The sequence below is a fragment of the Diadema antillarum genome, unplaced genomic scaffold, assembly GCF_040938485.1.
Source record: "Diadema antillarum isolate AM-2024a unplaced genomic scaffold, OU_Dant_1.0 seq00000183_RagTag, whole genome shotgun sequence".
Lineage (NCBI taxonomy): Eukaryota > Metazoa > Echinodermata > Echinoidea > Diadematoida > Diadematidae > Diadema > Diadema antillarum.
The window spans coordinates 710,562-985,060 of NW_027271250.1; the positions used below are offsets into that span (position 1 = coordinate 710,562).

Below are 274,499 nucleotides of genomic sequence, written 5' to 3' on the forward strand. Positions count from 1 at the left end.
TCACTCATTTGACTCATCTGCATCTGTGCATTTTTCGTATATTAAAGTGTAAAGTTAGCCAATGTTCGATTCAGACATTCATAAAACTGTTAGAGTGTGAACTTCTTGATCTTAACATTGTGATAAACATTTGTTGTATGTAGTAGTAATGTGAGGTCCTTTTCATTGAAATGTTATTAATCCTTGTGTAGAATGTGATGTCATTTTTGTTGATGGATTGCTAGATCAGTTTTGGTCTCAAAATTTTAGTGTAGTGAAGAGACTAAATTTATAGATATATGAAACTACTCATTTTTTTTTTCTTTTTGTTGTTTTTTAGTATTTGGAATCATGTATCATCTTTGTAAATTATCAATTCAAACATTTAGTTATAAAAAATCTTAAAAGGAGTGTGTAATTTCAAATAAAAGAGTGATGAAAGAGACAATATCACCATTTTTCATTGGTTGTGGCGTATTTTTCACTACGAATTTGTAAAATGCCAATGATTAAAAGACAAGTAGCAAAACAAAAATAAAAGTATACAAATATTCTGTAATACCTGGCAATATAATGCTTGTGTTCAAAGTTTAGTCTGTCACATAAATATTGAAGGAATTTGAGAGGGCAGCAAGACTGTACACATATACTGCTTGATGATCATTTCCATATTAATTATTTGCCACTCAATGCTCCTTTTTAAGTTGCTTTATTTCAGCCCCTCACAATTGAAAGCTTCAATGCCTTGATATTAACATTACAGTAGTTCTTAAGAATAATTGTGTGTATTGCATGAATTAAATGCAATTTTTGACTCATTTTTAGATCTCTAAGCATTTGCCTCTTTTCTGAATGCAATCTCACATGCTCATCCATTAACTCCACTCTTTTGGCTTTTCTCTTCACTTTTTTTCTTCCACAACCTATTCTGGGATTCTCTCATCTTTCAATCGACGTGGGGAAAAAAAATGCTCCTGTATAGGAGGAGGATGCAGACGCAGAGAGTGATGGGGAGGATTGATGTTGAGGTGGAGTCTGTCCTGCCGTCTCCAGAGTGGTCATCAAGATCCCTGAGTGCACCATCACTCCCACCGGTGTCACCGTCATCTTCTTTGTTGTCGTCATCACCACTTTCATCCCCTTCTGGCCAGTGGCATCACTTTCACTTTTCTCCCAGATAGTGGGCTGCCATGATGGGATTGCACCACTTGTGAGACCCAGACAACACTGGCGGCTTGAGATGCGAGAGTGACTATGTATTTTGTTGATTGATGTGGAATATGTTATTATGCACCGCATATCACTTTTTACAGTATTTACAACTCATTATGCAAATTATGTCATTGTATGAACATCAAAGGGCTGCTATTTATTGCATGCTTCGACACATGGTAGTATTTCTGACCTGCTGACCAGAACTGTGTAATAACAGAAACCACACTTCTTTTCTGTCCATTATTTGCTGTACGACCTTTGACTCAATTAGCAACCACAACTGTGTTGACTTGCTTGGCAAGATTTCATTAATGATATTCCTTTGCACATGCATAGATATGACATTTGTCAGTTGTGTATCTTCTCAAGTGCAAAAGTAATTGGGTGATCATACAAAACTGTGTAAGGGTCTTGTGCCAGATTTGCTGATTTCACAATTAAATCATGGAAAACTCTACAGGTATGTTCAAAAGATCTTTAGAATTAAATTTCTGTCTCAGTCTGTAGCAGAAGTTATTTATGGTATAAAATTGACTTCTCAAATGGCTGGCCACATTGATAGTGATCATCTCTTGCTCTAAACAGTGCCTCATAAGAAAAAAAAAAGTCATCTAAAATGAAAATGACCACAAGATATGTTTGAATTGTGTGAAAGTATTAACCATTTTCCTATACAAGCTATCATGATGTAATTGCCTTGTCTTTATAAGTCTGTAACAAAGTATCAGAAAGTGATACATGTATCATTATGCCTTTTACAGCTGAGGGGGTGATATCGCCATCTCCTTGTATGGTAGCTTTGGTTTTGTGTTGTTTTTCAGTTTGTGTTCACAGAGTTTAATAGTTTTTTGCCAGCCCTTCATGAAGTTTTGCAACCAGTGTAGTGATAGAGTATTTCAGGCAGTGCTTCAAAAGTTAGAACTTTGTAAGGCAATGGAATGGCATTTTCATGTTATAAATGAAAGCTTTCCAATTGGATGCATTTTTTTTTCTCCATAAATAAGTTTGCATGAACAGTAAACCTGGCATAAGGGAAAAAAGACAATCTGTTATGCCTAAAAAGTCCTGCCTCTGAAAATTCCTATATCCCTTTATATAGAGGGACTCAATGTGTCCTTTATTTACCAGTTGCTGCTGAATGCAAAAAGTGTTTTATTATAGTACCTGTCACTTCAAAATATATGCTGAGTATAGCATACTTGCCATATGTTAGAAAATATCCCTGATGATGCCATAGCAATTATATAATTAGCCCCTCTTTTCTAGAGTATCCCTTATATTTTTGTTGAAAGTTGTTTCTTCAGTTTAAGTTGTTTTAAATGGCATATGTCTATGACTTTGCCATTGAAGATACAATTAAGTAAGCTGTCATAACTTGCGTTGCAGAGAATGTTCCAGAAGAATGCTAATGATACTACCTGGACTACACCATCTCTGAGCTGGTTGCATCCTTCCTGGGTTTTGAGATAGCAATGAATCAGTGGCTGTGATAGAGGCTATTTACCGATCTAATCATACCAGTATCGATCAGCTAGTCTCTACTTCAGGCTTTAGCCATTTTGTATCCACCACAATTGCATAGCTTATCCTGTGATGAATATTTGTTTTTTAATATTATTATTTGCTTTAATTAAATTACATTTTAAGCATTCAACAGTTATACCATAATATTGGAGCTGCATGAGAGGTTTGTGATTACACCCTACATTTATGTCTGATTTAAGTTTATATTCTCTGCACACAAAAACACATGCAAAGTTACTTATTGATAGATGTGTGTCAAAAACATAGATAGATTTAATCACAAGCAGCAGGTCAATAGCGGTCTAGATGATTTCATGTATGAAACTATTTTTGTGATTGAAACCTGAAGAAAGGTATAATACCAGTAACTTTAAAATCACAACACTTTTTATCCAAGTGATGATTTAGATCCTGAAGAAAGGAAGCCGCACTATGTATTTTCTCAAGAAGGTAAATGAACATCATATTCATCATACTATACCTAGAGGACATTTATGTGTGTATCTGCATAAATTCTGTATGTTATGAGTTGCTGATCTGATGCCACTAAAAATGATCAGACAATTTATTGAAGCAGGCCCAAGAAGTCCTTTGACAGTTGTGATTTACGTCTCCCTGTGGACTGGTGGACACAGCAGTGTTTGATAGGTAGTGTCTGCAGCTTAGATACTACATTGGCAAAACACTTGGCATAGACAAATTGCATCAGCTTGTAGAAATCATGTTCTGGTATTATTTGAGTTTTAAAGAAAAATTTCGAGCAATGTGTCTTTTTATTCCTCACAGATGAAATTAAAACTGATGGTATTGACAAATATGTTTAGGGTTGTGGGTAATTTGATTAAATCTTCGGTGCTACTTTGAAAAAAAAACACTTTTTACTGGAAACTTATTTTGTAAAGTAAATGAAATAACAGTTCTTGCCAGTGTTTTAAGATATGCAAGTAACTCAGGTGTTCAGGGTTTTTGTGATGCTGCACTGCCCTCTCTTGGTGGCCATCATTTTTAGGATTCACTATGTGTACTTTCCGCACTTTTGATTCATTGTACACAGTAATAGTGTGCACATGCCTCATTTGTGCATTTTAATTTGGTTAGTTGTCTTGGTGTTTGTACTGGTCTTAATGTATTTCTCTTCAACATTGGAGTGTAGACAAGTGAATTTATTTTTTCCCGTTCTTTACACAGTACTCACATTCTTATATATCCTGTTTTATGACATACAGTGAAAACAAAAATTGAAAAGGTGTCCCTTTGTTGTAAAGAAGTACTGTAAATGTTGACACTCATATCTCCCTGTAGCATCTCTTTTATGTAGAAGTCAGAGGGTGGTCCTTGGCGAAGGATATAAAAAATACTTTATAGTACAACTGTATTTCCCATATGTATTGCATGTGATCTTTGTGGAGATAGAATACAGTGTACATATCAAGGTGAGGTGTCAAAAGTGATTAGAAGACTGAAAGTTGTATAGTCAAGTACTAACAAAATTATTTTCAGTCATCTGTCGATTTGTATAAACTCTAAAGAGCATGTGGTCCTGGTCCTGTTTTTTTTTCTCTCTCTTTCTCTTTTTTTTTTTTTTTTTTTTTTATTGTGTTTTCTCACGACTGGTAACAAGTCTCTTGCCATTGTACATATGTACAATATAATGGGAAATCATATACTCAAATGACTTTGAATGAAACCTTGTCTCTTGAAGTAGTTTGTCCTTTCCAAAATGTTTCTGGAGCCTCAATAGTGGCCTAGAAAGACTCCTCTTCAAAACACTTTCAAAAAAACTGTGTAACAGACCTTGTGTATACACAGTCTTGTGTTACCTCTTGTGTTAGGTATTAGTATTTGGTCTATTCTTGCAGTATTTGTCGGTTGAGAATGATAAGAGTGTTAAGTTGCCACTAAAGCCATAGTGTTCGAGGCACCTTCATGCCCTTATCATTCTCACCAGACAATATGTTCATGGTGGCTATTGTACAGAGATGTATAAGTGTATATTGACTTTAACATTGGGGAGAGGAATAAAGGTGTTATGTTAAGTCCATTTGATATATGGTACCAATAACTTCTATGCAAATATTCCTCTGCTCGCAGATTTATGTAAACATCTTGTTACAAAGATGAGTGAAATATAACCCAGTGGTGTAGAAATGTACCCATGATGGCAAGTTGATGCGAGTATCAGTTAAAGCAGAAATATATTATTGATATTACTTTGCTACTTTGGATTGCTTTTTGTTGTCATTACAATATACCCTTGGTATTGGATCACTGAGGATTTAAAATACAAGAAGAAAAAAAAGTCTGGTTGGATTTTGCATGTGAAGAGAATAGACCCAGTATAATCTTTGATGTATATAATTGGATCAAGCTGTGACTGAAAGGTCATGTCTGTGGAAGTTGAAAGCTAATCTTAATGAATTAGTAGATTGATATGACATAAAATGCACCATTGTCAATTATGATATTTATGAACTGTTGGTTTGACTGTATAAATCTTATCAAAATTAACTATTATGTTAAATGAAACACCTGTGTATCAGAGTGTTGTGCATCATGATTTCATGTGATTTTTGCCCAAGTACATGTACTGGTGTTGTGTGCGCATAAACTACAGTGCATGTGGCAAATGATCGTGCACATTTATATAACACAAGTAGCAGTAGGTATGCTGGCCATTGCAAAGCTGAAACATACATTTCAAAGCAAAGACAAGGACTGGAGCATAAAAACAAATTTATGCAACCTATGCAAGTTTTCAGTGATAATCAAAATGTATGAATCTTTTATTACTCAGTCTTATGTGATATTATGCACCTATTTGAAATAATGTAGTGCATATAGGCACGATGAATCCCATGTATTAATTTGATACATATCACAATACAAATGTGTAGAATTAAATGAATGTCAAACTTAACATCAAGACTATTTGGTAAAATCAATTAATGTGACCATGTTGTACCTTACTCCCTCCCAAACCTTCCTCCCTACTATTTTTGTTTCTACCAATCCTGTCTTTTAATCAATTGTATTTCTCTACCTATATGATATACAGTGTACTTTCCATGTCTTCTCTTCTTTTCCATATGTCCTACTATTGTGTGTAAACATGAGAATCAGTCTCTCTTTTCAGTGTTCTCTTATTTTCCTCTCTCTCTTCTGTCTCTTCATCTGTCTACGTCTATTTCTCTTTCTGTCCCTTTAAACTCTTCATGGGTATTCTCTTGCATGTTTCTGTGTTCATGTCTCTCTGCATGAATCTACACATTACTTTTATAGGTAGAGGTGGTTTTTCTCATTGGCTGATGACATTTGGAACAGCAGGATGGCAGAGGCCAACAGTGTGAATGCAAGGCTAGGCTTTTTATGAAATGCTTCAGAAGTTGTTTTATTGCCAACAGAGAGGATACATGCACTACAGTGTTAGATGGAGGATGAAGCGTGTTATTTTATCTCATTATATCTAAGTCATGAGTACAAGAGGATAGTCTGGACATTCAATATCCAGACTTTGCCAGTGGTGATACATGAATACAACTTGTCAGTATTAAGTAAATGATATGTCACATGAAAGACAAAAAGGGTGCACACATGGGATATAAATACAGTGGAAACTCGATATAACGAGATGGTCGGGACCGAGTCATTTTCCTCGTTATAGCCGATATCTCGTTATATCAGTAGGCATAAAAGAAGGCATAAAATAAAGACATTAATTTGCACATGTGGGACTACCCATCATATTTCAATCAATACTGATAACTTGATATTGTGTGTGAGGGAATTACTCACCTTAATGGGTAAGAAGATGTTTTTCGCCAAGGAAATCCAATATCAAGAATGTGTTTCTTATTTATTGTAGATGTTTGAATTTGTAAATTTATATAGCTTGCGATTGTATCAAGATCGTCTGTGGATTGGTATGTGGTTATCGTATGGGTGTGTGTTGTGTGGAAAGCTTGAATATGGTCTGCACAATGCTGTGTGTGTATGTGACACATTCTGTATGTACATTATGACTGCGTGTGTGTGTGAAGACGGGGAATTCCCTAAGTAGAAGGCCAATCGCAGCATCAGATTGCCTCACACCTGCTAAACGTCATGATGATGTCATGTATACATATGGCCGTCCCACCACATTTTCTGCATGTATCAGTGTGCGTGCACACACACACTTCACACGTACAACATGCAGTGCTAGCTGGAGTGCACTGAAGAAAATGATTATGTGTGTACAAGACAGTTTTTGGCGCATCAAGCTTTACAATCTCGGAAGATGATAGCACAGGCGAAGTAAAGCTTTACCGAAGGCATTTTGCTTTACCTCGCTATAGCAGGTTTGATTTACTATGTTTTTCTTTGTTTGGAAGTCACAAAATTTATCTCGTTATAGCAGTTATTTCGTTATAGCCGATCTCGCTATAAGAGTAGCATTTTACATAGACTTGTGTGGAAGGAAATTTGGGACCGAGAAAATTTCCTCGTTATAACCGATATCTCGTTATAGCAGTGTTCGTTATACCGAGTTTCCCCTGTAGTATTATTATGCCTCTGCCTGAAGGGTGCTGGAGGCATTATGTTTTCAGGTTGTCCGTACGTCCGTCTGCATTTGTTTACGTGATAACTTGAGTAATATTGAGTGGAATTTTACCAAACTTGGTCCAGGTGTAAAGTATGATGGGGCAATTACTTGATTAGATTTTGGGTAAAATCGGCTGAGGTCAAAGGTCAAGGTCATATCATGAAATTGTGTCCATTTACGCGATAACTCAAGATTGGATGAGGCAAATTTCACCAAACTTTGTCAAAGGATGACATATGATGGGGCAATTACTTGATTAGTTTTTTAGTTGAATTGGCCAGAGGTCAAAGGTCAAAAGTCAAGGTCAAATGCTCAACATTTCACTATTTTCCCCTTATCAATGCAATTCCTGAAGGTATTTTCTTGAAACTTAGTGTATACATGTACTACCAAATGAAGATTCTCCAGAGAGAGTTTCAGGTCATGAGGTCAAAAGTCAAACGGTCAGAGGTCAGGTGAAATCATTTAAGTTTCACTTTTTTCTTCATATCTTACAAATGGGTCAAGGTATCTTTATGGAACTTGGTACATATACATGTACTGACTGGCAGGGGTTATCGAGGGAATTTAGGGGTCAAAGGTCATGGTCAACTCCTCAAAATTTCACTATTTCCCAGGAGAACCATGCATTATGGCGGAGGCATACCAGTCGCCATAGCGACATAGTTACATTATTGTAACAGATAAAAAATGAGATGCAAGTCTGCTGTGTGTTGAATTATCACCATGCTGAGTAGTTGCTGGCAAAGCAGGACTGCTACAATGTCCAAGTATTTGCACAAAACTGCAGGTGTAAAGCTTCAATATTGCTACATTCATTTTGCATGGTGTTTGGTTTTTAGTTCTCTGTTGAGTGCGTCAGAGGCAGTGGCTCTCTTTGTACATGGTATTTTATTTCAAACACCCTGTCAGAGACTATCAGAGGGCATTGTGCAAGCTTCTCATTTATCGTTAAACACACCCTACGCTGTATATTTAAGTTGCCTGTATGTTTCATCATGTAATGTGCACATACTTTGGAATGTTTCTGTGAATGACTGAACAAACCTTTAAATTACATAATATTTAAATGTATTAAAACATTGTGAGGAAAAAAGAATATTAATAGTGTCTGTCCACTCTATGGTGTGTTCAGTTACTTTTAATTGGAGTGTGTGTGATTCAGCTTTCTGTGGCTCAAAGTTTGGTGATGTAGATTGCAAAAAATATGAAGTGTTGCTAATACAGTCAACCTTGCCGAAGTCGAATCTATTTGGACTGAATAAATAGTTTCGACTTAGAGAAAATTTGACTTATGAGGGATTAAAATCAATAGAATATAAAGACAAGAGGATTTCAGAAGACCCTTGACTTTTGACAAGGTGATTATTCGAATTATGCAAGGTCGACCTGAGCAAGGTTGAAGATACTAGTGAAAAGTACGATAACAGAGATGATGATGATGACTATGGTGACAACAGAGATTATGTGTAAAAATTGAGAGATTGCAGTTTTGTGTCTTATTATGAGCAGTGCAGTGCATGAGAAATAGCTGCCTCAGGCATATGTAAGACAAATGAAGTGTATTGCACAATACAGTACTGTAATCGTACCAATGGATCATCAATTGGACTGTAAGTGTGTTCTTTGATTTGGGGAATTTCAGCACCCTCACCCAACACTGTAAAACCACAAACATTCTCGGCATGAAACTTTCTAGAATCTGAGCCAGCCTTTTTTTTCGCAGCATGAAACTTTGGCAATTTGCCATTTGCATTAATTATTACTGTGTAGACAAAACTTTGGCTTGTTTAACTTTCGCGAATCTTGGTTCTTGCAAAATTCACAGAAGTTTCATGCAGGCACAAATTTCTGATTTCACAGTACTAACAATGTATAAACCTGTTCATGCACACACAATCCTACCTGTGGTCAGTACACTGTACATTGTATCAAGGAGGTTTAAGAGATGGAGTTCTAACTGGGTGTAATTATTCAAACAGTTGTCACTTTTCTATTGATGTACAAAAGAATTCCACAGGTGCATCTGTGCCTTTGATGACGGGGTTTGATGCCATCGTCTTGCTGAGCAATCTGAAGATTCATTTTGAACATTAACTTAATGTTGGCTATATTTTGCTGTTTATGTATTAAATGAAACGAAATCTCACTTAATGACAAAGCACATTAAACAAAGGTCAATCCCTTCTAGAAATATGTGCAAATTGTGTAAATCAGAGCTGTATCATGTGAAAGTGTTTAAAACTGTACACTCCGGGAAAGCCGGTTTTATTACTTTTCCACTTAATTCCCACAATAAAACTGATATGGAATAATCTTCATAATTAATAATATATATCAGATTATTGTCTAGGCATGGCCAGTCGAGTAATTTTCATTTCCATTTCATTATTTTTTTGCACAATTTCTATTCGCTCATCCCTGGGTCTTTACCATTTTATATCACCTATCTTTTATGAGTAGGGATGGTGAAAAGTAATTACCATCACAAAGACATATCTTCCTTAGAAAGTGGCTGATGATTATGCAATGAGACATGAGTCAATTGTCTTCCTATCTGCGAGGCAGATCCAGTTTGCCACATGCTTCAAATACTTTACATCCTTACATACCTTACATCAAACTTGACTTCAAAAGGAAATACGACAGTTGTGACTCCATTCTCGTGAACCTCCTTGATTGTATCTACACAAAGGCAGTAGTGAGGGGAGAATTATTAGTGTGAAAGAGAGAGAGAGAGAAGGGGGTAATTGAAAAGGGGTGTTTTGTAGTGTACAATGATCTGCAGACTATCAGGGCCCTGTTGCATAAAACATAAAATCAAACATAGGTCCAAGAATCAAACATAAGTTTGAACTAGAAATGTCAACTGGTATGCCTCCGCCATAATGCACGATTCTCCTAATAGGTCTAGATAGTACATGTGGACGATGTGTGATTACCGGTACATTTTCTCAAAATTGGCAAAACATTAAAATGACAAGTTTGTCACAAATGTGTTGAATGTTCACCTTCCTTGACCTAGGTTTAATTGGATAAATAGGAGAGCATGTATTTGGGATTTAAGGACTTTCATTTCACACATGCATGTTCACATGCATGTTTTTTTATTTTCATTTCCAATCAAACACAGGTAATACACTTTGACATGATTACATATATTGGAACATAATAATACATATTGGTTCTTAAAAGAACTTCATGGAAATGGAAATTGAGGGGCTGCTAAAAAGCGAACTTGTAGATTGCAGTCCCCTCACTTACGTTACATTACTACAATACATTAATTATATATGACTTTATAACACAATACAACGATACATGTACCGTACAAGCTAATCATTGAAAGTATACAGTTTTCATTCAATCAAATCGGATGGTTACATGAAGTACAGTGTATACGCTTTCACATGTATACACATACACATAGACATAGACATAGACATAGACATACACATACACATACACATACACACACACACACACATACACATACACACAAGCACACAGACGTACCCACATACACATATGCACACACACGCACGTACACACACATGTATGCATCCACATACATTGTGCACACACAGAAGAGAGTAGGGAAAGAGAGGGCGGGAGGGGGAGAGGGGGAGTAGAGAGAGCGAAGGGCAGGTCAACATTCTCGATACAGGGTGAAGAAAAAGAACAACAATTCCAAACAGTCAAACTAATCATGGGGTACATATGAGCTAATCAAATATTTCTTTAAATTACTAGAGAATGATTTCAAACTAATGGAATCTTTTATATTTTTCTCAAGGGAATTCCAAAATTTTGGGCCACTGTAGATAAACGTGGATTTTGTAAATAGAGTTCGGGTAAGGGGCAAATGATATTCATCTGTTTGACGAGTGGGGTATTTATGAATATTTTTATTCTTATTAAACATATTCTCAAAAACTGAAGGAAGTGACTTATTATACAAACTGTACAAACTTGACTTTGACCCATTCATACGTTTATGCATTGAGTACTTTTCAAGGTATGGAGAAAAAGTGCAATTTCTGTATTGAATAGTAAATTGTTACCATTTTCATCTGGCCTTTGACCCTAATATTCATAAGATAATCACTGTCAGGCAGAACATGCATAAATATGTAGTACATTTCAAGATACACACTGTAACCTGAGCCACTTCCGAGATATGGAGGAAAAACTTAGTTCAGCACTTTGACTTGATCTTTGACCTTTTGACCGTTGAGGCAAGAACAAAAGGAACAAAAAAATCTTTCCAGAGAATCTCTGTTGGGTTATACATGCATACACCAAGTGTAAAAAAAAATAATCCTGCTGGCATTGAATAAACAGAGGGAAATAGTAAATTTTGAAGTATTGCCCTTGACCTTTGACCACATGAACCCTAAATTCTCTAGATAATCACTGTCAGTCAGTACATGTATATATACTATGTTCCATGAAGATACCTTGAACAATTTCCAAGGTACAGAGAAAAAAGGTGATGTTTTGATATTTAACTTGACCTTTTGACCTTTGACCTCATATCCCAAACTTTCACCAGAGAATCTTAATTGGGTAATACACATGTATACACTAAGTTTCACGAAAATATCTTCAAGCATTGCATAGATATGATGGAAATAGTGAAATTTTATATATTTGACCTTTGACCTTGAGCATGTGCAACCAAATGTTGATAGGCACAACTTCACCTCATAATACACATACATGCCAAGTTTCATTAGGATACCTCAAAAGGATTTGATAGTTACCCTGTGACAAAGTCCACAACATTCATTACGGACGGACGGACAACCGAAAACATAATGCCTCCAGCACCACTTCGTGGCGGAGGCATAAAAATCAAACATATGTTTGAAACAGACTTATTTTTGATTTTGTCCAGAGTTTTATGCCACAGGGTCCAGATCTCTGAACATGTGCATCATAAGTAAATGATACGATAGGTATAATAGCTAAGAAGAGAATTTTGTGGGTTTTTTCCTCCTGAAACTCGAAAAGTGACACAAGGAAAAAGCCCACACCCTGCATTGAAAGATTCAGTGGAAAGTGAACAGCAAAATGAATCATGCAACAAACCTTTTTTACTTTGGTCCTATTGAATTACAGTACATGCAGTTCTTTATTTCATTTTCTTTAAAAGTGATACTTCAGTGAAAATGAGCTCAGTGTAACAAGGTTTCCCTGTATGATAACATTTTAATGTCAGTCTTCAATGCACAAAGAACAGTGAAGTGCATTTCACATCATGTTAAGTGGACTTAACAGAGCAAAATCATACAAACAGAGTGGTAGCGGTAACATAAAAATTGAATGTGAATGAACATGGAACTTTAAATTTGATTTGTTTTCACCAAACGGTGATAATCTATGATGTCATCATGTCTTGGCACTCCCATTTGTTTGCAAAAAAGAAAAAAAAAATCTGACAGGAATCCTGTTTTGTCACTAATTCAGTAGCTACAACCTACCTACCACCCCACCCCACCCCACCCAAAGCTGTTACTGCTAGAATATCATTACATATTTATCTTACACAAAGGATTAAAATTTTTCGTTTTTTTCAAAGAAGGAAATTTTGTGAAGATTTGTAAATGAGAAAAGTGGAAAATTTCGCAAATTTAACACTCAACTGAACTTAAGCACATGTTAATTTCTAATATTAGAGATATCAAATATGTGTATTCCACAAACATAAAATTATTGACCAGGGAAGTTCTGAAGATTTTCACTGAAAATGTCCCAGTGCAATAAACTTGATTGTGACAAAGTATCCTCTTTTCTGGTACACTTGTTACTGGTCGCTCTTCATGGCAAAAATCCCTTCTTCATGTTGGGATAATATATACACTCAGCAAAAAAAGAAAGTAAACACTTTTTCCGGTTAATATTTTTCATAGAAGATTTTGATAAAAATCAATGCGTCATATACCATATCAAAGATTATTTAATTGGCTATCAACCTGGTTGGTTTATAAAAAGGGAAATTTCACGCATGAGTGAATACGTTCGTTTTTGTCCTCCAAGGCAGAAAAGTAAAAATTGCAGAATTGGACATATTGAAATTCATTTGCAAATGCCCTCCAAGATGGCAATGATAACAAAAGACCAATTAAACGTAATGAGAGACATGAATGAAACAGCAGAAATATGTTTCCGTTCCCTTGTTTCCCTTTATATTCAAAACAAAAACATAGTGGGGAAAACGAAGGTGGAACATAAGCATTTTTCATCAATTCTAACTTTAAATGTCATAGGGAGTAAAGGTGATAAAATCGACTGAATTTCTTCATTTTACCTTTCAGTTAAGGAATTTAAGAATGCACGAGACAAATTCAAGATAATATTATTTCAAATTTTCTTAATATGGAATAACGTTTCAAATTTAACTTTCTTTGTTACCAAATTTTTCTCTTATGTCTTTTGACTGCGGATTTGACAGAAGATTCTTCATTTTCCTCCATTATTTTTTTGCCTTTCTTTATCTTTGGAGGGTTACAGAGACATTATTGAGATCATAGGTAGATTTTTGCAAGTTAATTTGCATTTCTATTGTGTTAAATTTGTCTTTTGTTCTCATTATCATATGGAAGAGCAAATACGCTTGAATAACAGCTTGTGCATTTTGCAATTTTTACTTTTGTGCCTTGGAAGAGAAAAACGAATGTGTTCACTCATGTGTAAGGTTAACATTTTCATTGACCTACTAGGTTGATGGCTAATTGAATTACCTTTAACATGGTATATACAACACCATCTTTAGCCAGATAGTCTATGAGAAAGATAAACTTGAAAAAGTGTTAACTTTCTTTTTTTGCTGAGTGTACATGTACTCTCAAACACTGCTGTACATGTAAAATTGTAATTGCAATTGCATAAAAATAATAAGAGTTGCTGCATTGAAGACAGGCGTACAAGAGGCAAGGAGTTTTACTGTTTATCAACAGATTGATCAAACGAAACCAGTTATATGTTTTCTGTGCCAAAGAACGCATGAGATAGTAATTGTAAGATGCAAACTGTATTTGTAAAAAAGGGAGAAAAAGAAATACATTGTTCCTTGTTAAATATACATGAGCATGTATGCAATCTGACAAAGATACATATTACAACAGCAGCTTTACAAATTTGTATTTACAGCTATATACAACCACTATACACTTGAATAACATTGATTATTAGCCATCATCAAATCACAAAATTTTCCTTTGAGACTTTGACGCTAAGAAGGAGAAAAAATATATATATATGTATACAGTATATAAATGTCCTGTCTCCATTTCATGTTGCCAATTTGAACTTCTTCCTGATTTCAACAACAAACTTCATCAGGTTGTTTGACTCGTTGAGGACATCAACCAGTGCTTGAAGATCTGTTATTTCTGGACAGCAGTCGGTGACTATGGAGGGAAAATGAAAACAGAAGCATTCCCTTACAACAACAAGCAAAGAAGATATAACACAAGGAAACACTGTGGGATTGGCCAGTGTACAATTCAACGTGAGAACAGTTGCATGTAACATCCAAATCTGTATATACATGCATCCCTATGTCAAAATTATGTTTGGAATTAAGGAAAGCTATTAATGATCACCCCATTCCAATTTTTTCTGGTCAAATTAAGGCTCACATCCTGACAGTTGCATAATGATTTTCATACATGATTTCACTACAGTGGAGCCCCATTACAGAGAAGCTGGGTACAACAAAACCCTGTTTATATTACAAAGTTATTTTTTTCCTGTTCCCAACTCTGTGTATTGTATATCTAGATATCTCTGCCAAGAAAACCTGTTGGTTTTGCCAGCAATTGATTTGTTTGTCTTTCTGTTGCAATATAACTCAAAAAGTTGTGAGAGGAAACTTACAGGAAAAGTTGATAATGACACAAGGAAATTGTACAATTTTTTTTGTTGTTGTTGTTAGGACTACCATTGGCAACCTTAGGGTTAATAAATGACAGAGTTCAAGTTGCATGTAAACTGTATTTGAGGTGAGCACACACTCGAGGCGGAGCATGCAGTAAAGATTTTAAGCGCACAAGGTAGACTCTGAGACACTAGCATATGGAAATACAGTGCACTCCCGTTACAACGAACACGGTTATAACGAAATTTCGTTATAACGAAGTAAAACTTCTGGTCCCAAAATTAACACCACTAAAGTCTATGGTGCAAAATTCGCTTATAACGAACACGGTTATAGCGAAATTTTCGTAATAACAAAGTCTTTTCCGAGCGCCACTGACAAAAAGAAACAAAAGAAATGTGCACGGTTATAACGAAATGCGAATTGCTTTCGAAACATAGCGGAACAAGCATTTTAGCGTCTCTGCATAGGCGAACGCTTCACATCACTGTGTATTCGCTCCTTGCGTCACGCACAGTTTCTGAGGGGAACTTGTGTGTTTTAATATTGTAATACAATAATCCCATCCCATTTCACATAGCTTTCCAGTGTATGATGAGTATTCAGCAAACAGAATATGATATATATGCGTGGTTTCCTTGTTTTCGTTACATATTGTATTTGTTCGGTTATAACGAAATTTCGTTATAACGAAAGAAAACTGCCAGTCCCGAGCATTTCGTTATAACGGGAGTGCACTGTACGGCAATTTTCAGCATGATTGTATGGGTGGAAATGAGCTGCTTGGGGGAGGTCTGTGCTCTCAGAGTGCTTTTCTTGTGTTTTTGTTATGATCTTAGCCTGACATAACAACGCTGGGGGGTGTTTCATCAATATAGTCAGCGCTGACTATTTCAGTAAAATCCTTGGTTTTGATTGGTTAAGACGCTCTTGTCACTGACTGTTACTATGGTAATTGTCAGCGCTGACAACTTTCGTGAAACGGTGCCCAGATATAACATGATAATTTTCATACTCCCACGGTACTTGCTATAGTGGGATTTTACACGTAATGGTTAAAGATCTGCAGTATGACATAAGTTTGAGAATTATGAGAAAGATTGCATTTCACAAAATGTTGATTTTTGTCTTCAATACATACACATGTATCTTAATTCAAATTCACAATAGGTTTTCAGCAACTTACCCTGGTATTTCTTGTTGTCAATTTTGATGGTGATGTAGAAGCTGCGATCATGGGCCTTGGAGTCAATGTTGGTGAACACAAACTGAAGCCTATCACCTTATAAAAAACATGACATATATGGAGTCCTTGTTATGTTGCTGAAAAATGCTGCTCCATAGAATGGCGTAAAGTGTGATGGCAGTCATCATTTCACTAGCATCATTAATACCAAGCAGAAGGTTTTCTGTTCCCAGAAATCATTTTCCTCACACAATAAAAATCACACTTCATCCAGTCATGAGAAGATAAAAGCTGTGGGAATGAAAATACACTGAAATAAAAATATCCTGAATTCTGTCATTCAAATAGATTTTACATGAAGATACAAGTACAATTAATTCAAGCTTTACAAGCAGTTTTGTTTCATGGACACGTTCATTGAAAATAATCTCAAGGCAGTGATGTGGCTCAGGTAGTAGTGCATCTGCCTCACAATCTAATGGCTCGGGTTCCATTCCCATTGAGTTTAGCTGAGCAATATTGTGTATAATCATGCTGTCCATTCATAGTAAGAGGCAAAAACACTCAGTCCGTCGGATAGGACATTAAATGGAGGTCCCGTGTGTGAAGGAGTCACGATTCACACATGTGAAAGATCCCCTTCATTCATTCATTCATTCATTCATTCATTCATTCATTCATTCATTCATTCATTCATTCATTCTTTCATTCATTCATTCACTCATTCATTCATTCATTCATTCATTCATTCATTCATCACAAAGAGCAGAATGCTAAGTCAATGATCACTTCAAGAAGTGGTTTGCCCTACAAACCCACTCTAGAAAACTGGCAAATGATGCCAACACGTCAAGGTACACCCCAGGTGACTAGCAATACTCAGCAAACTATACAGTATCAACCAGGCACATTGTTCCAAAGGAAGAAGATTGAAATCTTCCTTCCTATCCTGCCCCTCATAAAAAAAAGCTCCCTCCCACTCCCCACCCCTCCCCCCCCCCCAAAAAAAAAAAAGAAAGAAAAGAGGGCAGACCACCATTTTGTATAAAGTTTGTTTTTGATGGATGATCATTCCAGAAACAAAATACAGTGTATTTTCATCAGATGTAAATTTAGCCCAGTAGGTAATCATTAATATTTTCATTTAAAATGTGTGGTTGGCTTTTTTTAAAGAGAATTATGATTTTGCCAAACTTTGAGATTTGCAAACTTCGGTTCTTCTGCCGAGAATGAGTGCATATGCCTGATCACTTTTTTTTCGCATGATTACGTGGTGTCAAGTTTCAATCATTCTCTTCAATCTCACATTCTTACCATCAATCTTTCTGAACTCCAGCCCCATTCTGTCCTTAAAGAAATTCTCAGCCATGTTGAGGGATTGCAAGCGCTGTTTGGTCGCCTTTTCCTGGGCAGCCAGCACTATAGAGGGTGAGACAGTGAGGATTGTAACATTGTGAAGGGAATTGGAGAGAAAGTACAAGCACATACTGTAGGTGTCATCCTCCATACTGACATATACAGAATAGCAGTGACTGGTCAGCGTATTGAGTATTACTTTTATGTGCAACAATCAATTTGTCAACAAAAATATGTGAACATACATGACATACATGTACATACATACAAATACAATCCAAACATCTTCCCTGGATTCTAAACATTAAAGTAAATCAATCCAATTCCTCCATATTTGGCCTTGGTATGAGATATACATGTATTAAGGTGTATGCCTAGATCTGCTCGTACATTCTTGCTGCTCCTGGCACTGCCTAGTCTCCTCCTCCAGCTGTTTTTCCCATTGCTCCTTCTGGAAGAGAAGCTGCTCTGTCTTGGCCTGTGCTTCCTTGATGGATTGCTGGATTTCCCTGGCTTTGGATTGCTGGTTGGCCACGGCTGGAAGGGGCAAAATTTAGTAGAAACTATAAAACATTCACTTGATTTTAACATAATATAACTATTGCTGCTTCTTATGTTATGGCGAGGCAATGAGATTAGTTCTGCCATTGTTTGCTTTGCGACAACACATCTCATTTTTGCAACTGATTGACAAATTGCCCTACATCGACTTACATCTCAACGGAAGAATTTCATGAATTTGAACATCTCATTTTGGAGATCAGTGGCTAGTGTGCTGTAACCCACCCAATTATAATGTATAATTGATATTCTTGTTGAATACTTCAGGATAGTTACATAGTATATTACAACCATCTTGAGTCTGCTCAATGCGCCTTCCAAATACAGACAAAAATTTCAAGCAGATTGCCATCCCATGATAACGATCACATACATGACATGCACTAATTTTCTCCATTTACTATTGCAGCAATCATTTACCAAAAATTGAGTTGGACATTGGACCTCGACCCTACTTTGTTCAACATCCAAGCAACATAATCCATGAACACACAGGACTGACAGCCTGAAAACATGATGCTTATTGTACCCATTGGTTTGAAGTCACCTTTGGTTTGAGAAGGCATTATTGACACAATGTAAACCAATGAATATGATTTGCCAATTGTCTGTATGATATATTATGAATGAACATCTGCCTAAAAATTCAATCAGACTTTACACTTACCTAACTGATTATTTGATGCTTGCTCCTTAAGTTGACCAATTTCTTTTTGCGTTCTGTCAATTTCATCTGGAAGTAGGAGAGGGTCAAGTTAGTTTTTTCAAACAACATGAGAATGAGAAAGGAGAAACAAATTGGAGGCTTCAAGAATTAAAAAGCATGGGAGAGAAGAATGAGTAGACTACACTTTAAGGCATCTGAAATGTGCTTTTTTATTTGAAGGATTCCTTTTTTTTATGTGCAAAGAATAATTCATGTAAATGAGCAAACAAACAAGCATGCAAACACAGACACATACATACATGTACACACACAAGGAAAAACAAGTGTAAATTTACATAATTTGTTAACAACTTTAAATGTAGACCTGTGTATTGTACAGCTTCTGTACACCACAATCAACTATGATAAAGCTACACATTCTACAAAGGCCTATGACTTCAATGAACCTGTGTGTACATCAGACAGGTGCAATCAAACAGGGAGCTCCCATTACAACAAACACGGTTACAATTGAGTTTCATTACAATGACGTAAAAATTCAGGTCCCAAAATCATTATCATAACAGTCTATGGTGCAAAATTCCCTTCAGTAATAACAAAATTTCAATATGTTAAGAGAAAACTGCCGGTCCGGAAGACTTTGTTATTACAGGAGTTGTCTGTACACGTACTGTATACGCCATATATTTCGCGAGTCTACATTTTCGCGAATTGGGAATCCCCAACAATTTCGCGAATGGTTAAATTCGCAATCGTGGAGTCTGTACTGAACAGAGAAGTGTACACGCATACGTCACATTCACATCGGGATCAAAGTCAATATTTTCCCCGTGTTTTTAATTTCGCGAATAGCACCTGACTCGCAAAATTCACGAAAATAAAAACCTCACAAAATATTCAGCGTATACAGTATATCCAAACAGTTTTGTTGATCCATTTCAGGACATAGCAATATGGAGGAGATGGAGCAATGATAGGAAGGAAGTGATCTGAAGCAAAGGATCACCTATTTGGCAACTATATTGGTTTTAGTACTTTGCTGCGCATCAAAATTGTTGATATTGTATACCGAAGTATGTAGAAGACATACATGTGACGCAAAGAATAAACCAGAATCAACTTAAAATCAGGTAGATATACCCAAACATTAAATTAACAAAATTGTATTTCACTGCATGCACAGCTCAGCACAGCACAGCACAGCATAGCACAGCACTCACCTCAGCACAGTATTATGGTAAAGAATGCCTATTGATAACAAATAAAAGAAAACTATTTTGAATTCCCCCTTTACTTTTGATTTCATAAACTATTACAATCTTTTGGATTTGACTATTGATTCTATTTTGTGGACACGTCCGTTATACAGATATGTAAATCGATTTTAAGTCTCGAATTTTACCTCGAGGCCTCAATCAATGTCAAGCTGCTGCTTATGATCGCAGTCTCCTGCTTTTCTGTTATCATAATAACCAAGAATTTTTAATTTTAAAAATCAATTTATTCAAATCCCCCTCCGTTATATTCTTTTTTCTAAAATTCGTTTCACAAAACGACGTGATATACTCTGAATGAATAATCAATTAATACATTTGTATCTACATAATCTAACACAAGTGTTGATTTAACGATTCGCCTCTGAACATTTTTTTTTTTAATGATATGCTACACGTCTTATACATCAAATACTGTCATGTTCACAGTGTGTGTGTATATGTACTTTGAATTAATTTGCAAGACAGTATATGCTTGCTTATATATGTCGTGTAATGTTAATTTCTAAATATGTGTATTCTTATGTTATGTGTGATTTGGAAAAAGGCAGTTCTAAATCAAATCAAATCAAATCAAATCAAATCAAACCCATTTCATGCATAATAATGAGAAACAGTTTTGTTTCTACACATTATATTACTTACCCTTTTTGAAAAAATGTTGGAAGCAAAAGAAGAAGAAAGAGGAGGAGGAGGAGGAGGAGGGAACTATATATGTAATACCTCTTTGTAATGACCCAGAAGCAATGTCTGGAAGGAAACAAATTGGGACAAGAACCAAGAAGCCATGTTCACCTTGAGCCTGCTTGATGAAGTGCCTGTGCTGTGCCTCATGCTGCTTCAGGTATTGCTGCAAAGTGTCCCCTGTCCACTGGCTGATGAATTTGTTGCTGACTTGGGAGAGCTTGCTGGCCAGCTGGGTAATCTCCTGGTTTGCCTCTGGCATTATGGGATCGCAGGCTCCTGCCATGTCAAGTGACATCACTCACTCCTTGCTTCTTTAATGCTTGCTGACAGGAAACACATTGATAAATCAAGGAGAAAATGATACGACATCAGTATAGCATGGATAATGTAGTATGTTCTGCAACTAAACACATGAAATCATACACAGTAACATTCATTTATGCATGGAAGCATCACTGTGTAGTTTTCACATTTATACAATAGCTGCCTTTACATCGAAATCATAGTATTGTCCCATTTTCAGCAGCATAATCAAATCAATTTAAAAAGCACAGACCGTGTGAGGCTCACATAATACCATTATGTCAATATTACTGTGAGTACCTAAATTAGATCAGTAGTGGCAGTATGCTGCAGTATATGGAGCATGTCTATTAGGGTTTATGAACTAAAGCAGGCATGCTCACACAGATGAGTTATGAAGGTGCATAAACTAAAGAAAAAGGAAGTAAATAAAACAGCTGCCAAAACAAACAAACAAACAAAATCATACACAACTCTTTGAAGACAGACCTGTGCTCAAGCGCAATCACTGTGTTTCTCAGACATTGTGCACAGCAGTGTCAACGATTGCTGTTCCTTTCACATGTACTAGCACTGTTTGTAGTGCCAACTGCCAAGTGATTACACTCTTCTCTTTCCAACGCTGTAGGATTACACGCCAATGTGTGGTGGATTATAGAGATGAACAGGTAAATACAAGAAGAGAGATTGAGGTCCTTTGTCAATCAAGAGGTTACAGAGTTGGAGAAGACAGCATGATAAAACAAACTGAATTGGGAACATGTTGAATGTGATTAGTTTCTGCTCTTGATGCTTACTCTAGAAACAAAGTCTAAATTTGAAGAAAACAACATGTTCCAAGTTCACAGGGGGATGTTTAAAGATACTTTTTTTAAAGTAATTGTTTCTCTAGCTGTTTTCTTGGTGCTCCTTGATCTGTCAGCAGCTTTCGACACCATTGACAAGGATATTCTTATCACAAGGTTTCGTTCAATAGGTGTGAAAGGATCTGCCCTTGCATGGATATCTTCCTATTTGTGTAACCGTTCGCAGGCAGTCAGGATCAATGAGTGCATGTCATCCTTTGCTGAACTTCTGTATGGTGTCCCCCAAGGATCTGTTCTGGGCCCGTCATTCTTCAGCATTTATGCAAGTCCTCTCGCAGAGATCGCAAGGACCCATGGCATCCATATACATCTTTACGCTGATGACACCCAGCTGTACAGCTCATTCGATCCCTCTGATCCTTTAAGTGAGGCCTCTACCAGACATAGACTTGAAGCATGTATTGATGATATGAGGGCTTGGATGATATGGAACAAACTCAAACTGAATGATGACAAAAGTGAATTTATGATAATTGCATCAAAACATCTGGCAGCAAAGGTCCGTAGTCAGTCATTACGAATTGGATGTGTCAATGTACAATCTGTGTCAAATTGTAGGAATCTTGGAGTTTATTTTGACCCTGAAATGTCAATGGCGACACACATTACAAACACATGTTGATCTGTATATTTGCAACTACGCAATATTCACAGTATCAGAAAATCCTTATCAAACAAAGTTGCAGCCTCTGTTATTCATTGGTATGTTTTGTCTCGTATTGATTATGGAAATGCATTATTGTTCAAGGCTTCATCTTACCAACTGGCCAAACTACAGCGTGCTCAGAACTCTGCTGCTCGGGTCCTCAGTGGAACATCTCGCTTCTCCAGCATTACCCCAGTTCTAAAAAATCTTCACTGGCTACCAGTATCCAAGCGGATAGAGTTTAAAATTCTTATTCATACATGGAAAGCAGTAAATTCTTCAGCTCCAAAATATTTGCAAAACCTTGTTTCAGAATACGTCCCTGGCAGAAATCTCCGTTCATGTAATAGTAAACAATTAACAGTTAAAAGAACAATCTCGACTCTCGGAGAAAAAGCCTTTGTTTCTGCAGCCCCATCTCTCTGGAACGCTCTTCCACTGAGGATCCGATCAGCAGAGACCATTGAAACATTTAAAAAGCTTTTGAAATCACATATGTTCGCATCTTGTTTCGATTGAATTTTCAACGAATTGTTCATTGGTGTGTATATCTCTACTTATCTCTTTCTTCTTTTTCAACCTTCTTATGTACAATTATGACTATGATGTATGCTATTCTTTTCATAATTACGTCCCTCTTCGCCTCAGAATAGGATACTAGATCGAAGGCGCATTACAAATGCTGTACTTATTATTATTATTATTCTCTAGTAGATTAAACTGAATAAAGGAATATCAATGAGCACAGCAATTCTAGAGATGGAAATCAATTTTATATTTCATATTTCACTTTTAATCAGAGAGCAATATCAGCTCTAACTTTCTACAAACTAAGACAAATGGTGGTTGAGTCCCTGATTTGCATAAAGTTAGTCAGCTCATCAATCAGGAGGTATATCGAGTATTTTCTTCTTCCATCCTCATTTTGTATCTATATATTTTGTAGAAATGGCTACAGTTAAACTCCTACAAAACATCATTCTCTATCTAACGAAAAGAAAACTGTTGTTCATGAGCATAGCTCAAGAATACTCCCTAATATGCTGTCCAGCACCTTGCCAATAATTCTTAAGAACAAAGCCTGCACTGAAGACTAGTAAAGTCCTGCATCAATCCATCCTGTACAGGTCTTTGCATGGCAGCTCTAGGATGTGGAAGAGCACTTGTGACATACATTGTAAGCAGGGCTGCACACTAACCTATGTTTTTCTACTGGTCCAACCTGTCTTTTGGACCAGTAGGTACCTAGTTTCTTCATTTGTTTAATGGTCCATTCCTGAAAAAGTTACTGGACCGACAGTGATTTTCATTGGTCAGGGACCGTCGGACCAGTGCCAGTGTGCAGCCTTGTTTTAAGTTGTGACATGGTTCTGTGTTTGCACCAAAAATCTGCCTCTGATTTGACTATCGCTGAAGGAAAAAGCAGAAAACTTTGCCCACGGCATGGGTCACAATGAATTCATTACTTCAACCGGATGGTAAAACCGCTTTTAAAATGAGAAATGTAATAGTAGACATCAGCTTATGTTTGACAGTACACACAGTCCAACCTCTGCTCTGTCATCTGGCCATGTCAGTACTGGCCCATTCCGAATTCTTTTCTTTTTGTTCCTTTATCTTTCTTTTCTTCCTTCCTTTAATTCTTGGTTAAGACTTGTCCCTCCACACTAAATTTTATCACAGTCCATACAAGTTAACAACCATACAGACTAGACTAGCACTGGAGCAGCTGAGATGACAAGGGACGGTTTTAGTAGGTATGGTAGGGTCTATATCCAGATTCTATTTCTAGACTGGCCAGACCCACCCTAGCCGAGCCGAGCCTGGGCCTATTCAATTCAAACCTTCTTTCCCTCACTTGCTTACAGTGTACATACTGTCTGATGTCGTGATGACCGCGCTACAGGCTAAAGCCACTGGCACCTTAGAAATCTAATTAAGTTACTTAGTTAGATCTAGCGCTGCTGCGATGGGGCCAATTTCATGATTTTGTCTTATATATTAATGGTGGATGTATTCATGTAATTCTATAAACTGCATCTATTCTAACGTTAGATCCAGATCCCCCCTCAAGCCCGGCCCTGGCCCCTTGGCTTGCCTTGAGTTGGACTGGTCACGGAATAAGTTTATCTAGAAATCCGATTTGCGCTGCTGATTGATGGCCATGGCCTGGCCAGCAGTAGTTCGGGGCAATACTGTAAAACATGATATATTCGCGGCACGAAATTTTCGCGAATTGGAGCTGACGGCCTTTTTCGTGGCAAGAAATTTTCGTGAATTGCCTCTTGCGTTCAATGCATATAGTGTAGATAAGAGATTTCGCGTGCATTTTAATTTTGCGAATCTTGGCGCTCGCGAAATTCGCGAAATTAAAATGCACGCGAACATTTCTTGTTTTACAGTACACCAATACTACTTACTACTAATACTAGGTCTAGATTTCTAGTCTAGTAATATAGTAGACTTCTAATAGTATTGCCCCGAACTACTACTGGCCAGGCCATGGCCATCGATCAGCAGCGCAACAAACTACACTCACAGCCCTATGGCTGTACATAAGTCATGACAGGCTTCGCATGGCGTCTGGTCAGGCTACAGCGCAACGTGCAACAAGCTTGCAAGTGCCTGACGTCGACGAGGCCCTCCGAGGTTTGCCTACAAGTAGGGTTGGACCTACTAGTATGGTTGGGGCACCACCTATCGGCAGGGCACCTTCCCATCGGCACCCTGCGTATCATGGCTGTTTGCGTATAGAACGAAAAGGTATGCGCGGGATTAAGTGTCATTAGCTATAAAGACAATAAAAACGAAGAAACGAAAATCAAACTCAAACAAACCAAGCTAAAAATTACACATCCGCTCAGTAACGATGCATGGCTGTGAAATTCACATGTATTACCTATGGCCTGTGAAATTCACATGTATTATGCTGTGAAATGCACGTGTATTACCTATGGAGGGGAGGGGGTGCCGATCGCAAGGTACCCTTTTTAGCTGCGCAAAGAAAACGGAACGCACGCACTAAAATTGCGCTATTTAAAATGGAGATTCATAATCAACGAGACGGTCACGACATTCAAAACTGCAGTATTTATGGCATATTTGAGGTAAGAATTAGGCGGATTTGTGCTCAGTTCGGGAAACCCACTGACAAGGGGGGCCCCTCCTTATAAGTAACCCGTCCCCCTTATAAGTAACCCCGTCCCCCTTATAAGTAACCCCCGGGGAACCCCTTATAAGGAGTCTCCACGCTTTTTTGCAATGCAACGCGAAAATGAAAGGACTGCGGCAATTCGCTTGATTATGTCCATAAAGCTTCACAAGTTTCCTAGTTCCTCGAGTCGCCACGTCTGCACTCAAGCATTGCCGCGCCGCCGCGCCTGGCGACACTCACGCCAGTAATCGCTCGCATTCCAGCATTCGCATGGGTCGTTTGACATCGCATTTAAATCCATGATTTTAGATATGATGCCTCGAACCGATTTTGCTCAAATTTCGTGAGTAACTAGGCAACTTGTGAAGCTTTATGGACATAATCAAGCGAATTGCCGCAGTCCTTTCATTTTCGCGTTGCATTGCAAAAAAGCGTGGAGACTCCTTATAAGGGGTGCCCCGGGGGTTACTTATAAGGGGGACGGGGTTACTTATAAGGGGGACGGGTTACTTATAAGGAGGGGCCCCCCTTGTCAGTGGGTTTCCCGAACTGTGCTATATTTTTAGAATAAACAAGCTACAGCTCCTTAGGGTGATGATAGGTGGTACCCCCAACCCTACTACATAGACGGTTGTACTCATCGACCGCCTAATGTTTATTTGCTTGATAAGAATATTTAACACTGAAATTCACGTAAAAAACTTGACCTACGTGATTGAGAAAATCCAGCTCTATCAAATGCCATTGTTCCCTTTTCGATTCGAAGTTTCAGTGCAAAAATATCGCTGACGAACTTGCATGGCCTCGTTTCAGCTCCCCGCGGTAAAGCTCGTTATTAGGATCGACCGCTGTTTTTGCATTGACAATGCACACAAACCAAGTTGTATTGAACACCGTGTTGTAGAAAAACCTACGAAGCTTTTTAGAAACTTCTATAGACATTACATTGTGCTGTCATTACGATTCGGTGAAAACATTCATTCGAAATTTTGTCCTTCAGACTCCTTGATTAAAACCATTAATGAACATCGCGTTTTCCCACACCATCCTCATTAACATAACATTCAAAGCCAATCCATTTTTATGTGCTTTGCGCGCAGTGAAGTGCGTACTAAGCGTTACTGCGCCAATAAATACGCGGTCGGCTTAAAAGACGGTGGTCGATATGTAATAGGGCTACCATACAACCAACATATGGCCATGGGCGATGCCGATGGCATTACACAATTACGCACGTACGGGACTGTATTAATCAAACAGTGCTCAAATTGCTAGTTATCAAATTACACCGACTTTATACATCTTCATCATCCTCTTTCAAACAAACACTGTAAATTTACTTTATGACTGAACAATGTAACTGGCATTAGCTTATCCTCAAAATACTTGAAAGAACTCACCAGCTGACTATTTGTTCAGTCGGTTGGTTGACGACAATCAATCAAACTTTAGCGGGCATCGATGGTTCAAGAATTTGGATGCGACTTTGTTCAAAATATTTTTTAAGTATTTTGATTTAATCTTATTATTGATCAAAATATGAGCTAGCAAAATTGAAGTCTATTTACATGATTTAATTTCACATTATGATTATCTCATTTAATCTAATAACTTTTACAAGGCATGGATCTTTATAGAGTGTCAAATTGGCAGAGCGTTAATGTTTCTTTTTCCACTATACGTTAGAGGAGGTCGTTATTAGAGTGTGCTCTGTGCAGCAGCTACTGGTAGTTCAAAGAGATTTTTCTCCTCCCCACCAGTGACTGGGGAAAAGCTCTTTTATTTGAGCTAGTTTGAGCTATGAGAGGAGATCGAGAGGCAATACCTAGCTCAGAATCAATGATGATAGACTGTTAAACGATGGGCACAGCAGCGGAATCGATGGGGATAGCACACTGCATTCCACCACCCCCCCCCCCATTTGCAGGAAATACAAAAAAAAAAAAAAAGAATAAATGAAAAAAAAATGACTGTCTGAGGGTCCATAGCCCCAGGGTCCTTCATTCCCATTGATCACGTAGGGGGTGGAAATGGGGGAAGGGCGGAGGGAGGAGGAATGAGAGGGGAGCGCCTTGACCTTACCTTGAGCACGTCACAAACCATAATGCAATATTCTACAGGGGCAGCGAACGTTTTTCGGACGGGAGCCTCGGCCAGGAGTCTAGGTCATAACAGGGAGGTGCGGTGGAATAAATTCCACCTCCCTGGTCATAGCACCACCCCTTTTTTTTCTTTTTCTTCTTTTTTTTATGAGCCAAAAAAAGGGGAGGGGGCTGCTGCCCCCAGCCCCCCATGGGTCACATGGGTGGCCCCAGTTCTATGACTTCCTACCGAGTTTTGCATATTAATATAGACTTACCGGTATTTGAAATTTGATCTATAGACAAGGTTCTTCTTTTTTTTTTTTAAAGATTCTTCTTTTTTTTTTATTTGATTTATATACTTCACTTCCCAATTCTGTCACATAGACAAGATCCCTAAATCAGTGGCATCCATATGTCTGTGTCAGTTGGAAAGTAAATTATCTTTATTATTATTATTATTTTTATTTTTACTAATCATAGACAGCATTTATCAATTTAAAAAAAATAAATAAATAAAAATCTAAATGATCATAAAATAGTGTTCAGTAGGTGCCTATGTAGAAGGCTGTCTGGACATCCCCCTCTGATCCCTAAACCTTCTCCCTCCTCTATACATGTAGGACCTATGGTACTGCTTTTAGAATATCGTGAGCAGGGCTGCCAGCTCTCACTCATTTTGGTCCTTTCTCACTCTAAAACTTTATTTCATTTGCATACATTTCTATTGATCTCACTCATTTTGAGACTCCTAAATTATAGCATTGGCCTATGGGAGTCTCACTCTCAACTAGTTTCCAGTGTTGGCAGCCCTGATAAATTACTGTAAAACGAGGAATGTTTGCATGCATTTTAATTTCGCGAATTTCACGAGCGCCAAGATTCGCAAAATTAAAATGCACACTAACGTTCCTGTCTACACTGTGCATTGAATGCCAGTGGCAGTTCGCAAAAATTTCATGCTCCAATTCGCGAAAAATTCATGTCGCGAATATATCATGTTTTACAGTACTGCTTTTACTGTTTTTAGAATAAAGTAGGCCCTACTGTTTTTATAACCATGCAGGTTTAGACAGAAAAGATAACAGTATCAACCAACCAATGATGATGATAAGGTAATAACAATTGCAATAAGTGCATAGGGCCTATTTAATCGTCACCTTTATCATCATCATCATCATCATCATCACCTTCATCATCCTCATCCTCATCCTCATGATTCCCATCATCATCATCATCACCCCCACCACCACCTAACATCATAACCTCATCATCTAAAGCAGCTTCACACCATATGTGTGAACGTGTGTGCGTGTGCCCTGAGCTATGGCTCACAAGAGAATTTCCTCTGAAGTGTTTACGTTTATTCAGTCGCAATTTCGGAAACGTACATGTACGAACGCACAGTGCGGAGGTTGCTGGTGGGTGAAGTGACTCACAGCTCACAGATCCTAACGTACACTGTACCATGTAGGTATAATACGCTGTGCCCAGTTAGCTACGTGTATGCAGTGTGTCATAAACGTCCCTTCGGATCAAGTTTTACGACGGAGCTAGTCGGCCTCAGATCAGATTGCGTAATCATACGAGTATTTTAATCACTAATTTCGGCAACGGACGAGTGATTTTTTCCAGCCGGGAGCTAGCTACTGACGACCTTCCTCTCGAAATTCAGGATTGGAAAGAAACCATGGACGAAGACGATGTATTGACAACTCTAAAAATTCTCATCATTGGTGAAAGTGGAGTTGGGAAATCTAGGTGGGTAATTTAAATCCTAACGTTACTTAAATCTTTCAATAAACACGATAAACAATTAAAATATATTTTGAATTTCCGATCAGTACCATAATCTAACATTACCTCAGCTCATAATATAAATAGATATCGGTAAATAGTCCGACATTTATAGCATCTAGTCTAGTCTATAGTCAGCTAGTAGTGGGACGTAGAGTCATCATTCTGACATTCACAAATTAGCAAAGTTACAATATCTAGTACTGAATAGATTCTGATTCAATTGATTGAGGGACATGTGACTTCCGATTGATTAGGATAAAGTAGCCAGAGTAAAGCCCCCAGTTTTGATTTTTAGGCGGGCCTCCAGAATCCGGACACTTATTATCACTAGCTAATCACAAACCAGCACATTCTATTGTCAAAACACACGCATCGAGCATAATAACTAACGTGTGCGTTACACGCAGCCGCTGTCGCGACAGCGGCTGCACGTCTACCCTCAGAGTCTTTGTAGACGTTGTCATTTTCAGCGGTGGGTGTACGTTTCCTTCATGAATATCTTTATTAATTGTAGAAAACTAAAATGTAAGGAATCCCCATAGTCTATGAATGATATTCATTCAATAATCGGTGTGCGATTTTTTTTTTTAATTACGTCAAAAACCCACTGAAATCCCTGATTAAAATCAGGTCTGTAAGTAAGCATCTATTGCTTCACTCCTCATCTTCTGCGTGTTATTTGAATGGCAATCACTCGTATACTACAACGTAGCGAGTCGGAAAAGTTCATGACCTTGTTGGAGCGGAAGTGATGACCTTGTCGGAGCGGAAGTGACCCATGCAAAGGTCAAATCATGAGAGCAGCACGCGCGGAAATACATGTACGTAGTTGTAGCAGACGACAAGCTTTACGTAACACAAAAAATGCACAGGCGTACGTAAAATGCTACCACGGTACTTCCGGATGAGCGTTCGTGGTAGTTCGTTAATTTTGTGAATCATCGCACAATCTACTCCGAAAAATTCAACAATAATGTCAGGATACCAACAAAACACCAAATTCAACTCAACCATCAGCAAAATACGATGTAGGTGAGTGGTAAAAATCATCTATTGGTGAAATCAAACAAAATAAAATACATATTTTATGTGATTTTGCCGTCAAAAGCGACGGTCATATACAACGTAAAACACTAATAGATGTCAGACTGCTGTGCTTTGCACAGCGGTCTGGTCAGGCTAATCGAGCATATCACATCATTTCACATACTGTGTACTGGCACTGTTGTTCACAACAGGAAAGTGCCTTCAATTAGTCACCTCCAAAATTCCATCTAACGTCAGTTACCATTAAGTTGCCACTAGGCCCCTACCTAAAGCCACCAGACATTCACATCGCATGTAATGCGTGCCACGATAGGAGATCAGCTGGGGCGACGGATTTTCATCGCTCTCAGAAGACGTTACTATTTCACCTTTTTCCTCCATAAAAGCACAAATAATTGTAATCCAAATGTATTCTACCATATAACAGGTGACAAACCATTTTTAATGCGAGAATGTTTTTGATTTCAAATGGATTTCAGGTGGCAGATTAACAAAGTTTTTCTAACGCGATAGCCAATGATGCACAATGCATCCTACATTGAAGTGTGTGTATAACACATGCGCTAATAAATCGTGGCACACTATGGGTGGCGAACTAATTCAGTGCCTATCATTAGTTCGCCAACCTGGGAGTGCATAGGAAATACATAGACTATACGGTAACTGATGTTAAAATCCCAAATTTTGCTGTCGAAAACACAGAATCGGTGCAAATTTTCAAAAGCGTGTGACGTGCAAATTATTAAAGTCCCGTTTTAAGAATCAGGGTCGCCGAAAAAGCACAAAAAATCGAGAAATGTGCCATTCTATTGCAAGATTTTTTGCTTATTGCAAGCTCAAAGTGTGATGGTATCCTCAAAAACACACACACACACACACACAAAATCTCCGTACATGCCAATGCAGTGACTAAATGTACCGTAGGGGTTGAATGCAAGTGCCAACTCACCAGAATTCAGACACCAACGGGTGCCGTTGGTGCAACCTTGCGCCAACAAGGTACATGTATGGCATGACACATTTTTCAGTGACCTTACGCGCATTGACCCGTACAAATTCTGGAGAGGCCGGACGGATTCTGGGGGGATTATCAAGGTGGTAATATTTTGCGATTTTGTGAAATTTAATGATGTACATTGTATCTAACAATTTGTAATCAACATTGAGAAAAAGCAGTTTGATATTTAACATACATTGTTGTAGCTTTATAATTTTGTTTGTATTATTTGAGTTGAACAAATATTGCAGAAAAGCTCAATGTCCGAAAAGTGGTGGCTTTACTCTAGTAGTCTATGCTTGTTCTTACTAATGACATTAGGGCTGGGGGGTTGGGGGTGTCCCCCATACCTGATAAAGTAGTGATACGGTGCAAGGCTTGTGGTTAGCACATATTTGAGTTTGCAAATCATGCACTTGGACTTTTGATATGACCTAATATGATAATTTTGATGGCATAAACTGTAATTTCTCAGTTTTTGTACATTCTAATCTAGACAACTTCATTTTCCTAAAATGGGTTCCACCCCATTCTCATTGTCTTTCCTCCGTCTCCAGTCTTGCCACAAGCATTCCCCTTCACAGGAAGCGTTGGGGCCTCAAAGTGCGGCCATTCATACTTACAACTTACCTCTTTCTGTTTCTCATAACTGTAAATTCATGAAGGGGGCACAGTTGAACATTTGAACATGAATGGCCTCCAAGAAAACACTGTGTCAGCCTTGACTCTGGATACTTTTGTGTCAAGAGTAAATAGAAAGTTATCAACCAAACCATAGAGAAGAAAAAGAGTAAAACAGGAGAGAGAGAAGGGGCAAAAAATGTAACCAGCAAATAATTCAAAGTGAAGGAAACACAAATTTTACCTGAACGACAAATAGTGCACTGCAGATTTAGTAATCAGCATATGATTGCGGGCATCACCGGCAAGACAAGGGACAGAGATGAATTCTTCTGGCATTTAAATCCCCCCCCCCAAAAAAAAAAATACAAATAAGTAGATAAATACTGTATACGCCGAATATTTCGCGAGGTTTTTATTTCGTGTTTTTATATCGCGAGTCGGGTGCTATTCGCAAAATTAAAGACACGCGAAAATATTGATCCCGATGTGGATGTGACATACGCATGTACATTTTCCGTTCAGTACAGGACTCTACGATCACGATATTTAACCACTCGCGAAATCGTTGGGAATTCCCGATTCACAAAAATTTAGACTCGCGAAATATATGGTGTATACAGTAGATAATAGCAAAATAATTTTTTTCCCAGGCTCTATGTTGCTTTTGCAAAGATACATGCTGCATCAATCTCGAACAAAATTTTGACTGCAACACATTAACATACAGTGTAGGAGTCACCATTGTCCTCTGTTCTTGCACTGTTGCAACAGTGGATTAGCATATAAATGATTAAACTGTAAAATATGGAAAGGAAATAAACTACATGGAACTTCACATTTCTCTTGCACTCAAGACATACTGTAAAACAAAGAATGTTCGCGTGCATTTTAATTTCGTGAATTTCGCGAGTGCGAAGATTCGCGAAATTATAATGCACGCAAAAGTTCTTTTCCACACTATATGCATCAATTGAATGCCAGTGGCAGTTCGCGAAAATTTCATGCCGCAAAAAGGGCTGTCAGCTCCAATTCACGAAAAATTCATGCCGCGAGTATATCATGTTTTACAGATTTTTTTACTGGATGACTTGATCAACAAACTACAAAACCATGTGGATGTTCTGGGGTTGTTTTTATGCCTCCACCAACGAAGTGGCCGGAGGCATTATGTTTTCGGGTCGTACGTCCGTTCGTACGTCCGTCCGCATGTCCGTCCGTAAGTCCGTACGTCCGTACGTCCGTCCCGTTTTGTTTTTGTCGATATCTCAAGAACCGTGAGGTGGTTTTGCATCAAACTTGGTATGAGGGTATATCCTGGGGGGATAATACTTTGTTTGGATTTTAGGGTCACGGGGTCAAAGGTCAAAGGTCACAAGTTATTTTGTGAAAAAAAGGTTGAAATTTCATGTTTTTTCTCCATATCTCGCAAATGGTTCAAGGTATCTTAATGGAACTTAGTATATATGCATGTACCGATGGGCAGTGATTATCTAGGGAAGTTGGGGTCATGGGTCAAAGGTCAGGGGGTCGAAGGTCAAGGTCAACTCCTTAAAATATCACTACTTATATTTATGCAATGCCTGAAGGATATTTTTTTAACTTGATGTATGCATGTATTACCCAATATATATTCTGTGGGAAGTTTCTTGCCAAAAGGTCAAAGGTCAAAAGGCCAAAGGTCAAGTGAAAGTGCTAAATTGCACTTTTTCCTCCATATCTCAAAAGTAACTCAAGGTATTATCATGAAAATTACATATTTATGCATGTTCTACCTAACAGTGATTCTCTTTGGAACTGTGAGGTCAAAGGTCAAAGGCCAGGTTTAGATAATACTATTTTACCATTTGATACTGAAATTATACTTTTTCTCAATACCTTGAAAATTACTCAATGCATAAACTTATAAAAGGGTAAAAAGTCAAGTAAAAATCATCAGTTCCCCCAAATACCTGCACTCTGACGTTTTAATCATTCATCCAATTGAACCTACAGTGTAGTTCTAGGAAAGTGAACATTCAGCACATTTGTGGCAAACCTGTCATTTTAATATTTTGCCAGTTGTGTGAAACTGTCATCACACATTGTCAAGACATGGTACTATAGACCTATTAGGAGAACCATGCATTATGGCGGAGGCATACCAGTCACCGTAGCGACATTTCTAGTTTTCTATTGATTTCTAGGACTCTCCATGCTATTGAAAATGTTCACTATTGTCATGAACTGGTTTGTTTGTTTTGGTTGTTTTGCAGTTTGCTGCTTAGATTTACAGATGACACATTTGATCCAGAACAGGCAGCTACAATAGGTAAGATGACTAGGTACCTGTAGGGGACCTACAGTTGTAGCATACTTCTTATGTGGATTACAGAATGTATGCACTTCTGAGTTTAATTATTTTCTATATTTGTGTAGATGTACAGTACAAGTTTCTTGATGAGAGGAGAAAAATGGGTCACCATATGGTATGATGGCTCTCAGTAGCAATGTCCATAATTTTGCTGCATAAATTTTGGTTTTTGAATGAAACTGAAAAAGCAGACAAAATCTCCAAATATGTACTAGCATATATAGGATTCTAAATCATAACAACTTCAAATGCAGTATTCATAAATTGTCACAATGGCTAATCATTCAGTTTTTAATATGATTGAATGTAGGAATTAACATCTTGTGGTATGAAGTGCAGTAAAAAATTTGCCAGAACTCTGTGTGTGTGTGTGTGTGTGTGTGTGTGTGTGTGTTTTCTCTTTTGAGTATGAAATATATAAAAGGTTTGCACGTACATGTTGAGATGATAAGACTGTTAGTGGTTTGTGGTGCATTGTGCTGAGCAATTTTTTTTTTTTTTTTTTTGTTGGTCTCTACTGATGATGGACAGTCATCTTGTGTGAAACTTCAATTCTTGGAGCATTTTCTAAAATCAATACCAGAATTCCTTTCTGAGACTACCCCACTTAGTGTACCACATACAATATTACAATTAGATATTATTGTTTCACTGTATTTTTTTTTTTATTACATTGCTGCTTTGATTTTTGTGTTTGTGTGTCATGTGTATTCAAATGTTTCATTGTAATTACATTCTTATTGGAGATAAAGTATGTGAAACAAAACGAAGCATCTATAAGCTAAGAAAAAGACATAAATTGAAGCAGCATATATCATTATTTTTTTCACTACCAGACAGATAGCTCCTGGTCATCATTTTGCTAGTTTTTAATTTCAATGTCATATTGGTGATGAATGTATGTGCAGCTATAAATATACAGTAACTTTTGACACCAAATTAGAAAAAAAATTGTGTGTCTAGACATCTGAGAGAAGTGGACCACTTTAGTCCCTGAGGGGATGATGTAAAATCAGTGTCCACAAACTCCAACCCAAAACTCAATCACAAAATGTATCACCACCATCACCATTTAATAATTCCGTCTATCTACAACAACAGCAAAAAAAAAGAAAAAAAAATCTTTTCTGATTTGTACATAGGATCATAGGGAGTGCTGTGAGTGACATTTTTCGAATATTATTTTTCCCAACAGGTGTGGATTTCAAAGTCAAGACCCTTACTGTTGATGGAAATAAGGCAAAGCTTGCAATATGGGTAAGCAGACACATCATATGTATGATAATGCAATGTTTCCCTCTTTTTACTGAAGGGGGAGGGATGTTAGGGAGCACTTTACTAGAAAAAAAAATAGAATGTAATATCAAGCCACACTTGCCTTGTGTAGAATGCATTCTGATACTTTTATACATTCATCCTCAACTTCATTGGGAACCCACTAGTGCACAAACATTATTCAAATGTATACAGATACCTTTGCCAATTCTGATACTGATTTAACTTCAAGATTGAAAAAGCATGACATAATTTTTAAGTTTGAGTCATTATTTGCATAAAAATGTTAATGTCCTGCCATCACAAAATTTCAAGAAAAGATGTAAAATATCCCTTTTTTTATTATGCCTATGGTTGCTATTCATTGCCAAATGCTGTCATTGTATCTTGTGATCACATGGCATGCAATGTGTAATGGTCAAATGAAAGTACTATGCTTTCCTCTTTTCTTCCATCCAGGACACTGCGGGTCAAGAAAGGTTTAGAACTCTGACACCTAGCTACTACAGAGGAGCTCAAGGTGTGATATTGGGTGAGTGTCATTTTTGTGTGTGTGACTTCAGACCTTAAGACAGTCATAAGTGAAGGATTAGCATATGATTACACAGTGTTTCATGTAATAGGTGGAATCAACAAGAATAGACAAGTCAAAGTGAGTGAATTTAAGAGAGCAGTTGCAAGACGGGGCAAATTCATACAATGAAGGCAAGTTTTGTGTTGCTTGAAGGCAGGTTTGTCAAGTTTCTATTCTTACGGTTAACTACTGTATTCCATCTGTGGTGTTTAGATACCTAAGGTCTCTATTTACCATTCCTGTTTGTAGATGACATCCAGTCATGGCCTGTTGTCTCCTAACCGTGGCATGCTGGAATATCTGCAGAACTTTTAAATGTAGAGAGGCATAAGAGAAAAGGCCTGGTAAAACAAAATTTGCAGATGACATTCACATAAACATTGTGCATTTGATCATAAAGGGTGTGGAAAAAGCATTGAGATAAGGAGTCATAGGGTGCAATACGCAGGGGTTATTTCCATATCAGTGCAGTTTTTGCAAGCATTCTTACTGTATCTAACTCCCTGAGGGTCACCAGCACAAAGTGTCATGAACACCTTTCATACACGGGTTGGTAATCATGATGACAGATGTAAGGGGATGTATTGTTGTTGATATTAAAATTGTTTGTAGATTTTTCAAAGTTTAGATATACTTCAACTTGTAATATTTTGTTCTGAAAAGCATGGTAGTCATGATGACAGAGATAAGGGGTTGTGTTGTGGATTCCAGGGATAGATATAGGCCTACTTGAACTTGTGATATTTTGTTCTGAAAATCATAAATCTGTATTGTATGTTTCATTGTTTGTTTTCCTTATTAGTTTATGATGTCAGCAACCAGATGACCTTTGACCGGTTGGGGCAATGGCTGAATGAGCTTGACACATATTCCACCAAAGCTGACATCATCAAGATGCTTGTTGGCAACAAGATTGACATGGTAAGAGAAGAAATCCTGTCACTATTTGGCATCACCCTGACAAAGGGGAATGCATGGTGTTTCTATAAAGACACTAGGAAAAACCCAATACCTAAAGTGTGTGAGTTGAGGTCTTTAGTATAATGATTGCAACTGATGCTTGTTATGTCACAGATTGTGCTCATCTAGCATTGTATTCCAGATCAGTGATGCAACCAACTTTTATAGATCTCTTTAAAACATTGAAAGTAATGAGTAAAACATGTTTTTGGACTACTTTGCACAAATTTGGACAAATTTCTTTACCGGGTATTTTTGGACTGTTGTTACAATATTAACATGCTTTTTGCTAGCAGGCTGGTCTTAACTTTACCAAGGCCAAATTGTAATGGCTCTCCTTATTTGTGTTCAGTGGGGCCAGAATGAGACCAGAGTGAGAGATGTAATGGATCTATCTAAACCACACATTCATCACCATCGCTTAACCCGTTGAGGACGGACTGACTTTGCTACAACATGCATTTCCCATAGACACCTGTCCGAGTATACTCGGGGACTCGTCCTCAACGGGTTAATCTGTCTCTAGACATTTTTCTCTGACCACTCCCTCTCCTAACACCTTTAGGAGTCAGAAACAATCAGTTTGCTTCCATGGACATTACAAGAACAGTATTGTGGGAAATTACAGACATCAAGGCCCGAATTCACAAAGGTGGTTTAAATCTAGACCATGGTTTCTGCTAACTTCTTCTGCATAAATGCGTGTGGCAGAATGTGTATGCCAACAGATGTCCAACAACAATTGTGCGTTGATACACGCAAGTCAAAGCAATGCCTATTTCACGCCAATTTTAGTCCATGGACTAAATCTAAACCATAGTCTATATTTAGATCACCTTTGTGAGTTTAATGTGACTTGACGTGGCTGTTTTTTATAATTTTTTGTCATTAAAGCAGTACGTTTATCACGTGGGCATGCTTTTTGATACTTGCCATGTGAAGCCCACTGATGCTAAAGTTCTCAGTTAGATTGACTTGAAATATAAAATCCATCCCATGGGGCTGTGCTATTTTGATTTACCCACAATGCTTTGCCCTTTAGGAGAAGCGAGAGGTGTCGAGGGAGCAGGGACTGAAGTTTGCACGGAAACACTCCTGTCTGTTCATTGAGGCTAGCGCCAAGACAAGAGATGGGGTGCAGTGTGCTTTTGAAGAACTTGTGGAAAAGGTAAAATACATCACTCATACTACCCTGTAAAGGAAGGATTCATAACTTTAAAAAAGAGTGATTCTTTCCCTTTGGTTCAATCATTACTGTAATGATCATTGTACTTAAGGGGTAAAAATAACAATTGGGAAATGTGTTTACTTGATTGTATGTAATCACCCGTCATCACTCAAAAGGAATATAGTGTGTGTAGTTTGTACTACACTCACTACTGTATAGGATGTATGCGTATGTGGGCCATTAGTTGGTCATACTGCACTTATGTGTACAGCTAAAGCATCATTTACAGAAGGCCATCTGAGATTTTGATAACAGTCAATGAACACATGAGTCATACAGGTATCAGCAAGTTTCAGCCAAGTGCGGAAAGAAAAACAGAACATTGCATACTATGTCTTTTGATTATCTTCATTCCGTCAGGAGAATTGATAACATTGAGTGCAGTGTCATGAATGAAAGATAATAGTGTGCAAAACAATTGCCAAATATGGGAGATGGTAAGCTTAAATTAGGGAAATTTGTAGCTCTTTCAGAGCATGCTCACTCTCACTTTCTCTTTCTCTTTCTCTCCCTTTCTCCCTGTGCTCTCTCTCTCTCTCTCTTTCTCCCTCTCTTTCTCTTGTTTATTTCATGTCAGGAAGTTTCATAGGGCAGTATATCCTGAGAGGAAGCCAGATAATCTGGAGAGTTGTGCAATGAAACTTTTTTACATTGGTTCATGTGGCAAGATTTACAAAGCAGAGTGGAAAGCCATTTTTTTTTTCATGTTTCTATGTTGTAGAAAGAACAATTTCTGATTGTAGTCTCTTGAAATTCTGAATTGTTTTACGTATATGTGTATTTTTCCCAATGTATTGAAAAAGTTCCACAAAAACATTTGAAGATAAGAGCTTGTCATAAATCAAACAAAGTTTTTAGGTGGTGGCATAGAAGCTAAAAACCATGAGGCATGCAGAAGATTAGCCATTGCAACATAACAGATCAATTTAAAATACCATGGGACTTAATATAGTAGCTTTTCAAATCACACCCAAAGCATAAATTTTCCTGTGACATTCTTGACCTCTGAGGTTGAGATATCATCATTTATATGCAGTCTGAGGACAGCCACCAATTTTCTGATTGTCACAAGGTCAGTAATTAAGAAAATCAGATAGTCCAAAGGTATGTGACCCCCATCCCTAGTCTTGTTCCTACATGGATCCTCCTAGTTTACTGTGGTCCTCTTTTATTACAAACTGGGTGTCTTCCCCACATGGTCTGTGATTATTAATGTTTTGTATGTGAGTTTGGTAGATTTCTGTATTAGATTTGGCATGAGAACTGGTATTTCAACCACCATATCCTGGTGAAATTCTTCTGCAGCTATGATATCAAGTTTTGAATTTCAAAATATTGGAGTGAAGTGCATTTATGGATTTCAGTACAAAAGTGTGCTAATTGTCTTTTTACCATCTACTGATTGGAATTGAGCTACAAGTTTGCTATCACACCTCCTTGTTTAGAATACAGACCTTCAATTTTGAAAGGATTACAAAGTCATGGTGATTGGTTTAAAAGCAGGAAACAGTTATCAAATTATACTCCTCTGACATGTACCATGGATGATAACTGATCTTTTGTTTTGCTCTCACGACCAGATCATCCAGACTCCAGGACTGTGGGAGAATGACCACAGCAGGCAGGGGTTAAGGGTCAGAGAACAGGGTCAGATGCACCAGGGAGGATGCAGCAACTACTGCAGCCTAATATGAAGGGAAGGTTGCCGCATTCTACCAGAAAAATCCTTCAATAGACTGTAAAGACATGGCATGGACATTTGAAATGGAATACAATCATTCGTCTTCTTGATGAAAGAATTCTGCTCTCATGTCGTGATGGTGTCTGTCATCTCCATATGACAACATAGAGATTTGTATTATATTTTTCGTTTAATTTTATCCTAATCATTATCTTTTGCTAGTATACGCTCATTAAAACAGGTACCATAGCTCAACTGTCCGTATTGAAGCCACCGAGTACTGTGCAAGACAACCCCACTGAAACACTGGGTCTCTTGGGCAGGACAGAGTCACATGTCTTGCATGTAATGACTACATTGCAAGCAGACTTAAAAGAGTAATTGTTGAGTGCAAGAAAGCCTGAAACCTTCGATTCTAAGTAGATGCCAATCTGATAGGAAATGAGGATGATATATATCTACTTTGCCAGATGATCTCCCCTTCCAAGACCTGTGTGAGTACATTGATAGCTTTTTCAAGTTCTCTTTAACTTTGAGATACCAATTGCACTGTGAAAAGTAGAGAGTCAGTTGTGTAGTGCAGTATATGCCGCAAATGGCTTCATGATATTAAACCCATCTATATTGCACTTCCAAAGAGTAAGACCTGGGGCCAGTGGAGTGTGGCTGATGTCAACCTGGGGGGCATTTCATGAAGCATTTTGTCGGATATTTCGTCTGACAAACTCTTAAAAGCTACTGAAATCCTTGCATCTGATTGGCTGAGAGCAATTGTGCCGACAAAGTTGTCGGACGAAATGCTTCATGAAATGCCCCCCTGTACTGTCCTGGCTTTCATCCTGATTTTGTTATTGTTTTGCCAATCTTTGCATTGCGGGTGGGCATTATTGGGCATGCAATGTCATGTTTGCCCACATTGGCAGATAAACTGTTACAGCCATAACGTGCATGCCAAGCAATGAATGTATATGTATGTAATGGACATACTCCAATACTAATGAATTTGGTTTTAAAAGGGGAATATTTTATTTCATTGAATGAAATGTGTGCATGTGGGCTTGTATAAAAGGATTGAAATATTTTACATCACATGATTGTACTGCATATAGTCACCGTACTGAAATCACAGTTGTTGCTAGTACATGATCCCTAGGGTAGGATATGACTCATTTATGTATTTGTTGTATGATATATATGATGATATAATTGTAGGACCTAGTTTATAATATCATGCCATCGGGTAAGAATATTGGTTGTCTTAACATATTTGTTCTTCCATAAGAAACAATTTAAAGTCACTTCGAAAATTATTTAGGAAACACTCTAAAGTTTTCCCTTGGTCGTTTTGATATTAGCCCCATTTTTTTTAAATCATGCTTTAATGAACATGAATGACATGGTCAAGTCAATACTAGCTAGACAACTGAAAACGGCATTTTTAGCTCACCTGAGCCAAAGGCTCAAGTGAGCTATTGCGATCGCTCTTCATCCGGCGTCTGGCTGTGCGTAAACTTTTTACATTTTCATCTTCTTGAGAACCCCTTGACCGATTTTTGCCTAACTTGGCAGGTAGCATGCCTAGGGGGATAGGATCTCAATTTGTTCAAGTGGGCACCGTACCCCACCTGGGGAACCCCCAGAGGGGCCCAAATCCCCCTAAAATTAAGGAATCTTAAAAAATCTTCTCTAGAACCAGAAGTGATAGAGCTAAGTTAATACTATGAGTTAGTACATTGATGACTATATTTTCAAGTTTGTTCATTGCGGAATCAGGGATGCCCCCTTTGGGACCCAGGGCAGGGGGGTGGGGAGGGGTCCTAATGGGGCCCAAATTGTACATTTTCATCTTTTTCTTGAAAATACCATGATGAATTTTCACCAAACTTGGCAGGTAGCATCCCTAGGGGGATAGAATCTCATTCCCATCAAATGGGCACCATGCCCCACCTGGGGGGGCCCAGGTGGGCTAAATTGGGGCCTAAATTGTAAATTGTCATCTTTTTCTTGAAAACCCCATTATGAATTTTCACCAAACTTGGCAGGTAGCATCTCTAGGGGGATAGGATCTCAATTTGTTGAAGTGGGCACCTTATCTCACCTGGGGGTCCCCAGAGGGGCCAAAACCCCCCAAAATTAAGGAATCTTAAAAAATCTTCTTCTCTAGAACCAGAAGTGATAGAGCTAAGCTAATACTATGAGTTAGTATGTTAATGACCTATAGTTTCAAGTTTGTTCATGGCAGAATCAGGGCTGCCCCCCCCCCCCCCCTCCCTCTCGGGACCCAAGGGAGTGGGGGTAGGATGGGTCTAAATGGTGATGTAAATTGTACATGTTCATAATCATTGAAAACCCATTGATGAATATTCACCAAACTTGACAGGTATCATGCCAGGGGGTTAAGATCTCAATGTGTTCAACAGGGCACCATGCTCCCCTTGGGGGACCCGAGGGGGCCAAGTGAAGTGTTCAATGTATGTCTGTCATCTTGGGGATTTTTTTTTTCTGATAGTTACAGATATGTTAGCAAGATGATATCTACAATTTATAATGCCAAAGTGACATGTTTTGACCCATCAAGATGTTTCTAATCCCCAGCTTTTTATCCTACCAGTGTTGTTGTTGCCATGGCGATTATGATTTCTCATTACTGTCAGTATCATTATTACTGAGATTTACTTTAGATCAATTAAAGAAATTGTTTGTTTGTACCTATAGGATTCATTGTGATGGTACAAAGCTGAAATTTAGTACTAAACAAATCACAAAACAGTTCTCATTCCCTTGCTTACAAGAAATGTTGCAAGACAGAATTGTAAACACGAGAGACAAGATCACTCATGTTTGATCAACTTTGTAGAAATTAAGATATTTGCTTTGTGACATTTTTTGTTAAATTTTGCCAGAGATGCAGAGTAGGAACCTCATTGTAAAGTCAGTTATTTTCAGGGGGGGGGGGGTGTTCCTCTTTTCACATTTCTTTTGTACAGTTTGAGTTTGCTACAGTTACAATTTTCATAAACTGTTGTGTTCCATTTTGATGTACATCATCAAAACTTAAAGATGAGTGCAACTGAAGTGTATTACAATGATTTTGTAAGGATGCCACATTGAGACCCAAAGGATGCATGCAAACTTGTTGTGTGGTATTCCACCACTTCTGTTGTGGAACAAAGGACTGTATTAAATGAACAGAGTTGTAAGTTTGACCAATTATGAAGTGTCAAATGATACAATGTTATTTCCATTGACTGTGTTAAAATGAAGTCTTGTCTGTATAACCAAGACCAAACTGTAGCATGTGGGACTATGTTGAGTTAAGTGTACAATAAGTTGCAACATTGATCATTGTCTTTAAATAAAACATTTTGTAAGCCTTTCATGAAACTTGTGCTTTGAAGTGCAGTAACAACTACAGACCAGTTTCTGAATTTATCCCACTCATGTGATTCCTTGGCAAGCAGATGCTTGAAAAGAGTCAATAACCCTGTGTCTTGTGTTTATCTGTCATTATGCCACAGTGTGTTTCCCTGCCTGCAGGACACTACTCTAAAGTACAATTTTCACAAGCATGAATTTATTCATTTATACTCTGTAAAAGCTCTGGTTTTTGCGAGGATTTGATTTTTGCAAAGTTCACAAATCACTGTTGGGCTGTGAATTCAGCAACACGCTTAAGTATCGCCATTTGATCTTGATTGTGGCACAAAAACATCACAGTGCTCATTATGAGGTACAAATAGATTTGGCACCTTCAAAGTTTGGCGGAACCATGATCATGGCTGGCTGGGTATGCACATGCTAGTATGTCTAATATTACATGCATCCTTGGCCCGTAAAGGTCTGTTTACCTTTGGGATCAGTGATTTACAAAAATGTTCAAGATATCACTTTTGATACGTATGTGTAGGGTCAGTTATATCACAAAACATCCTACCTTATAAAATTTTTGCAATAAAGCCTTAAATATAAGAAGATATCACTATTTTTCTCAGAAAACCATAATTGTAGACGATATAGTCTGGAAACATTTTTATTATAACTATTATTCACATTTTGTATTTAACAATACTTAACATCGATTATAGTGGTTCAGATTTTTACATTGGTTGTTTCTATTCCTAACTCGCATTTTAGAACTATTTTGAAGCACTAATGCTTGGTTTTTTGTTTCATCTGCAAATGGTAAATTATGCCTTTAACATCTTGTCGACAAACTTCATGCGCCATTGTACAGTGATCTTGGTTGCTGGGTGTGAATGCTGGTGTATAAATGTGTGTTGTATCCTCTGTGTCAAATTGCAAAAATAACATCTCGCTAAAATGTCAGTGACCTCCTCATTTGCAAAAATATCTGTACACGAAAATAACAGCTTTTACAGTAACACAAATCTCACAAGTGGCTTGGCAAACATGGACCCATGCATGCTATGTGGATGTGAATCCAGTTAAGTGTGAAATATATTTATGTTCTCAATTGTAGAACAATTGATGCCTGTGGAAAATTAATTGCAAAAGTGACACCTCTTTGGGTAAAATAAATTTGAACATGTATGTGTAAATAAATACCATCAGAATTATCTCAAATTGTCGAACTCTTGTTGATTGAAGTTTAGCGTTCGTAAAAACAATGATTTCGAATCAGAAGTGTATGTGAAAGAGTTGTATACTACTAGTATTTTAATACATGTATGATATTCATATCCCCCTGTACATGTACTGTTTCTATTACGGATATATGGCACTATACAGATGCTGTGGATTAACATCATCATCATCATCATCAAATAACTGAATTTCTCTTCACTTTGAAAATGACAAATGTCACTGCTTTTTGATCACGAAGAATAAAACATCAAAAGTTGTTTGTTGTTATTACTCATAGCTATTTATTACTTGATATATGCATATTTGGAGCAATGGGAAATTCACACTGAAAAGCAGATGATAGATAAAATAAGGTATAAAGCTGAGAATAGTAGTACAGTTGTACATACATGGATGGTAGCACTTTATCACACACACACAGAGTAAAAATCAAGGCATTTTTCTTAGATAAGTAGTACATAGGCAGCAGATCAAGTGATGGCATGTTTCTCCTTCATTGAATCCCTCCATTATATCAAAAAGGTTTTTTTCCCCCTTTTAAAAAAAAAAAAAAAAAAAAAATCAGTGCTACATGGACTTGGTTCACTTTTGGTGCATTTAGTCAGTCTCTGATATTTCCAAAGTAACCACCAGGTATGTTGGAAACTCTAAAGTGAAACATACAGAATTGTAAAGTTCATGAATTTAACTTGAAACTGTCAAAAATTTTATCAAATGTCTTTATAAACTCTGTGGATTTGGCACCAAAACTGTTAAACATGCATAATAGCTGGTCACAGTCCACAGATGGCAGTCTTTTTACCCTGATCTCAATTGTATCAGGTTTTCATATGTTTTTGAAAGAGGAAAAGTTGATAAAAACAAAACATCCATGTCACTAAACACTTATGTGTGATAAATGTGAAATGAAATTTCCAGAAGTAGGAAAAATATCAAGGTGGTTGATAAACATGCATAAAACGAACATACGTGTACATTCCATCCATGAAGGCATAATCATATCAACAAGGACGGTTCACACTTTGAATGGTATGACTGTATACTGTACAATGTAGTAGCTTACCTGGTTGGGCAAAAACTTAGAATCAACCACCGTTTCATATCATGGGAGCAGCTGACAAGAACGACTCTAAAACATTTCATTCCAATACCAGTGACACATCGGTCCGACGCTGGTGTTTTGGCAAGTTTACTCTAAAGAACTAGTAATATTTAAGAAGAGCTGCAATTTGTACTTCAACGGTGATGTAAAAAAAAAGCTGCAAGGTTAGCATTTCAGATAAAGAGCAAGCGAGTAAGAACAGTATGCTGAACATATATAGATTTAATTGCTTGCACGACCATAAATTCACTAGTCTAACTTCAGGACTATTTTCTTCTTACAAGAATTTATATTTAGGCAGTAAATTGATCCTAACATAACCAGATGAGTGATGGTGCAATCTGAGAGTTTACCTGACAATGTTTTAGTCAGGGACAAACAATCACAATTTCTGAGTTAACATATCCCAATTTTTATGTTTGGCAGGAAAAAAACAATCTGTCATTGACAAGACAATTCAGAATATGGTTTGTTTGGATTTTTTTTCTCTCTCTCTCTCTCTCTTTGCAGTAAAGCATTCTTTGCAGGTGTCTGAGATGATGAGTTTGCACTCAGATTGCTATACTCCACAACTTTTCTTCATGTAGTCAGTTTGACATAAATATACATATCCACACTTTAACCCTTGACTAGCACACATCAACCTTAATTAGCACACATAATGTATGTCATACCTACATAAATTCTATATCAATATATAGGGAATGCATAGTTCACAAAAAAGAGATAAAATATTAGTGATAATTGAATATACATGTACTTATTTTCTCACTTAAAAGCGAGCACACAAAAACGGAGTAGGAATTACAATAACATTCACAGTATAGATCATTCAAATTAGTGATGGCAAGGATTCTTCACAATGCGTATTCTTATACAGTATATAACTTTGATATATGTTTATATTGCTGTGACTATTAATTGCCCATGCAGTACCATATAATAGATATGTGTACATTGACCACTTGGCAAGAGTATATACCAGTAAACAAGTTTTGAGTTGCAACACTATTGATTTGTCGTGGTTTCTGTGTGTGAACACAAGCTTCTGATTGTCTTGACTTGGCTATTCTGGCCAGGCTGACCTCTTTAAATCCTTTTGATTTTCTCCTGTATTTGGTCTCTGTGGCAAGATCAGCTATTAAGTCTGCCATTCATTTCATCTTGAAATGATATTGCATCACAATTATCATTCACCTTCTCCAATATACTAATATGCTGGAAATTTCCATACTACCTCGTGTCAAAGATGATTGTATCAGAACATCTGACTACTGTATATGCCATATATTCACCTCCGCCAAGGGAGGAGGTTATGTTTTCGTTACCGTTTGTTTGCTCAACCGTGTGCAAAATAACTCAAAAAGTTGAAAACGGATTTGGATGAAACTTGCGAGAAAGGTTGAGAATGACACAAGGAACAAATGATTAAATTTTGGCAGTAATCCGGAAACTTTTATGGATTTTATGAAGGATTTTTGCTATTTTGGCAGGTATGGTCAATGAACTTGACCCTACCTTGGGAGTTCAAGCTGCATATTTTTTTTAGGTTTTCATACGCACACTAAAGTGCGTGCTCTACTGCGAGGCGCGCCGCACAGCTGAGGGTTGATGACGTAACAAAAGCATTCAATATTTGGGAATTTGGATGATTTTTAACATGCAGTACGTAAGCCTACTTCTTCTACGTACTTCTATGGGTGGAAATCACTGATCTCTGGAAGAACAGGATTATTGGTGGAAATTAGCTGCTTGGTGGAGGTCTGCGTTCTCAGAGTGCTTTTCTAGTTTGGGGGGGTTTTCATTTTTTTTTAAATTCCCCAAATTTTGCGAGTGGGGTGCTAGTCACTAAGGTAGCAAGTATTCACTCTGATTCCAAAATAAATGCGACGTGCATACATTCATGTACTGGTACACAGTACATGAACAAGGCGCATGAAAATACAGTTTAGTACTGACGCGCATACTGCGTGAATTGATGTGGGAATTTAACCACTTGCAAAAATTGTCGGGAAGTCCCAATTCATACAAAATTAGAGTCACTAAATATATGGAGTATACAGTAATTGGTAGACAGTCCAATTGGGAATACAAGGGGGAAAAAAAGCGGATTAACATTTTCGCAAACACATAATATTCAGTTGCTCATTTTGATTGATTGCCATGAAATACAGAATCCCAGATAAAATGATGTATTTATCATCGAAATGATGCATAGAAATTGTATTTACTGAGCCATGTGACATAAACCACAGGTACCATACTCTCAAAGTTTTGGTTTAAATGAAGCACTCCACAGTTACAGGAGTACAGAGCATGATATCCATTAATGGATATATGCAGCCATACATGCAATGCATTTGATTAATCCTTCCCATATGAGATTCCAAAATCCAAGCAGACTTGATACAGGAGCCACTACGGCCTGGTAGACAGCAGGTTAATATCCACATATTGGAAGTGAATTTGGTTCACTTATCCTGAACTCTTTGTGTGCTATATTTGCATGTCCAGCTCAGTCTAGGGCTTGCCAACTTTGCGTATTTGACTAAAACACACAACCGTGCACAAATGGATTGATAAATCCTAATATGCCACAGTACATTGAAAGCGTCATCGCCATATAGCTTTGTCATGAAATCTACATCACAGCAGCGCTTGCAATTTTCTCTACAATTTTGCTGTACTGCATTTCTAGCTAAAACGCTTCTATAAATACATACATGGCTTTGAAAAACAGAATGTTTTCCAACAGTGCTCATTCATTGTGGTCTCAGAATAATGTGGCACACAGGGAGCTCACAATAAGGCACACATAGAGTTAATTGCATTCTATCATTAAACTTGGCTTATCATTTATACATGTGGAAATTTTGACATTATCTCTGTAAAGACAAACCATTTCACTGACAAAAATCTCAAATACATCCTCAAATCCACTAATTATAGTGCCAAGGAAGAAATGTTACATTACACACATGTAGTGAGTTGTTAACTGCCACTAAACAGCTGATTTGTCTGTACTTACTGCAATGACTGTTGAGCTCATTTCATTGACAATCAGGCATAATGCTTCTTTCCCTCTAAATTGCCCATTTAAACACAAATGGGTGATTTTGGAGCTGGAATTCCATGTGTCTCAAATGAGTATATTGATGAGTCCTATCATTCAATCAACCAATCAAGTCAGGAAGAACTCCTGAGACCCACGGATAAGCTCTTTCCAGCAGACTTTGTCTTTCATAATCTCAGCAATATCTTTCTTCTCCTGGAGATGCATGTCTATCACTGATTGGACAAAAAATGTTGCAGAGTATAGAGACATCTTATAATCACATCAATATTTTTTTTTAAATGTAAAATTGGATAGTTTGAGAGCATATTAGTTTTTAAAAAACTTCACTTTCCACCATTTCTCCTGTAGCCGGCTTAGATCAATGGAAGTCTAGAGAAATGGTTCAAAAAATGACCCATGAATTCATCCTGTCAACAGATGAGCTCTTAAAATGATGTTGATAAAGGCAACACAGTTATTTGCTGTTCTGTTCATACATCAAATCACAATGAACACAAAACATCCTTTCTGTGTTATAAAATACTTTCTGTTAGGAAACACTCACAGCATGGATCTCATGTCACACTTGTATACGACATCATGGCCAGAAGAAGTATCACTCGCTCTTCTAGCAGAGGAGCCAGATAAAACCACCTTTTGACAATTCAGTTTTTCAGCATTACTTTGGACATTAGCAGTATTCAATACATGTATACTGAATGTTGCTCAGCACAGGCAAAGTAAAATGCATTGGATATGTGAATTGTCAGTTAATGGGGATTTTGACCACTTTCTTTGAGCTCCTATCACTGACAGAGACACAATAGACAATAGGGACTTTTCAGTTGCGTCACTCGATGCAATCAATGCATTGGCCACGAGAGATGTGTTGACGTTCAGCTGACACACAATGCTGACCATACATGTAGCTCAAATTTAGCCTCTGACTTCACTCATGCATCCGCTGTGTCATCTGTGCTTCAAAACAACGCTTGGTGAGCTGAGAATGAGCATTATTTAGGTCACTGGTGAAAAGCCAGGTTAGCACGTTAAAAAATCTGATGCTCACTACTCCACACGTGCAGTCCTTGTACGAGACGGTCACTGCAGTCAGTGGCAAGGTAAATTCAGAAATTGAGAAGTCCCTATTGATATCAGATTAACAGATTTGCCTTAAAATACAGTACAGTCCCGCTATAACAAACAAAGTTATGACAAAATTTTGTTACAATATGGTAAAACTTCAGGCCCCCAAATCATTATCTACCTATTATTTTTGTATAATTTGTTTGTTGGCAATAATGAAAATTCCATATACAACAGAAAACTGCCAGTCCAAGCACTCTGTTATAATGGGAGTCACCTGTACAGATACAACCACTGTCATTGAAACCAACTTCAATCTGGGCAATCTGCTTATCAACAACAATAGTCATGTTCTTGTGATTCCTGTGTTCTAATGTCATGTGTCAAGGTGATTATTGTTGACCTTCAGCTACCTTGATGATATGCCCAAGACGGGCTCTACAGCCTCTTTAACCCATTCAACACAGAAAGAATGTATGCTTGTCATAAGCACATTAAGACAGAAAACTGTGCTTCTTAACCCAACCTGTATCAAAAATGAAATGGATCTGATGTGAGCCTATCAAATTCATATACTATCATGAAGTCTGGAAGCAATCGGGGTTGAAGATGTTATGTCCAGGATGCTCTCAAAGACACAAACAAGACGTGGTTGGGAAGTCATCATCAGTGATCCCCTCTCCAAAGACAGCCAGAAGCTGGTGATGTACTCTACAGGAAAGAGATACAAAGTTGAACAAAACAGATACCAGGTTAATGACAAATAAATGTCTGCTATACAACTTCTATTTGATGGATAGAAATGCTGTCGGTACAATTGTGACTTATCTCATTCCCTACATGACTGCTCATAGACTTTATATGGGACCAATATTCCCATAGGCTTTAGATTTATGAGGCTTTTTATTTGTTTGTTTTTTGAAATGAGGAAAACAGCACAACATAAAAAAATAACCCAAATGAAAAATTACATATAACTCAATTTCATGGAGTGACAGTTTGATTTGAAAAATAAAAGTTTCATCTTGGGGAAATTTAAGGACAACTAACTATCAATCACTCTTTCCATACCCGTTCACTGAGCCATAATGAAGTAAGCCACTTGTTTTTGTTGATTTTTATTCTCTTGATTTAAAGACAAACAAACAAACATACAAACTTGAGTCAGTTCAAACAAGCCACTAAAGTGCAACAAGGCCACAGTCTGGCTCAAAGGTCACTGTGATTTAGCAGGGATTAGGTGGATTTGAATAATCCCCATTCATGGACAGTTTGGCTTCCAATGTTCTCTGCCAAGGGGGGGGGGGGGGGGGGGGGGGGGGGGGAGGGCATATCAAGAGAACAGCATGCAGCCAGGGAAATTATGAAAAGAAGTTAATTCACTTGCCTTTTGATCTAATACAAAATATCACACTCTACAGAATATAATCATAATCAGATCTAACTCTTGTGCAAACTGGTAGTATTTGCAAAAATAAAAAAAGAGAGGGAGAGACAGAGAGAGGGCAAAAACATTTCCCAAATTTGGTCCTTTGCCAACCTCATCTCAATGGATCTGGCCTGGACCAGGTCCATGTCAATGTTCCAAGTCCAGAACTTGGCACCACTTTTGAGATCTCCCTGGTCTGGCACGGGACGAATCTTGATTGCCTTCACCTCGTGAGTCCACACAAAGGGGAAATCAAACTGCACAGGGTGGAGTGCAGTCAAGTGAGACACGCCCCACGCACGAGAAACACCAGCCAGGAAGAGACCAGAAATAAAAAGAAGAAGAGCACATCAGAGCAAATCATTGCATTCTACTGTGCACAACAAGTGATAATTGAACACTTAAACACACAGGTGTAGGTAGCTTCATGATCAATGCCACTGAATGTCCCAGTTGACTTTAACCCGTTGAGGACCAGTCCCAAGTATACTCGGGCAAGTGTCTATGGGAAATGTGTGTTGTAGCAAAATCAGCCCGTCCTCAATGGGTTTACACAAAGAGTGAAATCCAGCAAAGAGAAAGGTGGGAGTTTCATTTACAATACAACACAGAAGAAGAAAATTACAGGATTTTAAGTTGCCAATGTCTTCACAAAACAGCGATTACAATTAAAAGCATATATCATTGTTGGGGTGACATAACCTCGTATCTCAAAAATGCCAAATGTTCAGAAAAGCAAAAAAAAAAAACAACAACAACAACAACAAAACAAAAAACATGGCAGCCTAAGCACTATGATATATGGGATCACCTCCCATTTGACATGCCATATTGGCTTAATCTTAGGGGTAAGACAGCTAGGATTTGGACAGGACATCACTAAACTGATTATCTGACAATTAATCCCCCCTCCCCCCCCCCAAGTAATTTTCACCAAAATTTGAGATACAATGTTTTGTCACCCCAGCAATAATACTAGTATGCAAATTAGAAGAGCCAATGATGTCATCACCTCACAACTCTCCGATTGGTTTCTATTCTTTAAAAAAAAAAAGAATCTGATTGATATTCTAGTATCTTAACATCATCAGTGCTGGATGATTCAGGCTCTGCAACAATTTTATGTGAAGATACAACTACAAAGAAGAAATTCAGTAAAGTTTTGTGAAAAGGAATGTAAGAAAGCCTAAATGAAATGTTTGCCTGAAGTAAGCAAGTCATATATCACTCTTCCTGCTCTTTTGTTGTTGTTGGGGTTTTTTTCTCTCTCTTTATAAAGTTATCAAAGTGAAGCAATCAATAATTAGAAAGGCATGATTGTAGTTTGTATTAAAGTGACAACAAACATAAACAGCTCACATCACAGGGAAGGCAACTGCATTTTGAGATAAATTATGTACAATGTACATGATGGAGGTTTTTGAGTTTCATTTCTTAAATTCCATTCTTTCTTTCTTTCTTTTTTGCACAAAGGTAAATATTCATGTGATATAGTTTGGCTGTTACCATCAGAAATATCAGCACATGTGACACCCAGCTTCAGCACAACCAAACAAATTAGCCACTCATTCCACACGTAAAATTTTTGGCTCTGTTTTTCAACAATACAAATTTTTGTCAAACCTTGTACAAGATATGTGACCTGCGACAACGGTTTCAGGCAAAAGTCGCAAGAACAAATTTCTTCCTAGGCGGGGTACAAAGATCTTTACCATTATTTTTGTCGATTTGGGTTTTTTGCAGAAATCGAATCTTTGATATGTTTTCTACATCTACGCTAAATTTCATAGCATAAGACTACGTTTTTCCTATCGAAAATGGAATTTTAAGCACCCTATGTTGGATCGCACTCGTCAGTTTCGGGCTTCTTTCGAACGCCGCGCCAATATCCCCAGCGTTGCTATGGCGCAAGGTCTCGCATGCGATTGGCTGGTGCGTCGCATGCGATTGGCTGGTTCGTCCCACACATTTACATACAGTCAAACTCGGATACCTCAAATTCGTCGGGACTGAAGAAAATGGTTCGACGTACGCGAATTTCGAGGTACGCGTACGTCGAATTTTCTTCGACTTGTCCGATGTTTATCGATGTTCAACGTTTATCGATGTGCAACATGGTGTCTGTTATAGTGCCTAGTGATTGTTTGCATGCTTGTCAATTTGAATTGAATCAACTTTTATATGAATGAATTGAGTGAAAATAGGAAATGAAATCAAAATTTCAGAAATAAAGATTTTGGTGGCCCGATCGCGCCACCAAAAAAAAAAAAAGTCGGATGTTTGCCTTCACTTTTCAAAATGAACAGCGGTAACAATCGGTTACGTAAGATGCTAAAATAAATGTCAGAGTTTTGCGTTTAATTGTGGAAATGAATGACGGTAATATTCGACTCGGTATGATACTAAAATAAATGTCGGATGTTTGCTCATACTTTTGGAAATGAATAACGATAAGACTCAGCTCCGTATGGTGCTAGAACTAATGTTAGATATTTGATTTTGCGTTCGGAAATGAATAAGGATAACATTCGGCTCCGGAAGACGCTGAAATAAATGTCGAATTTTTGCTATGACGTTCGGAAATGAAAAACAATAACATTCAACTCCGTACGATGGTTAAATAAATGTCGGATGTTTCCTTATACTTTTGAAAGTAAATAGCAATAGCATTCGGCTCCGGAAGATGCTAAAATAGATGTCAGATGATCGTTTTTATGTTCGGAAGAAAATAGCAGTAATATTCTGCTCCATCATGTCCATATGATGCTAAAATAACTGTCTGATGTTTGCTTTTAAATTTCGAAATGAATAACAGTAACATTCAGCTGCGTTTAATGGTAAAGTCAATGTTTGATGTTTGCTTTGACGTTCGGAAAAGAGTAACAATAATATTCAACTCCTGACAATGATGAAATAAATGCTGGATGTTTGCTTCTATGTTCGAAAGTAAATTGCAATAACATTTAGCTCCGAAAGATGCTAAAATAAATGTCGAATGTTTGCTTTGATGTTCTGAAGTGAATAACAATAATATTCAACTCCGTACGCTGATAAAATAAATGCCGGATACGTCCGAAAGTAAATGTCAATAGCATTCAGCTCCGGAAGATGCTAAAATACATGTCGAATGATTGCTTTTACGTTTGGCATGTTTGGAAGTGAACAGCAGTAACATTCTGCCCCATACGATGATAAAAAAATATATATATATATTGGATATTTGCTACGGTACATTTCAAAATAAATATCAGTAACATTCAGCTATACGTTTCATAGTCCAAAATGTCTGATGTCTGCCTTTACGTTCAAAAATGAAAAACAGTAACATTCGGCTCCGTGCGATGATAAAATAATTGTCAGATGATTCATTTCACTTTCGGAAGTGGACAGCAGTAACATTCGGCTCCGTTCGATAATGAAATAAATGTCGGATGTTTGAAATGAATAACGGTAATATTCTGCTCCGTACGATGCAAAAATAAATAACAGATTGTTGCTTTAAATTTTGGAAATGATTAATGGTATTAATCCGCTCAGTTAGATGCTAAAACAAATAGCGGATGTTTGCTTTCACGTTTGGAAATGGATTACGATAGTATTCAGCTCCGTAAGATTCTAAAATGAATGTCGGTTGTTTGCTTTTACATTTAGAAATGAATAACGGTAACTTTCGGTTTTTTACAATGCTAAAACAAATGTCGGATCCTAACAAATGTCAGCAAATGCTCCCATTTTCTCATTTCAAACGTAAGTTTTGACCTCCTCAATATATTGGCATCAACTTTTATAATAATATCTACGCCTATTAACTTGTCAAATCTTTAAACACTAAGTAAGATGATTGAATTTTCTATTCATTTGTTTTAGACATGGACATCTGTATCACTTCAATAATGCTTAATATTAATTTGTCTATGTTTAGTAGGACCGATTTAGTTTTTCTAATGTTTTTCCTGATTTTTTTTTTGTCACCAGATTTTACTTTCGACCACCAGAAAATAAAAATCAATGATATTGGTGGCCCGATAAAACTTAGTGCGGAGCCCTGTGTATTCTATTCTTCATTGTGATCGGCCTATACTTCCAGATATTCATAATCGCATTGCTGGAAAAAAAAAGTTTCAGTGCTTGCGTTCTCGGGGAAGTAAACTTCGTGAAAGGCAAAAAAAAAATAGTTTAAAAAAGGCACTACGAGATAGATTGATGTTTTGACAGTGGAGCGTGATTAATGGCAAAGATATAACTGTCAACGTAAGCAGGTGCGCCCCGACGGTTGAGAAATCTACGCGCACGGTATGACTGTCTCGATCAAAAATCAAAACACAGTGGTTAAAGAAAAGCAAATGATGGGGCAGCGCGTAGTGCTCTATCGTAAAGCACTCCATTGGCACGGGTGCTATGTGCATACCATGTACGTGTGGTGTTGGGGATTTTCCTTGTCAGCTGTGTATCGGGTATTTCTTCTTGGGCGCGCGATTGTTCTGGTCTCAGAATATTTACAATCGAGTGTGAAAACATGTGACACGTCTTCGCTGTCCACGCGCGCTTAATCGGAGATGCTGAGTGATGTTTACAATTTCGATTCGAGCAACATGCTGGGAAAAACAATAAGTTAATTAAGATCGGGACATTAGATTTCCCTTCGAGGTAACCGAACTTCGAGTTATCTTTTTCGAGCTACGCGAATTTTAATACACGGAAACTCCATAGGAACAATCAGGACTTTCATTTTGCCCCCGAGGTAAGTGATATTCGGCTTATCCGATGTCGAGGTATCCGAGTTTGACTGTAATTCGGCTTTCGGAGACACCAGTTGCAGCGTTTGGGGAATGCTTTGTCCATGCATGCATGATTACATGCTCCATTGTTCTTGCTATAGTGGTTTATACGCTGTAGTGCGTGCTCTTCGTTTGGCTTTCTAACCAAACTATTCTACAGCAATGTTCGACAACGGAAGTGAAACAAATATCATTTAGCACGACATAATCGTGTGAAAAGAAAAAACAATAGTGTACTTGTACATGTAGTAAAAATTATGACAGCAGACTGACTCAAGGGAAGGTAGATGAGAGGAAAGGAGAGGTCACATGAAACCAGTTATATCCAAACACTACACATCAAGATCGTACAAAACTAACGAGTCGTGTTTGTTTGTTTGATTTGATATAATTAACACCACCGAACAAGGCAACATATGCACGGCTTGTAAAAGCAAAACAAACAGGAAGCGTGACCTTTGCCAGCACTGGCATTTTTCTGCCTACAAAAGGGTCGCCAATGATAAAGTCAAATCAACAACAATGAAAACGCGATTTGTAAATGTGTGGATTCGCCACCCGCTCCTGTTACATGCACATAGTCATGGCGTGTGGATGCCATTGCGTAATGCGTGCGCCCATACACATGTACACCATACGTGCAATTATCGTATCCGCCATCTTGAAAGACGTAATGGTAAAACAAACCCGAGCAAACCGCATTGTTTTTCGGCTCCATACGCTGAGCTCCTAGGAAGGGTGCCCGGGAAATTTGACTCTCTCAGTGAGCCAATCAGAAGGCGATGTGGTTGCTAGAGGCGGAGCTTAACATCGATTGGCACCATCGTACGGATGGGTGATTCTCACCTTGCATCGCCGCTCGGACATTGTCTTTGAGAAAGAGGTGAATCTTCAAAGCCCGTTTTCTCGCAATTTTGTCAGGCTAACAACTTAAAAAGTGCATTTTATTTCGCTTTCCATGCCCACTTATGGTGCCAAAGAATGCAACTGTTTTAAATCAATGCAAAGCTTAGGAAATGTGCAATGTGATTCAGTGAAAAAATGAATTTTCAAAATGCCCGACTTTTGCCTGAAACCGTTGTCGCCGGTCACATATGGCATCGTCTTCAGTCACTACAACAACAAAAAATCAAACAAACAAAAACACTCTACATCAGGGTACAATAATGCAACTGAGAGGTTAACTGTGATTGCACAATGCAGATATGGATCCACTTTTTATGAAACACGCACATCAACAAAATCACTGACTCTCCTCTTTTTGGCAGTATGTGACGTTCTTGTTCAAGGCCCTTTCTTTCTGTATATAATGGTGCATCATTATAGGAAACTGGTGTACTGGAGGTAGAAGGTGATCATACCTGGTTCTCATTACTCCCATGGTGCTGCAGGTGCCTCGCAAACTCCTTCCTGTTGACCTTGCGGACAAGTATCAAGTGGGCGGAGCCATCGGCCAGGTGGGAGAGTGGACACTGACCCTGGGGGACAAGGTGGCTGCGGTTGGGCAGTGTGACCACTCCCACATTGAGGAAGGAATCTTGGAATGTACGCCACTCTTCATCACTGTCACAGCTGGCTCTAGCTACAGCAACATTTAAAATGATAAGAAGAATGAGATTTGAAATTTAAACAAATAACTAAATTTCAAGTGAATTTCTAAGTAAATGTAGAATGTATTTATGCTCTAAGAATGACTTCACAGAAAACAGTCTCCTAACCTGTCAAGTCTGGTTCCTTAGACTTACAGTAGGACATGGTATCACCCAAATAGTCAGAGTGTTACTGTATGTTTGATTTCAGTACGGTACTCACTGTCTGAGGGTAATATACCAATCCCCCTCTGGGTTGTCCCGCTGCTGCCCTCAGCAGCATGTGTGATGTCCAACTTTGGCACTTCGATGTCAACTCCACCTCTTTTTCCTCCATCTCCTCCCCCAATGTAGAACGCTCTCTGTGGGTTGGTCTCCACACCCTTACCATGGTGAAGGGCGGGGTCAACAGGACCACTCAACCTAACACCAGTCTCCCTCCCATGGGTGCTTGTGTCACCCCATCCAGCGCTTCCTGGTCTAGAGTTGGGTGCAGAGGATGACGCTGCTGAAAAGCTTACTGGGACAGACAAAATACATAAACTCAAGCCATTGCATTATGGTGACAATGAGAAAGAGTAAGATTAAACAGTTGAGATAAATCAACAATGAGATAAAGAGGATATAGTATTGAAAGGGATGGAAAGAGAAGATCAAGAGATATGCTTAGAGGACTACAAGGGAGAGCAGTGGGCACTTGTGCTGGACAGACCATCAGAGGAGGGAGGAAGAGGTGAAGGAGTAAAGACCACGAGGAAAGGCAGACTTGAAACAAACAGATCATTTTGAAACCACTCAGAAATGAGAAGGAAACTAGATATTTTTTGCTGAAAAATCCTGAGATTCAAAGTAAGAATAATCTCCTTGCCAGCTGGTAAGGGATCTGACAGGATATCAGAGGAAACTATAGTGTAGGATTACTATACAAATGATGCACAGGATAGAGTGCGTTAGTGGAGGCGTACGGTGCACTCGAGGGTATTTACAATTGTGAAACATGCACGAGGCGAAGCCGAGTGCATGTTGCACTACATTGTAAATACCCGAGAGTGAGCTACGCCTCCACTAACGCCACGAAATAATCCTGTGCATCATTTGTTTTATAAAATGGGTCGAAAATTCGAAAACTAACAGCATTTTTCAGCGTTTTTCACGTACCTTTGTGGGTCAAGACGTCCGAAGATGTTCGTCCCAAACATTTACGCACGTCGCACTCGGAAATCCCTCACATACAGTATAAGTATGATGGGGGGTTGGGTTTCCGGACACTTAAGTTCCCGCATGAAAACTTACTTATTTCACATAGAATATGCACCCTTTACCTTAAAGACTTGATATAGACTCCTCATATAGGCCTACTAGACAACATACTCTGAAAACGGCGTGAGAATTAACCTGCCAAATCGTTGGATTTGCCCTTCAAAGTGACTCCATGTACGCGTCCGGTCCCACAACGCTTGGTCTACTGTACTGTACAAAGTGTACGTACATGTATATAAGAGTATACGTACGCAACACATGTTATGCACAAGAAGGGAAGAAAGGCCGGCCGGCCGGCAGCCCGAACTAGACGTTGTTTACAGGATTGACAGCGCGTACTGTATGTATGCATGCAATTCAAAGGAGCCGCCGCGCGCACAGACGATCGGCAATAAGATTTAACCACGGTGGATTTAACACGCAGTGCGATGGGACTAGAATAACCAAAGCACACGTGACTCATTTCAGCGCTTCCTATTGGCTACATTCTTGAACCCATTTTATAATGGACACTAAACAGTTATCCTAGAGTGCATTAACATAGAGAAAGAAGGCACTGAAGGTTTCTGAAGCAAGTGGTCCACTTTGGCAATGAGATGGAAGATTATATAAGGAGGAAGAAGGCATGGAAGCTGTATCACAAGAGTGAACTAACCAGCTTTGAAGAGAGATCTCTTCCTCTCTTTACCAGTCCTAGGTGTGACCAGACACTCTTCTGATGTGCTGTCAGCTTCATCCAGACCCCATGCTATCACCGGAAAGGACGGACTGCGGCGCTGGACAATGGGACTAGGCTGAGGACTGGCCCTAGGACTTGGCACTGGGGTGCCCCTGGGGCTGGAGTAGGGACTCGTGCCCTGGCCCATCATCATGGAGCCCTGGTCGATGGATGAAGGGCCACTGTGGTTGGTGTTGGGATTGTGACGACGCAACACCAATGGGCTGTCCTGTCGTCTCAGGGGGATCGGTGTGGAGTGAACGAGATTGGAAAGCTCCGGCATTTGTTGACATATCTTGCACCTTAGTATTTAAAAAGATGAACAGACGACATAATGGAAAAACAAAGCTGTTAGTCAAGTACAAAACACACCCAGAACAAGACATGATAGATATGCTGACAAACATATAAATGATTTGATTGAGTAATTTTGCATAATCTAGGCATCCTACTGAAGATGTCATCAATTCATATTTTTGATCAACATCATGTAGACCAAACTTAAAACAGAATTACAAACTCATGACCCTGACCTGTCAAATAATATCCTTACAACAAGATGTGTCAGTATCATGGCATCCCCACATACAAAACTTGAATAGTTGCCTAATCGAGGACAAGAGTATACAGCAAACATTATGCACGACTCTTCTTGGACACTACACAAAGGTCACAGAAGTGTGGGGTGGGAGTAGTGCTCATGGAAGGGTCAAGAGTCAATGCTCCCTTTTGTACATACCCTTTCAAGCACACAGGCCTCTCAACATCTAAACTCCCATCAGTGTGGCTAGGTAGGTAGCTGACCTCACACTCATAGGTTCTGAATGCAATGGCAATATGACATGAACATATGAAACCAGATAAGTGGTTTGTAAACATGCACATCATACTAGTCATACAACAGCAAATCTTTCACCAATGTACAAAACCCTGTAGAATGAATACAACTGGTTTGATATGAAATACAAAAATCAAAAAGAATAATCTGTAGCCTGTAAGAATTGAGTAGCTTCTTTCAACAATGTACAAAACCCTGTAGAATGAATACAACTGTTTTGATATGAAATACAAAACTCAAAAAGAATACTACATTTTTATCTGTAGCCTGTAAGAATTGAGTAGCTAGGATACATATTTGATTATTAAGCTATTTCTCTCTTCTTCTTTTTTAAACACCGTAATGATTGTTGAAAAAAAAACCACACACACAACTTAGGATATAAGGTGACAACAAAACAAGATATGACATATATATCAATATATCCATCTATATATCTTACTTTTGTACAACGTTAAGTACTTGGCAACCCCTATGAACCCCAAACATTTGTGGCCGGCGACAACGGTTTCAGGCAAAAGTTGGGGTGGGAGTAGATTATGAAAACACTAACTGACAGTACCTCCGTTTTCATTGAATCATATTGCCCATTTCCTAAGCTTTACATTGATGTAAAACACTTGTATTCTCCGGCAGCGTAAGTGGTCATATAAAGCTAAATATAATGCACTTTTTGATTTGTTAGCCTGACAAAATTGCGAGAAGATGGGCTTTGAAGCTACACCTCTTGTTTGAAGAAAATGCCGAGCGGCGATGCGAGTTGAGAGTCACCCATCTGTGCGATGGTGCCAATCGAGAATCGTCTGCCGTCTTTTGAGTAAAGCTGCTAGCTGTCATATTTACGACACGCACAATTGACAAGTGAGTATCCGATCGCATGTTGCACGATTTGTGTGGCGATTTGCAACTCTGCTACGTTCAAACCATGTTCCTCGATCTATTTTCACATTGGAAGTTAGTGCTGCCTAGTGTTGCTGTTCACTTTTTGTTTCACTTCCGTTGTCGAACATTGTGGTAGAAAAGCTCGGATAGAAAGCCAAACGAAGAGCGTACACTACAGAGCAAGCATACTGGTATCTATTGTAGCAAAAACAATGGAGCATACACGCGTGGACAAAACATTTCCGACACGCTGCGAAACGCACTAGCCAATCGCATGCGAGATGCCGCGCCGTAGCAACACTGGGCATATTGGCGCGGCGTTCGAAAGAAGATCGAAACTGACGAGTGCGATCCAACATAGGGGCCCGTATTCACGAAGGTGGTACAAATGAAACCATGGTTTAAACCATGGAGCACCAAGTGTCGCATGAAATATTTCGTTATGAATTCATTCATTTTATCGATGAAATTATTATTTTGTAACGAAATGACATTTTGTGACTAAATGATCATTTCGTCCACGACATGATAATTTCGTTAACGAAACGCCAATTTTGTAACGAAATAATCAATTTCGTAATGAAATATTCCGTGCGACACTTGGCGCTCCATGGTTTTTGTCCATGGTTTAAACCATGGTTTCATTTGTACCACCTTCGTTAATTCGGGCCAGGGTGTTTAAAATTCCATTTTCGATAGGAAAAACGTAGTCTTATGCTGTGAAATTTAGTTTAGATGGAGAAAACATATCAAAGATTCAATTTCTGCAAAAACCCCAAATCGACAAAAATAATGGTCAAAATCTTTGTACCCCGCCTAGGAGGGAATTTGCTCTTGCGACTTTTGCCTGAAATCGTTGTCGTGGGTCACATTTGTCTGCAACTCCCTATAATAGGTATAGTCTGTCTACAATTAATGTACAGTTCAATGCAGTTCAATATCCTGCATCAACAGGTTCCCACATAAATCCCTGAGTACTCTAACTGAGAGAGGCTGCTAAGGAGACAGCATAATTCAACACTGTGTAGGAAATTCTTTATCTCATTGTTCACTTAAAAATCTTGGAATATTGGGGGGACCACATTCATTATGCATTATCTCTGCAATATTTCAAATATCACAATGTCAGACCAGTCAACGGGAGTGACACCCACCTTAGTTTCAGCAGACTCTTTGCCATGGCAAACTCCACTGCCCTCGATTTCAGGACATTCTGAGATTTGTGCATGCGGCGCAAACAGTCACTGCCAAATCCATACATTGCTGAGAAACCAAAACAAAGGAACCCAGCCTCATTGTGCACAGAGCACACGTCAAGTGGTTGTATGTGACCTTAATTGAAGAGGAAATGGTATCATACATCATAAGTGGTAATGCAGATGTCACTGGCATTCCACTTAACGTCTGGCACTCATTGCATACCAACCTCACTAGTTCATTTAATTTGTGAATAAAAATTGCATTATGGTGTCAGCACATTGATTTTGATCTATATTATACAGCCTTGATGTAAGCAGTGGCGTATCTAGGGAAAACGGCGCCCGGGGCAAGCGCGAAAATTGCGCCCCTAATTTCTGAAAAAGTGTTCAACCCCAACCCGATCCCGGTAGGAACTTTAAAAAAAGGTCCGCATGATATGCTTTTTCAAGCACCTAAGAGGGGTCTTTTGCGGGTGATTTAAATGAAATAAATTTTGATAAATTTTGGCGAGCGAGCGCAGCGAACGAGCCAAAAACTTTTGTATTTCAGCTTACAAAACATGGAATTCATGTCATTTTTTCTTATTAAATCTTACAATTCTAATCTAGATATAGTGACGGCCTTATAGATAACGATTTATACCAACAAACTAAGGACTTGAAAAAATACTCTAAATTAGTATATATGCGCGAGCCAGCCGAAATTTGTATACTTCTGCGTCATCATTACGTTTTGTTCTTATATTCTTCTTTTTTTTGATAAATTTAGGCGAGCGAGCACAGCGAGCGAACCGAAAATTTTTGTATTTCAACTTACAAAACATGGAATTCATGTCATTTTCTCTTATTAAATCTTACAATTCTAATCTAGCTTATAGTGATGGCCTTATAGATAACGATTTATAACAACAAACTAAGGACTTGAAAAAATACTCTAAATTAGTATATATGCGCGAGTCAGCCGAAATTTGTATATTTCTGCGTCATCATTACGTTTTGTTCTTATCTTTTTTTTTGATAAATTTCGGCGAGCGAGCGCAGCGAGCGAGCCGAAAATTTTTGTATTTCAGCTTACAAAACATAGAATTCTTGTCTTTTTTGCTTATTAAATCTTACAATTCTAATCAAGATATAGTGACGGCCTTATAGATAACGATTCATACCAACAAACTGAGGACTTGAAAAATACTCTAAATTTGTATGCGCGAGTAATGAGTCGACATTTGTATATTTCTGTGTCATCATCACGTTTTGTTCTTTTTTTTTTGTTAATTTTTGGCGAGCGAGCCGAAAATTTTTGTATTTCAGCTTACAAAACATGGAATTTGGAATTCTTGTGTGAACACAATAACACAATAAACATTGTTATTTGTCCGCGTCATCATCATGTTTTGTTTTTATCTTGTTTGATTTGGTTTTCTGCCCCCTTCTCCCTCCCCCCCCCCCCCCCCCCCCTCCTCCCCCGTCCGGGCGAGTTTTGTTTTGTTTTTTCCCCTTCTTCTTCTTCTTCTTCTTCTTCTTCTTTTTTTTTTTTTTTCTTCTTCTTCTCCTTTTTTTTTCTTCGTTTGCGCCCCCAAGGAGTGGCGCCCAGGGCACGTGCCCCCCTTGCCCCCCCCTAGATACGCCACTGGATGTAAGGCTATGAAACTTCACATGTTTTTCCAGTTAAACACAATTTTGTAACTTTTATGATGTCACTTAATGCTCAGTTCAGTTTCACAATACTCTGGGACAATGTATTAATTGAATGTAAAATGATACTGTTTGGAAGACAATTCCATATAAACAAGTATGATTTTGAGACTGACATTGCTTAAAATCACATTCTCTAATACTTTGATTGACATACAGGAATTTTCTTTCCATTCAGCAGATTCTACCAAAAAGAAAAAAAAAAAACCTTACAGAAAAAAGAACCACAGAACTTCATATGAAGTAAAAGGTACTCACCTAATATGATGTGAAGCAATGATGTTATGGGATCACTGATGCCTTGTGATGAATGGGCGACCACATTGAATAAACCTTGATCGAATTCAAAAAAATCATGTGACTACTGGTCTTACAAACAAATTGCAATAATTCTACTCAAATGCTAAGTAAAGGATGGATGAGAAATGTACACTCTTCATGCACCAAGTTGTCATTTTATGCACAAAATGTTTAAAAGGTGGATCATACAGACCCCCAGTGGTTATCTCACAGCAATTATTAATAGTCCGCACATGGCATCAACTGGTTTGTTGTACAATGTGAGAAAAGATAGAGATCAATGATAGAATCACTGATGGTTCTTATACCTTTATGTTATGATGAGGTCAAAACCTCTCACAAAGCAACGTGGCGATGAGGATTCTTGAATATTGTATAATTTCTGTTGAGACATTTTGTCAAATGCAAACTATAGGTAGCTTAAAAAACAATTCTCTTTCATCTAATTCATGTGTTTCTATGTCATTTTTTAAATACATATCTACCCGGACTTACCTACAGGAATGATTCCCAGTGGAATCCTACACTTGGCAATAGGGGTGCTTTGAGACACCGTGACATTAGCATCCCTCTGTGCTCTGCATAGCAACCCATTGACTGCCTCATTGACAATGGCGTCCCCTCCTATGCAGACCACCCTGTGCAAAGAATGGGAAAATCAGTAATTCAATCTATATTTGAGCATTACCAGCTTCTACTATGAAAGGTCTATCAAAAAAGAAAGATATAGATATGGCAATAGAATATCTTGTTAATGTTTTTGAGATTTATGTCTGTTCCTCAAATGCCAACGTACTGCTGGCATCTTATTGCACCAGCTTTCACCAGTGCTTCTCTGCAGTTTGTGTGTTGCAAGACTGCTTTTGTTGGAGCTATTCATAGTCAGCCTAGGTTAAACATTGGCTAAATTTGGAGGTTACCTTGGTAACACACTGTGAAGCATTCTGCACAAGGTCTTGTTGAATCCATAAAGGTCTACTGCTGCCAGGCTAGAGCATGTCAACATTGAAGTCATAATGAATGTATTTCATCTTCCCTATGAGGCACATAAACGATACTTTATATTCCAGCTACCTCAGCAGACTGCAGGGATTCTTCTTCTTTTTCTTTTAAATGATGATACTGTAAAACATGATATATTCGTGGCATGAGTTTTTTGCAAATTGGAGCCAACGGCCTTTTTTGCGGCATGAAATTTTCGCGAACTGCCACTGGCAATCAATGCATATAGTGTAGAAAAGAACTTTCGCATGCATTTTAATTTCACGAATCTAGGCACTCGCGAAATTCACAAAATTAAAATGTACGCAAACATTCCTTGTTTTACAGTATACAACAATGATTCAAATGCTCACTAGATGAGTTTTGAACCAGAAATCTCAATATCATTGAATCCATGCTCTCTACATGTTACTAATTATCATGCACGATGTAAAAACATTGCAAATTTTCACAAATATAAATATCTATATAATCTGTATCAATCTGTCCTTACACATCAAATCTTCCCGCCGGAAGTAGCATTTTGTAGCAAAATGTGCAATATAGGTAAAAAATCAAGGTCAAAGGTCAAAGAAGTCAAAGGTCAAAATTCTGTGTAAAAGTTTTGAAGCCCTCACCTAGTGCCATCACATAAAGCAAACGGAATCGAAATCGGGTTAGAAATGGCGAAGGAGTAGCATTTTATAGCCAATGTACAATGCAGGTAAAAAATCAAGGTCAAAGGTCAAAGAAGGCAAAGGTCAAAATTCTGTGTAAAGTTTTGAAGCCCTCACCTAGTGCCATCACATAAAGCAAACGGAATCGAAATCGGGTTAGAAATGGCGAAGGAGTAGCATTTTGTAGCCAATGTACAATACAGGTCAAAAATCAAGGTCAAAGGTCAAAGAAGGCAAAGGTCAAAATTCTGTGTAGAAGTTTTGAAGCCCTCACCTAGTGCCATCACATAAAGCAAACGGAATCGAAATCGGGTTAGAAATGGCGAAGGAGTAGCATTTTGTAGCAAAATGTACAATATAGGTCAAAAATCAAGGTCAAAGGTCAAAGAAGGCAAAGGTCAAAATTCTGTGTAGAAGTTTTGAAGCCCTCACCTAGTGCCATCACATAAAGCAAACGGAATCGAAATTGGGTTAGAAATGGCGAAGGAGTAGCATTTTGTAGCAAAATGTACAATATAGGTCAAAAATCAAGGTCAAAGGTCAAAGAAGGCAAAGGTCAAAATTCTGTGTAGAAGTTTTGAAGCCCTCACCTAGTGCCATCACATAAAGCAAACGGAATCGAAATCGGGTTAGAAATGGCGAAGGAGTAGCATTTTGTAGCAAAATGTACAATATAGGTCAAAAATCAAGGTCAAAGGTCAAAGAAGTCAAAGGTCAAAATTCTGTGTAGAAGTTTTGAAGCCCTCACCTAGTGCCATCATATAAAGCAAACGGAATCGAAATCGGGTTAGAAATGGCGAAGGAGTAGCATTTTGTAGCAAAATGTACAATATAGGTCAAAGGTCAAGGTCAAAGGTCACGACTGAAATTCTGTGTAGAAATTTCAAAGCTCCCATGTAGTGCTATCATATAAAGCAAACAGAATCAAAATTGGCTCATAAATGACAGAGAAGTAGCAAATTGAAGATTTTGATCACACACGGACGCACACACGGACACACGGACACACGGACGGACGGACGGACACACGGACGGACGGACACACGGACACACACACGTACGGAGCCCGTTTCATAGTCCCCTGCTCGAACTCGTTCGGCGGGGACAAAAATATAATTAGTAGTTACGATATATCCACTGCTTTGCAGGTTATATCTAATCATGCTAAACCCAGAATATCTTGGCACGTTTATAATCAAATGCATTCACATTTGCAAGCACAGTTCACAGTTAGGACACAATCATAATTTCATTCATGACGCATACTACTGGTAATCAAACCTGATAATCATCTTGACAAGATGTTCTCATGCATAGAGGTACTATTCTGTCAAGTATTAAACAAGGGCAATAAAATGAAAGACCACAATTGTCCACTGATAAAGCTACTCTGGCAAAATGATAAGAAGTTATCATGACTATGTACATAGTGTCAGTATGATAAAAAGTAATGCTTATGAAGACTAAACGTGATGACGATAATACTAATGATGATATTGTGTTAATTATTGTTTGCGAAATTTCTTTTATCACTATAAACCAAGTGATGACGGATAAGACATTATATCTGTGAACCCCAATTTCACATGACGGACAGTCCATGTACTCTTGCTTTCAGTGAACAAAGTGATCAGATAGTCAAAATTACCTCTATATAGACTATCATTTCACACACTGTAACCGACCATAGCACTATGGAGATTGATAGCAACATTCAACACTCTCCTCTCTTACCCATCTACGTCATGGAAGTCCATCACTTCAAGGATGCCCTGGGCATGTTTGGCATGGGTGGTATCTGGGAGGTGACAGGCATAGTCAAGAGATATGCGTGATGAGACCTGAAATTCATCAGCCCATGATCCTGTAACCTTAGAACTAATGACAGCCAAGCACGAAACTGAGATGAGCTTCATGGCACGATCAAGTTTGTAATTTATGGCGCCTATATGATTGATTGCATTTTCCATTAATGTTCACCAACGCACTTGTTTTTCTTCACTGTATGATTTATAGGGCAATGTATGATTTAAAGTACTTCAATGTGTATAATTAATGGGGCCAGGCGTGTGCATTGCAAGTTCCTTCTGTATCCTCTCATCCCATCTTTCTATTATCATGCAGAGCTTGTTACAGTTACAGTTTTAGTTGTAGTTTGTTTTATACCATTCTTGTATATATTTTGTAGTACGGTTTATTATTATGTGATTTTGTTTTTGGAGGCCTATTTTAATACAACCTGTGCTTTTGATTTAGACTGCCCCACTTTGGTTCATATGAATACTATTTATCTATCATTTGTTGCAAATGCATAGTTATCAAAATATGTGTTCTTCTTCTTATTATTTTTTTTTTTACATCAAAAAGACAAATTGTTATTTAATATTCATTATAACTCAATTACGTTTGTTATTTGTTCTTGTAAACACCAAGTAAAAATAAATTAAAATCAAATCAAATAGAAGCTCTTCCATCGTTTTAGCAACATAAAACATCTCCAAGAGCAACTGGCATGATTCCTTCTAATGGTTTTGGGTGTGAAGGATTAGAACAATTCATGTTCATTATCGTAAAATATGTCAGCAACAAGATGGCCAAAGGATTTGGATATGTAAACATATTCTTATCTTTCTCTTACATGCACATACTATGTCCTGCTTTCTCTCATGTGATCAAGAAATAAGATACAACCTGAACAAACACAACATCTGTCCATGCATAGTGAACATGCTCTGATACAAAGTTCTTTTGAAAGACAGTGCTCATTACAGCTCAAAGCAATGCACTCATTCCACATACATGATGAGTCCATGGACAATTTGGATGTAACATGTACACAAGATTTACAGGTTTGAGATTACAGAAATGTCCATATAAGAATTGCAAATCTATACAAGGAAACCACAGGGACATTTTCTCCTAATTTTTTTTAAACTTTATGGCAGTTTGATTCAAAGTTGACTCTAAATACAATAGTGCCATTTGCAGACAAGATTTCCTTGAAAATGAGAGGACTACTATTGAAAGTAAGACACAAGATGGTGACAAACTTTCACAGGATATTATGCATCTCGAAAAAGGGACCAAAACTGTTGTTTTCCTGAATGCCATACCTCTCACATTGGTTTCAATCCTAGCAAAGTGCAGCAATCTCTTGATCTTTGCCTCATACACCTGCTTGGCCTTGTTGTTGGTCAGTGTATCGATGAGAATGGTCAGTCTCTTTGGTCTTTCAGTGAATTCTATATGATAAGGAAAAGAAGTGTAAGACTATTAAAAACAGCAAATTGTGAATACAGGATTACATTTATTCAATAGTTTTCTACTATACAGTGCGTATAAAAAAAAATGCAACAAGATTTAATTTCAAATTTGTGAAGATTGTTTTAACTTTACACCAAAGTGAGTAGCAACATCTTAAAGCCACATATTTCCTCTTTCCAATGATATCTTATTTATTCTTACACGGTCATGGATGGCTGAGTAATTATTCTTTTTGGACAATGGGTCAAATTGGACTTGGGACCAAGTTTCAGTTTCTGCAGTTAACTATGACGTCGATTTTCGTAGAGAAAAGCTGAATGTCTGGGCTGGACTTTGTGGAAACGGTTTGATCCTAGGGACCTTCTTCTTTGAAAACAACATGAACGGAAATGAATACTTACAAATTTTAAATGAACATGTGATTCCTGAATTAATGGAAAATTTTCCTGTGCAACAAAGGGGTGTGTTCAGACGCCTATGGTGAGCACAGGATGGCGCACCAGCCCACTGACTAGTTGGCTGAGGTATTTGGAAATCGGGTGATTGCCTTGTATCATGATGTGGAGTGGCCACCACGATCTCCGGATCTGACTTGTTGTGACTTTTTTCTTTGGGGTTATCTCAAGAGCAAAGTGTTACTACCCCTCCACCTGACATTGCAACTCTGAGACAAAGAATCACTGATGAGTTTGAAGCTCTACACCACCAAGCCCCAATGATTTGCAGGGCTGTGCGTGAGATGGAGAAAAGAGATAATCTCTGTGTGGAAAGGAATGGTGGCCATGTTGAGGGAAATGGAATGTAATGTTAAAAAGAGATATCCGAAAGAAGACAATGGTAAGTTGCAATTATTAATTTCATTATTCCATTTGTTAAGTTAATTTCTAATAGGGTGCATTGATTCTTGCAGTGTCTAAACTTGGTCCCAAGTCCAATTTGACCCATTGTCCAAAAGAAAAATGATTACTCAGCCATCCATGACCGTGTATGAATAAATAAGATATCATTGGAAAGAGGAGATATGTGGTTTTAAGATGTTGCTACTCACTTTGGTGTAAAGTTAACACAATCTTCACAAATTTGAAATCAAATCTTGTTGCGTTTTTTTTTTTTTTTTTTTTTTTTTTTTTTGATATGCACTGTATAAATACAAATATTACTTGCTGGTAAGATATGATGTGATCATTCTTTAGTCAACATCAGCTACAATTGTACATCTCCACATTAACACTAAAAGGAATCAAAGGGTTACTTTTTGCTGGATCTGTAAAGGACCACAGTTTTAAAGAGATTTCTTCTTACAAAAGCTTGACAATTTAAAGAGATTTGCTTTGTACTCCACAAGCCTGACCACTCTGTAACTACATTATGATCTTTTCTCATATTGGTAGCTACTAAAGTTGGAGAAGTTTATATCTTACACTTTGACACATCACTCTATCTCAAATCACAATGCACGAGTCAAAATTTTATGCTTGCGTCAACTGACATACCATCATTAGTTTTTTACCTATAGCAGTTATGAAGAGATGTTAATATTCCCACAATCTTTTGATCCTTAACACTGCCTTCTCCATTCTGCCATCATAATCTCAAATACCAGCATAAATCTGTCAGAGTACATGAATAAACAAATTTGCATTGCATTTTTAGAGCTATGAATTGTGTAAGCCATTCATAAATTTTTGTTTTATACCTCTGCATGACATTTGTAACAGCTGACCTCTGCTCTCAGCTTGCCTGTTTTAAATGAATTATGTTTCTATGATCACATATAAACACAAGAATGGTCATATGGCTATGCTTGGACATAAAGTACCACAGAAAAACAGTGGAGGAGCTCACCATTCAACAAACCAAGAATGGCTTGGAACCACTCCTGGCAGCAGTTTTCATTGGTTGAAGACAGAAGCACCTCCTCCCATGCCAGCCCATTAGCCACGCCCTTTTGTGGGTGAACCACAAAGATGGACACGCCCCTTGGATGACCTCCATCTTCCTGCCCAGCTCTCTGGATTCTCTGAATCTGAACAGCGAAGATGTCCCGCACTCTGACCTCCTTGGGGTATGTTTCACCTTTCACTATATCAACATTTATTTTAAGAAGAGACACAAATTAATATGTCTTGATCCTAGCACAACATGCAGAACACAAAATCATTTAACACACATACCATCATCAAAATAATTAGCTTTTGGCTGAAATATCATAGGGTTCTACTTTCCATTACCAGTTACAAGTCATATGTTTGGGGATATGAAAACAATATTGTTCTGATCTCATCATATAGGGGCATAGATTTATATCTTACACACTTCTTTAACCTGAAATTGTTATTGCTCATTACTACCATGGAGAAAAACATTCCAATGAATCTAAATGAAGCCTTTTTAATGTCATCTGGACAAATTTAACTAACATCATTTCCTACATCCCTTACCTTTTGAATGAGTTAAGTGTATGATGTGAATGAAATATGACACTCTAGTGTATGTGAATGAAAAAGACTTTATCCATTCAAAACATATTCTTGCAAAGAAATTTGATACAACATTCCTCCTAGCAATTAGAAAGTTTAAAGAATATATATATTTTTATATATTTATAATGATATGCTTTATGTAATGATATGCTTTGAGACATGTAATGATATGCTTTGAGAACTAGTGGCTCAGCCACATCAGGTCTTTACTCTGACACTGACCTTGATCTCTGACCTCACTGAGACCATTGCTCATTCTCCATGGTCACTCACCTTGACTGCTGCTGCCAAGTGGTGTCCAGCTGAGTTTTGTCTGCTCAAGGACAACATCAAAGTGACCTTTGCCAATGTCAAAGATTCCTCTTAGTGGGAGGGATGGAGAGAGGTTTAAGAGGTCACGGAGGTCAACCTTGGATCCCCTATGGAGCTGTGGTGAGCTTGCCGAACGCTGAGAGGGCCTGAGGCTATGGACATAGGGGACGGACAGCCTGTGAGTCGGGGCAGGCAAGGCCAGATGATCTGATGCCATGAAGCCTGTAAATGATAATAAAAGTAATATATGGCATCTATTACAACAGCTGTAAAATTTGGAGGTCCATTATTTACAAATGAACATATTTGATATGTTCATGACTTACAAAGTAGACCTACGAAGTCTCACACATTGAGCGTGAGACTCGAGCATCGGGGGTCTATCCAATGCTCATTGCGGCACACACATAACAAGCATTTTCTAAGTCCTCACAAAAAACATGGACTTTCCACCATCGATAAGTCCCATTTAGAACAATATTTTTTTATCAGAATAGCCAAAATAGTATACCGGTAATTATCTAGTATGCACCAGATTGCAGGAGTTACAGCTTTAAAATGCAAGAGCTGTGGGAGGGGGACATCCACCCTTCCCCAACTTGTCCGCTTTGCTTCCTTTGTGCAGCACTGAAGTTTCGTATGATCTTACACCTAGCTGCTCTCTCATCTTTGGCACAGTGTTTTGTTTTAAAGACAAACTGAAGTGAACTGGTGATCTGAAATGACCAAAAAAGTAATAATAACGATATAGTAAATAAATAAACAGTACTGTCCTGTTTCTAACATTGTGTCACAGAAAAATTGGAGGGGGGGGGAATCCCTTATTGGTATAACTAGGTTGCATGCTTCCCATAATCAATCTCATTACAAAAGCAAAGTCATCACACATTGATTCTAAATAGCCATTGGGTACAACTGTACGACTAGGGGACATTATGGCAGAATGGTTTGCACTGTAAAATCAGCAGATAGCACTACAAAACAGAGGATTTCTATAATAGAATATGATTGTTACTGTTGATTAACAGAAGCCAACCAATACTGAATTTGATAAACAAACACGATTGAGGGTGTAACTACACTGAACTCGAGAAGTATGGCACAGTTGAATACCATGGCTCAGTTTACGAATTTACTATGCATCCAGACATTACAAGGCAGAGTTTGAAAGAAAATTTGGCGATTTTAAACCCTGCATTTCAATTTCAAAGTGTATGTACTGCAATATTTGTGCATTATTATCAATCTCTCAAAATCGTATGAAATATTTTCTATCAGATAACAAATGAAAGTCATTCAGGTGAAGATCAAACACATTCATCACGTCCTGTCAAAGAGGTTGGTCAGGTTTGGGACTTGTTGGAAAGGATTTACTGATGATCTCCGACTGCGCATCATAAATTGTTACATTCAAATGTTCAATAGAAAATATGTAGTCACTACACTGGTCTGTATTCAGAGAAAAATTTTCCTGGTATCGCATCGCAATTTGCTATGCATTTTTACACCACAGCTACACAAACTAACTTTGGTGTAGCAGTTTTCTTACATAGAAATGTACAGGATATCATTGAAGATATTTTTCATCAGCTGTAATTGCTAATCAAATTTGAGTTTGAAAATTATTCCCAGGTATTGTAGACATTACTTATGCCCTACCGTGCTATTGAACTTTGAAGTATACCGAGTGGACGTTTAGTTAGATCTAACGTTAGTTGTAAACAGATTGTATACCGTTAAAGCGCCTTACAAAACAACAAGATGTTATGCAATGCAAGCAGGAATACACTTGTACTGGAACATTACACGCCTAACTGTTAGAGATTCTACTTGAATCTAGAATAGAGAACGTCTAGTCAAGCTTGAGTAGACCATCAGAAGTGTTTGCCTGCAACATTATTATAACATGCAACATCAGACATGCAGTGGTGCAGTGCTTTACAGGTCTAGACCTATAGTCTTTATATAAAAATAAAGGAAGCAGACTAGATAATCTACACACAAGAAGAAGAAGAAGATCGAGGAAAACGCACGGCAAATGTAATAATTAGAGCAAGCCAAATCAGTACTGATATTGAGACAAGCTAAAGCTAAACCCACTGGGCCCATATCATATAATGGGGGTCACTGGGTGGGTCGAGGGCCATCCGCCCACCCCAGCTAGCTGCAGAATTATTGATCAAACGCGCTCGGCTACTAGTATGTGACTACGCAATGTCGTTAGACAGATACTTGTAAACCCGTTAGACCTTGAGCTATCAAGAGATCGATGTGTTCAGGTTTCCCTACCATTAATGTCTGACACAGCCCTCTATGATGTCGAACCGTTCCCGCTTGAGTAATCCAAACATAAGTCTAAGATTCGTCAAATAAAACGTTGCTCATATCGCCATGAATCAGCCGGTTTCCATTCTTGTTGTCAACGACGCTCTCTCAAGTGAGTCCCGTTGTTGGCCGGGTACGCCGGGCAGGCCGGGTATACGCGTATTATGTACAGTGTACGTGCGTGCTCTCGGCGGATCTCCGAATATAAAATCCTCCTCCATCCATCCTCCGCTCCACACGTCTCTACACACACATATGGCAAAGTATGGATGTCTATACGGACGTGATACATACCCAAGATTCGCAGGAAATCCGGGTACAAGACAACCGTGTGGTCATTCTCTCTTCCACCCTCATACTCTACCCCATTAACGACAAAAGTATACACATCTGCATGATGTTGACTTCAATCTGCAGCCGTCTTAATATTGCGCAATCAAAATATTTCGGGGTAAACGAGCATCTTAAAGGGATGGTACAGTTTCGGTTGAGATGGGGCTTCAAGTTTCCAACTTTTTTTTTAAATGATAATTTGTTGAGATAATGAGAAACCTCTCTCATATACAAAATATGAAAGAGCACATAATTCAAAGAGGAATTCAAAGTTACAGTGAAAACTGGTGTTGAAATGGGTGAGATATCCAAAACAGAGCAATCCTGACAAAAGGTGAGACTCACCATTTATCAGGATCACTTTATTTTGCTTTGTTTTTGGATATCACAGCCATAACCGATTTTCATCAATAACTTTGAATTCCTCTTAGAATTGTATGTTTTTAACATTCAATGGTACGGTAGGTCTAAAGTGGTTATGTTGTAAAAAGCTAAAAACTGAATCCTCACCTCAAGCAATACTATCCATCCCTTTAGTCATACTGCAAAATACTTCTAGTTGAATGAAAAAAAGAAAAAAAACGATAACAAAACTAATAAGTATAAACTTGTCGTATATTGCAGGACTCAACGACATGGTATTAGCCTAAATTGTGACTTATACCCCTTTTCCACATAGGGAAGACCTCTGAAAGACCACTGAAAGACTGTAAAAATTAGCAGATACTTCACCAATAATCTTTCAGTGAACTTTGAATGATCTCCGAGGTCCTTTATAATTCCCTAGGAGATATCCTTAAGTGAACTTCATGGTCTCAAAAAAAAAAAATGAAATGGTTCAAAATAATAGTCCTTCATCAAAAAGTTGAGGACTTTCAGCAGTCTTTAAAACATCTCGATAGCAATGAAATCTGACTTCCTCTTGCAGTTATCTTTCGACAGTTCTCAAGAATTGCCACATTTCTTTTACTGGTCTTTCAGTGATCTCTTCATAGTCTTATCTGTCTGTAAGTGAACGTTCAGCACTGCACAGTCCTCATGGTTCCACCGTATTAGATCTCTGAGTGCATTAGCCTACATTTTGGTCTTTCAATGATCTTTAGTTTTGTGGGGGGGGGGGGTTGTCTTTTTTATAGCTTTTACAAAGAGATACTATCATTTATCTGGTCTTGGAGACTGCTGAGGGATCTTGTCGATTTTGGGTCTCTCAGCAGAGTGTCATAAGGTGGATAATCAATCAATCAATCAATCAATCAATCAATCAATCAATCAATCAATCAATCAATCAATCAATCAATTAATTAATCAATCAATCAATCCAAAAATCAAGCAAGCAAGCAATAGGCCCTAGATTGATCGATCGATCGATCAATCAATCAATCAATGCTTTACTCGTTCAGCCACCGAAAAGATTGTTCTATCATCTCCTTTTTACTGCCCTAAAATGTTTGATAGAACTAAACAAACACACGCACCGATCGTGTGCAGTCATTCATTTTCTCCCATTTTGTGGCTATTTTTTATTGTTAATCTATCACGTTCAAATTATGGTCTTCCACAGTGCCCGGGGTTCATCACCCCCTTATAGACACAAGACCGATCTTTATAAACAATATGATCTTCCTAGAAGTCTTCTGATCAAACGATATTAAAAAAATTTATATTCTTTTTTTAGCAAAACAATATTATTAGAAGTTCGTGGACATAACTAATCTTATTGAGGATTTAGTCGTTAAGGCACGCATACAGACTTACATATTCAGGACAGTATACGACAAATTGTGTAAACTAAAATGACAAGCAGGGTTATTGGTGTTGAAAGTTTTTTTTTTCGTTTTTTGTTTGTTTGTTTTTTTTTTTTGGAGGGGGGGGGGGGGGTCGTTAAAGCCCCACGTGCACAGAGCACAAAGTTGTGCTGTCAAGAAAGTCGCCGAATTAATAATGGTTAAGCGCCATCATGCGACCAATGTGACATAGAATGATCAAAACAAACGGGCCAGAAAAATCAGCAACAGGACAGGCCAATGACCAGACAGACAGACAGACAGATAGACAGAATGATAATCATATTGATGGACAGACAAGCAGTCAGAAAAAAGAAGCAGTAAACCGTATCAATGTGATGGAATTCGTTTTCAAGCAAAGAATGAACTTGTGTATAGAAGGTGATCAGAAGGCCTGTCAGCAGTTACAATAGCTTTGGAAGCATTTTATTTCATTTTTTTTTTTTCGTTGAACGCGATTAGTAATACTGGACTTTAATGAACACTTTATTGCTGTTAGGTGGATGTGCTACCAATTATTAAGCGCCATTTTTAACGATTACAATATGATATATATTGTAACAACATTTATGGTTTCTTTTTGCAAATGCTCTATTCGTTTAGCCACTGACTATCATTTCCCCCTTTTCATTAAAAAAAAAGAAAATGGGCAAAGCATACATCATGTATTATCGAAAACAAAAGAAAAGAAAAAAACAGTCATTCTGGCATCACATTGCAAGAAAAAAATTGTAATGACGCTTTATATGTACAGAGAATGTTTATTGAATAGTTTGATGCGCAAGAAGACTGGGGCGGGGGTATCAAAACATTAAGAATTAATCTATTTTGTTTTTGGTTACAATAGTCAAATATCAGCTAATCCCCATAATTTGATATAATGTGTTTTTTCAAGCTTGCTTTAAAAGGAAAGAAAAGTGACTTGCATTCTTTAATTTGTTCGGGCAGAGAATTCTATTTATCCGATCCGTGATGTCGAATATAGATTTATTATCTACTTGCTTATATTATCTATTGATAAGCAAGTAAATGTTGTTATTGAACAATTAGTTTTGAACAATGTTGGAGAACGACAGACAATAACAATGCTTACTGAATCGACTGAGAACTTTACAAGAGCAACTTTGTAATCAACTGCTGTCACTTAGAACTTCAAAGTTAATTATTGTCACCATACACTCGTGTGAAGACATTTTAAAATAACATGCGGGTTGAGTGCAGCTTGCCAATGGAAAGTTAAAAAATGCAAAACTAAGTGATGTTTCACTGGAATCTTGATACTGTCAAGGGCCCCATTTCATAAAAACTTGAGATGATAGCAACTCTTGCTGGAATGGCAACTGTCATGGTAACAACAAGAATCCAACTTCCTGACTGGCTGTTGCTGTTGGAAGTTTTCATTCCAGCAAGAGTTGCCATCCTAACATCTTTTATGAAATGGGGTCCAGATGTGAGATAGAGGAGACGAAACCAACTGAACACACAATGTACTTACACAGACAGACAGACAGGCAGACAAACAGACGCGCGCGCACACACACACACACACATACACAGTACACACACATACAGGAACATGACCTTTACTGCTTCCTCACACAGATTTACTGAAGCCACAAATTTATTTTCACAACGAATGAGGTCACAGTTCTACTCTATCGTTTCAGAAAGCAAAATATTAAGCGCAATTAGGCCTACATACTGATCCCATCGAGCCATTTCACTGCGTGTAAACTGTTCAAAATCCTGCTCATTAAGTTCACGCAGACCTACTACATGGTAGAGTGAATCCCTAGCTCCCCAGCCCCCCCCCCCCTCACAAACATAAACAAACAAACAAAACAAAAAGAGTTCGGGGTTAGTTATTACAGAAAGACTTTGCATAATTCATAGATCATTGGAACTCAATAGACCCAGACATCAAGGTCACGATTAGGAGAGAGACAGATAGATAGATCACTGGCTTTTCTCGACAAGTTCACTGTGTATCAATCAGATGATATCCATGTAGATATGAAGAACTACCGCAAACCAACTCACACTGACCAACACTGTACCTTGAAGGCCGTGTCACACCTTTCCGGGCAAGCCTTGCGTGCGACTTGCAAAGTACAATACTACCAGGAGGTCCCCGGAATGAGCCGCACATGACAGCACCTAGCACGTATCTCACCCGTAGTCACCCGGAGGTGTGCACGCAAATCTTTTTACCCGCAACCATGTTTAGGCCCTGTCACACCTTTCCGGGCAAGCTACGCAGGCTTGTTGCGTGTAGGGATTTTCCAGCATGACACCGGACAATTTCTGAAGGCGAACAAGGATTTGGGCGAGTCAGTGCATATGTCTTAAGGCCGTGTCACACCATTCCGGGCAAGCTACGCGGGCTTGTGGCGAGGAGGTAGTTTCCAGCACGTAGAAGATTTTCAGCGGGCGAACAAGAATGTTTGCAATTTCCATTCATGCCTTGTCATACCGTACGGGGGACCTTCTGCGGCTTGACTTGCGGGGAAACAAATTTACTCCCCGGAGCTCTCCGCAGTTGGTCCGCACCTGACAGTATCTAGCGCGTAGTTGCCCGGAGGTGCTCACGCAAGTCCGATTTAACCGCAGCCAAGTTTTGAGCATGACCAAAACTTTTTCCGGGTGAGTCGCGGGAATGCCCGTAGAGGTCCACGCAGAACGCCAGTAGGAGACCCTTAGCGGCAGTACTTCCCAGGCAATTCCCACGCAGGTATACTTCGCAGTCCCGTATGCAGCCAAGATAATGAAATTCTGTGAGATTTCAGCCATTCCATTAGAGGAATTCCTTCACTGAGTTGTCAGCCCCCACGCGACTGGTACAAAGGTCACACAGTATACTCGCAAGTATAACGCGTCCAGCAAGTAAGACACATGCGCTGACTCGCACAAATCCTTTTCCGCCCTCAGGAATGTCCGGTATGCTAGAAAATCCCTACACGTAACAAGCCCGAGTAGCTTGCCCGGAAAGGTGTGACAGGGACTAAACACGGTTGCGGGTAAAAAAATATGCGTGCGCACCTCCGGGCGACTACTTTTGAGATACATGCTAGGTACTGTCATGTGCGGATCATCAGATTCTACGGGGACCTCCGGGTAGTCAAAATTGTTCTTTGCAAGTCGCACGCAAGGCTGGTGTGACACGGCCTTTACTTGCTGGATGCGTTCTACTTTCTACTTGCGGGTATACTGTGTGACCTTTGTACCAGTCGCGCGGGAGCTGACAACTCAGTGAAGGAATTCCTCTGAAGGAATGGCAAAAGTCCCACGGAATGTCATTATATTATCTTGGCTGCATACGGGGACTGCGAAGTACCTGCGTGGGAGTTGCCTGCGAAGTGCTGCCGCTAAGGGCCTCCTACTGGCGTTCTGCGTGGACCTCTCCGGTCATCCCCGTGACTCACCCGGAAAAGTTTTGGTCATGCTCAAAACTTGGCTGCGCTTAAATCGGACTTGCGTGAGCACCTGGATCCGGGTAACTATATTTATACAGGCGAGATACGCGCTATAGGTACTGTCAGGTGCGGACCAACTACGAAGAGCTCCGGGTAGCAAATTTGTTTCCCCGCATGTCAAGCCGCAAAACTTCCCCCTGATACGGTATGACAAGGCCTTGAGTAGGCCTATGCTCAAAACTTGTTCCGAGTGAGTCGTGGGGGTTCGCTCGCAGAGGTACACGCAGAACACCAGTAGGAGACCCTTGCCGGCAGCACCTCGCAGGCAACTCCAACGCAGGTACTTCTCAGTATCCATAAGTCGCTCATAACAGAAAACGGATCGGTTTCAAAGCTCTCGCGCAGGTCACACGGAATACACGCAAGTAGAAGGTAAGAAGCACGCGTCTAGTAGGTAAGAAACAGGTGCGAAACTCGCAAACATTCTTGTCCGGCCGCGGAAAATTTTCCTGCGTGCGAAAAATCCCTCCTCGCAACAAGCCCGGTTTATAGCTTGCCCGGAAAGGTGTGACACTGCCTTTAGGACTGAAACTAATAACTGACCTTAGGGTAAGGTAGTAGACGAGGAAAAGCTTCCTACTTCTCTCGAACTGCGTCTTTCCTCATCAGAGGGCTTAAAAAAATCAGCTAGTCCATTTAAGGAGGAAAAGTCAAACGGCAACAAAGACAGTAGGCCTATACATACAATCACCATCAAAAGGACAGAATTGTCCCCTTATGTCAAAGAAGTTCCGATGCCCTGTGGAGGAATTGCGACAATTTTGACATAATGGTTGCTGGTCCTATTATAAGGATTCCTCGCCAATGAAAAAAGAATGAAAGGTAAACACCAGGAATACATCAGGAAAACAGGAAGATCCAAGGACAAGATTCCTTGAAATGACACCCCAGCTCCACCTCTTCTGAAGCTTCCCGACGTATACACATGGATCTCCATCAGGCTATCATATATGGACCTATCAATATTCAGGGAAAGGTTGAGGTAGCAATCATACGACTGGGGATACCAATATTTCACAAAAGTTGAAATAGGGGGGGGGGGACGGGAGGCGTTGCAAAGTTTCGAAAGTCTATGACCAGCTTATCAACAGTAGTGTGTTCAAGGTCGAGACGGGTCAGTCTATACTGATGAAAATTGTCAAATCGACACCTGAAAGGTCCAGTTTACCTTTGGGAGCAGTGATTTCAAAAATGTTCAAGATAGTTATTATCACATTTGATGCACATACGTTTAGGTCTGTTGTATCACAAAACATCCTACCATATAAAATTTTTGCAATAAACCCTAAAATCAAAGGAGATATCAGGGTTTTTCTCAATAAACCGTAACTGATGTAAACGGTTTAGTCTGGAAACATTTTTATTATAACTTTTGTTCACATTCTGTGTATTTAACAACACTTGACATCGTTTTACGGATTAATTTTTTTACAGTAGTTGTTTCTATCTTGAACTCACATTTTAGAACTATTCTAAAGCACTAATGCTGGGTTTTTGTTTCATCTGAAAATGGTAAATTATGCCTTTAAATTTCGCAGATTAATATTTCGTACTGAGATCAAACCTTTAACTTCAATTCATAATAATCATTCTTTATTGTAATTTCAGTATTCATGATACAATATATGGTCAATAGTATTATATAGAATTGAATTATGATATATTACCATACTGTCATAGTGAACATTTCTCTGAATTAAATTCTGTTGATTCCATGGAGATAAATAGACGATAGAACAACCATTGCCAGATAACACTGCATAACGACGAAGCTCATGGCCGCTGTCCAATTATGGTCATTACCACAATTACTCCTATTGCGTGTTGTGACGTTTGGCTCGCCCGGTTCCTGTCAGCCCACACAGCTGGTCAATGCGGATTAGATTGTGGGGTATAACTTTCAACCGAGAGCATTGTGTGCTATGAGAACCCAGCTGCTGCGCATTAAAAGAAACACACACACACACACACACACACACAAAGAAAAAAAAACGAATAAAAAACACACAGCTGTTGCAGCATGCAGCCAACAACGTTTCGATTGCTTAGTGTAAACTCATTCATATTTCAATTCAATGTTCCTAGTGTTCATTAAAGAACACTAGGACGGAAAACAGCAATATATGAACGTACAAACAATGAATTTATCTTTTTATTTGGAAACCTTTAGGTTTATTACCTGAACCCCATTGGTATTCACAGTTCGAATACAACAAGGTTGATTCTTGGACAATGAGCAAAAAAAAAAAAAAAAAAAAAAAATCGGGCGCGCACAATCTATCTCTGCTATCGCGGGCTATCGTGCCTTTGATGTAGCTGCAAGTATGAATACCACTGGGCCTAAACAACGAATGCAAGCTCTCTCATCGTAAGCATCATTTGCTATAGTATCATTACGAGTACATACAACAAACAAAACAAAACAAGAAACAAGAAACGAGCACACGCAGGAGAGCGAGGAAATGACGGAAACAGAATCCAAGTGGGTGGTGTCATAATAGAATTGCATTGTCTACCTCCTCGGTTTCACTGCATGGGCATTATTATCATATTTTCTAAAGGCGGTGTCACACCTGTCCGGGCAAGCTACGCGGGCTTGTGGCGAGGAGGTAGTTTAAAGCACGTAGAAGATTTTCCGCGGGCGGACAAGAATGTTTGCAATTTTCGCACTTGTTTCTTACTTACTAGACGCGTGCTACTTAGCTTCTACTTGCGTGCGTTCCGTGTGACTCGCGTGAGAGCTTTGAAACCGATCTATTTTCTGTTACGAGCGACTTACGGGGATTGCGAAGTACCTGCTTTGGAGTTGCCTGTGAGGTGCTACCGGTAAGGGTTTCCTACTTGTGTTCTGCGCGTACCTCTACGGGCAACTCCCGTGACTCTTCCGGAACAAGTTTTGAGCATGCTCAAGGCCTTGTCATACCGTATCTGGGGAAGTTTTGCGGCTTTACTTGCGGGGAAACAAATTTGCTACCCGGAGCTCTCCGCAGTTGGCCCGAACTTGACAGTACCTAGCACTTATCTCGTCCTTAGTTGCCCGAAGGTGCGCACGCTAGTCCAATTTTCCCGCAGCAAAGTTTTGAGCATGACCAAAACTATTTCCGGATGAGTCGCGAGGATTGCCCGAAGAGTTCCACGCAGAACACCCGTAGGAGGGCCGTAGCCGCCGCAATTCACAGGCATTTGACCCACTTGAAGTAGGTAAGTTGCCCGCTGATCTATGCCTATGTGAAGGGAGTGCGTGCCATTTGTGGGCTCATTCTCTTCTTTGTCCTCTGTCCTCTGTGGCGTCGAGGACTACCTGGTCCCTTTCGGACAGGACTTCATCCGCCGAATGGACTTCAGCAGCAATTTGATGCATTTGCTGTGAATCTTCCGGGCTTTGTGGCTGTCCATCCACTGGACGTTCTCTGCCCTTGTACACTCTCCGTCTACGGGGCATCTTCACTTCTTGAAAGCTAGTTGACAAATGATTGTTTGCCCATCCACTCGAACCAGCCTATTGTTCAGACTAGCACTCACCTCGCAGGCGACTAGTACGCAGATAACACGCAGTTGTGGCGCAGGTACTTCGCAGAGCCCGTATGTCGCCCGTAACTGACATAAAAGAAGCTATCACGAAGCTATCACGTGACACCCACGCGCCTAACATGCAGTTCAACGGAATACACGCAAGAAGGATTTAGGTATCACGCGTTTATCATGTAATACCCACGCCAAACTCGCCCTAAACCTTGTCCGGCCGCAGAAATTGTTCTGCGTGCTGAAAAATCCCCATACGCAATAAGCCCGCTTAGCTGGTGTGACAGGGCCTTTTTTGGCAGCGGGTAAATAGAGCCAGCGTGCGCACCTCCGGGTAACTACTTTTCAGATACATGCTAGGTACTGTCATGTGCGGGTCATCTGCGGGGACCTCCGGATAGCAAAAATGTTCTTCGGAAGTCGCACGCAAGGCTGGTGTGACACGGCCTTAAGCGGTATATCCTGTCGATATCCATAGCGCCAATTTCAATGGACCCGTTCGTCATAATAACGCATACAACGTGCAGATTTATGTGTGCGTCTGCAGGTATGGACTTCTGTTTGTGAATATGTGTAACATAATAAGTCTGTATATATATATATATATATATATATATATATATATATATATGTACTTGAAAGAAATTAGACAGTCTAATTTCTTTCAGTATTATGCTACCCACAATGCGGCACCGCGCACGTTTGGGAAGGGAACTATCTCTCGCACTATACATTGTATAATATATATATATATATATATATATATATATATATATATATATATATATAGAGAGAGAGAGAGAGAGAGAGAGAGAGAGAGAGAGAGAGAGTTCGAAATTCTTTTTATGTTGATAAACAATGCAACATGCAAACCCCATAAGTCATGTAAGTCAACTGAAATAAGCACATAATATGCACACGTAACATGATCTTTTAATTGGTTTGAACGAAACCTATATATTTCATGGCATTCTCTATTTATATTTATTTTGTTCTACGACCCATCTCTAAAGTTCTTGAACCCACAGTCAGGCACTTGGTATTCTGATATCGAATGCCATGTTAAGGTTGAAGCTTGTCAGATTTACAAGAGGAGGTTAATCTGGTGAGAGGAGTTGCTGCCTGCCACTACGCGAGGAAGGTGAGATGGGGCCAGACAAACAAGGCCTAAGGCGTGAGGTCATGGTGGCGAAGTTCGAACACGGGACTATACTAGTATTTAACGGAAGCGAATTACATGAAGCCTGAAACCAAAATCAACAAGAACATTGGAGCACGAAGCGACGTCTGACATCAGACTACGAGAGGCCTGTCAATATCCTGTAATATGCCAAGTTCATTCGCGGTCATTCAAGAAGGTAGTGTTTTCGCGCCGTGACCTGAGAAGTCGGACAGAGACTGAAACCATTCGACCTTCATCAGCCACTTATCGTGTAATATATAGTCAAAGTCATCAATTTCGATCTTAAAACTCTAAGAATGCTACGACAATTGTCGTCTGAACGTAACTGAATAGTTACGTTCAGACGACAAGGTGGCAAGCATTTCCAGCCATTTTTTTTTTTTCGGAGTCAAAAGGGGCCTGAGCTTTCAATCCTTAATAGCAGAATCTTCGTCAGAGGCAAAAGTGACAAGCAGGCAGGGAGCAATCACATAAGGACTAAACACAACAAGAACGGTCATGGGAGGGCTAGGGATACAGAATAAAGAAAACAAAAGGGAAGGGTTAGAAGTCATGGGCAAGGGGCCCAACGCGTAAAGGGAGAGGGATTAAAGCAGGAGGGTGGACAGAAAAAAAGGCAGAGGAGGGTCAGTGATGATCCTGAAGACTATGGGGCAACCTGTGAAGGATAAGGATGAATATGGATGCAACATCAAACAAGATGACGAACAACAGAGGGATAAAGAAAGGAAAGAGTGAAATAGCAACAACAATTAGAGTAAGGGGGGGGGGAAACAAGCAAGCCCTAACCTGGTGTACCAAGAAGAGCCCCCCCCAAAAAAAAAAACAAACAAACAAAAACAAAACAAAAACAAAAACAAAACACAAGAGTCAACCAACAAACGCAATAAGTTATCAAGCAAATCTAAGTGTATATAAAATATAATAATAACAATAAAGATATTGATTATAGTGAAGGTAAAGAAAATGGTAATAATTATCATGAAAAAAGAGGGAAAACACAAAAACCACATGCAGGGAGAGAGATATGCATACTAGTATACTGTATGTGGATATGTGCATGCCTGTATACATAATCTGCATATAGTATGCACATATAAACACAAGCAAATACAAGTGTGTGTATTATGTGTAGGTGGAAAAGGGCCGTATAAAAGAGACTCTGACAAGAGGAAGGGATCAATCGGGAATAAAAGACTAGTATAGGAAAACGCGTAAAGAATGGGAAAAATGTTAGTCATTTCCCTCCTCGATATTGAGGCCGTGGGGTTGGATTGTGTGAAATCGTTTCATCCAGAGCTTCTCTCTGCTGGTTCAGACTGTGTCTGGACGAGTGCCTAAATTTTTTTTTTTTTCGTTTAACACAATCTAGCTCAGGGCGGTATAGAAATCAAAGACATGGTTAAATTAAAAGAAAAAACAATTTTCGCAACTGATCGACAAGTTGTTCTTCATCGATGTAATGAATACCTATTACTCAGTGTTCAGTATAAGCCATGTTATTTGCATGATAAAGATCATGAGCATACACACTCGGGCTGGACTGGAACCAACGACATCCGAATTGCTATAGACAGGCGTCATTATCTACTATATACAGAAGCGGATCTAGAGGGGGGGGGGGGGGGTTGCAACCCCCCCCCCCCCCCCAAAAAAAAAAAAAAAAATCCGGGGACCATTTTTTTTTAAATCTTATCTTTTTTTTAATTTTCATGGGGGGGGGGGTAATTTGGCAATGACCACTATACCAAAAATAGTGGTGTTTTAGATGCAAGAAAACGCCATTTTCACACACAGATTTTCAAAAATTCTCCCTACTGTGGGAGGGGGGGGGGGGGCCACCCCCTCCCACACCCTCCCCTCCCCCCCCCCTTTATAAAAACCTAGATCCGCCCCTGATATAATATTATACAGAGTAATTGAGATTCCGCCTGACCTGCAACCAAGGCTAATCCGTGACGGTTACAGCAGCGGGTACTGCGTTATTCATGCTTTCTTCAAATTAATGAATTCTTGTGTCGAGCTGTTTTGTTTTTATTTTTGTTTTTGTTGTATTTGCATCTGATGGACAAATTGTCCTTAATCATCGATGTAAATAAACATCGATTAGTCAGTGGTTTAGAATAAGCCATGATAAAAAACAAACAAACAAACATTATTATAGGCAATTTATACTCGGGATGGACTCGAGCCAACGATCTCCTGATTACTATTATAGACAGGCGTCAATAATACCAAACTTTCACAAGGCGCCAGTGATGACTGTGATCATAGGTAATGACAGAAAACATTATTTATTGTCACTATTTAGGCCAACTACTTAAGTCTGTGTTATACCCAATATTGAATACGGACACAAAATCTGCGGTCTGGTGCCATATTCCACTAGGCCGAATGGAATATGGCACCACAAAGATATTCCCCATATTTCATAAGAATAAGCAGGGGTATAGCGATTTTATCGTTTGATGCGTATAGATCTAGGTTTAGATGCATTTTGCAGTGTAGTCTCATTGGTTAAGGCTTTGTAGAAACATTGCTTATTTCCCCCACCACTAGTTCCTTTGCTCATACACATATCACAGTTCTGTTTACGAACTGCCAGCCAAATCCTTTCAGCACTTTGCTCGTAGAATTTCACTGAAGGAAAACTTTCAAAATTGATGTGCAATATTGTATTCATAATCCTGACCTTTTTTCTTAAGTATGTCCTGAGGGCCCGAGCTGTCTTTGCATTGGCTATTTTCATGTTTTGCGAGCGTTGTGGGAACATTCTTCTCGTTAGTTCTTCGCGCGTGTGATGTTGAAATCGCTGTGAGCCATGTTGTTGTCTGCACAAGATCAATTAGCGTATGCGCACAAAATAATATGAACAACAATGCAAAATATGAAATACAACGTAAGGGCAATGACCTAAATTAAAAAGTGCGGGAAATATTGATGATTGGGGACCATGGATAGTTCAGAATTCATGGTCACTTAAAGGTTAGTTTATACACCACATCATTGTGGTATCATTTTCCGGTTTATTTAGTGGCTACTATCCATATCGGAGGACTATATTATCTGAGACAGACGCGGAAGTGATCGAGGACTGGTTTAACGACTTCCGCAAAGTGTACGAGTTTTCTTTAGGGGAGAAGCAGAAAGAAGTCAAACAACGGTAAAATGATTATTATATACGGTATACATAGTTCTTGTCAGGGACTCGATCACAGCGCAAGATTAAGAACTGAAGACGAATACACTCAGAATTCAATTAATCGGAGATGAGACAATGTTTGCAATGCCTTACAATAATAACAACAAACACGATAAGACATAGTATTACATAATATTATACGAACAACAAACTTGTCGTAAACGGCGAATGCAAGAGGATGATACAGGGAAACCGGGACACTGAATCTCCATGACACTTACGATCGGACCCATGATAACATTCACTTTCTTTTCAATATCACTCTCTTTTCAATATCATTATTGTTTCTTTTTTGACTTGTTTAAGGTATACTGTGGAGCAATGGCTCCACTTTGATGTATCGAAATAGTTATAACTATATCCACACAAAGTGAATAGAAAAATTAAGCAAACTGATTCAGAGTACGTGCATCGCTGTATCAAAGTTAGAAATTCTGAATAAGTATACATGTGCACACTAAACCTTTCACTTTGCCAGCTTTGTTCGGTTGATCGGGCGTAAGATGAATCGTGTTATTAGATTAAAACAGGAAAGAAACCAAGCACCTTCAATGCAGTTCTACTGTAAATAATGTGTTATGAGCAGTAACATCAGAGTTCACTGGAAGTTAATCTCGTTTGTTAACAATCCACCAGGCATTTGCATACAAATATAACAAAGAGAAACCTTCAGACAAAGAAAGAGACGCCGGTAAGGATATAAAGATGGATAGATAGATCAATGGATATATAGACAGATAGATAGAAAGATATATGGAAAATCAACAGACACATAAAAGCGAAGAGGTTAACAACATAGACGTTGAAGGGGGGGGGGTGGACACGAAGCAGAGCGAAAAAATATGGTGTTTGAAAATTACAAGGACGGTATATCACATGCAAGCACCATGACGGGCTTTGACCCGGAGATTAACAGTAGAATCGCAAAGCAACAAATAACTAGAACTAGATTACGAATGCTGCTAAATACGGCGTTTATTGTATAGCACTGTTATATGGTGTAATGATTCACTCGCAGTGTCACGCTCCACATAACCATAATGTCTGGTGGTTGAGAACAATCCACAAAGTGTAAATAAAATGCTATTATTCATTTTCTGAAGAGTTTTATTCACAACAATTTGTGGTACTGAAGGAGCAAATGACATGCCCATTATGAGTATATATAATAATAATAATAATAATAATAATAATAATAATAATAATAATAATAGTAATAATAATAATAATAATAATAAGGCCTTATTTACCCAGGGTAGCCTCTTCAGTGTTGCCACTGTTCTACCAGAGGGCCCTGCTATTATTATTACCCTAGCGTTGCCAGGTACCCATTTATACACCTGGGTCGAGAGGGACACAGTGGGTAAAACATCTTGTCCAAGGACGAAAGCACTGGGCGGGATTCGAACTCGGGTCCTCCGATCGGGAGTCGGGAGTCTTATCCACTATACCATCATCATTATATACTCTCAACGCACCCTTCATTCATTATTTTCCTGTGCAGTAAAGCAACAATATTTCGGCATTTGTGGTACTTTTCACTTTTTACATAATATTCAAAGTGGAACGGTATTTTAAGGGTGGTATATACGATATTTATATACCCTGTGGCCACAACGCTAATGATTTATGCATTTATTCACTTGAATATTTGTATACCAGGAACTCTCGTTCAAAAAAAGAAAAACGTCAAAGATATTCTAAAAGATGCCATTCAGTGTGATACAAGTGGACGACCAACACATATATAAACTACCAAAAAACTATATACTATACGTATAAACTTCTCGAAGAAGAGGAGGAAAGGAAGAACAAGTTAGATTGTAGAAACAATGTATGTAGTACATATACATGAAATCATATCTCCATCATAGCCTAGCCATGTTTTGAGACCTATTCATCGCGGATAATTTCTTCTGCTGCATATCAGAAGTGGAGCACTATATAGGGTTTCTTAATTGGCATTGTTTAATGCCTTTTTATCTGAGTGGGATTTGGAGGCAGTTTTTGTAACTTCGTCTTCTAATACCAGGTAAATATTCTCTTTAATTCTTAAGTGTTCACCAGTCCCTTTAATTGCAATATATTCATTAGTCAATACGCTGTCTATACGACCAAACAGGAGAAGGGGGGTGGGGGGGTGAAGCCGGATGTGGAAGTACCGTTCAGATCGGACATGCTGATGATTACTAAAAGTACGTGAAACGAGTATCAGAACATGCACGTTTACTACAATAGTATATTACACTGTAACGAGTAGAAGTTTTGCCTTGCTGTTCAAAAATAATAAATATAAGCCACTCAGAAACATAGACAAGGGGGATTTCAAGCATGCATTTTATTGAGTCTTTCAATGTGCGAGTCGAGGTGGTACCGTACACCTGTACCAGTAATTATCTTCTTAAATTCGATGAGATCATGTTTTTGGCCAATAATGTGCGCGCCACTGTATTATCAATATCAGGACGAGGAACTGACCACAACGTATCTGCATGTGTGAGAATTTCGTGAAGTACGACACATCCACCCCAAAAGAGAGATGACACAAATATCTTTTGTAGTTCCACATTTCTATATCTGCTTCACTATACTTGCTTTTTCCCTAGTGGGTTCCATCTGACAGACCCATATTTATTGCTGTCCTGTTGACTGAGTTATATACCTCAGTGCACACGCTATTGTAGTAGTGGGTACATCGTATTTGGTGGTTTCTTACGAATGTATTGCGTACACGCGGCGTCCGCTCCGTCTGTTCCGCTCCGCAGTCCACTGGGCCAGTCGCGTCGCCAGTCAAAAACCTTGTCTCGCTCTCAAGCTCAGTGGGGAGTTGTTGGAGTTTGGACCTATCGTGTTGACACACTATACTATCATTAGCTCATCAAGCGTTACAAACTCACTGCACTGAGTCGGGAAGTCAGCACGTAAGCAATACTCATCTGGACGTGAATCTGTTGTCGTGTATTGGATCCAGACTGAAGTCGTGTCCGTCGATCACGGGCGAACAGTCGTCATGTTAATCATACGGAATATGACGAACACTATGGCCAAACTTTCCGATGAAGAGTGTAGCAGGCGGAGGGTGTGCCTCAATGGCTCGTACCCCGGAACATCACGGGGATCGCTGCGGACTCCTTGCATGTCAGTGGTAGTGGTGGTTTTGGTGGCGTTACTTACTATGTACTCTGGCGAAACGTTTGGGTGCAATATCGATACTCGGGAGCCTTACGCTACTTTCAACTCTGATCAACATAATCAGCCTGGAAGTTACTTTGGATATTCAGTGCTCCAACATTACAACAATTTCGGCTGGTGGTAAGATGTATAAAGTGTTTATTTAATAACCTCCTGTAAAGGATGGTTTAACAGGTTTGGTTAAGATGGGACTTCAGATTTCCAACTTTTTGTGAGATGAGAAACCTCTTGTAAAACATAACATAAGAGGAGTTCGTAGTTTATTATTGATGAAAATTGGTTTTGAAATGGCAGAGATATCCAGAAAGAATAAGGTTCTAATAAATGGTGGGTCCCACCTTTTATTTATAGGATCACTTTATCTTACTGTGTTTTTGTTTTTATATCTCAGCCATTTCAAAACTGATTTTCATCAAATAAACTTTGAGTACCTCTTAGAATTGTATGCTCCCCTGATATTTCAAAAGTGGTTATCTCGCAAAAAGTTAAAATCTGAATCCCCCATCGTATGCTTGATGTCGAGAATTGTCATTTAGTGGTTAATAAAAAACACCAACAACATGTGGTTGCCTTGTAGTTCTGAGTGAGGTTGTTAATGTCCATGATCATTTAGCACACAGTATCTGAAGCGAAATCATTTTGTTGATTGTGGTTGCTAACATGGAGGGAGAAGTATCTACCTTCATTTCTCAATCACATTTAATGACTTCATTGCCATTCTCTCTATAAAAGTATGAAATGTTGCATGCAACACCAAATGCATTCAATTAACATACTGCTCGAAATCGTACTGTCCAGTGTCTTGCTAGAGTGCTATTAGATTAATATACCAGAAAGGCTCAATCAGTGTGTTGTCTTGAACTATCTAAACACTTACAAATTGCACGCAGTGTGGAGATACATGCAATCAAGGGAATCGTGGTTGCATTTACTCATATCTCGAAGTACTCGGTAGTCTTGCATGAAACGAACAAACTCTTCGCCATCGATTGTTTGCATGTGTTTTCAGCCAAACGAGTTTCATGTTGCTTTGTAATTTATGTAATGAACATTGGGGAGCTTACCAGCAATTGTATTCAGTCTATGGGGCTATGCCCAACCTGGTGATAGGCTTTGTCGTCTCTCTGCCCCCCCCCCCCCAAAAAAAAAAAAGAAAAAAAAAAGCTGGCACTCAGTTTTGAACGTACCATCAAACTTGAAAGATATTGTCTGAGCCATAACACTCAAGAGCACGAGAAGAGCTTACCACAAACACAAACAGGCAGGGTATTCAGTGCGAAATAGTGCGTACCAGTACATTATGCGGGGCCCCTCCCACTCCTTCGCCCGATTGAGGTTACCCACATTCATTCCACTTATCGACAAACATGTAAACCCCAGTGCTTGACTGTTTTTTTTTTTTTTTTTTTTTTTTTTTTTGCGCTCATCGGGTTTGAGAGAAACAATGGTGCATACAAGCTATCCATCGATTCACTGAGAAACTATGTAGATAGCCGAGGAGGTATTTTACGATGCCTCACAATTCACTTTGTGCTAAAACCTGCCATCGGCCAGAAATTCCGTACTGATATGGCGATATATTAGTCACTATGTTTTTGTCCGCTTTGTATGTGTTTCATTTTCGTCACAGAATGACTAGGTTGTTGCACATAACAAGACTACAAGTGTGTGAACCCCTGCTATTACAAATACCAGGGCAAGTCATCACCTTGCATTCCTCACACACTGCGATTGTGTACTCGAGACACCAAAGCAAACTGTCTGTCATGGTGTACAATATCATCGCACCAAGAGAGCCCGCCAAAATGCACCATGCAAACTAAACAACTTGATCTCATTAGAAGGATCGCAGAATGCATAATGAACATAGTCTTAAATTAGTGTAAACCCCGAATAAAGTGGCCCCACGCTTAAATAGCTTGGCATTATTACATTCACGTTGGATAGCTTTTGTTGAGGTGTCGAATGAACTAGGCTCTCCTATTCATGATTCATCTTTTCACGTTTCATCGTACAGTTAGAAATCGGTTATTCAAGTACATTTCCGTGTTACATTATTACTTGCTGGTGTCTGCTATGTATTGGCAACTATTACGTTCTGTTGATTGGATATAATTTCATGTGGGTGTGTGGATTGGATTTTTTTGTTAGTTTTTTTTTTCAGCGGAAAGTGAAATAATGATACAAATTTAGGCTTAGATATACGGTGAATGTCGATATTAAAATACCGAAAAAGTATACAGTGTAGGCCTATATGATATAAGAAGAAATTTTCTGACATGAATTTTTTAATCGAAAGAAAATGGAAAAAAGAAAAACTTAAACCCACCCCCCACACACACACACAAAAAGAAAACATACCACTCGCAAAAACAATAATTTTCTTTTTTTCTAATGTTTCCTGGTAGAAGTGATATTGTAATTTGATTCTCGATTAGTTTTTATTATATCTGTCTCGTTTATCTCGCATTGTCTCCGGAACCCATCTCCACTTTAATTAGGCCTATTGTCTGGACAAGCTACACCAATGACATGCGTGGAACATGAGAAAATACTGACTCGATACCCTTTTCTAAAGAGGTCTCAAAACAACACTGAACAATAATTTTGCTGTGTGTTTGTTTAGTTATACGATCCATCGTAACTGGAGTATGAAGAGCGATACGTGAAAATCATGTACATCGTGACATACTGGACGCACGATCAGTAGGCCTATACAGTATGTCCCAAAAAAAAAAATTACAACGGGGCCCTCAGCAGTGATATCTTTAAAAATAGTGAATCAATCTAAATACAAATTCAGGGTATGAAACTATAACTCCTTGCCCACATCTTACAGAAGACCCCATTCGATTTGCTTCAGTGGTCAAAGAGAAATACGGAATTTTGTAGAGGATGTCGGGAATCTCTTCTGTCCAAGTTCTGTCTATTGTTCACACACAAGATCATCGAAATGCTAAACTCGGAAGAATCTGATTCATGACATGCTTTACAACAATCCACATTTCTCTGTGACCGCTTAACCAAATCGAATGGGGATTTCTGCAAAATAGAGCTAAAATGTTATATTTCAAGACCCTGAAGTAGCATTTGAAAAATTTAATCATATTGGGCATTATCAATGCGAAAATCTTATTGTAATTTTTTGGGGGACATACTGTAGTAAGTCGCCCCAAAAATTACAATCAGATTTTCGAATTGATAACACCTATTATGATCAACCTGTGTACGTGCTACTTCAGAGTCTTAAGGTATAACATCTTAGCTCTATTTTGCAGAAACCCCCATTCAATTTGGTTAAGCGGTCACAGAGAAATGTGGATTGTTGTAAAGCATGTCATGAATCGGATTCTTCCGAGTTTAGCATTTCGATGATCTTGTGTGTGAACAATAGACAGAACTTGGACCGAAGAGATTCCCGACATCCTCTACAAAATTCCGTATTTCTCTTTGACCACTGAAGCAAATCGAATGGGGTTTTCTGTAAGATGTGGCCAATGAGTTATAGTCTCATACCCTGAATTTTTATTAAGATTCACTCACTATTTTTAAAGATATCATTGCGGAAGGCCGCGTTGTAATTTTTTTTGGACATACTGTACATGGGTATCAAGGAGAGTGCTACACGTTCGCATTCCCCGTTGCATAGCGTGCCATGCTTGAAGGAAATAAAACACGCCTTATAATTATCCAATCGATCATTGTGAGAAATCAACGAAGACGTGATACCTGCAGAATGTATTTTATCATGTTATCCCATTGTTAGTGTCATTCCTGTTATTATGCTCACTTTCCCGTCGTCTCTTTGTTTTTGTTTTTTTATTTTAATCATCTGTGCACCAGTGTCTCTTGTCATATCAAATGTCTCTTGATAAAGTCGTCCTTTTCCCGTTTACAGACGGGACTTTCAGTATTCATGAGAATAAATTCAAGTCATTGGTACAGCCTGGAAGAAACAGTGTGAAAAAGAACAAGTACAGTTCATCACTGCAGACCAGAGTTAATCTGTCCACTATGTACAGAATCGAATTAATGTATTCACATGGAGTTGACTGGAAGAATTTGCACTGGTAACTGGCTATAAAGTCTCCGATATTTCTAGTGATATTTAATGACAATAGTTCAATACGTGAGAACACGTGGCATGGTGACTATAAACTGGACTGTTGTGAATGAAACTTGATATTATGAAAGCAGCGATATTATGACAAATACCACCACAGGGAAACTCTGGCCGTTTGTATGTCTCACTTATTTCGTCCATATAGACATGTAAAACCAAGTCATTACCCAGGAGGTATGTTGACAAGTACTGTTGATAATAATAATAATAATAATAATAATAATAATAATAATAATAATAATGATAATAATGATAATTATGATTATTATCATTATTATGCTGTTAAAGAAGTGAAACGGAACAAACGATAGAATGGTATTTCTAACTGCGCATATCTTAAAAACTTTGGACCTTACCTAAAAAATGACGTGCCATATTGTACGCAGCCACCTGAGCAGTGACCACAGCTGATGTCGTATAGATTTATTGTTTTCTTTCAGAAAATTGAGATAACCTTTCCCTGAACTTCTCTAAGCACCAGTCAAGTAAGCCATTTCGATCGTAAGTAGGTAGTTCATGTGCACATCTCCCAAGATGGAGATAAACCTCAAATTACGCGTGGTTTGTGTGGATGCAGAAATATAGGTATATAGAACACATGGATGAAGTTTGAAGAAAATTGGACTATCCTTTCAAAAGTTCCGATTTTTCGGTGCCGCCATCACTGGATAAGAAGACTACATTACATATGTAAACAGTATGTAACGTCAGTTGAAACGGACATGATGGATATGAAGAAAATTTAAAGAGAACTGAACATATTTTCATTTTCCAGCATGGATGAAAGAGCAATGTGCATACCTCTTTCAGAAGGCAGAGGAATGATTACCTTCAACATAAACGAGTTGAAGGAATGTATAGTTTTCATTGAAAATTGTGACATCACGAATTGTTGTCTTCTTATCCAGCACTGTAGATTATGTATAGGTCTATACTCTATAGTGGGTCTGAAGCAGTACGCTATCACGTTAGTCCCACCTAAATACGCTAAAAATGAACAATGTTTTCGTTGACACTCGTAACCAAATGTTAGCAGTTCAAAGTCGACAGGTCAAAACGTGTCTCCCACCAGGGGGTATTATACGTGTCACATATACAAGCGTAAATTGATTGTATATCAAACAGGTGGTTGCATCGCTCCAGACAATTGGTTTTGTAGCTACCTCATTGTAAAGAACATAACCATAAGGCATTCGATCGATGATCATATTGATCATTTGCTCCACCATTGTATATTCTATTGTGAAAAAGAAAAAAAAATCATCACTTTCTAAGTTACTTTGCTATATAGTCCATGGGCCAAGAGCCGAAAAATGGGTTGTTGGTACCATCCGAGGTGGCAAAACCTTTTTGGTGTCATTTTGTTTGTCGGACATAGATATGCTTATCAAGCTATGATAGCATTTCCAAATGAGTAGCTTAGTCATAATAAATGAATTTTTAATCAATTTGGTCTCGTTTTTATATCCCTATACTTCTGAATCGAAACTAACCGCTATACAAATACGAGCACTGCCTTCTGCATGTCCACAGGTGTTCTGTTGTAAACGCGGTGCGCTTAGTCTTTATTCAAGGCAGCGAAGGGAATATCCAAAGGGTTATGATGTCCACAGCTGTCACGCGGTGCGCTTAGTCTTTATCTAGAACAATGTACCGTTAATCATATTTAAAGTTCCTAATAAAAGGGATTATCTATACTGTTTTTATACCACCCTCTCAACAAATACATCAGTTTTAAACAAAAATCACTCTGTTCATTTACAACATTATTAATTATAATGTATTGTAGTGTACCGGTACATTGTTTTTGCATAATCTTTCATTGTTGGATGGAAAAAAAACGACATTGGCGTGGTATTAGCGTTTTCACCGTAGCGTTTTCACCGGAAAATGATAAATAATTGAAAAATACGCTAGAATTCACTAGAAATTGCTTTGTTGTTGTTGTTGTTTTTAGATAAAGGGATATGCACTGTATTATAAGCTTTGGATATTCCCTTCGCAGTCTTGAATATTAGACTAAGCGCTGTGGACATCATAACCCTTGGATATTCCCTTTGTTGCCTTGAATAAAGAAAAGACTAAGCGCACCGCGTTTACAACAGAACACCTGTGAACATACAGAAGACAGTGCTCTTCTTTGTATAGCGGTTGGTCTCGATTCAGAAGTACAGGGATATAACAACGAGACGAAATTGGTTTAAAATTCATTTACTATGACTAAGCTACTCATTTGGAAATGCTATCATAGCTTGATAAGCATATCTATGCCCGACAAACAAAATGACACCAAAAAGGTATTGCCACCTCAGATGGTACCAATATCTGGCCTGGCCCATGGACTAATACGCGGAGCTGTATTCGAGCATCGCATGCATGTATACAGTAATTTGCACTGTGTAGCCTTCGCTTCTTACACTACTTTGCATGATTAATACACCCATTGCTCAGTCCGTCGTGCGCTGCTAATCAATAAGAATTGCTGTTTATTTGCAACGAGGGACGAACGCTATTTCCATGCATTGACTAATGTGATATACGTACTTGTAGTGAGAACACACAAATGAAAATTCAGGACAACGTTGATTGCAGCTCATGCGTACGTGTATATGCCCATGCATGATTATTTCCAGTTGAAGTCATCAATGCAATGAGTAAATACTGCTTTTAATTTCCGTGTCCTAAATAAGGCCTACATAATTATGTGGATTCAGTGAATGCGAAAACACCTAGTAGAACACGTGTGTGAAGTTTTAGGAAAATCACTCAATCCGTTCAAAAGTAAATCGCTTAATGATAATAAACTATTTACATTTGGTATGAGAATAATTACCGATTATAGACCAGCGAAATGAAGAAAATGTGATGATTTCGAGATTATTATTTCTGCAACAATTTTTTCCCGAGGACGTGATGGATCAAACAAACAGCGTAGTGAGAGTTTCATGAAAATCTGACCTAAATAATATAGTTATGACTTCTCAAAAATGAATTACACGTAGTTTCGTAAAAGTGTGATATATGGCGAGGATCACATAATGATATGCGCAGTTCATGTTTCGATTGTTCAGTCCCCGCAAGGAGGTATCACACAATACCCCCTTGGTCCTCACAAATTTGTCTTTAACCTATTTACAAATCTTCAGCTTATGTCTTGTTTCACAATTCATTTGGAGTGAAGAAATGTTAATGCCATTTGCAGATGATTCTACAGTTGTGAGGAATTAGCAACGATGATTTCAAAGGGGATTATAGTTACTTGATAGCTATATAGAATATTGACGAAAACTTGTTTTACATGTATCATATTATCCGTTGCAAAGAGCAGAGAGGTAGCCTTCCTAGAAAGAACAAACCCTTGTATAGGGTATTGTGAAGCTACGGTACGATCACCTCATATGATTTTGCCAATCTTGATAAGGACCAAGATCTTTTTTTTTTTTAAATACAATAAGTACATGTAAAAGAGAAACTTATTTAAATCACATGACGTATATAGTTTCGTTCGATCATAAAGAAACCTGCAATATCACTTTCTCGCACATTTCGTTTTATCAAGTGAAAGTTGAATTGAAATGAAAATGGAGTTTCTCTTCAGGGCTTTTGATTCGTTAATTCCTACAACCAAATCCTGAGCTAACACGTTACACATAATTGTAGTGAATAAATGAGGACTGCACAATGTTGTTATCTCACAGGTATTCCTTGTGACATTCTTTTTATTCAGTTCAGTTTAATTCAATTCAATTCGATTTTATTGTCCATTCTGGTAAATTTGTTTTGTTTGCATCCACAGTTAGAACCCATCGGAACATTATTATTTGTGCATACAGAAAAAAATGACATTTTGCAGAAAGGGCTATCCAGCCCATGATTGGTGAATAAATCGATACAAATACAAAAATGCATATCGGTATAATACAGAACGCAGGCATAACAGAAACATAGACACGATAGACGTACAAAAGATATCTAATAAATCACCGTCAGAGATACATGACATTTGGATACCACTTCAATAGAGATTCATCCTTGGGGGCAATTTTGACGATTTCGATGTTGCGTTCGACCTTTTGACAGCCAAGACGAGTAAATGCAGTTACTGCATTGATTCTGTCTGTTACATCGTGGATACGTGATGTTTTTTTTTGTACTTTTTTGTGTGGAGAAAACAAGAAAATAAACAGAACAAAACATGTCATAACAAATGGTTTTCTTTTCTTTTTTCGAAAAGGCGTTTAGAAGTACATTAGTGGCATTACTGCTCGTATCAAATGCCATTATCGTTCATTACTCCGTGTAACGAACGGTGTAAACAAGCTGCCTTCAGTCGGTGGAACGTGCCCAGCAGAGCAAGAAGTCTGACACCAAGTATTATTTACAATATTATCGTGCAGCATTTTTTCTCTCTCTCTTTATACACGCGACAAGAAGATCGGTCGACATGAAGTGAATTAACCTCGCGGTGCCTTTTGTGTTGGATTTTACCACAAAAGAGAAGACTTAATCTTGGCCCAAGGTTTTGGATTGAATGCGAAAAGCTAAATGTAGGTGAATATCATTCCCCTCACGTAGCTGTGTAATCCCCTGCGACGAAGGTCACCATTTTCACTTATTTTTGTCTGGAACATGTTCCAGGATACGCTGACCTTGATACTTACACCGCTCTCTGTTGCAACATTTTAAATTCTGTCATCGTAAAAGGGCGTTACATTCCGCCAAGCGTCAGAAGCTTTATATACCCCTTTAGACAGATACGGATAAAAATAGAGGAGAAAGTAAGAGAGAATCAGAGAGAATTGATAATGTATAGCGTGCATGATTGATTGTGTCATAGCTTTTAGGTGCCTACCAAATGAACTCGTGTGTTCACTTCACTGTTCATTAGAGCAGTACAGATTCCAGTGTACAGTATGACAGTATGAAAATCGTTCCTGCGTTGTAATGGCATTATCGGATACGGAAGAATGCTGTTGATCGATTTCCGTAATTTGCTCACAATACCAGCTCGTGTTTGTATGACGTGAAGGTTCGCGCTGGATCTGTTGACTCTCTCACTCTCTGTGATATATTTATATGATATTGTTTTTCTTTCCCTTGTGTGTGTGTGTGTGTGTGTGTGTGTGTAATAAGATATCGCCACAATTCGGCAGTTTGCCTACGAGTTGCTATGTTAGCTATTTAAAGCTGATGCAGTGGTCGTCGAGAGTGTTATGATGTGACCATTTATAGGCGTTGAAGCCAAAAACAACGACATATTGTTTGTCTTTGCAATCCACTTTCAGCATCCATGATAAACGAGCGTGACTTGACAAGAACGGAGCATGGGAATTATAGCAGTTTGTTATGAAAGACCAGTATTTCCTTTGAAACCTGAACAAGAAAAAGCTTAAATAAAGGATTTCTCTGTCTACTCGAAAGTTACTGTTGAACTGTTTCATTTCTATACGTAGTGATAATGGAAGGTTTCAGGAAATTAAGGTACCATCAATACTTCATGCACTTTCACACACTTACCTATGCCCTCCTTATTACAAAATGTTTCTCAGATTTTCATATTTGTTGACAAAACTCTGCTTTTATTTTCAATGCAGGGGAGTGTTCGTAGTAACTGTGTTCTGAAAAGGAAATCAAAAATCGACATGTCTTCGGGAATCTGAAGTGAATCCTGATAAACTTGGCTGTTATTATACCTCGATTGGCTAGACAGCACTCATATCAGTCTCTCGAAGAGAGAAAGAGAGAGAGAGAGAGAGAGAGAGAGAGGAGATGAGAGACTGAAAATATCCATGTTACTGAGTTTTACAATTGATATACGCGCAGCATCATTCAAACAGAAGAGCTAAAGTTTCATTGCGGCTAGATATAAGTGAAGAAAGTTGTACAATCTTCTGGTATCGTGCCTTGATGAAAATGTGATGTCAGTCGTAGTCGTGTTTGCAAATTAGACGCTCTACAATCACGTCATTGCTTTCAAACCTTCCATCAGTTTAAAAGAGTGAACATCTGATAGAATAATGAAGTTGCAACTCCTCCGACTCTAAACAGAGTCGTGAAATGTTGCATAATTTCAAGCCTAGAACAACCCGATGTGAAGGGTAAGCTTTCTTTCTACGGGTATTGTTTTCAGATATGCCATGTATAGTCCGACACATTTTTCTCGGTTTTTTCCTTCCGTTCTATAGTACAATGTACATTCGATGAACAGAATGTGTTTGCAAGACCAGAAAAGGCAGTACAATATGAATTTCTAAGGAAAGTTGCAGTTTTTACTGCTTGACCATGTACAAAGCTAAGTAGAGTTTTGCTGCTAATTAATTGGAAGAAATTTAAATATGAAAGTTTCGTCGCGGCATAACACTTCCAGCTTCAAACCTGTGGCATTTTCCCTCCGCTCCAAACCATATACCTGAAATACTGAAATACTGAAATATACCTGAAAGACGTAAAGGCGTTTAAGTTTTAACGCAGCTCCAAGTGATGCTCCTTGTCTAACAACATGATTTAAGTTTTGCTGTATGCCTAAGCAAATAAATGACATGTCTCTTACTATCTGTGGCATGTAATCATCAATACACTCCCTGGGGATAAATATATTTCCATGATTTAGATAAGGTATTCTGTGCTCCACATGTTTTCATTCAGAAAAAAAAAAAATCTATCCTGGATATCTGGTGTGATGTGCAAGTTTCAAACGCTGAAACGTCGTCAGCGTTCAGTTTCCATCCAGAACCTCACGATTCCGTTGTATTGGTAAAGATAATTCACAGAATATCATCCACGTAATATACCCCCATACCCCCAAGCTCTATATAGACATACTTCCCCATGTAGACCCTCTATTAGGTCTGTGGGAACTGTATATGTGTATACCAGCAAAACTTTCAATCCGGGATATCATGTGAAGGCTCTTGATGGTTGGGTGGAGGTCAGGTGTACGTATATTACGATGTTACGCACAGACGTGAAGCTCACACTGCTACTATTTTATCAGTCATGTACATGTATGTGGTTTCTTGTCGTTTTCTGAACCTTGCGTGACAGCCTCGTTCACATTAAAAATGAATGTCTCGCTGATTGGAGACTCACAGAAGGAAGTTTTTTACATAGGCCTGTCCTTCCATGAAGTATCCACTACAATCTCCATGGTCATCATTTAATATCATTAGTTACGGAACCGCTCCGTCTCACTCTCACCTTCTTCTTCGTAAGTGCCGTCGGCGACCATGGACCTCCATTCTGTTCTGTTCATGGCAGCCTTACTACATGCGGCCACACTCTTTCCTGTCCACTCCTTTATGTTGTTACATCACACACTGCGCTTGCGTCCTCTGAATCTCCTGCCTTCTGGAATCCCTTCCAGTACACTTTCAGCTAAAGATAATAATGATAATAATGATAAATGAATAGATAAATAAGTACAGCGTGAATACAGTGTCGAGTATAGTAAGTTTATGTTGATTTACCCGATTGTGTACTGAATAAGCGGATACGTTTGTTGTTTATGATTGAGGCCAGAGATATGTTCATGTGTATCATAATATCCAGTAGCCTTTTTATCAAGGCGCTGCCGGTTATTGAGATCATTAATGTAGATAAAATTCCTTACCTAAGCCTTGAAAAGCAATTTCACGCCAAGTTAGCGCAAATAAGGGCAGCAAGTTTAGGCAATTTAAAGAATGATATAAATGTAATCAGAAATTGAATAGAGAATCATTTAGTAAATTTAAAGTTTTGTATGCTTTCACCAAAAAGTGATTTAGTTGCAAACGGACAGAGGCGATGGTGTCATAAATCTCACTAATCTCCATGTGCTTTGTCCACGATGTAGAAACCATGTTTTTGATCAGTAATAATATATATCAAGTACAACTTTTTTCTCCCTGAGGCTATTTTTATTATCTTCGCTTAAGATTATTCCAGCAAGAAACTTTGATGTGAAAATGTATTTTCTTTACATATTTTAAGTAAAAAAGAGTTGAGATTTGAATGAATGGGATATTCATGAGGTCGTGACGTCACCACCTCATTACATGTAGGTTGCATTTGTGGTTGCTATTTGGTATCATAACACACCTCTTTTATAATTTTTTTTTGTATAAACATCACTTTCTGAACTTAACTATATTGTAGATCCGATTTTGATGATACCTGGATAATTTTACAGTAGTTGTCTGATTTTACTCATTTATTAAAACCAACTATGTATAGAGCATAGTCCTTACAGTGTAGAACTGCTAAATGTTGAATTAAAATTTGGAAACAGAATGGACTCATGATATAAATTATCGTGGTCAATTTGCAGATTACGATATAAATGTCGGAATTACCTCTTCAAAATATTGAAAATTTTCCTTCTAAGTCCCAAATGAAATGCGATTACATGCTATGAAATTATTGCATATTCCTATTATGTTACTCTAAAATTATCAATTTTTACAAAAACTTCGTAATTTTTACATATTTTTATATTGAATTTCATTATATTGAATTCATCGTGATAAGATGTCACACTGATTTTCATCAAAGGGTGGTGATGATAGGATTGTCAAAGACTAGTTTTTGACAATCAGAAGGCTTGCCTGAAGGCTACCCGACGTAACAAGTAATGCATAATAAGTGGATTCGAAATATCAATTTGTATTCATTTGGAACTGTAGGTTAACTATAACTCGTATCAAGGTTTTCAGGTGATTATGAATACATATAGTAAAACCGGCCTTTTGCATTTCGACTATGGGGGGGGGGGGGGGATTTCTGACATTATTCAGACGTGTATACACGTACTAGGTTAATAAACAGCATGAGGAACAAATATTCTTCAGTAAATTAGTATAAGAGCATGAAGTACTGAAGTAGCTCCATGGTAAGAGCATCAGTTTTCAAGTTATTTGATCTTTTCCCTCACAATTTTCCATCTCCCTGCTCTGACCTCATCTCATTTTGAAAGTGATCAACCCCTCCTCATTCTTAACCACTATTTGAGTGGAACGCGTAAACCTTTTTGTGGGGATGAAGCTCGACAAGCGTAATTGAAGATCAGAGAGTATTAGGGGAAAGTGGTGTGGTGAATTTCTGTTTCGTAATGCATAGAAAGAGAGATGAATAGGAAAGGGCATGACAGTCGAAAATGTCAGTCTCTTGTAACCCATGTCTTTATGATTAAAGGAATGGTATAGTGGGACCCACTTTTTTGTTATTAGGACCACTTTGTTTTACTTCGTTTTTGGATATCTCAGCCATTTCAAAACCAATTTTATAAATAAGTACCAAATACCAAATAATTTTTGATGTCCAATTTTAAGAGTTTCTGCCATTCTATTTCTTTGATTTACTCTGCCAAGCAAACTCAGTATAAACATGGAGTGGTATTTCGCTTTATGAGATCGCGAACCAAATAATCAGTACTTCACCTATATAATCTCTTCCTCCGCAGTGATATGCCCGTCCTTATAAGACTTGCGTCCATCTTAACACTTTCTATGAAAACAGACATCTCATGACATACTCCATTGCATCATATATAATATTAGGCAATACATACCAGCTTTGCATGCCTTGAAACCGTAGTTTGCGTATTTATTATGTTAGTTCGAGTTTACCAAGGAAGTGGGCCTCCCTGATTTTGCAAACAGGAAAATACGTATAGGATTACTATTTTGTGTCCGGAAGTCCCATGATATATAGAACAATGTTTTCATCTTCCTCATAAACGCATACACTTGGACCTGTGTCGTTCTTCCACTACACTTTGGGTTACCAAGATACATTCACAGAACACAATAATTATACTTCCTCAGTACTATGTACGGTTTTGGCATTTCACCGAGCTGGTTACAGTTATTATGACATTCTGCTATATTTTCCATGCATGATGTTGTAGTTGGTTGATACATCATCGTATTTAAAGTGACAATCGGTTGTGACATGGAGCAAGAAAATAGTGATTGTGTCATGAAACAAAATTTTAATGATTGTCATGATGATTGATGCAATTGACAGTACACGTACAAGGAAAACAGATTCGTTCTTCGATAATGTGGAAATTTATGTTAAACTCCAAGTTTCAAAGAAATTGGTAATGATTTTTACTGTCTTCTTTTCTTTAGATAAAGGAGGATGTTGAAACAATGGTATCAGGAGTTGTTTTCTCCCCAGCTTGGTACTCTGACCGTCGACTGTATAGATTGTCACCATGGAAACTATAACATTGTTTGTACGAACTGTGAGAAAGACACTCAAAATACTTTCACTCTACTTTCAACAGCGTCATTATCCAGCTTAGAAAGCTTTATGCCGGCTGGTGAAACCGATGAAAGCGATAGTGAAATTTTGCTGGTTTATGTTTTTCTTTCGTTGCTTTTTTTTTTCACCACAATACCCCATTTATTATACTCTTGCAACGTTTAATTCGGCTGTGATAGACCGCTCATATAATAGACTTGCTTTAGACTCTCTGAATTGTATCGTCACATTGAGAGAGTTTGTTACTTGAATATGTTTCAAATACTTTCCATGTTTCTGCTTTTATAAAACGAAAGTTCGAGCAGAGGATCACACACAACACTACGCTCTTGTCATCGGCACGAGAGAGGGGAAAATAGAATTAAGGGATACTGCGTGTGTTGTCCCATTTATTAAACAGATAGTACTTTGAAACCTTCAGATACAGAAAGGTTGATTATTTTTTGTTCCATTTCATTTGAAAATATAACAGTTAAAAAAATACATATCATATACATAACATTTGTCATAAATGTTCATGCATGTGCGAAACATATTCCATGAAAACAAAAATAATCATTCCATTCATTTTAAGGCAGAAATCAAGCAGAAAAAAATAGGATTAATTGTCCGGTCAATTTCTTTTTAACTCCAAAAAAAAAGTACATGTGTAATTATAGGCAAATTAGCCAAGTACTAAAAAAGAAAAACAGAAAATGGAATCTCTATCATATTAAAAGAACAGCAACAACAAACAAACTCTCTCATACTATACTCTCATATATTTCCAAGTTAACACACACACACACACCCACACACGCGCGCGCGCGCGCGCACCTGTGTGTGTGTGTGTGTGTGTGCATGTGTGTGCATGATTTTATTTTTCACGCTCATATCAAAGAATACGATTATGCTACAGAGTTCAAGGCAATTCAGGTTTGTTTTTATGCCTCCGCCACGAAGTGTCGCCGGAGGCATTATGTTTTCGGGTTGTCCGTCCGTCCGTCCGTAATCAATTTTGTGGACAGCGTATCTAAAAAATTGTTAGAGGTATCCTAATGAAAGTTATATGTATGAGTGGGCGAAGTTGTGCCTATCAACTATTGGGCGCACATGCTCAAGGTCAAAGGTCGAAAGATCAAGGTCAAAGGCTCAAAATTTTATTTCCCCTATATCTATGCAATGCCTGGAGCTATTTACTTGAAACTTGGTGTATACATGAACTACCAAATAAAGATTCCCTAGAGAGAGCTTTGAGTCATGAAGTCAAAGGTCAAGGGTCAAAGGTCAAGTGAAAATGTTAACATTCCACTTTTTTCTCCATATCTCACAAATATTTCAAGGTATCTTCATGGAACTTTGTATATATATGAATGTACTGACTGGTAGTGATAATGTAGGGAATTTAGGGGTCATGGGTCAAATGTCATGGGTCAAAGGTCAAGGTCAACTCATCAAAATGTCATTATTTCTCTTTTATCCATGCAATGCCTGCAGGATATTTTTCTTGAAACTTAGTGTATGCATGTATTATCCAATACAGATTCTCTTGGAAGTTTCTTGTCAAAAGGTCAAAGGTCAAGTGAAAGTGCTAAATTTCACTTCTTCTTTAAACTTATAAAAGGGTACAAAGTTAGGTACAAATCCTCAAATCCCCAAATGCCTGAACTCTTAGACAGTATATCCATTCATCCGAATAAACCTAGTTCAAGGAAAGTGAACACTCAATGCATTTGTGACAAACCTGTCATTTTAATATTTTGCCAGTCATGTGAAACTGTCATCACACATTGTCAAGACATTGTGCTATAGACCTATTTGGAGAACCATGCATGCATTATGGCGGAGGCATACCAGTCGCCATAGCGACATTTCTAGTTGCTTTTGTTTTTCTTTCCCGCTCAGGTTGATTTCAACTTGAATAAATTTCTGAAATACACGCGTGTTTATTTGTGCTTGTTGTAATGGTATGTGCATTTGCGTGTGTGGTTATACACAGAATTTCATTACTAAAATACGTAATGCGAAGTGAAAATCTTGAGCGAGGAGGACTTTGGTGCATGGAGTGCAAGACCAGACAAGATACTTGATGGAGATATTGTGTTGACACACACACACACACACACACACACACGTCTAAACCATATCCTTGTCATCCTATATTTCTCTTCCTCAAGATGTGTCGGTAATGTGTGAGTTGGGCGATGAAACCAATGGAAATAAACTCTTTTTTTTTTCAACGATCCAATGCTGATATGAATATCGCGCGTTACCAGACACGATCCTATCTACTTGCAATATAATGGTGCATAACTCTTGTGGCATCGCACTTATCTGTTCGCATGAGTACATCCTAACTGTGCTGTATATATTACGTTTGAAAATAAGAGTCAATTGAGAATTAGAGCCCACCTTGGAATCCGGTTCGTTGAAATCGATACCTCTTCCTGATTATCTGCTGTTTCAGCTGGACCCGAGTACTAGTATAGTAGGATAATCTGTGCAGGAAGTACTGGCTCTGTCATGACACAAAATTGATTATCCTTACTCTTTGTGTCTTATGTATAGTACCGCCATCAAAACTGTTCAGGAGAAAACAAAAGCAGGTTTCCACTTTACGTTGTTTCTTCATTTAATTATGTATCATATCCTAGTTTCATAGAGATGAACGGCAAGTTTGTTTTGATTTGAGAATACACAGAGACACCTATCCGTTAAAAGATCACCGAACAATTTCGTCAGTGTGCAATCGCGAGGACAAACTGGCCCAATCGATTGCCGTAATATTTCAGTATGTGAGTTTATAGAATGCGACTTTTTTTTTTACAGGTGAATGGGAGACTTTTGGGATATTGAAATCAGTTTAAACATAATTATTGATACTAGACTGTTCCGAAAAAAAAAGCGGAATCATTACCAGTTCTCTTACGGTATAGACCTGCGATATTGATAAAACCGCTACCAGCATTCTGTTCATCTATATCTTTTCTCTTTAAAGCCAACTTTAACGTTGTTTGGTATACGTGTATAATACTTCATGGTTATTGTAATGCAAGTTATTTCTTTGTAGACCCACGAAATTGCCACCCGCAAAAAAGAAAGAAAAGAAAAAGAAAATGGAATGCAGAAGTCAGTACTCAGTCATGTCAGTGATCATGAGAAGCAGATTTTCGGTTCCTAAAAGTTTTATACACTCAAGTTGTTACTACAGGGTAGAATGATTAAAGGCTGTGATGGCCATGCAGTGGAATGGTTTGACTGACTTTAGTAGATATTCTGAAGTTGAGAAAAGCCCTGAGATCCTGTTTTGACAACTGATATGAAGACTGACATGAAGGAGGGAAATAATTGCGTGACCTGTTATCGTGTTCTGTTATCTCATATCCTTTCACGTCGAAGTAGGCCTCTGTTTAGTGTTCAAAATTCATTATGTGTGTTGTAAAAGTTGTACCATACTTCCTGTTCTTGTTTTTTGTTAGTTATACGCAAGTTAGTTTTATCTGTTTTTCCTCATTCTCGGATTTTTTATCAAGACTTTTAAAAAGAGATTGTCATCCAATACTAATCTTCTGTACATTAGCCCGAAAAAGGAGAAATCACATCCAACGATTTGGTGGGCAGACAATGGAAGAAACCGCAAGTCTTTGTATTGAGCGGGAAGCGATTTTACACAGTGGATGTAAATTGAGAAATTGTGTAAAGTCCCGAGGGAACGGAACGCGTGAATAGCGTCAGAAAACGTCACATGTTATTTATTCGGATCATAAAGAGGTACCTTTCGTCCAGAAAATGAGGTTTCAGCCTTTCATTATGATTGCTCATGTTTTTTCCCCTTCCACTCTCCTTGGAAGTGATTTCAACCACCTTTCCTGAAATCCTATCAATACATCGCTTTATGGCCTGCACTTTCTTTCTCAAACTTGACTTTGTACATATTTGACCGGCGGGGAAGGAGGCTGCATTCTTTGGTCCAATGCCATTTTTCGTGTTTTTTCCCCGTTTCTTCAAGAGTAAAGTTTTTTTGCCCCATGAGTGGCCTCTGGTACAAATTAAAGCAACCTGTAATTTGTCATGTACTGTTCGTCACACAAGAGTTCGACAAACAAGGACGGCCTTCCGCAGTGATGTTATTGACAGGTCTTTGTACTTGTGAGTTATGTGTTGGTGTTTCACGCTTTGTTGGATATTTTCCGTAGGGAACCAGTGAAGGTTGCTTGAGTAAGAAAGATGGGTGCTTACATGTGGTTCATCTCCACTTAGAGGAGGTATTAGTATTTGGAAAATGCGTCATTTTCTTTTCTTTACACGTTTTCATTTGACAATATTGCATTTGGCAAACTTATATATTAAGCTAATAATTTCCGGACAAGAGGAATAACAGTGATGAGGTTGTTCACAGCAGTTGCTATGGTAACAACTGGTGCTTATACAATGCCGACGAAAGTGATTGCTACAGTTGTGTTAGATATTTCTATTCTTTTGCCTATATCGCAGGGGCGGATCCAGGAATTTCGTAATTGGGAGGCGCCTTTACAAAATTAAAGGAGGGGGGGGGGGACGCACGCCCCCTTCATTTTTCTCTTTATTTCCTTTGTTTTAAAAAAATTAAGGGGGGCGCCCGAGTGCACCCCCACCTGGATAAGCCACTGTATTGTGTCGTCAATATGTTGACAAGCTTTTTCAAAATCATTGGTGGTTAAGTTTGCGTTTGGCATTGCCAAATTTTACAAACAGTAACAAGAAAATGGTGACTAGTATTGTAAGGTTTGAGGGTTAATTATTCTTTATCTCATAATCTATTTGCACGATAATTCTTGAAATCAAGCGCTGCAGAAAATGTTCAGTGGTCAAGAGTTTACATCAAAGACTCTATCTGCACATGGAATTTGTGAAATCTGTCGGATAATGGTGGTTATTTCAGATACGAATAGATGTAATGTAGTTATGTCCACATTCTGACTAACACTGCTATAATTGGAAGGCTGTGAGTGTGCACGGCTGTGCTATCAAACCTAATGATTTGGGCGTGTGGAAACGTGGCTCTATCATGCGATTAGACGCCCATTACTCTTTTTTATGTTAATCGAGTTTCGGCTAGCCCCATGTTGTAATGGGAAAAGCATTTTTGCAGTTGACCTCGTCCATCGAGAGGTCATCACTGCGAATGGTTTGGCGATAGGCAGAAGAATAGCCTGCCTTGTGAATGGAGAGAGATGGGAGAGAGGGAGAGCTTGAGAGGATGGGAGGGGAGGGAATGGGTGATGAGGGTAGAAAGGCACCTGTAGAATAATGTACTTCAACTTGGCCTCCGCGGCCCTATCGAGTGAGTCAGACAGCCCCCTTGCCACTTTGAATTTGTCGTTATATAGTTTGGAAGAAAAGCAGAATAGTGGGAGAGATTATTAACTTACCGCGAATCTCATTCAACACATTCAACACGTTCGTCATTAACATTGTTACGTTGTGCAAAATGGCCCATTCTTTTGCTGACCATCCAGTTCAGATACTGACTTATAGTTCCGTTCAAAAGTTTCCAAGCTTTCAGGTCGAATGACTAAAAGTTTGCCTGTGAATGGTTCGCCTTCAGGTGATCTTGAGGGAACGAGTAATTACACAAAATGAATGGCAATTGAAGTTAATCATGCCGCATGTTGATCATCAATGGAAAATGAAAACGCAGTCGAGTTAAGTGTTCCGATGTATCTATAAGACAAAGAGAGATGAGCTGAAGCCTCAGAGTGGAGCAGTGTGAGACAATATTTGGAATGATGTGTCTCATTAGTTTGTACCGAATGACTGGTCAATAGATCTTTGAAGCTGCTTTAAAAAAGAAGAAGAAATAGATAACTATAGATAAATAGAAAGCTTACATACGCAACGGTTACAAAGATTGCTGTCGATTGAGGACTTTCCAAAATGTATTCAGACGCTGTTTGACTATACATACCTTGTTTTTTGTTTTTTTGTTTTCTTTCACTCATGTGGGAGGCATCTTATGGTGTCAAAGTACATGTATTTTGAATTCCATTTATATACGTTTACACTGTATTTTTGAAGTTTTGTTTGTTTTTATGCCTCCGCCAACGAAGTGGCCGGAGGCATTATGTTTTCGGGTCGTCCGTCCGTCCGTCCGTACGTCCGTACGTCCGTCCCGTTTTGTTTTTGTCGATATCTCAAGAACCGTGAGGTGGTTTTGCATCAAACTTGGTATGAGGGTATATCCTGGGGGGATAATACTTTGTTTGGATTTTAGGGTCACGGGGTCAAAGGTCAAAGGTCACAGGATATTTTGTGAAAAAAAGGTTGAAATTTCATGTTTTTCTCCATATCTCGCAAATGGTTCAAGGTATCTTCATGGAACTTAATATATATGCATGTACCGATGGGCAGTGATTATCTAGGGAAATTGGGGGTCATGGTTCAAAGGTCAGGGGTCAAAGGTCAAGGTCAACTCCTCAAAATATCACTGCTTTCCTTATATTTATGCAATGCCTGAAGGATTTTTTAACTTGATGTATGCATGTATAACCCAATATATATTCTGTGGGAAGTTTCTTGCCAAAAGGTCAAAGGTCAAAAGGTCAAGTGAAAGTGCTAAATTGCACTTCTTCCTCCATATCTCAAAAGTAACTCAAGGTATTATCATGAAACTTACATATTTATGCATGTTCTACCTAACAGTGATTCTCTTTGGAACTGTGAGGTCAAAGGTCAAAGGCTAGGTTTAGATAATACTATTTTACCATTTGATACTGAAATTATACTTTTTCTCAATACCTTGAAAATTACTCAATGTATAAACTTATAAACGGGTCAAAAGTCAAGTAAAAATCATCAGTTCCCCAAAAAACCTGCACTCTGACGTTTTAATCATTCATCCAATTGAACCTAGTTCTAGGAAAGTGAACATTCAGCACATTTGTGGCAAACCTGTCATTTTAATATTTTGCCAATTGTGTGAAACTTTCATCACACATTGTCAAGACATTGTACTATAGACCTATTAGGAGAACCATGCATTATGGCGGAGGCATACACCAGTCGCCGTAGCGACATTTCTAGTTTTGTACAGCTACATGAATTATTTTAGGCCGTGCTCTCCTCCACCCCCACCACACACGTTTGGTTTGTTTGTTAGTTTTCACTTTCCATCTGCACTAGTTGGTCTTCCATAGGGTCCAGTTGTATATGATATACATGTACAATGTATATACAGTCAGGGAGGTTGGAAATGGCTTTCGCTTTCTCTTCCCACCTCCTTGATACAATCAGTACTTTGGGCGGACCACTTTCACGGGGTTTTGCACCCTCTTCTTTGTGATGAATGAATGAAGCGGGATGTCTATACGTGCGATAATTGGGTTATGACTCTCTTTATAACATCAAAGTGCTTTTCCTCTACAGCTGTATAGAAGGAGGATGGTATGATAAGACACTACATTGACTCACAGATTCGAACCCGCGTCCGATCTCGAGCCCATCGATGGCAAGGAAGATACGCTGTAACGACTATGCCACTCGCCGTAATATAAGACTCTTACACCTCAGTTTGTTAGGGAATGAAAGTTATCTTTAAGTAGATGAGTTGTGATATAGACCAACGTGAAAAGAAATGGCTTCATGTCTGTGCATCACATGACGATTCGTGCAGAGAAAATATACCAACACCAAGGCATATACATTTCAGTCTAAATTGCTGTCGTCACTGCGAGGTGTCTATCCTCAATGTGCAGATGAAATGTTTGTTTTTTACGACATCACGATAGATGATTCAAATGATGGTTTTATAGAGACACGCGGGGTATTCTGTAGTTCAGGTCTATTAAAGTGACTCAATATGTTTTATGATGAACGATACCACGCCTACGTGTGAAAATATTTGGACTTTGTAGACGTGTGTGTGACAGAGGAAACCAATACTCAGCTTGACTTGCGACAATAAATCACATTCAGTTATATGAGCTTAAGGAATAACACCGCCTTTTTAAATCTTCATTGCAAATCGAATTGACTCTTATACATAGTGAGATCAATTTCATGATAACTCCCGTAGGATTGTCGTTCGAAAGACATTAATGACCACTTAAAACTTTTCAAAATTAGGAAACATGAGAATGTGAGGTATTCCTGCCATAAATCATGATTGTACTCTCATTAATTTTCTTTCCTGACAGAGATCTAAATGACTCTCGCAGCATATTCATGATGGGTTATTGCGCCATTCACACACATTCAGGGGAAAGTTTTGCTAATTGCTTTATAGGGTGGGAAACAAGATAGACTTTGTGAATGTGTACATTCCTTTTACGACACATAGTGACATTATAAAGCCAGGCTGACACTTGCACGATTCTGCGGCACGCATTGGCACGATTCGAATCGTGTCAGTGCGCAAACTAGTCGTAAACTGACGTGAAGTGTGCGTAGACCCGTCGTGACCTGCGTGCCATGTCGGGACGAGAATTTTGAAATGTTCAAAATTTTGGTCACGATTTGCCACGACAAAATCGTGGCCAAAAGTCGTGCAAGTGTCAGCCTGGCTTAACCCAACATTCGATTCTTTCTCTCTCTTTATCTCTCTCTCTCTCTCTCTCTCTTTATCTCTCTCTCTTTCTTTCAGTCGTATTACCTATACCCATTATCCTCCTATTAAAAAGCTCTATACTCTTATCTAAATAAATAAACATTTTGGATGTTGACAAGCATCAAAGAACATCGTTTCATCGTCCTGTTGTCGAATGTAGCCATACAGAAAGGAAGAGGAAGGAGTTGTGGTTGATTGAAATGAAGTGCAGTCGATACTCCTAAACATGCTCACCAGCAAGCTTGACAGGACGAGATAAATCCTTGTAAAGTTTCAGATCTCTCTTCTGTTGAGGAAATGGTGGTAATCCTCATTAAACTACGTGTATTCTTCTTGTGCAGGTCGTCTTTACGGGGAAAAAATGCCGAGGAAAGTTAGCGAAGAATATAGATCGGTCTAGTTTAAATAATTGTATTAAAATTCTACCTTTCTAGCATGAGTTCTTGTCAACTGAAAGATGCCAGACAAAGCAACAACTAATACATGCACACGTGCTCATTCCGAGTATGGAGCTGTTGTATGAGGAAATGTGTTAACACTTTCAAAGTATTAAAATTTCATACATGCCTTTGTAACAAAGCTGATGGCTAGTGATTGCTCGACGCTACAACAAGCCATGCGAGCAAACAGGAACAGTGGATTATAAAGGAATAGGTGAATTCATATAGCCATACATTGAACGCATTAATATATCCCCACCATGTGAAGAGATCTTTCTTAAGGGGAAAATTGAAGAAATATATAATGTTTTGATGAAAGCAGTAAGTGGAACGCAGTAAGTGGAAGTGATGTAATAAAATTGTGTGCACAGAGCCTGAGCGTGTCATGATTGTGAACGACCTGAAGATGTTCTACCTCATAACACTTCAATGATGCAATATTATAGTCCTCTTATATATGCAGTTTTGTTTTGTTTTGTTTGTTTGATTATTTGTTTATTTGTTTGTTTGTTTTTGCTTTAACTTACTAAGACCAATAGTTGTGGGAACCAATTGTAGTGCAGTAACCATTGCAAATTCATCTTGTCCATGTGGTCACAACAAGAGGTGATCGCCACTCTGCCCTCTTCATAGTGATTTATCCAGTTTCGTGAAAGAAAAACAGAACAAACCAAAACAAAAGCAAAATAAACAACACTCTGCATTTATGAACTATGTAGTCAAACCTTCAGTCTTAACCATTAGCCAAATAAAGTGAAAGTGATGGTACGCCTTAGTTTTGAAGATGTTAAATCTAAAGTGGTATCGATGACTGTTTAGAATCTGTGCAGTAGACAAAGAGAATGATAGTGAAAATAACGGAAGCAAATATCACATATCCATTGTCCTTGGACTAAACATGCACGCTCCTCCTCTTTTCACGAGGAGATAGGGCATGACATGAATGATAGCATCAGTTACAATATACTAGTTAATGGCCCGAATTCACGAAGGGTACAAATGAAACCATGGTTTAAACCATGGACAAAAACTATGGAGGGCCAAGTGTCGCACGGAATATTTCGTTACGAAATTGGTCATTTCGTCGACAATGACCGTTTCGTTAACGAAATTATCACTTCGTGGACGGAATGCTCATTTAGTTACAAAATGTTTTCAAAATGTTGTCATTTCGTTACAAAATAATCATTTCATCGACGAAAATATGACTGATTTTGTAACGAAATATTCCATGCGATACTTGGCGCGCCATTGTTTCATTTGTATCACCTTCGTGAATTCGGGCCAATGTGTTCAGATCTTATGAGTTCTCGTTTACAAAGGTTGTCCCACGTCAACCCCAAAAGTTCCCTGAAGTGTGCCAGAGGCTTGCCTGACCTAACAACGGTGACAACAATAACGCGGAACCAAGCCCACGTATTATAACACGGGCGTAAAATTGCATGTGGTGAATAAATAGCTCATGAAGAGACCAGATGTTATTTGATACCATACTGCGGACTGGATTTGAAGCTCGAAACATAATTATATGATGATTGTGCTTGGTATATTGGCAAATCTTGCTCGCTTCCTGTATCACAACTATCACAACAGCATTCTGTGTCCTGGCATTCTGCCTGCAACAGCCTATAATTGTCATTTTGTCAATTCAAGGGAGTGACTCGTTCCTTATCTCACTAAACTTTGCTGATACACTAATATGTTCAAGATTATGGATAGAACATTTCTCACTACAGCAAGTATAACAGAGTGGATAGGCTATTTACTGTTCCTGTCCCTATCTAATGTTTTCTCATCCTCGGATAAAGTTTTGGGTTGTCAGGAACAGTCTTTGTGATAGATATTTACTTACAATTTTTCATACAAATGGTCTTTTGTCGTCACATACGTCATAAATGCACAGCAAAGCAACACGCGCCTTCCATAATGTGTCATATCTGTTTTGCGTCTTTCACCTTTATAACCTATACCTCGTCAACACCTGCTCTCTCACCTCTAACGTGCTTGTTGTACATATGGTTTTCATTGGAGTAGAATGATTGCAGAAACAATAGTAACTAAAAGTGAAAGATTCAGCCAAATTTTTTATACCTCGTAGTACCAGGATCAATGTTTTGCCAGTGCCTTTCAATTTCTTAGTAGTCACTGCAGCAACGCATTCTGCATGCAGTTTGCGTATGAATAATATGTTGAACATTAGTTGTTTAATTTCTTGCCTCCGGGGTTTCACAAAAGATCAAGAATGTCCACGGTAGCTTGTTCTTCTTACATTTTATTTCGATGGGGGACAGGGATGTCATTTCATAGCTTCGTTTTTAAAAGTCCTTACATTTTCATGGCATCACTACGTGGGCAAGAGTTCGAGTAAACACAGTTTGGTCTTGCTTTCCACAGTTTTGTCGGCATTCGCTTTGCCCATCCAATAGTCCACTTCCGGCCATGAGACAAAACTCAGCTTCCGGGGGGATATCACGGCTGCAGAATACGATAAGTGGTGTTACTAATCACATCTTCAAACACATGGACACGAACAAACTATGACTACAGTTTGGACGTGGTATTTACAAAAGCAAAATATATGTATTCAACAAAAGAAGAATTGGAATCAGGACGAAATACAGTGTGGGGAATGACGTCGTAGTGTTTTCGCTCTCTTTATGTATTGTTATGAGAGGCAGGGTGCGTTCATTTTCCTCCCTTGGCTGAATTTCTCGAAAGATGTACTTTACAGTGGATCGTCAGTTCTTATGCCGGTGGATGAATCGGAAACTTTGCAACAATGAAGGCGATATACGATAACTTATATAACTACAATCACATCATTGCCACTTGAATACGAACAAATTATGGCTACGATTGGGACGTGGCATCAGCGCGGTTGAAGGAAAGCAAAATTATATAACACAAAAGAAACCTTGAAATCATGATGAAATGCAATGTGGCGAATTAATAACGTTCTCGCTCGTTTTACGAGAGGATGCGTTCGGTTATCTCCCTTGGCCCCAGCCCCTGGCTAAATTTCTCGGAAAATTTTACATCATGGCTCATCAATCGTTAGGCTGGTGTAGGTGACGCAGAGTATTGTTAACAAAGAAGTTATTGTCCCTCAAGCCTGAAAGCGTCATCATGATTTAGTTATTGATGAGCATTTTGCACAGCTTCATAATCAGTCTGAACTTGTGGAAGGAGTGCACGACATGCTGGTGACTTTGTAGTCAATGCAATATTAATTTGTGCTCGTGAAAGACGAGCCATATTAGCGATAGATGACGCTCATTAAAATATAAGACTATTAAGACTCAGCAGGAAGACAAAGTTCCACAAAGTTCCATTTTTCAAGAAGTGTTATTGGAAATACCCAGACACATTTAAGTACGATCAATAATTGTTTAATTCCACTAAGAAATAGACATTGTCGAATGTCTCGAGGTTTTGTTTAGAAATAATGTCCCTTTTTCATTAGTTAGTGTACACTATGATTTGATTAATTGTTAAGTATATCTTATATATCCTCTGCATCAGGCAGTGCCTGCATTATTCATAATAGCACGTTGTAAGATTATTCTTAATATACTTTGACGCAAATTGTAAGCTGATGTGTTGTTATGTTAAATTCTATTTCAAATTGTTCTACTTTTGTACATTATAATTTGCAATTGCAATTTGCGATTTAGTTATTGATGAGCATTTTGCACAGCTTCATAATCAGTCTGAACTTGTGGAAGGAGTGCACGACATGCTGGTGACTTTGTAGTCAATGCAATATTAATTTGTGCTCGTGAAAGACGAGCCATATTAGCGATAGATGACGCTCATTAAAAAATAAGACTATTAAGACTCAGCAGGAAGACAAAGTTCCACAAAGTTCCATTTTTCAAGAAGTGTTATTGGAAATACCCAGACACATTTAAGTACGATCAATAATTGTTTAATTCCACTAAGAAATAGACATTGTCGAATGTCTCGAGGTTTTGTTTAGAAATAATGTCCCTTTTTCATTAGTTAGTGTACACTATGATTTGATTAATTGTTAAGTATATCTTATATATCCTCTGCATCAGGCAGTGCCTGCATTATTCATAATAGCACGTTGTAAGATTATTCTTAATATACTTTGACGCAAATTGTAAGCTGATGTGTTGTTATGTTAAATTCTATATTTCAAATTGTTCTACTTTTGTACATTATAATTTGCAATTGGTATGCTTCCATACCCCATGAGGATTGTTGATTCAATTAACTTCACAACTTCACAACTTCACTTAATATTGATAAGCCGAAAGGGTAATATATTTCCCGCCGCACTCGCTATTGCCTGTTTTAGAGTGATTTAACGTGACATATAAATTTGTTTATATTGCTAACATAATGTTCTCTTCGTTCTGCAGATGAACAAGGCTCGAGATAATGAGCTCTGCGTGTGCAAGCAGTTGTTTATATGTGCATAGTGACTTTCATTAAGAAACTGCGTCAGAAACATTGCAAAATCGTTACGGAGAGTTAAAGAAATGCTTTAACATTAGAATAGCTTAAACTTAAAAACCGTGGCCCTTTGTTGACTAGCTATGTAATAATACAACGATGTTAAAATAGATCAACTATAAAATGCTGTAAGAATACCAAAGTTTGAATATTATGATGTCAATGTCAAGAGATCTCCGAACAAATTAGAATCACCATGCAGTGAATTATTTCCGAAATGATTTATTTTAAATTATTTAATATATGACTAGAGACACTGTAGCACGTATGGTAAGGACCATGGAGTTCATTATTTTTCAAACGATGGGAAGTCGTTAAGCAATGCCTCGGTGGATGTGTGTTGGGAATGAGATACGTAATTACGGGATCCCCATCCTTAATTTGTCGGTGTTGTGAGGAATATCAGGTTTCCCTTCAAGACATTCGGCACGTGACAGATTTTTGATGAGAACTGAAACTGATGAAGCGTTGCCCAAGGTAACTGACTGTACAGAAGACACAGCTTTAATTGAAGGTAATATTATTCTTCTGTCAAAATTTTGTCGCCTCGTTGCGTGCCTCATGACATTAGATGGGATTTGATCTGACGGGTAATATCCAATTTGATTGATTGTTTGTGTTTTGGCCCGACACCAAGTATGGAGCCACACGGTACATGTGAAAGAGGATTAAACCCAAGAATGGTTTCTATGGTTATGGTCAATGTTTTCTCCATTTTTTCTATTATATCCTACTGGCCTCAATTCTGTAAGTATGGAAAAAAAGCGACACAACGACTGCGTCTGTCCAAGCTAGATTATGATTCCCATTGTATGTTTAATCGGGAGCGCAGTGGCGGATCCAGAGGGGGGCGTAACCGGCGCACGCCCTCCCCCCTTTATTTTTCGTTAAAAACAAAAGAAAAAAAAATGAAATGAAACCCGGAAGTGGCACCAGAAATATTAGTTGCGCCCCCCCCCCTCCCTTTACAGAATTCCTTGATCCGCCCCTGGAGCGTAGTACAGTGATTATAGGGATCGGTAATTGCGAGTACTGAGAATTGAGGTTATTTTATTAAACAAAGGGAGAACTCGCCCGTGCGCGAACTACGAGTCACGTTTCATACAATGTGTGGAGACAGATGAGGTGGTCAGGGAAAGTTAGCTTACATGCTATGTCTGAATGTGAGATGAGTTCTGCTCAGTTCTTCTGCGGGTGAAAAGAAAACAAAGTAGCTGCCATCAAGTTGAAGTGTGACCAGCCGCACACATTAAAATACTGATTTATTTCTCTCCTACCTAACGCATCACATTTTATTTTCCAACTTGCTTATGCTATAGTTCTTCCTGTCGTGATGCAAATTGTTCACATATACAACTATGCATGTATTTCGTTATTCTATCTTTGACACCATGAAGTACAATAGTCAGTTCAATTTAGTTCAGTTCAATTTATTCGCCATTATTTCAGGAGTACAATAAAAAGACATACAAAAATACATAATCAACCATACAAAGTAAACTTAAAGCACTTAAGAAAGAAGAGTTGAACTTGATTTTGGGCAATACCACAGTAGAAGCAGTGCTTATAGATAAGGGCCCCGTGATGACTTACACGTAAAAGGGAGAGAGATATGGTAAATTCGTAAAAGAGGGACTCTCCACTGTATATTTTTTCTCTATAAGGAGCGTTGAGGACAGTGATTATTTTTTTTTTTTCATTTTTATTCAGGCAAGGTAAGAAGTAATCGGATGCCGTTTTATATTTTCGCCATGCAGTGCCATTGTACTTGATCTCCTGTGCAAAGCTATCGCCTCATAGTCTTGTCAATGTTTACAGACACAGAATTATATAATGCAGACCTCGCGTAAAACGACATCATGTAAGCTGACTTATTGAAAAGGCCGATTGTCTCTGTCACCACTTCCAATTCTTCACGTAAACGTCAACAAATACATCAATGTAACTTTCGGTCCTATCCGGGGAAATCCCGTATACTCGTGCACGATATTGTCTTCCGTAAGTCGACAGACAGTTTGTGTATGATTACAGACAAGCAAAGACGCGGACTCGATCGTCGATAAAGTGTGGTTCTACTCAAAGCCCTGTCTATGAATACACTACCATCATTATATGCATTCAATACCCAAATGTGATGGTAGTAACGTTGTCCAGTGCAATCACCAAATGTAAGTCGCGGTCCTATCGATTCGGAAACCACTGGAAACAGAATCAGACGATTTTTAGCCATTCATTCGTGTTTGAGAACCTTGGATCTCATCGCGTTTATTTGTGACATGATTCGTATGATCTATCCACGAAACTGATATTTATGTAGGCCTATTTATGAATGTCAATGCCAGACAATCAAGCAATGCTTGCTATGCGTATATATACAATCCTTATACATTTGCATTGCCCCGTATTCTCAATAGGCGTTTTCACATCAGCCCGATGTTTCGAAATAGCGCGCTATTTTCTGACGTGGAAAATTATCCCGATAGCGAAATAGCGCGCTATTTGATAATGTGAACACAAATTAGCGCGCTTATTGTATCGCTCTGATCGAGAAAATTTCTCGAGTCCAACTCGGGAAATTTCTGAAATAGCGGGATAGTAGCGCGCTATTTGATAATGTGAAAACGACTCGAGAAATTAGCGCGATGCATCCCATCACGCCTAGCGTGTGTGACCCGATCGATCGAGGCAAACTGCACACAAATCATGATGAATTTTTGAGAGGACACACACATTACATTTGCTGTTTGCACTTGTACTCAGCTGTCGAATTAGCTCGAAAAACAAAATCGGGCTAATTCTCTTCGGGCTGATGTGAATAAGAAATGAAATAGCGCGCTAATTCGCAATCGCGAAAAATATCTCGAGCTTGGATTTTTATCGGGCTGATGTGAAAACGCCTATGAGGCAATTACTAGGCCATAGAATGACCACCTTTTTTTTCCCGAACAAATAAGCCGGTATCAGGTTGCGTTAGTGCGATGCACTGATGTGTCGATGTTAAAATAACAATAATAAAGTTCATCACAAGATACAATTACCCAGGAAAAGACAAAAACAAAGCAAAACAATATATTACAACGTATTATAAGTGTTTTCATTGCGCAAACTCTGCATGTTTATATATATATATATATATATATATATATATATATATATATATACGTATATGTATATATATATATATATATATATATATATATATATATTACATAATAGATTATTTTTCGATGTTATATTTGACGCATACTACAACTATCTTCCTCACTGTGTGAATTTGACAAGACGAAGTACAATGTATCCCGCGCTGATCTTATAAACAAGTACTATATAATCATGTCACTCTTCGAGTATCAATGTGCATTCTGATTTGAGCCTACGGTGTACGATAGTGACGTATCATGATAGATTGCCATGATCTTGTCAAAAGGCCATAAAAGGACAATGAGGGAATGAAAACTGAGAGTGGGTCACGGAAATGGCGGTCTTTATTCATCTAGGTACTGAGTAGTCGTTGCCAAATTTAAGGCGTACCCCCCTTCATCACTTTGTTGTCTGTCTTTGTCAAAGTAATGACTCTTTGGATCGCCTGTTGTCATTGCCGTTTTTGTCGAGCCCACCGGAGGTGCGTGGAGACTAAGGGATCGCCTGCGGCGTCTGTCCGTCCGTCCGTCGTCCGTCCGTAACGCTACAAAAACTTGAATAACTCTCTACTGAGGCCTTTAATTTCAATCAAACTTGGAGAGAAGAGTGGTTATACAAAGTTACACATTCTACCAAACATGAAGGTCACCTTAAGATCAAAGGTCACAAATTTTTACGGCTTGTTTCGATTATGGCTCATAACTTTTGATGTATATGTCCGTTTGTTACCAAACTTGGATGGTAGATGTCCCTTGGGGAGTTGAAGGTCACCACAAGGTCAAAGTTCACAGACAGGGGTCAACGAACTTTTTGGGCCCAATGTTAAGTTTTATGGTGCGTTTTGATTATGGCTCATAACTTTCGATCCCTATGTCCATTTGTGACCAAACTTGGATGGTAGATGTCCCTTGGGAAGTTGAAGGTCATCACAAGGTCAAAGGTCACAGACAGGGGTCAATGAACTTTTAGGGCTCAATGTTAACTTTTTATGGCGCGTTTCAATTATGGCTCATAACTTTTGATCCATATGTCCGTTTGGTACCAAACTTGGCTGGTAAATGTCCCTTGGGGAGTTGAAGGTCACCACAAGGTCAAAGGTCATAGGCGGGGTCAATTAACTTCCGGGATTTAGAAAAACTTTAATTTCTTCTACCCGAATGGGCGAGACACATTTTGGCACGTGCTTACTATGTCATCAATGTTTCTCAGTGTTGCACTGCTATATTTAGTTACTTTTATCTGTATACATAACCCGTCTCTGCAGTTCTTAGTGCTGTTCTGCCGTTGCTGGCATGGTCGGCTGTATCACTGTTATCGTTGCCATACATATTCCTATTGACATTAATATGATTGTGATTGTCAATAATATTTCAACGATGATTCAGCTCTATTCCCATTTATATTCAGTAATTGTCACTTATATTTCTGCTATAATCATAGGCTGAGAATGATAATAATTACCATGTCGTTGAACATGAGCGAACAAGACAGTGACAACCATTGTGCGACAATATGGTCATATGAGTATACGGTAGTTTGGTTTTCTCATCATGTTCAAACCCGGAGGTTTTTTGTTTATTTGTTGTTTTTTTTTTCATTGCTCACGCTCCTCCCCGTTCTTTGTCTTGAAGTACAAATCTTAGTTCATTCAACTAATTGCCTATTTCCAGATTCGAGCAATCTTTTGGTTTCCGTCGTATAATATGTTTTGAAAAGTAGTAAATTCCAAATAATGTGAAGTCATTGATTAAAAGTGGGAGAAATATTTCAAAGGGGGGGGGGGGATACCAAAGACGCTCTCTTTACGTACAGTAGCTATTATTGGGATGGACGAAGCAATAAATAGGCCCTATTCGTGACTCCTTTTATCTCTGCCTGTGTGTGTTTCTTTAAACACACACACACGCGCGTGCACACATACATACACACACACACACACATACACACAATAAGATAAATATTGATTTGTGTTGTTCGTGCAGTATTTGCTTTTTCTCCCCCCCCCCCCTTTTTTTTTTCATGTCAACTACATATCCTGCCCGGCACGCTCATCCCTGGCGCTCATCACAAATCTTTTTCCGTGTAATAGGAACTTCAGCATATGGGTAGACGTTCAATTAAGTTTATATGGTGAAAGCGGGTGTCTTTTAATAAAGCATGATGTTCTCTTCTGCCCTGTACCATTTTGTATACGGACATGCAAAACATCCTGTTTGCCTAACGGGACCAGTCAAAAGGTAGATATCATTCTCCTGTCACCGATACATTTCATGGTTACAAATACCATGAACCGCGATAGTAGAGTTGCGTGCTGTTGAGTGTTGCCTGAATGCGTAAGATCTTTTCATTCATCGTCTGTTTGTCTCTATCTTGTCTGTGTTTTTTGAAGGGTTCTGATTGGAGCACCGCGTGGCACCTCGTCGGTCTACCAAAGCAGCGCGAAGAATGCGGGAGCCCTCTGGAGGTGCAGACAAACCTCCAGTAGCACCCGGTGCGAGGAGGTGGAAATTAATGAACCGAGGGGAACCAGTATGTAAAATAACATCGCGTCTTTTTTTTTTTCGGTGTAACCATTAAAATATGTTTATCTTTATCTTTCTGTCTATCTGTCTATCTGTCTATCTATCTATCTATTTGTCTGTCTGTCTATCTGTCTATCTATCTATCTGTCTATCTTTTTGTCTACCTATCTATCTATCTGTCTATCTGTCTATCTATCTATCTGTTTATCTATCTATCTATCTATCTATCTATCTGTCTATCTATAATGCCTATTTGTTATATTTGTATACATTCCATTGGAAATGCTGTACCATGATATTTATCCAAATGATTTACCACGATAGCAACTTCAAACTATATTATCAGTGAAATAAAAGCAAGGAAAAATTAAACCATATGATTGTGATGTCATAATGCCAATGATTCAAGGGGAAGGGCTTGCTTTATGTATTGTCCATGATTTAGTGCATCATAAAGATTTGTACATTTATATATCTTAGATTTCTTGCATCACTGCTTTTTTTATTGCATTCAAATTTTTGCCAATGTACCATCATGTAATTTTAGGCATGTCACAAGTTGACTTTAAAGAGAGTGAATCAAAGTAATGGAATACTAGAGGTTTCATCAGAATTGAAGATTAAATGAGGCTCAAGTTGGTGAAATGTCACATTATTGTATAATGTTTTCACCAATGATTTTAGTTGTCATAACCACATGTGCAAATTATGTGAGATTATGATGTTAGGAACTTACAGCTCTAACATTGGTTTATGGACAAAATGTGAATATCATGTTTCGCAAATTCTGAAATGTTTTGTAATTCTGTTTCTTGTCTTTTGTTTTTATGGAAAGGTGCTGCTACCTTGCTGAGTGAAGGTATCATAGAGAATGCAGATAATGCATGGATGGGAGTCACACTAACTCGGCAGTCCAACAAACCACTGGCAGATGTGACGGTAAAAACAAATACATTTTGAACTTCATCCTTCCACAGGCAAAAATTACCATTTCCCAACACAGATGCGGAAGAAAAATCCAAAGCATTATCTTTTGTGCCAGTTATGTGATTATTCGTGAATGGGAATTTATTCTTTGAGGTTAGTATAGATCACTGTCAAGACAATCTGTCAATCTGTCAAAGACTGTCAATGTAACGGTAAGAAATTCACTCCCTCTAAGAGAGGCTGTCTGCAGTCATTGCTGCCTTAAAAATCGGTGCATGATGGTCACTGTTTGTAGGAGCCATCTCCAGGTTGTACTGATAATTATGTTCCTGTCAATTCAGGTCTGTGGTCATCGATTTGGGAACGATTTTGCCCTTCAACAAGCTGTCGACTTCAACGATGTGCTGGTTGATCGGTACATCCAGGGACTGTGCTACACTCTTGACCCAGAGCTGGAAGAAACTCAAACTCGATTCAATCCATGTGCTGGAAGTAAGTTATAAAGTCAAACCTGCACCTCAGCAGCTCACCTGCATGAACACTTGCCGAAAGTGGTTGCAAAGTTTTAGTGAACATGGCTACATGGGTTTAGTTTGTATAGGCCTTATATATAATGCAATCTCTATAGTAAGTTTTTAGTGAAAACAGAGAGGTCTCATCTCCCTGGTTAAACATAAAACAATAAAGCAACACAAAGCAATGAGCAAACAAACTACTGTATATGCCAAATATTTGGGGATGTTTTTATTTTCGCAAATTTTGCGAGTCGGGTGCTATTCGAAAATTAAAGACATGCGAAAATATTGCTTCTGATCCCAATGTGAATGTTACGTACGCATGTACATTTCTCCATTCAGTACAGGACTCCATGACTGCGAATTTAACCGCTCATAGGGAATTCCCGATTTGTGAAAATTTAGACTCGTGAAATATGTGGCGTATACAGTAATTCACAGACAGTCAAAACAAAAAGTACAAATCCACTGAAGACTTGGAGAAAAGATGTTAGTTTGTGTTTACATGCTTTGATTAAAACATGAAACTGAAACCTGCATATGTGTAATCATGCAGTACATGTAGATGAAGTAATCTAAATTCGTTCACACAGAGACATCATGCTTTTAAACGTCTAGTGATAGATCAACAGGTCAGGAGATTAGGATTAGGATTGGGTTTGAGATTATGATCTTGATGAACTGTGTTGTGAGCTTGCAGGATAAGTATTCCGTTGCGTTAAACTGCCTGGTTTCAATCCTCTTTTTTCATTGTCCATTCCAGAGGATGTCTTTAAATCAGGTATCCGTGCCAACGAGACGAGATGGCAGGGGTGGTGTCAATTTGGAGCGAGTGCCACGTACACCATTGAGGAAGACGAGGACATCGATCAAACCCTTGTGGCTGGGGCAGTGGGGTCTTACGACTGGACTGGTGGGTTTTTACAGTTACCTTCCTCTCCTTACGTGATACTGTTGCCATTATTTCATATTTCTTTCACTCTGTTGCATTTGCATGTTGTAGGAAGGGTTAAATAACATAAAAGTAATTCTTGTAGTAGACCCAATACCTTCAAACAAGTTCACTTCCATCCCACACCAACCCACAAACTGATAAATGCTTTTTTGTATATCATTCATCATTTCAATTTGTTTTTCAATTCAAATGATTTCTATTACATATATGCAGTGTCCATGTGATGGATACTTAGAAGTTGAGAGGAAATCCACCCAAAGAATAAGTAAATTTCAAAGAGAGGGAGAGAAAAAAACAACAACTATTCCCTACAGAACGATACAAAAAATGACAAAATCGGATAAAAAATAAGGAAGTTTTGACACTTTGAAATTTAAAATTTTTTTGAAAACATTTCATGACCAGTCCTTATGAATGTTCAAATGAGCAAATCGACGATGCCATGCTCTCACAATTTCTTATTCATTTCACATACAAAAATGACAATCATCTCCTGTTTCAGCTGTATAGAAATAAAACTTGCCATAAAACCACCCAAAATAAAATTAAAAAACCAAATAACTCTGCTATATCTTGGTATGAGAACATGCTTTTACTTGTATTAGCTAAAAGTAACAATTTTTCCAAAGTTCATGGTACATATAACACACATTAAAAATTGTGAGGGTATGACATCATCTACTTGCAATTTTGAGTATTCATAAGGACTGGTCAAGAAATGTTTTCTGAAAAAATGTGAAATTTCAAAATGTCATATCTGTATTGTTCTGTAGAGAATATTTTTCTTTTTCTTTGGAGGTTTATTTATTTTGGGGTGGATTTCGTCTTCAATAGATCTCTTTCCAAATGAGAGTAGGCAAGTACCAATTCAGAGCATTTAACTGTAAAAATTTGCCTTAATTTTGAATGGCAGGAACTACGTTCGTACAGAACACTGCTCAATCACCTGACATGATTGTTGGCGATCTCAGTGCCTGGAACAGAGACTATGAGTATGAGGACTTCTACCAGTATGTAGGTATGACATCATAGAAGTACGAGGCAATGTTTATAACGTTACAAGGAAGCCACAAGATGCTGAACAATACATCACATTATGTCTCATATGCCCTAGGCATTCCTAGGAGCAAGAAGATAAAAAAATATAATCGATAATCAATGAAGAATATTAATGTTGATATTCAAAGGCTGCATTTTGTTACTGCCTTTTTCATGCTTCTCCAGCTTTTCAGATGAAGGAGCTTTATGGTTAAAATGGTAAAATTTGGCACTTAAAGACATGAACTGTAATATGTTACAAGAATAGGAAATGAATGTACATCATGTCATGACAGCCCAAACGAGACTGTGGACAGGCTTCCAGATAATGTTTGCCCTGCCAACATGAAAAGTGTTTTCTTCCAAATGAAGGTAATGTCATGAGAAGTATATGATTTTGATATGACTTGATAAAACTGCAGGTTAAGGTCAAATATATGTTTCTGTCAATTAAATGCTTTATATGAATAGTATCCATGCTAATGACTTTGTGGAGCTAGTTGAGATATTCACAGTTAGTGAAAGCTTGTTGTGCTTAAAGGGTGTGTACAGTTCTGGTCGAGGTGAGGATTTAGCTTTTAACGTTTTGCGACATATTCAGAAACCACTCTGAGATGTCAAAGAGCATGCAATTCTAAGGGGCATCAAAAGTTTATTTGATGAAAATCGGTTTTGAAATGGCTGAGATATCCAAAAACAGTATGAAACAGTGAAACAAAGAAATCCTAATAAAAGGTGTGGCCTGTCGCCTTTTATTTTTATCATTTTTTTAAATATCTCAGCCATTTGAAAACCAAATTAACATCAAATAAATGTTGAATCCTTCTTGAAATTACATGCTCTTTCCTACTTCATAAGAGACCTCTCATTATCTCACTTAGGAATGTTCAAAACATGAATCCCCACTTTAACTAGTAGGCCTACTGTACAGTCCCTTCAGATAATTAAATGATTATTTTTTTTTCTGAATCTGATCTGAATGCCTTTATTCGTGATTCTCCTGAATTTTCGATTTGCAAATTCCAACAAGATGCCTGCAATTCTTACGGGAGTGCTGTTGATAAGTTTAGAGGGAAAATTACAAGTATGGCCTAGTGGTTTAGAAATTGAAAACCAAGTATGTGGTGAATACCTGGTTGTCGTGCATATGCAGCCAACAGACAGACATTATTTACCAGTAAAACTACTGATATTTGATCAGTCCCGTATAGACTGCCTACATAATATATCCTTGTATACTCTTCTGATGTTACTTTTCATGCATAGTAGCTCGTCAAGCATTTATCATTGTATTTTCATTGAACGAAAGGCTATTCAACAACAGTAGGACATTTCAAGGCTCTAGATTCACAAGAAGGTGCTGCAGGGGCCCCGCGTGCTGGAGGCTTGGTGGGAAGAGTCTACATCTATGACCTCCAGGATTTCACAATCTATCAAGTACTCAATGGAGAAGAGGTAATAAGTGAAATGATTTTTTTTTTTTTTTTGGGGGGGGGGGGGGATGCATAAATCGTTGCACATCCTTCTTTTCTACATTTGGCCTGTGTAGTTCTGACCAATTCGGGTGATAGAACCAGTAATGATAGAGCTTTGTAGTTAGTGCTATATGAGTCTGATGGAGAGATTTATTGCAAAATGAGCTAAGGGACATTTTTAAATGTTTCAAAGTAAGCCCATTATCAGATAGGGCAAAATTAAACCTTTCCAATAATGCCTCACTAGTAACATATCAAGGAATAGTCTTGAAGTTATTTAAAAAAATCCTGTATTTTCTCATTATTTTCTTTGTTTTTGAGTAGCTGTAATCACAAATATATCAACTTGATAAGAATGGAGTTGGCTTGTTTTGTGATAAAACTCTTCGTATGTACATTGGTGACTGTAATTTCAAGTTTGTTTATAGTGGATCTAATAGGGTGCCCTTTCCCCCGCCTTGTCTGGTGAATGGCCAAATTTGGGCCCATTTTTCACACTTTTATCTTCCTTTTAAAAATGCAAGGTCAAATTGTTGCCAAACTAGGACGAATGGAGTATTATGTTTGTACAAATTGTTATTCCTCCAACTTCAGGGCCCACAGGAACCCAGGACAACCCCCCCCCCCCCCAACTGAGAGAATCTAGAAAAAAAAACTTCCATAAAACCAGAAATACTCTGAGCATGATAATATACATTTATGAGTGTGCTTTCCAGTTTGTTTATGGCAGAACCAGGACCAAATTGGAGGCCAGTTTTCTCTTTTTAGTATTTTTGAAAACACTTGGTTGAATTTTCTGCAAATTTGGCAAAATTAAATTATGCCAAAATTAAAATGCACACCAACCTTCCTCATTTCGTAGTATTGTTATGTACTCCATCAAGGGAAAGTAGCGAGAGAGTGATATTAATAATGGTTCAAAAGGTGTTGACATAGTGGTGTTTGTGAAAGCCGTATGTTTTATATTTGATATGATCAAGAACAGTTTTGTGTACTCGTGTATTTTTATATGCCTTTCAATGTGCGATACTTCCTCATTTTTGCCCTCCCTTGTATGTGCCTCTGTCTCACACAGATGAATACATATTTTGGTGGTGCAGTGGAAGCATTTGATGTAAATGGAGATGGTCTGTCCGATCTTCTAGTGGGTGCCCCACTGTATTCCATCAAGGGGGATGAAGGCAGAGTGTATGTTTATCTCAACAATGCAGGGGTACGTACGGTGGTTCGAAAGCACTCTTATTCCATGTGGAAATAGGCTTTAATTATGTTATTTATTTACATATAACTGCCAGTTGGTTATCTACTCATATATTATTGTTTGTACTTTTGTATTAGTTTCTATTTGATTTTAATTGAATTGTGATGATTTTGATACATTTCCGTCAGTGATATGATAATAATGTAGTTTATATAGTGGTGCTGTGAAATGTGAGATATGAATTCAATTCGACAATGGAGGGTTAGACCTATGTGTGGTGGATGGAAAGCATTTCTTCTTCCTTCCTTCCTTCTGTATACCTTGTGAAAGTTTAAGCCTAACACAATTTTGATACTATTTCTATGCTCTTTTCTTTCACAAAAGTTGTTGTCAGATATTCTGTTGCATGGAGATGACTTGAATGAATATTTGTTTTTGTCTTTTCTGTTTATGTGATACTTCCTTTACAAGGGGTTTAGTAAAAAGCCATAGCAACAACAGAGTTTTCATTTTAAAAAAATGCATTCCAGACCTAGTAACACCTGAAAGAAAGTTACTTTTGGTATAGTTGAAAGCCAGTGGGACTAGCTGAAATAAACAGCATCTTACTACTAACATAAAAGTGGCAGAAAAACAATTTTGATTCAACCTTACTCACTTTGTGTGGCATATTATAGTTAGAAAGCATATAGTATAGAACAGCTATTAACAACCTAGTTGACAAGTTTTGAAGTACTGTACCTTAACCTTGTTACTGTGTGATAGACCCTGGAGCTGCATCAGACACTACAAGGGGAGTCTTACCCGGGTGCAAGGTTCGGTCACGTCGTTACGAGTATTGGTGATCTCAACAAAGATGGTTTCACTGGTAAGATTGTTATTTAGGAAGAGAATAATCTTGCCTCTCCTGGCATCAGGATACTGCTTTAAAAGCTGTTCTTTTTTAGAGCTAATAATGGTATTTAACCCTAACCAGGCCGGGCTTTTTTGGGTGTTCTGTGGCCTGGGAGGGGTTGATTCAACCCCCCCCCGAGATCTCGGCCATCGATCACGCAATCGTCATGAAATTTGGCACGTGCATTGCCTGTGGCGTATTCTACCACGCTATACAAAAAGAAATGGAAATTTTAGTCACAATGATTAATTATGCTAATATATGCATAAAATCATACATTTTGCTCTAAATCAGAAATTAAAGCTCCTAGAATCCTAATTTTTGTTGAAAACATTCTTTGTAGCATTCCTAACAATGTACTTGAAAAAAAATTGTTATCGAAATCAATTTCTTATGTATTTTATTGTTTTATTAATTTCTTATGTATTTCTTTGTTTTTTTCGACCTTTTGTTTAGTAATTTTTTTCCACAAAATTTATGACAGAACCTATTTCAAGCATAATTATGCTAAAATCAATTAGTTTCAGCCTTTGAAAGTGAAAATAATCATATTTTTATGAATAAGAAGAGAAAACTCCATTTGCATAGACTTTATACACAAAATCACGTTTTTGAGCCATTTTTGGCCTGACAGGCATGTATAAAAAGTCATGCAGCGTCGTAACGATACGCGCAAATTTCGCAAAAATGGTGTCAAAAGATGCGCGAGACTTGAAAGTAAAAAGTCAGCGAACGGCGCGGTCAAAAAAAAAAATCTATTTGGTTATTTATTTGTCTGTTACATTATAATTTAATTATCCACATGCAAACTATAAACTCCCACGTATACTTGTCAGACTCTTATCATTGGTAATCAATGAGCATCAGGCAAGCAAGAGTCTTAGACACTTTTTATTACATCTTTTCCACTTTCAGGCCTGCAAATCTACTTCAGACTACAGCATATATGCAGTAGCTCCCAAAACACCATTTTGATGAGCTGTTTGTGAGGAGGGAGAGTAGTGTGTATAGCACTGGTATTGAAATAAGTTTTGTTCAGTCTTTAAGCAGAATAGGCCTACATTTGAAATCACAGTTCAGCTGCAGATTGAAAATATGTGTATAAGTGAACCCTTTCATGAATACTTGTTTTAACATGATCTATCAAAATTATACCAATCAGTTTATGAGCACTGAGGAGGATTTTGGAATGAGTTATCAATGGGTTAAAAAAGAATACATAAAATGTTAATCATCATGTTTGTCTTGCTACCTTATGGTTCAATAATTTTTCTGGCTAGCTCCTATAAACATGTTCCCATTTTCATCTTCCTGATTAGGTTTTTCATGCTTATTTCTTTTCATCTCTTTGGTTTTATGATCCAGTTTCCCTATCGTACTTCTTGTCTTTTGACTTGACTTTTGATTTATCCTTTGAAATTGTACATAAGTATACCTGTTAAGAGCTCACTCTCTGTCACATCTCAGATTGAGATTGATGTTGCTGTTAACGTGGAAATTTTCGCGATGTTGACTCTTTTGTGCATTTGAAGACTTTGTTCGCAAAAACCGATAAGTCCATTTTTGAAGATTTTGAAGTAAGGTCTCTGTCTTAAAGTACAAGATAATACCTTTTAAATGATATATTGGTCAGTACATATAAAGCAAAATTTTTGAAGTTATGGTCAAATCAAGAGAAAATGTTCTTATTATTCTCTTTATTTTTCTTAACCTTTAATCGCAAATATCTCTATTTGGCAAATATGGACTTATCGGTTTTTGCGAACAAACTCTTCATTTCTTTCAACCAGAAAGTACCGTGTAAATAAATGCAAGCGAATATTTTTGCTTGCCATATGTTTCTGTGCGTGTTGTATTGATTCCGCAGAATCATTAACACGCGAAGCCCTTCTTACCCGACCAAGTGTGAAACATTAGTCGCGCGAAAATATCCACTTTTATACAGTATTCCCTTTTTCATCCTAAATGATGGCTGATATCATTAGATCCTCTGTCAGTGTGGCTTCAGGAATTACCCACAAAGCCTAACTATTTCACATTAAAAATGTGTATTCTTCTCAAATCAATGGAATTTCAGATATAGCCATCGGTGCACCATATGAAGCTGGCGGTGCTGTGTACATCTACCAATCGAATGAACAAGGCATTGACGAGGCCTATTCACAGGTACTGGATTTCTCTCTATTTTGTAGTTACTTGTATTGATTAAACCCCCGCCAAACAAAGTTTGAAGAGGTGTAGAATTACTCATTGTGTGGTTGGTCAGTTGGTAGGTTGACCAGTGAGTACTGTAAACGTGGAAATTTTCGCGGTACATTAATTTTCGCGGATTTCGCGCTACGTTCGGCTAGCGCGAATTCAAAAACGCGCGAATATATCTTCACAATTTTCTATGCACATTTTGAACGGGATGAATTGTGTGCGCTTCATCGATGATACTGCTACGTAGTACAATGTACAGGCATGTTTACGCTACTAGTATTGTGCGAAGAGACGATAGATTGCTGTGTACTGTAGCATGCATGTGTGCACCGCACGCACCGATGCTACATTCCACCGTGACACCTACGGTACTACAGTCACAGCTGTACTACGTATTTGAGTGCTTGTACTCGCAGTCGAGCCGCTCGCTACGTCGCTTGTCGTACGCTGGCATAGCAAGCTATGTAGCAGAGGCTTTGGATGAAAGCAGTGAATGTGTACTACAGTAAAGTAACCTGCTGCGGAGCGCGAATTTAAGAACCCGCGAATACGTTTTCGAGCCGCTCAGCGCGAAAAATTAATCGCGCGAAAATATTGACGTTTACAGTAGTTCTGTTGCTAAAGCTCATTGAGCAAAACACTTTCAGATCGTAAGTAATGCAAGTGAAACTTTACGCCTTGATCAGCTTTGATGTGTGGTTGTGAGAAATATATATTTGCAGAGTGATCTTCCATGACAATGACTCTTGACAGTTTGTTTGTTGGTGCATGCTGCAGAAAATGGTGTTGCCATGGTAATGGTATAACATGGCAAATTAAAAATGAAATGGCCTTGTGATGGAGCAAGAAAAATAAAAACCTTTCCCCAGTCTTAACCTCAACTCGGCAGACATTCTGCACGATATGTTGCATCCCAAATAGTTATCACTGTGATGTTTCACGCCTGTTTCTTTCAAGCCTCCCACATCTTTTGACACAAAATTTGTGAAGTCCAGGCACATGGTTTTGAAGTTACACATGAATATGTACATGCATGTCAGACCAATAATTGCTCAAAAATGTTAATTCTTGTACAGGTCCATTGCAAATGTACAACTTCAATGCAAATTGTGCTTTCAGTCAAATTTCACAAATCATGATTTTTTTCTACTTTTCATAAAGCATGATTGAAATCAATTAATATCATATTTCATGCTTGGAACAATGTTGCCGATAGATTTCATGGAAAGCAAAAAAAAACCCCCAAAACTAAAAGTTGAAAAAAAAAAATACATAAGAAATTAAAAACAACAATAAAATACTTAATTTTTTTATGACACAAATTTTTTAACTTCCATTTATTTACTAAGAACACTAGAAAGAATATTTACACACACACTCAAAATGTGCCTGTTTAGACCTTTAATTAGTGATAAATAGCAAATTGTCTGATTTCACGCATACAATATGCATAATTAGTATGAAATAGTATAATGAAGGGTATTGCAGATTACGTCACAGGCAATGTGAATACTGATATTCATTGTGATAACGCTGTCAATGGCTGAGATGTGGGTCCCGTTTCCTAAAAGTTGATATGATAGCAATTGTCATGGTAATGACAAGAATGCAGCTTCCTGATTGGCTGTTGCTATGGGAAGTTGTCATTCCAGCAAGAGTTGACGTCCTAACATCTTTTATGGACGGTAGATGTTCCTTGGGGAGTGGATGATCACCACAAGGTCAATGGTCACAAGCAGGAGTCAACAAACTTTTAAAGCCCAATGTTAAGTTTTTATGGCACATTTCTATTATAGGTCATAACTTTTGATCCATAGGTCCCTTTGTGACCAAACTTGGATGGTATAAATTGGGCATGGGATGGTCACCACAAGGTCAAAGGTCACGGGCTGTTGTCAACAAGCTTTAAGTTCCCAATGTTAAGTTTTTATGGCACATTTCTTTTTTGCCATAATTTTTTACCCTTTTATATCTCTTTCTTTTCATCTGTTATATCCCATTCACGTACAATTTCTTGTATGCGAATGGGCAAGACACATTATGGCACTTGCCTTGTTATAATGTTGATTTGGTGTACTGGCATGCAAAACATTTTTTTTGTTTTGTTTTATTTCTTTTGCAAGTGGCGGAGAGTGCATTGCCATTGTACTAAATTAGTATTGCCATAATAAGAAATAGGGAAAACTTGATAAGCAAACATTTAAATGTGCAAGGGACTTTTTCAATCTTGTTCGGTTTTGAGAGAGAGAGAGTGAGAGTGGTGTTAAGTGTTTTTCTCAACTAATTTCATAAGTACTCTCACAAGATGATAACTGTCTTGTTGGGCTATTGTTATTAATAACCTTTTATGATATTTCACTAGTTTTTAATGGCACTTCGTAGCTAAGTTTTGATTAAAGATGATTTTTTTTTTCGGGACTGAATGTGAAATTTTAATCACAGACGAAGAGAAGAAGTATTCAGTACATATGCCTGCATGGGAGCCTTGCTTTGTAGGAATTTTCCTTATGCATTGTAATTTCAAAGAGTGGAAATATTTTCATCAATATCTTATTTATAAAGTTTTCATACTCATTAGCCAAGGTCAGACTGGCAAAAAAAAAATTGTAAAGTTTAAGATCTTGAGGTCTTTGTGATATTTTGTCATCCATTCAGATTGGCAGCCAAACTTCTTGATCTTTTGTTGGAGCAGTTTGGGTCATTGAGTTGATATCTTGTTGAGTTTACCATAGCTGTCAATTGGTTCAGCATGTTAGATTTTTCTTTTTTTTTGTGGGAAAGAGAGAGAGAGAGTGTGAAAGTTCAATGATGAATTCTAATCAACTCTTGCTTTTATTCAAATATAAAGTCATTGTGTTACTTTGATCATTATGTTTGCACTGTCATGTGATAGGACATTAAGACATCAATGTCAGACTGTCCATTTTTGCAATGTTTGCTTTTGCATCTTCGTAAAGAAAAACAGATGTGTACATTAATGTTTGAAATTAAGTTATGTTATCCCAAACAGGCTGCATTAAAAGAGTATGACATTTGTTTCAATTTGTTATTCTTTATTACGGTCATATATATGACTGTAATAAATATATCATATATCATATTTATTATGTACCAGTATCAATTATATAACTTTTTGTGCGGAGTGTATAGCTAGAGCAAGGAGGACAAATGTAATATAATCAGTTGACATAAACAGATGCTTCAATCTTTCCCGTTGTTGTAGCGAATCCTTGGATCGGATGTTGAGCTGACCGTGCAGTCCTTTGGTAGTTCCATCTCCGGTGGCTTTGACTTTGATGCCAATACCTACCCAGACATCAGCATTGGTGCTTATGCCAATGACTCCGTCTACCTGTACAAGTGAGTCTGGCTGCAGTCACCTGCTACCTGTATTCTAGTTTTGGTATTGTACAGCTGGCTCAGTCACATGACTTATTTTTTAACTATTTGTGTTGACCTGAGTACATTATTACTCTGGGGAGGAGGCTGAGAAGGGCAAAGTTGTAGAATTAATGAACTTTACACCTTGGCAGCTAAGTCTTATCACATTAACTTGTCCATACATTATGATGTCATGTGCATTGGTCGTAACTGTTAAATTTGATGATGATGATGATGATGATTGTCATTACTATTATAGAATGATAAATAGATAGATAGATAAATAGATAAATAAACAAATAAATAAGTAGACAAATAAATAGATACATAAACAAATACATGAATACATAAATGAATAGACAAATGAATGAATAGATACATAAACAAATATAAAATAACTGAATAAATAAATGTAAGGATTATAGTCATAATGATGATTAATTACGAACCGCATTCATTTTCATAAAAAGTAAAGTGTATAGCACCACAGATGTAGCATGTATGATGTATTATTCCAGAAGTGCTAGAGAAATAATGTAAACAGTGATAATACCAGTGGTATTGATAATTCAATGTCAATTTCTTTGTGTGCAGAGATAGCCAATATCAGTAACTTGCTGGGTGTAAGTGTTGCAGTGAGATATGTTCTTTATAGCATGCCATCTGGTATAATAAGATGGAGAGACTCATATCAGACACATCAAAACTGTTTGATCATTTCAGTGATTAATTCTGAAATTAATGAGCATGAACTAGCGCCCACAAGTGGAGACCATGGCCATCACGAAGAGAATTTTTTTTATTATTTATTTTTTTACTGAACAGTTTTTGTTTCGTTTATTCATTCCAATGGGGAAAAAAATGGTTACAAAACACACAAAAACAATAATCAATTGAAATTGAATAAATGACATAATGCAGACAAACAAAGTTAAAGTTCACATTTTTGCCAAATCAAACAGTTCATGGAAATGAAAAAGAGAACTAGAGAAAAGCCTTGAGGCCTTGTATGAAATAAGTTCTCTCAAGTGTGTATGAGTACTAGAATACGGAGGCACACTGAATGTTTTACAGTTTCGAGACAAGAACAGAACCAAAACAACAGAAACATATAGATGTAACAATCATATGAAAAAGTGCAGAAAAAAGATATGGTTCAGTATTTCAGAATTACAATTTTCAAAAATCGCCTTTGAGTGTCCTGGCATGATGATAATGCATCAGTCAGGTGCACTAGGGTGTTAGAAATGATTTTTAGCTCACCTGAGCCAAAGGTTCAAGTGAGCTATTGCGATCGTTCTTCGTCCGGCGTCCGTCGTGCGTTAACTTTTGACATTTTCATCTTCTTCTTGAAAACCTCAAGACCGATATTCACCAAACTTGGCAAGTAGCATCCCTAGGGGGTTAGGATCTCAATTTTAAAAATGGGCACCATACCCCACCCAGGGAGCCCCCAGGGGGGCCCAACCCCCCCCCCCCCCCCAATTAAGGATTCTTTAAAAATCTTATTCTCTAGAACTAGAAGTGATAGAGCTAAGTTAATACTATGAGTTAGTACAATTACATTGATGACTGTAGTTTAAAGTTTGTTCATGGCAGAATCAGGGGTCCCCCCTTGGGACCCAGGGGAGGGGGATGGGGAGAGGGGTCCTAATGGGGCCTTAATTGTATATTTTATTCTTCTTCTTCTTGAGAACCCCATGACCAATTTTTACCAAATATGGCAGGTAGCATCCCTCAGGATCTCAATTTGTTATAAAATGGGCACCATTCCCCACCAAGGGGGCCCCCATTGGGCCCAATCCACAACCCCCCCCCAAAAAAAATAAAGAATCTTTAAAAACTTGTTTTCTAGAACCAGAAGTGATAGAACTATTAAGTTAATACCATGAACTAGTTCATTGGTGACTATCGTTTCAAGTTTTTTTCATGGCGGAATCAGGGGTGCCCCCCCCCCCCCTTGGGACCCAGCGCAAGACCCCAGCGTCTCTTGTTGATCAATGATATCTGATGTTACAATGATGTCTGTATGTTTACCACATGAGATGTGCATATTCAACTAACTTGTAATAAGGGATTTGTTTCCTTCTAATCCCATTGACATGCTTCAAGTATTAGCTAAAAGCTTTGATGTGCATTTCTCGCTCCTTCCCCTCCTCCCCTCCAGGACTAGGCCTCTATTGGACCTCATGGTAGACGTGACTCTAAACCCAGAACTCATGGATCCAGACAACCCAAGCTGTGTGGATCCTGTGAAAGGCACCTGTGTAGAGATTGATGTGTGTTTCAACTACATCGGACCTAGTCCAGCTGCTCTGCCAGACTCAATTGGTAGGTTGGCAGAGATTTTGGGCATTAGAATAATCTCTATAATAGGTCTTTCACCAGGGAGACTACTCCTCACATCTTCTTTGCTAGATGGTTGGTGGTAGTGATACTTATGTAGTCTTTTTCAGTGGCAGATCCAGAGGATTTGCACCAGGCATGTGCCCCCCTTTTTTTGTTAAAACAGAAGAAATGAAAAGAAAAAATATGGGGGCAAGTGTGCCCTCCTTTTTGTCGAGCCCACCGGAGGTGTGGGGAGACTAAGGGATCGCCTGCGGCGTCCGTCCGTCCATCCGTCGTCTGTCCATAATGCTACAAAAACTTGAGTAACTCTCTTCTGAGGATTTCAATTTCAATCAAACTTGGAGGGAAGAGTGGTTATACAAAGTTACACATTTTACCAAACATGAAGGGCACCTCAAGATCAAAGGTCACAGGCAGAGGTCAATGAACTTTTGGGCCCAATGTTAAGTTTTTAGGGCGCGTTTCGTTCATGGCTCGTAACTTTTGATGTATCTGTCTGTTTGTGACCAAACTTAGATGGTAGATGTCCCTTGGGAAGTTGAAGGTTACCACAAGGTCAAAGGTCAGACAGGGGTCGACAAACTTTTAGGGCCCAATGTTAAGTTTTTCTGGCGCATTTTGATTATGGCTCATAACTTTTGATCCCTTTGTCTGTTTGTGACCAAACTTGGATGGGAGATGTCGCTTGGGGAGTTGAAGGTCATCATAAGGTCAAAGGTCACATACAGGGGTCAACAAACTTTGAGGGCCCAATGTTAAGTTTTTATGGCGCGTTTTGATTATGGCCCATAACTTTTGATCCCTTTGTCTGTTTGTGACCAAACTTAGATGGTAGATGTCCCTTGGGAAGTTGAAGGTTACCACAAGGTCAAAGGTCAGACAGGGGTCGACAAACTTTTAGGGCCCAATGTTAAGTTTTTCTGGCGCATTTTGATTATGGCTCATAACTTTTGATCCCTTTGTCTGTTTGTGACCAAACTTGGATGGGAGATGTCGCTTGGGGAGTTGAAGGTCATCATAAGGTCAAAGGTCACATACAGGGGTCAACAAACTTTGAGGGCCCAATGTTAAGTTTTTATGGCGCGTTTTGATTATGGCCCATAACTTTTGATCCCTTTGTCTGTTTGTGACCAAACTTAGATGGTAGATGTCCCTTGGGGAGGTAAAGGTCATCACAAGGTCAAAGGTCAAATACAGGGGTCAACGAACTTTTAGGGCCCGATGTTAAGTTTTTAGGGCGCGGTTTGATTATGGCTCATAACTTTTGATCCCTATGTCCGTTTGTGACCAAACTTGGACGGTAGATGTCCCTTCAGGAATAAAAGGTGATGACAAGGTCAAAGGTCACAGAAAGGGGTCAACAAATTTCTAGGGCCCATTGTTAAGCTTTTATGGTGCGCTTCGATTATGGCTCAGAACTTTTGATCTCTTTGTCCGTTTGTGACCAATCTTGGATCATGGTAAATGTCCCTTGGGGGGTTGAATGCCACCACAAGGTCATAGGTCATAGGCAGGTCAATGAACTTCTGGGAGTTAGAAAAATATTAATTTCTTATACACGAATGGGTGAGACACAATTTGGCACTTGCCTTGTATTTTGTTAATGCGCCTCTCCTTTACAGAATTCTTGGATCCGCCCCTGTTCTTTATCTAGGTTAGCCTCTTCTGTATTGCTGCTTCTCGTCCAGAGGGCCCTATACCATTATTATTTCCCTAGGGTTGCCAGGTACCCATTTCTACACCTGGGTTAAGAGGAACATCATGGGCAAAATATGTTGTCTGAGGATGATCACAGCGTGCAGTGTTTGAACCCTCTGTCTTACCCTCTCTATCGTACTGCTCTTATATTTCTCCTACTTGAATGACACTTTGACACACATCACACTGGCTTTAAATCAAGAGTGGAACATTTGACACATATGACAGTCATCTCCAAACTAAAGATCAACTGGATGTGATACATTAAAAAAGTGGGAGATCATTGAAATTGTCAAGGGAGACTGTTTAAACTTCTATAAACTATTAATATGTTTCTGTTTGAAATGGAGAATAAATGAATGAATAAAATGCAGCCTTATTCTTTTTTTTTTCTTTTTTTTTTGCTGGTTCGTCAGTTGCTTCAGCTTTCCCCGAGTTTGTCAGAAACAATGTCCCCATTCGGATGTAGTTCCCTTGTACTTGTTTTCAGGTGCTATATGCATGAATGTGACTTTCTTACCATTAGTCTGTAATATATGTGACAGTGCACCTCAAAACGAACATAAAGTCGCACATACTGATTTTGCGTGAGGACTTAAAATAAGTGAAATGGGTCAATCTAGCCGAACTTGACTTTTTCATATTTTCTGAAAGAGTGGGTCTTCTTTTACATTATGCTAAAATTTGGTATCATAAAAAGGGCAGGAAAGTGTGTTTTTTTAGCAGTTTATATCGAACATTTTTGGTAGAATAGTGTGATTAGGTGTGTCATTAGAATCCCCTTTTCATTTCTGAAAAACCTTGTCCACACTCTTCACTTTCAACTCTAATAACTTTTGAAAGGATGATGCTACTGCTTTGAAAGTTGGCATTAATTATGGACAGAGTGTGTTAATGAGGCATGCTTAATTTCAGTTTAATCTAATAATCTCTTCATTGTTGTTACTCTGGTGGTTTACTTCCTGTTTTTTGTCCCATTCATCGCACAGCCAGCACGGTTTGGTAAAGATGAGGCGCTTGAATAGACACTGTACTTCAGAGCCTCTTTTCTCAGTTCACACTTTTCCTGAGTTTGTGCTTTCTTTCCAATATTTAGATAGGTTAGGACAGTCCATTTGATTTGAGTTTACATCATTTTAAAGCTTAAAGTCTGCTTTTTCAGAATATGGTCTTAACTAAGAATTCATGTCTGGCGACTTTTTGTTTGTTTTGAGGTGCAGGGTCACATATGCACCTCCATAATATGACTATATCACACTCTTATTCATCAGAGGTGATCTATGATGTTGCAATTGACAAGATCAAGTTGGTTGAAGGTTTGAGGCCCCGTTTTCTGATTGAGCAAGGTGACGAGATGGTATCCACGGTCAATAAAACGAAAACAATCTTCAAAGACCAAGAAACCTGCTTCAACTACACAGCCTATTTGCAGGTGAGTACTGTGAAAAAGGATCGGTGTAATAAAGTCCTGTAAAGAGCAAATGAAATGTAATAAAATAAGCTGATGTTGTGATTTGTTGCAATCCATGGCTGTTTATGACACAAACCCAACAGCTCAAACTTGTACTGAAAATGAAATGTTCATTATCTCTCGTTTCCTTAAGTACTAATGTATGATAAGGAGAGATGAACAAAGTTGCATTTTTCCCAGTGGTTCTACGAAACTAAACAATTGCTGAAAATGATTAGATTTGAACCACTGTTGATGAGCCTTTTAAAAAAATTCATTGAGAAAAAAACTTGATCAGACAGAAACATCACCTCCCTGTTTAGCTTCATGCCATACAGCAACTTTGCTGAGCAACTTTGCTGAGAGGAAATGTCACCCTCCATGTCTTTCTCTATGTAAAGGACACAGCTACTGACTTCTTGACCGCCCTTCCAGTGGACGTCACCTACATTCTCATGGATTATGATGTGGAGCCACCGGCGCGTGGAGACGTTCCATACCGCTTCCCAGCCGGCCTGGCCCCTGTAATGAAGAGTTACCAGTGTGGACGTGAGACAGAAGAAAGACAGGTGAGGAGTAGGGGTTACAGATTTGGAAGGAAAGGTGGAGTTTTAGTGCCCACCACCCTCCTGAGTTGGGGGGATGGGTCACCACACATCAGATTTTTTATTTTTTTTTTTGCTCTGCCATTTATTAAATGTCTTCAATCCCGAAGTTTCAAGATTGTGGAATGATTCATATATATATATATATATATATATATATATATATATATATATATATATATATATATATATGTATATATATATATATATATATATATATATATATATATATATATGTATATATATATATATATATGTATATATATATATATATATATATATATATATATATATATGTATGTATATCGACCAAATATTCTTAAACCCTCTTTCTTCTTGCTAGAATACATTCTACTTCTTGTTTTGGCCTGTTCCATTATTTCTGTCACCTTTCTGAATGATCAAATCTTCATAAAAGAGACCAGACATTGCATTGCACACATATGTTTTTGTCATGATAGAGAAATCCCAAAATATATAGATACAGTCTGCTGAAATCCTTAGTTATATAAGTGATATTTCCTTCATACCAAGATTACTGAACCTTCCTCAGACACATTATTGATTTATCTGTTTCTTTTGTTTCTTTTCAAATTCAGGTTATGTTTGTCAGTGATTGTGGCAGTGATGCCGTGTGTGAAACAGACATCCGCCTCACAGGGAATGTAGAAACTGAAGGGTGAGAAAGCCTCAGGAATCTCTTCATTTTAACTTGTTCAGGATGAGCTGATTTTACTTCAACAAGCATTTGCCAGACACCTGCCGGAGTATACTCAAAACTAATTTTCAATGGGTTAATTTACTGGTATGCATCTGTCAAGATTCAAAGACCTATTTGGACATTGGCACACCAAATTAACTGTTTTCAGCTATAGTGAAATATAGAAAAAATAGTAAAAAAAGAAGGTTGTGAGCAGGGCCGATGCTGCATTTTTAAAAGTGGGGAGGGGCCCAGTTTATATTTCTGGTGTCACTCCCAGGTTAGACTCTATGTATTCCTGTGCATCATACAAGAAAGTATGTGGTCTTTTAATGATGTGGTCATTATTTTCTTATAAAGTTGTCAATCAGAAATAATCAGAAATGCCATAAATCTTGTGACTTGTGAATGATTGCAGTTATTAGTATCATAACCATTATTGCCAATGTTTGATATGATTTAACATGAAAGAATTTAAATGAACTTCAGTTAGCCTGACTTACATGATCATCAATTAAGTATCTGCTGTGCATTAGGTTGTGTGAGGGAGATCTTTTTTGACTCCCAAGCACAGAAAAATATGTTGTAAGATTCACCCCTGCAAAGATTACAATTAGAGTGATATTTATACAAGCAGGTTAATTGTCATCACTTTTTGGTTGACCTATAAACCCATCACAGGGGTACAGCAAACCAAATAGTTGTTGGTGGTCCAGGCAAGCTCTACGTCAATGCACGCATCGCTAACGTTGGCGAAGAAGCCCATCAAGCTCTCTTCACTGTGGATCATGTGACCGACATGCGATATGAGGGACTTGAAGTCAAGGAGGTAGATCATGCTTGAGTCATATGATTTTCATAGATAATGGAGCGCTAAGATAAGCTTGTAGTTCCAGCTGATATTGGATATTTCTGAAGTGAATATTGGATCATGTATCACGGATCACTTTATATTCCTAACCATGGCTGTCCATGCCATTTTCTATGGATTCAAACAGGGCTCGACATTCACTTTTGTGTTTAGTGGCCTGTTTGAGCCACTGAAATCTTTAAAGTTGAATTGTTGGTGGTCTGAAATAAGAGCAAAAGTAATTATCCATTTTCAATCAATCTTAGCTGCTTGATTGGACCACTGAAAGATAAATTTAGTGGCCCAACAGCAATTCTTAGTTGCCCCTGGCCACCGCTGATGTCAAGCCGTGATTGAAACCAAACTTGATACATGGTTGACTTTGTAGAATTCTGTGTGTGTGGAGTGTTGTTTTTTTTTTCAAATTCTAAGCAGAAGACAGGTACAGGTATTCATGTTCATCATATGATGTTATATTTTGAGTCAGGAATAATTCAGAACATGCAAGAACATTTCATACAGAAATAGAGGCCTCTCCAATGACCAATCATCACTTTGGTCTTTTTTTTTCATCTGACTGAACTACTGTATGCTATCATGATGTTTATCTTCAGGTGTCCTGCATTGATGACAGTGGTGAAGACGTCACAACAGGATGTAATGCAGGTCAAGAGTTAGTGACCTGTCAACCTACTCAGATCGACCTAGGATCCTCAAAAGTCACCTGTAACCTTGGTAACCCTATGAAGGCATATACAGCAGTAAGTAGAGTTTCTTTTTTTTTTTGTGCAAGTGCGTGTGGAGACAGTTGCATGGAAGGGAGCTCATGCTGCTCAGTCGATAGTGCGTAAACTAGTTTTCGCAATTATACTCCTGTGAAAGTGTCACTTTTGACCAAAATGTCTGCAGTTATGGGAAATCAAACAACGAAATATATTTCATGAGAATAGACAAAAACACATGTATCTGTATAAACCGATAAAGCTGTTCACAAGGATAATGATAATAGTAACATCCAATGGTAACAGTAATGATATCTAACATTTTATTACTGATAATGACAAAAGTGACAAAGATGGTGATGATGTTATCAGTTAAGATGACAGTGATAATGATAATTAGATAGATTGAATGGTGGTAGTAATGGTGGTGATATCTCTTCCTACTTGATATATAAAGTTTTCTACATCAGAAATTGTTTCTCAGAATATTGAACACTAATCCGGTTACAACAGATTTCTCCTCTTCATAGCAGTATGAACAAACACTCAAATACCAACAAACATACACTTCTACAAACACACACACAAATACCCACAAACATCCACTTCTACAAACACACATAAAAATACACCGTCCTATAAACATAAAGTCACACAAGCACCCTCAAACACTGACAAACATTCATTCGCACTACACATACGGGCCATTCTCCCAAAAAGTGTGCAAAACTGTGATTTTCGTGTCACCAGCATGTTCATACAGTTTGAATTGATATTTTGTTCCTCAGAAATCAATTTTTTTAGTTAAATTTATCCGAGAGGTTAGACCTGTAAAATACATATCAATAAAGCTATTGAGACATCCGGGATAATATTAGAAATATGATCCGAAGTTTGATGTAACCCTAAATACCCCATGTCGCCAGACAAGGCAGTGCCAGCGCTGTGGCATAGTGGATAAGACTCCCGACTCCCGATCGGAGGACCCGAGTTCGAATCCCACCCAGTGCTTACGTCCTTGGACAAGATGCTTTTACCCACCATGTCCCTCTCGACCCAGGTGTATAAATGGGTACCTGGCACCGCTAGGGTAATAATAATGGCAGGGCCCTCTGGTAGAGCAGTGGTAACACTGAAGAGGCTACCCTGGGTAAATAAGACCTTATTATTATTATTATTATGCTCATATAACAAGTTGTTACTCGTTAACATATCATTCAAATCAAATCTTTTGTACCTCATTCCATTGACCTTCGAGTGCCTGAATGCAAAATAATATTACATAATAATGTGATGTTTTTATATTTCTCTAAGAGATCATTTCTATCATTCCGCCAAATCGCGGTCAGATACATTACCCTTTTTCAGACTCTTGAGAGAAGATCAAAGAAATGCTGCATGGCAATGTAATTTCGTTTGTCAAACAAAGTCAACCTAACGCATACATGGAACCATGCTTTATTCATTGAATCTCTTGTTACAAAAAAATATACTGATCCAAAGCCGCAAATGCCTTATGTTATGATGAGCTGATATCAGATACGTTACCTAAACTTTGCTTCATTTAGAAAAAAAGTATGCTGTAAATAAAAACAAAGCTCAGATACTCTTGAATAATTAAGGTAATGATTAATCACACAACAGAAATTGTTGGAGAAAATGAATAATTTTGTAGATAATAGTGTGAGAACGGTAATGGCACATCAGTTACGTTGCCATCAAACATGTCAGATACATTACCAATAAAATGTATTGTGCAGCAAGGCTAACCGCGACGCGCTTTTGTGCGCGGATTTAACCGGTTGGCAATGTGTTCTATATAACTTGCTAAGAGGACATATAGCTTTAAGATGAATTAAAAGTTGATTTGGTGAAAATCGGTTTTGAAATGGCCGATATATCAAAAATAAAGTAAAAGAAAGAGGTCCTAACAAAATGTGATAGCTCATCTACTTTTATTTGGACTTCTTTCGTGTACTTTATTTTGGACATCTCAGTCATTTCACAACCGATTTCATGAAATGAATACTTAATTCTTCTTAGAGTTGTATGTTCTAGTATTTCGTATAAGTGGATTTCGATTATCTTGCAAAAAGTTAAAACCTAAATACTCATCTAAACCAGAACTGTACTATCCCTTAAAATTGTGGCATTTACAAAAAGGGATGTCAAACATACGTTACAAATTCATTTTATTTCTGCTTTGTTGTGTGTGTGTGTGTGTGTGTGTGTGTGTGTTTTGTTTCGTTTCACAATAGAAGGACTTTATGGGCTGAAGTGTGGTACCCACCTTTTTTTTTTCAACTTCACAGCAAATGCAACAACATGAACGGTCTACCTTCGTTCATTATAATTTTACATCTTATCTACATAAAATGGGCTTAGTATTATGTTTAAAGTCAAGAGCACTTCCTTCTTTGCAGGTTTATGTTCTAAAAATGACAATAGGATTTGATGTCTAACATTTTGCATCAGGTTTTTGAATCACATGTTTGAGTGATCGGGGTTTCATGTAAATCGGTAGTTAATTGTGTCAATTTAATCTTGCAAATACTTTGTCAGATACGTTACCATCGTTTATTGGTTCTTGAGACCTAATTTATTGAAGAGAGGAAGAAAGGAAAATTGAATTCATGTGTATCATTTGCATAAATCTTTTCCAATTTCATTCTTACCGTCTTCCATGTATCATAATAACAAAATTTCGGAACTATATCAGAAAAGTAGTATTGTGGATTTGTGCTTGCTTTTCTTTCGTATTTCACATACATCTCATAGTTTTATTGAAGAGTTATCTAATCTTCTATCTATGACAAGAACATTCTTTATGTTTAGAAGTGTGGTGTTTTAATGAAAATAATCATATTGTGATGTTCCTACAAGTTAAAATGAATGTAATGGCATGATTGGTGTTGGGTTTAAAATTGTATACTAACGGAATGTCTGATGCGTCAGATACGTTACCACACACCATTCTTCTTTCGATCCGAAATGTATTTAATCTTGCAGAGATGTTACCTGGCATTCGCTATTTATGAGAAGTATAATACTTGTTCATAATGTTTCATACATAATCAATGAGATTATTGATATAATTCAAATGCTGGTAAAAATGTTAGATTAGGGTAACATATTTGAGGCAGAAATACTATATTATTTGTAACGTACGATCATTTTTATTACAGATTAGATCAAGGCTGACTCCAAAATGTTTTCATGATGTTTGTAGATGTTTAAGCTTGTAGTTTTACATTATCATTGCCATTTTAAAGCAAGAAATAAGCAGACAATCAACAGTTTTTTAAGATGCTACCTCTGGTAACGTATCTGATATTTGGCTTTAACATGCAAAAAAGGACTCTACGTTTAGAAATGTTTCTAGAAAAAATATGGGCTCTCAAAAATCACCCATTGATTTTTGTCGAGCCCACTGGAGGTGGGGGGAGACTAAGGGATCACCTGCGGCGTCTGTCCGTCCTTGGGGAGTGGATGGTCACCACAAGGTCAAAGGTCACAAGCATGGGTCAATGAACTTTTAGAGCCCAATGTTAAGTTTTTATGGCACGTTTCTATTATGGGTCATAACTTATGATCCATCGGTCCATTTGTGACTAAACTTGAATGGTAGATGTCCCTTGGGGAGTGAATGATCACCACAAGGTCAAAGGTCGCAAGCAGGGGTCAACAAACTTTAAGAGCCCAATGTTAAGTTTTTATGGTTATGGGTCATAACTTTTGATCAAACATGGGTCAACGAACTTTTAGAGCCCAATGTTAAGTTTTAATGGCGCGTTTCTATCATGGGTCATAACTTTTGATCCATGTCCGTTTGTGACCAAACTTGGATGGTAGATGTCCCTTGGGGAGTGGATGGTCACCCCAAGGTCAAAGGTCACAGGCAGGGGTCAACAAACTTTAAGGGCCCAATTTTAAGTTTTTATGGCACATTTCTTTTTTGCCATAAATTTTTACCCTTTTATATCTCTTTTTATCTGTTATATCTCTTTTTTTATATGTTATAATAATGTTATGATTTCTTGTACGCGAATGGGCGAGACACATGGCACTTGCCTTGTTTTGTATTTCTAAGGGATTGAAGTTTTTTAATTGATAAGAAATGAATGAAATCTCTGATGTTGAATTTTTGTCATTTGTACAATGGTAATTGCACACTTTTTCGGAGATGGCCCATACAAACATATGAATACAAGATACAATGGTGTATATGCATATATATGAAACAAGTCTGTGTAAAGAAGCAGTATATGTGTTAACATTGAATATGTGACAGGATAATGTTTACATAAAACTCAAACTCCCCCTTACACTCTTTTCAGGTGTTTATAATTTTTTTCTACTTCTACCTGTTTCCCTTTTTTTTCTTACACTTTTGTTAGTTTAATCTTAACCCGTTGAGGACGAGTCCCGAGTATACTTGGGCAAGTGTCTATGGGAAATGCATATTATAGCAAAATAAGTTCATTCTCAATGGGTTAAGAGTCTGTCTTAACCTGTTGAGGATGGACTGATTTTCCTATAACATTTCCCATTCACCCCAGCCCAAGAGTACTCGGAACAAGTCTTCTTCTTGTGTTGCGACATATAACCTTGTCACTCTCTTACTGATTATTTGTTCGTGTTCAGAATACACTGCGTCTTCGTTTTGACATTGGCGGTCTCATCTGGCTGAGCGGTCGGACGATCTCCATTCAGATGACTGCCAGCACCAGCAGTAAACAAACAGATGAAATGATGTGGGACAACAGTATCAGTTTTGCATACAGCCTTGTGATAGAAGCCGACATTGGACTCTATGGGTAAGTCAAAGACAGGCAGTGAGTTGAGCAAAGGATTCCTTACATGCAAAAAAGAAATTATGTTGCATGAATATCATACATTTTTACATTGTTTTTTTTTGTGTAACTTAGTAACTTGAAACAGTCCCTTCCTTTATGCATGATGATTACAAGATGAGATTAGAGATGATTTGATAACAAAGCTCTAATTCAACTTTCATCTTGATGAATCAAGGTCGTAATTATAATTATTGTGAATAACCTCCAAAAATGGTAGCCCATGAGGAAGGGAAAGATTAATTCCTGACAGTTTAATGTGGAGTAAGTCATAACATATAACTTGTAAATAACTTAATTTAAGATCTTCTGTTCCCTATACCTCTCCCCCCCCCTCTCTCTCTCTCTCTCTCTCTCTCTCTCTCCCTCTCTCTGTCTGCCTGTCTTTCTTTCTTTCTTTCATTCTCTCTCCAACACTTCTTGATCTCTGTCTCTTTTGTGTGACACTTCACCAACTCTCAGTATGACTACACCGGAGAGTGTGTTTTACAGTAGCAACAGCTCCCGATATGCCGATACGGACTCAGCAGCAACAGCTCTGACGGAGGCACTGAGCATGGCTCTACTGCCTGACCCCACTGCACGGGAATTCAACGACACATATATAGGGGCTCCATTCACAATTTCATACACAGTAAGTTCTTGGGTGTACCTAAAATAGATATATGTAGGAGTTCCTTCATCTTTGCTACCATGCTGTGCATGTATTGGCCAAGGTCTCTCGCTCCACATAAACTGTAATGCAAAGGTTTGTGTTGCCCGAGAGTCAGAATGCAGGGGAGTAATACATATTAGAATAATGCATGCGATTTTTTTTTTCATAGTAAGATGCATGCTTATTTGGCACTCGGTCATAAAAACACAAATCCCTGTTTTGAGACACCATGTTATCACATGTCACATGACCTGGAAGCACCATGTCTGACCTTTCTAAATCTTGATACTAGAAGCTGTTCAAGACTATGAATATGAGGCAGTTTGGAATAATGAAAAAAAACAAACTGTTGATATCTCAGTTTGGGTTTTGTTTTAAGCTGCCATTTTTTTTACAGTAGGTATAGAAAAAAAAAAAACTTTCCCAGGTAAAGACAAACTTATAAAATTTGAGTTGGTCAACCCAATTGACATACCTTGGTACAGTATAGAGAATCCTAATCTGCATCTTTTTATGGATTTTTAGCTGGGGGGTCAATTATGAATGATATAGTGTAGGCCTACGCATAACACAGCAGTGATAACAATCAATGATTGATATATGGTGGTATGTGTGTCCCTATAGTTGTCCAATGAAGGGCCTGGAATCCTCCCACATAGTTCGTTGCTGACCATCAACATTCCATGGCGGATGGTGGATGGTGGCTGGCTGATTTACATCAAGAGCATCTCTGTGACAGAGGTCAGTGACCTTCATCTGTCAATATAACACCCATCAGTAGTTTGAATGTTTGTATTTCAGGAATGTAATTATGCTGTTTGTAGGCCTACATGCTTGCATCCTATTTCATCCAATCAACAAAGCAGTGGGGCTCCATGAAGATCTGTTTTATGCATTGTGTATCATGCAATAATGATTCATGCAATAGGCTTATTATATTATGTCTGAATACCCAAATTCCTTTAAATGCAGAAACTACAAAGATATCTTCTGAAAGGCCCCATGATTTACTTGATCTTACAAGCTATTATTTATTTTACCTCTTTAATGTGTTTATTTTTCTGTGTGATATATGATTGTGAATGCATGTAAAACTTGATACCTTGTGAAATGAAGTTAACAAGCTGAAATTTGAAATATAGGCCTTTGCAAATATTATTTTTCTCTCGTATCTGTATTGTAATGTGATGTTATGGAAATCATTGCTAATCATAATCAAATTGTTCATATCATATGTGCATAGAAAGTTGGATAACCTATAACTGAAAACCTGAAATCATATCTTTATGGAGCAGAGGATGGGGTCTGGTTCATGCAACACCGATGATATCCTTCGACTGCAGAGCAACATGCTCTTGGAAGTCTTGCAGGGCTCAAACTCCTTTCCTTATGCCCCTGAAGAAGATGTCACCCCGCTGTTTGAAGAGCAGCTTTCAGAACAATCAATGGTGAGCATGGAAGAAAACAGCAACAAAAAAAACCACTCAACAACAAACAGAACAAAAGAAAATAAAACATTGTGCCAATATATTTCACAGAACCAATTCTTAAGTCTCCCCATACCAAAATAAAGTTATTGTTTTTTACCTCACTGGGATATTTGTTATTCAACATCAAACATATATACATCTGAATACATTATAATACATCGTGATATTTCAAATAAATGCTTTGAAAAACAAACAATGAAATACAATGTATCGTGACTTAGACCATCACATAAAACATATCAAGAGAAAAGGTGTCTGAACAGACATCATTTGTTTGCTTGTTTGTTTGTTTGTTTGTTTGTTTGTTTGTTTTTTCATCACTTTCCAGAATATGTCATTTGGCATCACTATCAAGACATTGCATAAACATGCTTCACATTTTATGCTAACCAGAACTCCATGTCTCCATTTGACAAGGTACTTGCAAGAGTTCTGTTGGAGAAGATGGGTGGATTATAGCAGTATATTGCAATATATGAAGCTATGAAGTCCCATTGAATCGAAGGCAACATTGTGTGGATGTACAGAGCTGCTTAAGCACACCCTCAAGTTTCAATGACATAATACTTACACCCTTTCACAAGTTACATGAAGCCATATGGTTAGAGCTTATGCCAAAACTGATATTTTTTGGCGACATTTGGTGCAATTTCTGCCATGATAATTTCAATGTTTACATGTTGCTATGTAAATCTCTTCTAATAAGTTGACCTCAAACTGAAGCTGTTCCTTAAATGGGATGGTCTACTCACATGTCACCTGTTAGCATTGAAATGTTACACTCACACTAGCAGTTGGCTTGTGAAGAACTTTTTATGCAAACTTGTGCCTGACATCGTGGGAGAGAAAGATGTTTGTGATATTAAAGGTTGCACATTACATCTTTTTGAATTGTATATGGACATTTGCTTTTATATGCACAGATACTTCTCAGATTGCTTCAGTGTCAATGTATGTATGCTAGTTTTGACCCTGATACTGAAAGATTTATGACAAATGTCTTGAAATTATAGCAATGTTTGTAGAGATCCCCTGTGACATGCAAATAACCCAACTCGATATCCTAACATGACATGTGAATAATTTTGATGTCCATAGCACACCAGTCAAAATATGGGAAGCAGCATATATTACACACTCTGCTGACAAACTGAATGTCTACATTGTACTTCGTGTGTCTATCGTGTCATATGTGTTTGTTTTTTTTTTTTTCTCCAGGATTGCCGTAGAGCCAAATGTGTGGCACTAACCTGCCATATTGACCCTCTACAGATCGGCTACAGCTTGGAAATTCACATCAATGCACTTCAATGGGAGCACACATTCATCACGGTAAGTGTGGAAATTTGCAGTCAATTAATTGTTTCAATTACTTACTTCTGACTTTATTTTGAAATTATTTTGAAATGACTTTTATTAGAAGCAATTTTTATTCTGAATACCATCATTAATTTTGTCATTTGCAATTTTTATTTTTCAACTGATTTTGATGTTGATTTTGAGTTTCATGTTGATATTGATTTAATATGATTTTGATTTTGAGTTTAATTTTATGTGTTATTTTTAATGTAAACCTAACTTTGATTTAATATGATTTTGATTTTTTAGTTTGATTGTATACCTATATGATTCCAGTTATTCTATGTGATATTGATAATAGCTGCATCATAACCTGACAAGTTTGCATTGAAGACAGGCTGATTTCCAACAGCACTCATTTCCCATAGACACTTGTCCGAGTATACTCGGGACTTATCCTCAATGGACTGATATATTTCAGCACATGTATATGTAATGAAATGCCAACTCATGGGGGGGGGGGGGTGGAGTGGGGGTTGTACAGAATTCCACCTGGTAATATGCCACAATGTATGAGTATTTACCATGCAGCACTTTAAAGTACAAATAGATTGACATACATTTTCTGTTCTTGAAGCCCTCATTTACCAGATTTATCACAGTACCGGTATGAACTTTGCCATGTACTCTTCTAATGTCATGAATGAACTTCAATTGAGGTATTGTAGAGATTTAGGTCTGTGATACCAGGCACTAAGTACCTAGCTACCTGTAATCCTCACACCCCAACAGAGAAAGCTTGGCTATGTGGAGCTCTTGACAGAAGCACAGGTGGTATCACTTGGAAATGAACATGGGCAGGGAGAGAATGAGAATCCAGATCGCGTACAAGTAAGTCACGTAAAACAGAGATATACACAAATTATTATATACAGTATATTTTTGCGTGGTTTTTGTTTTTGCAAATTTTATGAGTCGCGTGCCATTTGCGAAATTAGCAACACACGAAAATATTAACTCTGATCATGACTTGAATGCACACATATTGTACATACATTGAATTCTGTTCATCACTGTCCATCCCAATCGCGAATCTAGCCACTCTTGAAATCATTGAGAAATTCTGATTCACAAAAGTTTAGGCTTGCTAAATATATGACACATCAACACAATGAAATTATAAGAGTCACAGACATTTACAGAAAAAAAATGGCAAGGTAGAAAATGTATGGTGTTGCTCTATGAATAAGAAGTGTGATTCATTTTCAAAAAGCAACAGTTTGATATCATAACTACCAAATGTACAAAATCTATGAATGTTTCATATTACATGACTTTTTGTTTTTCATGAAGCATATATGATGGTATTGTTTAAATTGATCTATTCAGTCAAAAGTCATAATTTCCTGCACACAATAATGGCATGTAAACCTTGGACAGCTTTTCTCAAAACCATGAAGGCAAGTTTCCCCTGTCAGTGGCCATTATGAGTATTATAAAATGATGGAGGACAAACTGTACATTACTCATCAAAAAGCTTTATAGTGTCTTAAAATAAGAAAATATTGATGTTTCATGAGTTAATTGGGTTTTGTGGCAATATATTCTATTACAAAATACTGTATCATGAATATGTTGCATTTGATGTCATCTCATTACTAGTGGCAAATGTTACCACCTGTAAATTACAAAACCTATTAATGAGTTATATCCTGTAGCTATATCTAATAATGATCTGTACTTTTTTCTGAGATGATTATTGTATTATGCTTTAGATGACAATAATGTAGTAAACATCATTCCACACAGTCTCATACTCAGTAATGATAATCACAATACATTACATACATCAATTTGACACATAAAATCAGAAGGTGCTGGAAATATATTGTATAATTGGACATAACAAAATAGTGGTATGCAGCTGCATGTGCTACTGAAGGTGTGTTTTAAAAGTTGTCCACTTAACTGCACTGGAATCAGAGTTCCTGACTTCATTCAAAGTTCTAACTGCAGTAGTTCATAAGTTGTTGTTTTTTTTAAATTTGTTTGTTTTGTTTTGTTTTGGGTTGTTGTTTTTTTTTTTGTGGTGAGGGCTCCAGCTCCATTGGTTTCTGTTGCACAGTGTAATTTCTTTCTTTGTTGGGTGTGGCCTTGGAAAGGATGTACTGCAATCAACATTTTGACCAGGGTATACTGGTCTTTGCTGCTTAGTACCGGTACCAAACTTCATTGTCCTTTTGAGTTTCTATTGAGTACAAGTAGTTCCTCAACTGATTTTCTTATCACATTTTCATTGCTCCTTCCCATCCTTACAATTGACTGTGCTTCTGTTCTTGGACAGGTTCCTGTAACTATATTCACAGATGTTGCAGGGAAGGGGACAGTTCCTATTTGGGTCATCATCATCAGCATCATTGGAGGAATTCTCCTCCTCATCTTAATCATCTTGATGCTCTGGAAGGTCAGTGATAACTACCACTATAGTTCGTATTTCTGCCTCAATCTCTAAGAACCAGGAGACTAAATGATAAAACTTTCATTCCTACATATAACACAACAACATATATACCATGTAAGATTTTGTAAGATTTTATTGACTCTATCGACCCCCTCTTGGGGTATGAGAGTACAAACATATTTACAATATATGAATACAAAAATATAAGTGATAATGTACATGTACATGTGAAAATAACAGATATGAATAAATATGTTTACAAAACAAGGCGTAAAGGACGTTTAACTACTCTACCACTACGTGTACAAACATTCACATCTACTTTACTTTCTACAAAAATACTGTCTTTCTTCTTTGGTATTGAAGAGAACTGAAACATAATAATTCTGACAAATTTGGCTAGTTTTTTCAAATGGCAAGCATTAGTTGAATTGAATAATCTGGCCATATGTAATGCACTTGGTCTACTGGCCATCAAGCTACTTGGTAAATACAATAATCTCTCTTTGTTGAAAGAGGGACAAACAAAAATATAATGAAATTCATCACCTATATCGTCGGATGAACAGATAGTACAATGCAATTTATCTGTCAAGCTTGCATCAAACCTGCCCTTATTAACGGGTAATCCATTAGATCTACATCTGAATTTACTTAACCATGTGCTGTAGGACATTTTAATCAGAAGCTGCAGCCTAAGCTGTCTTTAGTATTGCAAGAAATTTTCATGATTAGATCATGATTTTTTTCCCTGTAAATCTATACATATCATAACTACTTAGTTATGACATGAGAAGCCCGAGGCAGTATAATGTCAGTTTGGTGATCTACAAATACTGTATCACCATCATTATCAACTGTTATGGCCACCACCTAATACCACTTCCAATTTTCATGTTCTGGTTGTTAATTAATAGAGTTAATTAGGCGTACATGAGGATTATAATCTTATAATTGTTTGGTGTATATGGTGGTTAGGAAGGTGATTTTCTCATGGTATAGCATCATTGTTAAAGTGGAACTTTCCTGTGGTCATTGCATTTCAGTGCGGCTTCTTCAAGAGAAAGAATCGCGAGGACTGGGAGAAGGAGGCCGAGCAGGGTGCAACGCAAGCCGGACCCATGCCAATCAAGCCCTCCGCCATGCCCTCAGACAACCTGGACGGTACCGACCTCCCCATGATGAAGGGACTGGCAGCATCACCATAGCAACACTCGTCGATATCCTCCGCTTCCATCTCTTCCTGCGCTCCTCTCTGCAAGACACTTTCACTCCATCTTAGTCGATGAATCAACTCATCTTCACATAATACATTAAGTCTCGTCTCTGTCTGACGGAGATCAAAGAGACTGTACATGTTTTTCTCTTCACTCTACCCACACACCCTATGTAGCCGAACCAAGGGACTCACAGCACCTTGCAGGTCAAAGGTCAGCAGAGTTCTTTGATGACATTCTGTACTCCACAAGTGAAACTCTGTTGTTTCTTGAACAATCTGTTGGACTTGAACGAGTCACATCCTGAGTCTCTCTCGATTTGAATAGGTGAATACCGTGCTGTGTGGTGTCCCTTGGGGATCTAGTGTCTTTGCACCTATCTGGTGGCTGTTTTGCTTCGCAAGAAATGCAACATCACTGTGCTGAAAATGCAAGCAAGTACTTGCTACATGAGTTTATGTTGAGGATATGAAATGTAAGACTTTTGATGTAAGATTGTCAAATGAGTTGCATGTCACAGCTAGAAATATCACCATTCCAATCATTTACTATCTATGTGATGGTAAGGCTTATGCAATTAGAGTAGTAAGAGATACCTGTTATCGTGATTCATGGTAAACTATGTCTTTAATGAATATGACATCCTCGGAATCATGTAGAGCCTTGGTGTCACTTGTCCTGTTAATTTGAAGGAAGTTTGAAATGACAATATTCCACAATTACAAGATTACAGCTGTAGATAGAGTATGTACAGGACTCTCTGATGTCAATGATGATTTTGCTCTTAAGAGTTGAATTGAGATGTCAAAGAGAAATTTCTCTGTGACATGTGATACTGTCTAATGAGAAGCAGAAAGGCTCTAGTGTCATAGCCAGGTGTCAAAGACTTGCTAGTTTGCTGCTGGATATGACAGTGTGCATTATTTGTGCATAATTAATACTATGCATACTAATATATATGCTACAATACACTGATATAATGTATAACATTCTAATTAGGGACCTTAGGTGGTTAATAGACTCATAAGGAATTTTAAGAGTCTATTGATACTTGCTGTATTAAATTGTAGCTGTTTTTAAATCAAATCACCTGCACTTTGGCCACATTGACATAAAACATGTACAATCACAGTGATAACAAGGGCCTATATTTCGGAGTTGATTAAAAAAAAAAACACCAAACGCTGATATGATATCTCATTATTGCCTGTATAGGTAGAGAAGTGTTCTGACATCTGTTTTAGAACCACATTTAAAGTGATGGGTTCTCCAGAAATCAAGCTGTATGAGATCTTGTGTAGGTGGGAGAAGGTGGGTCTCGTGTGATGAGAAACAAAACATTCGTCTGGAGTGGCCTGCAGAGTCTTCTTCGTGATGACCAACTGACAATGCAACAGGCGTGAATAGGATCTACCTAGGGTGGTGAGGGAATGTTTATCGTACTGAAGGACCAAAGATTCCAGATTCCACGGCTGTAAATACCATGATAGATGTTTTTCCAGCACTGAGAAATATGACGACACTGTGTTTTGCTCATGTCTGGCATTCCAAGTTAGTGCTTATAAGCAAAAGAAAAAAAATGTCTGCAAAAGAGAAGCTACTACCAAATGCATAGTATCTGTAAAGTGCTTCAGTTCAACTTGTTTTTTATTACATCTGATTTATGTTGTAAGTCTCAGTGCCTTTGACCAAAAACAAAGTTTAAATATTTTGGGAGATCAGTGATAGATATAGCTATTAATTGGATGCTTACTTTTGATTGGTTGACACATATGCTTCTGGTTGAGTTGCGTACTTCCCATCTTTTACACCACCTGCAGTGTATATCTATGCACAATTACCAATATTTTACAGCTAAATGAAGAATTCATCAAGTTTTCCCAGTTTTCTTTTTCTTATAATGATCGAATGCAGATGTAAACTTAGATTCAATGCCACAAGTCTTGTCTAGATGGCCAAGTACCTTCTCTAACAACTGATAACTTCAACAGAGAAACTGCACAATGTAGCAATGGCTTGTAGCAGGAGCCCCTGAACATCTGTGTTCCTTCAGCCAGTCACTCCCATGAATTTACAGATTTCCGTATGGCAGAAGGATCTAGCTCCTTGTGTACTGCAGTCATTGAAATAATAATAATGATAATAATAATAATAATAATAATAATAATAATAATAATAATAATAATAATAATAATAATAATAATAATAATGTGGTAGGAAAGAGGCATGTGATATCCATCAGAGCAAGTTTGTTCATTGTCAAAATGTCTTGAACAAAGCCTGGAATGTTCTGTCAGTTCAAACATGTCTTTATAACATAGCAGTTTATTCCATGCCACTGCTCAGGAAGGATGTGTCAGATTTCACCCTCATAACACCACACATCTGTGGATACTCTGTTAGATTTCTCCTCTTTGATATTTCCCTGCGACAAGAAAATCACTGCTTCGCAGCAGACCCCATGAAGAAAATCACAACACTTTTGCATAAACCGTGATTTAAATCATTTTTTAATCATTTACGGTACTGTTTTAGATCCATTCTGAATAGGACACATGATTCCAGCTGATGCGAACAGGAAAGCTTTTAACACGCCTGTACTGATACAACCGAGGTATGCCAAAGTGACATAGTAACACCATCGGCAAATTTATGACAGCTACAATTTTTGTATTTTCGATCCCTCTGAATGGATGTATGCACGCAGTATCAGTGAGGTTGATAGATCAGCTCCTGAGTTTGTGATTGCTGTTGTTGTTTAGGGAGAAATTATAGGCTGTCCTGGATGACTTAATGTCTAAAATTCAATGTTTAACCTCTTTTTTTAACTTGTATCATACCTGGCACGACTTTATATTTGTTTGCCTTTTAGCTTTCCATCTAGTGCATTTTTTTTTTTTACATTGTTGTGTGTATTACTGTTTTGAAATATGGAACGTGCTATCAAATGGTAGTGAGCAAGCATTTCTTCCATTCCTGGAAAAGATATAAAGAGTTTAAAAAAAAAAAAAGAAAGTGGGAAATTAAAAAAATGCTATTGAGAATATGAATTATGTGTGCCTGTGTGCATTTTGTGTCCCAATGTGATTGATCATTGCTTTTTACATGCATATCATTGGGGACTTTTCTGTGTATTTTTCCTATGGTAGTGTGCATAGATGGTGTCCTTAAACCCCTACTAACTCTGAAAATGAAATGCTATCGGCTGAGGTGAAAGAAACTAGTGAAAAAAAATTGAACCAAACTAGAAATAGGCCATTACGTATGTGAAAAGATGCTAGACATTGCTTTAGGAGGGTTGTATAATATTTCAAACTTATAATATTTCAAATTGAACCAAACTAAAAATAGGCCATTACGTATGTGAAAAGTTGTGACAAATGCTTACGGATGAGAAATGTAATTGCGTGGAAGATATTTATACAGTGTAGATGTGAAACACATCATTGTGTGTTTGTACGAGTTGTTTACTACATTCATGATGTTTTTCAAAACAATGTGTACATCTGGAGTTTTCATAAATAATCTACATAGAAAAATAGACATAAAAAAGCTTTACAATCTTTTACAAAGACATTGTTGTTTTATTCCTGCTAGACATTGCTTTAGGAGGGTTGTATAATATTTCAAACTTATAATATTTCAAATTGAACCAAACTAAAAATAGGCCATTACGTATGTGAAAAGTTGTGACAAATGCTTACGGATGAGAAATGTAATTGCGTGGAAGATATTTATACAGTGTAGATGTGAAACACATCATTGTGTGTTTGTACGAGTTGTTTACTACATTCATGATGTTTTTCAAAACAATGTGTACATCTGGAGTTTTCATAAATAATCTACATAGAAAAATAGACATAAAAAAGCTTTACAATCTTTTACAAAGACATTGTTGTTTTATTCCTGCTAGACATTGCTTTAGGAGGGTTGTATAATATTTCAAACTTAACCTTGCCGGTAGAAGACAGCTGTATTTTGTAGGGGTTTTGCTGTCAATACCTTTGATATTTTGGTGAGAAAAGGCAACAACCTAGCTTTGTCATGATGTATGTATGTATGTATGTATGTATGTATGTATGTATGTATGTATTAGACATTATTCACTTGTTTGTGAGCACTTTCTCCCATGTTCTGTACATCATTGGAAATGTAAGTTATTTGTGCTTGCCAGTTGTAGTCTGGATTTAATTTGGCAAGTATACACTGTGTATGCAAAGGAATCGTAATGAGGTTTAAGATGTGATGGACAAGTTCAGCGGTGATAGAAAGGGGTCTTGCCTTGCGAAAAGGAAAGCTTCCCGTTGACTAACATTTAGTGAACATGTTCTGTAGCACCAAAAGATTTAAACAAGAGGATTTTTTTTTGGAAAAATCAATGTTTGAAGCAACATCTTGAAGACAAGAAGAGAGATGGTATTAACCAAGCATTGGGAGAAAAAAATTGTAGTGATTAGATAAAAGACATTGTGACATTGCAAGATTATATTTGGACTCAGAAATCTATTTAAAGATGTGACAAATGGGAAAGAGGTATAACATATTTTAGCTTTTTTTATGTCATTATTTCTTTGTCTTGACTTGGTTGATTCTAATCTTACTTGTATCTTGCTTCCATTTAACTTGGACTTATGGGGAAATTCTTCTTACTACATATATATATACGGTGCAAATGGATTCGGTGTCTGGATGATCAAAGTTTGATTTGTGCAATTATTATAGATACTGTTATCATAGTGATCTTGAAAGTTAGAAAACTGCTGGTGGATGATTTTGATGTCATGAACATGACAGACAAACAGAGGACGTCTTCCTGTGTGTGTCTTCACCCGCTGTGACCTCACTGAGGGCTGACTTTACAAATTATCTTTTGACAAGTTTTTCTTAGGTTATAGTTGTTAATATCTTTCTTCAATTCTGATTTTTTAGTGGGAAGGTGTAGCACAAAACTGCACAGGGAATTGGTTATACCTTTTATAGTGTAAAAGTTTGAACATGATATTGCAATGTGGTAGTATAGTATGATATGAATAAAACTATGAAAATGGTGCCAAAATCTTATCTGTTAGTTGACTTTTGTGGTCCATGTATTGAAAATTGTATGGGCCCTGTTGCAATGACTGTACTATAGCTGATGTGGTGAATATTTGACAGGTGGAAAGCTTTGTATACTTTGCAGTGGCTCTGATAGCTGCAAATGTATCAGGTTTCTATTGTAGCTTGTCGTGTTTGGCTGTAGAGTCATATTCTGCTTCACAAATATGTGTACATGTCTTCAAGTGTTAACATCTAACACATATGCAGCTTTGGAAATTGATATGTATGTATACACGTGGTGACATGGCTCATGTACCAAGATCGATGAATTATACCTATGCTACCAAATTTACCTATGTATATACACTGTATAATCATGATTAATGTCCATGTAGAGTAACAATGCTTGTTGTGAAATTTTACTACAGTATATAGAGTACTTTGTGCTGTAGAACAGCAGGTTTGACCATGGAATGAAAGTCTACACTGAATATTTGTCATTACTGTACTCCACAATCACAAATTTGACCACTCACAAAATTTTGGGGAAGCCCAAGCTGATTCTTAAAAAATTAAGACTCGCTAAATATATGGTATATACAGTATCAAATCCGCAATGTTCCGTCTTAATACAAATGAGAAAGGACATTTCCTGAATATGACATAGTATTCCCCATGTTAGATTTGAAATTCATGAGGTAATGTTTATTGCAGACTGAGCATGCACTCGCTAATTCTCCACAAACAATGAGGATTTGGATGTGCAAAGGCCTCTGTATGCCAGAAATGCTCATTGTAAAGGTTTTGCTAGCTTTATGCCAGACCAATCTGACTCATCCAATCTGACTTGCCCAACTGACACTAATTCTCCTTTCTCATTTCAGTGGAAATGGGCAAGAGAATGTTGGGTAAGATGGTATCACAAATTGCCTATTGGCCTCAGTAATTCTAACATCTAGCAGTTTGCTGTGACAAAAGAACCAATGACTGGAAGTGAAAATATCTATTTTGTATGTTCATTTCTTATCCTGACTCAATTTTTGCAAATTGTACAAATATTATACAAGTTGATTGTCAGTACAGGGATATTCCATGGAGCTACATAGCTTCATGGATATACCAAGATATGTATATTATGTTTAATCATGTTATCAATTTTGGCCATTTGAGTGTACTATGGTTGGCAATTACATGTATATGTAAATACAGGTGAGCTAGTCGTGATTTTCAGTCTATATTAATCATAAGGTATTTTGACAGACAAATTTGAATGCTTATTTATTCTGCAAGGTATTTGTGGACATTACCTATATGGTACATTTAATGGATCATCCTGTACTCCAGGGCCCTGTTTCATAAAAAAGTTGATATGATAGCAACTCTTGCTGGAATGGCGATTGACATGACAACATAAGAGTCCAGCTTTCTGATTGGCTGTTACTATGGGAAGTTGCCATTCCAACAAGAGTTGCTATCCTAACATCTTTTATGAAATGGGGCCCAGATGTATTACCATAAGACAGTGCTTGATGGTTGACAAAAGGTCTATGCACATTCTATCATTCCACAGTTTAGAAAAGACTTAACAATCGATAAGATGTAAGCACAAGTTTGCAAAGATTAGATTAGAATAGACTGCTAGGCAACATGTGTCTTGATGGAAATTATTTTTCAACAATTTTCAGTCTGGTGCTAGATTTTGTTACCATATTTTATTTGTAAATTTCAGAGATAATGTTTATAATCATGATGATGAGATGACTAATGAATTTCTTTCTAGTTTTAAAAAACAAAACAAAACAAACTATAATGAAAAAACTTGTCCCTATATCTGTACTGCTTAAAGTGAAACCACACATCTGGAATGATATGAATAGTAATCTACCTTTAAGATAGATCCAATATTGAAATCATCTGTAGACTAGTTTGGTATCATTGAAGAAACAAATCAGTGATCAACATACTTCAGCAAGTGAAAGAGGTTCTTCAGTTGTCTCCAAAAATTATTCCAATCATTTTGTATTAGGTAACATATCTCCCATCACTTTAATAATGTAAGACATTGTACATGCCAAGAGTCAGGAGAGTGCTGTGCCCACATGGCTTGTCAAGTATAATGCTCCTTCTCACATACCTTATTAACTAATAGTTTAAACTTGATATTAACAAAGCTACAGTGAACCAATGTCTATCCAGTGATGACTAAACTTTAACATTTGTATCTTCTGAATGGATTGTCCAATTTTTCTCATTTTAACTGATGAAATCCTCTAGTATGTCTGAATTAACAACAGAATTCTCATAATATGTCTTTGGGACAAATTGCCCTTTAATTAGACTTTATTTGGTGGTGGGTCACATCTAACTTTTTGTTTTTCTGGTTCAGTTTCTTTTTTTTTTGTTAAAATGACACTTGTTAGCTTTTGTTCATGTCTTCCATCTGCAGTGGCGGATCCAGAGGGGGGCGCAACCGGCGCACGCCCCCCCTTTAATTTTCGTAAAAAACAAAAGAAATAAAAAGAAAAACAATGAAATGAAACCCGGAAGTGGCACAAGAAATATTAGTCACGCCCCCCCTTTACAGAATTCCTGGATCCGCCCCTGATCTGTAGTTAAAAAGCTGTTTAGAAATGAGTTTTTGCATTACATTATATCAACATCACCAAGGTTCTCAAAAATAGAATAACTTGCACAGGCTTATTACAAAGGCAAAATATATTAAGACTGAGATAGTACAAAGGTTGCAGACATAGAAAGAATGACAAATAAGAAAAGAAAGAGATGTAAAAAAAAATTACCGTATCACATGCTAGTTTTTGGATTTGAAAATTTGCTCAGTTCGGGCTCATGGTATGGCTAAGTAAGCAAATGGTTACGAAAGACAGTATGTGGTAATGTTGGTAATATTTGAAACTTTTGAAATGTTCACCCATACTTTGCTCTCATTCTCACAGGCTAACTTCCATTCTGAATGATAAATTCAGGGGAAAAACAAAACAAAACTGTGTCCACAAAACAGTGGGTGCTGTTGGTGATCAAAACAAGATCTTTTGATTGATGGTATACAACGTACTGGTATACTCCATGAACTACAAGCAGAGTGTAAGGTATTGGTTACTTCTCAATCTGTCTGCTTTTATAATTCATACACGGAGCTCTAAGCTTTTGCATGTGTGTTTGTGTGTGTTGTGTGCTGTTTGCGTTTGTTTACAAATACAATTTTTTTGTTATATTGTATACAAGGCTTGACATTAACTTTCTTTTTTGGTGGCCCGAAAAATTAGGAAAAATCCATAAATCATATCTTAAAACATCAAAAATATGAAAATTTATTTTGCCAAAATTTTCTGAAAAGTAGACTTGAGTTTAGACGCAAGGACTAGTGGCAATCACGGCAGCTTCCTGAAATGCATGTAGTTATCAAGCACTGAGCTTAAGGCTTTTTTCTTTTTTTTCTTCAATTTTTTTATGTGAAGTGCATATAAAAACAATAAACACACTCACAAATGCTTGTTGGCCAATTGGGCCACGAAAACATTATTTCTTAAAAAGTGATGGCCATACATCTATTTCTGATGACCCTGGGGCACCAGGCCTCTGCTAATGTCAAGCCATGTTATACAGCTCTATTTTAGAGAGCAACGGAAAAAATGAAATGAACTTTTGCAGGTACTGTAGTTCCTAGGTTTATATTTGATTTTACTTAATTTTTACATCATTGACAAGGAAGAATTGCAGGATGAAAATCATTATCACATGTTGACTTTCAAGGGAAAAAAAAAGGTGCATTTATGCCTAAATCATATGATTTGACAGCAAAACTAGAATTCTGTGTTGAAGTATTTCATTTGTCTCCTTACTCTTTGAATAATTTTTGATACATGTATATGTTTTTACACACGAAATTTAGAAAGATTATTATATCAGTAATAAATGACTTACAAGTCAAGTCCTAGAAGAGCACTGTCGTTTATTGTATTTCTTTTTCTTGTACATTGACATCATTATTACAAATCTGGCAACCTTGAGTGAGAGTTTAGAGTCAGAAAAAGCGAGGGAGTGAAGAGATGGGGGGGGGGGGGTGTCCCACTTTGGACAATTGGGAGCTCTTGACAATTTTGTGCTTGAAACAATGCAATCTGGTGCATAATTTCAACACTTTCTATTTTGGGGTTCAGTGTGAGAATTTTTTAATCAGAGTGAGACAGCTCATTTTGGGTGAACTGCACAAGTCTCCCACTACCAGCATGAGAGTTGACAGCCCTGCAACTGCGAAAGAGATGAGCATTGAAACCTAGGAGTCACTGGTACATCTACACCATCCCATGCCCCCCCCCCCCCTTCACCCTATGACATCACAAACAAGAAGAAGTCAAAAGGTTCTCTGGGATTCTGCCTGTCTGTCCATCAGTCATTGCTGCTTACAAACAAGAGAAAAGAGTTATTTTCTTTGAATTATATAAAATACTGGAGGTTCTTAGTATGTGATCTGTGGATCAGTAGTACTGATAATGATGGTGATAACTATTGTAATTATTTCTATTTTCATCATCATCCTAACTTTCAGTATCAGAATATTCCTTACTGCAACAACTGCTATTAATACTATTCTTATCAACATCCTGGCAAATTACACCAAGCACAAACAACAAACACTGGGGCACTCGGATTTCACAACAGTTTTTCCTTTTAATATTTACCAACAAGTACAGTACTATATATTGCAAAGTACAAATTATGATTACATGTACATTCACACATAAAAATTAAAGCAGAAAGAGGAACAAGCTCTTGAGGCAGGAGATAAGATTGTAATGTCCCCTCAAACCTGTGTTACTGGTATACCTATGTAACACATACCATGAAACATTTACAATTCAAAAGTGATTAAGCATGCATTGAGAAAAGTTACATCATGTACATAATTTTGGAAGATCACAATTATTTCTTCTTCTTTTTTCTCTCTTCTGAAAGGACATCTGAAGAACACCTTGTTTAAGCCAAGCACACTTGAACATTGTAAAAAATACTTGTAGCCATGAAATACATGGCTTGCTACCAAAACATTAAGCATTCATTTGGTTTTAGTACACTGTATAATGCAGAGAGATAAATGAAATGGATGTACTTTGTGTCTATTGGCCGAAGACGTCTACATATAGCAATACATAGAGAGTGCAACATATTCCATACCAGTATTATGAGTATAATCCAACTGGAAGAAAATATGCACAGATACTTGTAGAAAGGTGAAATATTACCTGTTGTTCGCTGTTTTCACACAATTCATCCTAAAAACACCAACAAGGAAATAACAACTATGAAGACTAAGTATGTCTCATCAAATCTTTGGGAAAGCTTATTGTAGTTACTTTAATTTTTGACCATCACTGGAGGAAGCACATCTGATCTACCAGGACTTCCCTATAAAAGCAAACAAATAAATGTTGGCACTATCCTGCTTGTACAAAGATCTGCGTTTGAGGGGGTTGTCCATCTTCGGACTGCTGTATTGTCTCTGGCGATGTGGAAGCATGCACTCAGCTATCATGTATCGACACGGATGTTTGCCTATCCTTTCCATCACTGCTAGAGAGCTCAAAGTAAAATCTGTAACACCCAACTGCCTCAAGAAGAGTTCTGATATCTTTACACAGGCCTGCACACATTTTGTGTACGCATGCTTGAAATAGAGTTGAGGGAATGCGATAAAGTTTATACACAAATAGCCCTTTCATCTGACTAATAGAAAATTTTCCGGCTGATGTGAGCAGTCTTTTGGGAGAGATGCATAGCAGATTCATATCTAATACTCTTGGATATGAAATTACTACATATGGACGTAAAGTGGGTAGGACGCACTCCCTACAACTCTGGAGTAAAGTGAAGCTTGCATACTTGAGGCCACCATACTTTGATAGCACCAATGCCTGTCTGTCACATTCCAGCCTTCCTCCATTTAAAAAAAAAAAAAAAAACCAAAAACACTTTACTTGAATGTTGAATGTTGCATACTGCATCTACTTCTGTAGACGGACAAATTTGTTTGAGCAAGATGTCTTTACAGTGTATGATGGCTTCATCTAAAATGCTCTGGATCTACCATGTTCAAAGGTGTGTGTTGATTTAAACATGAAACTGTACTAAAAATTGCTACGGTCCTTCTTCATCAAAAGTACTTGTGTATGCATGGACACCAAATGAACACAAACTATGCATAGAAAGGATTCAACTGAATTTTTAAATTCAAAAGCAAATGCATCATTAGTTGCAGTCAATAGAATTTGATATCAAGTACATATCTTAAGTACTGTTTTACTCATTACCATACAAAACAACTCCCACAGATTAAAGTCGTTGGGACTACACAGTCAGAAATGGACATTCAGCAAACTATACATACATAGCGATAAATACTACCTCAACAGAGGGAGAAGTTCCTCCTTTTTTTATCTAAATAGGTACAAATTACAAATAAATAGGCTCACAGTACTTGATTTATAAAAAGACACAAATCTATTCATTACGGCTCGTAGTACTTTGTACATGCAAACAATCTTTGGATTTATTTGAGTACGACATCATTAACAGCAAAGGTTTTTCACTCAAAGCAAACCACACGATATGACTAGTATCATGTCACTACAGGACAGAAAATATCATTTTATGCTAAATTCTTAAGAAAATAGAAACTCATAAAGCCCCTGGATATTAAATTTTGGTACTATGCAATTTGAAAATCATCTAAAAGGGAGTCGGTCATCAGATATAATGGTTCTTCCATTGAATTGACCTTCATTTGCTTCCCACTGTAGTGCACTCGACAACCACAACTAGCGCAGACCAGTTAGAATAGAATTTGCTCAGCGAAATATGTGCAACAAAGCGGTCAACTCAAGTCTGGCTAGAGTCTTCATCTGCACACACAACTGATTACAGGGATTATGAGCCACACGCAATTATACATGATCGAGATTGTACATACAATGCTCGGGATCCAGCCGGGCAAACTTTGCACCAGATTTCGGGTAGTCAGAAAACTGACAGTAAATCATTTGTTGCTCCCCCGCAATTTTGCAGATTATCATGAACTCTCGTGTCCTACTAAGTGCAGACAAGCAAACAAACAGCACATGTACACTGTACACAACAGTGGCAGCTGTCATCCTCCCGTTCTGAATGACAGATCATACATATCGTCGTTGGGGTGACAAGACCTTGTATCTGCAATTTTGGTGAAAATGACTTTTTTTGGATTAATGGTCAAATAATTGGGTAAGTGATGTCCTGTCCAAATCCCAACTGTCTTACTTCAAAAATGAAGCCACCACAGCATGTCAAAGGAAAGGTTATCCCATTCGGGTATAGTGCTTTAGCCGCCATGTTTTTTGGGCTCTCCTGAACATTTGAAATTTTTGTAGATACAAAGTCTTGTCGCCCCCATCGATGATATATATCCCTGCGTCCATTTTTGATGGATCAGCTGGGAAGTATGCAAAACAAAATCTACTTACTATGTAACCTGCAAAGGACAACCATAATTAAGGGACAGCATAACATTCGTCTCACTGATCATTCTTTTGTGTGTTGACCACCAAAACATTGGAAAAAGCCCCCAAAACTATTTCAGTCTTTCCATTGCAAAAAAATGCTAATTCCCAGCTGTTAAAAAATGGGGGGGGGGGGGGGGGAATTGTACACATGTACATGTAACATAATGCCTTCCTCTGGCAATTACAAAATATGAGACTCTCCACAATCGAAGTTTCCCAAAATCAATACACAGGGCTTTCATCTCTACTTTCTGTAGACACTACCCTAATCAAATGCAATGCTTGAAAACTGTAAAAGAGTATCCAAAGTGCACAGTACACAAGTCAATGACATAAACTCTTATACATGGGTCCTCTATATCTAAACAACAAAAATTGCCATTTGTCAAATTACCAGTTATAGGAAAAAACAAAAATCATTTGGGTGAAACTAATGTCTCCCAAGTAGACAGCAATGATGAAAAAGAAAGATTTGGATGAAAGATATCAAATAAACAATCCAGTTCAAAATATTGGGACAATTTCCTGTCAATATTTATAAGATAAAGGGGAAGAGGAATATCAAAACATGCAATGAGTACAAAATACGTTAAAGCCAGTACAGTAATATTTGATGATAAAAAAAAACAAAATTGAACCTTCCTGATATGCAAGGCAAGCCAGATATTCTATCTTGTATTGATATTGCAAGGTATAGTTTCCAATGTTTCAGAATTTGAGAATACATTGTATTTCACAATTTAAAATAAAAACAATTCTCAAATCCTAAGCATAGAATGAGCATATTGTTCCTTCATAATTACATTTTTTTTTTTTCAAAAGGCAGGTTACAGAATATGGAAAGATTAAAAAAATGTAATGAATGAGATGACAACCACAGAAAGGAAAAAAAAATATATAGCACCAACGCAACCAAATGCCTCTGCCACAATGAAACTTTGATACCATACACCACAAACGGGTGCACACAACACAAGCAGGTGAAATTTCTTAGCAATACATACAAATAAACAGACTCACAGAGTTGCTATATAGCTGGCTCAAGTAACATTTTTTTTTTTTCTGAAAAATAATCTCTACAGCTACATTTACATCTCAATGACCAATGTGCATCAATAGTCCCCACCTGTAATTTTATCGCGTCTACTATTTACAGTTTGCAATCTACATCGAGAATACCAAGTTTACTTTTTATCCCCATTCATGCCTTCTCTTTCTAGTGGAGCACTTTCAGGGAAACTACCACAAATTTTCTAGAAGCATCTCTGGGTGGGATTATGAGGTAATGCCTGCGGAAAAGGAATTAATGGGATGGAGAAATATTTGTGTACATGTTTCAGCAGACATTGCAGAAGTCAAAATTGTAATTTTCTCCTGAGAAGCTCCATGAAAAATGAGGCAAAATGTCTAATGTTGTAATGTGCAGTGTGAACATGTGTTGGGGACCAAACTCCTTCCCCTTCCCCCCCCCCCCCCCCCACAAAAACAAACAAACAAACAAACTACTACTGAAGTGATCAATACCTCAGCTTACACTTCTGTACTGTTGTCATGGCAACACACTTTCTGCTACTCTTGAAAAATATGTCTTGTACAACTTTACATCACAATCACCACATTACCAAATTTTATTGAATTGCTTACAAACTGGAGAAAAATTTTCACTATTCAAGGCTTTTTTCCTGATTTGGGGGACCATGATGTGCTGTTACCATGAAATCTTACTTTCCAGTTCTCTTGAAAATGTCTCTTGCACAACTTTCATCAAGTTTTTCATGTGTGCCAATTTTCTTGTAAATTGCTGAAAAACTAGAGAAGTATTGGCAATTTGATCTGCAAAGACTACTACAAGATTTTGGAATTATAATGTGCTGTTAGCATATGGCAAACGCACTTTTTCACTACTGATGAAAAATATGTCTTGTACAAATTTTACACAATTTACACTTCGCAAAACATGTGTGCCAACTTTTTTTTTTGAAGCGCTTGAAAAAACTGGAGAAGTAGTTTGATCCTCAACATTTGCAACAGACCAACCCCCGACCACACCCCCACCCCCACCCCCACATTTGTGCTTTTTCAGCCCATATTTTGTCTTGACTGTACCACAGACAGTACTACAAGGGAGCAGGAATATCACTGAAGTCCCAGATTCCTGGGATAGGCATATTGCTGTGGCTACAGCCAATTCACCTTGGGAATAGAGAGATGGGAATTTCAAAATGTGACAAATTGCAAAATATGAGCTTTATGCCTGTCTACCCAAGAAAAAAAAACAAGACTTGACTTCTCGATTCCCAATGAAAATACCTTGACATACTGTGCACCTCACAATCCTTCATTCTAGTTTGGCTGCATTCTGTGCACTGCCCTGCCTTATGCATGGTATTAGTGGACAAGTCTGCACACTAGTGCTTTCATATTAGTTGACCAGCTTCACCCTCATACTGTGGTCAAAAGTTTCCCACTGCATTCCTCATCCATTCATTCCTTTTTTTTTAAAAATAGGCCAAAATTCCATCTTTTGTTTTTTAAAAAATACAAGGTGAAATATCGAGATGAAATTCAGTTTATACCTCAATTAGATAGTATGCCACATTTAAAATCATATTAGAAACATAATACATAACAGTGACTTCTTAACACACACAAGTTGTTTTTTCTTTTTGACACAAGCAAAATTTTTTTTTTCATTCATCATTTGCAGCTTTCTCTGTGTGTAGCACCTGTGTCAATCCTGTGTCATGATACACAATAGTACTCAAAGAATAATATCAGTACTTCATCTACTATTCCCACTGAAAATAACAATCAAATTCACAGTGTTCAGTCTGTTGATGAAACATAACTGTAAGTCAGAATCCAGTGCTCTGTGATTTGATTTCTGGCATCAATTAAAAAAAAAAAAAAAGAACTACAACTCAATTTCCCATCTCAGAAGTAAATGTTGTGATAAAATCCTGCCATTTACAGGTCAAATTTCAGTCTCGCCGTAGGCTGCATTCTCTATGGTCCCACACTCCTCCCACATCAGTGGAGGTGTGCCGTGAGATTGCAACAATAAATTAATTTTGCATATCATGCCCGAGCAGGCACGTCACCCAAGAACCACAAACCTATCAGTAGTACGAGTCGTCATAGTAACCGGCTTTGTCCTTCTTTGCCTTGACAGTTGTCTGCTGCTGAGTGACCGTAGCATACTTGTAGCCTGTCTTCCGCTTGAAGAAGCCACACTACAAGAACAAGAAGCAGAATAAAACACATGAGGACTTTTTGATACAGCTGGTCACATGATTATAAAGACAAGCAAGAACACTGAGAATCTGGTATGCATGCAGGTTTACTGACCAAACAAAAAGCACATGTCATGAAATACGGTCAGACACATTCTTCAACCGTTAAGTCTGGTCACTACTGTAACACACCTAAAGAAGAAAATTGATCAGTTTATACTCAAAGTTAACAAGGCAACACACAATAAACTCTGCATTTGATCAAACATCAGCCTTCAAAGCTTGTATTTTCAACATACATACATTCAGGTGAAATGCAGCACTGGCTGACTTATTACAGTTCGTGACACAGAATTGTATCCATCTACGTTACGTCAAAATTTGCAGAAATGCTATGACAACAGTCATTAGTCCAAAGTGTGACCAAAACCTGAAGGCTTAAGACACTACAAAAATGTTGATTCCTGCCTTTTACTACTGTAGAAAGATCACATAGTCACCACTATTGGTTTTGCTATTATCACTAATTGAAGGTAATACACAAGCATTGAAAAAAACACTCTGTTACGTAAGATTTCTCTGTGGCAGCTATAGTAATTTTGACGCATCAGTGAGAAAGCTTAATGAGGTGTTGCTCACATGTAACAGGAAATACATACTCTGCTATAATAAGTCAGTGTGTTGCCAGACTCTGGCTAAGTATACCACACTCTGCACGTGTACTTGAGAGGGATCTAGAGAAATTTCTCCACGCATTCTTTTAAATGTGGCTGTAATTGCTCTTTTCTGTTTTGAAAAAAACTGTGTTCCCCTCACCACACTTTGCTCCTCAGGTCAATATATTAAAAATAATAACAACAAACAAACAATTCCATGATTAGGGTGAAGAGATATCAGCCTGCATCACTAAGATAACAATTTTTTGATCATACAAATCATGCCAATTTGTTTTTTCCTTTTATTCAAAGTGACAAAGTCTTTCCAACGTATATCCCATCTGTTGGAAGCCCTCCTCAATACTTAAAAGTTCTTTGCTTTGATATATTCTGCATCAATAATCAGAGGTCAAAACTGTGTACTATAGCGCTCCTTTGCGAGAGAGAAATTCTGAACTAGCAACCTTGCGCAGATGACATCGACCTTCACAAGGAGACTTCACTGTTATATTACTCAAGAGAGATATTCAAAATCACAACACTCCAAGCTGCAGTAGTGTATTATATTAAGTAGGGTGAGACTACTCGACATTAAACATGATATTACATGTACAGCAAGTCTTCATGCAACATCGTCTGTACAGGACTAGATTCGATGATATTTCACTGAAGAAATAAAGAAATAAAACAAATTACTGTATAAGCTGTTATTTTTTGTGTACAGATGTTTGCATGCACAGATATTTTCGTGAATGAGGAGATCATAGACATTTCTGCGAGATATTGTTTTTTGCAAATTGACATGAAGCTGTCGTAAGGGCACTATTACACCAACACATGGGCGACATTTTCGCGTGTTGTTAAATTTGCGGTCCAACAGTGATTTGCGAAATTCCCGAAAATTAAACCCTCGTGAAAATAACAGCTTATACAGTAATGAAGACTACAGTCAACAACAGTGAGACAACCAAATCACAAAGTCCATCGTATCTGACATGACTGAGCTGGCAAACTTCTGTCAGAGACAAGACAAAGGGGTTCACAGAGAGGTTCCATCATGGATATCAAGACCAAACCCTTATGATGATTCACTCACCAAATAAAGACATTTAGTACAAAAAATTCACACAAATGATTCTTCAGACCTTGGTCACAATCCTTAGATTGATGATACAAAACTTAAAGTATTTACTGCTTCAAACAGGTGGTGTTTTGTGTAAAAATACAACATTTTTCAGCTTATAAAAGACTCCAGAAGACCTACATCATTTGAATGAATACCTGGTACAGAGAAAATGAATGACCTTACTATACCTTGAGTCAAACAAAACAAACAAAAGCACAAAGTAACCAATAAACAGCAGCTGCAGCATGCACAAGAATAACCAAATATATGTAAAGATGTATGTAAACAAGAGATATACATAACAACATACTAAAAAAAAAGAAGAAAAAAAAACCTAACCCAAAACAAAAGGAAAAATTTAGCTATCCAAAGGGATGTCTGCAGTAAATTATTAATGACCAAACAGTTAGCCTGTTCACAGTCTAAAAAGATATGTAAAGACAACATTGCAAGAAATGTTGTGCTTGTCTTTAGTATTATATACCAAGGCTTGCAAGGCACAAAAAAAAAGGGTGTGGTATCATCAGTCAAGTGGCTGTTCCACAATATTGAAGTCTGAATCTTAAGTTGAGATGTATCTGTTAGACACTTGTGATGCAATCAAAACGTCCCCTCATTGTGAGCTTGCAATAAGCTCCCCCTACACTGTTAAAACTGTAAAGAAATAATACCAAAGAATGCAAAATAATGTCAGAAAAAAAGAGAAACACAAAGGCCTGCTTATATAACATACATAAAATAACAAAACAAGCATGCAAATAAATACTTGACTTACACGGTGTTCGCAAACACTGTTACTTTATACACCTTGTACCTGCTCCTTACACTTTGTTACTACATTCATATACAGTCAACCTTGCTTAAGTTGACCTCGCATAAGTCGAATAATCGCTTAAGTCGAAGGTCTTTTTATGTCCTCTTCTCTGTATATTCTTTGAGTTTAATCCCTCATAAATCAAATTTTCTCTAAGTCAAAGCTATTTTTTCAGTCCAAATAGATTTGACTAAGGCAAGGTTGACTGTGTATCAAAACCACTTTCTCCTCACAAAGTAGCACCGGTAATTCACTTAAAGAACACAGAATATACCAGTTATGTACCACATGATTTCCAAGATCAAACATCACCACTACTCACAGGAAAGTGAAGCTCAAATACACTCCAATGAGTGTCCGTTTTAAAATGAAAAGGCCAGCTACATCTTCCTATCATTTAAGATTTCATTCAATCAATTGCTAGGAAAAAACTGACACATGTTGCCATGCAATGCTTTGTGCATTGAGCAGCCTACAGGTTGCAAGGTCATGCATAGCACATCACCAAGTTTGAAGATCAAAGTCGAAAGCTGCAGTACAATCAATTAATCATATTTGGAAGTTAGAGCTCTTTCTGATTCAGCAAAGAAGAGTAAAAGTTTGCAGCAGGCAAAGTTCAGCACTGTAGTGGCACACACTACATATGCACTTCAACCTATAGCAGTTGAACCAATTGGCTGAGAAGGAGGCTCAGAGATCACATAGAGAGATGAAGATACTCAGTACGAGAAAGTGACATCTACAAGATCAGAGCACAATGTATTAATGCCAGAGAGAATGCCAGTTTATGCAAGAGAGACAGGAAACCACCCCAGGATACAGAGAAAGTCCTCCATACACACAAGACGTACAGAACATTCTGACGGAATGACACATCCCGTCCAGAACACACATTAACACATACAGTATAGACTCTGGAGAATCGAATCAATGACAGGGACCCCAGAACAACAGGAGCACGAACATGAAAAACAGAAAGCAACGCACATCTCCACTAAGCAGTGTCAAAGATCAAAAGTCCACGAAACCAGTCACACACTGACACGACACATCCACCAAACAGCACTCAGCATTGAGCGTTTGTGGTTAATAGCATAGCGAGTGGCGGTTACTGAGGTTAAAGGTTAATGGTTACGCACTGGTCCACCTCCACTGGTTCCGGGCCGATAGAAAAAGCCAACCTGGATGAGGATGATGCCAGAGTGCATACATGCCAGAATAGATGATGACAAGAGGTGTTACCATGGTGATAGATGAAAGATAGTGATACACAATCAATGATAACTCCAAAGGTGAGTGACCAATGGTAGGAAAACATCCCGATGTGCAGTGACATAGAGGATTTAACTTGGAGACAGGAAAGGAAAAAATAAAGGATTTGACATATAATGAAGGCAAAAGCATCAAGAATGAATAATTCTTTGTCCAGATTTTATGATACAGGAGAACACTTTTCCAAGGATGTTTGTTTTATCTGAATCAACTTCCTAAAATTTCTTTGATGCCACTGACATACAATTCTGGTAATCATTTTCAATATCTGCAAATCTTTTATTGATATTCCATAGTTATTACCATTAGCCACTGTTTGATACCTGGCATCAAAAAGTAGTTACATCACGTTTATTACCATTCTCCAAATTGTGATCAATCTATTTTCTTATTTCCCTAGAATCTTTGATGACTTGCTCTCATAAGCAGCACAAGAATGATTCAGACTGCAAGTATGAAATCTATTTCAATATCTGTAAAGCTACTGTATACGCTATAATTTTCGCGTACATACATTTTCGCGAATTGCCGCTGTCACACATTTTCGCGAGTGGTTAAATTCGCGATTGGGGGACCAGAGAAAATATGAAGTGGCAAAGAAAGTGTGAATTTTCAACTTACTAGCAAATAAGAATGATACTAGTTATACACTGCATGAAAAAGACTTGCCAAACTCTGCGAACTAGTAACTTAGAATTCAACATTTCTGAAGTGGTTATTAAGTCCATCGCGCTAGATTTCTGACGAGTGGTCCCCTTGCGATAATGGATTGGCTCTCTACAGTATTCATAAGTAGACGTGGACGTGCGTAAACAAGCTTAGCCAGTATGGTCTGTTCGATAAGCTGTGACATGGTATACTAGTACTGAAATGTTCGTATCATCAAGGCGAGGGATTCATTTTGGAAGGTAATATTTTCGTGTGTTGTTGATTTCGCGAATAGCTCCCGACTCGCGAAATTCGCGAAAATACAACTCCCGCGAAATATACAGCGTATACAGTATTTGGAGCCATGTGTCATTCATGTTTATTCCAAATGAGGTCATCAACACCCTTTAAAGGTACAGGCAATAAAGTTGGTGCAAAGAGAGGTATACATAGCTCACAGATCTACCTGTTCTTATCTTTTAAAGATCCAACAGCAACCTGTCACTGACACAAAATGTTCTGTGTTGACTCGAAATATCAAAGTCTACAAGTCATACAGTGAAAGGACACGTTAATTTCTTTTGATGTGGCACAAAATAACTGTCTGGCAGGTAGAATGAAATATGAGATAACCAGCAAGTCAGAAAGACTGGAATCTATTTCGGAATTTGCATGAGTCGTCTCATAGTAAGAAAACAAACAAACAAAACAGAAAAAAAAAAATAGTTAGGTCTACTGCTGGTGTTTGAACTATTGAACTTTTGTGCATGTCACCATACCTTTCAGAGGCAAATCTGACATTGTGCAAATAACATATGAAATACAAACTATGCAGTATCAGAGCACTTGGTGTTAACGAAATGATGCAAGAGGCTACATTGCATTGCAATATGTGTGAGTGAAATATTGATGTGAGCTGACATAGATGCAGGGGAAAATGAGGCTTGTTTTCATGAGTAATATTACAAAGACTTTGTGCATGGTGTAACATGCTATGTGCTTCCCGATCTCATGGGTAAGATGATGACATTGAATGGTGCTGAAACTTGATTTATCAGTGTGTCTTGAGATAATGAAATTCAAAATGCATGCACATCATACACACAGTCACATATTCTCTCACTGACATAAAATTGGTACAATCAAGTGTGTGGTATACAGCATTCCTCCTAGTAATAGATTCAAAATTCAGTACTATGCTTGCAGAGAGCTGCACCAGGTGATTTTGAACAGCTTTGAGAAACTGAAATGTTACATTTCAAATTTCCTTCTCCTCAAAACACTATGGTCTCACCAACTTTTTTAAAAATGCAAATTTCTATGAAATAAACACAAGTAACCAAGATATGAATAAGAGAGATTTCTTTGAGAATGAGCACACTTCTGTCATATACTATTGTGTGCAAAACTGCCTTGTTCTTAAACGTAAATATGTGGCACATCCTTCTGGGAAACTGCATCTGACAATGCTGTCTCAAAAAAAAAAAAAAATTATATCTCATGCAGGGACATTTGGTAACAGAGAATGCCACTGACAGAATATGTCCTTACTGACAAGGCAGTATGCTGATCACACTACACAAATAGGGTAGAAAAAATTTCCATCCACACTTCTGGCATTTACACACAGGTTTGTGAATCCAACGGACTTTCCTTTGCCACTTGTACAAAACCTCTACAAATCATAACAGAGATACTCCAAGCCATACATTCATGACAGGCTCATAAATCAAGAGCCACGTTTTCATACCCCGCCACATCATGCTTTCAGGGGAGGGGAGTAATGGAGAAGATACACATACCAGTACCTTCAGAGCCTGACAAAGCACCAATTTCTGTATATAAAACTGGCTCTAGCTACTTGAAATTACCACTACCAGCAAACCAGACTTTCTGGTGTTATATATATATATATTTTTGTTCTGTCTTTTTTTTTTGGGGGGGGGGGGGGGCTCAGGGGTCATGAGATCTTGGGTATGGTGATTCACTGAATATTTACATCAAGATGACCAACTGTCACAAAAGATACTATGTTGTACATAGTTCTCTAAGCAATAATGTGCTGGGATGAATTAGAGGGTCCTGATAGAATTGCAAGAGGCTTTTTATCTACAGAGAACTGTAAAGGATTTTAGCACTGATAGTTCTCAGGGGACCAAAAGTGGCATGGAATGCTGAAAAATGAAAAAATATAAAGACATAAATCTCACAAAATCAAAAAGAATGATGCTAAATACATATCACGAGCATAGTTACCTTGAAAAATCCACTCTCACAGCAACTTCAAGTTACCTAGTTTATCGTGTCCTCCTACTTTTCAAGTCAGCCAGTGACATCAGAACTTATGTAATTTGCATGTGTGGATATGACTATAACAAACACTTCTATTTCGTATAGTGTATTGCAGATGCCATACTCTTAAGCCCCAGTTTTTCCTATCTTATCTAAATGAAATTTCTACACTATTCTGTTTAACTTTGTTACTTGTTAAATAAAGTATTACAGGAAAACAGAGTGGAATTGCCTTTTCATATTCATCTGATTTTACAATAATCTTATAAGTTTACTGATTGGTTGCCTTTGTCACTTTGTAGTATTCATGTAAAATTAATAACTCTTCGCAGCACACAGTCCTAAAGAGGTCATGAAAGACGGTCTCATGGCATGTGTAATGCTCCATTTACACCATGTTCCCAGCAGCCACGGAAGTCCCGTTTCAGGACTCCTTGGACAAAACGGATGGATGTGAGAGAACGTGTTGGGATGACACAGACAGACACGACAGGCCACAATTGCCTTGGATGCACTGTCAGATTTCTAAACTGTCAAAAAAGTTTCAACAGCATTCCTGGTGCTAATGAGAGACCTTGTATGCCATAATAAAACACTGGGTGAATAAAACAGGTAACAAGACTGCATATAACAGGCCGCAACAAAACTTGGGGGCGGTCCGGAGAGGGGCGCAGTGGAAAATATTGTGTAATCTAACCTGACCAGACGCCGAGAGAACGGCATCTGATAGCTACATGTTCACCGGAGCGAGGACTGGAATGAACAAGACTAGAATATGGAGGGGAAAAACAAGAGAATGTCACATCTACCAACGGCACACTACATTTTAGGCAAACGGGGCTGCCGTGGCTGCTGAGAACATGGTGTAAATGTAGCATTAGAATGCTACATTGGAGGCCTCGAGGAAGGAGTGAGACCAGTATGAGATGTAGCTGAGTAGGGGGATGCGGACGTCTTACCTTCCACAGCAGGAGGATGAGGAGGATGAGGAGGAGAAGACCACCGATGACCGCCAGAGCGATGACCCACCAGGACAGTGGCTGGGATGGAGGGATGGTCTTGATGTCTGGTATGACCGTGGTTACTTGCTGGTAAGGAGTAGAGAGCAAAGAATGCAGGAAGATGAGCGAGAGAAGATTGACAAATGAAGATAACTAGATGTCTACTGCAATTCAAGCAAGAAAAATTGACAGTGGACAGTTGATTGCACTGTCCACTTTGTGTGGAAATGTGTTTTCCACCTGCATTGTACCAGCATATCTGAGTCATATGAGTGCCAGGGAAATATTACACTGTAGCGTTCATACAATTCTTCACTTAGACTTTTAGATCTTTGGTTTCTAGGTACATGGCACATGATTACAATATGAAAATCATGACTACACCAATAAGGGGTGTTGTGTAATGCTAAGTAGTAGACATGAACGTAACATTCCAGTTTTTACTTAGATACCTGGTATATGAATTTGGCAAGTATTACTTTGAGCTGCAGCTGCTGAAATTGTATTTAAAACTACAATTAATAATAGTACATTTGTCCTCTAATCTTAATATATATTGACATACTGTACATCTATCATGAAATGAGCTTTATCATTGCTGGTAGAAAAATCTACTCAACACATGTACCTACAGAAGTATTTTCTCTATATGCCCCTATCATTTTCTACTAAACACTGAGGCCCAAATTCAAGAAGGTGGTACAATCTTTGTCCATGGTTTAAACCATGGACAAAGACCATAGTTTTGTATGGGGCGCCAAGTGTCCCATGGTCTATTTCGTTATGAAATCAGTAATTTCGTCAGACGAAATGACTAATTTCATAACGAAATAGGCCATGCGACACTTGGCGTTCTATACAAAACTATGGTCTTTGTCCATGGTTTAAACCATGGACAAAGATTGTACCACTTTGTGAATTCGGGCCTGACAGTCTTGAAGTGTCCTATAATACACTCACTCATCTAATGTTACTACTGTTAGTGTTACTACGATGATGTAGGCCTAACTGATAGGCATTAGTTCCAGGTATCTACCTCTTTACAGGTAGATTGTGTTTTCATACACAAATAGTTAACCATGAATCTACAATTTCACAGCAGAAGTGGGCTTTAGTCCCACATATTTATTCTTATGCTGGTAGATGGCATTTTTATACACAGATATCTCACCTTGGCTTTATCATTGTCTGTGTTTGTCTGTGTAATGTATGGTGCACTCTCAATCACTACAGATCCATTCGTGACTACCCTCACACTTCTTGCACTGATGTAGTCCTACAGAGTAAAGTCAAAGCAGATGTTAAAACATATCTACAAACCATCTCACATGATAATCACAGAAAAAAAGGAATCACTTTAATAACTGTCCAATCGTAGGTACACAACATAATGAGATAATTGGTAGGAACTCAGAATGATGATTTAGCAAAAATTATTTACTTTCAAACTCTACCATGTACCCTTTACATAATTTGAAATGTTTTCACACATGAGAAACAACACTAGTTTAGAAATGGTCAAAAAATAAACAATCATGCGTGAACTGGCAAACAGATCTGCAAGTCTAGCATAATCTCATCTCTGTTGTAAATCACATGCACAGGCTTTAATCTTTGAATCTGTGGTCCTGTCTGAATTCTTGCTCATTCTCAGGCCTGATTCTTTATGAATGTCATGGCAAAATAATTTTGTGAACATACACTGTCATGGTGAGTCCACTACAGCATATTTTCACATTTTCTCATCCCCTTTAAATATTCAACATGCATACACTGCTTTAACTGTCATCTACAGGAATGAACAAGATGTGGTAAATTGTTTTGCACCTAACGAGAGGCTAACACTGCTATGGTCCCAAGTATGATGCAGACAGAACTAAATAACTATGAGACTATAATTGAGACTAAATATTTGGTCATACGACAAAATGAAGACGTCATCTCAAATTACAAACAATTAGAAATACAGTCACTAACATCCATCGGCCTACACACAGCAAGAAAAGCAAAGGATACAACTTGTGACATACAAAAGTAACTATCATCACACTGCATAGCCCACAAGTCAAAATGGCTGTAATCTCTGGGTAAGTCAAACACGACAATTTGTAATCTGTCTGTATGGACTTTGGTGTCTCTGGCATTTAGAGATAGAGTGGTTTAGAAGGTTATCCATTTTTTTTTTTAAATCTGTCCTAGTGAAAACTGCCTACTCTTTTTTTTTTTTTTTCGTGATATGGATGAAACTCACAAAAGTAAATCCCTTAGTGCCTAAGACTGACCACAAGCATTACCAACTGCTTCCGAGTAATAAGACAATTACCTCAAGGAAGGTGGCATTCCAGAGTCGTGCCCTGATAATTATTCTGGCCTCTCCCTGTTCCTTGGTCAGGGGTTTCAGGTCACACGTGATGGGAATACATTTTGCTGTCCCCGACGCACAGTCCTGGACAATGATCAATGAAGTTTGGAAAGAGTTTAAACCTCTTTGCATTGTTAATGGTAAGACAGGAATACATACAACTCATTTAAAAAACAAAACAAAACAAAAACTCCCCTAATACTAGTATCATTAGCATCATGATCCCCACAATATCCTTCAGTGCTTTCTCGATTGAATGTGGACACATTCTTAACAACAACAACAACAACACAACTTTTCCATTAACCTACATTTCTTTTATGGGAAACACCTTTTAACTGGGTGATTGTATGTTTACTATCTAAATCATATGCAAATTTACACTAAAATATTTTTGCTTACTCTTTTATCATTTACAGAAAAAAAAAACCTGAATATGTTAGAGAAGATCAGCCTGAATGAATAGATGTTGATCATTGTATGCTAGAAGAAAAACAAACAATGCAGGGAAAACAAGAAGGGTGAAGAAGAGAAGTGATGAGAGAGAGAGAGAGAGAGAGAGAGAGAGAGAGAGAGGGAAGGCTAATACCAATGTGATGTCTTTGCCACTGGTCAGCTCCTGGGTAGACTTGGCTGCCTCTGGGGCTACCTCTCTTCGTTTCCTGGACAATGCTGACTGAGTCCCAGGCACTGGACTGTATGCCACTCCACTGTCTTTGGACTGCACATGGCAATAAATGAGGAAGGGGAAGTCAGTGTTGAATTAAATCTGCATTCTGTTTAATAAAACCATGATGGTAAAGATAATTAATCAGATAATTGAATAAACTGGGTGCAGAGTGGTCCACAACTTGAAATTTGAGCATGTTGCAAGCTCAGAATCTATTAAAGAATATTGCAGAAATTGTATGTGTGCGGAGTGCACATCATGAGCACGTAGTATGCAAGATTTTGCAGCTTATCTCTCTTTTTGCTGCTTACATTCAATGTTCTCTCTCATGCTTTGCACACAAATATCTCAGTACCAGGTAGTTTAATGTTTCTTATGTTTTGCACATGTTTTTCATATGTGTGAATATATTTCATTTTGAGCTTGTTGCAAATTCTTGAGGATGTTGCACAATATATTGCTGGTTTTTGAGGATGTTGCACAAGAATTTGAGCATGTTGCAGCGACATGCTGAAACCCCTCATGGACCACCCTGCCTGATGAATGAGTATGTGTATGATAAATAACACAAATGGGATGGACACATTTACACTTGGTAAATGAAGATTACAACAGAAGAATAAAACGTTTTACGTGTACCAGGCATACATGTCAAAATCATAAAAGAGGGAAGATGAGCGTGCAAGTTTATGTTAATTCCTGTCAAGAATTACTCACATTGCACTGTCAAACATATGCATATACAGTGGGGAATCTCTCACAATCTTTCATCACTGGAATTACTAAAATGTACATTTTCTCTGCTAGGAATTTATGACCAGAAGACATCTCTTTTTCAATTTGATAAAAAACTTATCATTAAATGGAGAAGTTGATTCTATCAAAGCAAACCCATTTCTCCATAGAGGAGGTACACCTGGAGGTATTCTGAATCTATTTTACTGTCACTATCATTTAGTAAAACTTAACATGCTTTAAATCTGGCTAGTAGGGCTTAGGTCTCAGCAAACATATGCAGTGCAACCTCAACTTGGGGTGTTTTCATGAAGACACTGATTTAAGCAACCGTACGGCCATATAAGAGTTGAGAAACAGCCAAGTTCAGTGTGGGGTGAGTACTGTATGGCAAGAAATGTTTGCAGCATGAAATTTTTGCAAACTGGAGCCAATGTCCCTCTTTGCGGCATAAAATTTTCGCAAATTGCCACTGGCATTCAATGTGTATAGTGTAGACAAGAACTTCCAAAATTTGGCTCTCACAAAATTCACAAAATTGAAATGTATGCAAACATTTTCATTTTTACAGTATCTGAACGGCCATAAACTAGTAAACAGATTCACATTTGTAGCTGGGTATGTTTGTGCAAAGAGGGCAAAATGGTGGCAGTGGCTCAACAAGCCTTCTTAGTCTCACCTTCAGACCCAGTTCGTTGACATAGTAAGCTGGGGTCACATTACACACTCCTCTGTCGTTTTCCACATACGGCATCTCAGTGAGATAGAGCAGCCATTTGCCATTCTCCACTTCCACAGGATAGTGGATGGTGACCAGAGCTGTGTTGACTGCTCCGGGTCCCTTGTTGAATATCTGGTTACCATTGAAAGTAAGCGAACACCAAGCATTAACATTCAGAGAGCATTTTCAATTTCTCAGCAGTACCCAGTATACTGTAATACATGAAATGTAAGATTGTCCACACATTTGATGCTAGACTGACAAACTTTTACTAATGTCAGAATGCTGCAATTTGCTCATATGAAAGAACACTTTCACAGCCAGCAAATATCACAGACATATATCTCTCTATTTATCTTTCCATCTATCTATTTATCTACCTATCCATCCATCCATCTATACATCTATCTATCCATCTGTATTTTCTTAGTATCAGTCCATTTGTGCATTTTTATAGCTACTCTTTTACCCAGCTATGCAATATTGGCTTGATGGCAAGTACACATCCCATCCCCTAAACAGAGAAAAGAAATAAAAGGGGTATAATAAAGAGGAAGAATACTTGGGAGGGGAGGAGAAATGGAGGTCTCAGTATTCATTTCAATATAATAATAATAACAATAACAATAATAATAATAATAATAATAATAATAACAATACTAATAATAATAATAATAATAATAATAATAATAATAATAACAATAATGATAATGATGATAACAATAATAATAATAATAACAATAATGATGATGATGATGATAATAATAATAACAATAATAACAATAATGATGATGATGATGATGATATGATAATAATAATAATAATAATAATAATAATAATAATAATAATAATAATAATGATAATAATAATAACAACAACAACAATAATAGAACTAATGATAATAAATGATGATGATGATGATAATCATAATAATAATGAAAATGATAATAATAGTGGCTACTTTCATAGCACACAGGTCCACCTTTCGGTGCTCATGGGGCTTCAAAAATGGAAAAGATAGACATATGACTACTCACAGTCCACTCCTGGTTGACCGGTAAACCCAATGTCTCCGAAGTAGACCATGGCGCTCTCACCCTTGACCTTACCACTGAAATACATCTGCTCGGGGACCATCCCTGAGTAAAGAGCAATGAACACAGAAGAAAATCACATGTACATGTATAGACAGTGACTCTAGACTCTCCATACCAAGAGAAAGAGAGACAGACACACACAAAGAAATAATATGTACATCAGATCCTTATTCACTCAAGTATACATACTTACAGTGTAACTATTCTAACCCAGGATACATAGTGTCATTTCAGTAGTAAATGCAAAAGCCAAACAACAACAACAAAACAATTTTGAGCATCTCACTCAGTATTATGGGACTACCACATCTGTTTTTAATGAACCCAAATCTTGCTGTCCATAAATGAGATGTCAGGGTATCAAAATAAACAGAACAATTTATATCTCTGTGCCTCATGGAGAGTAACCTATAACATGGTTTGGTAGTACCAAAGTAAAAGTGCAAAGGGTAGTGTTCTGAAGCATGTTCAGTAGTATGTGATATATCACAGGCTATCTCAAAATGAAGAGTCTTAAAATGGCAGGTTAATTTTCAGTTCCCACCAAACTATGATTGTCCTAAAATATCATTCTTCTTGGACAAATAAAACAAAGCAAAACCAAATGAACAGAACATTACAAATTTCATCAAACTTGGATGAGGTAAAAAACAAACAAAACATGATGTATGACAAGCAATAACAACCCTTTCCTTCTTAAAATCAATGAATGCTTATTTGTCAATTGTGCAACTGTATGCAACTTTAATGGAAAGAATGCAAGTTTACCTTTCAGCTTTTCATGTCAAACATGGAAATTTAACCTATTCTTCAGACTGACCATGTCACAAAAAGAAAGAAAAAGGAGATGACCTTTGACCTACCCACTGATAATAATATCTGTGATACTCTCTACTTCAATCTTTATCACTTGGACATTGTCAGCTGGGTTCTCTTCCATGTCAGTAGTCCTGAAAAACAAACAAACAAACAAACAAACAGAGTGACAGGTTGAAGATGACACAAACAGGAGGAAAATGATAACTTTGACATCTGGTCTTTAGCAATACTATTGGTAGACATAGTCCTCATCTTCATTGTCATTATCATCATTACCATCACCACCACTAACACCACCACCACTATCATCATCATCATCATCATCGTCATCATACTGACAATCAGAAGGAGAACAATAGTAATTAGGATAAAAAATTATGAATAAGATGTGTATACCTTTTGAAAAGTTGTAATATTGGGACAAAACTGCTAAACATGGCACACACTTGGATTCTGGCCACAGAACTAAAAGTAAAACTTTCTACACTTTGTTACACTTTGGCGAGTATTCTCACTCACTAAGTACCCTCCCATATACTCTCATCCATGTAGGAAAATTTGTAATATTACTGCCGGTCACCAGTATCCACCAAGTTTGAAATCCAATTCACTCTGGAAGAGGTTGTTCATCCTGGGTGAGGTGATTCAAGAAGGTGAAATGTGTTTGGTGGATGCTATGTTGAAGTTGTTTATCATGCAATCACCCAGAAAAATAAATTCAGAGTTTATCTAAAAACACAGGTTCTCAATTGGAATTATGTCAGGAATCTACCAAATGTCAACAAAACGAAGTTTTACAGTGTACTCACGAGGAAACGATCAGTGTGATATTGAATTCCTCCGCATCTGCAGGAACGCTCTCGGCGTCAAATATGATCGCAAATGCATCCTGTCACAAAGCGAATGATGTTGACACACAACATGTCCAATATCAGGTAGAAAATCGCAGTGTGTGGATATTTCCACAAACACAAACATACAGATTAAAGAGAATACAGTGTACTATGTTTCTGGTAATTACATTACATATCTACATTTCCTGTTCAAGAAACCCATTTGAAGATAATGAGGATGTTCTACTTCAAAGGCACTATTATGAACACTTGCATTACATGACTTCACAATTCAGACTGATTTATGATTGAGACTATTACAATATCTATGAGCCCTAAAACACATAGAACATACCACAATGTGTAAAGCATGGGCAAGGTAACCTACATTTCCTCAATATGAAATACCCCTCGACTGTGTGGGAGTAAATGGAATACCACATAATATGTGCTTATAAGCTTTCACAAAGCTGTACTCAGGAGGTATGTGATCCTTGGATGTAATTAAGTGGCATGCCTCAAACTAGATATATCGCTACGGCTACTGATATGCCTCCGCCATAATGCATGGTTCTCCTAATAGGTCTATAGTACAATGTCTTGACAATGTGTGATGACAGTTTCACACAATTGGCAAAATATTAAAATGACAGGTTTGACACAAATGTGCTGAATGTTCACTTTCCTAGAACTAGATTCAATTGGATGAATGATTAAAATGTCAGAGTGCAGGTATTTGGGGAACTGATGATTTTTACTTGACTTTTGACCCTTTTATAAGTTTATGCATTGAGTAATTTTCAAGGTATTGAGAAAAAGTATAATTTCAGTATCAAACGGGAAAATAGCATTATCTAAACCTGGCCTTTGACCTTTGACCTCACAGTTCCAAAGAGAATCACTGTTAGGTTGAACATGCATAAATATGTAAGTTTCATGATGATACCTTGAGTTACTTTCGAGATATGGAGGAAAAAGTGCAATTTAGCACTTTCACTTGACTTTTTACCTTTTGACCTTTGACCTTTTGGCAAGAAACTTCCCCAAAAATATATATTGGGTAATACATGCCATACATCAAGTTTAAAAAAAACAACCTTCAGGCATATTGCATTTTAAGGAAAGTAGTGATATTTTGAGGAGTTGACCTTGACCTTTGACCCATGACCTTTGACCCATGACCTTTGACCCATGACCCCCAACTTCCCTAGATAATCACTGCCCATCGGTACAAGCATGAATACTAAGTTCCATGAAGATACCTTGAACCATTTGCGAGATATGGAGAAAAACATGAAATTTCAAAAAAAAAATTCACAATATAACCTGTGACCTTTGACCTTTGACCCTGTGACCCTAAAATCCACACAAAGTATTATCCCCCAAGGATATACCCTCATACCAAGTTTGATGTAAAACCACCACACGGTTCTTGAGATATCGACAAAAACAAAACGGGACGGACGGACGTACGGACGTACGGACGTACGGACGGACGGACGGACGGACGGACGGACGGACGGACGACCCGAAAACATAATGCCTCCGGCCACTTTGTTGCGGAGGCATAAAAATGAGATATATGAACACTCCCTGAACCCTGCCAGACCATGCCAACATGATGTGGTGTGAATTGCTCTAGTTTGCTCCTGCATGGTATGCTTTAAAGCCAAAACAAACTTCTGGTACGCCTGCAAAAATTGTCAAATTTCGCTCCCAAATGTACATGTACACCTAAGAAATGTGTGGAATAATGCTGTAATAACAAGATATTGATTGGGTAACAACGAAAATGAGAAATATAAACCAAAAAGGTTCGCCGGAGTTGCAATCTCAGAAATTCCGCAATTGGGATCAGGCTAACTTGGGACTTGGGGACAACTCAGTCTCGCTTTGACGGCGGGCTGAGTTGTCCCTCTGGATTGTACAGTGTTATACTATAGGAGCACTTTGCGATCTGGCTAGTCACAGTTATGGGCTGAGTTGATACAACACGCGCAGCAAAGAACCTCTTTGGCGCACATACAAAATTAATGTCCGCCTATCAAGCGCCTATGTATAGAATATGGCGATCATGAACTGCGTGTAAATTGTCTGATATAGGGCCGAGTTTTCCCTGAGACCAATTATTCTGGATCCTTCTGGATAAACAGTCGGTATACGGACCACGCTTTTGATCTCAAAAAACTCCAAAACAACTCATCATCCCAGCAAATCGCGTCAGCCAGGTAAGTCTCTTGGTAGACTCTTTCGATATATTGTAAGCAAATAAGAAATAGTGCGAGACGGGTTCTCAAACCCTTACCAGAACTATGCTTTCACTTTAATTGGGACTGGATGCCACCTAAGACTCACCAGAGAACCTGAGCCATACGGGTTGCCCAGAGAACAGATCATGTTTGTCACATTGGCTCCCTCTTCATATTCTTCTGCCTGACATCGGGATGTAAACTGTTCCAAAAATGAGGGGTGAAGAAAAGGAAAAAAAAATCATTGAAAAGTCTCTTAAAAACTATCATGGTGACCATGTCAGGAAATATACATAAGCCTGTAGTATATGGGATTGTTATGTCAGTTGAACCAACATCAATACCTAAAAGAAAAATGCAGCCATCACTGAAGTAGTGTCTTGGTTCATAGTTTGAGTGGTCACTCCTAAATCTTTATCATTACATCAATTTAAATGAAAAGGGGGGGGGGGGGTAACAGTGTGTTAAAAGTGTGTTAGTTTAACAAGGCCACACATCCCTTCTGAAAATGCTACAAAATGTTGCATGCATGTAATCTATTGGTAATACAACTCAGAGGTTTTTTTTAAAGAAATGATAAACCAACACCATGTCACTTGAGAATATACTCCCTTTCTGTACCAAAAATAATGGCTGGATTTTGGTTTTCTTTTTTTTCAGGGGGGAGGAGTATCTTTTTTCTTTTCTTTTTTTTTTTTTTTTTTTGGGGGGGGGGGGGGGGGGGGGGGGAGAGTACACTTGTATTTTTCTTTTTTAAGGGGTAGTATTGTTTACCCCTCCACCATGAAAGAAGTTACCAGTTCTATTATTTAGAGGAAAGGTATAAATTACCCTACCTCTACAATATTCCAGCTTGTGAAATGAATCTAATTTTCAGGATTGCAAAAGGGACACATGAACTTAAAAGGGAACATTCCAGTTACATTTTAGTTAACCCTTTCTGCCACCCTTGAATTATTAGGCAAATCTAGCACAAGATTGCTGCCTCTTACTTTGCCTCTTTGTGCAAAGCCACCACCCCCCCCCCCCAAAAAAAAAAAATGGACTAGAAGCAAGCTGTATCATCATAGGCACATGCAAAGCCTACAGCACCTTCTGGGCACTAGCGCAGAAATGATTTCTGATTGCTTCATTGGTTAATTTTATTTGGTTGTAGGGAACTCAATGGTGGAAAAGAACAGGAGACAGGCAATGCAGGGGCTTTACCACAGATTGTTGCACAAAGTCAGAAAACCGTAGGAAGACAGGGTAGGTGATGATGAGCTGAGCATCGTAGGCATCCTCATTGCGGTTCTCCACAGAGACGTCAAGAGTGAACACTGTCACTTTGCCAACCTTCAGGGTTGGTGGGTCGCTGTGAGGTCAAACATTCAGATAGAAATATGAAGGTAACATGGTAACATCGTGAGAGTACAAGGAGCTGAACTTTGGTCCCTCTGCCTCTCTCAACGTCTTTGCATTTTTTTCCCATAAGCACAAACACTGGGTGCGTTTGAGCACTCTACAGTGAACCAAAGCGAACTGAACGAAAGCATACCGTACTGTACTGTGCTAGATTTGGAGCGCTCAAGCGCTCTGTGAAGAAAACGTACCTCATGAGTTATTTTTAGAAGAGTTCATTAGAAGAGTTTAGAAGAAGCATTTTGTAACAAGAGGATCATTCACCTGGCCTGCTTGAGCTATTGACAGATGTTCCAAACAAAGAGAATAATGCATTATGATGAATGCGTAGGATACGTGCATGCTATACATGGAACTTTTGGTACGCTTGTGGTACCCTATTTGGGCACATCTAAAAGTGGTCCACTATTGGCTCAGTAGGTATGGTACGTACAATTTGGGAGCATACGAGCACTCCTCTGGTGTGGGTATGGTACGGTGCAGTTCACTTTACGAATACAGTTGTTAACCATGATTCTACAATCTCTATTAGCAAATCGAGGTTGGGAGGTGTGTTCAAATCTTGATTTGCTCAATTCAACTCAATACTTCCCCCCTTGACCCCCTAGAACATGAATAAGGAGGTGAAGTTAAACCTGTTGAGGGTGGGCTGGTTTTTGGTACAACACACATTTCCCATAGACATTTTTTATTGTTTTTCTGCTGATCTAATCTCAAATATCTCACTTATTTGTTAGTTTGATAAAAATGGATGTATTGGTTGTTGCATCAAAACTTTTCATTCAGTTAAAGGTAACATGACAAGATACCTTCAGGTACTATACGATTAGCAACAACAATAACAAAAATAGCAATTCAAGACACCTCTAGGTACTAGAGGATAAGTAACAACAACACAACAGCAAAACCAACACATTTGCTCCTCACTTACCCCTGGAGGCTAACTGAAGCCTTGACTACCAGGTCTGTGATGCACACACCATCATCTTGAGCACACTCCTTTGTGAAGACAACCTACAAAATACGATGGTTAAATGAATTGGCTTTCAAGCTTGGAGAAATAGCACTACTTTCTTCAGACACAAAAACACATATCTCCTACTTTCCTATTACCCCCTCCACCCCCAAAAATACATATAAAACACATACACACACACACAAAAGAATGTGGCAAATACAATGTGGCCTCTCATTACTTTTTCTTCAAACAAACAATCTAACATGGTTGAGCTCTAGAAATGTTAACAATTAAGTTGTTTCTCGTATTGTGCTCTTCCAATAGAACCATATCCTGTTTTGTGATTTATGCTTTCTTTTCTTGACCTGTGACCATCAATAAATGGACCAAAAATCTCATTACATATTATTGTCACAGCCTTACATACATATATATCTAGCACTGCAAAGATATTACAAGCCTATCCCAAGTTTCAAAGATTCAAGAAAACAAATGCATGTGTAAGGACAGACATATCAACAACAACAACAACAAAAAACAACACACACACACACACACACACACACACAAACTAAGACTTCCTCTTGTACTATGAGCCAGATAAAATACTGTAAAACAAGGAATCTTTGCTTGAATTCTAACTTCGTAAATTTTGGGAGAGTCAAGATTCGCGAAAATAAATGCATGTGAAAGTTCCTTTCTACACTACATATGCATTGAATATCAGAGACATTTCCCGAAAATTCGTGAAAATTTCATGACGCGAAAATATATTGCTTTACAGTATTATGATAGTTCACAAACATACAGGTAGCAGTGAACTCACCTCAAAGTTGAACTCCGGGGTAACACTGACATCAAGCATGGCGAAGGGAGACATGGAGGGGAGAGGGTCTCCAGGTTCTGGCAAGACTGGGCTCGTTTCTTGGATGCGGTATGTAACTTTAATTGGGATGGGCCGGAAGATGTCTTGGAAGCCATTCTGTGAATAAGTTAGTTTTTTTTTTTTTTTTTTTTGGGGGGGGGGGGATGAGAAGCACAGACTTTTGACAAGAAATCTTCTCTCAAGAAAACAAGGATTTCTCTTGGGTTGACACAGTGTATAAACCACTCTCTGATTCCATCACTTTTTGAAGATGTTGTACAATAAAATTAGCTGCAACTATTTCTTTCTTGTTTTGAGATACCATTGCGATAAGAAAAATGAAAATAAAAAAATGAAATTGAAGAATCCTGTCATGGATCATAGATCAAACATTGTACCTTTCATAATCAGTGGTGGGCATCATTCTGCCTATACTTTAAATCACAACTGTTTATTCTCCATCAATTCAACAGACACATTCATTTGTTTATTTATTCATTCATTCATTCATTCATTCATTCATTTATTTGTTTATTTATTCATTTATTCATTTTTTTTTTTTAGCTGAAGTATGCTGTTCCCATCTCTGTTATTTACATCCATATGAATTGATATGATCTCATGGCATAGTTCTGATAATGTTACCTTGACGATTATACTGATCTCTGGAGAACACTCGACATCTTCGGTAAGCTGTGGTGGAAGGACAAGGATTTGATCCATGAGTCTGGCTGAGCTGCTCTCCTCAAACACCACGCGAGAGTTTAGTCCTATATCACGCCGAGCCAGCTCAGCTTCAACATCGTACTCCACAGCTAGATGATAACAAACAAATACATACAGTGTAGATGAATTACTGTGGATAACCTTCACAGTATATTTCTGCAGTACAGAAAGATTGCATGATCTAGCTGAGCTGGTAATATCACATGAGGAAATTCTATTCTTTTCATTTACAATTTTTTTCAATTTTATAGGACACTAGAACATTAGAAAAAAATCATTTAAAATCACGACAGGACATTCTAGCAGTTTGTTACAAGATGGTATATAGCCATTAGCCTGGGGCAAGTAAACTATCTATTGGGTAAGTAAATTGAATGGGTATTGCCTGTTTATGGTGTTAGACACATGTCTGAATTGCCTATTGGGATATGAGGGAGAAATAGAAAGATTAAATGAGAACTTACCTGTTTGAAATTTGATCTTTATTTTACGAGGGAGTTGTAGGAAGAGAATACATTGAGAGACCCGCTTTGCGCACGCGCAGTCATTTTTCGAAGCATCAAATGTGGCTGCTGGATATCTGAAAGATTATGGAGAACTTAGCTTCAAGTTTGAAACCTTTGGGAGGGAGAGGAGGGAATGTATTCTCTTCCTACAACTCCCTCGTAAAATAAAGATCAAATTTCAAACAGGTAAGTTCTCATTTAATCTTTCTATTTTACTTCTGGAGTCTCCGAAAGAGACTACATTGAGATTTTGAAGCCCAGCAGCCATATTTGTAAGAAAGATAACAGAAATGACTATGAATTGTCATTTACCAAAAAGGGTAAATTGTTTACCTTGTCTGGTCATTTCTTTAGTAGAGCAGTTGTGAGACACTTGCTCCCATCATCGAGCAAGGGTTTGCTGTAGAACTTTCTGAAAGTCTTTTCATTCGTCCAGCCTGCCTTCTCAAGGATAAACGAAACTGGCAAGTCTGCTCTGTGTGCAGCTGACGTCGCAGCTGCTCTTGTTGAGTGAGCCTTATATTTTGAAGTGTCGATTCCTGCCGCTGTCATAACATCTTTGATCCACCTGGAGATGGTTTGTGACGTAACTTTCGCATGGGGTCTGCGAAAACTAATAAAGAGCCGACGCTCTTGACCTCGAATTTCCTCAGTCCTCCGTATGTAGGCTTTGATGTAGTTGACAACGCACAATCGACGATCTGGAGGGTAGGCTCTCATGCTCAGTGTGTAGCCAGCGTTTCCCGGCCTATTTTGTTTCAGTAACTCGCTGAAATGAAATGTAACTGATGATCCCTTGAGTATCATGTTGTTCAAATTCAGGAGCTGCAACGACTGTGCTCGCTGTGTTGAGATGAGAGCCATGAGCATGCATAGCTTTTTGGTGAGATCTCGTAGGCTCAGTGCATTTGCCGGTGACAGCTTTCTGAGGTAACAAAACACAATATTTACATCCCAAGTATCTACATAGCGAGGTCTTGGGGTTCGGAGATGGAAAACTCCCTTCATAAATCTTGATATCAAAATGTTGTTCCCAACTGTAGAGGCACCATCCTCAAGAACTAGGAATGATGCGAGCGCACTTCTTGCTGTGTTGAGTGCATTGTATCCAAGACCTCCTACATGAAAAAGCTCACTAAGAAATTCTAAAACAAACTGAACACTAGAGTGAAGATGGCTTTTCTTCTTACTCTTGCAAAAGTCTTTCCACTTCTTTATGTACACACAATATTGCTTCTGGGTAGAGGCTCTCCAAGAAGCGGCCAAAATGTCCACAATTTCCTTCTTTAGTCCTGTCCTTTCGAAGGGCTGCCGCATAACCTGCAACAGAGAAGATCAATTCGATCATACAAGGGATGTGGTTCATGCGTTACAGGTTGCGTTAATAGGTTCCTACTCCGTGTAATTAGCACTGCTTCACCCTTTAACATCCTTTTCAGCTTAGGAAACCATGCCTGTGTGGGCCAATTTGGCACTACCATTATGCCTTCAGCTCTATCTGTCCTAATTTTTTGAAGACATCTTGGGATGAGACAGAATGGGGGAAAGGCATAGAATTTGAATTCTCCCCAATCCAACGTAAATGCATCTACGGCTTCTGCATTTGGATCTGGCAACCAAGTGACATATCTCTCAAGTTGGTTGTTTAGTCTGGACGCAAAGAGATCAATGTCTGGAAGCCCAAAAACTGAAACTAGTTTGTTAAAGGCTTGCTTGTTAAGCATCCATTCATTTCGGTCACTGAACTTTCTAGACCTGCTGTCTGCCTCAGTGTTCTCACTCCCTGGAAGGTGTGCTGCAGTAACCCAAATATTACGTTCCATGCACCACCTCCAGATGTCTCTAGCTGCACTGTCACAGTCCTTGGACTTAATACCCCCCATGTTATTCAAATAAGCAACTGCTGTTGTGTTGTCTGACCTAAGGAGGACATGAACATCATGTAAAGAAGAGCAAAAGGACTTCAGTCCAAACCCGGCTGCCAATGTTTCCAGGTAATTGATATCATTCTTTCTAGCTCTTTCCATTTCAAGATCGTTCCATCTGCCTCCTGTTTCAATGGACAGATTTGTGGCTCCCCAACCAAGCCCACTAGCGTCTGTACGCAGCTCAAGTGTAGGTCTGTTACGCTTAATTGGTGCACACTCCTCAAAGACATGATTAATCCACCATTTGAGCTCTTCTTTCCCTTCTAATGACAGCTTCATAGGTCTGTCAAAATGGCCTTTGTTAGCTTTAAGGGCGGCAATTTTGTCACGTTCTAGGCATCTGTAGAAAAGAGGGCCATGTTGGACTCCAGGGAAAGTAGCTATTATCTTCCCGATAACATGTGACACCTGCCTGATTGTGGGTCTAGTATTGTCAAGCAAGTCTGAACAGACTGTGATAATGTCCTGCATTTTCTCTTCTGGCAGGGAGATAGTCATATCACCAGTGTGCAGCTTAAACCCTAGGAAAGTGAGCTCTTGTTGGGGTTCTAGCATAGATTTCTCCTCGTGGACTACGAAACCTAGTTCAGACAGGAGATTTGTGGTTGCACGTACAGCCTCCTTTGCTTGTTCTACTGACTCTCCAATAATGAGAGTATCATCAAGGTAGCCTAGTACTATGTGCCCCATTTCTCTCAGTGTAGCGAAAACAGGTTTCATGAGCTTGGTGAAAAGTCTGGGCGCTGTGCTGAGCCCATTTGGTAGGACTTTGAACCTGTAAAATTTCCCTTGCCATGGAAATTTCAAGAATTTTCTGTGTTCAGTGTCAATTGGGATGGAGTAGTAAGCATCTCGGAGGTCGACTGAGGCTAGGAAATCTCCTGGGGAGATTAAAAGGGCAGCTGTATGAATGTTATCCATTTTGAAGTGTTGTACGCTCACACACTTGTTCAAATCTGTCAAATCAAGTATTAGTCGAACACCCCCATTTTTCTTGGGTCGTGTGAAAATGTTTGAGAGAAATTCTCCTTCTTCATAACCACATTCTTCGATAACATTCTTAGTCAGTAAGCTTGCGATCTCTCTGTCAATACAAGCTGAATTGTGCTGGTTTGGTTTGTATTGAATGAAGGGCTTATCCCTCCTAGGGGGCATACATGCTTCTTCAAATTCAATTTTGTAACCCCTGATTGCTGCCAAAATAAATGGATCAGCTGTGATTTGGCACCATCGCCTGTAAAAAAGCCTCACTCGACCTCCGACTGCCACTGGAGCTTTCTTTGGAATACATTGCACACACGTACAAATACATTGGGGAATGCAGGTATGATCATGATGTGAATCGAAACTACCTACAAAAAGTGTACCTCTTTGGGTATGCTGGTAGTTATTTCTTGCGCTGCATTGGAGGCCTGTGCTGTGGAGCCTGTTGTGGGGGGCGGCTCGCTGTGCGGGGTGGTGGCTGCTTGCTGTGACCCCACTGTGGGCGCTGACCTAAAAAAGGCCTGCTACTACCGCCGGCTGTTGGTCTGTGTGTTGAGGCAGCTGAACTTGCAGTCCAGCCAGCACTTCTGTATTGTCGCTTGGAGAAAGCTGCTCCCCTGTACGGGTGGTACGTGCTAGACTGTGGCCGCGAAATTGGGTTTCTCATCACCCCTGATGCAGCTTTCTGCTCCTCTTTGAGATCTTTCATTCTCTTTCCCAATTCATCTCCGAATAGGAATTTAGTGACGGGAGTGGAAGGTTTGCAAAGATGAGAGTAAGTGGCTGCCATGTCCGGCTTGATAAGCTCTTTCCTCAACGAATTGAGTTCAAAATTGGCATTGCACAGCAACGCCAATGCGTCCTGCTGTGTGTCAGTCAGCCGAGGTGATGGGAAGGACTGTATTAGCGCGCTCAGGCCCTTCGTCAGCGACTTCTGCACACGCTGTAACTTGGCATCTCTACTGCGTGTGTGTTGCGGTAGGTTATCCCAGATCGGGCCGTTCACCTTCGGTGTAGCGAGGTAAACACAGTTGCTCGGGGCTGGATACTTAGATGCCGTCTCTTCCAACACTTTTTCTTCTAGCGGGTGGCTTATGAGGTAAGTAGTAGAGCTGGCTAAGTCCTCGTCTACCGGTAGTCCTGTATCACCCGGCTTGGCAAATTTTGCTGCGAGAACGGGAATTTCTTGCACGTCTGCCGCGTCTGACGCAAAATCGCCTTCTTCTCTGTTGGCTTCGCCCGTGTCACGCACGTGCGGCTCCCCGCACTGTTGAAAATCAGTTTCCATAGGAATTTCACACTGTCCGGCGCTGTGCGCCTCATCGTACGCCACAAAATGGCGCGATGCCGGTTTCGGCGGCGTGGAGTTTACACTGGGCAGCGCGTCGACCACTTTACTCAGAAGACTTTCCAGTCTCGATAGTCTGTCCTCGACATCCGAGGATTTTTCGGCCGTCTTTGGGCCCTGCTTCGCTTGCGGCACTTTACCCGCCATGTTAGTACCGGAAACCGTGTCCGACTTAACTAGTTTCTTTTTCGGCTTGACTTTTTTGTCTGTCGGAGGGGAACGTTCTTCGCAAACAACGTTGATGCTTCCCACTGCGCCGGGCTTAGCCGGATGATGCAGCTGTTCTTTGAGCTGTTGTGCCTCCATCACCGTAGCCACCGCGTGACTTTCGTGGAATGAGGCCGCTAGAAAAGGCTGTGCTTGCCGCCTTGCTAAGCACCGAATATTCGTTGTACGATATAGGAAGATTGCGGAATCTAATTCCACTAACTGCTGGTTTCTAGAACCGTTTGTAACGCGAAAATGCGATAAAAGATCAGAATTTTCGACTGCGATAAGGGAACTACGTTCGAATACTCGTGCGTAGAAAAGCGATATGACTGCGCGTGCGCAAAGCGGGTCTCTCAATGTAGTCTCTTTCGGAGACTCCAGAAGTAAAATACTGTATTTTTTAATGCCTCGTCAATTCTGGAGACAAGAGATGTGTTTAAAAGAACATTTTCATCATAACTATGGGAGCAAAGCTTTCCTGCAAAACGACAGAAAGAGGGTGAAGTTCTTTCAATATCTTCATTATTCTAATTTTTCATTAAAGTGATTGGGATTCTAAAACCACAACACAAATATATAAATATACAAAACAATGTATAATTATTTTGGTTCAAATACAACTCACATGTGTGAAATCTCTAAGGCTGAAAAAGATAATTCCAAGTGTTTGTCATCATGGATATCCAGTGCAGTCCAATGAAGTGAAATCTTCAGTCAGTATGCTGGTTTGATGCCAAGTATGTCATGTTACACATTTTGGTTATCCAAAGACCACTTGGGAGAGTCATTTCTTATTTTTCTTCCTTCTTCTTCTTTACCAGATTTAGGACACTGCAATTAATTTTTGTCCTTCAGAGTGTATGTCGCTGTGTTGGTTCATCCGTTCATTCGTTTGGCTACTGACAACATTTTCGGGGGCTTTTACCATGTTACCTTCAGAACAAGTACATATACCTACTAGACCATACACTACTACACAGAGGGATATACATAAGAGTTGTGTAATTCCTGGCAACAAATGCATTCTTTGTTTGTTTGTTTGTTTTTGTTCTTGTTTTTTAAATTGAGTAGATCTAATACTCACTGATTTCATCATTCAAGGCCTCTGAACTGCTGTAATACCTCATGCAGATTTCCAGGGTGAAGCTGCAAGTTTAATGGAAACAAAAGTTAATGTGATCATTGTAACCTGTTATATAAGTACAATATAAAATACTGCTTTACACAATTTCATATACCTTAAGAACAGTCACATATTTTGATAATGATACTTGCCACATAGTTCCAAATACGATATGGGATTAATTTTTGCCAAGACTTTTCTACCGCCACACACCATCATCATCCCTTTCATCAACACCACAATAATCTTCAGGAAGTTATGTTTGTGAAAGTACAGGTTTACTTTCCACACTCTACATTTAACAACAAATACAGTCCAACCTCTCCTATCTGGACACGATGGGACTGACGCTCATCTGGATAAGGGATTTGGCTGGATGTGGGAGACTCAATGTTAAATACATGCAGCTGCCTACACAGCTCTTATAATGGCTTATCACTCCTTGGTTTTGTTGCATATAAAGATGCAATCAAACATACATGTACATCAGAAAATCAATGAAAGCTACATTTTGAATATTGGCTGCTTTAAAGTTGCCCTCAAGACTTATTTGTTTATAACTGCTTTCCAGCAGATTTTTTTTTTGTGTGTGTACATTATGTTTTTTTTTTTTCGTTATCACTGTTCCACTTACATTCATGTATTTGAGTGTGAAATGATTTTTGTATTTTAGAATTCATTTTTTGTAACTGCACCTTGAGCGCATTAGTCATGTGGAAGTGATGCATTATTAATTATATAATATTGGATGGCCTTGAGATTAATACAAGGAAATATTGGACGAGCTATGCACAAGTATTGGACGAGTCGAAGACGAGTCCAATATTTTGCTTAGCGAGTCCAATATTTCCTTGTATTAACCGAAAATAGGACATTCAATATTATCAATATTATCCTACAGAGGATTTTAGCAAAGAATGTTTTTACTTAGGCCTACCCTTTCTGTCTCCGAGTGCTGTATGGTCTCCTACTGTACTTGATCCTGACATACATGGTAAATGTACACTCTTCAGTGCAAGTTAATCCACTTCAGTCTCTGATAAAACAGTGATCTATGTATCCAAGGTAGCCGTCATGTTACTGTTAGACCGAGATCTAGCTAATTTAGACCAGAATTAGATGTATTTGTATCCGAGATCTGAAAAACAATTCACGTCACATCTACCGTAGATCGTGAAAGATCGAATTAGGCTAATACCACAACCGACTGTTAGTACTGTAGTCCTACTGTACTTACATAACGTACATATACTTGAACGTACAGTACATGTACAGTAACTAATCGCATATCGCGCATGGAAATGCAAGCGGAGGCCCGGCTACATGTATTTGTATATCGCGCGCGGGCAATCTAGCAGTAGCGCTGAGCAGAGCTGATCAATCTGCATGCTCAAAAAAAAAAAATGCAACTTGTTTTCATCAAACCTAAATTTAATTTCCTGTTATGAAAGTGATATTTTGAAAAATTGTATGAAAAACAATTTCAACTAATTGATATATGAAATTTGTTTGTATAAACACAGAATTTTAGAAGAAACGATATTCTAGTTAATTCGTGATTGACCAATCACAGACGTTTTTACTTCATATTTCAGGTCATCTCGTATATATCTCAACCAATCATGGTGCAGTTTATAAAAACTTTGGGGAATCCCCCTCTTGCCGTCCAATGTTTTAAATATTGGTCGCCTCGGCAAAAAATATTGGTCGAGTTCAACAAACTTTTTAAGTGGGTTGGAGGTTATGAGGTGCGTCGACAAAATAATACTTGTATTTGGGCTCTAAAAATCCTCTGTATGGATAACAGTACCCCATATTATTATTATGTTTTAATATTATCTGCCAATCAGTGTTGAGTATTCTGAGACATATGTTTGATTTTCTGATTCTTGTTTGATTTCAAACTCAATGCAAAACAGCCCTTGACTTTCATAGGAATATCACCGTCACATCATTCATCATCACTGCCTCAACTTGTTTCATCACTTTTAAAGGGGAAGGCTAGTAACTGATCAGTGGGAATCAGTGGAAATGCTGGGAGATAATTGTTCCAATCCTTATGGGATTCATTCAAGAGTTCATTGTATATCTATTGTTGTGTGAAAATGATTTGCTTCAGAACGGTCTCATATTCAAGTAATGTGCAGTTTAATGCTTCCAGGTTAGCGTCCCTGGTCAGTGACGGGGCATTAATCTGCACATTACTTGAATATGAGACCGTTCTGAAGCAAATCATTTTCACACAACAATAGATATACAATGAACTCTTGAATGAATCCCATAAGGATTGGAACAATCATCTCCCAGCATTTCCACTGATTCCCACTGATCAGTTACTAGCCTTCCCCTTTAACCCGTTGAGGACGAGTCCCAAGTATACTTGGGCAAGTGTCTATAGGAAATGCATGTTGTAGCAAAATCAGTCCGTCCTCAACGAGTTAACAGCCACAGTAAACATGACAACCGCATCTTCATTACAAGAACAGTCATCATCATCATCATCTGTGACTGTTGACAACTGCTTTCCATTTTATGCATATTTCCATAATTTGACTAAGAGTATTTTCCCTGAACACTATTAGGGTTGCTGCTGTCACTATTTTCAGTATCATCACAGTTTTCACAATATTAATCTCAATTACCATTCCACACTTGATTTCCTGTCTTAGCATATGAGATTATATGCAGAGACTCCAACTCTCCCGCTTTCGACGGGAGATCTCCCGCCGAAAGCCCATTTTTGCAAAATTTCCTATTCTCCCGCTTGAAATGGTTTCTAACCTAGTGTCATCGTATATTGAAAAATAAGCTTTAGATAGCACGAGATGACATCTAGAACCCTAGAGCTGGACCCCGGCCACAAGGAACTTCACGCTTCGCGCACATCAAGTTGAGGTCTCCCGTTTGCTAGGGGTTTCAAGCGGGAGAATCTCCAGATCAGAAGGTGCTTGAGGTTGGAGTCTCTGTATATGTACATCACCATCATTACCTCCGCTAAGGAAGGAGGTCATGTTTTCATTGGCACTGGTTTGTTTGTTTGCACAATAACTCAAAATGTTGTGAATGGATTCGACTGAAACTAGCAGGAAAGGTTGACAATGACACTAAGAAAAGACGAATTAATTTTGGTAATAACAGGAAATTTTACAGATTTTTGAAGGATTTTCAAAATCTTTTAGCAAATAGGGTCAATGAACTTGGGAGTTCAAGCTGCGCATATCTGAGGTCTGCTCACTCGCTCTACAGCACATGCTCTGCTTGGGCGCGGCGATGCGCAGCATGCAGGAAGTTGTGTGACGTAAACAAAAGGTTTCGATATTGGGAAATTTAGCAATTTTCAGCAATGCATACATGTATGGGTGGAAATGAGCTGCTTGGCGGTGGTCTCTGCTCTCTGAATACTTTTCTAGTTTTCTTTGAATCTATCCCATACTCAATGTGCAGAAATAAATTATTTGCTTCCACTGTCATCATCACTAACATCTTCACTGTGGTCGTTATTGTAATCATCATCATCATCATCATCATCATCATCATCATCAATATCTTCAAGTTTAAAGGGGCATTTCGGATGATTTTCATAATTTCACATCATGCAGTACATAAATCGACATCTCCATGTACAAATTTGTGGATTTTATTGTGGTCTTTGAGCAGAGAAACCAATACTCTGAAAAATCTTAAACAAATTACACAGAACAGTGATGATGACACTGGAGCCTCACATATTTCAGAAATGTAACAGTGTAATTCCATTACAAAGTTGCTTGATTGACAAGTTCACCTGTGTAGAATGTACATGCATACCTTCTTCTTTTGTTTTGTTTCCCTGACTCCCAACTCATGCATTCTTATGGTGAGGCTGACATTCTTATCCCTCATCCCAATCACTATAAATTCTGAAAACCCGTACTCAGTTTAGGTAATCTATCATTGTTCAAATGTAAACATCTGAAAATCATCCGGAGGTCTCTTTTAAGGGACAAGTCCACCTTCATGTACATGTGAATTGAGTGAATGCAACAATATTAGTGGAACATATCAGCGAAAGTTTGGGGAAAATCTGACAATCCATTAAATAGTTGAGAATTTTTTAAGTATCTGTGCAATCACTGCTGGATGAAAAGACTACTACAGTGTATGATACCATGCGTATAACGATATTAGGAAAATAAAAAGAAAATTTCACAAAATTTTACTTTTTTAATAAAGTGCACATTTTTTCGACTTGTTACTGATGTATAGCTGGGGAAATATTATTCCCCCCATGCCTTCTGAAAGAGAGAAGTTGAGTGTTCTTTTGTTATGCGAGAAAAGTGAAAATATGTTGAATTTTCTTCATGCTTTCCTTATCTCGTTGTACACATGTGACATCACAAGTTACAGTAGTCTTCTCATCCAGCTGTGACTGAGCAGAAACTTTAAAAATTCATAACTTTTGAAGGGGTTGTTTGATTTTCCTCAAACTCTCACTAATGTGTTCTACTAATATTGCTGCATTCACTCAATCCACATATTTATATGAAGGTGGACTTGTCCTTTAAGAACAACAGGATTGTTTGCCTTGAAACCATGGGTATTCTTACCAGTGAGCTGGCTTGCCGCTGTATTCACAGTTGGTGGTGTGTGGATCTAGCTCATTGTGAGAGATATAATTCTCATCCTCAATGAGAATCACCGGCTTTGCCCTGAACACAAAGCAAAAAATAAAAAAGATTAAAAATAATGTCATGCCATCATCAAAATCTGGAGATGTCCTGGCCTTGTGGTAGAGTGACCGCCTCCTAAGCAGAAAGCCAGAGGTTCAAGTCCCATCTGATGCAGCTCATAGATTCCTAAGTCTAAATGTGACTGTCATCCTACGAGTAACTGTCAGCCAGGACCATTGTTTGAATGTAAATTTGCCCAGGCGTATGTTAATTCAATAGCAAACTTCACGAAATAAAATGTATGTGGTACACATTCAGCATGTAAACATAATAACACATCAAGTTGTGACAAGAGTCCTGTATTGGAAGGAGCTGGGACTAATAAATTGGGTTGTTTTTCTTGTGTGGGACAAAATTACAGTACTACCCAATGTAACCCATTATACCTGACACTGATTACTAAAATCATATAAAATATATATATTATATAAAGATATTCTTGTTAGATAGGATACAGGTATGTAAACATAGAATACAGTGTACATGCACAGTGTATCATGTAAAATCTTGCCTGTAGTAAAATGTCTAGACTTGAAGTCCATAAGCAAGATGAGGAAACGGTCATGTTGGAATGTCTTCAGGACAACACATTGTCAAGTAATCACAAAGGTGGTCTAAATTCAGTCCACAGTTGATGCAAATTTCTTCTGCGTAAATGCTTGTGAAGAGCATACACCAACATATATCATATAATAACTGCACATGAATACTTGTTTATTGTGCTTGTTTCACAATATATTTTTAGTCCAAAAACTAAATTTAGCCAATGATTTGGATTTGAACCACCCTCCTAAATATGGACCTATTATATGCTTTCATTTGCAATAACCCCTTTTAACCCTCCTCAGAGTACAAGTGCAGTACCTATCTACATCTACTAATCTTAACATTAATATAATATAGATATAGATACAATGAGAGAGACTGAGATAGAGAAATAAAAGGAGTAAGAGTTGTACCTGAGGATGACAATCTGTTCTACATCATAGGCACCAACAGTGAGCTCTGGGAAGCCATTGCCATCTAGATCCACACCTCCAGAGATGGAGTATCCAAAGGTGGCATTGGGGAAGGGGTAGCCATTAAGGCCCATTGGAAGGTCAGAGGGTGTGATCTTCTGAGCCTCTGGCTGCAGGATGACTGTATCGGCATTACCAAGATAGATGTAAACAGCTCCTTCTCCATCATTCTCGTATGGTGCACCGATGGCAATGTCTGGAAGAACATACATATATAATTGTTACAGATGGATGCACTCCATTCCTTTTTTTTATGAGTGGTTGCAAATTTTCATGTGAGGCACAAAGAAAGAGGAAATTTGTGAAGGATGTAAGAGTAGAATTAATTGTCTTGTGGGAAGAGAGATGACTGTAAACACTATTACATTGTACAACCATGAATATGAGGCACATCCTAACTTTTGACCTGAAAAAAAAACCCCATTTGCCAGCTGCAAAAGCAAGAACTTGTTCAAGTTATGCATAAATTTACCCTGTTCTCCCTAAATTTACTTCTTACTCTCTTGACTCCCTCACTGTTCATCATTCATCATAATCACATGCATCATACTTTGCATGACTGTTACTATCCCCACATGTTATGGACAAAGACCGTAGTTTTGTATGGGGCGCTAAGTGTCGCATAGCCTATTTCGTTACAAAATCAGTCATTTCGTCAACAAAATGGTCATTTCGACGAAATGACTGATTTTGTAACGAAATAGGCTATGCGACACTTGGCGCCCCATACAAAACTATGGTCTTTGTCCATGGTTTAAACCATGGACAAAGATTGTACCACCTTCTTGAATTCGGGCCAATGACTTCTTGCAGAACAATTAATGGTTCACAATACACTTTACTGTGTCAAAAGTCAGCTGAGGGCTGATGTTCTAAGCATTCTTAATCGCATGCACTCAAGACATTACTGTATAATTTGGCAGCTTGTAAGTTTCACACTTGTGACTGAGACTAGGCCACTTCACATCCTGCTTATTCAAAGATATATGGTGACCATACATAAAGGATGCATCCCTTGATAACTGATATGCCTCCGCCATAATGCATGGTTCTCCTAATAAGTCTATACTACAATGTCTTGACAATGTGTGATGAGTTTTACATAATTGGCAAGACATTAAAATGACAGGTTTGTCATAAATGTGTTGAATGTTCACTTTCCTTGAATTAGGTTTAATTGGATGGATGGCTATACTGCCTAAGAGCACAGGTATTTGGGGATTTGAGGATTTTTATTTCACATTTGACTCTTTTTTTTTATAAGCCTATGCATCGTTAACTTTCAAGGTATAGAGAAAAAGTGTAATTTTACCATCAAAAAGTAAAATTTTTGCATTCTAACTTGGCCTTTGACCCTGGACCTTTGACCCTATGAACCTAAAATTCCCAAGAGAATCACTGTCAGGAAGAACATGCATCTGTGTAGATACATTGTACGTACAAAGTTTCATGATGATACCGTGAGTCACTTTCGAGATATGGACGAAGAAATGATATTTAAGACTTTCACTTGACCTCTGACCTTTGGGCAAGAAACTTCTTGAGAATCTCTATTGGGTTATACATGTATATCAAGTTTCAAGAAAAATTTGGTAAGTATTGCATTTAAATATGAGGGAAAAAGTGAAATTACGAGGAGTTGACCTTGACCTTTGACCCATGACCACCCACATTCCCTAGATAATCACTGCTAGTCACTTCATGCATATGTACTAAGTAAAGTTCCATGAAGACAGCTTGAACCATTTCCAAGATATGGAGAAAAAAGTGAAATTTTAACATTTTCACTTGACCTCTGACCTTTGACCTCATGACTCCAAATTCTCTCTGGAGAATCTTTATTTGGAATTACATGTACACACCCAGTTTCAAGAAAAAACCTCGTGGCATTGCATAGATATGGGGGAAATAGTGAAATTTTGAGCATTTGACCTTGACCTTTTGACCTTTGACCTCAAGCATGTGTGCCCAAAAGTTGATAGGCACAACTTTGTCCACTCATGCATATACACACCACGTCTCATTAGGATACCTTAAACGTGTTTTTTTTTTTAGTTACGCTGTCCACAAAATTCATTACGGACAGATGGAAGGACAGACAGATGGAAGGACGGACGGAAGGACGGACAACCTGAAAACATAATGCCTCCGGCAACACTTAGTGTTGTAGGCATAAAAAAAAAAAGAGTACACCTCATGCATTAAGAAAAAAAAAGTATTGGCTGATAAATCAGACTTATTGTGACATGAAACTGGTGTAAAAGAGTGTGTAACATGCCATCTTCCTACCCTGCATGCCATCCAGGTTGATATCCCCGATGTTTGCAACAGCTTGACCAAACAAGGAGTCCCTCTTTCCTGTCAGTTTGATTGGTTCCACATCAAATGTACCCTGCAGCAACATAAGATAGGGATAGAGATTTGGCAAAATTGGACCAGTATTAAATTTGTGTGTCATTGCCTTTACCTGATCCATTCCTAGACTATCCTGATAGAGTTCCACTAGATAAAGCTGTGAAAATAGCTTGATTAGTAAGTCATTTGGCTGAAGGATGAGAAATTCAATATTGATTCAAATATCAACAAGTTTGCTTTCTTCATATAAGCTCCAGCCGAAATTTCAGAGCCAAACAAGGATTTAGAATTACAGTGTACAGTGTTTTAGTTTGAATGAAACTTGTAATTTACTTTGGAGTTTAGCATCAAACTATTGTGTTAAATTGCCTCATCTCCAGTTCTCGTATGTCCATCGGCCATGAAACTTCAAAATTAATGATCTCTAACTTTACTTATCTGATGGCTAGCTTTCTGACTATTTCTGTGGAAACAAATTGGGACAAATGACAGATCATCAGAAAGCTGACTCTGAAACAGGTAATATCAAAATCAGAAAATAGCCAGAAAACACTCTGCGTCTCTAGGTGACTGGTAAAATGTCCCACACATGTATTTATGTATTTTGCTATTCATTCCATACCAAATACCAACATAAAATACCAAAACTACCTTTTATTCAATAAGGGGCACATTGGAAAAGCAGCATCTGTGTATTCTTGTCTTTATAAAACCTGAGATGAGTACATGAATAAATTCAAAACTTAGCATCAAGACATAAATGAGAAACCGAGTGAGAGATGAGGTCTGTAGATAGATAGATGAAAATGTGCAAATAGACAATGAATATGTAGACAGAGAGAGGGGGAATGTGTGTACATAGGATATACAGATGCAGAGCCAAAGAGTATGCATACAAAGACAGCATCCAATCCATATTGATGATCTATCCTAAGGGTGTCATTCTCACTTATGAGACAAGCTCGTACATACCCTAAACGCTATATGAATTTGTACATCTACAGAAATATATTTCTGTATAAAAAGACTGTTTAATAGGGGTAGACTTAGTCAAGCCTCCATCAAATATAACAACTCTCTTTGTATCTCTTCATATATTCACAAGGGCCAATGGTTACACATTCTATAATTTATACTTCACAAGAAAGAGTCACTTGTTTCGAGGCATCAAACTATTGTCACACATTGCTTTCAGAGAAGGCATGCAGCACTGAAAGAGCAAGTACAAAATTGTAGAATAAGAGTAGGTGACCAGGTATGAAATACTGAGAGAAGCTGACCCCACAATTCATCCTCATATTAGAGCTACAATCAGTTGATTATTTGCTGCTCTTGAAGCCCTATTGTATGTTTGGTAAATAAGGCCTACTACTACCACATCAAAAGCATACTTCAGTCTTTCTCTCTCTCTCTCTAAAAGGAAAAGAAAACAGGATGAAAAGTGTCCTTACGTCATGAGCAATGTTCTCGTATATGTAGACCCTTCCACCGACTCCCGTAGGCTGGGGCTGACGATCAAAGTACTGGGGGGCTCCAACAATCAGGTCATCGAAGCTACATGGGCATGAGCAAACAAATAAGAAAGGCTGGCTCTCCAGATATTTCATCAACTTTGTCTATCTATGTCTATTAAGGCATAAAAGTCTACATACAAACAGAGGTACAGAAAATTTTCTTAAAAATTTAAGACAAAGTGCCGGAGTACAAACTGAATTGTTCTAGCTTGAGATATCAGTAAGGAGCCAGGAAAATAAACTTATCCAACTGAAAATACAGCCAATGACATAAAAATACAGTGTAAGGATGAGTTACTTTTCACCAAGTGAGTATGTAGATACAAAGGTGTTGGACCATAATTACTTTTTATACTTTATTTGTAATTCCTAAATGCTCTATAATGAAAGTGATTCAGGAACAAAGACAGATGATACCATCATATATCGAGGTTACATTCTAAATAATCACCTGCTAAGTACAAAATCTCAGAAGGTTTATAGCTCTTAACATAGATATTTTTTGAGCTACAACATCATAGAAAGTCCTGTAAACAATTGAAGAAGAGTCTTCATTAAAGTATTTCCACGGAAGCATATCTGACACATCACACATCACATTTGACACAAGTAACTTTCATCAGTAAAAGCAGAAGTACATGCAAGAAAGTATGACCATTCTACATTAGTCTCCTACCCCATACCATTTGCAAATGTAATCTTTGTAAATCTAATTTCAGAAACTCCAATGCAATGCAAGTGTGCCTTTTTTTTAATACTTCATCTGATCTTCTCTCTCAATTGCCTTCTAAACATGGCAGAAGAGATGGAAGTCCTCAGGCTAGCACAAGAATAAGCAAGGTATTTTGAGAAAAGAAATAGACTGACCCGTCTCCGTTGAGGTCGGCAACAGCCACATCATAGCCAAAGGATGACGACGGCTTCTCTGCATTGATGCGGTAGAAGAAGCTTGGCCGCAGTAGTGACTCGTCCTTCTTAAGGACAAGGACAGCGCCCATAGCATCTGCCCTTGGGGCCCCTGCTATGTAGTACTGGACATCAGACTCGCCAGTCAGCTGTGCTGATGCCACAGAAAAGCCTGCCACGAAAAAAGAGAAAGGAGCGGACTCCAATAAATCATGAGTCCATAAACTTCAAAGCTAGCATGCTGCACTTGATGACAGAATTAAGTAATAAATGAATCCAGAATCTGTAGCCCCATGTACTGATATATTTCTCGAATCTACGAGTTGTAGACCTCACTGGGACAAAATAGACATAAACCCTGTCCTCATTGAGGTCTCATTTCAACTGGGTGTATCAAGTCATTATCAGTGGAAAATTCCAACAGCAAAAGGGGAAAGTTTGCTATGTGTCAACCAAGAGTAATAATAAAATTGGGGACAAAGGGTTCAAGTCATGAAAAAAAAGTAATGATGACCCAAAGATCAGCAGATCACCTGATGAGTCATGTGATTAACAGCAGGCATCTTGTATAGGTGGCTGCAACATTACAGAAGTCATACTCTCCATGTACTGTATTTGGACAGATAAATGCAAAACCTTGCTTCCTACCCATTCTAATGAATTTACTTTACCTTAAAGATGAGTAAGAACCACAACATCTTTATAAGCATTCTTGAGTCACTGACAAAATGTGTCTTTACAAAACCATTTCAGACTACATTTCAAACTAGAGCTTATGAGTTTTTCACCAGTGTGACTCCAGTCTTTACGACCATCATACCAATCTTATGATACCCGCAGGGTCACATGTCAAAATGACTTATCAATGTTCCACTGTTTTTCATAAAATGTAACATACACCATCCATTTTCCTTTTCTCAGTCATATCAGAAGTCAGGGGGTGGGACTCATACACCAGCGCACAATGTAAATTAGATATTTGTATTATATCTTGGGCCTTCAATGCTATCGGATCTCACTCAAAGTTTCATAGATCTGTTGCTTTCATTTTGATATTTGTCATGGGTAGACTCTACTTCACATTTCACACACATAAAACAATATATGTTCTTTTAAGAAAAAAAGAACTTGAATGCTTGACTAAAATAATCACAGCTCAAAACTACTTGTCACTTTTAGGGCAAAAGTTACCTTGAGCCATCCACGCTGCCAAATGCTCCCATAAGACAATGGGACTACCCCCCCCCCCCCCCCCCCCAAGACAAAAATGCAAACTCTCAAGCTAGAACTTACCAAGGTAGCTATTGAAGCTGACACCACTGTTCAGGTAGTCGAGAGGACTGACCAAATTTCGTAGAGCCTGTCCAGGACTGATCACCATCAAGAGAATACAAGAAAACAATTAAATATCATCACTCTAAACTCATTCAAAAACTTGGGGAAATTAACAATATATTACAAAATTACACAGAAAAATGACTCAAAATTACACATAATATTAGATAATTTTCAAAATATCTGCCCTGTATTATAAACTAGAATGTCACTTCCACCAACTATGGATATTTTTGTGTTATGCCATCTACACTCTAAGTTAGAAAGGGGCAAGAAATAAAGCAAGACAAAACACAATCAAGATCTTTCAGAGTCAGACACAGTACAAATTCAGTGATTTGATTTTAACTACGCAAATTGTAAAATCTGCAGAAATATTTTCACAATTTTCTCTGCACATTTAAAACGGGTTGACAATCGTGCAGTGCAAATTCAAGAACCCAGGAATATGTTTTTGAGCCACTCAGTGCAAAAAAAATTATTATGCGAAATTATGGATGTTTACAGTTTATACATTTCATCCATGTTATTTACAGTCTTGCCAATGACATGGGGTACAATATGCATCAAGATTAGAATAGAATTCAGAAAAAAAAAAGTACTGAATATTCTGTAAATCACTGTGACACAAATCGCCAAATGGCAATAATGAACGTTCTAAATGGACATTTCATTTCCTGTCAATATCTGGTTTTACATTTTGGAATTAAATTTAAAGAGCCAACACATGTAAAAACTGAGGGGAAGGAAATGTTTGTGATTACAGAGTCACACATTTCACTTTCATTTTTAACATGTCTTCTTTTGTTCACTCATATATGCATATGCCAAGATTTATTTAAATACTTCAAATGGTTCTGAAGTTATGTTGTCCACAAAATGCTTTATGGATGGATCAGGATGGACAATCTGAAAACATACCACCTCTGGGGACACTTCATGGCGGAGGCATTAAAATGATTCCAATATGTATTTGCATTGAGTCTTTGGCTCAATTGATCTAATACAATATGAATAATACAGCATTTCATTTACAGTTAGTCATGTGAACTTGGTCTCAGTGCCACACATTCTGCTACTTCAAAGGGGTAAACAAGAATGAAGCGGAAAATTAGACTATACTCACACATTGGCAGTGGCAATACCACCCAGCCAGTTATCTGTTCCTGGGATACCCATGATGTACTCCTGAATAGTAATGTCTGGTGACATCTGTTAAGATACGCAGAGTGAATACATCAAGTCACATAATATGTTTGGTGAGGAAAATTATGGCATGAGTGACGGTTAACATTTCTGCTTTTGTGATATACAAAGGTTTGAGTAATATTAACTTCTTCATTCAAATTAATAAATTCTTGCATCACATTGTGCCTAGTGCAATTGGTTGACAAATTGCCATACATTATCATCTTGGATGTAAAGCACATTGAGAGCTCTGTCAGAGCTGATATGCAGTATATAATAATGTATTATTATTATTATTATTATTATTATCATTATTATTATCATTACTGCTACTATTATTATTACTACTACTATTATTCATATTATTACTACTACTACTATCATTGTTATTACTACTACTACTACTACTGCTACTACTACTACTACTACTACTACTTCTACTACTACTACTACTACTACTACTAATTCTACTACTACTACTACTACTATTACATTGACATAAATAAGCATTGACTAGTCAGTGTGTAGTAGCCATGACAACAACAAAAAATAAAGGGCACACACTTTTTATCATGGTTACTACTAAAACACTGAATAATCGGTGCTTATCTTTGTCGATGAAGGGTCATTTCTCAACCAGTTGCATAACTTCTTTGTTCTCTTCTTTTGTTTTCTACAAATTGACATCCTTTTAAAATTTACCCCTACAGATGTCTTCTTCAGTTGTCCTAAATTCTGAGGTTTTTTGTTATGTCAAGATTATGCAGTTACCAGGTTTCACAGGCTGTTGTCATACTGGTTACCTTGGTAACGGCAACATCCGTCCCTGCTTGGCAGTACTTGTAGAGGTTGCCATCATAGTTTTCGGGCTTGGTTTGTCCAGCACAGGGCACATACCCGTTCATGGTAAAAAGGTCCTTTTCTAATTCATTGTCGAGGAAGTAGCACTTTCCCAAACCCTGGACCTCATCCACAGTGGCTGGCTGAACTTTATACCTGTGTGCACACGCCTGTGTTGACCAAACACAACAGATGAAAAACATGTCAATTCTACTTGCAAATTAAATAAATATCTGAAATCTTATGACCCTGCTTAAGTCAAATCTGACTGAAAAACGTCAAATAAGAACTTTAAGATTTATCATATTCAAACAAGGAAGCTCTTCAGACTGGACAAACTGACAGATGGGTGTATGGATGGACAGATAGAGGGATGGACTGATGGATGAATGAAGTGTAAATATACCAGTAAATATGATGCTTCTACAGAGACTCCAACATCAAGCACCTTCTGATCTGGAGATTCTCCTGCCTGAAACCCCAAGCAAGAGGGAGACTCCAACTTGATGTGCGCTTCGCGCATATCATGCGGCCGGGGTCCAGGGCCCGCTTAAAAGGGCCCTGGAAGCTATACGGTATGCTCTCTCATGCTATCTAAGGCTTATTTTTTAACATACGATGACAATAAGTAAGAAATCATTTCAAGCGGGAGACACAGAGTAGGGAGGGAGAAATTAAATCTCAAGCGGGAGAAAGGGAGATTTTGCAAAAATGGGCTTTCAGCGGGAGATCTCCATCGAAAGCGGGAGAGTTGGAGTCTCTGCTTCTAGTACTCTTGGTGTGGGGGTGTTGCAAAAAAAAAAAAGAACTGGAAGGAGAGTCAGAGCCTGTTGCTTTTATTATCAAAGGTAGTGAGGCTAAAATTTTTCTCATTATCATGAAGGGCACATTAAACAATAAAAATGTTATTCAAATTTATGAAGTTCTTCCGTCGAGATGTTTTCATTGCAACTGATTGACAAATTGCCCTACGTCGATGTAGGGCAATTTGTCAATCAGTTGCAATAAAAATGTTGAAGAAAATTATTCTTATGAACTTTTTTTTTTGGGACAAGGGAAGGCACTGCATAGTGAATTCAACTTACTACTACTGCACCCCCAGGTCCCTGGCTGGCTACAGACACCCCTAGCCACTGGTTGCTCTTCATTGGTGTGCCATCACCATCTACAGAGGTGGAAGAATCAAAGGAATCATTGTATAAAGACAAAATACAATGCATGATGCAACAAACTTGTTTACTCATAATTTCATATGACTGATATTTTAGACCTATAGACCACTATTTACTAATGCTACTGTTTTTGCTTTACCGCCATGAAGTTTGGGGCCAGTGAGTGGGTGTGACTACATTGTACATCTTACATTACCCATTCAAAGTATACTCACCTGGAAATTGACAAGTATCCTACATTCAGACAATTTAGTAGTGTGTGTCTGCTTTAATACAGGGAAAACATGTATCAGGTATAAACACTGCATTGTTGGAAAAATCTATTGATCCATCATAACTTGATAACTACTCAAACTCACCAAACTACATCAAACAAAACACTCCAACTGCCTTTCGTTATTTCTAAGTTATCCATTTAATGATGTTTGACAATTGAATTACATTCACTTCCTCAATTTCGAGTGATGGACATCCTACAATTGTTACTTACTTGTGATTTCGTCATTTTTATCCAGAGGGAGAAGCGTGCAATCTGAAAAGTTTGATGAAAAAGGACAGCGAAAGACACCGCCTGGTTTTGTAGCATTAATGTCTGTCTGATGAATTGGAGCTCCGACTATAATTCTGCAAGAGGACATAAAATGACACAGACAGGAAAATTGTAAATGAAACATTCAAAGGAGATTCCACATGTCCTGTATTTGGCTCACACCAATTCTTCAAATGTTAATCCTATCTCTATTCAAAATGATTACACATTCTCAAAAAGATACTTTATGATCCAGATAGTTATTTAGATCACTACCAAAAACTACTCTCTTGGCCCACATCTGGCCTTCCCTGAATATCCCTTAAAAGGAATTATGAAAAAAAAAAAACCATACAGGCCTTATGTAACGTTTGGAATGAAACTAAGCAATTGCTTAGTTTCATTCTAAACCAACTTACATGTCCTTGCATGAGGGCTTTTCCACTCAAAATCCACTCACAAGTCCTCAAAAGAACACTACAGTTTCACTGAATCTAAAGTACTCTGAGAAACATAGTCCCTATGAATCATGAACAATTTAGTCTAGCCTCCGAATAAGGTGCAATTCACAAATGAATGTCCCCTCACCAACCACAGCCAATGAGCTTTGATCAAGCTGATATTGCTGATTTTTCATAAATTTTCCACCAACTGATTTCATTACCTTTGGTATATCATGTATATCAAAGTGATTGGGGCTGGAACTGTCTATTCCATTTATGGGTGTGAGACCCGACAGTGTTTCTAGGCTGCAGGAGATATCTGATCTCATGGATAAAAGCATGTGCCCATTGCTCTTTGCACATTCCCTTTATCTCCATCCTACCCCACCCCACCCCATAATCCATGATAGTAATGAACAAGTGTTCATGATATACTGCACTCTTCATATATTTTTCAGTTTGACAGCCACATCCAACAGACAAGGGAAGGCAATACAGTTTCAGGGCTATCTCTCCATGAAATTGGACCGATTTCCACCGAGACAGCTAGCAAGGAAATAAAACCTTCACCCATACAGCAGGGCAGGCACAAAATGGATAGTAGTAGATTCAATGACTAGTGATGTGCTTCTAACACTGTGCTGGTGAAATAATGAGTAGCTTGACCTTTGTTCCATTCAGTTGCCCCACATCTATTGTAGTTCAAACAAGAACTCTGCATATCATATGTAACTTAATTTGACTTGGAAAGTTAAAACTCTGAAAGACATATCTGCAAAAACAGCATGAACTCTACTACAAATTGTTGTTTGTTTGCTTGTTTGTTTGTTTTTACTAACTGTGACCTGTTATATTCGTGAAAGAGATACTACGTGGACAACAAAGTGATAAGACTGGTACTGATGGGGAAGTTACTGGTGCTTAATATTACATATTGAGAGAAACACCATCAATATACAGGTACCTGCCTATACTGTATGAATTAAAATAGATATTTTTACTGACATATTACACTTAAGTTTATAAATTACGCTACATGCATATCATCTTTAGAAGCAGCTATTTGCTTTTATTTGCAGTAGGCTAATATACTAATACTGGGGCAATTTGCATTTGATCCGTATAATGTACAATGTTGTCATGAATGTTCTCAGCTGTGAAGTCATGAATCAAATAAAAAGTATTGTCTCATGCTATATATGGTTTGTCTGTACACCGACACTCTGTAAACCATACACAATACTGAAAAATACAGGAGAAATATGTTTTATATGCAGTCGTACACACAATAAAAAGGAATTTAACACATTCATTGTATGCTTCCTTTACTTTATATGTCATGATTAATTGACAATCTTCACAAGTGACATAAACCATCATGTGTTCCCAGGCTGAGAGGAGAAACAGAAGGAACAGGAAAAGGATCTGGTTTACTTGTTGATCTCGCTAGAAAGAAGGATGGGCAGATAAACCAATGCAAATTCCATGAAAATCAACAGAGAAGAAGAAGAAAAAAAAAAAAAACAAACAGAAAATAAAGTCCTCTCCAATTCAACTTCACCTTGGCTACTGCTGTCAGAGGGAGAAAAATGTCATTTCAAGTCAAACTAGCAATCTGAACATAAAAGCTTTTATCTCCGTCACATACAGCCTTAATCATATCTCAGTCATAAAAACAACAATCATTTACACAGCTGGAAAGACATTTAATGTCGCATCATCTACTCTATATTCCTATTTTGTACATCACATTCATAATTTCGGGGGGGGGGGGGGGGAATCAAACTCCAATACATCTATACTTGGTCACTTTTCCTCCTTACAACTGCACTACTGTATTAAACCAAATCTGGTAACTTTTAGGTGGGAAGGGATTGTACAAGTATCACTTTCTAGTTGCTACATTATCAACCTAAACATGAATTTTATGACACGATTGTGTAAGAACCAATGGGGGAGTGGTGAAGTGATGGCATCCTTGCTTTATTTAATTTATGAATATGATTATGACCTGGTAAGACAAAGCGATGGAGTTCAGGGAACTCCATTTTACCGTTTGTACATAGTGTGCTTTGTCCAGCAGTGTGCTCTAAACTCAAGGGACGTTAAGGTTGTGTTTGAGCACTCAAAGTGAACTGAACTATACCGTTTTGTAACTGTGCTGTGCTAGACTATTTTTCAAGTCATGTTCCGAATTTGATTCAAATGGGTCACATGTTGCATGGGAGCAAGTCACTCAGTTTGAACACTTACGCTATAAACCAGTGTCACTATTAGAATTAAATAATCTCGAGTCAACTTCCAGTACAGTATGCTTTTAGACCAGTTTGCAATCAAGTACTCTCTGGCGCACTACGGGTATGGTATGGTATGCTTTTGGACTACATCAGGAGGAAGTCCACTTTTAGACTGCTACAGTACAGTTCACTGCGCTTCAGAAGCATTTATAAGCGCTCCTCTGGCACAGGTACAGTACACCGCGGAACACTTAGAAAGAGAGCTTGAACACACCCCTTAAACAGTTTGGGGTTTCATCTTCCCTTATTTCACACCAGTAATATTTCAGAAAACTTGTCTCTTTAAAGAAATTATCAAAATCACAGTATTAAGACCCTTTTCCTTCCATGGTCACACTGGTGCCTTTGAGATACCAACATCCTGACCAGGAAATACCATGCCATGTTCTTGTAACTTGACCTCTACTGCAGTAAACAAACATGATTTAACCTTTTTTTTTTCCCCTTTTTTTTTTTTGCAGCTGTCAAACTCTGTTCATAAAGGATGCAGGATATACTTCAAACTCTTATATAGGAGATTAAATTACCAGGTACAGTGATACAAGCATGATATGAGGAAACACATTTTCCCACACCCATATAACTGCATCTCACACATTCACACACATTGAAATGGACCTCTTGTCTAAGGAAGATTTTTCGTTCTGTCATCTGCTTTTGCTTTGAAAACCCATGCCAATGAAATATCTAGCATGGGCATGATTTCTGTGAAAAGAAAACCAAGCTATACTTGTTGCCATTTATGGAATTATACATATATACTATAAACTTATTTACATTTCATGCACAACCTACGGATGTGTGCGTTCTCTGTATGATTGAGAATTTACAAGTTGATCTGTTTGTTTCACTGACTATTAAGAAATCATAGATACAATAGTGTTCCTGTGTTCAGTGTACATATTCATCTCATAGCAGCAAAGACTTCCATCTTTTGCTATTGTTGATTATGTGTATCAAAGTGTATCAATGTGACAGAGGCACTGGTTGTAACTTGTTAGACGGATTAAGTCAATGTTTTATGAAAGGTAAATTCTTAGAAGAAATCTACTTTAAAAGGATGGTATAGTTTTGGTTGAGATTGGGCTTCAGGTTTCCAACTTTTTTTCGTGTGTGTGAGATAATGAGAAACCTCTTAATGAAATATCACACAGCATACGACTCTAAGAGGAATTCAAAGTTTATTTGATAAAAATTGGTTTTGAAATGGTCGATGTATCCAAAACCAGAGTTTCTACTAAAAAGTGGGACCCATCTTTCATCAGGACCACTTTGATTTGCTTTGTTTTTGGATATATCTCAGTCATTTCATCCAACTGATTTTCATGAAATGAACTTTGAATCCCTCTTAGAATTGTGTCTTCTTTAATATTTCATACAAGTGGTTTCTAATTATGTCATAAAAAGTTAAAACCTCAATCCAAGTCTCAACCAAAACGTTACCAACCCTGTCTACCATCCCTCTGATTGTAAGGAAGAATCCTTATTTGCTTTTCTTAGGGAAATCACATCGCCACACAGAATTTGCTATACAACTCAAAAAGAAAGCGAGTCACTATTAAAAGCCCATTAATGAAAAATATAAATGAATTTGCAAAATTATTTCCTCAAATCTTGATTCCCATTCCACCACATGTTAAAAATAGGTCGGGATAGCACCAGAGAGCATCTAGATACAGTTATATACCAGACCCCATCTACAAGGGTTGTACACTTGTGATGTGTGCTGAAAAGCACATTTCTTTCTTTTCATCAGTACAATTTTACATGTTTATTAAATTGAAGAAAACTTTTTTTTCTAGAATGTCAATGGCCCGACTGTGACACAATATTTTGGGGGTGGCTTTGCATCTTGCTGCCTGCTTGTTATATAAAAACTACATTTTGTAGGTTTTTGTTATTCAGCATCTGAGGACTATACTAAGAGTGACAAATGATACAATCAAGCTTGCCCTCCAAGACACAGTATGATAAGCTGTGTGACAAACTGTGTCCAAGGTACATGTGACTCAGTTCAGAATAAAGTGACCAGTACATCTCAAATGCTTCATTTCTATGGCAGATGTCATAAATGCTTTCCTCCAACATCATCTCTACAGAAATGACATGTAGTCTGCCAGAGTCAGACCTTCATGTCCTACCATGGACAAGGTTTAAAAATCATCAACCATTAATTTAGGATAACATGTTTTTAAGTAGTCTGAATCCAAGTATCCAGTGGAATAACAATATCCATGAGGTCATACATCATATGACGATTAATAATTTCTTTTCAAGTTCATACGAAGATGCATTTCTTTCTTTTGTCTGTAGGAATGGATCAAACTAGTTCTGCATTGTAGACTAGCTCAACACCACGCAAGCACCAGTGCATCCTCCGTTCCCTGGGTGAGAGTGATATTAGAGTCTTCCATTTTGTTTGATGAGTGAGTCATGGGGCTATCATGCACAGGGGGAGAGCAGGGGGAGTGGAATGACATTCACAACACAAGGAAAAATATTCTCACAGTGTCACATCACTTAGCCGGCATTCCCTGCCCCTTCCTCATTCCATCTCACTGACTGGAGGTTCACACTTCACAGCATGAGGATGCAATACAAGTCAGCATTCACCCGGATGAACAGTATACATGTACTGGGTATAACATTTTATCTCCCAGTATACAGGTAGACATTACATATAACAGCAGGATGTGAAAAACAAGTAAACTCCACTTTACAAAACAGTGAATTGTAATATAGCAACCATGCACACTTGTAAACAAAAATAATACCGGTACTGGTCTTACCTATAGGTCTACATGCAAGATTTGTAACATAATTTTTGCTACCAGTGCCATTCTTATTGGGGCCCTGCAATGACCAATATTATAGCACTGAGAAGCACTCATTTTTATAATGAGGTCAAGTGGGACATGGTGGGGAGGGTATGTATGCACTGGTCAGAAATTAAATCTTTCATGTGTGTTTATGGAGTCCACAGCATTTTCTACAATACCAAAAGGGTTCTTGCCACTTTTTCTGTACATGCATGCATGCATTGCATTTGCGTATGCTTCACCTCTCAAGTACAGTTTGTATGAAATATTGGCTATGATGCAAATATCCAAATGCCATCTTTTCATACACACAGCCCACACAAATTTGTAATTGATCAAACTTGAATGTGTGCTCTCTGCTTGGTGTAATTCACTGCCTTGACCAATGCCATAATGAAATACTTTGGTAAATGTTTTACAAAAAATAGCATAAAGAAAACAGGAATTTCTCATGTTTCTGGTAAACAAATCCTTACACATAACTTCAGTGAATCAACATTCAAAAGCAACATTGAGTACACACAAACAATAGACTGGACCTACAACATGTACAGTGTACTAGAATATACAGTGTACGTATGTGCAACTTGACTGAAATATGAAACAGACTAGATGCAAAAATTGGAAGAGTGGGCATTCCAAATGCAGACTGCAGCACATGGTACTCTACACTGAAATATCAAAATTTCATAAAATGGAGTGATGCCCCTTTAAAGCACTCTTGCAGTCTATTAACCTGAAATGGGTTTGATAGATGAGTCATGTAGTACAAATTATTAAAAAAAAAAATGTCTTGGGGAGCAAAGAGTTCATGGTCATAAAATCACGTTTATATCATAATTATTGTCATATTCCTAAGGCTGACAAAATGACTGACATATATAGCAATAACTCACAAAAGTGATTTTCATCTGGATTACATGCTTCTCAGATTCCAATTGCTAGCAAAATATGAAACTTAAAGAAGGAATGCTTGCAGGAGACAATTTCTTAAATGAACAATAATCATAGGTGATTCAAAGAAGTTGTGAATACACTACTCTGAATGAAGTGGTTCACCGTTTGAAAAGAAAATACTACTTTCTGTAAAACTTAATCTGGTACATAACTTCACTATTTCTATATCAATTGCTGAAAATTGACAGCTACAATGTAATAGTACTTCCTTTCACAAAAGTTGGAATTTTTGTGACAGAACAGATTAAGTCTTGTCTAGAAATCAGCAACAATTGTTCATGTAAACATTGCAAGGCAATGATTGTAATGACTCACTAGCTGTATCAACAGCCATTGTGAATGCCATGGGCATGTAGTTTTCAGACAATTTACCATGTAATCCACACAGACAACCCTGCATTCAACTGAAAGACATTTCTCAAAATATAGACCTCTCTCCCAGATTTAATCTATCTATTCCTTCACTTCTTGTTATGACGACGTTGCAAATGAGTTAAGATTCTGGATACTACTTACACTGTATAGTAGAAATACAGCAATGTGTACGTTCACTTTAAAAAGCTCCAGTTTTCCTTGGTAATAACAATGGCATTTTGAAATAAACTGGTACTTCTTGTAACATTCATGGGTATGCACCATACATATAATACAAACTTTTAACAGGACAGGATTCAGTGAACCAGCTATTGGTAAATGAAACAATTACACTGTGCATACAACAACGTGGTTCTCAGACCTTGTGTTCTATACGGGACTGCAGAGGAAACATTCCTCATTTCATGTTTGGCCAATGTTAACATTCTAATATCTGATGCTTATGACAGGTACTTATATCTATCTTCTCTGGTCCAAAACTTTAACTTTACGCATATCTAGATCTTTAGTCACATTACTGCCAAGCAAAAGCTGTGGAAGAAATTCCTGGCTTACAGATCCCTCCAAAATACACACAGGGAATGAGTGGTACAATAAAATCTAGGTATACCATTTATTGTGCATAGTTGAAAGCCTCTGTTTCTTTGTCGTGTCTAAACAAGTGCCTTCCCTATGCCATGGGCTGCTCTAGAGATCACATTGTGGACATGCAGTAATGCATGAGGAGAGCATTATGTAGTGTATTAAACAAAGGAATACACATACCAACACTCACATGCACTCATATACATTTGTACATGTACAAATACACACACACGCATCACCGACAAAAAAAAAAATCTCAAGACAAAACAAAAATCACATGACATTGATGATTCACATAGAAATGTGAATGTCTGTTTTTTCTTTCTTGACAGAGAGAGAGAGAGAGACACACACACAGAGATAAAGACAGAGATTGAGAAAAAAAAAAACCCAAAGGACCTTTTTTTTTTCTATCACAGTGATACTGCATCAATGCATGCAATGATGCATACACTTCTAGCAGCCTACAGGAGCTCCACATGAGTACAAAATTACTACCTCGTACTTTTAAAAAGATTATGCTTTGGGGAAATTTGCCTGGTGCCCATGGTGCTCTAGAGCGGAAAACTGATTTTAACACCCTTGCCTTTATCATCAGTGACCAGTATGTTGGCATACATGTAGCTGCACATCTAACTGCAGTTGTCAGTACACTACTCTTTCTTCATTGTATCAAAAATATGCTCTAACATAATGTAGACATTCCTAGTCAACACATCGTGCTTAGAGATGCACTGTACATACATAAATGGATAAATCAGTCAACAATTACCATAGCAGTACCTATCAAACATAGATGAGGATATCATTGCAAATCAAGGCATTCATATTACCACTTTCAGATACATCCTTAGTATCATCAAAGGAATGCATGAAACATATGCAATCATTATTACACTTCTAAAAGCAATACTATGCAGCAGATGTGCACTTGTGATTGCTATCATAACATAATCTCTCTCATCATATCATCTCTCTCTCTTTTATCTTGTCAAGATATGTTTAAATTTTATTGTAACAAGTATATATCTAATATCTCATGGAGAATTACAATGGGTTTGTTTCTTTGTGGTTGCTTTCCTTCCAGAAATCACATCTTTTGTGCACATTCTGTTGCATACTCTGGTTTTAAAAAAAAAATGTAACTGGACAGTAGATCTACATTATTATAGTACAAGTACCAGGTACGTGTGTACAGGGTAACACTGTTCTGTGCTTGATAGTCAGGATACACTGTATGTGTTGGGATTGCTGTTATGACCCACAACAGGACACTTTAGCAAGGCTGAACTGAAAATAGCCACCAAGTGGGAACACTGCACTATTCTCATGAATCAATCAAGCAATCGAAAGGTTTAGTCAGTAACAATTCAGCCAGATTGGCACAGTTTCTCTCCCCCACTCTAAAGGTAACTTGTCCCCATTGCATTATATTTCGAACATTTTAGTACAGCATAGGAGCACAGTCAGCTTATAATTTGTTACAGTGAAAATCTGAGCAATTTTTCTTGTGATATGAAATTCAATTTCAATTTGTCCACAGGCTCCTTTGACAGGTTAACTACATGAAATGGAATATGTGGGATTGGACAGAGTGAAAATATTAAAATCTGTTATCCTCAACCTAAACATAATTTCAGGCAAGGAAATGAAAATTGTCAGACTGTGTTTGCATTGTTACAATGCAAATTCCAGACATTCACACCCAAATTTGTCTTGCATACATATACACATGTATGTACTGTATGTTTACAATTGGTATAAAAAACTTCCTGACAGTGACACTGGTTTTTGACAAAATTGCTACTTAGGCATGGTATTGTTTCCACTGAGAGACTTCTATACACACACTTTGCAATTTCCCTCTTTCAATGTAAGAATGATGTCAACATTGGTATAGTCACACTAAGCACAAACACTAGCAGCTATTAACAAACAAAAATCACTTTTGGTTATCATTATTTTTTTTTACAGACGTTTTATATGAAACTTTGATTTGTTTTTATTTGTTTTCCTTTTTGTAAAGATGGGAAGAGGATGACAGGTATAGACTTATTGACATACAATTTGTAAGAATAGCTGAACACTGAGTTGATGCAGAGGCTGATATAAAAGTTGTCCACTATACACTCAGGTGTCTGTGACAAAGAGTGAACAGAAGAAACATCTGGCTCACAGCCTACCATGGGAGAAAGTGAAACAAGGCTGCTTTCAATAAGACATTATTAGATTCTCTGCTCTGCCAGAAGAGTAATGTGTTGGAGAAATGGGCAGTGGTACCCATCACAGCAACAACCAGAAATAGATGACATGTGTCACTCGATATATACCCTCAGAGCCCACGTAGGGGAGAGAATCTGAAACTCCTACTGCCAATGTGGCAATTGCCCCAGCCTACCCCAGGTAGGGCACAGCTTAGCGTAGGTATTTCAGACTCAATTCAATTTCAACAGAGGATAAAATCAGCACAATAAGTAGCGTGTATGTATATGGAATTTCAGGCATGTCACCACTCACACAGCAAAATCAGGGTAGTTTCAGAAAGCGTATCAGGGAGATACCTGTGTGGTATATCATATGCATCTATGATCTGTATACCATGAAGGTTTAATACTCTTTGGTCAAGACAAGACAAGTAATGTACATGTAGAAAGAGTCACTTTTCAGGGAGCATCCTGCAAAATAAGGGACACTTTGCACATACTTATGGTATTCAATGTGTCTCATTTCCATGTAGAACTGATAATTGCTTCAGTGTGCCTCTTTCTTTATTTCCATGAAACCAGTGACGCTTCCCCTGATCAGTCAATGTGCTCAATCCACTATCAACTTGCACGCTGCTGTTCATATTTACATTTCTGAGAACTCCATGTATGTCTGATAAGAGCTAAACCCACCGGGTTGACATAATTTTCATTATCTTTACTGCAACATCAAATTATTGTATAAAGCAGGGAGATTCAGAGGACCGGTATTCATGTCATAGGGTGTGTTTATCTACAAATTTTCTGAGGCAGAATCATGATCCTAAAGGCATTTGAGGCATTTTTGGGCAATAGAAAAAAAATGCAACTGTGTTTTCAAACGCATTAAGGAACACCTACATTGTATTTGAAACGCCATTCAAACGGCAATTTAAAACGTATTTGAGACCACGATCACCTTTCTGCGAGTAGATAAATGCAATACTGATTTACATAGCATTCATATCTCCCAGCTGCCAGGGACAACTTCCAGAATATATGCCATCGGTTACAAAAACGTGTAAGCCTCAGCTACAGTTGACCTGTACTCTCTGGGTTAAATAGCGCAAAGCAGCTCTGCAGTGATAACACTTGAATCGTGATTATAAGAATGATGTTTGAATATAAAAACACGGCACCTCGAGAATCATGTTTCAAACTGCGTTTGTAAATGCCATTTGAAATGCTTTTTAAAACATGAATCTCTCTCGAAGACAGATAAATGCAGATAAATGTGACACCCCATCAAGAATCGCGTTTCAAACCATGTTCAAACGCCATTCAAAATGTGTTTTGAAAATGATTCTCTCTCTCTCTCTCTCTCTCTCTCTCTCTCTCTCTCTCTCTCTCTTGAGTTAGATCAATGGAGCCTTAAATAAACAAACTGCATTCTAGTTAGTAGGATAGCTGAGATGATGGGTAACACTTTTAAACACATCCATGTGGAGATTGAAATTCGAACTACATTTGTACTTTCAATTGTGTGATTATTAACTTAAAATTCATGGTTTACATCCAAGGATGTAGGCCTATAGTTGTAATAAGACAGTGTCATGTTTTTCCTTCCTTTCTCTGACTTTTTAAGAATTGAGTTGTACTTTTGATGGTGTTATCCATGCCACTCCAGGAAAAACATGATTGACAGATCCCATACAGGATGTGTAATCATAACACTAGTGCTGGTGGCAGCATGAGAATTTTGACCTTGACAGGGATTTCTCATATGACAGATTGCTATTTGTGTTCTTTGACAATCAGATGGTAAAGTGTGAAACGTATACATGCTGTCAAGTCAAGCTAGGTATGCACTATCTTCCCTCACAGAACCACCATCTCAATATACCATGGACAGGATGTGTGTATAGGCTGAATACCAGTGGTAATGACACAGTTAAAAGTGTATCACTCACTTTTCACTCCAGGCTCCTGAAGAGCACACATGGGTACTGTCTGTGGTTTCTGTGTAAACGAACATCACACCACAGACCTTTTACACAAACAATTTACACTTTCCCACACCCATGCATGTTGGCTAGCCCATTTTGGAAGGAAACGCTTCCTGTTATGCAAAACAAGACTGTCTTCCTAACATATAACATAAAAGCTGTTACTTTTGTGAAAAGAAATGTCCATGTATGAGGTCACTGACATTTTCCCCGATTTAAAGCTGAGGCCATCGTAAGTGCATTAATTCCCTACAGCATGTGGCATTATTTTCTTGTGTTGTTGAATTTGTGACCAATAATGATTTTGCAAAATTCACGAAAATTACACCAAAGTTGCAAAAACAATAGGCTTTCCAGTATCAACCTAAATGATGATAATGATGGTTATCTACCTTTGTATAGCACATTATCCACCACTGATTGACAAAGTGCCCTACATCGACATAAATCAGCACTGAATTCTTCAGTGTTTTCAATAGTAGTAGCCACGGAGCCTAAAACCTTTCAAAGAAATGAAAATGGACAATACAAATAGGGAATGATATGCATAAAAACAAACAATATAAAACTACAGTGTAAACAAACCACTTGTATGCATAATTGAAAAGATGTGATTTTCGTTTAACTCTGTATATACATCAATATTGGGAGACTCCTACAGTGTATAATGGTAATTTATTCAAAAGTATTGGACCTGAATCAATACATGATCAATTTCCCTCACCATCTTACATTATCTAAGTAATTCTTCCATGTCTGATTTTACTGGAACAAATATGCTGCTGTATCAAGGAAATATCAAGTGAACTGATATGATTTATCATGAAGAATGTCATTTGATGACATATTCATAGAGTGAATATCATTTTTTTTAATATTATGCAAGAGTGTACACATTCTGGTGTAATCATGTAGAAACCAATGTCATAACAGTTTGGAATGTTTATGTACTCTGCCAATAAGTGAGAATATTTTAGACCTGTACACTGGCATCTCATAATACCATCTCCCATGCACACATGCACACACACACACACACACACACATATTGGTAACAAAAGGCTGAAATGACTTCCTATAGTCCTTCACTGGACATTTCCTCAAGTTAATTCAAATTGAAAAGAAACAGGTCACTGCATCTTGCAGGACAGTGCACTATCTGACAGAAATGACCTCTCTACAGCTCCATATCTCATCTGAATGGCCCGGCATTATATATCTACTTCCAGACAATTTCACTCCCCACTTTATTGCACTGCAAATTGTGCTGGCATATAATTCATCATAATGCAAAAATATTACATGTACGTATCTTCCAAGAAGTGTAGAAGCCACACTCTACTCTTTTTGCATGGTCAATCAAGTTTTCAGGTGACATTTTCTTCCATCAATGGCAGGAAATAGTGCATAGAAGGAAGAGTCAACCAAGGAGGCAGTGGAATCAACACTATAAGAAGCACTTCATGGGTAGGGGTGTTATTGTCAAATACTGACAACACTGAGTGAAATGACATCATACATTCACTGAAACATATATCATCAATTTTACACTGTAAGGTGTAGGCTATATCTTGTACATTTAATACTTTGACAGGTTTGTAGTTTGTGCAGCCAATGTCCTTTTGCTTTTTGACTGACAATGCTCTACAATACATTTTTAAAAATATTAATTAAAAGAGAACAATTTTTCTCCCCTACTAAACACAGCAAATCTCTATATTGATCATCATAAATCTGTTCATTGAAGGTATCAGATGGGGTGGGGGGAGGGGGGACTAGGAGGGGCTGGTAAATCAACACTTCTAGATTGACATTCTGCAGTGTACTGTATGGACATCATTCATCACATTGCCTGAAAAAGCTTGACAGTCTACCACTACCAGCAGAAAAGCACATATAGTTTGCACACAAGTACCTGCATACACACACACACACACACACACACACACACACACACACAACACATGTTCATCACTGCAATCCAAGACATCTATAAATAAAACACGATTATGTTTAATAGCCATATCAATATGACAACTATATGACACTTTCAATCAGTGCACAATAATGTTTAATAGCCATGACTGACAAATGAAACATTATCATCTGTTGCAAATGATAAATGATTTCATTTCATGTTATAAAGGACAGTCAATAATTTTTACACCAAAAAGCAATTATTTTTCGCGGTAGTTCTGATTTTTTAGAATGTACTCAATTTAGGGAAAATTCTGACCATTTGAGAGTGCACTTCATAAAGTTTCTCATAGGATGTTTTCATATAGGCCTAGTGTATATACAATGTATATTCCAAACATCTTTATCAGTTCTATTTCAGCACCAACATTTTACAGATTAAAACAACATAACTACTGTCTACTTTCACACTAACAGTTTTGGCTATTAGACTTTAATAGTGCGCATGGATTCAACTGTTTCTCTTGAGAACTCCACTTCATCACAGCAAATGTTGAGTTGAATTTTCCTATCCAGATGAAATGGCCATCATCACTTAAAAACTACCCTCCAATGTGGTTGATAAATGAGGTTAAGTACAGTGGACACTCCAGGAGAAGTAATGAAAGACAGGAAACAACACTCAACACCCATTCCTTTTTAGCATACATGTAATAATCTGTGCACAATCATCTATTAACCCACTGAGGACAGGCTGATTTTGCTACAACATGCATTTTCCATAGACACCTGCCTGAGTATACTCAGGACTCGTCCTCAATGGCCCGAATTCACGAAGGTGGTACATATGAAACCATGGAGCGCCAAGTGTTGCAAGGAATATTTCGTTACAAAATTGGTCATTTCGTTGACAAAATGACCGTTTCATTAACAAAATCATCATTTCATGGACAAAATGTTCATTTAGTTACAAAATGTTGTCATTTCGTTACAAAATAATAATTTCATCGACGAAATGACTGATTTCGTAAAGACATACTCCATGCGACACTTGGCGCTCCATGGTTTTTGTCCATGGTTTAAACCATGGTTTAATTTGTACCACCTTCGTGAATTCCGGCCAATGGGTTAAGAGGTGTCTAGTGAATGTGAACCCATTACAGCAACATTCACCTGACCCATTACCTACAATGTATTTAAAAACACATACCTACATTTGTACTTCTCATTTGATCTATGGTGAATACTGACTTGTTGCAAGGTAGGATTAGATTTATTAAAGAGAGACCTGGAAATTGCTTTTAGGGTTGCCATAGACAACTTATTAATAAAAGTCATCAATTATTCATAGCGGTAACGGAGAACAATATAAAATCATCCAGCGTACTGATGAGTTGCAGCTAATGAAGTCAAACCAAGGAAATCTGGGGTCTGCATGCACCTAGACTATGGGCAGTTGATGAGAGGTCGACCGAGGTCACCTAATATGGTCAATGGCATGTCATTGACAGTGCCTGCTGCTCCCTAAGCAGTGCACCATGCAGTGACATCAGATACAGCCTGGGATGCAGGGATGGGCAGGTGATGTACATGTTTATCCCCTTCGTCAATAACATTAAAGCCAAGGCTCAGTTTGGAGGGACAATAAAATAGATTTTAAAAGAAATAAAATTGCCAAATTTCCTTTCTGCTAGAAAATCATATGGATTACTAAATACGAATTACAGTAATGAAATAATAGACTGTGCCTCTGAATAATAAAAAAAAATTATCCTGTATATCTTTGCCCATCATACTCATATGTATGGTTCATGTAGAGGCCTTGAGTAGTCACAGTGTGTATGAGATGAATAAGTTGTGCTGTCATCAGCCCCATATTAAAAAAAAAAAAATCCTGATATCTATATGATTTATGTCATCAGCCCCAGCTTGCTACCTTTGTAATACTAAATGCCAACATTGCTATCAAGAAAATCCCATGTTGCCTTTGCCTCTAGCTTTATAATGCTTGTTTGAAAAAGATGCTGAATAGTCCCCTTATCCTTATCATACTATAAACTTCATTCCCATCAAAATACATAATTGTTCACAGTGAACTACATATTATGTAGTACATCAACTATCTGTAGGTCTTGTACAATGTAATTCCATTCACCACCACCAATTATCTCATATCCCACCTTAAAGTAAAAGTTGAACAATGAAATGCTGACATAAAACTGCTCATTGAAGGATATTCATATGGGTCTAGCCCACATGCAGATATACGTTGTACTATTCATTCATTAGATTTGTCAATGCTCACTGATGTATCTTACAGCACACAGAATAATAGAGTACAAATGTCAAAGTTCATCTGAGTACGCCTGTATGTTCACAAACAAACCACTGCGACCACAACTATGGGATATGACTGGGTTTCACTTTGTATACCCAGTACGTGTTGATTAAAAAAAAAATAAAAAAAAAAAATCTTACATCAGAATTACATATGTATGATGTAGTCTATGAAAGATTTCACACCTATGAAGAACTTGCTTGTAAATGAATGCAATTTTATCTGAAATTGCAAGTCCTAAATGACATTCCTCAAGTCATGTTTGGCCCACTATGGCCAAAAGGTGTTTTCAAATTGAGTGTTGCTTGATTCTGGTTGCAGAAAAAGGGTTTAAAAAAAAGAAGAAAAACAACAATTCATATCTCCTAGAAGAGTAATTGATGCATTTTGATTTGAAGCTACTGCTGTAGTAAAACTCTTTATATTAACTTCACTAAATCAATGCCACTCATTTTACAGTACATGCAACAGCAGCATACATGTAGTTTCATAATCTTTATAGGGAGTCCTGCAAAGACCATGTACAATGTACAAGTACTCCAAAAGGTGGTATGATTTTAGCAGAATCTGAAGCACTGGATTTGGCTCAAAATATATAGATATCTTGCATTACTGAACAAAGAAGAAGGAACATGATGACAGAAAACAGGGAAATGATATGCGACATGTATAGGTCATTTGCAAGGTGTCAAATCAGCTCAACATTGGGTAACCATGACCATACATATCCCCCCCCATAAAAAAGAAATAAAATAAGATAAAATAATCCGCATATTTCACATACACTGAAATGATACAGCCAAAGACTGATTCATTATCACGAAGAGCAGGAAACTAGCATCTCGGGGTATCCTTTCCAAGAAGAGATTGCGAAACTGAGTGAGACATGGTTCTTTCACTTTTAAGACATGCCAGCATCGCAGAAAGAGTTGGTGAATATAGATACTAGTAGGAGATTGAGAGAACGGCCAGTGATGTGGGGAAAAGATTTACACACTCAGGGGAGGTATACACGGAATGAGATGCTGTCATTTGGCCAACATTCCTCTCATCTGGTCTCATCGTTATCTCTGGTAATCTGCCTCTCACTATTACTGTGCAGTTGCCCAAGCTCGAGACAGCCAAGTGTCATGCTTGCCTTGACTCCAGACAGTTAATCAGAGAGAAATTTTTGACATTTAAATCATCATCTCAAGAGAATGATGCTTGGCAGATAAGGTACTGCAGTAGTACTCGTTCTCCCTCTTCCCATGGAAGGAAGGGGGGGGGGGGGGATGAGAGGGAGAGAAAGAAAAGAAAGAAGCTATTTACATTGTGGTGTCCAATACCCTTCTGATGTGCAGAATATTTGCTTGATCTTGACTCAGAAAAAAGTAAACAGCCAAATCTTTTGACAAACTAAAGTCATCTTGATGCATACCAGAAAATTCAATGGAATCAAGGCTAACCCTACACCTTCCTCACTCAGGTACATTTTAATCTATCCCCCCCCCCCCACAAACACACATACACAGCATATGTACACTGCACATACACACACACACACACACACACACACACACACGAATCTACCATCTACAAATGAAATTTACAAAGTGTTACTGCAACTTAACATAAAATGCAACCACAACAAGCAGATGAAGTACTGTTTTTGGTCAAATCAGAAACAACATTTACCAATACTCCAGAAGTCTGTTTCATGAAGGCTTACATATAAAGTCATCATTCACATACAGTACTGTATATGCCGAATATTTCGCGAGGTTTTTATTTTCACGAATTTCGCAAGTCAGGTGCTATTCACGAAATTAAAGACATGCGAAAATATTGACTCCTATCCCGATGTGAATGTGACATATGCGTGTGCACTTCTCCATTCAGTACAAGGCTCCATGGCTGCGAATTTAACCACTCGCGAAATCGTCGGGGATTCCTGATTCGCGAAAATTTAGACTCGTGAAATATATGGCATATTAATACAGTAGTTAAAGTCTTTACATAAATCTCAGAATGGCCAAAGTCGCTTGTACATATGTAGCTCGTTTCATATCGTATCCATTTCATAAAGTCTCTCATACGTGTCATATTAGCAAAAAGTCTCTCATAAGAGTTTCATGAAATGGACCCCAGGCTTCTGTGGCAATGTTATGCCGACACTGATCCTAAAAATTTTCTCACACTTTTTACAAGGCATTACTGAATTTGAAGAAAAACGTCAATCTGATGGGTGCACTGACATTGCCACATGAGAGTATATTGAATTTCCAGTATTCTCCACATTGAAAGAGAGAAAAAATGTAATCCCTTGATAAACTTCAGCAGGCTTTGAACTTGAGTAAAGTCAGCTGTGTTGTAATTGTGAAGGAGTATACATTGGAGCCTTTGGCCACACATTTAGAACAGATGTAGAGAGGAATACTTGTACTTGATGTACATCATTGTATGTACTGAAGAAGTATATCTTTTTGAATGATTATCGTAAATCTTTGCACATACAACGTAGTCTAACAGAAATAAATGCATCTTTCTGGTTTTGCTGTCAACAATTTGCCTGCGATGATCAGTGAACGTTATCTTGGTGTAATCTATTCATGCTGGTATCACAGAGCAGATAGCTATGTTATCACACCCCAAAATATTCCATGAAGTATAGATTTGCTCTTCATGGAAATGCACATCTTCCTCCCAGAATGAACTGCACACAATCAGTGTATTTTTTTCTGACAAACTTAATCCTCCCCTTGAAGAGATGGGGGAAAAATTCAAAGTTTAATGATCTTATGTTTATCATAAAATGAAAATTACATAAAGTGCTAAAGAAGACCAGTGACAAACATGATCACTCTTGACATAATAATCTGATGGACCTACAGGTAGAAAGACACCTTGTCCTGTCTCCTTTGTAAACAGATGTTTCCAATATTTTTGACAGGACTGACAGGTGCCACATCAATAAGGACACTGTAAGCTCATGTCCAATATTTGGATGACTTTAAATGTCCTTGTAGTTTACTTCTAAGACAAACTAAGACAGATGTGAATGTGTGCCTGTGTGTGTGTGTGTTTGTTTGTACCTGTGTGTGACCCCCTTTAGCAAGAATCCCATCAAAACAGTACATTTTATCAGGCTCCCATGGCATGAGGATACCAAGCAATCTGTCAAACACAATGCCAGAGTATTAGTATGTACTGGTGAAAGTAAAACTGTAGACTTTTAAAAATAACATCCATGGTAGAGACATTGGGGTGCAGTGGGTTCTCTTTGACAAATTTTCTTGTGGTTTCACCTGTAAAAATGAAGTGCTTCAGTTACTGTAAAACGAGGAATTTTCGCATGCATTTTAATTTCGCCAATTTCGCGAGCGCCAAAATTCGCGAAATTAAAATGCACGCGAAAGTTTTTGTCTACATCCACACTACATGCATTGAATGCCAGTGGCAATTTGCGAAAATTTCATGCCACGAAAAAGGCTGTCGGCTCCAATTCGCGAAAATTTCATGCCGCGAATATATCATGTTTTACAGTAAGTTTTTCCTGGTCTTGCGACAGAAAATAAAAGTAATTGTTAACTATTTGAAGATTTGGATACCTCGAATTAGCAGGCCTTCTGTAAGGGGTCACTACATTACATATTCTAAATTAACCTACAAAATATTTACAGACATACATCTGTATCTTGGGACAAAGTTGTGTATATGATGCATGACTTTAGTAACAATCTCACTCCTTATTTTAAAGAAGTTCCTTTTGGGCCACAATGCTCTCAAACCATACATGTATGTTGTCTTCAGACACACACATCCTGCATGTTGCAGAATTTTAATAGTGCTTGCATTTCATCAGAGAAACTGTTTGAAGAGAAAGACTGGAAGTGAATATGGAATCTGGAACAAAGGCTTCAAACAGATTCTCTCATACTGACAAACGCCACGCACTGTAAGAGGTATTCCTTGGGTCACAGCTCTGCTGGATACGACTGGTGACATTAGAATAGTTCCTAGATGAGGCAGTTGGTTAGTCACAGGACTCAGGCATACAGAACTAGAGCAAGGGCCTACGCAGCAACATCTTGTCGTTGTTTAATTCCTTACATTCATCAATTACAGAGCTGATCCTGAATAGAATTATGGATGATTGTGCAACAGAGCTAACCCATGGGTAAAAGACATTTCCTCAACGAATTATTTACTTCTCAGAAAACCTGCATGCAAAGCCACATAATCATGGGATGTACAATACAATGTATGTAGTATTACAGGGAGTTTATCATGATACATGCACATATACATGTATGTAGCACATAGTGTACAGTAAAAAAAAAAAAAGTATCATACAAACAATTACAGCTTGACTATGTTAATTTGTCCAAAGACAGAGCTTTGTCACTTTTTTTTCTCACTTTTATCAAAAAAGACCAAACAAACAAACAAACAATGCAGTTCTGGTACTGCTTGTGAATCAGTTGACAAAACTATTTGTACAAGATTAAAGTCAAGGCAATTGGACATTGATCAACATTCTATTTTATAATTCATTCTTCCTCATCAGATAAATTTTGCTTGGCTTTGTTTTGTGCATATCTGTCCATTTTCATTTACAGAATGCATCCTTTATGTTGCTATTGTACAAAACCTTTTACCTACAAAATGTGTAGCAAATATATACAATGCATTATTAGCAAAACTCACTATTTTGGCAGATGGACAAATGGAACATCACACACTGGAACTACAACTAGATCAACACCATCTTATGATACAATGTACTTGTAATAGGCTAGCATGGGGGAAAGGTGATGCATCCCACAATATTACATGTGTACACATACCGTACAGCATAAGGTACATGTTACATGATTGCACCTCCTTCAAAAGGCTAGACTTTCCACAGTAAAGGTTATTTTCAGCCAATTGGCATGATGGCAGCCTTTTAGCGTGTAGTGAAGTAAATGTGTGCATGTACTGGACTATGTAGTTCTTGAGGTTCTAGGAAGGATGGTGAGTGCAGAGCATGAAGGAAGCTGTACATGTATATCTATGCACAGTGTAATGCACCATTTAACCATCGTAGCACACTACACTGTAGCTCCGATTGTATGGCTTTGTACAACTTTCTTTTTCACACCTGATTTAGCAGGTGTGTTAGAAATATTTTGCTTTTCAGACCCACAGACTGTGCAGATGTACAAACCTTGAGCTTGCTGTCTCGACACCCACGCGTCATCAATCAGAGTAAACATTGCTGATCAGTTAAATACTTGTAAACAAGGCTCTAATGGTCATTTCTTTCCAGGATGTGATGCTTACATACGTTGCTATCAATCTGCCTCTCATGCTGTTAAGCATGAGATACATATACACAACTTTATGCCCAGCCTCCTGCACTAAATAATATCAAAGATTAAAGAGAACTACCCAGCACATTGAAACTATGATGTTCTACATTGTAAGTCATGTCCACTAATGACAGTAAGGTTGGCAAGTAAAGACATGTGATATCACTTGTTACTTGTTTGGTTCAAACTATCTTTTTCTGTCACTCTATCTCTGAAATTGTTGATATCTCAACTTCCATGTTTCTGTGGGTATTAATTGAAACATTCATGATAAATACAAATTATTACTGTCCATAAGCTAAAACAATTAGGCACGAATTTTGCCCCCAAAGCAACACTACAATGTAAGTGACAAGCACTGGCTCATAAATTTCTCAGTACGGTACTGCACAGGAACTCACTTTGTTATCCATACAGTTTGTAAATGTTCAGTTCCTGGACATGTGCTTTAACATGATACTCAATCTTGCACATAAGAAATTCACAGACTGTGTGGCAGCTGAGTCATAATCATTCATGTAAATCCCTCAATGACAATACAAAGAATGCACACTGACAAATCGCGAGAGGTACTGCTTCTATATGCAAGGTATGTTATATTACCATATACAAAAGTACTGACAGTGTTGTAAAGTGCAATATTATGTTGATGCGTATACTGTACACGTAAGTTGAAACAATAATCCAATGCTGTACGTATCTGTCGTTATGTTTTTAATGAGATGTAGAGGTATACTGTCTATTGATTTTGAACAGAGTGTACAAGACTAGAGGTTTGAATATCCTAACACATTACTACAACTACTGCCCTCAGACGATACAAATCGGTGTACTTCTGTGGCATGTGTTATTTGGTTGTTTTAGAAAAAAACATTAACAGGGAGCTGCAAAACTCATCCCCCCCCCCCCCCAACTAAAACTTTGCTGATGGGCAAACAAACAATGAATGAGAACCTGCAAGGATAATGCGCTATTTGGGCCCTCACCCAAATGCCCATGATGTGGATTAGTGGGAAAAATCTTTGGTATAAATGCCTTGCTGACAGGATGTGGTTTCAGGTGAAGCAGAAGGAAATTGCTCTTTTCTCCAGTAAATCAACTCAATGAAATGCAGTTTAGTGTAAGTTCCACATATATGCAGATCTCCCTGACACTTGCTAGTGGAATAAATCTTGTCTACTGCATATGAGCTTGTGACAACAACAGCTAGGAAAACAATAACTGTGGTCTCCAAAAGACAAAGCACTTACTCAACTATAGAAGGAAAGAAGTGGTGATAAGCCACCTTACCTGTGTTAGGAAACCTCACAAAATTGGAAATGGATCAGTGGTTCATACGCAACATTGCCTTCCAATGCATGGCTTCAGTGTTACATTCTACGCATGTTGAGGAGGGTATGATGGTTGTTGTAACTACATGTATGATTTTATTACAAAATCTAAATCATCACTCCTATTGACAGCTACAACTGTATGCTTGAATTCTAAACCATGCTGTCTCCTTGCAGATCAGTTAGGACCAGTAAAACTAAATACCATACTGGATATGTATGGCACTACAAGTAAATGATCAATGTAGTAAGCTTGAAGTTCAGTACAGGAGGTTCCCATGGATAACCCTTGTAGAAAAAGTAAAATGAGAATCATTGCACGAGTGAGAGTCCTCGCTCAGAGCTGGAAAAACTGTTTTACTGTAAGTCAAATGAAATTCAATTTTTACTGTCTCTTCTTGACAATATTTGATAGACTTATTCAGCCTGTATTAACATGTTTGCATCAAAAGTTGTTTAGGCATGTTCCTGTTGTATAATTGCTATTAACTCATCATGCATTTTGTCCATGAATTGTACACTGTGTTCCCCTGAGTCAACATATTGATTGGGAATTTAAGGAAAGGACAATGTAGGCCTACATTAATGATATAAGTGCACTTAATACTAATTTAAATATTGTTTTGTGAGATCAATGATGGTATTTTCAATGTCATTGAAGCCAGCATGATGCCCTTGTAAAAAGCTTCAAAACTCATTCATTTTACATTCCAAACACGTGCTTAACTTACTGTCATAATAAAAATACATGTACATGTAGGAATAAATTAGATGATGCTTTTTATATACTTGTCAACTGTACCGATATGGGCAGTATAATACCACATTTTAGAGAATTAAACTGGCTACTGATTTTTTTACTTTCTTGCAGGGCAATATATTGTAATATGTACTGATAAAATCTTTGATTTCTTTATGGTGATTACTACAAAATAGTTGATAAAATACAAAATGTTAGAAGTACACACTCAGGGTGGTCCATGAGGGGTTTTAGCATGTCGCTGCTACATGCTAAAATTCTTGTGCAACATCCTAAAAAGCCAGCAACATGCTATGCAACATCCTCAAGAATTTGCAACAAGCTCAAAGTAAAAGTATTCAAAAATGTGCAAAACATGTGCATAACATAAGAAACATCAAACTACCAGGTACTTTAGATATTTGTGTGCAAAACATGAGAGAGAACATTGAATGTAAGCAGCACAAAGAGAGATAAGTAGCAAAATATTGCGTACTATCGTGTGCGCTCCGCGCATATTCAATTTCTGCAATATTCTCAGATTCTGAGCTTGCAACATGCTAAAATTTCAAGTTGTGGACCACCCTGCACACTTTTTGCAGACCTTGCTTGGTTGGTGTTCACATCACTGACTCAACACTTGAGCAACAATAGATTTTACAGCATTTGACCGAGGAGATGGTAAAGTGGTTTAGAAACAAGAAAGATTATACATGACATCTCAAGTAATCCCAAAGTAAAGCAAAGGCCAAAAAAAAGAGTTCATAATGATCGACTTCTAACGTCGATTACCATTAAGTCGCCACCACCTAAAGTCGCCAGACATTCACATGGCATGTACACTGTAACGCGCGCCGCGATCAAAGATCAGCCGGGGCGACGGATTTTCATTGCCCTCAAAAGACATTCCTAATTAACCTTTTTCCTCCATAAAATCAGAATTGTAATCCAAATGTATGTAAACAGGTGACAAAACCATTTTTAATGCAAGAATGTTTCGAATGGATTTTAGGTGGCAGATTAACAAAGTTTTTCAAACGCGATGATGCACAATTCCATCCTACATTGAAGTGTGTGTATATAAACACACGCGCTATTAAATAATACGTGGCGCGCTATGGGCGGCGAACTAATTCAGTGCCTATCATTAGTTCGCCAACCCGGGAGTGCATAGGAAATACACGCAAGTGGCGACTACTAGATATGGTAATTGACGTTAATTATCCAATTCATGTAATGATATAACTGAGGAATGTATGTGGCCGGGGTTACCATGATGAGATAGATGAAACAAATCAATAAAATGAATCATGCAGACCATGATGACCATTGACTTTTGAATTGATCAATATCACTCCAGATTTAATAGACTGCATGTTTACTAACGGCAATAGGATCCAGGCCTACTGGCTTCAGAAATTATAGACAATTCTTTCTAGAATATATGAATTAATCTGTTGAATCTGTGTCAAAATTGTTCACTGGATACATGTTGCTGACTATCATCGTTATGCCATGGTTCCAGGAGCCGCCAGATAGCAACACTGCCAAGGCCAATGCAACATCAACAGCCACATGTGAGCCAGGTCTTTGGAACAATTTGACTGATGACGACAAGTTGACTGAACGTAAAGATCAGTCTGTATCTTGATCTTGTCAGGGACATTATGATATTATATTTTCCGCGGAGGCTACTTCTGGCTGCACGGAATCCCCTCCTATGAAAAGTCCACAAAATTATATAAAACTCCTCCAGACGGTTTTTTTTTTTCTTTTTCTTTTTTTCTTTTTTTTGTCTAGCCGAAGGTGCCATGATAATACTTACACACTCTCGTCATAAGGTGCGACTGGTTCGGCATCTGTAATTCTATGTTCGGCCACAGAAAATCCGAAATAACTGTCCCGCGGCCCTTCTTTGATGACAGGCAATTGTGGTTCATAGTTAAAAGAAAATGTCCTTTCTACAACTGCTTGGAATATGCACAGGAACGTTGCGAAGACGACCAAAACCCTCGCCATTTTTTCATCTATCTGTCAGCACCGCTACGCACAACAGATGCAGACTAGACCGCTCACTAAACCGGGTGGTGACGGGCTGAATACTGAGTAGATGTTGTGGGATGAGCTACTGGCATGCAGATCACAAGTACACTGTAAGAACTGAACGGGTACAGTTCGGTCGGCGATATTCGATGCGAGATCCGATGCGATACGGAGCTGTGATTTCGTCCCAGTCTCGCTGTTGTTTTGCGGTAGTATCACACACCCATACGTACCTATGCAAAGCAGGAAGGCGCAGGCTCGAGAGGGCGCTGGTACTGTTTGCGAGGCGAGGGACTTGAAAAGAATACTGTACCCACAGAACTCCGTGAGTTCTGTACCTCGATTGATGCGATCAGCGCTAGCCAAAGAGATTACAGTATTATGACTCATGAGTGAGGAGAAAAATCTCTTTGGCACAAGCGAGACCGACACTGGATAGCTTTCACATTACTCATTTCCTCATGGCCGGCGCCACGTTTTCAAAAGTAGGGGGAAGGGGGTCACTTCAGACTTCTGGTACCACTTCCGGGTTTCATCAGCTAACGAGCAAAAAAGAAAAAAAAAGTCTTCAGGCAACTTCTGTAGTTCTGTAGGGTGCCATTTCCGGGTTTCTTCAACTGACAAGCAAGAAACAACGCAAAACAAAACAAAACACAAACCAACAAACAAAAAACAAAACAAAACAAAACAAAAAACAGCGCAAGTTCTGTAGGGTGCCACTCCGGGGGGGGGGGGGGGGGGGGGAGGGGGGGAAGGGGGGGCATTTCATGAAGCATTTTGTCCAACAAAGTTGTCGGACAAAATTTGCTCTCAGCCAATCAGATGCAAGGATTTCAGTAGCTTGTAACAGTTTGTCAGAAAAATATCCGACCAAATTGTTCCATGATATGCCCCCGGGTTTCTTCAGTTGATAAGCAAAAAAAAAACCAAAACAAAACAAAACAAAACAAACTAGAAAAGCACTCTGAGAGCGCAGACCTCCGCCAAGCAGCTACACTTCCACCGATGATCTTGCTCTTCAGTAGAGATCAGTGATTTCCACCCATACGTGTGCATGCTGAGAAATTGCCGGATTTCCAAATGTTATTGGGAAATCGGGCGATTCTGAGGGTTTATGACGTAACAAAAGCTTCTATATAGAAGCTTTTGTTACGTCATAAACCCTCAGCTGCGCGGCGACTAGAGTACGCACTTTAGTGCGCGTATGAAAATCTCAAAAATGCGCAGCTTGAACTCCCAAGTTCATTGACCCTACCTGTCAAAATATCGAAAATCCTTCATAAAATCCATAAAAATTTCCGGATGACTACCAAATTTTAATCATCTATTTCTTGTGTCATTCTTAACCTTTCCTGCAAAGTTTCATCAAAATCTGTGCACAACTTTCTGAGTTATTTTTCACACGGACAAACACTGTCAATAAAGCCAATAACGTGCTTGCATTTCTAAAACGCAATCTTCGCATAAAATCTTCTGATGTTAAAGCCACAGCTTACAAAACGTTGGTTCGACCAATTGTTGAGTATGCTTCCACAGTTTGGGACCCATCTACCAAGAACCTAATCCACCAAGTGGAAATGGTCCAGAGAAGAGCTGCGCGATTCAGTTTAAATCGCTACCATAACATCTCGAGTGTCACCAAAATGCTACAAGAACTTAATTGGACCACTCTGGAACAGCGCAGAGAAAATGACAGGCTAATTATGATGTACAAAATACACAATAATCTCACTCCTCTTTCAGCACAGGACTATATCACCAAACAGGCTACTCAGTTAACGAGAGCCTCGCAACCACACTCCTATCAGGTACCATATTCGAGAACTGAATCGCATCGCCATTCGTTCTTCCCAAGAACTGTAAGGAACTGGAATTTCCTGTCGTCAGAAATTGTTTCAGCGCCATCTGTGGGATCATTTCGAAACCGTCTAACGGTTGATCACAGTGGCTAGTATTTTCGTCAAATTTTCTATGTGCTTGTAAATATCTGTAAATAAATTGTATTATAATGTAAATAGCACCAGTCTGCAAGAATCTTCAGTCTATTGAAGGAGGCAGACTTAATCAGAAGAAGAAGAAGAACAAACAAACAAATGGTAATGAAAACATAACCTCCTCCCTTGGGGAAGGTAAAAATGATCTCCAGAGCAAAAACAAAGGCCTTACCACGCTGACTTCAAGGTTTCTATCTATTTCTTCCTAGTGCCACTTACGCACTCAGGTAAAAAAAAAAAAAAAAAAAAAAAAAAAAAGGTGGGGGGGGGGGGGGGGCCAAAGTGGTTACACCTTATGTATTCCTTTGTATGATGCTTAAAAAGTTTGAGGGGGGGGGGGGTTCCGCCGGCCCTGTTCCTAGCATACAAATTTACTTTGCCTTGAGAGTTTCTTGTTGAACTAAAACTATAAAAGCACTTTGAGAGCGCAGACCTCCGCCAAGTAGAGCGCTGCTTTTCGAAGGCTACGTTCATCATCAGATACATTGTTACTCCAAACTCCAAGAGTAAAACATGGATGGGGTGATCGTGCTTTCTCCGTTATGGGACCAAAATTGTGGAATCAGTTACCTATTCAGTTAAGGGAACTGTCATCTACAGAGTCATTCAAATCCAAACTTAAAACTTATCTGTTCCTCTCACACTGAGGACTGTAATTGCTGTATGTCATTAACAATATTGTATTTTTAATTGGTATATGTTGTATTCTTTATTTGGTTTCTATATTTGTTTTTTTTTTTTTTGCATTTTCTTCTTTGTTGACATGTTTGAACATGTATATATGCATGTATATATATCTTTTCATTTTTGAAGCGCCATGAGCACTTGAAAGTGGACCTGTGCGCTATGACAAATCGCCACTACATGTATTATTATTATTATTATTATTATTATTGCTCTTTCACAGAGATCAGTGATTTTCACCCATACGTATGCATGTTGAAAAAAATCGCCCGATTTCCCAGTATAGGAGCCTTTGTTACGTCACAAACCCTCAGCTGCGTGGCGCGCCTCGCCTTGATAAAGTACATAGCAGAAACTAGAGCACGCACTTTAGTGCGCGTATGAAAACCTAAATAATGCGCAGCTTGAACTTTCAAATTCATTGATCCTACCTGCCGAAACATCGAAAATCCTTCATAAAGTCCATAAAAATTTCCGGATCACTACCAAAATTTAACCATTTGTTCCTTGTGTCATTTCAATCTTTCCTGCAAGATCCAAATCCGTGCACAACTTTTTGAGTTATTTTGCACACGGACAAAAAAAAACAAACAAACCAACGCTAAAGAAAACATAAAACCTCCTCCGTTGGCGGAGGTAACTATGGGCAGCGGTGACTCCAAAAGAACTATTCCCTGAGTGAATAGTTCTTTTGGAAGCACCGAGGCCTATAGTTTGAACAAGAAACTCAAAATTAGGAAATGTATTTTTGTTTCATATCTTGTATCAACAATTTAAACAAAAGAAGTGGAAATGGGGGAAATGGAAAGCAAGAAGTCGTATGGTGGATGCGATGTTGTGAAGGGATCCTACATTGACCATAAGAAGCATGTATTGGGTAGCAGCGCACGATGTCAGAACTGCGTTGTGGATAACTTGTGATGTTTTGTTTTAGAAATGTTACTACAGTGTACTAGCTAGTACATGTACATTTGACAAGCGCGACGCACAGTACTGTACGTGCAAAGCAGTGCGCAATAGAATTGTTTCATGACGTCACAATTGTTTTGTTAGAAATTGATACATTTCACAGAGTGACGGTATGAGCAGTGCGCAATGTCAAAATTGCTTTGTGGCGTCACAATTATTTTTTAAGAAATTGTTATACAAATGATGCACAGGATAGAGTGAGCTACGCCTACACTAACGTCACGAAATAATCCTGTGCATCATTTGTTTTATAAAATGGGTCGAAAATTCGAAAACTAACATCATTTTTCAGCGTTTTTCACTTACCTTTGTGGGTCAAGACGTCCGAAGATGTTCGTCCCAAACTTTTACGCACGTCGCACTCGCGGAAGTCCCGCACATACAGTATAAGTATAGTCAGGTATCCTATTACCGAACGGTATCCTATTACCGAACGCGTACTTTGTCAATGGAGCGCGTACAACAACTCGAATACGCATTCATTGCACTACGCGCTGTTATCTCACAGGGGAAGCCAGTGCCGAAAATTGCTAAACTGCATCAAAAAACAAAACAAAACGCAATTTACATCAAATTTACGTAATAATTGCTAAGATTTCGATATTCGTTGTCCTGCGTTAATAAACATTGACCGAAAATACAATGTACAATTTTCCCCATACAGAGGGCGCACGTTCGGTAATACAATACGATTTGCGTCGGTAAAAAGAGACAACTTTTGTGGAAGGGTTATTTGAAATACGGATTTTTTCTAGAAGTTGGCTTATTTTTCAAGTATTTTCGTTACAGCTAAAGTCATCAGCATTTCAATTATCTATAAGGATATTTTTGGCTGAATTATTGCATAATGTTGCCCGTTTGGAGCAATAAAACAAAAATCGTTCGGTAATAGGATACACCTCCATATAATGGGGGGTTGGGTTTCCGGACACCAGCATGAAAACTTACTTATTTTACATAGAATATGCACCCTTTACCTTAAAGACTTGATATAGACTCCTCATATAGGCCTACTAGACAACATACTCTGAAAACGGCGTGAGAATTAACCTGCTAAATCGTTGGATTTGCTCTTCAAAGTGACTCCATGTACGCGTCCGGTCCCATAACGCTTGGTCTACTGTACTGTACAAAGTGTACGTATAGTACGGTACAGTATACGTACGTACGCCACATAATTATGTTATGCACAAGGGAAGACAGGCCGGCCGGCCGGCAGCCCGAACTAGAAGTTGTTTACAGGATTGACAGCGCGTACGCGTATGCATGCAATTCATCAAAGGAGCCGCCGCGCGCACAGACGATCGGCAATCTACCATAGGATTACAGGCAGTGCAATTGTACTGAAGTAAAGGAAGGAGGTGTGTCTCATTTCAGCGCTTCCTATTGGCTACATTCTTGAACCCATTTTATAATACATTTTACAGAGTGACAGTACGGCGCAATGCACGATGTCAGAACTACTTTGTGATGTCACAATTGTTTGTTAAAAAATGTTACATTACACAGAGCGACAGGTACAAAGCTGCGCACAATTTCAGAATTGCTTTGTGACGTCATTTTGCAAATAGTATTAGCTGAAAATACCTATAATCACGTGAAGCTTTTTCAACCAATCACTATATAGTATACAAATATACTTGGCCTTGAGAGTTTCTTGTTAAAACTATGCGCCCCTCAGTGAATAGTACTAGTTTGGAGTCACCTCTGCGCCCCTCAGTGAATAGTACTAGTTTGGAGTCACCTCTGCCCATAGTTTTAACAAGAAACTCGAAACTAGGCAAAGTATATTTGTTTTATATTTTGGATCAAAAATTTGAATAAAAAGTGAAAATCATTATAGGCTTAGCCTAACCCCGGGACGCTCCGTGTACACAGTTACACTGCAACACTGCGTGTTGGGGCTGGTCGCAGTTAGGCTTAGCCGCACTGCGGCGGCAGCGCAGCGCCTGCAATACGCAACAGTGCGAGAAACCGGAAATTGAAAAACGTATCAGCCGTGGCACCGCCAGAGTTGCCCGTCGCATGTATCCAAGCGCTCGTATGGCCGCTGCAAATCTGAACACTAGAATTCGGGACCGGACGTGGACGGACCACGTACACTTGATTGTAAAGAAGGGTGATTGTGACATCATTTTGCAAATAGTATATACTATTTGCAAAATGTCGTCACCAAAAGTGACGTCATTTTGCAAATAGTACTTCATGGAGTGTCAAACACACCAACACTCTAAAATAGTTCAAAATACCTATAATCACATGAAGCTCTTTTAACCAATCAATGGAAGACAAATTTTTGATCCAAAATATAAAGAGGATTAATTTTGGATCCAAAATATAATAGCCATTGTATCTTATCAAATTATATAGGGCCTACAAATGTCAAACTCACCACAAAATCTATTGGCTTTAATTTGTGCCTGGAAATGTTGATTAAAGTTAAATTTAGAATCAACCACCACTCCGAAGTCCATACATAAGTCTACATGTGAAATGTTACATACAACATTTCCAATTTTAATAGTATAGTCATATAGATTGTCTTGATTATTGTAAGGACACAGCACTTTTCCGGATGGAACCTGAGAAGCCACTTATCTGGCCAGGAAATGAGCAAGATCTTTCTGTAAAGACGCAACATATCTGTTGGAAGTAACATGCTTGTATTTTAACTTATATCTGAATACACAGGCCCAGTCAGCTTGGACATGAAACTTGTTCTCCCAATATAAAGAACATATATCAGTTAACAAATTTTTGGAAGGAATCAAATTATACAATGCCTTGCTGCTTTTTTTTTGGAACACGTGAATTTGGAATACACAATACATTTTCTTTTGATTATGATTATCTAATATTTCCTTATTTATCATGTTGATCCACACTAATGGTATTTTTTTTCTTCTAAAATTGCATAATAAAAAATTGCCGTACATTTTCTTCTCTTGAAATTAATTTCTGACATAATGTATTCCAAAGACCGGAAACCATTTATTGTTTCTAAATCTCCAAAGTAGAGTATGCCATTTTCATACCAATCTTTATAAAACAGCGAATGCTTATCAAACAATATGAGTTTGATATGCCAAACAATCTGGTTTAAAAACATCAGTTGACCCACTGTTTCCAGTGTTGATATCTTTCACTGTGGTACAATATCGTATTTGTTCTCATGCCTGTAAAATGTCTTATAAAACTTATGAAACGTTTTTATCAATATCATTAGTAATACTCATGTTATGCAGTAGTTACAATTCAGCAGCAAAATAATACCCCCAGTAAATCAAAGCAATAAGAACACATTATTTTCCGTATATCTCCAGAGTCATTGAGAAAAAGACCCAGCCATTTCAACCGAAAACTTAACATTTGTTTTTGTATATCCATCATTTTTATTCCACCTTTACCGAAATCCTCTATAATAATGCTTCGCTTTATTTTTTTTTCTTTCCAAATGAACTTGAACATCATATTTTCCAATATCTTCAAAAATTCAAGCGGTATTGAATACATGAAATAAAACAAATTACGAGAATTTATTTGAAATTGTTGTATGATTTATTGCCAATAAGAAGCAATCTATTCAAATGGGGTTTAACATATATTATGATGATTTGTGCCCGAATTGCAACGTAAGAGAGGACATCATTCATGCCTTCATTGTATGCAAAGTGAACGGATTTTTTTTTTAATAAGTAAAGAGTTTGTTACAAGATGTATACCATGCACCAGTAACAAATATTAACGTTTCACATTTGTTGAACATATAAAAGTGCAGGAGTCAGTATAGTTTGTTTTTGACAATAGCATTTTGGAGTATTCATAAGCTTATTTTGAAACGGAATGAAACCAGTAATGATAAAAGAAGCTGTTCTTTAAAACATGTGTTTGTGAGATAAATTAGAATGAGAATAGAAATACAATGTTGTATGAAACATAGAGGAACACTAGGGGAAAATGAACAATTACTACCAAACGAAATGTTGAACCTCTAATTGTGTTTGTATCGCTTTCATGTGACATCGTTATCATTATGTTGATTGTGTACTTTGAATGGAATCCTGAATAAATCCTCGGACGAGGCAAAAGAAAAAAAAATGCTTGTATTTTGTGTCATTTTGATTTTTTTTTCTTATTGTTTAGTATCATTTGTTTATCATATCATCAATCTGCAAACTAAAAATGTTAACATTATAGAAGTATGAAATGTGATAACTGCTATACCTCTCCCACACAATGCATCATAGGCCACATATTTCTTCACTATTATACTGTAATGAATAGCACCCCCATTCGGGGCCCATGAGAATTTTAACCATGACAAACAATGAAGTTTGACTTGCTTTAGGTTTGTGGCAAATATTATGAAAATGATTGGTCCAACATAAAGACATATGGACTCGGGATATAAAAAAAAATCATAAAGAAAAACCATGTTTTCAGCATAATTATTTCATATGTATTTCTTAATATTTTGGTAAACAGCGCCCTCAATGGGGGTTCTTGAAAAAGTTCAAATGTAGGGTCATGTAGAATTTGAGTTGCTCTACGCATGTGCCAAATATGGTGATTCATCGAATAATAAAGAAGTTATTTAGAGACACAATATGCCCCCCTTGTGCTTGGGAAGGATCAAAATAGCTTGCGTTTTATAGGGTTACATAAACAACAACGATGACGACGGGAATAGGATTGTGTGTTGACTTGTTTGCATTTGAACTTGTTTCATTTTAATCCCTGATTGTGATTTTTTTGATATACAAATGTATATAACTTTTTAGAGATTTTAGGTAATTTCTTTGGTTTATGCGTATACATGCTATTAGACAACACACTACCGGTCGTACACTACCTGACTACACACACACACACACACACACGATTTATAAGAGTGCGCGCTGTGTCCGTGAAACCTTGGTGTACAGATCGTGAAACCTTGGTCGACAGATCTTAAATTGAGAGAAGAAATTAATTATAAAGAGATACTTAGTAAAATAAAAAGATTATTAAGTTATTTGGAAACAAAGAGATTTATCTTTGATGGGTAAGATTCATTTACTTAAAACATACGCATTATCTAGATTGAATTATATATCATCGTCAATTGTTGTTCCTTCGTATAACCAGGTATATTTTGCAGCTCTGGTTAAAAAGATCTGTTTTGGATTTTTATGAAAAGGAAAAGACCGCATTAAAAGGGTTATTTTGTATCAAGATTATGGAGAAGAGGGACTTAAAATGATTATTTTGAGTTGTTTGTTAAAGCTCAAAGAGTATAAACTATGTGGGTGAAAAGACTTTTTGTGGACAAAAGAATATGAGCTGGAAAAAGTATTTTCAATATGCTTTTAGGTCAGTTGGTGGCATTTTAATTTTTCAGTGTAATTCTGAAACAAATAAACTTTCTTTGAAGTTCCGAAATTTTACAAAGAGATTTTACAAGCGTGGCAAGATTTGGGAAGTTTGAGAAATTTAGAAGAGGGGCATATGAATCAAATACTAGTAGTACTTGATTATATATATATATATAATTATATATATATATATATTTTTTTTTTAAAGGTAAAATGATATATAATGAAAATCTTTTTAGGAAAAATGTTTACAGATTATGTCATTATTTTGATGGAAAAGGTATACGGCCAAACATTTATTTTCAAAAAGCAGGGTTATTTAGTGAGGAAATTGAATATGTTTGGAGGATTTGTGATGCAATTTTGAAAAGTGGACGGTTTGTAGTTTATCGTTAGTACAAACCTTTTCAAGTGTATGTTTTTTAGAATTTATACATGGAAAAGAAATTAGGATTGGTGACATACCTTCGAGAAAGATTTACACGCATCTTTTAAACTGATTTATACAGCAGTTATATACATTTGTACGAGATCAACAGAGTAATTTTGTCTTCTCCCCAGAAGTAACCTAAGATATTTTTCTCCGACCCAGAGTTACAACTCTTATCCCAAAGCTTATATAGGAATTTCAGTTTAAACTTCATGGTGCACTTTATACAAAAGTTAATCTGTTGAGATTTTGGTTTGTTTCGGATGATCTCTGTTCTTTATGCAAAAAGAGCACTGAGACATATTCACATTTATTTTGGGAGTGTACTAAAAGTGCAGGATTGTGGCAAATTATTATTCAGAAATTTAATTTAGAAGAACTAGGAAATATGAATTGGGAAGTTGTTTATAGAGGTATATCCGGAAACTCGTTAAAAGTCAAAGGATGGCATACAATTATATTGATGATTAAATATATTTTATATTTAGCGAAATCAGAAGGGGATGTATCAAAGTTTTAATGATGTTATGAAGTATTTTAAGATGTGTAAAGAAGAAGAAAATAAGATAGCGATTAAAAGAGGAACAGTTGGAATGCATTTGTTAAAGTGGGAATATGCATAACGAGGGTGATATGTGATTTTCTTTTTCTGTCTTGATTTTGCCGTATCTGCGAGTTAATGTCACATCGTTGTCGCTTTTTTTCCCTCTCTATTGCTTCTACCATTTCCACATTTCCACAATATGATTGGAAGTATTTTATTGTATGAGAAACAAAATGGCAATTTTGTACACGGCATGACATTCAAATGTGAATAAAACCTGAAACCTGAGGGCTGAAGGCACGGGGTGATGGGTGGGGGGGGGGGGGGGGGTGCATGTTGGCGTTTTGTGGGTATGTGTGTTTGCATGTGTGTATATGTTTTCTCGCAATTGCCCTCGTGTTTTTTTTCTCTCTCTCTCTCTTTTTTTTCTTTCGAAAAGCAGTGAAATATGCCCCGTTTTGTGTTTTAAGCAATTTATCTATTATGTTCCCGTTTTGCGGGCTTTTTGCGAGAATATGTGTTTTAAAAAAAAAGCGGATTTTGTTTCCTTGGTAAAAGAGTTACAATGTAAGTATGACGTTATGGAGAGGCACCGTCAGGGAGGGTATCTTATCTCTTTTAGGTAGAAATGTGCGCTTTATAAGAGTCTCACTATTATTATTATTTTGTACAATGTTTGTGCATAATGCAGTTTTTTTTCTTTGTATGATGTTTTGTTTTGTTTTTGTGAACGTTTCTGTTTCTGTGATATGAAATTGAACGAAATTCGAATAAAGAATTGAAGAAGAAGAAGAAGAAGAAGAAGAAGAAGAAGAAGAAGAAGAAGAAGAAAGAAGAAGAAGAAGAAGAAGAAGAAGAAGAAGAAGAAGAAGAAGGAGGAGAAGGAGAAGAAGAAGAAAAAAAAGTACCGTGTATCTTTGTACACTCGGTCCCCGCTCGAATCCGGATCCCATGCATGCATGTCGGATCGGACCGCAACTAAACCGGCTTCTGCTTTTTATGCGGCGCGGATCCGGACCGTGCATCAATGCCGAATTGCTGTTGTCGAAAGCGTACAAATGATGGTCAGAATTTGGTCTTGGGACTTGGACCTTCTCTGAGGTGAAGTCTGTTTACCGAGTACGTGAAGGGTTTGTCTGCTTCATCTACACTATCTGCAGTTATGTTGTCATCAATGCTCAAGGAACATCAGGCCAAGCATCTGGCAAGACGAGAGATTCAAGGTGCGATATCACAAACATCACTGCCACTGGTAGTGAGACACTGAACTGTGTAGACTCTAACACGGTAGTAGCCCTCCGCCTCCAACCCGCACCGGGCCGGCCGTGCCTGTAGGGTTGCGGTTGGACCTACTAGGTCTACTCATCGACCGCCTAATGTTTATTTGCTTGATAAGAATATTTAACACTGAAATTCACGTAAAAAACATGACCTACGTGATTGAGAAAATCCAGCTCTATCAAATGCCGTTGTTCCCTTTTCGATTCGAAGTTTCAGTGCAAAAATATCGCCGACGAACTTGCGTGGCCTCGTTTCAGCTCCCCGCGGTAAATCACGTTATTAGAATCGACCGCTGTTTTTTGCATTGACAATGCACGCAAACCGAGTTGTATTGAACACCGTGTACAATGTACGAAGCTTTTTAGAAGCCTTTTAGAAACTTCCATAGACATTACATTGTGCTGTCATTACGATTCGGTGAAAATATTAATTCGAAATTTTGTCCTTGATTAAAACCTTTAATGAACAGTGAATTATCACGTTTTCCCACACCATCCTCATCTACAACATTCAAAGCCAATCCATTTTTATGTGCTTTGCGCGCAGAGAAGTGCGTACAAGTTGTACTAAGTGTTCAGTGCGCGAACTATATGCGGTCGGTTTAAAAGAAGGTGGTCGATATGTAGTAGGGCTACCATACTATACAATAGCGACAGGGCTGTGTATTTTCGGGTGGTATACAGTGTATACCGTGACCCTTCTAACAGTTAGTTATAATAAAGCTGGTTAAATTCAATTGAGACTTTGCAAATTTTGATGTAAGCTGAGAACGATAAGCCAGGCCGACACCAGTGTTTAGTTCCACTTTTTATTCACGCATGAACGTGAGCGGAAAGCGAATCGAAAGGTCATTTGTACAATCATATTCATAGCTTTGTTAATGTTAGTTTAAAATTCACTGATGATGTCTGAGATTAACTGCAATCAGCAGCCCCAAACGCGTAGCGTAATGGGGCTGCGGACTGTCATTCAGGATCATGACAGGGGTAATATCGCGGATAAATATCAACTTAAAATTGAAAAATTTCTTCAATTTGAAGACTTACAGGTGAAGTTGAAGTGTTGACAACAGGTAACATGCAACGTTTCGTTCTGCCAATAGATCTAGTCCCTTTCTGTTCGAATTGATGACTTAATGTGACTCAGTCGAGAGGAACCTGGGACAGCTACACTGAATTGACGGCCAGCGCATGCGCACACATCACATGCGCACAAATTTCAAATCCATTGACTGGATAAGATGTCTGTGTTAGTGTGTTAGTCTGATGTTAGTCTGAGATAAGCATTCATGTGCATGTGGAAATGGAATGATGACATGAAACGTTAATAGTTAGATCTATGAAAGTACGATCAACAACATTCAAGTTTACTTGAATCCTATTAAAGTGGTGCTTGCCAGCATATCCACCTGACAGTCATTGAGTCAAAAGTGGTATAATTTATGAAGTATTTAGCAATGCATGACCTATATAGTAGATCTAGATCTAGAAAGCAATAAAAGTTGTTAATGCAGCTCATATCATGCATGTTGATACGAAACAAACCAAACGTTAGTCTGTCCCCTTTCTCATCTCTCCAGAAAAACGCAAGAAGGAAGCTGCAGCAGCTGCAACAGCAGTGACTCGCTCGCTGGTTGAAAATCTGAACAGTAGGTGAGTGTAAAACCACAATGAAACCAGTATAGTACAGCTGTATAATGTAGGTGTCCAACACATCAACACTGTACATTGAAACCGACACCCCCTCAGGCTCTAACGTTAGGCTCTATTTGCTGCATTGCACGTACAGGACGAACATTCCACGCATGAGACTACGCGCAGTGGTTTTGCATTCTTCTTGGGGATGTGAAGATGCCCAAATATTACTGAAAAACCCGATAATAAACAAGATCAACAGCAAAACAATGATACCATAGATTATAAATGCATATTGGAATAGCATAATGCTGCGTTCACATAGAAGTATACTATTTGGGTATTCGGGCTTGTTTTTCGAGGGCACGCGAATAGCTTGAATCGAACGATAGGATTTCCTCACACTGGTTCACATAAGAGGGCACTATTCGAAAGTACCGAATAGCTGCGAAAAGTATAGCAAAGTGGGAATCGAGCTTGTTCGATTTTCTTGCAGCGTATACTGTCTCTCGTTTATGAAATAATGACACTTTTGGTCTGGATTTGCCCTTTAGCAAAAATAAGCATGTAGACTGACATTCTGATGCAGTTTAGAAATTGTTAATAAGATTTGCTGGGATGTAGGAGGAAGAAATCCTCACTGCATGGGATGGTGAGTTGACGGTGCGGTTGATGGTGTATTCGGTGCCCGAATACCGAATACCGAATACTTCTATGTGAACGCAGCCTTATGTGCATTTCACACATATTGTCAATGGAGGATGGGGGTGTTGGTTTCAAAATTATGGTGCAACTGAGTGCATCAAAATAACACCCCACGTGTTCAAAGCAGTTATCTCAGAGCATGTACCGCAAATCGCATTTTTAATGGGTGCTTGTGAATTCAGAGTATTTTCTTGACATGCGAGTAAAATTTTGGGCAAATTGTGAGATATTTCAAGTTTCTATTGATAGAAAAACATTAGGGTGTCAATGTGTACCTCAGAACTCAAACCCTGCAGGTGGTGAGCTCACCTTGGTAATTTTGTCAAATTGCATAACAGCTACAAATGTTTATGTTTTGATGGTGTTGCTGTGTTGATAGCCAGTAAATGTATATAATTAATGTAGCTGTAATCATTTTGTTCAGTGGGGAAATCAGTGAGATACAATCATAATGAGATACCTTTTGTCATTGTCAAGTTTATTTTAAGGTACTGTTTACCATTGGGAGCAGTGATTTATAAATGTTCACAACATCACATTTGATGCATATGTGTAGGTTAGATATCACAAAACATCCTACCATAGAAAAATTTCACTGTAAAGCCTAAAACAAAGGAGATGTCACTATATTTCTCAATGAACCATAACTAAACGGATTAGTCCAGAAACAATTATTGTTCACATTTTGTGTTATCCTTAACATTGATTATACTGAATAACATTTTTACATCGGTGGTTTCTATCCCCAACTCACATTTAAGAACTATTTTTAAACACTAAAGCTGGGTTTTTGTTTCCTTTGCAAATGGTAAATAATCTAAACTGTATTTGTCCATGTATTTGCAAACATATGGTATTGAGGGCATGTCAATGAAAAATCATGTCTATTTCTTTTTTGAACATTTTAATTCATTTGTTATCATATATTTTTGTTCAGAGTTTACCAAAAAAAAAAATGGTCAGCACATGTATTCTGTCCATAGAGATCATTCTAACAATGCAATGCATTCCCATAGTGTATTGATTGCATTTTTAGAATTATCTGTAGAATAGACAGGGTAAGGAATGGATTGCTTTGTTTAGAATGATCTCAATGGCCAGGGTAAACATGCTTGCCTTTGTACATATATCAAGCACAAAATGTTGCTTTCACCAAACACAGTTTCATGCAGTTTGTTGTCTGTTGTTGTTTTTGTCTCGCCCACCGAAGGTGAAGGCGAGACTTATGGGGTTTTGCAAGAAAGTTGCGATCAATTGCAAATAATTGCTAATTTTGAAACAATCATTCTGATTGGCTTAGGGTCTGCCCTATTGAGAAGACATGCATGCAACAATGATTTTGATTGGCCAGTGACAATCAGTTGCAAGTTGCAATTGATTGCAACTTTCTTGCAACACCCCATAAGGGATCCAAATGGCGTCCGTCCGTCGTCCGTCCGTCGTCCGTCTGTCATCCGTCTGTCGTCCGTCCGCCGTCTGTCCGTCGTCCGTCACAAATGTTAAAGTTTACCTGCAAGACTCTCTTATGATGCATAACTTGGCAACTGTTACAGCAATGGCAGCCACACTTGGGTGACAGAAGCACTAGGGGTATCTTCATGTTATGGTGTTGTCGGAGGTCATGTGATGATGTCAAAGGTCATTTGTGGTCTTATATTAAAGAGTACAATGTATGTGCAAGACTCTCTTTTCTATGCTAAAGTTTACCTGCAAGACTCTCTTTTGACAAATAACTTCACATAAGTTGCTTGGATTACAACCTAACTTGAGTCACAGATGCACTGGGGGTACCTTCATGTCATGGTGCTGTTGGAGGTCACATGATAAGGTCAAAGGTCATTTGAGGTCGTACGTTAAAGTGCAAGACTCTCTTATCACACGTAACTCAACACATGTTGCTACAATGGCAATCAAACTTGGGTGATGGATGCACTGGGGGTACCTTCATATTATGGTGCCGTAGGAGGTCACATGATAAGGTCAAAGGTCATTTGAGGTCATACGTTAAAGTTTACCTGCAAGACTCCCCTATGATAGATAGCTTTGCAACCATCACTCCCTTTTCAACCAAACTTGGGTTGTAGATGCACTTGGGGGACCTGCATATTTTATTGCCATCAGGGGTGACATGGTAAGGTCAAAGGTCATTTTAGGTCATATATCATATAAAAGATATATTTCTGGTTATTTTCGCAAGTGGGCGAGACACAATGTTGCTAATGCCTTGTTTTTTACCAAAGTTAATTTCCTTTTAAATAATCAAAAGATTCACAAAAAAAGGAAGTAGGAGGAAATAATATACCCCATATATTCATGAAATACATGTATTTGGATGTGCAATTTAATAATGTGATCGCTTTGCATGACTCTTACAGGTGCCATCTCCTTGGTAATTGTGATAAGAGGTCATACCTGTGAAAGTGGTGAAAGTGTAGTTTTCACTGTTACTAATCTTTCTCAGTGCATGTATAATTACAAATATGTATCTGGTAATGAAATTACTTTAAGTAATGCAAATCAATGGATTTCTTGTCTGTGTTTGCTTACAATTCATGAAATCGTTGTGCCTCTTTCAGAGTTGCAGTGGCATATAAGAATGAGAAGAAGCTAGATGCCGAGACAAAGCAGCTTCAGGCGAATGCAGCCCAGTTTGCCAAACAGAGTCAACAGTGGCTTTCCCTTGTAGAGAACTTTAATCAAGCCCTGAAGGTATGTTTCCTTTAGGACTTCATTCATATATATTCCCCTTTCCCCCTCCCCCTTAACCTGTTGAGGACGAGTCCCAAGTATACTCGGGCAGAGGTCTATGGGAAATGCGTGTTGTAGCAAAATCAGTCCGTCCTCAACGGGTTAATACATATTCTCTTTCCCCCTCTCTGTATTTTGGTGAGGTGACTCCCTCTCAAGATTGTCCTTGTTGACCAAAAATTGTCTTGGGTTCAACTGAAGTGATATGTCAATAGTAGTCATTAGATTCAAAAGAAAGAGCTGTAATGTAAGATAACTGGTGAAAATGCTGCCTCTTCTAGGCAGCAATAGTCCACATAAAACTTGCTTATGTCAAACATCATAAGTCACTAATGATGTAAAAGAACATTGACAGGTATTCCTTTGAATGCTTGTGTTAGGAATCAGTTGAAAAAAAAAATACAAGTACAAAAGTTCCCCTGTCTGTGTTACATGGCAAACATGTAATGGAAAAAAAAATAAAGATAGAAATGCTGCTGCATAAATCAAGGTTGATGGTGATATCAAGAATTCTCAAAATTTTTGCTTACTGCTTGTTTTATCAATTCTGTCATGAAAGTAATGAATGAGAAGAATGATATACATCACAATTCTGCGTGTCCCTACCATTATGTCCTTCATCGGATTAAGTACCAGGTAATTGTAATCATCCTTCATGGATACATAGTTAAGGCAAAAAGATGGGGAACTATGAGTCACAGAATTAATTGATAACATTGATTAATTGATAACTTTCACTCACAGGAACTTGGACATGTGGAAAACTGGGCGCGCAGCATAGAGACCGACATGCAGACAATAGCAAGTGCTTTGGAATATGCATATAAAGGTACTGACTATGATCTTGTGTGTCTGTATTGTTCTCGTATTTCTTTCTGTGGGCCTTTCATGAATGACTTTAGATATAAGAACAAAACAATTCTAACTGACCATGGTCACACAAAGCATTCCTTCCAACAATTGTCATTGCTGGCTGAATCACCATACATTGGATGTCAATGGCTTCAAATTCCTGTCCAATGAACTTGACATTAGGTGAATTTGAATTATTTGGTAGGAATATTAGGGTGATTGTGAAAACATACACTGTTTGTGACAGTGCATTACAAAACCAACAGTCTCACCACCCAATTTCATGTGAAAACCCCAAATAGGTGAAATGGGTCAATATTTTTTGAAAGAGTAATTCTTCTATGTAATTCAAATGTTTAAGGGCAATTCCGCAGTTAGGTGGACATGACATGGATAAAAGAAATGTGCCTCTTTATCTTACTCTTTAATTTAGGTATCAACTAATGCCATGGATGTTCCCCAATCATTAAGGTTTTTCAAATTCAGTAGATATTATTTTTTGTATTTATTGGTTTTGCAAGATCTGAAAACATCATTTAAAATGTGCATGTGGGACTGGGGATGCTGAAATTCACTTAAATGCCAATTACAGTGGGTTTGCCATAATTTAGTTCCTTTGAAAATTTTTCCCCAAAGTTTTGCTATAAAGGGTAAAAGATGAATACATTTCAATACTCCAGAAGTCATGTGACATTTTGTCAATTACAAAAGGGTGAAATGACCTGCGGCATTACTCCGGACAAATGTAACGTTACTAACTGTAACATTACTAACCATTCTTTTGGGGGTCTAGCTAATAAAGTATCAGTCGAAGTGCTAAAAATATTTGTGTGAACATTTGTCATGATGCAATAATTGAAATTAATGCAACACTTTGTTTGAAGTAACTTGAATTTTTGCACAATTTTTGTTACAAGACATTGATTCTTTTGTCATGTCCTTTTTTCATAACATTACTAACCAGCCCTTTTAGTTGCCATAGCAATTCTAATATTTATTGAATTGTGTTCATTCTTTTCTATATCATAAACCTGGGAAGTATGAACATGTTATTGACATGATTTTGACTTGAAATGAATAAATGGTGATTTAGAAGTAGAAATAGATATCTAAATTTGTTTAAATGTAACATTACTAACCACGGCATTGCCCTGGGGGGGCTGGGGATATGCCCCCAAGACACCCACACCCACACACACACACACACACACACTCACACACTGTGAAATGGGTCCATAAGATTTGGCTATTTGGGGGATTAAGCAAAAGAAAGAAAAAATATCACATTGGACTACAAGGATTAACATTAAAGTTGGAAATAACATCCTTCACTGTATGCACACAAAGCTCTTTGTCCTTCCGTTACCACACATTAATGAAAACAATGTGCTGTAATTAAAAAACCAGGTGACATGTTTCAAAGTTGAATACATAAAAGTAAAGCTAAAACTATTTGGATCAAACTGTATACCTGCCACATATGAAAAAAATTATTAACCTTAGAGAGGTTTAATAAAAACTAACCATAACCCATCTTCCCCATACACTTTACACAGACAATCTGCATGTCCTTCCGTTACCGTCCTTCCGTTACCAAACACACATGGACATTATGTGGTCTAATTAAAAAATAAGTAAACATATATTTGAAAGTCAAATATATTCCATGATAGCTAAAACTATGGCAATTAAACTGTATACCAACAAATTAAAATAGCTCCATAAACTTCACAGAGTTTTGATAAAAACTAATTTACCTGAAAACCCATGTCCGTTTTGATGTCCTTCCGTTACCGACCTCATTAATATGCATATTTCATTACTCTTTAGCAGGTATGACAAAAATGTTGGTGAAAATTATAGTCTTTGGCTCTAGTAATACATCTCTATAATTTGAAATGCTGTATCCATCAAACTTTTCTTAGAGTACTTTTTTAAACTGTGAAAATTCTGTCTGAATGTCCTTCCGTTACCGTGGAATTGCCCTAAAGGGTAAAAGATGAATACATTTCAATACTCCAGAAGTCATGTGACATTTTGTCAATTACAAAAGGGTGAAATGACCTGCGGCATTACTCCGGACAAATGTAACGTTACTAACTGTAACATTACTAACCATTCTTTTGGGGGTCTAGCTAATAAAGTATCAGTCGAAGTGCTAAAAATATTTGTGTGAACATTTGTCATGATGCAATAATTGAAATTAATGCAACACTTTGTTTGAAGTAACTTGAATTTCTGCACAATTTTTGTTACAAGACATTGATTCTTTTGTCATGTCCTTTTTTCATAACGTTACTAACCAGCCCTTTTAGTTGCCATAGCAATTCTAATATTTATTGAATTGTGTTCATTCTTGTCTATATCATAAACCTGGGAAGTATGAACATGTTATTGACATGACTTTGACTTGAAATGAATAAATGGTGATTTAGAAGTAGAAATAGATATCTAAATTTGTTTGAATGTAACATTACTAACCACGGCATTGCCCTTCAGATCATGAAATGAATGGGAAATTGTGTTCTTTTGTGGCTTTTCTAGAACACTTTTTTTTGTAGAATAGTATGATTAGGTATGTTATAGAGGCCCCTTTTCATTTTTTTTAAACCCTTTACATGTTCATCACTTTCAACTCTAATAACCTTTGAAAAGGTGATGCTGCTCCTCTGAAAGTTAGTAGTAGTCATGAAGAGAATGTGCTAGCTAATGGAGTGTGCAAATTTTCAGCTTAATCTTGTTATCCCTCATTGTGGTTGCTTTAGAGTTTTACATCCTGTTTTCTCCCATTTATAGCACATAGCACAGCTTGATGAGATTAAGTATTTGCATAGACCTTAAACTTCAAAGCCTGTTTTCTCAGCAAACACTTTCCAGAGTGTGTCCTTGCTTTCCATTATGTAGACTGGTTAGGAAAGTCTGTTTGTATTGAGTTTTGTATCATTTTACAACTTAGCGTCTGCTCTTCCAGCATCTGTTATTACTGTATTATAAGCTGTTATTTTCGCGAATTAGGGCACAGACATTTTCGCGAGATGTCGTTTTCGTGATTTGACATTGAGGCTGTCGTAAATGCCCTGTTACCCTTGTGCATAGCAACATTTTCACACGTGTTTTTAGATTCGCATTCCAACTGTGATTCACAAAATTCGTGAAAATTAAACCCTTTCCAAAATAACAGTTTATACAGTAACAAAAAATGTCTGGTGACTTTTTGGTGGTTTAGTGATGCAGGGTCACTATTGGTCCAAGTGCATGGCGTTCCTGTTTTTTTTTTTTTGTTTTTTTTTTTTTTTTGATTGTCTGGCCTTTAGGTCAATGTTCCTTTGATGACATTGAACAGGTAAATGTTTGAATGCCTCTCCAAACATCTATCAGCTTGTTTGTGGTTGTGCTTGTGTATTTGTGTGACATTGCTGTGTCTGCCAACCTTGCTTGTAAACTTTGAATGCAAATATCAGATGTCCCTGATTGTGAAAGATGGGTAAAACTAATTTTTGCAGCAGTCTTATAGCATGGGCTTGTGTTATGATTTGCAATGTGTTTTATTTTTTAGTTTGTTTTTTGCTCCCATGTATATAAATACATGTGTACACATAATGCTGTCCACATAGAAAGACTTTCCATTTATATTTTGAAGGTATCAAGTTACTTTTGCTGAAGTGAATGTGGGAGAATATTGTGTCTTTTAGATGATTTTGTGCATTGCTATAACAAAAATGTTTTTAGTATGTAGCACACTGCATAAGATTACTTATTTGCCTTCAGATTTGTATGATTACTGTAGTTTTGATATGTGAAAGTTGAATTTCTGAGTGAATTCTTATTGAAGTGGCTTATCCTTTCATTTTTTTGTGTCATTCTCATGCTATATCTTATTCTGCAGATTCCAGCTAGCAGCAGCCCAAGGACATTTGTTGGATAGCGTTGGTCCTGACTCGAGGTGTCTGGTTTGAAAGCTGTGATGTCCTTCAAACTGATTCTGCTGTGAATGGATCTCCATATTTAGGATGTAAACACCAGGAATAGAGAGCAAATATTAAGAGGGATTGTCCCTATTTACCACCTGTGCAAAAAGGAGCTGAAGGTCATGAAAGGCAAAGATTTAATTGTAATGAAGTGGAACAACCCGGTAACTTTTCATATACCTATACATTTCATGAATAGAGTACCAAAGTGTTGATGTTACAGTCTGTTGTAGCTTGGGTTGGAACCAGGTGTGAGCATAAACGCTCTGGCCAGGAGAGGTTATTTAGAACCACTTACCATGCTGGTAAATGGCTATGACATCAAACTTTGTTACTTTACGGTCATATCCTTGGATTCACTTGTAAATAAAGATCTTAATCCTAAAAGGGATTGTGAATTACATACAGCAGTGAGTGCATGTGAATCTCGGTGGTTGCATTCGGCGCAGCTCTCTCGTTTTTCAAGTGTATTATGCGCACAAAAGTTCATCTGTGCTTTCTTTTTATCACCAAGCAGCTATTTTAACCTTATAGATACTATTTGATGCTTTTTTGCAATTTTTCGCTGCTTCGTTTTTCGACATTTTGAGCACCAATTTGTGGAGGCTTAATACAACACTGCACGGCATGCTATACACATACTGGGCTACACTACAGTATGTAATAAGCCTTCGTCCACCTACAGCGTTTTACATTGTTGCAGTGCGATCCAAGATGGTCACCCTCTCGCGGGGATTTTCAGATGCGTAGCTGTGGAGACTTGGTGCGTGGATTTAGATATTCAACCTCAGCCTGAAGACAGCCCGAGCCCAAATTCGGCACCAAACTGGGTGAGACCAACTCTATTTTGTCTTTCATCGTTTTCCATTCATCACCATGAGTTCTGGAAGAGCAAATGAGAAACATTTTTTGTACATTACAGTAACTGTAATGCTGCATTCACTTGTGATCTTAAATGCTATGGGACTGTCAGTGTATGGCATTGCCATTGACAAGCTAACCCCTGTCACTCATCAACTACCCAACTCGAATTTGTATAAGCATCCCGTGGAAACAAAAAATGCCACAATGACATGTACCCGATGCTCAGTCTTGAATGAATTCTTAGATTATTTCCAGCCTGTGTCAAAGATTGACCTCGATGTGACACATCCTCATCTACTTTGCTCCTTTGTCTCAATCAAGCATCATCCCACCAGATTTAGAGCATATGCAAAACATGAGCTTCACTATCTGGCTATTGTTCTCCTCCTTGGTTCCGACATTGAAATTAATCCTGGTCCACGTAAAATTGTCTACCCATGCATGATTTGTGGGAAGGCAGCAAAGTGGGGTCAGAGAGCAATTGAATGCGAGGAATGCAATGAATGGTTTCACGCCAGCTGTATGAACATGCCAGACGCTATTTACAACCCTCTATGCAACTCCAGTATCACATGGATTTGCTGCTCATGCGGTTTACCAAACTTTTCACCATCATTGTTCGACAGCTCCTTCAGTGTACCAACTACAAACTCATTCAGTGAGTTAACTGTGTCACACAGTAGGGAGGAAGCATCTGTTAATTCATCGACAGGTTCTGTCACTTCAGACGAACCAAATTCACCTTTAGCAGCCTCATCTCCAAAAGACTGTGGCACTACAAAGAAACTTGGCCGGTCTTCACACCAGCCAAATAAAGGAAAGGGTAAGCTTAGAATGCTGACCATCAATTGTGATGGTATCAATAATTGATTGCTGCTGTTAATTCACTGAGAGAATGTCTCAACGACATCAAAGCCTGGTCCACTGCCAACAGACTCCGTCTGAATGAAGACAAGTCTGAACTCATCCATTTCTCATCACAGTTTAGGAGCACAGTTCCTCTACCAGATCTAACTACTCGGGATGGGATTATTAAGGTCTCTGACTGTGTTAGAGACCTTGGCTTTACTTTGGACAAACACTTAACTCTTAAACACCATATCACAAACATTTGTAAGTCTGCATCATGGGGTATTTTCAAAATAGGGAAGATCAGGCGTCTGCTTGATCAATCATCAGCTGAGCGGCTCGTCCATGCCTTCGTCTCCTCCTATCTGGACTACTGCAACTCCCTCCTTGCCGGCCTCCCTCTTTCTCACATATCCCCTCTCCAACGTATCCAAAATTCAGCCGCTAGATTAGTCTCCCTTAGTAGGAGACATGACCATATATCTCCTGTTCTCCGCTCACTCCATTGGCTTCCAGTCCATTCCCGTATTACTTTCAAGATCCTACTTCTGACGTACAAAATCACACGTAATCTTGCACCCATATATCTTCAAAACCTAGTCTCTCTCCGCTCCTCCTCTTCTGCCAGACCCCTCCGTTCATCTTCCTCTCTCCAATTACTTCATGGCCCACGTACAAAAACCCGTTATGGTGACCGAGCCTTCTCTTCCATTGCTCCCACTCTTTGGAATAAACTCCCTCTTTATATTCAGAATGCCTCATCTGTCGAATCATTTAAAATTCTTCTTAAAACTCACCTGTTTAATCAGCTGTAATTTTTTTTTTTTTTTTCTGGAGGCGCACACAGTTATCAATTATTGTACCATTGTATCACATGTATTTTTCTTTTCTTTTCTTTTCTTTCTTCTTCTTTTGTTACTGTTAACGTTAATTTTGTTAATGTTATTGTGTTTTCTAGTCTATTTGTATGAGTAGCAAAGTGCGCTTAGAAACGTCAGTATGAAGCGCCATATAAATGCAATTATTATTATAAAATTATTATTATAATAACAAACTTCCTGATTTGCAGACAATGGTGGAAACACATAGACCGGATATTATTGTGGGCACGGAATCTAAGCTTGACAATTCTACCCTGAGCCCTGAAGTAACACCCCCTGGCTTTGTTATAGTTAGGAAAGATAGAAACAGGCATGGTGGAGGAGTTTTCATAATGGCCAAGAATCACCTTGTCTTTACTGAACTGACCTTGCAGTCTTCAACCAATGCTGAGCTGTTATGGATCCATATTACCATCCAAGGATCTAAACCATTTGTCCTCGGGTCTTTTTATCGTCCCCCTGGCTCGAACCCTGAGAGTTTAAGAGCACTTGATGCTTCATTAGCCGAAATTGAATCAAGGTACAAGTCAGCGATAACTTTTATCACCGGCGACTTCAACCTGGGAGATATTAACTGGACAAACAACACTGCTAAACCATATGCTACTGAAGCTACTAGATGTCGAGATCTCTTGGATATCTGCAGTGAGCACAACCTAGAGCAAGTTGTGTCTGAACCTACGAGAACAAGAGACCGCGCTAGCAACATTCTGGACTTGGTTTTGACAACACATCCCAATTCCGTTACAGACATCAAAGTTGTAGACGGCATAAGCGATCATGATGCGGTTTTAACTGACATCCATTTGAAGCCAACCATTTGTAAGAAAACTCCGAGGAAAATATTTGTCTACAGCAAGGGAAATATGGGAGGAATAAGATCTGACATACTCTCTTTCCAGGACAATTTCCTCAGTACTGCTCTGGATCGATCTGTACATGAGAACTGGGAAGTACTTAAAAACTTCATTCTGCAGTCAATGAACAAAAATATTCCGTCAAAGTTCTCAAGGTCTCATGCTGGCCAACCATGGATATCTCCATCTATTAAACGAATGATTAGGAAAAAGGCAAGAATGTATCGGAAAGCAAAATCTTCCAACTCCAATGAAGACTGGGGTAACTTCAAATCATACAGGAAGAACGTTCAAAAGAAGATTCGGGCTGCATATTGGTCTTACACTAACCGTATGCTTACAGACCCCGATGACAAGCATAAGAAGAATTTTTGGCGTTATATCAAAGCCAAGAGACAAGACAACACTGGCATACCACTATTGATACAGGAAAATCAAACAGTAACAGACAGCAGAGGGAAAGCAGGCATCCTCAACGATCAATTCAAATCTATGTTTACTACTGAAAACATGAGCAATTTACCTTCGATGGGTGATACTCCACTTCCTAGTATTGAAGAGATACAAATATCTACCGATGGTGTCTGCAAGTTGCTGAAAGGTCTGAACATCACCAAAGCCACAGGCCCAGATCTAGTTCCAGCTAGAATACTTAAAGAGATGGCAGAAGAAATAGCGCCACTGCTAACTTTCATCTTCCAGCAGTCTCTCAACACCGGTGAGGTACCCCATGACTGGCGGATTGCCAACATAACCCCTATTTTCAAGAAGGGTGATCGCAGTGTAGCGTCCAATTATCGTCCAGTCTCTTTAACATCGATACCATGCAAGATCCTTGAGCACATCATCTTTAGCCAAGTGATGGACCATTACGATAAACACAATGTCCTTATTGACAGCCAGCATGGTTTTCGTCCCGGACACTCCTGTGAGTCTCAACTCATCATCACAGCTCATGATTTTACCAAAGCCCTGAATGACAAAAAACAAGTGGATTCAATCTTTTTAGACTTTTCAAAAGCGTTTGATCGCGTCCCACACCAAAGATTACTCTTAAAGTTACATCACTATGGAATACGTGGCCCTCTCTGGAAGTGGCTTGAAAACTTCCTTACCAAAAGATCCCAACGTGTTGTGGTTGACGGTGAAGCTTCCGAGTGGACAGATGTCATCTCAGGTGTCCCGCAGGGAACCGTACTCGGACCCTTATTATTTCTCACTTTCATTAATGACATAACAGATTCTGTTTCATCCCCAATACGTCTCTTTGCCGACGATTGTCTAATGTATCGGGTAATAGACAATGCTGAGGACTGCAGAGCTCTCCAGAAAGATCTTGATATGCTGGACTCTTGGTCAGCTAAATGGCAGATGAAATTTAATACAGATAAGTGCCATGTAATGCAGATCTCTCACCGACGCAACAATGTTGGCTTTGACTACCATCTTGGTGTGGAACAACTCTCATCTGTGACTGAATACCCTTACTTGGGTCTAACATTCACCTCAAAGCTCACATGGAAAACTCATATAAATAACATCACTTTGAAAGCAAATCGGATGCTTGGTCTCATTAAAAGAAATCTCAAACGATGTCACCCACACTTAAAAGAACAGGCTTATGTTTCTCTAGTACGACCACAGCTGGAGTACTGCTCAACTGTATGGAACCCATACCATCAGACCTCCATCAACCAGATCGAAGCCATACAGAGAAGAGCTGCCAGATTTGTGAAGAACATATACCAACATACTGAAAGTGTAACTGCAATACTTGATTCACTACAATGGGCTCTGCTCCAATCCAGAAGAGAAAACGCCATCAAAATCATGCTCTACAAGATATCACAAAACCTCATTGCAATCAATAAAGACAACTATCTCTCTCCAATGTCCAACACGAGATTGAGAAGTTATCATCCAGCTAGATTTCAGCCTCTAACAACATACTCTACCAAAGATGTGTTTAAATACTCTTTCATGCCTACAGCTGTAAGGCTGTGGAATGATTTGCCGGTAGACGTCATCACAGCTCCATCCGTGGACGTCTTCAGGGCACTCATCTCATCCAACTAGCTCCAAGGGATGGTTTTTTACTTGCACTTGTACATATTATGCACCACCGACTTCACATGCACTCAAGTTACACCTCGGCGTAATATATCCAGTTTTGGACGTTGCTGAGTATCCACGTAGAAGTAGAAGTAGAAGCATGTTTGAGGACCTACTTCATGTTAAAGAATAAAGAATCCCCAAACTTTGTGCAGTATAACCTTCCAAAGAATTTAATGGCATGCATCAGAGTGAGAAAGCAAAACAAAACCTGTACCTGTGAATGCAGTCTCAGGCATAGAACAATAGCATATTCTTTAGTACATCTCTGTACATTGTTCTTATAACTTCTCTTAAAAAGTGTATAATGTTTTCATGTATTTCAATAATGATTAATGAACATGGTCCATGTATCTGTGGTGTTTGCCAGTTTGTTTTGGGTTTTCTTCACAGATAAATGAAATGTCAATGTAATGGATTTGGGAACACTATTGACAGAGAATTGATTTTTGCATTCACTCATATAAATGAGGAAATGGACTTAGATAGTTTAATGATCCATGTTCAAGATTTACGTGACACAACTTTCAAGCAATTGCAACTCCTTATGAAGCAGGATGGGAGATATACACATTGTATATGGAAATCACTGTAACTCATCAAATGTGTGAAATCATGAAGTAGTGTGCATACATTAAAAGACTTTAGAGGTGTATGCACGTGGACTGGGACATTACATGCAATGCCTTGTATAAAGTTTACCATGTTTTAAGTATGTCCATTTTCCCCTCCAGCTCCGTCACGTCTTGACTGATTAGATTTAAACTATGCCTTCAGCAGTATTGCCCTCATTGTTAGTGATATGTGCAGCCCTTTGAAATGCTTGAATTTTTCTTTGTACTCGTAAGTCCTTGACTTTTATTTGTTTCTTGATAATTCTGGGAATGTATAGAAAAGTCCGTGAAAATTGCTTCAAGTATTTTGTGGAATTCAGGAATGCAAATTTGGAGGTTCTTGGTGAAATTCACATTTATGTACTTTTCTTCTTTCTTTTTTTTTTCTCAGTTATGGAAAATATGTTAGATATGTTTCTCTATTTCCATCCCTTATCTACTTTTTTCTTTTCACAGACATAAGCTGGAGATCAAGAAAATGAGAAAGAACAGAAAGATCTACATAGAAACTACATTGTCTGTGCTGTTCAAAGAAAGTGATGACAAACCAGCATAATTTTGTGGCAATTTGATGTAGAAAACTAATGATAGTGAATGCAAAGTTAAAGAATGTTTACTCTTTAGGGTTATTCAAAATCTTTTGTGTCCTTAAAAAGGTCAAAAGTTTTTTTTTTTTTTTTTTTTTTTTGGGGGGGGGGTGAAAAGTATTGTGCAATTGTGTACTCCACAAATGTTTTGATTTGTGTAATTCATGTGTGCCTGTTGCAGATGAATTTGAAGGTAAATGTTTGTCTACACTGCACATTGGCAGTAATATTACGTATGCATGTATATTAAACAGAAATACAGTATTGCAGATCATCCCGTTATGTTGTTTGTGTACTTTACAGTCTCAAGTTGGATGACCAAGTATTTGTTTGTTTCCTTTCCTTTCTGCTGTTACAAATCTAATCTTTCTTTCTTTTGGGGTAATCATTTTAGAATGTATAATACTGTATATGCCAAATATTTCGTGAGGTTTTTATTTTCGCGAATTTCGAGAGTCATGTGCTATTCGCGAAATTAAAGACACGCAAAAATATTGACTCTGATCCCGATGTGGATGTGAAGTACGCATACATGTATATATTTCTCTGTTCAGTACAGGACTCCACGATCGCTAATTTAACCACTTGCGAAATTGTTGGGAATTCCCGATTCGCGAAAATTTAGGCGAAATATATGGCGTATACAGTACACAATCCCACACAGCAATCTATTAAAGTGAACAACTGACATGTTTTCTTTTATTTCATGACCTGTAGTAGATGAACCACATAAACCACACGAGTTGTGTATGAAGAAGTCTTCTTTGTTTCCATATGCAGTTACCACATATGCCCATGAAAATTGCCTAGTACTCTTAAGCAATAATTGTAATTTTGTCTAAGTCTAGTTAATTGGTCAAAATGATGGCCTTATTCAACACTAATTTCACAGCAGTCTGGCTAAGGCAGTCAGCCTTCCAACATCTCTGAATAGGACTTCAAGTTGTCAATTCAATTTACCGTATACACCTGTATGCATACACTATATTTTTTTATGTAACCTAATTAGCATATATAGCCATTAGTTATTATGGATAACCTAATTAGTACAGTAATGTTGGTCTACAAATTTTGCTTGTAATCCTTTAGCACCTAGAGGTTTCTTGCAATGCCGATTTCTACTCCCTGAAATACATGTAAATGGTAATTTTTGCATGATTTTTGACAAATTTAAGTGTCCATTTGTGGAAATTGATCTGCAGAGTGGGACAATGTGGAAAATTATCTGGGCAAAGAAAGATACACACCTGCACCAGTAATGCACACATATGTACAAAGGCAGCTGTCGGTGGTTTAGTGATTTGGTGAGGGGTAAGCCCAGGGTGGTGCTAATTCTAATTGGATACATTGTACAATGTTCCTGTACTGACAAAAGAATACTCTCTGTATCACACACACACACACACACATACATTTTATTCCACTTATCAAAATCCTGCAATGAAAGCAGACGCAAATAATGAGACACTGTTCCTGTTTGGAAGCATTTATGTGGCATCCATTCATGCATTACAGTACATACATACTCACAATCATTACAAAAATGTTTCAAAATTTGATATTACTGTATATTACATGTACATTCAATTATTCTGTTAACTTAATACACAGACACTTGTGTGTCCATCAACAATTATGGAACAACAAATTCATACAGTATACATTTGTACCATCATTCCCTTCTCTTGCACAACCTATGCAGTGAATTGAGCTTGCTGAAAGTTTTCAATACAGTGCACTCCTGTTACAATGAACAAGGTTATAACGAAATACTGGTTACAACGAAATAAAAATTCAGGCCACATTATCCGCTCTATATTTTCTATTGTTTATTTGTTCAGTTATAACAAAATTTCGATATAACGAAAGAAAACTGCAAGTCCCAAAGACTGTTAAAATGGGAGTCCACTCAGCTGTACCTCAGTACACAGTTGTCATTTGACCTTCATCAAACTTGCAAATGACTTCAAGATACATGTACTCCTGATATCAAGTTGCAAAACAAAGAGTAATTGGCATGAAAAAGGATGGAGGTACACGTAATCAAATAAACTGTATATAGGGACCTCATTACACTGTATAACAAGCTGCTTGGGACTACTGAGATATCCACATTATTTCTGGTATCTCTTTAGATCCAACTTCGTTATAACAAGGTTCCACTGTATTTGGTCAGATGTGACTCTGTTGAGACTAATTGGCAGTCAAATCCATCTTTAGTGATTACATGTATCAGATACACATGTCACTACATGTACCAAATTTTGACAGCAAAGGCAATCCCACTGATTGTAATACATGCTTCTGAACATGGTATATTGGTGTTCAACATTGATACTCAACAACAAAAAAATAATATTCAACAAAGACAAAATAAAGTACCAGATACATTGTATTTGACACTTGGACAAACTTTCTACAATTAATACAGTACTATACCTCATTGCAAAACTAAAACTTACTTCACTTGCCTGCACATTCTTTGTGTCTCATGACTCCTATTCAATCTTTACAATATCTTGAGACAAACAAGCCCCATTTAACTGAACACAATTTCTATGGGGACTGCTGTGTCATCTGTTGGCTTTCTATGGTTCACGCTTGTTCTGGCTCATGTTATTGCAAATTATTATTATTACAGAGACTTCCTGCCACAAGGCACAGATAAGATGGATTGTACTTCCTGGTCTGATTTGTCATCTCTCTTCATTTTGATGTAATAGTTAACGACAATTAAAGATAATATAAAGTTTTGGTACAATATGTGTATATTGATTGTCGCGGTACCGCGTCGAGTCAAACTAACGGCTCGTTCGAATTTTTCAGAGCCCGCTCTGCTCTGGTACAAAACCATTATTGCATGATTACTAAGACATGAGAGCACTTTGGGGCGAGTAAGTCTCACAGTGTTAGTTATATGAAAGGTACTTTAACATGAAACACAAATTAAGACAAGGAAACTCAGGGAAACTTTTCAGGTACCAAAACTTTATATCATCTTTAAACATTACATACAAACCAAAGCATATGTGAAACACAATTATCATCATCCAAACATGTATCTTGCATGCTCATGATGAAATTGGGAGGGGCTCATAGACAACTGATGCAGCAATTGGATCTGAAATAATCCTGGATATCAATGTTCCTTGGTAAAAGGTGCATACATGTTGTATACAATGAAATACAATACAATGTATACCAAAAATCAAATGATTGTACAGTTCCTTCTACATGTACAGGGTCTTCTGCCCTAAACTGCCTTAATCCACACAATGTCCTCAGGATTTTTCTTTTCCTTTTATTAAAAAATATGATTTATGTGCAACTTTTTGGGGGAGGAGAAATGACCATGTTCTCTGAATGTAAAAGCCTGGCATTAAAAAAATAAAAAATAAAACAATCAGACTTTAGTGTTTACTCTCCTGAAAGCATACACATAGAAATCTGATTTTTCATTTGTCAATCATGATGTCTGTACCAGCAGACTATACAATGTACTACTATCACTAAAATATTAAGAAGTTTCTGTAGGAGACAAATTTTGGGCAAAAAACAACAACACAACAACACTAAACTTAAACATGACAAAAATGTCTGCCTATAAGATAACAAGATTTTGTTATACAATCGTAATGCGAACAATTGGAATGGTCACACGGCACAGCTAATGCCTGTGACTCGCCTGAATGACATACAGATTTTAATGAGTAACAGGTAAGCACAAATGCCCTGCTTTCTTTTAAGTTTGTCATTTCTCAATTTGTTAGTGTTGGAAGGTGAGGATATATTCCTCAGTTTTCATCAACTCTCTCTTCTGTGCTTTTGTAACTGAATCATGCTGACCTGGGTCCGGTTTCATAAAACTTGTTATCACTGACAACTGCCACATTTATGTGACAAATTTGCTCATGGCCAATCAGATGCAAGGATTTCAGTAGCTTATAACAACTATGACAACTTGCCTCTGATAACAAGTCTTATGAAACAGGGCCTTGAACAGTAAGTTAGCAGTGAACAACATGGAGGATTTACCATCTCTCTTGAGAGAAAAGGAGAGCAGGCTAGATCCCATTATGCTAATATCAAGGATTCTGTGGTATTAAAAGAGGGAAAGGAAACATCAAAAAGATTGCCACTTCTACATCAACCTTCATGTGCTTATGAGATATTGAAATTTCCTTTCTCCATTAGGCATACTATTGTGTGCTTGAAAAAAAAAAAAATTACAGTCCTAACAATTGTTTAA

At 38.0% G+C, this 274,499-nt stretch overlaps 7 protein-coding genes across 7 annotated transcripts; 3 read left to right on the forward strand and 4 right to left on the reverse strand.

Annotated features, from left to right (window-relative positions):
• Window positions 1-14,590: 14,590 nt before the first annotated feature.
• On the reverse strand, window positions 14,591-21,234 carry LOC139728537 (uncharacterized). The gene is made up of 6 exons (XM_071639470.1): window positions 21,025-21,234; window positions 18,956-19,021; window positions 18,118-18,264; window positions 17,686-17,790; window positions 16,372-16,467; window positions 14,591-14,715 (listed from the first exon to the last, which is right to left on the reverse strand). Exons 1-6 carry the CDS (start codon window positions 21,209-21,211, stop codon window positions 14,597-14,599), a joined length of 720 nt encoding a protein of 239 aa, XP_071495571.1. The 5' UTR covers window positions 21,212-21,234; the 3' UTR covers window positions 14,591-14,596.
• Window positions 21,235-29,517: 8,283 nt separating this feature from the next.
• On the forward strand, window positions 29,518-41,930 carry LOC139728538 (ras-related protein Rab-18-B-like). The gene is made up of 7 exons (XM_071639471.1): window positions 29,518-29,727; window positions 34,687-34,742; window positions 35,980-36,041; window positions 36,519-36,591; window positions 37,436-37,554; window positions 38,636-38,761; window positions 40,402-41,930. Exons 1-7 carry the CDS (start codon window positions 29,657-29,659, stop codon window positions 40,513-40,515), a joined length of 621 nt encoding a protein of 206 aa, XP_071495572.1. The 5' UTR covers window positions 29,518-29,656; the 3' UTR covers window positions 40,516-41,930.
• An 8,789-nt stretch (window positions 41,931-50,719) lies between these two features.
• On the reverse strand, window positions 50,720-75,223 carry LOC139728553 (ceramide kinase-like protein). The gene is made up of 14 exons (XM_071639490.1): window positions 75,042-75,223; window positions 72,714-72,974; window positions 71,803-72,039; window positions 69,807-69,935; window positions 68,428-68,491; window positions 65,531-65,673; window positions 64,994-65,068; window positions 62,999-63,176; window positions 60,864-60,944; window positions 60,062-60,426; window positions 58,370-58,666; window positions 57,919-58,139; window positions 51,891-52,036; window positions 50,720-51,061 (listed from the first exon to the last, which is right to left on the reverse strand). The coding sequence occupies exons 2-14, from the start codon at window positions 72,967-72,969 to the stop codon at window positions 50,980-50,982; spliced, it is 2,274 nt and encodes a 757-aa protein (XP_071495591.1). The 5' UTR covers window positions 72,970-72,974; window positions 75,042-75,223; the 3' UTR covers window positions 50,720-50,979.
• A 16,184-nt stretch (window positions 75,224-91,407) lies between these two features.
• LOC139728554 (integrin alpha-9-like) lies at window positions 91,408-160,349 on the forward strand. Its single transcript, XM_071639491.1, has 25 exons — window positions 91,408-91,886; window positions 125,150-125,289; window positions 126,118-126,221; window positions 126,551-126,701; window positions 127,488-127,637; window positions 128,593-128,697; window positions 130,027-130,172; window positions 131,268-131,405; window positions 132,159-132,261; window positions 134,366-134,454; window positions 137,714-137,850; window positions 140,039-140,202; window positions 143,190-143,350; window positions 143,770-143,937; window positions 144,573-144,652; window positions 145,355-145,502; window positions 146,138-146,284; window positions 150,890-151,062; window positions 151,561-151,732; window positions 152,378-152,494; window positions 153,049-153,201; window positions 154,462-154,575; window positions 155,335-155,433; window positions 156,887-157,006; window positions 158,050-160,349. Exons 1-25 carry the CDS (start codon window positions 91,585-91,587, stop codon window positions 158,209-158,211), a joined length of 3,543 nt encoding a protein of 1,180 aa, XP_071495592.1. The 5' UTR covers window positions 91,408-91,584; the 3' UTR covers window positions 158,212-160,349.
• A 13,393-nt stretch (window positions 160,350-173,742) lies between these two features.
• Window positions 173,743-242,367, reverse strand: LOC139728557 (integrin alpha-7-like). Its single transcript, XM_071639493.1, is given in 27 exon segments — window positions 173,743-174,043; window positions 181,811-181,939; window positions 183,024-183,128; window positions 184,176-184,298; window positions 184,804-184,935; window positions 186,299-186,472; window positions 187,378-187,404; window positions 187,406-187,479; window positions 188,290-188,387; window positions 189,066-189,145; window positions 191,445-191,540; window positions 192,545-192,692; window positions 193,671-193,753; window positions 194,524-194,679; window positions 195,208-195,377; window positions 201,349-201,410; window positions 205,974-206,075; window positions 207,056-207,311; window positions 209,405-209,507; window positions 210,922-211,024; window positions 211,852-212,062; window positions 213,184-213,260; window positions 214,352-214,437; window positions 215,217-215,423; window positions 216,339-216,418; window positions 216,916-217,049; window positions 242,106-242,367. Coding segments are annotated over 27 exon segments (3,324 nt in total). The 5' UTR covers window positions 242,300-242,367; the 3' UTR covers window positions 173,743-173,929.
• On the reverse strand, window positions 196,712-200,461 carry LOC139728556 (uncharacterized). Its single transcript, XM_071639492.1, has 2 exons — window positions 199,090-200,461; window positions 196,712-197,114 (listed from the first exon to the last, which is right to left on the reverse strand). The coding sequence occupies exon 1, from the start codon at window positions 200,358-200,360 to the stop codon at window positions 199,110-199,112; it is 1,251 nt and encodes a 416-aa protein (XP_071495593.1). The 5' UTR covers window positions 200,361-200,461; the 3' UTR covers window positions 196,712-197,114; window positions 199,090-199,109.
• Window positions 242,368-253,311: 10,944 nt separating the features above from the next.
• Window positions 253,312-263,837, forward strand: LOC139728539 (biogenesis of lysosome-related organelles complex 1 subunit 1-like). Its single transcript, XM_071639472.1, has 5 exons — window positions 253,312-253,521; window positions 255,159-255,231; window positions 258,495-258,627; window positions 259,411-259,495; window positions 263,405-263,837. The coding sequence occupies exons 1-5, from the start codon at window positions 253,461-253,463 to the stop codon at window positions 263,413-263,415; spliced, it is 363 nt and encodes a 120-aa protein (XP_071495573.1). The 5' UTR covers window positions 253,312-253,460; the 3' UTR covers window positions 263,416-263,837.
• The last annotated feature ends 10,662 nt before the right edge of the window (window positions 263,838-274,499 follow it).

Coding starts and splice junctions, on each gene's coding strand:
- LOC139728554 (XM_071639491.1), top strand. CDS start 91,585: ATGTTAATCATACGGAATATGACGAACACTATGGCCAAACTTTCCGAT. Junction 131,406..132,158: donor TTTATCTCAACAATGCAGGG/GTACGTACGGTG, acceptor ACTGTGTGATAG/ACCCTGGAGCTGCATCAGAC. Junction 144,653..145,354: donor GGGAATGTAGAAACTGAAGG/GTGAGAAAGCCT, acceptor AACCCATCACAG/GGGTACAGCAAACCAAATAG.
- LOC139728539 (XM_071639472.1), top strand. CDS start 253,461: ATGTTGTCATCAATGCTCAAGGAACATCAGGCCAAGCATCTGGCAAGA. Junction 253,522..255,158: donor GGCAAGACGAGAGATTCAAG/GTGCGATATCAC, acceptor TCATCTCTCCAG/AAAAACGCAAGAAGGAAGCT. Junction 258,628..259,410: donor ACTTTAATCAAGCCCTGAAG/GTATGTTTCCTT, acceptor TTTCACTCACAG/GAACTTGGACATGTGGAAAA.
- LOC139728553 (XM_071639490.1), bottom strand. CDS start 72,969: ATGGCATCAGATCATCTGGCCTTGCCTGCCCCGACTCACAGGCTGTCC. Junction 65,674..68,427: donor GACTTCCATGACGTAGATGG/GTAAGAGAGGAG, acceptor TTCTTTGCACAG/GGTGGTCTGCATAGGAGGGG. Junction 63,177..64,993: donor ATTGCTTCACATCATATTAG/GTGAGTACCTTT, acceptor TCTTCAATTAAG/GTCACATACAACCACTTGAC.
- LOC139728556 (XM_071639492.1), bottom strand. CDS start 200,360: ATGGAGGCACAACAGCTCAAAGAACAGCTGCATCATCCGGCTAAGCCC.
- LOC139728538 (XM_071639471.1), top strand. CDS start 29,657: ATGGACGAAGACGATGTATTGACAACTCTAAAAATTCTCATCATTGGT. Junction 34,743..35,979: donor AGAACAGGCAGCTACAATAG/GTAAGATGACTA, acceptor TTTTCCCAACAG/GTGTGGATTTCAAAGTCAAG. Junction 36,592..37,435: donor AGCTCAAGGTGTGATATTGG/GTGAGTGTCATT, acceptor TTTCCTTATTAG/TTTATGATGTCAGCAACCAG.
- LOC139728537 (XM_071639470.1), bottom strand. CDS start 21,211: ATGTCACTTGACATGGCAGGAGCCTGCGATCCCATAATGCCAGAGGCA. Junction 17,791..18,117: donor GTGCCAGGAGCAGCAAGAAT/GTACGAGCAGAT, acceptor CACCCTCTATAG/TGCTGGCTGCCCAGGAAAAG. Junction 14,716..16,371: donor TGACAACAAGAAATACCAGG/GTAAGTTGCTGA, acceptor TTCCCTCCATAG/TCACCGACTGCTGTCCAGAA.